At 44.2% G+C, this 286,830-nt stretch overlaps 7 protein-coding genes, 1 long non-coding RNA gene, 3 other non-coding genes and 1 pseudogene across 32 annotated transcripts; 7 read left to right on the top strand and 5 right to left on the bottom strand.

Annotated features, from left to right (window-relative positions):
• Positions 1 to 2,754: 2,754 nt before the first annotated feature.
• On the bottom strand, positions 2,755 to 13,285 carry ZNF891 (zinc finger protein 891). Of its 2 annotated transcripts, none has more exons than XM_043902235.1 (2): positions 13,133 to 13,285; positions 2,755 to 4,641 (listed from the first exon to the last, which is right to left on the bottom strand). In XM_043902235.1, exon 2 carries the CDS (start codon positions 4,518 to 4,520, stop codon positions 2,883 to 2,885), a length of 1,638 nt encoding a protein of 545 aa, XP_043758170.1. In that variant the 5' UTR covers positions 4,521 to 4,641; positions 13,133 to 13,285; the 3' UTR covers positions 2,755 to 2,882. The 2 variants fall into 2 exon arrangements, with proteins under 2 accessions (XP_043758170.1, XP_043758171.1); XM_043902236.1 differs by having other exon boundaries at positions 2,755 to 4,635.
• A 109-nt stretch (positions 13,286 to 13,394) lies between these two features.
• Positions 13,395 to 26,731, top strand: ZNF10 (zinc finger protein 10). Of its 2 annotated transcripts, XM_043902232.1 has the most exons (5): positions 13,395 to 13,563; positions 16,153 to 16,242; positions 17,875 to 18,001; positions 18,269 to 18,364; positions 22,714 to 26,731. In XM_043902232.1, exons 2-5 carry the CDS (start codon positions 16,210 to 16,212, stop codon positions 24,171 to 24,173), a joined length of 1,716 nt encoding a protein of 571 aa, XP_043758167.1. In that variant the 5' UTR covers positions 13,395 to 13,563; positions 16,153 to 16,209; the 3' UTR covers positions 24,174 to 26,731. The 2 variants fall into 2 exon arrangements, with proteins under 2 accessions (XP_043758167.1, XP_043758169.1); XM_043902234.1 differs by lacking the exon at positions 16,153 to 16,242 and having other exon boundaries at positions 22,714 to 26,730.
• Positions 26,732 to 40,313: 13,582 nt separating this feature from the next.
• On the top strand, positions 40,314 to 73,180 carry ZNF268 (zinc finger protein 268). Of its 3 annotated transcripts, none has more exons than XM_043902222.1 (6): positions 40,314 to 40,499; positions 40,840 to 40,895; positions 57,371 to 57,571; positions 65,960 to 66,086; positions 66,368 to 66,454; positions 70,208 to 73,180. In XM_043902222.1, the coding sequence occupies exons 2-6, from the start codon at positions 40,863 to 40,865 to the stop codon at positions 72,682 to 72,684; spliced, it is 2,925 nt and encodes a 974-aa protein (XP_043758157.1). In that variant the 5' UTR covers positions 40,314 to 40,499; positions 40,840 to 40,862; the 3' UTR covers positions 72,685 to 73,180. The 3 variants fall into 3 exon arrangements, with proteins under 3 accessions (XP_043758157.1, XP_043758159.1, XP_043758160.1); XM_043902224.1 differs by having other exon boundaries at positions 40,314 to 40,666; XM_043902225.1 differs by having other exon boundaries at positions 40,316 to 40,446.
• A 12,845-nt stretch (positions 73,181 to 86,025) lies between these two features.
• MBD3L1 (methyl-CpG binding domain protein 3 like 1) lies at positions 86,026 to 95,758 on the top strand. The gene is made up of 2 exons (XM_043902243.1): positions 86,026 to 86,137; positions 94,729 to 95,758. The coding sequence occupies exon 2, from the start codon at positions 94,747 to 94,749 to the stop codon at positions 95,332 to 95,334; it is 588 nt and encodes a 195-aa protein (XP_043758178.1). The 5' UTR covers positions 86,026 to 86,137; positions 94,729 to 94,746; the 3' UTR covers positions 95,335 to 95,758.
• A 4,773-nt stretch (positions 95,759 to 100,531) lies between these two features.
• On the bottom strand, positions 100,532 to 103,166 carry LOC122693140 (annotated as a pseudogene).
• Positions 103,167 to 106,807: 3,641 nt separating this feature from the next.
• LOC122695800 lies at positions 106,808 to 106,914 on the top strand. Its single transcript, XR_006341553.1, has one exon. It is a non-coding gene; the product is annotated as a U6 spliceosomal RNA (small nuclear RNA).
• Positions 106,915 to 111,747: 4,833 nt separating this feature from the next.
• On the bottom strand, positions 111,748 to 150,615 carry ANHX (anomalous homeobox). 11 transcript variants are annotated; one of them, XM_043902211.1, is made up of 12 exons: positions 150,449 to 150,615; positions 146,124 to 146,185; positions 128,128 to 128,893; positions 126,671 to 126,940; positions 124,335 to 124,462; positions 121,491 to 121,614; positions 120,503 to 120,719; positions 119,995 to 120,115; positions 118,561 to 118,853; positions 114,923 to 115,070; positions 112,626 to 112,710; positions 111,748 to 112,355 (listed from the first exon to the last, which is right to left on the bottom strand). In XM_043902211.1, exons 4-12 carry the CDS (start codon positions 126,917 to 126,919, stop codon positions 112,269 to 112,271), a joined length of 1,452 nt encoding a protein of 483 aa, XP_043758146.1. In that variant the 5' UTR covers positions 126,920 to 126,940; positions 128,128 to 128,893; positions 146,124 to 146,185; positions 150,449 to 150,615; the 3' UTR covers positions 111,748 to 112,268. The 11 variants fall into 11 exon arrangements, 10 of the variants coding, with proteins under 10 accessions (XP_043758146.1, XP_043758150.1, XP_043758151.1 ...); XM_043902215.1 differs by lacking the exon at positions 150,449 to 150,615 and having other exon boundaries at positions 128,128 to 128,384; positions 128,660 to 128,893; XM_043902216.1 differs by lacking the exon at positions 150,449 to 150,615 and having other exon boundaries at positions 128,128 to 128,272; positions 128,660 to 128,893.
• Positions 150,616 to 166,166: 15,551 nt separating this feature from the next.
• LOC122694032 lies at positions 166,167 to 195,574 on the bottom strand. Its single transcript, XR_006341082.1, has 3 exons — positions 195,438 to 195,574; positions 184,869 to 184,949; positions 166,167 to 167,996 (listed from the first exon to the last, which is right to left on the bottom strand). It is a non-coding gene; the product is annotated as an uncharacterized LOC122694032 (long non-coding RNA).
• Positions 195,575 to 195,699: 125 nt separating this feature from the next.
• CHFR (checkpoint with forkhead and ring finger domains) lies at positions 195,700 to 221,854 on the top strand. Of its 3 annotated transcripts, XM_043902210.1 has the most exons (17): positions 195,859 to 195,995; positions 196,150 to 196,293; positions 200,453 to 200,552; positions 203,201 to 203,310; positions 204,209 to 204,268; positions 204,415 to 204,633; positions 205,021 to 205,188; positions 209,945 to 210,101; positions 210,985 to 211,302; positions 213,098 to 213,240; positions 214,257 to 214,373; positions 214,892 to 214,975; positions 215,749 to 215,819; positions 217,139 to 217,226; positions 219,012 to 219,119; positions 219,552 to 219,624; positions 220,793 to 221,854. In XM_043902210.1, exons 2-17 carry the CDS (start codon positions 196,161 to 196,163, stop codon positions 220,833 to 220,835), a joined length of 1,992 nt encoding a protein of 663 aa, XP_043758145.1. In that variant the 5' UTR covers positions 195,859 to 195,995; positions 196,150 to 196,160; the 3' UTR covers positions 220,836 to 221,854. The 3 variants fall into 3 exon arrangements, with proteins under 3 accessions (XP_043758143.1, XP_043758145.1, XP_043758144.1); XM_043902208.1 differs by lacking the exon at positions 200,453 to 200,552 and having other exon boundaries at positions 195,700 to 195,995; XM_043902209.1 differs by lacking the exon at positions 195,859 to 195,995 and having other exon boundaries at positions 196,024 to 196,293.
• An 11,967-nt stretch (positions 221,855 to 233,821) lies between these two features.
• Positions 233,822 to 280,320, top strand: GOLGA3 (golgin A3). Of its 6 annotated transcripts, none has more exons than XM_043902201.1 (24): positions 233,822 to 234,044; positions 240,205 to 240,524; positions 242,753 to 242,992; positions 245,167 to 245,279; positions 250,079 to 250,737; positions 251,347 to 251,458; positions 256,372 to 256,678; positions 259,031 to 259,233; positions 261,288 to 261,425; positions 263,027 to 263,188; positions 263,428 to 263,796; positions 264,556 to 264,633; positions 265,433 to 265,696; positions 266,840 to 266,934; positions 267,644 to 267,860; positions 269,467 to 269,610; positions 270,235 to 270,432; positions 271,231 to 271,347; positions 273,385 to 273,524; positions 274,115 to 274,247; positions 274,462 to 274,584; positions 275,328 to 275,492; positions 276,282 to 276,445; positions 276,991 to 280,320. In XM_043902201.1, exons 2-24 carry the CDS (start codon positions 240,392 to 240,394, stop codon positions 277,205 to 277,207), a joined length of 4,491 nt encoding a protein of 1,496 aa, XP_043758136.1. In that variant the 5' UTR covers positions 233,822 to 234,044; positions 240,205 to 240,391; the 3' UTR covers positions 277,208 to 280,320. The 6 variants fall into 6 exon arrangements, with proteins under 6 accessions (XP_043758136.1, XP_043758142.1, XP_043758137.1 ...); XM_043902207.1 differs by having other exon boundaries at positions 233,823 to 234,044; positions 242,753 to 242,872; XM_043902202.1 differs by having other exon boundaries at positions 233,867 to 234,125.
• LOC122695966 lies at positions 235,711 to 235,901 on the bottom strand. The gene has a single exon (XR_006341689.1). It is a non-coding gene; the product is annotated as a U2 spliceosomal RNA (small nuclear RNA).
• LOC122695788 lies at positions 254,051 to 254,157 on the top strand. Its single transcript, XR_006341541.1, has one exon. It is a non-coding gene; the product is annotated as a U6 spliceosomal RNA (small nuclear RNA).
• Positions 280,321 to 286,830: the final 6,510 nt, after the last annotated feature.

The following is a 286,830-nucleotide window of genomic DNA, read 5'->3' as shown; positions in this document are numbered from 1 at the left end:
AGGCTCATACCAGCTAGTTACAACTTTCTCTCTTCTTTGTTGTTATCTTCTATTCAACAGGACTCTCATCATTCACTTAGACTTTCCTGTTTGTTTTACTGTCTTCTCCAGGAGAGGCCTACTGGTTACTGGAGCAGGAGCAGGGGGTGGATCGCTTTCACATACATAGTCTTCTTCTCTAAAGCCTCTGACCAGTCTTCCATTCATTTTACTCTTAGCAGATTATCTTGGCATGAAATCTATAGTCTCATTTCTATATTCTTTCTGTTGGCCAAGAACAGGGGGAATGACTCATCTTGGCCATGGAGCCTGCCTGGGATAAGGAGTTTTGTAACTGGACACATGTTCTATAAGCAAAACTGGGCTACTGTTAGTAAAGGAGAAGGAGGAAACATAGCAATTAGCAGTCATCTGACACACTGGGCCAGAAAGTAGTTCTTAAGAAACCAAACAAGCTGTATTGTACAGCTCAGATACTCTTAAGACAGCTCTTAGATATAAGTAAATCAAGAGGTAATTAAAATCTTTCCTTTTGAGAGAATGGTAGAAGTATCCCTTCTGGTAGAAAACATCAATCCTTCTATCTGTGCTCACAGATTCCTCTTTCCGCTTCTCAGAACTTAATGGTACTGACAGTCCCTCATCTTATGCTGGCACATTTAATCCCTCCATACTGGATACATGACATTAAGAATTAAACATGTCCTAGTTTTTCATTATTTAAAAAATATTTTCCATTTGAAGAAGGAAAGGAGCTGGTTGCCCTGACTGGACTGACTCCATTTTTAAAAGAAAAGGAACTCCATCTTACACTCTCAGTGAACTTTGGAATGCATACCTGGGAAGCCATAGAGATAAAATGCCAACAGCCGAGCAGGCCTCCTGGGTGGATAAAAACCAGGCCAGCCTGACCCCATACCTAGACTTTCCAGAGCCAGAAGGAATGGTCCAGGCTAAGCCCCCATGCTCCCAATGCAGAGGGCCTGGGTTCAATCCCTGGTGAGGGAACTAGATCCCACATTCCACAACTAAGAGTTTGCATGCTGATCCCACATGCCACAATTAAAAGATCCTGAGTGCTGCAACTAAGAGCCAGCACAGCCAAAATTAATAAAGTTTTAAAAAAATAAATAAACTGCACTCCACTATCCACGCTGTCCTTCTGATTGAGTTTGCTTCCTGGAACGTTTGGCTATAACACCTTGACCAAATCTCTTTTCAGCAACTTCCATATCTTTCTCACTATCCAAATTTGTCCATGTTTATTCTTTACTTCCTTGTCCTTTATCATTAAACTCATCCCAATCTACCACCCATCCTCAACATACCATTCAGTTACACCTAAGATCAACAATAATCTTCATGTTGCTATGTTGTTGTTGTTGTTTAAGAATTCATCTATTTAACCTCATAGTAGCATTTAAACAACCGATTTTACCTTCCTTCTTCAAACACTAATTTGTCCTGGTTTAGTAAAACTCTAGTTTTACTTACTTTAGATATAGGTCTCCATGGTTAGTGGTAGACATTCTCTTTTCACACCATCTATTTTCCCTGTGCAATTTTAGTCACCTCCACAAAACCCATTACCCAGTCTATCTCCTGATGTTGCTAAAATTATATCTCCATCCTAGACATCTCCTCAGGTCCAGAACAACATATAAGCCTGCTAATCTAATGTCTCATATAATGTGAGCAAGGCTAAAATTGTGACTACTGCTTTTTTTCTTCCATCATAAGTTCCTCTTTCTGTATTTTCTTAATAAATTGGAGCTACTCTGGTCAGTATCTGTAAGACCAAGTAGCAAATCTTGAGGGTTCATTCAGCATTTAAAATTGGTAACATCCCCTTTACTTGAAGACTCACTGGTTTTCTCATGCTGAAATGTTGGGATTTCCTTCCTGCCTCTCTGACACCTGCTTTCAATGACCTCAGCTCCATCCACTCTACACTAAGCCCAAAAGTTCTATCAACATATCACTTCCATTCCTCCCTTTTCTATGTTCTTATCCAAATTTGTACAGTCAGCATAAAATATTTAACTCTACAAACCTTGTGACCTTTGCCTTTTTTAAAAACAAGGTTACTGTATTGACTCTATTCCAATAAGCTTATTTTTCTCATAAAAATATGCCCAAATATAAGCAGTGTAGTGCTGGCACAACTGTTTGAAGATATCTTTGTGAAACCAGGATCTCTCTGACATCATCCTTATTTATTCCATGCTTGTCATCCTCCGTCACAAGATGGCTCATTCGGCTCTATGAGTGCAAAATCCAAAGGGAGAAGACTAGGGAAGATAGAATGACAAAGTGCAAAAGGCAAAGAGAAAACACTAGATAGATCTGTCCCCAGTAATACTGTCTATATTTGATTCATCAGGAATGAGGGGAATGGATCCACATGGCAGCAAAGCAGCTGAAAAGAGTTCTGTAATTAGACACATTGATATTATAACCTAAAACAGGATTGCCAGTAGGGAGGGATGAACTGAATATTCATTTGGCTACTAGCAATATCTGTCACACCAGACCAGAAAGCAACTCTCAGGAAAATGCTAGTAAAGTAGTATCATATAGTTCAGATACTTTGAACTTAAATACAGTTAACTTAAAAATCAATAAGGTAATTGCAAACATTAAAAATACATAATTTTAAACAGTTATGGATCAAAAAAGATTTAATGTCATAGTAAATATTAGACAACACTTAGATTTAAAACAAAACAAATTATCATAGACCAAAATGTGTTATATAGCTAAAGGTGTGTTTATAGTACTATTGATAGCCTCAAATACTTATTGTAAAGAAAAAACACTGAAACAATGACCTTGAAATCCACCTTAAGACAATGAAAAAGGCAACCTCACATTCTTAACTGTTACAGGGTTTCTCTTCCAGTATGAATTCTCTTATGTATAATAAGTGAAGAACTCTGACTGAAGGTTTTTCCACACTGAATACATTCATAGGGTTTCTCTCCAGTGTGAGTTCTCACATGTCTTCTAAGAGAAGAGGAAACACTGAAGGTTTTCCTGCATTCCTTACATTCGTAGGGTTTCTCCCCTGTATGAGTTCTCACATGCATTCTAAGAGATGAGAGACCACTAAAAACCTTCCCACAGTCAGTGCAATCATAAAGATTCTCTCCAGTGTGTATTTTCTTGTGAACTTTAAGGTGAGAGCTTGTGTTGAAGGCTTTTCCACAGTCATCACATTCATAGCGTTTCTCCCCACTGTGTATTCTCTTGTGCACTATAAGGTAAGAACTTGTACCAAAGGATTTTCCACAATGATTACACTCATAAGGCTTCTCTCCAGTGTGAGTTCTCACATGAACCTTAAGAGATGTTTTTTGACTGAAAGCTTTTCCACACTGATTACATTCATAAGGTTTCTCACCAGTGTGAGTTCTTACATGTCTCCTTAGGGTTGAGGAATCATTGAAGACTTTCCCACATTCTTTACATTCATATTGTTTCTCACTCATGTGACTTCTCTTGTGCAAAATAAGATTAGAAATCCTTTTGAAAGTTTTTCCACACTGATTACATTCATGTTTCTCTTCAGTAGGAGTTTGCTCCTGTTGTTCAAGGAATGAATGATAACAAAAGATATTGTTTTTATTACATTCATAGGAATTCTCCACCATGTGAAAATTGTTGCATATAGGAAGCATATTATTATGTTTGAAGTGTGTATCACATTTGCAATATGTGTACACTTTCTGTGCTATCTGAGTTCTTTCAAGATGCCACCGAGTTCTGTCATATTTGTGACTTTCACAGACTCTCTCACTTACAGAGATATTTTCATAATTGTTTAGGATTGGATTATGCTTCAAACACTCAATATTTAAGTAACATTTATGGCAATGTTTACTGGTGGAAACTCTCTTTGAAAAAACAAGTGTTGATCTAAGTTTAGAGTTTTCCTCTAATTCATGATAGTCAAAGAATCTCTCCTGAGATGCTGTTTTCTTTTGAGTAAATGTCACTTGCCTCAAAATTCCCTCTGGGATCTTGTGCTGTTTTCTGATTCTACTGCATTCCCAGTCTTCTTTTAATGTACAAGACCAATCATCCATTGTGAATCTTATTATTTTCATGCCACCAGATGATTTTTCACCCAAAATATTCTGATTAGAAGTTGACTCTTTGGTTTTCAATTGAATCTCCCAGTCTGGACAGGTGCCTTGGGGAATTCTGCTTTTCATAGTTCTTATGTCTTCTTGACCCAACAGTGAGATCACAGGCTTGCATAATTGATATTCCACTAAGGTGAGATTTATATAGTTTTCCAACATCACATCTCTGTACATACTTCTCTGAGCAGAGTCCAGCATCATCCACTCCTCCTGGGTGAACTCCACAGCCACATCTTTAAAAGACATTGGTCCCTGTAACCAAGTTACTGGGAATCCTGGCGCTATCTTTTCCCCCTTAGTATTTTTCATACAGAAACAGGCAGGGTCCTGTGCAGGCAGAGCCCATATTGAGGACAGGTCAGTGGCTGTCATCTTCAGCGTTTGAATGTGACATCCACCTGCACAACAGGGCTGAGAGATCTGGATACTTCTTTTTTTGTTTCTCTGGTCCAATCAGGTCAGGAATGCATTTCACTGGGTGTCCTCCCTGTAGCTAAAGAGGCAGGTTCAGGTAAAAGAAGAAAGGTAAAAACAGGGTTCCATGGGAGGCAACGTTAAAAAAAAAAAAAGAAATTGTAGACCCTCCCCTGTACCTTCCAGCAAGGTCTCATCAGTTTAAAACATTTATTGGGATTTGTATTGATATGCAATATAGTCATCTTTGGCCCCTTTCCAGAACTGCTGCCTTGGTTATTTATACTGGGTTCTCCTGTAGACTACTACTCAGTTCTGGGTAGAAAAAAAAGCTTTATTTTTAAAAATTGAAGTCAAAGATAATCAGTTTAAAAAGGCACAGTTTCTTGAATGTCATGCATACCTTACTACTTTTTCAGTTCACTTTTTAAAATAAAAAATAATTTTCCTGCTAATCACAACTGTTTTAAGTAAATTTATTTGTTGTATATGTAACTAGGTATTTACCTAAACAACCTCACATATAATTAACAGGACTAATGATTTGGCTGCTACCCTACTTAGGAATTTCACTGGAGCCATTAAAGGTAAATGTGACTTTGAAACAAATGTTCATTTGATTACCTTCAATTTAATCTCTGTCCCCAAAGTCCATATCTCCTTATGATGATTCATTCTATCTAAAACTTGAATGGGATTAACAAAGAGGCATGGGCTATGTGCTAAGCTTTGAGACTGAGGCCTTTAAATTTCAGATGGTATAATACTTCCTGAATAATTTTTATAATATAAATATTGAAACAACTGACACATAGTGTGAATACAAATGAGGAATGCTTGGAGACTTTAAGGATCACAACAAATCATGCAATAATATGTTATGCTAATATTTTTACAAATCTTACTTTTTTAAGGTTAGTTGATAACTTTCAAATATAAGACTTTTATCTCAGTATTATACTCTAATAGAGTTCAGGTTTAATGGACAAAATTAGTGAACTCGCATTTTTATTTAGACAAAGATCTTCAACAGGTAGATTTTATGCACCTAATCCAGAAGTGTACAGAAGACTGTTGTTTTAGTATAAATCATATAGAAATATACATCTGATTTGTTCCTTGCAGGTATCCTGAGTATCCAGAACACTCCCCATCACACATGCCCAGAATTGACTCAATTAAGAACTACAAACTGAAATTAATCACTACCATTTAAAATTGAATCAGAAGTCCAATATCTATCCCAAAAGATTTTGAGCCCAAAACTTTCACGGGAAAAATCATTTTACCAAATAGAAAAAAAAAATCTGTGCTTCTTGAATTACTCATGAGACTAGTAAAATCTTGCAAAGATAGTACAAAAAAAGATTAAAGTGCAATCTTAATTATGAACATTGAAAAAGTTCTAAGTAAAATATTAGTAAATTGAATATGGCAGTGTATTAAAGTAATAATACAATGTCACATTCAAGCAGGGTTTAGCCAGGAATGCAGGAATGGTTGAAAAGCAGAAAAACTATTATTGTTATTATAATGTCAGGGTATAACGAACACTCTTGTATCCATCACTCTTGTTTTGAAGCAAATCTGGGAATGATGTATTACTCATAAATATTTCAGAATTTATCTCTGAAATTAAAAACTCATAACCAAGATATTATTATCACACCTACAAAACTAGCAATAATTCCTTAATGTCAAATACACCAGGCAGTCTTCAAAATTTTCTGTTATCTCATAAATGCTTAACCCCTCTCCCACCTCGTTTCTTTGACTCATGGTTGAAATAACGTTCATATGATCTTAAGTTCTTTAATTTAAAGTTTGCCACAGAGAAACGATATCTCATTACTGTGATACAGCCCAGTAATGGATTAAGGTGTGTGGACAAAGAATGTCACAACAAAGGATATTGTGGCCTTCAAGATATCAGCCACTACAGCCACCCTAGACTATGTATTCAGAGGGGATTCAGCATGGAGAAATGCAGTATATTGACCCTAGATAGATAAGGTGCATAGCAAAGGAATGATTACAATAAACCTGGACTCTTGCATCTTCCCATACACAAAAAGTGTTAAATTCATTAACCTGAGATATCTAGTTTTCTTTAATTAACAGTATTTTTTGATGTTCCAACTACCAGGTCTTTCTTATAAAAACTCCTATGTATCCTGGCTCCTCCCTTCTCTTTGGATCAATCTCTCAAAGCTATTGAGAAAATCCGCAGAATAAAATATAGTTCTCAACTTTCAGGTTGTGTATTTTTTTTTCAGTTAACAGTTCTGGCAACCAATTAAGGGACCCAAAGTTGACTTCTCTCCTTCACATGAACTCTACAATGAGCCAGAGTCTTAGTACAGGCCTCCTGTGCCCATCTGCCTCCTCAAAGAGTTCAAATGAACATGGGTGAATCTCTCCTGGTTCTCCTCGTCCTCCCAACTACTTGTTGATGATCCTGGATTTTATTTGGGGGTGCATAACAGGTACTTGGCTTACCAGGTGAAAGATAGTAGGGGCGCTTGGTTGACAGACACTATGAAAAAGTTACCACTACCACCACCCCACCTGACATCCACAGTTGGAAGATCCCGGGGCATCCAGGATGAAAGACAGTGGGATTTCTTCAATTGAAAGACACTAAAAAAAAACTAAGACACTGAGTAATCTGGGCTGAGTGGTTAGGTAGGAGGTTGACCTGATGTTTTTCCTCAAAAGGCTACCTTAGCAAGAATTTGTCAGAATAAAAGTGAAAACATCACGATAGCTTTCAGCTCTGAAGAAGGGACATCTCATGGTCAGCAATGGCTTTCTCCGGCAACTGAGAAACTTGCAGGAGTGGTAAAGGCAAATCTTCATAGTGTGCAGCTGTCTCTATAGGGAAATCCATTCAATTTAACTTTAAAAACTTGCTCTCCTGGGGACAGAAATAAGAACTAGCCACTCTGTGATCAAAGCACCATGATGGTCTTCTACTACCAGAGGGATAACTGAGACATATTAGAGGAGCAGAGAAGACTCTGGGGTAAAAACCTAGAGGAATTAAGCTCATAAGCAGCACACAGGTCCAACACACAATTTCACTGGTAAATTTTATCCTCAACGAATTCAACTTTAAAATGGAAAATAGATTCTCTCAGATAAGCTGGGGAATCAGAAAGCCAACCTCCAACTAACACCCTAGCCAGATTTATGTATATATAGAGTTCATACTTGCAAGAACCTACTTAATTGGGGATTAAAGGAAATCTCACCCTGAAAATGACTATGATGGGGCCCTTTTACTGCATACACAGTTAAGTTAGAGAAAGTTAGTTTGATAAAACATCTTTTCAGAATTCTGACCTTAAAGATAAAAGCCCTTCTAGGGTGAACCTGCATTTCTCTTTCCTGTGTCTTTGAGACTAAACATTCTACCTGTTCTTCTTGTGTGGTATATGTGTGTGTGACTTGAGAACTTGGTCTCTGCCATCCAAAAGGCACACAAATCATGTTCATTTGGTGATAATCAAATAGACTGGGGTTCTGATCAGTCTTTCGTCTGGCTGTACCAATTGTTAGGGGCTTTTTGCCATCTTAACCTTCATTGTGTCAGTCTGTACAATGAAGACCTTCACTTTCTTAAACTATTTTTGGGAGTAAACCTTCTGGGTCTTGCTTATGTGGCATCCTTTACATCGTCTTGTAGGGAAGCCTCTTGCATCTTATTAGTTTGGGTCACTACTATCATATATTTCATTAATGGCCAGATGATGGAGCCATTAAATGGAAGAAACTTCTAAACTGGTAAATTTTTAGAGAGCTCTCATTATAAACAGTTGTTTTATTGGTACTTATGGGGGGAAATAAAACTACACTAAAAGGAGGAAAAATTATAAACTTGTTTATACACACACACATATACACACACACACACACATATATATAAAATGATTAACCTAAGAACTCCTTTAATTTAAAACAAGCAAAAAACCAGTTTGCAAAGTCTTATTTGTGGCCTCTGCTTCCTCTCAATGGATCTTACAGATGCTAATAAAAACAAATTAATGTTAATTAAGTAAATTAACAGGAAATTTTTAAAAACTGAAGGGAAAGTCTACAAACTTTTTCCTAACAAGGTGGAAATTTTAAAGTGACTCATCCCCCAAAAGATAAATCTCTCGATGGTTATTAAGAAATGGGATAAATAAAACAGACATTAAGAGAATTAAAAAGTTTTGATGCGATACTACCTCAGGTTGGATGGGCCAAAGGGACCCCCATTGGTCCCCAACATTAAAGGGCCCCAAACAAGTCCACCTTATTTACCCTGAAGCAGGAGACAGATGGCCCTCAGGGCAAACAATTCATTCTCTGTGGATCCATACTCCAAGACGAAACCAGCAGGCCAACGGAGGAGGCTGGGCCTTGGCCAGACAAAAGATAAGTGACCATTTATTTTTCATTCTTAGAGTCAGGAGGATTCCCCAACTACACAAACACAGAAAAGTTCCCTAGGCGACATAAACAAGGGGGCACCATCCCATAGCAAATGATGCTAACTACCCATAGGCCTCTGCTGTAAAGCACCTATCTTGGCTAAGAGATGCGTGGGAGGATCCTGAGACATACCAAATATGTACTCCAAATCAGGCAAATCAAAAAGGACTGACCAAAGGAAAACCAGAAGAAATGCCCCATGTAAGTGATTTAAACTGCCCCAAGGGTGCAACTCTCTGAGTCCACCCATGTGTCTATACACAAGTAATGGATTCTTTTTTCCTCCTAATAAACACTTGTTTCACTACTTTCCATCTTTGTGGGATTTATTTTCTGCAAAGCTGAAGCGCCAGGGCCTTGCTACTAACCATTGGTCTAGTCCCCAGGATTCGGTGCTCTCAGTGCCACAACTCAACCTCAATCTCTGTCCAGGAACTGAAGCTGTTGCAGCCCAAAGCCACTGAGACCAAACCAAATACATACACACACACACACACACACACACACACACACAAAGGGCTGGAAAAAATTACACTGAGATAGCTGACCAACAATTACTTGGGGCAACAGGCCAATTAACCAAGTTAAAAGATTGACAAAAAAAGGCCTGAGTCCCTTGGTTCAACCCTTTACTAGGGACCCCAGAGCATTTTATATAAAATAGATAAAAGGTCAGGGGATAAAAGAAGGCAAAGCTTCCATGACTCCTTGTAAGACCAAGACTTGTTGATAGGCTTCCTTTACTGTTGGGGACCAATGGGTACTGTGTCCCCTTCTTGGTATTGTTATTATAAGGCAGCATGTAGATATGCCCCTCAAGAAATATTAATTAACCATACTAAAGGAAACCAATAGAGTCATACAATATAAAGTAAAAACTGGGGCCAATATTCAGGAGCTTATAAAATTAGTAACAGATTTTGTTCTGGGTCTAATCTGTGCACTCAGAGGGCCTTTGTTGAATGCCTTACTCAAGACTTTGAAGACAATGAACCCCAAAGTTCTATGAATAGTACACAGAACTCTTAATTTTCAGTTTATTTGGAAATCACCTCACCCCAAATCTGATTCATAGCCTACTTAAAGGTTTAAGGACAAACAGAAATCTTTAAAACTTTTTCCACAAATAATAAAGCCTAATCATCTAAGCAAGCAAATTTAATTTATTCCCACTGTTAATTATAAACTAAGTTTATATTGTAATATCTGATTCAGAACTAAGTTTTTAAAGTGATGCTATGAGATCTCTAGTTTTGTCTATTTATATGTGTGTGTACACATTATACATATAGATGTCTCTATCTCCAGAAAATATTATCAAAATTAAACTTATAAAGAGTTCTATTTAATTGGCTTATAAGTAAGCACTTACAAATTAAATATTTCAAAATATAAAAGAAACTGGTCAGAATGAATTCCAGGCTCACGTGATCTAGAGGAAATACTCAATATTAATTAACATCTGGTATTAAAGCTAGCTTAAGCTTGCTGGTTTATAAAATAAGACTTGTCTTATTTTTATTACACCTAGGTTTATTGAAGGTCAATATGTTCATGTTATTTCTGTTGTAGATTTGTCAGCAAAAAATTAACTTGGTAGATGGTATTTTCATAACTTATAAAATAAAAGCAAATGAGGTAAGAGTTTTCAAGTGAACTCTTTAGGAATAATTATGTATCTAAAATAGTTTCTCCTGATTTTTAGTAACTTGAGTTTTGCTAAGTTCAGTTAAATGATGGGAATTCATTAAACAGCCAGGTCATTTCAGGTTAAGATAAAACACGTGAACATTAATTGCTAAACAGGTCTATATTTACCTCCTTTTGTCTCCTTATGAGACAGAAACTAAAGATGTTTGGGATTTTTAGACACATGTCTTATAAGACACTGAAGAAAGAAATCAGAAAATACATGTTACTAGGGGTTATGGGAAATTCCAAGTTTGCCAACCAGGAAATGCTGCTATGACAATCAGTTCACAACTACAGGCTGCATGTCCGTTTTCCCTAGAGATGAAGGCTTTAAGGGTTAAAACTGAAATATAGTTAATAAATATTAAGGAAAGCATTTCAGTGTGCAAGGGAATTAGAATGTAAGTTTTCAGTAAAAGAAAGCATGAAGAATAGAAGTGAATTTGTTGGGAAAATAAGGGTGATTTTGTCCTATAGCTGGTTATTTCTTGATTAAAAAAAAAAAAAATAAGGGACAACCTAATATGGAAACAGAAAGTTTTGGAAAGTTTGTAGAAAAGGAGCCCTGAAAAAGTAGTTTTATACATGTCAAATTCTAACTAAAGTTCTTTAGACCTTTAGCCAACTCTGAGATGCTTCAAAGTCCTGGTATAATGTCACCAGTCATAATTCTAGTTATTAAAATGTTTTATGTCACAGAAATATGCAAGTTTCTTGTCAATTGCCTTGTAATCAGACCTTTGACCATGTCATTCTAAGAAGAATACTTTTGTAAACAGAGATAAAACATTTATCTTTTTCTCTCTACCTGATCCTTCCATAATTTGGCTTCTCCAGCTGACTGACTCCAGATGACTTGGCCTATTATGTCAAGATTACAATTAGTTATACTAACCATTGTTTTAATTTGCTCTCTCTCATTTTCATATTATTTATGCCTGTGTCTCTCTCTGCTACACTATTAATGTTACCAGTTGTATTATATTCTGTTTTACAAGACTGTTATCTCTTGCATTACACAATGTGTTACCAGGCCTCCAACAAAATTAATATCTCAAAACAGTTAATCATATGTATAACTCTACACGTAATTAATGTAACAGTACAACTCTAAATACAATTAGAAGCAACAAGGGACAACATCTACTGGATCATAATAAACTAGTAATACAAGCAATCCAGAGAATTTTAGACGATCAACAGGGTCCAATCCAAAAAAACATAAAGTGAAAAAGTGAAAGTGTTAGTCGCTCAGGTCCTGTCCCACTCTTTGCAACCCCATGGACTGTAGCCTGCCAGGTTCCTCTGTCTATGGAATTCTCCAGGCAAGAATTTTGGAGTGTGTTGCCATTCCCTTCTCCAGGGGATCTTCCCAACACAGAGATTGAACCTGGGTCTCCTGCACTGCAGGCATTCTTTACCATCTGAGCCACCAAGGACCAAACAAAAAACCTCAGCTCATCAAATGGCCTATCAACAGAATCTTTCCCTGATTTAGGAATGAGAGCCTTCCCAGCACAGTGGACAAAACTGGTCATGCAGACTCCCCCAATGATCCAGTGATTAAGACTCTGCATTTCCACTGCAGGGGTTCTATCTCTGGTGTAGAAACTAAGGTTACACATGCCACAGCATGGTAAAAAAGAAAAAAAAAAAAAATTGGTCATGAAATGCTATGACCAAGAGGAGCACTGTGTTAAAAGAATGTCATCTGCCATATCAGCAAAGAAAGCTGCAGCCTTCAGGTGATCTGCCCACTGCAGATCACCACCCTTGAAGGGATTCAGGATGGAGAAACATAGGATACTGTCCCTGAAGAGTTAAAATCCTTATCAGAGGAATGCTTTCAATAAGCCCAGACTCTTACATCTTCCCATACATAAAAATGTGCTAAGATCATCAACTTGATGTTTGGTTTTCTTTAATTAACGTAATTTCGTTTTATGTTCTAACTACCTGGCTTTTGTCGCAAATTTGTATACCCTGGCTTCCCCCTTACCTTTTGGGAAGGTTCCTCAGAGCTGAGAGGCTGCTCCCTGGCTTAATTTCTCAACAGTACACCCACTAAAAATATATATATAATTCTCAACTTTTAGGTTATGCTTTTCTTTTTTTTCAACTGACAGGTGTTAAGACTGACTGAAAAAAAGCATCAGAATAAAGTGAAAAGTACAAGCTAGACACCCCTGCTCCTCTCACTCATGGAAGAAAGTCAGACTCCCCCGGCGCCTGGTGCTACTCACCCCCAAACACCGACCCCGAACCTGAGTCTGTCCCAGGAAACCCGGGCCGCAAGAACGCTGCCCGCTACCCACGGCCGACGGCCTGGCGAATCCGGCAGCCCCCTGTCCCCTATCCCTACCGCATCTCCTCCGATGTCCGTGAGCCTACGCGCTCACCTGTCCTCAGGGTTCACGCCTCTCGGGTTGGAACCGCCATGCCGCGGTGGAAAGGGAGCAGCAAGGACGAGGTGCAGGAACCCGGGCCGACGCTCTCAGCCGGGAGCCGCGGGGTAGGGGCGCGCGCTCCCCGGGCCGCGGAGACAGGGCCAGGACTACATTTCCCATGAGCCCCCGCGCCAGCCTGCGGAGCGTCTCTGGGTTTTGCGTTCGAATACGCTTCTCGGCTGGTCGTGAGTGGACGTGGAGCGCGTGCGCGAGGGGCTGGGGCACGGCGTGGGCTGCGGGGGCAGGAGCAGGAGGCCGGGCGGAGCCCGCTCTGCAGCCGCCTGCCCTGTGGACCCGCGAGGCGCGGGAGCCCGGCTGTGGGCTAGCTCGCCGAGCCGCTGCCTTTGTGACGGTTCTTTTGCGCCGGCAGGTGCCGATCGTAGGTATGCACGGGAGGGATGGACATGGTTTGCTTCCTAGCGGACCGGGCACCGCCGTTTGCTCGCCTCTTCTCTGAGGTGGACGGTCGTTTCACCAACAATGCTTCTTCCCTATGGTCTTCCTGGGCTGAGCTATCCCCGGAGCCTCTTGGATTCGCGCGGTCACGATGGTGGGATTGGACCCCGGACGGTTCTGGGGAGTCCGAGCCGCATAGTCTCAGACATGAGAAATAACGATTCTTCTGTTCCTGTTTCCTTTTTCTTCCCAACTGAGGCCAGAGGTTTAAATTTTTGCATCTAGCCTTTCCAGCGTCTGCTAAACGTGATCTGATCATGCTCTTTTTTTGTTAGAGGAGGAAATTTCTTAACTGTGAATGTGTTAACGTTCATAAAAGAAATCCAACGTGGTTATATTGGATTTGAAATATATATATATATTACTGTATTCTAGTCGTGGATACTGTAAAAGTTATATGCTGCAAGGATTGATAAAATAGGTCTACTTTTAATAAGTTTCGTAGCAAAAAGAGCTGGACCGTTTTCTATTTCTTACTCTGAAATATTCATTTAAAAACTTTTTACTTATTGAAATTATTTTATCATTTATCTTTCTCAGAATTGCGTGTCATATTAGTATTTTCAGTGTTTAAAATCGAACAAGTTTGTGTTGGTCTTTTTTAAAAAAAAACTGCATCTCTAGCTCCTTCAGTTGTTTTCTCTTTTTGTTGTTTTAATCAAATAGTTTAACTGGAAGTGTGTATGTGTTTAAACTAGTTTTATTTTTCAGACTCATTATATTTTTTGTTTTCTCTTGACACTAGAGCACTTAAAGCAATCAAATTTGTACATAATCTAACATCTGGTATGAATGTCAAAGAAGAGGTTGACATTTCTCAAGGGGTTGACAAAAAGGTTGACATCAAAATTATATAGATCCCACCCAAAGTATATGGGGAAGGTGACAAATATAAGTTCTATCTATACTTCACATACAGAATATACTGTTAAAGAAAAAAAAGAAATAAAAGGGAAGACAAGTTGTCATCCAGAATGTGTGTGTATGCTCAGTTGTGTTGTACTCTTTGCAACTCCATGGACTGTAGCCTGCCAGGCTCCTCTGCCCATGGAATTTTCCAGGCCAGAATACTGGAGTGGGTTGCTATTTCCTACTCCAGGGGATATTCTGACCCAGGGATCAAACCCATATCTCCTATGTCTCCTGCATTGGCAGGCAAATTCTTCACCCCTTCACCACCTAAGGAAGCCCATCCAGAATGCTAGCTAAAAGAGTGTTAGTCACATTAGGGGTGTCAACTAAAGTTAACTGTCTACTAAGATGGTATATAATTTAAAAGATTGTATAACAAGTGTTGGCAAGCATGTGGGGAAGTTGCCTACCTTGTATGTTGCTTGTATGAAAGTAAAATGATGTAGTCACTATGGAAAACAGTTCAGTGGGTCCTCCAAAAGCTAAACATAAAGTTATCATATGAGCCAGAAATTACACTCTTAGGTATAATCATCAGCAGATGAATGAATAAAATGTGGTGGATCTATACAGAGGAGTATTATTTAGCCATTAAAAAGAGAGAAACGCTGATTCAGGCTACAACTTGCATGAACCAAAATGTCAACTTGAAAAAATGCACAACATGAAAGTTGTGAGTTAAGTTTTATTTGGGACAAAACAAGGACTGGAGCCTGGGAGACAGCATCTGAGCTCGCTCTGAGAAACTGTTCCAAAGAAGCACAGGGGAAAGTCAGTATATTTGTGATTTTGGTGAAGGGGGAATGCATGCAATCAAGTACATATCTTCCCAAAGGTTTCTGCTAGTCCGGTGAAGCTTTTGCTAGTCACAAGGAACAATCATCAACATGAAGGATTTCGGTGCTTTCTAGATATGAAGAGAAACAAGAATTGGGCTCCTTAAATCTGTTCCTGAAAAATAGCTAACTGAAGATGTCTCCTGTCAGTTTTTGCCCCCACCAAGCATAGAGTACCTCATTTCTGCTTTCCACCCTGAACTCCTTTCAGGGAGTGTTGAAGTTTAGCAGCTGCAGCAGCATATGACTTAATCCTTGTAGAGGTAGATGACAAGTGCCAATTTGTAGTTGACAAAAACATTATGCTGAGTGAAATAAACCAGACATAGACGTATGATTTCAATCAACTATGGTGTGATTTCCTTTTAACCTATAAGGGAAAAAAATCTGGAAAAGAATATGTGTGTGTGTGTATAACTAAGTCACTTTGCTGTACATCTGGAGCTCCCACAACATAGAAAATCAGCTATACTTGAATGATAAAAGAGATTTTTTTTTTAAAGAGATTGGATTCAATATAGTATTAGAACCATTCAATTCCAAATAAAATTTAACACAGAAGTCTAGAGATTGTGGAGCGGAGGCAGTCTTTGGAGCTCTTTTCTTCCTACTCTTGGGGGTTTCGGTCACTGTACATGTATTTCTGGAACAGTCTGACGTCCGCTGTGTGGTGTGTAGGTACATGCAGCTAGTCTGAGGGAATCTAGGCTCTTGATTAACAAGCCCCTGATCACAGCACCTCTCCTCAAGTTTCTTCCTTTCCCACAGCTTCACTTGCTCGATATCTCCTGCTTCTCAGGAAGTTCTGTCAGGAACAAGGAGGGCATGGAGGCTGAGTTGCTAACTGCCCGGTCCCACGTAAGTTGGGCTGCCTTCATTCTTTTTTGTTTTCCAACTGGGAATCCATTTTTGGTTAAGGGTTCTTAAGGGATCCATATGTCAGACACTTTCCCCTGCAGACTGGCACTATTTTGTTTGCTTTATTTATAGTTGTTTTATTTCCTTTCATATCAAAGAAACACAGCTTGAACAGAAATGTATGGATTATCAAGGATTCTGATGAGATGCTGTTTGTCCATAGTGAGGAACTGAGCACATAGCAAGCTTTCTCCCTCAAAGATGATGACAGAACTGGGGATACCGGTGCCTTTTTGAGGGATTCTCTGGTCCCTAGTGGTCTTGGGTATGGGGCTGGCTTGTTAGTTTTTGCCTGGGGACTGACTGTTTGGAGGAGCTTGGGGATAAGTTGTGTAATTATCCAGGAGTAACTAAAACAAAGACAGGAAGAGCCCGGGGGAGGGTGGGTCCTCTGGAGACAGAGTGACTGGATGGGGAACCCTCCTTCAGCCTCTCTCAGCTTTTCCCCTAGATGACCCCCTCATGCTTTATGTGTATTGAAAACCCCACGAGAGAACATAGCCTTTGCTTTGGGCTGTCCTACATTTTTGAAGGATTTAAGAAAAGTAGTCTACAGTATTTACCCAGATATTTACTTTTTTTTTCTTTTTAATTTGGCCACGCCACATGGCATGTGGGATCTTAGTTCCCTAACCAGGGATGGAACCCACACCCCATGCATTGTAAGCCCAGGGTCTTAATCACTGGACCGTCAGGGAAGTCCCCAAATATTTGCTCTTTGTCTTATCTGTCATTCCTGAGATGTAAAATTTCTCTCTTGTATTATTTTCCTTGCCTGAAGAATTACCTTTAGCATACCTTTAGAGCTGGTCTGCTGGTAACAAATCCTGTTTGTTTAATTTCATTTGAGAAGGTATTTGTCATCATTCCTGAAAGATATTTTCACCTAGTATTGAAATTCTTGCATGATAGTTCATTTCTTTCAACATTAAAAAAGCCCACTATTCCACTATATTTTTATCTTCACAGATCTTTGATGAAAAACACTCAATCATTCAAATGGGTTTTTTTCCTTCTATGTGTCATCTACAGTTCTTTTTGATGTGGCTAATAAAAACCTTGCTTCTATATCTATTATTTCATCACTATAAAATATAAGCTCTTCTCCATTTTTTAATGCCTACCAATGTTTAAGAAAAATGTTTTAGAAATTATTTGAGGTAATGAAACATGGCTACATTGGTGTCTTAAGCGTTAAGTTGTACTTGAATTCAAGACTGTTTTTCCCTTCTTTTCCTGCCTTGTATTAGGTTCTAATTATTTCACTTAAGTGTAGATTAACTGATTCTCCTTGCTTTAGCTGTTTACAACATACTTGATTTAAATGAGAGTGTTTCTGACAGTTTCTTAACCTAAAGTGTAACATGAAGCTGGTTTCTAGACAGTGCATACTTAATACCATTCCATTTAGGGCTTGACCAGAAGTCAACATAAATAGCACTCACTCCTAGAATAAATTCTGTTCTATACTCCTTCCCTACCCAAGGGCTATCTGCCTAATCTTCCTGTTAATATTTGGGAAAGTGGGGGAGCACAGATATACATCAGGCTCAAATTTGCTTCATGTTGTAGACACTGGTGACCTTCAAGGACATACTTGTGAACTTCACCAGGGAAGAGTGGAAACTGTTGGACACTGCTCAGCAGATCATGTACAAAGATGTGATGCTGGAAAACTACAGAAACCTGGTGTCTTTAGGTGAGACCGACCTCTCTTTGTGCGGTGGGTAGGGAATTGTTTTGATTTGTTGAATTTTAAGAAGTTGTATATTTTGTATATAATTATATGTTGTATATTTTAAGAAGTGTATATTTTGCTGCCTCTGTAGCCCTACCTTGTCTATTCTTCAGAGCCCCCACAGGACTGTTGAAGGGTCAGGAGTTGGGCTTGAACTGGGATGTTTCTTTGTGTCTAGTCCAGAACTCCTAACCCTTGCCCAGTAACTTTATCTTTCACTGTAAACAGGGCATCAGCTTCCCAAACCAGATGTGATCCTGCGGTTGGAGAAGGGGGAGGAGCCATGGCTGGTGGAGAAAGAGATTCACCAAGAGACCCATCCAGGTAAGGACCAGACCCACTGCTCAGAGCAGGAATCACTGGTGACAGTGGTCACTAGTTTTCCACATTTCAAAGACAAGGACTGAGTTTATTTACTTTCTGTTTCCCCATTGCTCAGCTGCCTTCTTCAATCTTGTCACACTTCAATTTGCATTCATGAAAATTTTCTTTCTGTGGATGTACTTGGTTCCAGCCCTGTTCATAGTGCTTTCTTGATTCTTACCACTAGCTCTAGCATCTGCACCCTCTTGTTTATCATAGAATTACTTCTCATCTTTGACTGTCCTTTCCCTGTCCTGTTTCCCTTCCCATAGCCTTCATTCTGCTGCTTTGTGTAAGCTCTGCTCTGGGACCTCATCACCCACTCCTGCGCTGGGTTTGTTTTCTGCCGGGTAAAAAACTGCTACAGACAACTCACCAGTCCTTGTTGACGTAACCCTTCTTCCTTCCCAGAATTGCTGCTCTCAAAACCACCTGTTTTCTCACTGTCGTCTAGCTTTATTTAATGTTCTTTTTCAATTTACTCCTATTCATTTTAATCTTAACATCTCCAATTTGCAGACCGTTATGAGGATTCCTAGCATCATTCCTTTTCCCAACTTCCCTGTGTAGAACAGATCAGCCTGCTGGGCTAAGAAATAGACGGCAGTCCTCCATCTTCCTCCCCCTCTGTTCCCACTGAGTGATCATTTCCCAGACCTCTGTTTCTAAGCTCAGTGCCCTGACATCTTTCTCCTCGGCCCAGCCGTTCTGGTCTGGATCATGCTGCCGATGGCCGACTTCACATGGGGCAGAGCAGCCAGGACACCTGCCTGTGACCCCTGCCTGTGCCTTGTGGGCACCATGGCCCCCCAGGCCCAGTGCAGTCCAGGCACACTGTAACCCTCCACAGCTGTTTCCCTCTGACACATCCACACATACCAGGCATTCCCTGCATTTCAGGCTTCCCGTGTGATGTAACCAGAGTCTCAGTCATCCTAGAAGTTTCACCTCCTGTTCTTTGTGAAACATTTTGACTTGTTAAGTACAGGTTCCTTAAGGTTTTCTGAGCTCTCATTTTGTTTATACTTTTTAAAAAATTATTTATGTATTTTTGGCTCTACTAGGTCTTTGTTGCTGTGTTGGCACTAGTTGCAGCTAGTGGGGGCTATTCTCTAGTTGTGGTTCACAGGCATCTCACCACAGTGACTTCTCTTGTTGTAGAGCATGGTCTCCAGGGCACATAGGCTTCAGTAGTTGTGATGCATGGGCTTAGTTGCCCGTGGCATCTGGGATCCTCCCAGACCAGAATTGGATCCATGTCTCCTGCACTGGCAGGTGGATTCTTATCCACTGTGCCACTAGGGAAATCCTGTTTCTACTCTTAAATGTCATAAATTGTTTCTGACCTTTTTTATACTGGGCCTCGTAGGTGACTATATCAAATACCTGTCTCAGGGAAGGTCTCTTAGACGTTGGAAAGTACTTGATCCCTCAGCTGCTTTGGAGCCACATGGCAGGAAAAACTGTTCTCTGTTTCCTTTGATTTCCCTATTTTTTCCTGTCTGTATTTTTTCCATTCCTGTGTTGAGTTTAGCAAGCTTTCCTGGATGTCTATCTGTTGACAAGTATCCAAAAATAACTATATAACCAACAATTTACATTTTGGTGGAAAATTTATTGTCAAAGAAACACTAAAGTTCCATATATGTGCTTAATCACCTGGAATTTGAGGGAATCTACAAGCCATGGGAACTTCATTATTAAAATGAAAAGTATTATGAGTGATGGCTTTAAAAACTCAGATGAGTTCATTAATGGGTGCTACAGATTTTTAAGATAACTCACCTGGGTTATCTCCCATATTACAGAATACATGGAATATTTTTAGGACTTTAATACATTTGTATTTTCTGTCACTTTACTCAGACTTGTCCTTCCATACCCAGCCCCAACCCTCATCATACGTGTTCATTTTAGAATTTTCCAGCTGGCATTTGTAGTCTGAAAAACTTATCCATGGGATTTTGATGCATGGAGTGGAAGAGAGGAAAAAGATGGCATGTGTCTATCAAAACTCATCAAGGTAGAGGTATTTGTAAGTGTAATGGACTCTATTGCTGTTTGTTGTTTAGTTGCTAGTCATGTCCAACTCTTTGCAACCTAACGGACTGTAGCCTGCCAGACTCCTCTGTCCATGGGATTTTCCAGGCAAGAAGACTGGAGTGAGTTGCCATTTTCTTCTCCAGGTTGATCTTCCTGACCTGGGATCAAACCCAGATTTCCTGCATTGGCAGGCGGATTCTTAACCACTGAGCCACAGGGAAGCCCAATGAACTCTGTTGTTTAGCCTTTAAAAAGAAGTAAATAACTGCAGTTTGCTATAATGTGGATGAACTTTGAGGACAGTCTGCTGGGTGAAATAAATAAGTCACAAAAGGACAAATAGTGTATCATTCCACATATATAAGGTACTTGAAGTAGCCAAAATCATAAAGACACAGAATATACTGGTAATTGCTGAGCACTGGGTTGAGAGGAGATTGGAGCATTATTGTTTAACAGTATAGCATTTCCATGTTACAAGATGAAAATGGCTGGTGGCGATGGCTGCACAATATGAAGATACTTAATACTTGGATCATGCACTTAAAAATGGTTAAGATGGTGCATTTTTTAAAATTTTTAATTGAAGGATAATTGCTTTACAGAGTTTTGTGGTTTTCTGCAATACATCAATAAGAATCAGCCATAGGTACATTTTATGTTATATGTATTTTTTTAATCACAATTTTTAAAAAAAAGAAATCAGGGTGGGGAAGAAACAAATAACTAACAAAGTTGTGATTGAAAATTATGACTGGGAATGGGGACTGGGTTGTACAAAAAAGGCAGTTAGGAGCCTGGCACAGGGATTGTTTACCAGGTGTCTTAGTGTCCTGTGGCAACCAAAACAAAGTTTCACAGACCAGGTGGCTTAAATCAACACATTTATTTTTCTCATCTCTGAAGTCAAGATGTGGACAGGGCTGTGTGCCCTGAGGCTTCAGAGGAGGATTCTTCCTTCCTCTCCTAACTTGGTGCCCCAGGGGCCCTTTGGCTTGTAGACACATCACCTCTGGCTTCACATGGTGACCTCCCCTGTGTGTCTGTCTCTGTGTCTCTTCTCCTCTTCTTTTAAGGACTCCAGTCAGATGGGATTAGGGTCATCCTACTCCAGTAATACTTCATCTTAACTACTTACATTTGCAATGATCCTGTTTCCAAATAAGGTCATAACCTGTAATGTTGGGGGTTAAGACTTCAACAGATCTTCTTTGGGGAACACAGTTCACCCCATATGTCAGGTAAGAATAGGTATTGCCCCACTTATATAGGAAGAGGTGGTGTTGGGTAAGTTGTGGATTTTTCCTAGATTTCAGAAACAAGCATTTTAGCCAAAAGGCATTGAGAAACAAATACAGGCTCTGAACCAGGGAAAGTAGCTTGTAGTAGTATGCATGTGTATAAGCAGAAGGGTGAAAAGTCCAGGAGAATGTGAATTAGGTAGGTTCTGAGTTAATATCCTTTGTTAGTCCTGTCAATTTTAATAAAGTCTTGATGTCTCAGAACAAAGGAATCAAAACAGAAGGTGGGAATGATGACAACAGTGAGCATTACAAACTGTACTGCTTTGGTGATGAACTCCTACCTTATATGATACTCAGAATAATCTTATAGGTCCTTAGATGACAGATAAGCAATATGATTTTTGAAAAGTTTAGTACCTTGTCTAAATTCACCACTAGTAGTGGGAAAACTTAGGTTAGAAGCTGGGTAACTTCTATGCAGTTGCTCTTCCAGCCTATCACACAGCCTTTCTGAGAGGTTCGCCATGTCAGACCTGTAATTATTCTGCACTGCTTTGGTGATATAGATAAGAACCATTTCCTAAAAAAAAAAAAAAAAAAAAAGAACCATTTCCTGACATAGAGCTGCATTCATAGTTTAGGAATGTGAAGAATTCACGTCAGGGGAGGGCTTGGCAGCAAGTAGACACATTAGGTTCCTATATCATTATTAGTTGGATTAGGTAATGACAGTGCAGCCCCTTCTGTGGATTTCCTAAACTGACACTCCAGCACTGAATATCTTGATCCCACATGTCACAGCTAATCCTGTGACTTCTCTTACTCTCTTTGCTCCTTTTATGTGCATATTATAGCCCATCTCATTTCCTGTCAATGAGTCTTCTATCCCTTTTTCTCTATCAAAGTTATAAAACCGTATTTGAAAGCAACACTACAGGACTTAACATACTTTTTTCTACATACATCCTACCATTCTGACCTTAATACTTCTTTTAGTTATATAGGCTTTTCCATTTTTTTCAGATTTGGAAACTCCAGTTGAAATTAAATCAACTTTCAGTAAGAGCATTTCTAAAGATAAATACTCCTGTGATGTTAAAATGGAAAGAATGGCAAAGAGTGATCTCTGGTATTTGTCACTGGAAGAAGTCTGGACATGTGGTGGTCAGTTGGACAGGCCCCAGGACAGCCAGGAGAGACATCTGAGGCAAGTGGCATTCACCCAAAAGAAAGTACTTCCTCAGGAGAGGGTATATGAAAATAGGAAGTACAGGGGAAACTGTCTTCTGCCTGCTCAACTAGTACTGCAAGAGTATTTCTATAAACATGACTCAAATCCTAAAAATTTGAAACACAGTTTGGTTTTCAGTGGTCATCAGGAAAGCTGTGCAAGCAACAGTAATGAATCCAGTCAAACTTTCTGTCAAAACATCCACCTTATTCAATTTGCAAGAACTCAAGCAGGAGATAAATCATACAGATGCCCTGATAACAGTTCTCTTACTCATGGTGCATCCCTTGGTATATCAAAAGGTACTCATAGAGAAAAACCCTACGAATGTAAGGAATGTGGAAAATTCTTCAGTTGGCGTTCTAATCTTACCAGGCACCGACTTATTCATACTGGAGAAAAACCTTATGAATGTAAGGAATGTGGAAAATCTTTCAGCCGAAGTTCTCACCTCATTGGACATCAAAAGACTCATACCGGTGAAGAACCCTATGAGTGTAAAGAATGTGGGAAATCCTTCAGCTGGTTCTCTCACCTTGTTACCCATCAGAGAACTCATACAGGAGACAAACTGTACACGTGTAATCAATGTGGAAAGTCTTTCGTTCACAGCTCTAGGCTTATTAGGCACCAGAGAACTCACACTGGAGAGAAACCTTATGAATGTCCTGAATGTGGGAAATCTTTCAGACAGAGCACACATCTCATTCTGCATCAGAGAACTCATGTTAGAGTGAGGCCCTATGAATGCAGTGAATGTGGGAAGTCTTACAGCCAGAGATCTCACCTTGTTGTCCACCACAGAACTCACACTGGGCTGAAACCGTTTGAGTGTAAAGACTGTGGAAAATGCTTCAGTCGAAGCTCTCACCTTTTCTCACATCAGAGAACCCATACTGGGGAGAAACCATATGAATGCCATGACTGTGGAAAATCCTTTAGCCAGAGTTCTGCCCTCATTGTACACCAAAGAATTCATACTGGAGAGAAACCGTATGAGTGTTGTCAGTGTGGGAAAGCCTTCATTAGAAAGAATGACCTTATTAAGCATCAGAGGGTTCATGTTGGAGATGAGACCTATAAATGTAATCAGTGTGGAATCATCTTCAGCCAGAACTCTCCACTTATAGTATATCAAATAGCTCACACCGGAGAGCAGTTCCTAACATGTAATCAGTGTGGGACAACACTTGTTAATACCCCTAATGTTATTAGATACCAGACAAATCTTATTAGGGAAAATGCATATTAATGTCATAAAGACAGACTACTTCCCAAAGAGCAATAACTTTATTTAGCACTTGAGAGCTTCTTTAGGAGAGAAGTTGCTTTCAGTCTTGTTCCTACACTTTTGTGCACTAGAGAATTGGCCCTGGAGGGGGAAAAACACAAAATTTTCACCTTAGTATGTCAAATTGTCTTCTTTCCCCAAATTCCTACAAAAGTGATTGGTCTGGGAGCATTCATGGACAAGCCTTAAATGCTAAAATCTGAGAAGGAACCATTAGGTAGGTGAGTTGTTGATAAGCAATCCAGCTTTGTTTCCTTCAAAACAAATGAGAGCACTACCTCTAAAAGACAAATGAGAGCTGTTGCTGAGGAGAATAAAAAATGGATATAGTTGTGGTAACAAACAATAGAAAATGATATTCCAGTGAATTAATATCCCATTTTTCACTTGATCATCCCTCTCTCCTGGGACACTTTGTAGTTCATTTAGTTTTATGCATCTGATATAAACCATACTTTGGCTAGCAGCAGGGAAGATCTTATAATGAAAAGTGGTGAAGGAAGAACTCGTTTACTACCAGTAGTACCCAGGTTAGATATATTTGCTTGTGGGCAAGAACTGAAAACGTATATATGGATAAATGAACAAAATTGATAATGGAATTATGAATAAGTTTTACAGTCTAGCTGGTGTCACTGTAACAATTTGAAGACACTTTTAAATATTAAAAAAGTATATTGGTTTCTCTATTCCACTATTAGTGAAGCTTGAGAACCTCCTGCTAGCAAACTTTCCCATCACTTCTAAGTGTGTGTGGAGCCTTAGAATTATGCTTCTTGGGACAAGCTGCCAAAGGCTCCAGGGAGCTTAAACACAATGCTTCTCTGGATGTTGGGACCTAAAAGAGTGGCAAACTTGGGCACACTAGAGAGGGTCTCCATTTGAGCAGGAGTGGGTGCCTGGGCAATACCTAGCACAAGTATGCTCCTAAAGTAAACAGTGTTGCTCAAGGCAACCCTCCTTCCAAAGTAGTCTCATATCTTTGTGAAGAAAACAGTGGTCAAGAGTGTATATTTGAGCTGGACTTCCAAGTTGAAATCCCATCTCTGTCCATCACTTGCTGTGTGACCTTGGGCATGCTGCCTGGCCTCTCTGTGTGTGAATTACAGATGTCCTCCTCTGCAGATTAGAGATGACATCACTTACCTCATGGGATTGTGGTGAGTAGTAAATGAGTAACATACAAACAGTGCAGAATATGCCTGACATGTATGAAGTGTTTCATTACATTAGCTGTGATTATTAATATTACTTTATTGTCCCACTCAAGTGTCTCTCATTTACTTTAAACCGACTCAATTGCTGGCAAGAACTGTCTGAGTTCTCATTTCCCTTCCAGTTACACATGTCTTCCCTTTTACCCACATTAGAACTTATCACCCAAGGAATCACTCACCCACAGTGGGTGTTTGGATATATTTATGAGGATTAGTAAACAACTTTTAATCTTGTGTGCAAAAGCAATCTGTTTTATACAGAGGCTTTCCCTTCAGGGAGAGGATCCTAGTCTTCATATTTTCTGTTTAGTCCATGACCCAAAAAAGATTTAGAAAGAGAACCTGTTTTAATTCTCTGTTTCATTCTGGCTCTTGTGTGTGTGTAGGGGGCAGGGGTGGGAGAAGGGACTGACCATCATTTGCCATTTTCTAGCAAATAATACGTATTGGTATATATGTTAGATGCTCAATGATTGCTGAATGATATACTATTGAGAACAACAGGATGATGTCCTTGCTTTCTCTCCCAGGACAAATCTAGAAATGCTCCTTAGACTTGAGAGACCTGAGACTTGCAGGAGTGAGAGGTCACAGCTCATTCCTCCTGGTGCAGTTGAGGAGAAGCAAGTTGGCCCAGCCCTCACATTTTGAGAACCTCCTGGTGCCTAAGTTATGGCTGAGTAACTCCTCAGTGATTACACACCATTCATGTGTTTAATGTAGTTCTACCAAAAATGGTTTTCATTACAAGCAGTGGTTCTCTGTGGGTGTAAAAGAAGAGCCCCTCAGCTGTGCCTCTTAGAATTTCCAATAACCCATGGCTCAATTTTCCTGAACTGTGTAGTGGAGATACTGCTGGTATCTACCTCTGAAGGTAGTTGTGTGGATTAAGTGAAATAATGTGTAAAGTACTTGAAACAGTGCCTGGCACATAGGAAGTACTGTATGTGTTTAGCTATTAATAATAATAATAATGTTACTGTTATTAACACCCTAAGGAATGTATGTCTGTAGATGATCACTGAAGCATTACTTACAATAGTGTAAAATTTGCAATATTAAAAATGGATAATAGAAAAGTTGTTATTTATAGACATTAAAGTTTCACAAACAGAAAGTTTGATAACATGGAAAATGTTGTGATGTTATGAAAAAAGCATGATAAATAATTGTCAATATATGGAGTAAGCTCAGCTATATAAAATAAATGAATTTCAAACAACTGAAATGAATCTCACTCAAAACTTTAAGGAGATTTATCAAAAGATTAGTAGTAGTTAACCTACATATTGGGAGAATTGGTGTTTGCTTCTCTTTTCTCTTTTTTGGTACTTTTCTTTCCAAAATCTCTTCAAAAGAATATATATTCCTTTTAGGATCAGGAAAACAGTCTCTTCAGTGATGGAATGTTTTTTCTTCAAAAGTTCTTACCTACAAGTAATCAACTGGAACTTTTAAAAGGGAGAATTGGCAAGGTTGCAGGATACTAGATCAATATACAAAAATTGATTTGTACAAGCAGCGAGTGGTTTGTAAATGAAATACCATCCTATTTGCAGTGATACAAAATATGAAATATTTAGGCATATTTAATGAATTGAGTAAGATCTATACAATGAAAGTATAAAACATTGCTGAAAGACATTCAGGAACACAGAAAACACATAATAAACACATTATAAGTGGAGAAATACACCGTGATCAAGGATGGAAAAACTCAATATAGTAGGAGAGTAATTCTCCCCAGGCTAATCTTTAAGTTCAGAGGCATTTCTGTAGAAATTGACAAGTTAATTGAGAATTTATACAGAAATACAAAGGACCTAGAATAACCAAAGAAATTTTTTAAAGAGAATAAAGTTAAACGTCCTACACTACCTAATTTCAAAGTGTACTATAGAAAAATACTAATAAAATGTTGGCATGAGGGTGGATATAAATCAATAAAACAGGATAGACAATTCAGGAATTGACCTACACAAATACTGTTAATTAATTTTTGACATGAGAACCAAAATAAATGTGGGAAAGATATTCCTTTAAATGAAGGGTGGTGTAACAACTCGATATTTGTGTGGAAAAAACCCTTCCCTTACTTCACATCACATCCAGAAATAACTCAAAATGTAACACAAAATTAAAATGCAAAAGCTAGAACTTTTCAATATCTGGAAGAAAACAAAAGCAAATGTTTATGACCTTTGGCTAAACAAAAATAGAACAAAATGCATGAATCATGAAAGAAAAACTAAATTGGACATACTAAAACTTTAAGACTTTCTTGGAAACACCATTAAGAACATAAAAAGGCAAATAGACTAGTGTTAATTACACTAACACTAAATTACAATAACACTAAAACCATAGACTAGTGTTAATTAACAATGTGTGTATCTGACAAAAAACTTGTATCCAGAATACAAAGAACCCTTAAAATTCATAAGTTATATAGTAAGAAGATAAAATATGCAAAATAATTTGCCAGATGCTTCACAAAGGAATACATACAAGTAGCCAGTAAACCCATGCAAGGGCTTCCCTGATGGCTCAGTCAGTAAAGAAAGAAAGTGAAAAGTGTTAGTCACTCAGTCATGTCCGACTCTTTGCAACCCCATGCCAGTCACTTCGTTCATGGACTTCTCCAGGCAACAATACTGGAGTAGGTAGCCATTACCTTCTTCAGGGGATCTTCCCCACCCAGGAGTTGACCTTGGGTCTCTCACATTGTAGGCAGAATCTTTACCTTCTGAGCCACCAGGAAAACCCCAATGCAAGAGACCTGGGTTCTATCTCTGGTTTGGGAAGATCCCCTCGAGAAGGAAATGGCAACCCACACCAGTATTCTTGCTTTGGAAATACCCTGGACAGAGGAGCCTGGCAAGCTACAGTCCATGGGATCACAGTCGGACATGACTTGGCAATTAAACCGAGCCCATGTAAAGATGCTCAACATCATCAGTCATTAGGGAAATGCAAGTCAAAACCAGGAAGTAGAACTTCATTGCTGGTAGCATGGCTAAGATAGAAAAGATAATGCTCGTTTTTGAGAATTGGAGAGACTGGAACATTCATAGGTTGCTGGGGGCATTATAGAATAGTACAGCCACCTTGAAGGAGGTTGCCATTATCTTCATTACCTCCACGTAGTTTGGCCTCAGGTCATACAACAGGGAGGGAATACAGCTCCGCCCATCAACAGAAAAAGATTTACTGAGCATGGCCGCGCCCATCAGAACAAGACCCAGTTTCCCCCTCAGTCAGTGTCTCGCATCAGGAAGCTTCCATAAGCCTCTTATCCTTCTCCATCAGAGGGCAGACAGAATGAAAGCCACAGTCACAGAAAACTAACCAATTGGATCGCATGGACCACAGCCTTGTCTAACTCAAAAAAGCTATGAGCCATGCCATGTAGGGCCACCCAAGACGGATGGGTGATGGTGGAGAGTTCTGACAGAACGTGATTCACTGGAGAAGGAAATGGCAAACCACTTCAGTATTCTTGCCTTGAGGACCCCATGAACGTTATGAAAAGGCAAAAAAATAGGGAGAGGGTGACAGGCAGGAAGGCCAGGAGTCTCCAAATGGAGGAAGTAGGCTGCAAGTGTCAGACATTTTTATCTCTCTTAAGAGGCAGGAGGAAACAAACTAGTGATATTTTTTCCTTCTCTATACAAATTTAAAAGGAGGTTTCTCTTAAAATACTGTGTTGCCATAATGACACCTGGTTTCATCTGAAGCTAACTATTCTCAGACCTTGAGTTAACCAATACATTTTTCTTATGGAAATGTTTGTCTTAAGCTATGTTAATGTGCTGTGCATTTACCCCAGACTCTGTCTTCAAGTCAGTTCTGCCAAATGGCTCAGAACCTACTTGACAAACCTGTATGTTATACTCAGATATTGTTCCCCTAATCCATGTAAATGAAACTATTTGTATGGTAATCTGCCCTTCTACAAGATTCAAGTCAATCGTTTTATGGCCTGGGATGAATCATCTGGTGCCAAGATTATCACAAAATGCAACTTATGGATGAGGGACCTGGTGCCATTTTGAGTTTTAAGACATTCCTTTCTTTTCATTAACAGACTGCTAGTGACTATATACGGAGAAGGCAAGGGCACCCCACTCCAGTACTCTTGCCTGGAAAATCCCATTGTCGGAGGGGCCTGGTGGGCTGCGGTCCATGGGGTCGCTAAGAGTCGAACACAACTGAGTGACTTCACTTTCACTTTACACTTTCATGCCTTGGAGAGGGAAATGGAAACTCACTCCAGTGTTCTTGCCTGGAGAATTCCAGGGACGGGGGAGCCTGGTGGGCTGCTGTCAATGGAGTTGCACAGAGTCGGACACAACTGAAGTGACTTAGCAGCAGCAGTGACTATATAACATCCAGCTGAAGGCTAGCAGGGGGGTACTCTCTCTGCCCCTTCTGATGCCTATGTCAGAAGCTTTCTCTATCTCCTTTAGTCTTTAATAAAACTTTATTAAACAAAAGCTCTGAGCAATCCAGCCTTGTCTGCGGCCCCGGCTTGAATTCTTCTCCTCTGGAGGCCGAGAATCCCGGCATCTTATCATTCAGCAACAACCGTTCAATAGGAAATGGAAAGATGCACTCCCCGGGTTGGTAGGTGCCCAATATGCTACTGGAGATCAGTGGAGAACTAACTCCAGAAAGAATGAAGAGACAGAGCCAAAGCAAAAGCAACATCCAATTGTGGATGTGACTGGTGATGGAGGTAAAGTCTGATGCTGTAAAGAGCAGTGTTGCATAGGAACCTGGAATGTTAGGTCCATGAATCAAGGAAAATTGGAAGTGGTCAAAGAGGAGATGACAATAGTGAACATGGACATTTTAGGAATCAGCAAACTAGACTGGAATGGGTGAATTTTGACCATTTTATCTACTACTGTGGGCAAGAATTCCTTAGAAGAAATGGAGTAGCCATCACAGTCAACAAAAAGAGTCTGAAATGCAGAACTTGGATGCAATCTCAAAAAAATACAGAAATCTGTTTGTTTCCAAGGCAAACCATTCTATATCAGTAATCCAAGTCTATGCCCTGACCAGTAATGCTGAAAAAGCTGAGGTTGAACGGTTCTATGAAGACCTACAAGACCTTCTAGAACTAACACCCAAAAAAGATGTCCTTTTCATTATAGGGGACTGGAATGCAAAAGGAGGAAGTCAAGAGACATCTGGAGTAACAAGCAAATTTGGCCTTGGAGTACAAAACTAAGCAGGTCAAAGGCTAATAGAGTTTTGCCAAGACAACTCACTGGTCATAGCAAGCACCCTCTTCCAACAACACAACAGAAGACTCTACACATGGACATCACCAGATGGTCAATACCAAAAGCAGATTGATTATATTCTTTGCAGCCAAAGATGGAGAAGCTCTATACAGTCAGCACAAACAAGATCGGGGTGAACTCCTTACTGTCAAATTCAGACTTAAATTGAATTAAGTAGGGAAAACCACTAGACCATTCAGGTATGACCTAAGTAAAATCCCTTACTATTATACAGTGGAAGTGACAAATAGATTCAAGGGATTAGACATGATAGAGTACCTGAAGAACTATGGACAGAGGTTCATGACATTGTACAGGAGGCAGTGATCGAGACCATCCCCAAGAAAAAGAAATGCAAAAAGGCAAAATGGTTGTCTGAGGAGGCCTTACAAATAGCTGAGAAGAGACGCAAAAGGCAAAGGAGAAAAGGAAAGATATACCCATTTGAATTCTGAGTTCCAAAGTATAGCAAGGAGAGATAAGAAAGCCTTTCTCAGTGATCAATGCAAAGAAATAGAGGAAAGCAATAGAATGGGAAAGACTAGAGATCTCAAGAAAATTAGAGTTACCAGGGGAACATTTCATGCAAAGATGGGCACAATAAAGGACAGAAATGGTACGGATCTAACAGAAGCAGAAGATATTAAGAAGAGGTGGCAAGAATACACAGTAGAACTATACAAGAAAGATCTTCATAACCCAGATAACCAAGATGATGTGATCACTCGCCTAGAGCCAGACATCCTGGAATGTGAAGTCAAGTGGGCCTTAGGAAGCATCACTACGATCAAAGCTAGTGGAGCTAATGGAATTCCAGTTGAGCTATTTCAAATCCTAAAAAATGATGCTGTTAGAGTGCTGACTCAATATGCCAGCAAATTTGGAAAACTCAGTAGTGACCACAGGACTGGAAAAGGTTAGTTTTCATTCCAATCCCAAAGAAAGGCAATGCCAAAGAATGCTCAAACTATTGCACAATTGCACTCACCTCACACACTAGCAAAGCAATGCTCAAAATTCTCCAAACCAGGCTTCAACAGTACATGAACCATGAACTTCCAGATGTTCTAACTGGATTTAGAAAAGGCAGAGGAATCAGAAATCAAATTGCCCACATCTGTTGGATCATCAAAAAAGCAAGAGAGTTCCAGAAAAACATCTACTTCTGCTTTATTGACTATGCCAAAGCCTTTGGCTGTGTGGATCACAACAAACTGTGGAAAATTCTTAAAGAGATGGGGATACCAGATCACCTGACCTGCCTTCCAAGAAATTTGTATGCAGGTCAAGAAGCAACAGTTAGAACTGGATATGGAACAACAGACTGGCTCCAAATCAGGAAAGGAATATGTCAAAGCTGTATACTGTCACCCTACTTATTTAACTTATATGCAGAGTACATTATGAGAAATGCTGGGCTGGATGAAGCACAAGCTGGAATCAAGATTGTTAGGAGAAATATCAATAACCTCAGATATGCAGATGATATCACCCTTATGGCAGAAAGCAAAGAACTAAAGAACCTCTGATGAAAGTGAAAGAGAAGAGTGAAAAAGTTGACTTAAAACTCACCCTTCAGAAAACTAAGATCATGGCATCTAGTCCCATCACTTCATAGCAAATAGATGGGGAAACAGTGGAACAGTGAGAGACTTTATTTTCTTGGGCTCCAAAATCACTGCAGAGGTGACTGCAGTCATGCAGTTAAAAGATGCTTCCTCCTTGGAAGAAAAGCTATGACCAACCTAGACAGCATATCAAAAAGCAGAGACATTACTTTGCCAACAAAGGTCCACCTAGTCAAAGCTATGGTTTTTCCAGTATTCATGTATGGATGTGAGAGTTGGACTATAAAGAAAGCTGAGCACCAAAGAATTGATGCTTTTGAACTGTGGTGTTGGAGAAGACTTGAGAGGCTGTTGAACTGCAAAGAGATCAAACCAGTCCATCCTAAAGGGAATCAGTCCTGAATATTCATTGGAAGAACTGATGTTGAAGCTGAATCTCCAGTACTTTGGCCACCTAATGTGAAGAACTGACTCAGTGGAAAAGACCCTGATGTTGGGAAGATTGAAGGCGGGAGGAGAAGGGGACAACAGAGGATGAGATGGTTGGATGGCATCACTGAATCTATGGACATGAGTTGAGTAAGCTCTGGGAGTTGGTAATGGACAGAGAAGCCTGGCATGCTGCAGTCCACGGGGTCACAGAGAGTCGGATACGACTGAGTGACTGAACTGAACTGAACAGCCGCTTTGGAGAACAGTTTGACATGTCTTCCATATGCTAAACATACAGTTGCTATGTGACCCATCAGTTCCACTCCTAGGTAACTAACCAGAAGAATTGAAAACCTGTCCATGCAAAAATGTATACCCAAATGCTCAGCATCATAATGGCCTAAAACTGGAAGAAACACAGATACCTAAACACATGTATAATAATTCACAACATGTGGGTAGATAAACACATTGTAGTTTAGCCCTGTAAGTCTAAGTGGTTAAACGAATTCAGACACAAAGGAGTACAATCCATATTATATCACTCCCACCTATAAAATTCTAGAAAGCATAACATATAAAAGAGAGAGTTAGGTGGTCACCTGTGGCCCAGGTGGGACAGCAGCAGGCTGCAGACAGGACCACAAGGGAATCCCTAGGAATGACCCGTGTCTTGGTTTTGATGGTGGCTCCAGGACTGTCTTCATTTGTTAAACTCATTGAACTGGACACTTTAGCTGGATCCAGTTTGTTGTATATAAATTGTATCTCAATAACGTTGTTTTAAGGAATTAGAAGACCAAGGATTTCTGGGAAACTAGAAAATCTGCAGCTCCAAGCAAATGCTAATAACAATAAGGTAGTGGTTCTTTTTTCTTTCTTTCTTTCTTTTTTATTTTTGTAACTCATCTTCATTTATAGGGGCTTCCCTCAATACTCAGTTGGTAAAGAATCCGCCTGCAATGCAGGAGACTCTGGTTTGATTCCTGGGTCGGGAAGATCTGCTGGAGAAGGGATAGGCTACCCACTCCAGTATTCTGGCCTGGAGAATTCCATGGACTGTATAGTCCATGGGGTCACAAAGAGTCGGACACAACTGAGCAACTTTCACGTCACTTCACTTCACTTATAGATAGCTTAATATGAGATAGCCGGTCTGTGAAGTCCTTTAACGCATTAGATTATTTCTATCCATAACCCTATGAAGAGCATAATATCATTCCCCCTACAGTTAAGGGAACTAGAGTTTGGAAATTTTAAGGAATTTGCCCCAAATCACATAGCTAGTAAATGGCAGAGCTTTGTACAACAGCTATCAAGTATGGCAGGCCTCAGATAAGAAAAAGTCTGACAGGGGAGAAGTTTTTATAAAATCTGTTATTCTAACATAAAAAAATAAACACACACTACTGTTGCTATTTGCTCTTGAGACAAGTTCACTCAGACCTCCGTCAACAACATCCTCTACAGGTCTCCATCTTTATACTGTCATTGTGTTGGTAACTTGATACTGTTTTTTGTTTGTTTGTTTGTTTTATAGGCTGGGTTGGGTCTCTGTTGTTGCATACAGGCTTTCTCTAGTTGTGGAAGCGGAGGCTACTCTCTAATTGGGGTGTGTGGGCTTCTCATTGCGGTGGGTTCTTGTTGCAGAGCATGGTCTCTAGGTGCTCAGGCTTCAGTAATTGTGGCACATGGACTTAGTTGTTCTGTGGCATGTGGGATCTTCCCTGACCAGGCATCGAACCCATGTCCCCTGTGTTAGCAGGCAGATTCATAACCACTGGACCACAAGGAAAGCCCTGATTTCTTGGTGTCTTAAAATGACACAGCTACTAAGTGGAAACTAGGTTCTAACAGGAAGAAAGTGAACTAATCATATAAAAGTATCATGGAGCACATGAGTTACAGCACATTTTGTCTTCACAGCAGTTTGTGTGTCCTTCCTTTTATCTCATGAGTTCAGAGTGGCTTGTCCCCATGGCCCAGTAAGAAGTGGAGGCACCCAGATCACTTGGGCTCCAACATGAGCAGATTTTCTGCTGCTCCTTACTGCTTGCCCATCTGGCTGAGGATCCTGGCATGCTCCTCAGTGTAATGGAAAACCAAGTAATCTTAAGAAAGGCCCAGCATCTCAGCCACCAATGCTGTAGGCACATGGGGAATCAGAAAATACTTTCTTTATACTCGTCCATTATGGAAGCACACATTGATTTAATCTGTGGAATGGTTTTCTTGTTACATGGCAAGAAGTGGAAAAAATTGATTTAGTTAACTTTGTCCTTAAACAAGTTGCAAGCTGGCCATGTGTCTAGTGTCTCAGCAGCTCTACTGGACCTGGTTGAAAAGAAAACAATGGTGTATATAAACAGCTAGTAGTTTAGGTCAGCAAGATGCTCCAATAGTGGATAAATTCAGGTGCTAGAAGGGAAAAGGGATTCCACAGATTTGGGGCCTCAGAGGGCTAGAAAAGCCAGCTGCTTTTGGCTCCATATATTAGGAATTAAGTTTTAGATATTTTTAGTGACAAAGCTCCCTTGTCACACAGCCCTGTGGATGGAGACTGGATTGAATTGTGTCCTCCCAAAATTCATGTGTTGAAGTCATAACCCCCAGTAGCAGAATGTGACCTTACTTGAAGGAAGGGTGTTTATAGAGGTATTCAAGTTATAAGGAATTCACCTTAGGGTGACCCCTGAAGTAGTATCACTAGTGTCCTCAGTTTGAAGAAAAAAAAAAAAGGGAGGGAGTGGGATTTGGGCACAAAGATATAGACAGAGGTAAGATGACAAGAGACACAGGTGACAGAGGGTCCACAAGTCCAGGAGGAAGGCTAAGACAGGCCCTTCCCTCATAGCCCTCAGAAGGAACCCCTCCCAGCCACACCTTGGTTTTGGATTTGCACCATCCAGAACTGGGAGACAGTAGGTTTCTGTTGCTTTAGCTCACAATCCATGGGGCTTTGTTACAGCAGGCCTGAGAAACTAAGATGCTGCTTTATTTAAAAGTGCCACCCCACAGGCACTGCTAATCCCCCTTACCTGATTCGTTTTCATTTTTCCACAATGCTTGTTACCTTTTAATCTGTCATTCTATCTGCCTACCTGTCTATTTTCTGTCTTCCCTGCCAGCACGAATGCTTCACTTTAATTACTGATGTGCAGCTCAGAATGGGTGTTCAGCAAATATTCATTCAGTTAATTGAATGAATTGATGAAGAATCCAACATCTGTCCACTGAACCTGGGAAGGGGGCTGCCGCAAATGTATGGCCAGCCTCTACCTGAACGTACACAGTGTTCTTTCAGCTGAGAAGGCAGGAGGAGAGTTGTTGGACAGTGACATTGCTGTGCCTGCCCCATGGAGGTACCTGCTAACAGTTGTCACTATTTATTATGGAGGCTTTACATGGAACTAGGCAAGCAAAGCCTAAAATGTACATGCACGACCAAAGGAGGAAGAAGAACTGAGGCCCTGTTGAAGAACAACAATAAGAAAGGGGTTTGACCTACTGCTTCTTATGGCTTGCTGTAATGACATAATAACAGGACAATGATAAAGCATAGTGTGGACCAAAAGTTGGCAGATAGCGGACCATAGGTCAAATCTGGCTGCTGTCACAGTTTTTCTGGCACACAGCCATATTCATTTTATGTGGTATCTGTAGCTGCTTTTGTGCCTCAGTGGCAGAATTCAGTAGTTATGATAGACGATGGCCCGCAAAGCCTAAAATACTTACTGATTTTTTAAATTATTTATTTATTTATTTTCACTGCACTGGGTCTTCATTGCTGCTTGTGGGCTTTCTCTAGCTGTGGTGAGCGGGGACTACTCTTCATGGTGGTACACTGGCTTCTCTTGTTGGGGAACATGGGCTCTAGGCTCAAAGGCTTCAGTAGTTGCGGCACGTGGGCTCGGTAGTTGTGGCTCAAGGTCTCAATGAATGCAGGTTCAGTAATTGTGGTGCTTGAGCTTAGCTGCTCCACATCATGTGGCATCTTCCTGGCCTAGGAATCATACTCATACCCCCTGCATTGACAGATGGATGCTTATCCACTGTACTACCAGGGAAGTCCCCTAACTGATTGTTATTGGCTGAATTGTGTCCCCCCAAAATTCCTGTGTTGAAGTCCTTATCCTCCATAAGTCAGAATGTCCCTGCTTAGGATCTTTCAAGTTTAAACTTCTTAAGTCATCAGGTGGATATTAGGTTGGGCCCTAATCCAATATGACTGGTGTCCTTACAAGAAGAGGAGATTAAGACCCAGAAATGCATGAGGGGTGGCCTATGAGGACATGGGGAGAAGTTGGCAGCTACAAGCCAAGGAGAGAAACCTCAGTAAAAATAACTCTGTCAATACCTGTACCACAGTCATTCAGCTCCAGAACTGTAAGAAAATTAATTTCTATTGTTTAAGCTACCCTCTGGTATTTTATTATGGCAGCTCTAGAAAACTAATACACTGGCCTTTTACAGAGAAAGTTTGCAGACCCCCATCAGAGGCAAAATTATCAATGGAACAAAATAAAGAGACTAAGAAACAGAACAGCAGAGTAGTGGCCCCTGGAAGAAATCCACATCCTGATCCTGGAGCCTATGAATATATTATCTTGCACAGCAAAGGGGAACTAGCCCAGCTAGTTCCAGAGCCTTTGCTCTCAGCCCAGCTTAAAATAGATTATCCTGGATTGAAAAAAAAAAAAAAAGATTATCCTGTGTTGTTGTGTGTGCCTCATGTAATGAGTCCTTAAAGTGGAAGAGGCAGAAAACGAGCCAGAGTGATGCAGCGTGAGGAGGACTCTGTTGCTGGTTCTGAAGATGGAAGACAGGGGCCCTGAGCCAAGAGATGCTCATGGCCTCTAGAACCTGGAAAAGGTAAGGAAAGGATTTTCCCCAAGAGCCTCCAGAAAGGAACGCAGCCCTGCTCTTACTGTTAGGTGGGAAGTTAGGCATGAGCAACTAGGGGTGGCTAGCCGAAAAGGATGCAAGCTGATCTCTAAACCCCACCCCAGGCACGCCCAGGAGAGCTCACAGATACTACCAAAATAACCACAGCGACTTTTCCAACTCCTGCACCTGTGCCCTAGGCACACAGTGGATAAAACTAACCATAGGGGCTTCTCCAACTCTGGCACATGCACCCTTGATGCACAACTGTGTACTCAAGTAACCTTATGCAGCTAGGAGCCCTAAGCATTCATGAATATTCTATACATATATACATCTGATTATTAACAGACTGAATTATGGGAAAGACAAGCACCATAGAGTCTGTTGTTATGTAACTTGCAACTATCAAAACTTTCAGTCCACCCCCAGCTAGATGAAGATGTAAAAACTCTATTTCACCGTATGCCCAGACATGTCCCCTTTCCTGATTGACTGTACACCCATTTGTGTTTTGCACAGGGCAGAACCAAGAGGAGGAGACAGGGAGTATAAAAAGGGAAGCCAAGAGGGACCGTGGCCACTCTTTCGTTCTGTTCGCTGTTTAATAAAAGATCTATCTGCTTGAACTATAAAGTGAAAGTGAAGTCACTCAGTCATGTCCGACTCTTTGTGACCCCATGGATGATAGCATACCAGGCTCCTCTGTCCATAGGATTTTCCAGGCAAGAGTACTGGAGTGGGTTGCCATTTCCTTCTCCAGGAGATCTTCCCAACCCAGGGATCCAACCCAGGTTTCCTGCTTTGTAGGTAGATGCTTTACCATCTGAGCCACCAGGGAAGAGCCTATAACTGAGCTGTAATCAGTCTGTTGTTTTGAATCCTTGCTACAATGAGACAGGGGTCAAGAAATCCTGCTTGAGCTGTAATTAGTCCATTGTTCCAAATCTTTTTTAGGACAAGACAAGAACCAAGGGAGAAAAATAAACAGACCTGACATCACCAACCAGGGTTTTTCGTCTCCGTAGTCAATAGAAATTGATCAGAGGCCAGACAAGGAATTCAGGGCTTCTACTGCAGCAGGGAGGAGTGAGAACAGGTAATAGGTTCCCTTGCTCACTCCCCGAGGTGGGTATGAGCTGGTTCCTCATAGGGGGTGAGAGTAGGAGTGTGACCAGGAGTCGGGCTGGAGGGCTGGCTTAGGTGTTTTGCCCACCCCTTAGGTGGTGTTGTGAACAAGGGGCCTGACCAGTACCCTGCTTTTGCTCCCAGCTCTTCAAAAGTGGCATTTGGGTTTTTTGGTCTCCTTGTATCATTTGTCCAGAATTTGCCCCAACTTCCCAGAAGTGCAGTTGTTTTTAGTCCCGTAGAGTTTCTTTGTACCTTGTTGCTTGAGGAGAGGTGTGTCCAGGTGCAAGCATTGCAGTAAAGGGTCCCAGGTCCCAGCCTGTCTCACTGCCAACACTTTGATTTAATCCAAAAGATCTCTGTTGAAACTTTGACCTTCAGAAGTGTAAGATAAGAAATGTGTGTAGTTTTAAGGCACCAAGTTTGCGGTGATTTGTTATAGCACCACAGAAAACCAACACAACATGAAATTCCATAGTAGTCTTCAGGAAAATCACCTGTGTGATTATATGAGTTGGGAGCTGAACTTTGAGTGAAAGAAAAACTGAAAGATGAGGCAGACGTGGGGATGTGGCAGACATCTCAACAGTCAACCAAGTAAGCTGTCACTTAAAGGGAAACAAAGACAGGATTTTTTTGCCAACATAAAACTAGAGTTTTCAAGTGAAAATGGAATTTTGGAAATCTTGTTTCTGCCACTGTGAACTTCACAGATTCTCAATACTTTAAGGCCAACGATGATATTGATAAATAGCAGTTTTCATATTGTACAATGAAAGGTGTCAACATCTGGAAGATACGCATTAGTCAATGAACCCATATTTTCCAGATGACCAATGTATGATGTTACAAAATCATGCCTGATAAAACTAGCCATGCAAAGTGCAAGACAGATCAATGAGTTTTAATAAAATAGAGTAGAAAAAGTTTTACCTATTTGGTTTTAGATGGTATACTGCAACTGACCTATGCCTGTTCAGCTTTTACTAAGAGGTAGAATTATCTAAGGATATTAAAATACTCTGTCCTTTTCCAACGACATACTTATGTGAGGCCAGATGTTTTAATATACTTCCACGGACGCAACATAAACAACCAGAGTGAGTGCAGAAGCACATAGGAGAATCCAGCCGTTTTATATTAAGCCGGACAGTTAAAAGATTTTCCCATCCCCATCCCCAAGGGAAAACAATGCCACTCCTAATTTTTCTGCAAAATAAATTTAATTTACATGAAAATGTCCCTTATACAACAGAATGGATTTTTTGTTATTAAACTTTAAATTAGTACTTCTGCCATCGGAAAGCAAGAATCTTAAAATATTTTTAAGTCAACGCACACCCCTCCCCACTTTGCGCTATTGCCATCAATTGTTTTAATCCTCTGTATTATTGAAAGCCCCCAAAACGCCCGCCCAAGGATGGGGCCGGAAACTCCGCTATTAGCGGCTGCAGCGCCCCCTCCCGGCGGCCCTTGGCTGGAGCCACCCCCGGAGGAGGGATGACCGCGGAGGCTTCTGGGAGTTGTAGTTTGTCCTGCCCGTGGGTCTCACTGACGCAATTTCTGTGCGTCCCTAGCAGCCGCCATCCACTCGGCACCGACCGGAGAGAGCACTGTTCGGTGGACCGAGTCTCATGCTGGTCGCGGTGACCTGAGCTGGTGCCGGCCGACCTCGGCTGCCCGAGGGCCGTCGCCGAAGCGCCCAGAGCGGGTGACTCAAAGTCGAGAGGGAGGACGAGCGGATCTGGTTGCAAGATCCAGGAGGTCGGCTGGGAGCGCGTCTCCCCCGCATTCACGCGCTACCAGTTCAGGGCTCGGGGAGCGGTGCGCGCCGATTCCCTCCAAAATCAAAGGGGCGGGACTGTGCAGACTAGTCTGGCCTCCCTTACGCCTGCCCTGGCCCAGTCGCGTGTGTGTAGGTGGGGACGAAGGTGGGGAACGCCTCTGCTGCGTGAGAGGAGGGGGCCCAGCCTTGGGAAGGGAGATGCGCGTCCTCTGGGATCAAGAGGGTCTCGCGTGGGCGCGGGGGCGGGCGCAGCGGCGAGATCTGGTCCCTCACGATTCTCTCCTCCCGCAACCATCGGGTCCTGCCATTCTTTTTCAGGGAACTCAAAACTGGCTGTGGGGATGGCCACCAGGGTCCGGACAGCTGCCATCTGGGTGAGTAGGAATTTTCTTTTGTTTCTGAAAAACTCCGTAAAGACCAACCTGTGCTCATCCGTCTCTTCCAGGGTTGAAGTTTGCATGGAGTTCCCTCTCCCCACCCCGCTACCAAATCACTGGGCCTCCTTTAGGTAACGTTAGGCCGTCCAGAAGCGCTTCTTGTCATCAGACTGTTAATTTACTCACTTAAGTCTCTTTTCTGCCAATTCTATATCTTGAACCTTGAGTTAAACAAGATGTAATCATCCATCTTCCAGTTTCTTCAACACCCATTTTCTTAGTTTTTCCCTTCTGTGTCTAAGATTTTGGGACCTCATTTGGGAAATTACGCATTTGTCTCTAGTTATTCAACAGTTTTATTGTCTTTTGTTTTCTGGATCCTGGGGCAGTTGCTAAGGGTGCAAAGATAAATCGTTCTTGCCTTGGAAGAGTCCTGATCTGGTGGGGATGGTGGGCAAGAAAATGTACAAGCACAGTGACACCTTAGGGGTTCTCTGAAAGCAAGCTGTGAAAATGTGTGGGGACCTACAGCACAGGGTCAGTTTTGGAAATAAGGACACTCCAAGAAGTACCTCAAGGGTTAATAAGGGAGTCTTAAACTGTGATTTGAAAGGTAAGTGAGGTGAACAAGGGACAGCCTAGGAAAAGGAAGGAGCATGCAAATTTTAGAGGCTTCAAGTGATCTAATATGTTGGTGAACTCTGAACACTACAGTTGCTGAAATGTAGAGTTTAGGATTTTGCAGGGGATGGTGGTGATGGAGTATAAGAAATGAGGCCAGAGCCATAGGTAGAGATTGGATCATAGAGGGCTTTGAGGGTCACATTAAAAACTTGAATTTGGGGACTTCCCTGGCAATTTCGTGATTAGGGCTCAGAACTTTCATCACAGTGACCCCAGGTTCAATCCCTGGTTGAGGAACTGAAATCCCACAAGCCACATGGTGCTGCCAAAAAAAAAAAAAAATCTTGGATTTTATCCTCTAGTGGAGAAAGACTCATTGAAGTGTTTTCCAAAGGAATTTTGGATGGAACAGTCAACATCAGGCAAGTGATGACGAGGCTTAAGTACACCAGTGGTTTTGAGAAAAGAGACACAGAGTCCGAAGCAAGTGGACTTGGTAACTAGTTGGATGTTGGTGAGTGAGCAAGAAGAGCCAGGCATCACTGCTGGAGGTCTACTCTGTGGGCCTGGGTTGGGAGGTACCATTTCCTGAGTGAGCGAGGACTATCAGAGTTGTTAAGGAGGGCCGGGTGGACATTTCTGTTGGATATGGTGGTACCGTGCAGGTGCTGGTGGGCAGGTGGGTAGGCGTGTGTCTCAATTCAAAGGTCTGGACAGGTTACACTGGGTAGGTCTAGCCAGGTGAGCTCAAAGAGCAATTGTGCCCTGGGAAGAGGACCAAGGGCAGTGTGCAGGTGATGAACAAGTGAGGGCAATGGAGGAGGGGCTGAAGGTTGAGGAGCCCATCAGAAATGAGAGAAATGGAGAGATTTGTGTTTCAGAGTCAGAAAAAGAAACCTCAAAAATGGTTACCTATGAGATGGCCCAGAGAGGTTAAGTAATGTTACATCAGAGAAGTTCAGGTTGAATCTGGTGGTGATGGTAGTGGTGGGTTTTGCTGGTAATATTTCCAGAGCAGAGTGTGAGTGTAGATATGTGTTGGGCAGAAGTGGATGGAGTGGAGTGGAGGGAACAGGTTGGTTGCCAAAATGGGACTCATCAGTAGACAGCCAGGTAGACTTAATTAGTGTGTCCTGTGTAGTGGGAAAAGAGTGGTGGCTTGAGGAGAATTCAGTGAGGTACCATGGTCCAAAATCAGTCTAAAAATCAGTAGGCTTCCTGTTTATCAGTTAGCTTATTTACAATGGCAGTAAAACAGTTGAATTATTATAAACCTAAGCAATGCAGAGTACTTACACAAAGAAAACTTTACAACTTCAGTAATTCAGTGTCTGCACTTCCCAGCCATGGGTCTCAGCACTTTACAAACTAATCCTCACAGCAACCTCATGAGGAAGACAGATGACACATAAATGATGAAGAAACTACTTAACAGGAAATGTCATTGTTATATTATACATGGAATTAAAATTGATTGATGTGAGATTGGGTGCTTGGGAAAGGCCTCATGGAGGAGGTGACATTTGCCAGGTCTGAGGTACCAGAGCAGGCCAGCCTTGGGAGGAGCAGGTGAATGACCATGCAGGGTGGGAACAGCCATTGCCAAGGCCATGAGGTGGGGGAGGTTTGGTGCCTTTGTAAACAGGAATGAAAGTCCCCTGTGGCTATGGTTGTGGGGGAGGGGAGGAGAGGAGACAGACCTAAGGATGTTAGAGGCCCAGTCAGGTTGGGAAGCTGATGAGTTAAGAAAAGAGCACAACATGACTTAACTTGGGTTTTTCAAAGCCCTTCTGGCTGCTAAGTAAAGTATAGGTGAAGTAGGGCAGAGGTGACTGCAGGGGTCCAAATGAGAGGCGGCGGGTGTGCTATCTAGGGCAATAGAAATGGAGAACCTAGACAAAATTGAGGTGTGTTTGAAAGTCGAATCCTCTTTTCTGAGAATCAGCTTATGCTTGTCAACTAGTCCTTCATCCCCGTTTTTTTTTCTTTTTTTTCCAACTGTGTTGTCTTTGTTGCTGCATGTAGGCTTTCTTGAGTCTTGGTGAACAGGGGCTACTCTCTAGTTGTGTTTGGGCTTCTCATTGCAGCGGCTTCTCTTGTTGTGGAACATGGGCTCTAGGGCATGTAGCACACAGGCTTAGTTGCCCTGTAGCATGTAGAAACTTCCCCGAGCCGTGATCGAACAGATTGGCAGGCAGATTCTTAACCACTAGACTACCAGGGAAGTCCTAGATGTGTCTCTTTTAAATAGCATCATTCTTTTTTTCTTTTTTTTTTTTTTAATAAATCAGTCTGTCAATCCTTGTGCTTAACTGGAACACTTCTTGATCTTGATTATTAATGTAGTTACTGATATGTTTATGTTTAAATCTACTGTCTTACTATATTTTTTCTGTTTGCTATACCTGATCTGTGTTTTTGGTTTTTGTCTGTTGCCTTTTTTATACTGATAATTTTTTATTCTTTTTCTCTCTCTAAGCAGTTTGGAAATCAAACACATTATTTCTTTCTTTTTTAGAAAATTGAATGTATTACTTTGTATTCAAGTATAGCTGATAACAGTGTTGTGATAGTTTCAGGTGGACTGCAAAGGTTCTCAGCCACACACACACACATGTATCCATTCTCCCCTAAACTCCCTGTCCCATCCAGGCTTCCATGTAACATTGAACAGAGTTCCCCGTGCTATAGTAGGTTAAACACGTTATTTCTTACTTTAAAGTTTTTTTTAATTTAAGTTTTTATTTTGACATAGTTTTAGATCTTAGAAATGCTGCCAGAATAATACAAAAGTTGTTTTATACCCTTCATTCAGATTCCTCAATACTAAGATTTTACTGGACCTGCTTTATTTTCTCTCATTCATTCCTGGCTCCTCTCCTCTTTTTCTATCCATGTACATACAGTTTTTTGTTTTTTTTAACTGAAAGTAATTTGCAGGCATGATTTTCCTTTATCTCTAAATACTGCAGTTCTTACCAATGAGAGTAATATTTTACATAACCACTGATTCAGGATATTGACATTAATACCATGTTATTATTTCATTTACAGGTCTTATTTCGATTTTGCCAATTGTTTATAGAAACTTTGGGAATACTGTCCTTGATAGGTAAAGAATAACTTAAAGTGTGCATTGCAGTGGGTTGTCCTGAATATTTCGTCTAACCTGGAAATGATATTTTTCAGTGAATGGTGTCGGGTTCATGAACTCTGAAGGAGAAGAAGATTTAGCTTTGGGATCAGGGACCAGGTTTGATTACTCAGAGCTTTTGTGTGGCAGTTTTATTACAGTGAAAGGAACAGAGAAAGCTTCTGACATAGACATCAGGACGGGGACAGAGAGTGCCCCCCTCACTAATCTTAGCAAGGAGCTATATACTTTTTCAATTGGTTATTACAGTAAATGCAAAGAATGTCTCAAAAGTTTGTAAAGGTCTTACCAGACCCACTCCCATAATTTACATTTTAAGATTATGGGATTAGAACTAACAATAGAAAGATCTTACCAGACCCACTCCCACAATTGACATTTTAAGATAATGGGATTAGAACTAACAATAGAAAGATCTTACCAGACCCACTCCCACAACATACAGTTTTATGTGACTAAGATGAAGGAATGTAGAAAAAAATGTTTGTCCTTTTCTTCTTGAGAGCCCCAGACCCCTTTCTCCTCCCAAAGGACCCCAGACTTCTTCTCAACCTACCTAAGAATTAACTCAGAAAGTTCCTCAGTCTTTCTTGTCAAGACATAATGGTTATGGAGTCCAGGGCATTTTGTGGATTATCCCTCAGTTTGGGGTTGCCTGCTGCTGCTTCTGAAGTGATGTATTCTACACTCTGTCGCATCAGGGGCACTGGTGACTGCTGGTGTGAACTTGACTCACTTGGGGAAGGTGGCGTCTGTGCTTTCTCCCCTGCAAAGTTACTCTCTCTTCCACTTGTAATTAAGTATCAGTTGGGAGATAATGAGACTAAATAAGTATCTTCTTACTCCTCAAACTTTTACCCACTCATTTAGCCCCCATGCGTGATTCTTGTATGAGGTTTTTATTTATTTTTTTTTTAAGAAGAAAAAATAAAACTGTCTTTATTTGCTGATAGTTTGTTGTTATATATAGAAAATCCTAAAGACTCCAGCAAAAGTGCTAGAGCTAATAAAAAAAATTTAGTAAATTCACAGGATACAAAATTAGTATACAAAAATCAGTTGGAGGTTTATACACTGACAATAAAATATCAGAAAAAGAATAAAGTAGGAATAAATTTAACCAGAAATTGAAAGATTTATACACTGAAAATTCTAAGACATTAATAAAAAAGAGAAGGCACAAATAATGGAAATAAATTTACCTTTGAACAACGTGAGTCTGAATTGCAGGGAACACTTATATGTGGATTCTTTTTCAATAAGTACATATGCCAGTCCTACACAATCTTCGGTTGGTTGAATTTGTGGATGTAGAACTGTAGATACTCTGGGCCAACTGCAATGTTATATGTGTGAATCTTCATCTGCACAGGAGTTGATGCCTCTAACCCCCATGTTAGTCAAGAGTCAACTACATATTCCATGCTCATTAATTGGAAGAATTAATACTATTAAAATGTCCATACTCCCCAAACAACCTACAGATGCAATGCAATCCTTATCAAAAATTGTCAAAATAATGACATTTTCACAGCGATATAAAAAATTCCTAAAATCTATTTGGAACCACAAAAGACTACAAATAGCCAAAGCAATCTTGAGATAGAGTAACAAAGCTGAAAGTATCATACTTCCTGATTTTAAACTATATTACAGTGCTATAGTAATCAAAACAGTGTAGTATTGGCATAAAAACACACATGGATCAGTATAACAGAGTGTGTATGTGTGCTCAGTTGCTCAGTCATGTCTGACTCTTTGCAGCCCCATGGACTGTAGCTTGCCAGGCTCCTTCTGTCCATGGGATTATCCCAAGAATACTGGAGTGGGTTGCCATTTCCTTCTTCAATATAACAGGATAGTCCAGAAATAAATCTATGCATATATGGTCAGTTTCCTACAGTGGAGCCAAGAATATATAATGAGAAAATAGGTTCTTCAATAAATGGAGTTGGAAAAACTGGACAGCCGCATAACATAAATAATGAAACTGGACTCCTATTTTATACCACAGACAAAAATCAACTCAAAATGCATTGAAGTCTTCAGTATAAGACCTGAAACTGTAAAACTAGAAGAAAAATAGGGATAAGCACCTTGACATTGGTCTTGACAGTATTTTGGATTTGAAACCAAAAGCAAAGTCAGCAAAAGCAAACTTAACTAAGTGAATCAATTCAGTCACTCAGTTGTGTCTGACTCTTTGTGACCCCATGGCTTGCAACACGCCAGGCTTCCCTGTCCATCACCAGCTCCTGGAGTTTACCCAAACTCATGTCAATTGAGTCGGTGATGCCATCCAACCATCTCATCCTCTGTCATCCCCTTCTCCCACCCTCAATCTTTCCAAGCATCAGGGTCTTTTCCAATGAGTCAGTTCTTTGTATCAGGTGGCCAAAGTATTGGAATTTCAGCTTCAACATCAGTCCTTCCAATGAACACTCAGCACTGATCTCCTTCACGATGAACTGGTTGAATCTCCTTGCAGTCCAAGGGACTCTCAAAAGTCTTCTCCAACACCACAGTTAATACATCAAACTAAAAAGCTTCTGCGTAGCACAGGAAACCATCATGAAAAGGCAATCAGTGGTGTGCATATATAGAGAGAAGGCCACATGAGGACACGGTGAGGAGATAATGACTTTAACAAGCCAAGGAGAGGGGCCTCAGGAGAAACCAAATCTTCTGTCACCTTGAACTTGGACTTCCAGCATCCAGAATATGATATCTGAATTAAGATAAGCTCTTAGAGACTTGGCACTTCTTCAGAAGGCACAGTTTCCGTCCCTTGTTGGGGAACTAAGGTCCTGGCAGAAGCACCTCTGCGCTGCTATCTCCAAGGGCTGTGTCCCACTATGGGGCTTCCAGCAGCCCCATAGTGCCCAGGAAGCCTCAGCAGCGGCCCGTCTCCTCCTGTGTGAGTTTTTTTGTACTAGTTGACAAATGAACTTAATTTCATTATTCTTTTACACTCATTAGCTACCTACCTACAGTTGGAAAGCTGTGCCTCCCCTTCCTCTCGTTTTTTTAATCTGCTCTGCTGTTTCCTTTTAGACTCTAGTGCAGCTTCTGATAGACTTTCTTGGTCTGTGTGTCACCTACTTCTCATTTGCCCACCTGTCTCTCCACACTACTTGTAGAGAATTTCTTCCAGTTTGTCTTTTCGTTTACTAACTCATCCTAGTGTTAGTTGCTCAGTTGTGTCCAAGTCTTTGCAACCCCAATGAACCATAGCACACCAGGCTCCTCTGTCCATGGAATTCTCCATAGTGGGTAGCCATTCCCTTCTCTAGGGGATCTTCCCAACCCAGGGATTGAATCCAGGCCTCCTGCATTGCAGGCAGATTCATTACTGGCTGAGCCCCCAGGGAACCCCAGTTTATCCTAACTTGCTATTAAACAGATTCTGGTTAATGTGCTTTTTTCATTCCTGTAGGTTCTTTTTAGTTCTTTTTCAGATGTGCTTGCTAAGTCATTTGTCCAAACCCTTGCCATGTCATGAAGCTTGGCTTTATGTCTTCAAATATAATATTTGATTTATAACCAGTGTCCATCAGTTGCACTGTCTGTTGGCCTCGAGGTTTTCTGTTGTTTGTCGGTTCTTGTTCTTGTCATTGTGTTTTCTGAAAACTTTTCTTGTGGGCTGGTCATTTGTTCTTAAAAATATCTTCAAAGGAAAAATTTTAAATGTGGGATGAGGTTACCTTACTCCAAAATACTCTGAAATATTTTGAAGCAGATTCAGTTATTTTATCTGTTATGTACTTCACTAGGCATTAAAAAACCTCTGTTTTCTTAAGTAATTATAATACTACTATTTCACCTAACAAAGTAATTCCCTGGTGTCATGTAATACCTGCTCTTTGTTCAGATTCCCATTTCCCTTTTTAATGTTGGCAGTTTTTCAAATCAAAATCCAAACAAGGTACACACTTCTTACTATTACCCACTTTAAGTCTCTTTTAATCCAGAGTAACCCATCATTCATTCTTTTCTCCCCCCATTGACGTTTTAAAGATGCTAAGCCATTTGTCCCATAGAATGTCCTTCATTTTAGGTTTATCTCTGTTTTCTTGTCGTCACTTTAACATATTTTCTGTCACCAACATTTCTGGTAAACTGAAATTTAGCTTTAAAGACTTTAGATTCATTTATTAATGTTTTGGGGCAAGGATTCTTGTTGACGCCTTGTTTTGTCACCTCAGGAAGCACATTGTCTGGTTGACTTGCACTTGACGATGCAAAGATTGATTGGTGGGGTCAGGGGGTGATGGTGTGGTGGTAGTGTTGGAAAATGTCCCATCTATCTTTTTTCATAGTTTTCCTCCTTTAATAATGACCTTCCCTTCAGCCAGTTGTTTCACAGTATTTACAAAGTAGTGACTTGCTAACTATCATTCTTTCCATATTAGTAGCAGGAGTTTTCTGAATTTACAGTCCTTCTCTAAAAAAGAACATTCCTTCATTAATAGAACTGTTCAGTAATCCAGAGACACAGTTTGGATAGGCTTGGCAGATACATGCTTAATTTTTTTCCTTCAATTGCCAGTTTTCACTAAGGGGATGGTGCCCTAGTTACCTCCGTTGGTGACAACAGTGAGTTGTTTATTTATTTGCTTATTTTTGGCTCCACTGGGTCTTTGTTGCTGCACGTAGGCTTTCTCTAGTTGCAGGAAGTGTGGACTACTCCATTTGTGGTGCATGGGCTTCTCACTGTGGAGCATGGGCTCAGTTGTGGCGCATGAGCTTAGCTGTCCCGCACCATGTGGAATCTTCCTGAACTAGGGATGAAACCTTTGTCCTCTGCATTGACAGGAAGATTCTTAACCACTGAACCACCTGGGAAGCCCACTGATTTTTTTTTTTTTTTAATTTGAATATGATTAAGAAACTCATACATCTTAATACATCCCTTTTGTCTCAGTCAGTTGCAGTCAGTATTTTAGAGGGTTATGTTGTCCCAGCCTTAGCCAAAGGGAACCTTTTCAGCTTGACTCTGAGCCTTTTTTGTTAAACTTTGTTAGTTTTGAAAGACTGTTAGTCTTAGCTGGCTTTCTGGCTTGCTTGATTTTGGGCCCAAGAAGATGCTCAGTGCTCCTTTAAGTATTTCCTGTCCCGGATGTGGAATTAAGCTTTTCTCCAAGACCCTATACCTTTTAGTAGGGAATGTGCTTGGGGACGCCAGTTGATACTGGAGTTTCATTACCTCTAGGCTGTTTCAGTAAAGAGACCTAGGGATCTTTGGAAGGCAAAAAAATTACAGTTCATATTGATGTTTCCAATTCAAATTATAGAGTTTTCAATTTTTTTTTTAAATTACTCTTTTTGGGGTGGAAGTAACCCAGTTGTTCACTGTGAGATGAATGGATAAACAATGGGGTGTGTATGTGTATATTCAGCCTTAAAAAGAAATGAATTCTGACACATGGTACAATATGGATGAACACTGAGGACATCATTTTCAGTGAAATAAACCAGTCACAAAAGGACAGATACTACAAGATTCTACTTACATGAGGTTCTGTTACTGAAGGTTTGTTCACGTAACATTCAGTTGGCCAAATGCTGGGATGCTGAAGTTTGTAGCAGAGAGAGTTTATTCATGAGCCAGCCAAGTGAGGAGATGGAGAACAGATCTCAGATCTCCCTCCTTGAAGGCAAGGGACTTGAGATATTTATGGGATAAAGAACTGTGGTGGTGGTTTAATTGTTAAGTCGTGTCCAACTCTGCAACCGCATGGACTGTAGCCTGCCAGGCTCCTCTGTTCGTGGGATTTTCCAGGCAAAAATACTGGAGTGGGTTGCCATTTCCTTCTTCAAGGGATCATCTGGAAGATATAGGGAAAGATGATATTGGAGGTAGGGAGAAGATAGGCAGGCCCATCTCAGTTACATGCTTCTTGATGGAATACATGCTCAAAAATAGAAGCACTTAGCATGATCTGAGGTGGAATTTTTGGCCCTCTGACGTCAGGAGGTCATTCATGGGACATGTGTGCAGGCTCAGATTTTAGAGCCAGTCTTGGCTGCCTTGAACTGGACGAGAGCTGACTCCAGGTTTCTGAAAAACATCTCAAGAGCTCATTACTGTGAGCCATACATCAGAGGTGTTACCTAGGGGGCGGTTAGGGAATCAAAAGATACTTAAGGCAAGCTTGGTCAGTGGGGGTGGCTTATAAGTAGAGGGGTTTTTAACAAGCTGTTCCTGTAAGACAAGCTCAAGAATTTCTGTTAGTCATTTAATCCTTTCTGTTAATCCTCTGGGACATGGTTTCAGTTCCTAGAGGAGTCAGAATCATAGAATGTATGATCCATATTGGTTGTCAGGGAGCCATGGTAGGAGGAGAATGGGAAGTTGTTCAGAGGATGTAGTTTTGCAGGGTGAAGAGTTCTGAAGGTGAATGTGAATGCTGGTAATGGTTACACAGCACCATGAGTGTACTTCATTTCACTTAACTGTTCACTTAAAAGTGGTTAGGATCATAAGTTTTATATTATGTATTTTATGTTATCACAAGATGAGCTGTGACTCTTACCTCACCCAATACCAAAAAATTTACTCAAAATAGAACATAGGTTTAAATGTAAGAGCAAAAGCTATAACATTTCTAGAAGAAATCACAGGGGAAAATATTCATGCCCTTCTCTGAGGCTAAAGTTCTTAGAAAGCTCTTTTATAGACTGTGCTTTTGGAGTTACAAATGGACAACACCAGGATAAAAACTTTAGAACTTCAAAGTCACTATTTAGAAAATGAAAAGATAAGTCACAGACTGGGAGATAGTATTATATTTGCAAATCATGTTCCTAATTACAGATATATCTGGAGTTTATGAAGAACACTTATAGTTCAATAAGAAGACGGACAATCTAGTTTAAAAAATGGGCAAAGGATTTGAAGCAGACACATCACCAGAGAAGATGAATAGATGGGAAGCAGCTGGAAAGATGTTTAACATCATGAGTCATTAGGGAAATACAAACTATTATCATAATGAAGCTCCACTTTATACCCTTGAGAATGGCTGTAACCAAAAAGACAGAAAGTGTTGACAATGATGCAGAGAAATTGGAACCACTATAGACTGCTGGTGGGAATATAAAATGGTGCAGTTACTTTGTAAAGGTTAAATATAAAGTTAAATATAAACTTACTATACAATGCAACAATTTTACTTCTAGGAATTTACCCATGGTAAAGGAAAACATGTTCACACAAAGATTTGTATAATAACTCAGAACTATAATCTAAATGTGGATTAAGTTGTGAATGTACAGACAGAATAGAACACTATTCAGCAATAAAGGAGCAAACCGCTGGTGTGTCTGTAACATGAATAAACCTCCAGAGCATTGTGCTGAGTGAAAGAAGCCAGGCACAGTATCTAGTGTGGCCCCTGTCGTATGAAATGTCCAGAAAATGCAGATCTGTGGACAGAAGCAAGGCAGTGGTTGCCTGGGGATCAGAGGTGAGAATGACCTTGGTTTCAGAGGAATCTTTGGGACAGTAGGAATGCTGCAAACCTGAATTAAAACTTCGATTTATTAAAAATCATTGAACTAAAAAAAATTTTATAGAAGCTTTATTGGGGTATGATTTATATACCATAAAACTCACCCTTTTTTAAAAAAATTTATTTTTTATTGGAGGATAATTGCTTTACAGAATTTTGCTATTTTCTGTCAAACCTCAACATGAATCAGTCATAGGTATACATGTATCCCCTCCCTTTTGAGCCTCCCTCCCATCTCCCTCCCCATCCCACCCCTCTAGGTTGATACAGAGCCCCTGTTTGAGTTTCCTGAGCCACACAGCAAATTCCCGTTGGCTATCTATTTTACATAAGGTAATGTAAGTTTCCATATTACTCTTTCCATACATCTCACCCTCCCCTCCCCTCTCCCCATGTCCATAAATCTATTCTCTATGTCTGTTTCTCCATTGTTGCCCTGTAAATAAATTCTTCAGTACCATTTTTCTAGATTCCATATATATGTGTTAGAATACAGTATTTATCTTTCTCCTTCTGACTCATTTCACTCTATGATAGGTTCTAGGTTCATCCACCTCATTAGAACTAACACAAATGCATTCATTTTTATGGCTGAAAACTCACCCTTTTAAAGTGTACCTTCATTTTTAGTTTTCACAGTTGTTTAAATATTACCATGTCCAATTCCAGAACATTATCATTACTTCCAAAAGAAACCCTGTCCCCATTCAAAACCCACTGTCCATCCCCTCCTTCCCTTGTCCCCTTGTCAGCCATTTAGTCTACTTTGTGTTTTCATGAATTTCCCTTTTCTAGACATTGATATAAATAGAATCATATCACGTGTGTGGCCTTGTGTATCTGGCTTCTTTCATTTAACACTGTGTTTTCAAGGTGGCTTTGTGTTGGTCTCAGCCTGTCAATAATGATGCTGTGACTAGGAATGCCTGGGGCAGGGGCTCGCCTGTGCCCCACTAGTCACAGCCCCCGCAGACATTTCCCTGATGGGCCAGTGCCATGGTTGGACCTGCCCTTGCCCTACTTACTGTGATTACAAGATGCATCTCAGCGACAACCATCAGGAATCTTTAAAGACATAAGGTTTATTACTGAGCACCCTGGGAGTAGGTGGTACACCAGGGCCACACAGCAGAGAAAGAGGGAGAATGTGGACCTGGAGTTCTGCCGATATTTGGGTCACTGGGGCTTGCTGGTTCATTATTTATTGGTGAATTTAAAATATAATTAAGAATTATAGGCACAGGAAGGGAAGAGCGGGGTCACTCAAATGAGCAGTCATCCAGGTCACCCAGGGCTTTCTATCTGTCAAGGCCGGCAGCCTGGCTCTTTATCTAGTTGTGTGACTGGAAATGAACTTACCCAAGATTGATGTCTCTGAAGTGGTACCTCAGAAATCAGAAGCTTTTGGTACAATCAGGCATTTGTATTATGGTCAAAAAAAGCTAATTGTCAGGTACCTATACAGTGTAGTACAGAAGTTCATCATATAGTAGCATTCTTCAGTGCTTCATTCCTTTTTATGGCTAAATAATGTGTAGATCACGTTTGGTTTATCCATTCATCCACTGATAGGTATTTGACTGTTAGAGTCATGCCGTTAAAAACACTTGTGTGCAAGTATTTCTGTGGACATAGGCATTTAATTCTCTTGAGTGGATACTTAGGAATGGGATTTCCAGGTAATACCGTGATTCTGGGTTTAACACCTTGAAAAACTTCCAAGCTGGGTCCAAAGTGGTTGCTCCATTTTACATCCCCACCAGCTGTGCAGGAAGGTTAGAAACTTTACTCTTGTATCTTTTTGTCATGTGCTAGATATCTTGGGTCATAATAACAGTGATATAACTGTCATGTCCTATAGCAAACATAAGATGGTTTTAAAATAATAACAATTTGTTACTACTGACAAGGATACTAAATGAAGTTTAGTAAGTCTTTATACCTCATTTTATCCAAGGAATACATAGTTAAATACCACATGTTAAGGTCAGGAAGAAATATGATTGAATCTTATAGTTTTGTTTCCAGTTGTATAAACAAATGTATTTGTTGACATTTATTTTCCACTTTAGTGATTGCCTTCCCTCCTCCTTTTGATCATGTAAAATATTTACATGATTCAAAACTAGTAATGGAAATAAAAACAAAGGTAAACAAATGGGACTTAATTAAACTTAAAAGCTTTTGCACAGCAAAGGAAAAAATAAACAGATTAAAAGATAAACCTCAGAATGGGAGAAAATAACTGCAAATGAAACAACTGACAAAGGATTAATTTCCAAAATAAACAAGCAGTTTATGCAGCTCAATACCAGAAAAACAAACAACCCAATCAAAAAAATGGATGAAAGACATAAACAAACATTCCTCCAAAGAAGACATACAGATGGCCAACAAACACATGAAAAGATGCTCACATCACTCTAATGAGAAATGCAAATCAAAACTACGATTAAGTATCACCTCACACTGGTCAGAATGACCATCAATAAGATATCTACAAACAATAAATGCTGGAGAGGATGTAGAGAAAAAGGAACCCTCTTGCACTGTTGGTGGAATGTAAGTTGATACACTATGGAGATTCCTTGATAAACTAGGAAGAGAACTACCATATGACCCAGCAGTCCCACCACTGGGCATATACCCTGAGGAAACCAAGAGACACATGCACCCTGGTGTTAATTGCAGCACTTTTTACAATAGCTAGGATATGGAAGCAGTCTAGACGTCCATTTACAGGTGGATGGATACAGAAGTTACTGTACATGCATACAATGGAATATTACTCAGCTATAAAAAGAATGCATTCGAGTCAGTCCTAATGAGGTAGATGAACTTAGAGACTGTTTACAGAGTGAAGTAAGTCAGAAAGAGAAAGACAGAAATTGTATATTAATGTATGTGTATGGAATTCCTCTTCTTTGGAGGAATGTTTATGTCTTTCGTCCATTGTTTTCGTTTTTTTTTCCATTTATTTTTATTAGTTGGAGGCTAATTACTTTACAATATTGTAGTGGTTTTTGTCATACATTGACATGAATCAGCCATGGATTTACATGTATTCCCCATCCCGATCCCCCCTCCCACCTCCCTCTCCTCCCGATTCCTCTGGGTCTTCCCAGTGCACCAGGCCCGAGCACTTCGTCCATTGTTTTGATTGGGTTGTTTGTTTTTCTGGTATTGAGCTGCATAAGCTGCTTGTTTATTTTGTATATTAATGTATGTGTATGGAATCTAGATAGTACTGATGAAACTGTTATTTGCAGGGCAGCAATGGAGATGCAGACATAGAGAACAGACTTGTGGACACAGTGGGGAAAGGAGAGGGTAGGACGAATTGAGAGAATAACATGGGAACATATACATTGCCATATGTAATATAGAAAGGAAGTGGAAATTTGCTTTGTAGACACAGAGAGCTCAATTTAGTGCTCTGTGACAACCTAGAGGGGTGGGATGGGGTGTGAGATGGGAAAGGGGTTCAGGAGGAAAGGGACATATGTATACCTGTGGCTGATTCATGTTGATGTATGGCAGAGGTCAACACAGTATTATAAAGCAATTATCCTACAATTTAAAAAAAAAAGTATAAAGTAAAAAGATGGACGCATGCCTGCATCCAGACAAGCTTCCATCTCTCCTGCTCTATCCCTTCCCTCCCCCAAAGGTAACCCAAGTTTCTAGTTCATCTTAGTGATTCTTTTGGAAGTAAACACATACACACCTGACCTGACTCAACACTTAGCCTTGTCAGGAAGTCTTTTTTCTGCCTCTTGCCCTGGATTTCCTAGAGCTCAACATGCCCTGTATTCTAACATGTTTCACCCATTTTTACACCTTGTATTTTCTTCTGGAATTCAGCATCTGGAATGAGCATCCTCTGGGCCTTTCCCTCTGACTACTTAATGCCTTTCTGCCTTCCCTTTTCTCCCCTTTTCCTCTCATCCTCTGAATCTCTTTTCTCTTCATCCCTCTCTTTGCCTGAATGTTTTTTTCTTACTTCTGCTGATTAATTTGGTCTCCATTTCTCAGTGAAGACCCAACCTCCTAGGAGGGACTGTTTGCCCATCATTTCTCAGTGACCCCAGCACTGTTAGGTCACTTAGTGACTTTGGGAGCATCTTTTTTAGTCACCTGCAGCCCTGTGCCTCAGGGGTTCAGATTCCATTCGGGAGGTGCTCTCTCTTTGGGGGTGCTCATTTACTGGTGACTTTGGAGATTGGCGCCTGTGGCCCCTGCTCCCCCTAGCAATGCAGTTAGGTTTCATGTACTAGATTCTGAGGTATGTGAGGAGCCCTGACACCTGGGTCCATTTGTCTGTGGATGTCTCTGGCTTCTTTTACTATTCTGATAGGCCTCTTGTTTCTATTGGGAGATTAAAAGACTACACTGCCACCTTGATCTCACCCTACTCTCCATGTTTCACAAAAAGTAAGACTCAGTGAGAGAGATTAATTGAGTTGTTCATGGACATCCAGATATTGAGAAGAAACTCTACTGAAACACAGACTGTTTCATCCAAGATGTATTTCCAGTGTCCACCCACCTAAAGTGAGTGAAAGTGAAAGTCGCCGAGTCGTGTCTGACTGTTTGTGACACCATGGACTGTACGTACCGTCCATGGAATTCTCCAAGCCAGAATACTGGAGTGGGTAGCCTTTCCCCTTCTCCAGGGGATCTTCCCAACCCAGGGATCGAACCCAGGTCTCCCGCATTGCAGGTGGCTTCTTTACCAGCTGAGCCACAAGGGAAGCCCAGGAATACTGCAGTGGGTAGCCTATCCCTTCTCCAGTGTATCTTCCCGATCCAGGAATCGAACCGGGATCTCCTGCATTGCAGGTGGATTCTTTACCAGCTGAGCTATGAGGGAAGCCCAGAAAGCAGGGTCATTTACTCCTTAGCACCTGGCATCACATTCTTTTTAAGTGTCTGCCCGAAGTTGTTTAAATCTCAGGGTGGTTGCTGCTCTTTTGGGGTTCCTGGGGGCCTGTGCAGAGTCTGGGTGGGAGGCTGTAGTCAGTGTGCTGGGTTCCCTAGTTCCATTTCCTCTCACTTCTGTCCTCTCAGCAGCACTGGCCACAGTCTGCAGAACCCCAGACACAGCTGGGGTGAGTGCAGTCACCAGCAAAAGAAACCAAGGTTAGAAATGTGCTCTCAAATGTGTGCTTGCTCTACAGGTGCCACCTCTCCAGGAGCGAGACAGTTCATGCAATGTGAGCAGAAAGCTCCAAAGTGAGAAATCCATCCTGGGTCAAGGGACCCCTGACCAGAGGCCTCTCCCTGGAGGACCCCGGCAGAGGCCCAGGAGACCTGGGACAGCGCAGGTCCTGGAGTGGCTGCTTATTTCCCAGGAGCAGCCGAAAGCCAAGAAATCCTGGGTGAGTCCTTGTTTATTTCCACTTCTTTTCAATTTTTTTTGGTAGGGAGAGGGATGGAGGTCCTTAGGTGGGAGGGTTAAATTAACTTTCTCCTTAGGTCGTGGAAGATCCCTGAAGTCTCTGTTTCCTGGTTTCCACAGACTCAATTTTCAGCTCCTCCACCCCACAATTTTTTAAAATGCATATTGTTCTTTTTATGTGTTTACAAAATGTGTATCATTATTGATGTGAATGCATTTTTAATATATGTTCATGGCATGTACATGTGTATCTCCTGCTCTATCGCTTATATTTTTCATTAAGCACTTTGTTTCATTAAGCGCCATCCTGTTAGATGACCAGCAGCAGTGTCTGGGTCTTCCCTTGCCTCACATTCTCTGTCAACTTTTAAGTGCTGTTAATCTTTTTAATTTGAGCCATTCTGGTATGGTGGTATCTCTGTATGGGTTTGCTTTGCATTTCCTGCTAGCATGTTTTTTGGATATTTTGTTACCTTATGTGGATGTTTTATGCCTTTTCTTATCCACTAAAAGGCATTCTTTATATTCTGTAAGTTTCTTAGAAATGCTGAGTTTCAGGCACCACCTCAGTCCTGTTACATCGCATTTTTGTTTTAACAAGATTCAGTGATTCATGCACATTGACGTTTAAAGCAAACTTGATACCAAATCCATATTCATGTTTTACCTGCAGGGCTTCTTTCACCTCCAGTATTTTGTTATGACAGTTTTCAAACACAGGGCAAAATTGAAAGCATTTTACAGTGAACATTTGTATGCTCATCACCTTGAATTTACCTTTAACATTTTTATTGTATTTGTGGTATCACATTGTCCATCTTTCCATCCCTCTGCATCTCTTATCCCGTCTTATTTTTGATGTATTTCTTAATATATTTCAGGCATCAGCATGCCTCCAAGTACTTCAGTTTGCATAGCATTAACTGTTGTTCAGTATTTGTTTACAAGCCGGGTTGTTTGTTTTCTTTTATTGTTTTGCCTTTTCATTCTGTTAATGCTGTCTTTTGATGAACAGCTGTTCTAATTTTAACTTAATTTAATTTATATATATTTTTTATTACTAGTGTTTTTTGTGTCCAACCTAAAAACTTTTTTCTTATCCAGAGCTCATGAAGACATCATTCTTTGTTCACATTTATCTTTTCACAGGTAGACTCATAATACATGTAGAATTATTTATGTTTGGTGTGAGTAGGAGTCAAGATGTGTTTTTTCCATCATATTGTCTAATTGCCCCAGTCTCACTGAAGTGATTGACCCTGCCTATGTTTCTGCAGTGCCTCCTTGTTGTATATCAGGAGTCCATGAAAATGGTTTGGTTTCACAACTCATTATTCTGTTCCATTGGCCTACTTTTCTATCCTTAAGCCAGTTTCACACTATATTTATAATGCCTTGCTATCCAGATGCTTCCGGTTTTAGGTGGTTATGAATGCTGTCAACATGCATGTGTGGGTTTTTGTGTGAACATGAGTTTTCAGATCAGTTGGGTAAATCTCTAGGAGCTTGATTGCTGGATTGTATGGCTATTCTGTTTAGCTTTATAAGAGACTGTCCTCAGAGTGGCTTGCAGTTTTGCATTCCCACCTGCAGTGACTGAGAGTCCTTGTTCCTCATCCTGACCAGTACTTGGTATTGTCAAGTTGTTAAACATTTTGCCATTCTAATAGAAGTAAGGTGGTATTTCATTGTGGTTTTAAGTTGCATTTTCCTAATGGCTAGCTAGTATTATTATCTTTTATATGTGTTTTATTCTTTTTATATCTTTGGTAAAATATCTGTTCAGAGCTTTCCCTCATTTTAATAAAAATGGGTTGTTTTCTTGTCATTGGTTCTTTTAAATTTAATTCTTTTTTTTTTTCTGAGATATAGTTGATTTACAATATTTCTGTTTTGTAAATAAGCTCATTTGTACCCTTTTTTTAAGATTCCATATATAATTGATATATATCTCTCCTTCTCTGACTTACTTCACTCAGCATGTCAATCTCTAGGTCCATCCATGTGGCTGTAAATAGCATTATTTTGTTCTTTTTTATGGCTGAGTAATAATTGTGTGTGTGTGTTCAGTGACTCAGTCGTGTCTGACTCCTTGCTACCCCATGGACTGCAGCACACCAGGCTTCCCTGTCCTTCACTATCTCCTGGAGTTTGCTCAAACTCATGTGCATCGAGTCCATGATGCCATCTAACCATCTCTTCCTCTGTCGCCCTCTTCTCCTGCACTCAGTCTTTCTCAGCATCAGGATCTTTTCCAGTGAGTCAGCTCTTCATACCAGGTGGCCAAAGTATTGGAGCTTCAGCTTTAACATCAATCCTTCCAATTAAATATTTGGGGTAGATTTCTTTTAGGATTGACTGGTTTGATCTCCTTGTTGTCCAAGGAACTCTCAAGATTCTTCTCAAGCACCACAGTTTGAAAGCATTAATTCTCTGCCACTCTGCCTTCTTTATGATACAACTCTCACATCTGTACATGACTCCTGGAAAAACCATAGCTTCGATTATATGGACCTTTGTCAGCAAAGTGATGTCTCTGCTTTTTAATACCCTGTCTAAGTTTGTCATAGCTTTTCTTCCAAGGAGCAAGTGTCCTTTAATTTCATGGTTGCAGTTACCCTCTCTAAATATGTACATACCACATCTTCTTATCCATTCCTCTGTAGATGGACATTTAGATTGCTTCCATGTCCTGGCTACTGTAAATAATGCTGCAGTGAATATTGGGCTACATGTATCTTTTCAATTTGCAGTTTTCTCCAGATATATGCCCAGGAGTTGGATATCTGTGTCATATGGTAATTCTCTTTAGTTTTTTAAGGAACCTCCATACTTCTTCATAGTGGCTGTACCAATGTACATTCCCAATAACAACACAGAGTTCCCTTTTCCCCATATCCTCTCCAGAATCTAGTGTTTGTGGATTTTTTGATGTTGACCATTCTGACTGGTGTGAGATGATACCTCATTGTGGCATTGATTTGCATTTCTCTAACAATTAGTAATGTTGAGCATCTTTTCATGTGCTTTTTGACTATCTCTTGTCATTGATTTTTTAAGAGTTCTTTCTTATTCTAGATTTAAATCCTTCATAAGAAAAGTGACTTCCAAATATTTTCTCCCTGTCTCTGGTTTGTCTTTTCATTTCCATGACAACAACTTTCACAGCAAAATATTTTAATTTTGATAGTCTGTTTTCTAAATTTTAATTTTTTTAAATGGGTTTTGCTTTTGGTATCATATCTAAAATTTCATTGCCCAAAGTGCACAAAGTGAAATTTTTTTCTCTGAAATTTGTATGGTTTTAGTTTTCACATTAAGTCTATGATCCATTAGTTAATGTTCATATGGGGTATGTTTTGAGGTTCATTTCTTATGTCTGTGGATGTACAATGGTCCAGCACCGTTTGTTGTAAAGATGATCCTTTGTTGAAATGCTTTTGTGTCATGTTAAACAACAACAACAAAATCTTCAAGAGACAGTGTTTATGTGGGTCTATTTCTAGGCTTTCATTTCTGTTCATTGATTTTTTTTTTCATTTATTTTTATTAGTTGGAGGCTAATTACTTTACAATGTTCGTTGATTTTTGTGTCTAATTTTTCACTAATATCATGCTATCTAGATTTTATAGGAAGTCTTAAATCAGGCTGGTGACAAATGCTTAACCTTTGTTCCCTCAGAATCATTCTGGCTGTTCTAGTTTTTTGTCTTTTCATATTATGGAAGAGCTTGTGGATAGCTACAGTAAACTTGTTAGTAAATCTATGAATCAATTTAGGGAGAATTTACATCTTAACAATACCGAGTTTTCCAAGCTATGAACACCCTGCATCTTTTCATTTTTTTAGATCTTTGATTTCTTAAAGCACTGTTTGTATTTTAGAGCATACATATTTCTACATACATATTTTATCATCTTAACCATTTTAAGTGACAGTTCAGTGGTATTAAATTTATTTTTTTTATTTATTTTTGGCTGCACTTGGTCTTCGTTGCTTTTGCGAGGGCTTTCTCTAGTTGGGGGCCACTCTTTGTTGTGATGATCAGGCCTCTCAATGTGGTGGCCTCCTCTGTTGTGGAGCACTGGCTCTAGGCATGGGCTTCAGTAGTTGCAGCACACTAACTCAATAGTTGCAGCTCTCAGGTTCTAGAGTGTGGTGGTCTCAGTAGTTGTGCATGGGCTTAGTTGCTCTGCAACGTAGGGAATCTTCCTGGACCAGGGATCGAACCCATGTCTTCTGCATTGGCAGGCATGCTCCTGTCCACTGCCCTACTAGGGAAATCCTTAAATACCTTCATAAAATAGGCAATCATAACTATTATCTGTCTCCACAACTCTTCCTCTTGAAAAACTGCAGGTCTATACCATCAAAACCATAACTCCCAACTCCCCCCTCTCCATAAGCCCTGGCAAGCACCATTCTACTTTCTGTTTCTATGATTTTGACTACTCTAGTAGTACATACAGTACTTGTAGGTATACAGACATACAGTAATTGTCTTTTTGTGACTGACTTATCTCACTTGACATAATGTTCTCAAGGTTCTCCCTGGTTATGTTGCAGAACTTTCTTCCTTTTTAAGACAGAATAACAATTTGTTGTATGTATATATCACATTTTGTTTATCCATTCATCCATCAATGGACACTTGTATTACTTTCACGTTTGAGCCTCTGTGAATGAAAATGCTGGTATAAGCATGGATATACAGATATCTCCTTAAGACTCTGCTTTCACTTCCTTTGGAGATATACCCAGAATTGGAGTTCCAGGACCATATGGTAATTCTAATGTTTAATTTTTTGAGGAGCCATCAAACTGTTTTCCACAGCAATTACACCACTTTACATCCCTACCAGCCATGTGCAAGTGTTCCAGTTAATCCGTATCCTTGCCAGCCCTTGTTTTTTCATGGTATTTGAGAGCCATCCTAATGGGTGTAAGACGAATCTTATTATAATTTTGATTTGCATTTTCCTTATGATTAGTGATGTTCACCGTCTTCATGTGTTTATTGGCCATTTGTATCTTCCTTGGGAAAATGTCTATTTATATCCTTTGATCACTTTTGAAGAATTTTTTGTTGTTGTTGAGTTTTAGTTCTTTATGTATTCTGGATATTAACCCCTTATAAAATACATGACTTGCAGATACTTTCTCCCATTTTGGGAGTTGCCTTTTTACAACGTTGATATTGTGTTTTGATGCAAAAAATTTTAAAATTTTCATGAAGTCCAGTTGATTGGTGTTTTCTTTTGTTGCTTGTGCCTTTTGTCATATTCAAGAAAGCATTGTCAAATCTAACATCAGGAAGCTTTTATTGCTGTGTTTTCCTCTGAAGAGTTTTACATAGTTTTAGGTTTTACATTTAGGTCTTTGATCTATTTTGAGTTTGTTTTTATATATGGTATTAGATAAGGGTCCAACTTCATTTTTTTCATGTGGATATCCAGTTTTCCCAGCATCATTTAGTGGCATTTAGTGGAAAGACTTTTCTTTCCCCATAAATGGTCTTGGAACCATTGTCAACAATCATTTAACCATATATGCAAGAGTTTGTTTCTGGACTCTCTTCTATTCCATTGTTACCATGTTGTATGTCAGTCTTTCAGTCTTTATGCCAGTATCACATTATTTTGGTTACTCGTTTTCTACTAAGTTTTGAAATTATGAAGTGTGAGTCCTCCAGTTTTGTTCTTTTTCAAGATTGTTTTGGCTATTCAAGGTCCTTTGAGCGTTTTTATACATTTTAGGATGGGGTTTTCTATTTCTTAGAAAAATAGCATTGAAATTTTATTAGGGATTGCATTGAATATGTAGATCACTTTGGATACTACTAACATATTATTAAGGAACATAAAGTATGTTTCTGTTTATTTATGTCTTGTTTCTTTTAACAAGGTTTTTAGTTTTCATTTTACAAGTCATTTACTTCCTAGGTTAAGTTATTTCTTCCTTTTTAAAATGTATTTATTTATTTATGTTTGGTTGCACTGGGTCTTTGTCTCTGCGCATGGGCTTTCTCTAGTTGCGGAGAGTGCACAGGCTGCACCTGGTTGCACTGCACGGGCTTCTCTTTGCTGTGGCTTCTCTTGTTACAGAGCACAGGCTCTAGGTGCATGGCTTCAGTAGTTGCAGTGTGTGGGCTCTAGGTTGCCCTGGCTTCAGTAGCTGTGGCACAGGAGCTCATTAGTTATGTCTTGGGCCCTAGAGCACAGACTCATTAGTTGTAGCACGTGGGCTTTAGTTGCCCACAGCATGTGGAATCTTTTCAGACCAGAAACTGAACCAGTGTCCCCTGCATTGAAAGGCAGATTCCTATCCACTGTAACACCAGGGAAGTCCAAGTTATTACTTCTTTATGATGCTGTTATAAATGGAATCATTTTTATAATTTGCTCTTCTGATTGATCATTGTTAGTGCATACAAACACAGCTCATTTTGGTAGGTGACTTTGTGTCCTGTTATTTGCTGAATTCATTTATTCTAATGAGGTTTTTATGTGTGTGTGTGTATATGCGTGGAACCTTTAAGGTTTTCTACGTACAGGATGATATTGTCCATGAATAGAGAAATAATTTTACTCCGTTTCTAATTTGGATCCCTGTTATTTCTTTTTCTTGCCCAGTGGCTCTGACTATAACCTCCAGTGCTCTGTTGAATAGAAGTGGTGAAAGCAGGCATTGGTTCCTCATTCCTGACCTTAGAGGAAAAGCTTTTTCTTTCACCATTGGGTATGATGTTCACTGTGGGATTTTAAGATATGACTTTTATTTTGTTGAAATACTTTCCTTCTGTTCCTACTTCATTGAGTGTTTTTATCATGAAAGAGTGTGGAATTTTGTCAGTGCTTCAATTGAGATAATCTTCTTTGAGATAATCATTTTTTCAACTTCATTCTGTTAATGTGATGTATTACACTGAGCAGTTTTCCAATGTTGAACCATTCTTGCATTCCAAAAATAAATCCCATTTGTCATGGTGTATAATCTTTTTAATAAGCTTCCTAAAGTTATAGCATTCTGATTTGAATTTATGCCAGCTTAACTTCAGTGACATACAAACACTGCTCCTTTACCGCTCTGTCCCAACTCCTTTTGGTTGTTGATGTCACATGTTTATACACTGTGTGCCCCAAACCATAAACTAATAAGTATTTCAAATGCATTAGTCTCTTATAAGTATATAGAGGACGAAATGTAGAGTTACAAATTAAAGTTAAAATAATACTACCATTAATGATTACATAGGTATTTACCTTTGTTCAGATCTTTATTTCTTCAAAACAGCTTCAAGTTATTGTGTAGTGTGGTTTCATTTCACCTGCAGGACTCCTTTGAACATTTCTTTCCAAATAGGTCTAGTGGTAGCAAACTACCTTTTGTTTTTCTGGGGATGTATTCATTTCTACCTCACTGTAAAGCACAATTTTGTCATGTACAGAATTCTTGACTGATAGTTTTTTGGTTTTTCTTTTCCTTTTAGCTCTTTGAATATATGGGTTCATAGTCTTTTGGTCTCCAAAGGTTCTGATGAGAAATCTGCTTATAATGTTACTGAGGAGCTCTTGTATGAAACAAATTATTTCTTTTTTGATACTTTCAGGGTTCTTTCTGTCTTTGTGTTTATCTATTGAAAATTTGAGTGTATATGTTTCTTTAAGGTTTCATCATTTTTGGAGTTTGTTGAACTTCTTGGATGTTTATGTCCATATCTTTCATCAAATTTAAAATTTCATTTTCAAATTCGTTGTTGCCCATTTTTGAAAATTTTAGCCATTCTAGGTATGTAATGGTCTCTCACTGTTTTAATTTGTAGTTCCCTAATGATATATAATGTTGAGCACCTTTTCATGTGCTGCTTTGCCATCTGTGTATCATCATGCTCAGATCTGTTGCCTGACAAAGTAGCTGCTACTTATAGCTCTTGCCTTTATTCCACCAAATTTTGACATCTCTTTCTTCAGTGGTGGCTCCTTTAGTCCCCTTTCATGGACTCAGCCTAATGTATCCTCCCTTATGCCTGTGTTCTCCACGTGTTCTTTTGTCTTAGCATCTTTGACTGCCTATTACGTTTTTACATATTTAACCTTTGTTTTTCTCTACAATGCTGAACACTTCTTGCAGGCAGGACTGCCTTTCCTCCATTTTATATTACCTGCACTAGGTTGAATACCTGACACATGGTGTTCTCTTGTGTTGAATGAAAGGTTAACTGATTTAATGCATATTGATGGGATATTTTCAATAAATTTTGCTTTTCTCCCAAAATATTAAAGAATATAAATAATGGACAGCCTTGGCTGGCTTTTATGACAAACTCAGTAAAATGATTTGAGATTGAATAGGGATCTGCTATTTCAGGGACATTTGTCATTCATGGATGTGTTTGTGGACTTTACCTGGGAAGAGTGGCAGCTACTGGACTCAGCTCAGAAGCACCTGTACAGGAGTGTGATGTTGGAGAACTATAGAAACTTTGTGTCCCTGGGTACGTACTTCCCCCTTGAAAGGAGTAAATCTCCAGGCTTCCTCTTCTTGGTGGCTGAAAACTGGAGCACTTTTGTAAAATACTGGGTGATTTGGGGCTTATACTTAGAGGCCAGGTTTTCTTATTCTTCCTTTGGCATCAGAATATGCTGGTTGAATGGTGTTTACTTTGCTGAGTGCAAAAGGGCAGCTTCATCATGTCACATCTAAACTAAATTTTCTCAGTTTTTCTGAATCCCTAGGCAGTCTTGATCCAGATTGTCTATAATTTTCCATTCATAGGATATCAATACACCAAACCCAGTATCATTTTCCAGTTGGAACAAGAAGAGCTGTGGATGATGCACAGCCCAAGTCAGGACCATTCAGGTGAGTGACCAGAACATTTACATCTTTTCCTCCTTACTCAGAATCAGTGTGAGGTCTGACATTATGTTCTTTTGTGTTTGTACTTTTATGTTATTTGTAACCATCTTTTGCTCATTATCTCTTCCTTGGTATTCTCAGCTTCCTTCTTACTTTTCTGAGGTAGTAGACTCATCTCATTATTTATTTAAGCACCTTTATCTGTTTATCTCATTTCATGTGACTTTCACACCCTTTCTAAATAAAGTTAGTCTTCCTAATATTAGAATTGTTTCAGCTGCAATTTTTAATTAACCTTAAATCAACCTATAAGATGAAGTGATTCATTATCACACATTACAAAATGTCCGAAGGTGGGTCAGCTCTAGGATAACTAAGTGATTGACTCACTAAACTGCCATAGGCCTACCCCTTCCTTGCCATTCTAACTATGTATTTTCCTCAAATTTCCTCCCTCATAGTCATCAGATGGCTATGACAGTTCCAGGCAATACCTGCAAATGTACCAGTGACCAGTGTAATAAATAAAGACTGTTCCTTCCCATGTGGCCCTTTTTATCAGACATAAAAATCTATTTCAGGAAGCCCCAGCAGACTTAACCTTGTTCAGTAGGCTAGATTTTTATCATATAGCCTGTGTAAAAAAGATTGGCAAGGGAAATGGCAAGCCATCACTGTTGGCTCAGATAAATCATGCTTCCCCTTCAGCAGGGGGTATGGAGATGGGTCTCCAGTTTCCTACCTGAAGTACATGGCCTTATGGATGGAGGTAGAACATAAAATCAGGTTTCTTCCAGCCAAGAGAAGGGCAGCAGAACTGTCAGTTAGGCAGCAGTGTCCACCTTCATCTTCCTTTTTGGTGAGGAAGCATCCAGTCACACCCTTCTTTCCACCCATCCATCTTCAAAAATACTCTATCCACCCCTTTTCATTCTTACACTATATTAGTGCAAGTCTAGATCCTTGTTTCTAATCAGAGCTGGTAGTGGTTCTTCATGGTCTGGTGATCTCTAATTAAAATTATCCAAAAAAAAAAATAAAATTATCCACACTCATCTCAAACGCTAGCAAAGTAATGCTCCAAATTCTCCAAGCCAGGCTTCAACAGTACATAAACTGTGAACTTCCAGATGTTCAAGCTGGATTTAGAAAAGGCAAAGGAGCCAGAGATCAAATTGCCAACATCCGTTGGATCATTGAAAAAGCAAGAGAGTTCCAGAAAAACATCTACTTCTGCCTTATTGACTATGCCAAATCCTTGGACTGTGTGGATCACAACAAACTATGGAAAATTCTTAAAGAGATGGGAATACCAGACCACCTGACTTACCTCCTGAGAAATCTGTATGCAAGTCAAGAAGCAATAGTTAGAACTGGACATGGAACAACAGACTGGTTCCAAATTGGGAAAGGAGAGCATCAAGGCTATATATTTTCATGCTGCTTATTTAACTTATATGCAGAGTACATCATGCCAAATGTCAGGCTGGATGAAGCACAAGCTGGAATCAAGATTGCTGGGAGAAATATCAATAACCTCAGATTCACAGATGATACCACCCTTATGGCATAAAGTGAAGAACTAAAGAGCCTCTTGATGAAAGTGAAAGAGGAGAGTGAAAAAGTTGGCTTAAAGCTCAACATTCAAAAAACTAAGATCATGACATCCAGTCCCATCACTTCATGGCAAATAGATGGGGAAACAGTGGAAACAGTGACAGACTTTATATTTTTGGGCTTCAAAATCACTGCAGATGGTGAGTGCAGCCATAAAATTAAAAGATGGTTGCTTCTTTGGAGAAAAGCTGTGACAAACTTAGATAGCACATTAAAAACCAGAGATACTTACTTTGCCCACAAAGGTCCATTTAGTTAAAGCTATGATTTTTCCAGTAGTCATGTATGGATGTGAGAGTTGGACTATAATAAGTGTAAATCTATGGCTGATTCATATCAATGTATGACAAAACCCACTGAAATGTTGTGAAGTAATTAGCCTCCAACTAATAAAAAAATTAAAAAAAAAAAAAAAAGAAAGCTGAATGCAGAAGAATTGATGCTTTTGGACCGTGTTGTTGGAGAAGACTCTTGAAAGTCCCTTGGACTGCAAGGAGATCCAACCAGTCAATCCTAAAGGAAATCAGTCATGAATATTCATTGGAAGGACTGATGCTGAAGCTGAAACCCCCAATATTTTGGCCACCTAATGCAAAGAACTGACTTATTGGAAGAGACCCTGATGCTGGGAAAGATTGAAGGCAGGAGGAGAAGGGGATGACAGGATGAGATGGTTGGTTGGCATCACCGACTTGATAGACATGAGTTTGAGCAAGCTCTGGGAGTTGGTGAAGGACAGGGAAGCCTGCAGTGCTACAGTTCATGGAGTCGCAAAGAGTCGGACATGACTGAACTGAACTGCACCAAAAGAATATTTACTTAGGCATGTGAAGAAGAGTCTGGGGGGGGTAAATTCTAAATTCATGAATGATGACAGAGAAAACTTGGCAACTAAGTAAAACGACTCAAGAAAAAAAATGATTTATGAACAAAAACTAACCATGGTACGCTTGCATGATTTACCTGTGAATAGAAATTGCATGGTTGTAAAGATGTAAAACCTGAAAACTGATTTAAGCAAAAATATGAAATAGCTTGATTAGGATGGTGCAGGTATGGGAAGAGAGTGTGTACATCATGGGTAATATTAAGGGAGGAGGATGAAAGGAATTAAATCTCTACCCTACACACTGAGAAATTAGGAGAAAACCAAGTACAATAGAATAGGCTGTTATTTAGAAAATATGGAGGAAAATACCATAAGAAAGAGCTAAGAGACAAAACTTTTTTCCTCTGAAGAGAATGAAAAACAGAAAGGCAAGGTGAACAGATGCTGTTTAAACATTAACTACCCCCTCCCCCCACCAAATTCCAAAACTACAAAATAGATAAAGATCAAGACACAGGTCTGAGTTCTTATGCACAGTGAGAAATATTTGGAGGTTGAATAGAAGAGAGAATGGGTAGAGTTGACCTGTTAATAGATATACCAGAGTAACATGCTGACCAAGGTGAAGGACAGAGCAGGGCATTGAGAGAACACAACAGAAGGGCAGCTTTGAAGAAGCAACATCACAGGGTCTTAATCCCTCATACCAGGTTTCTCTACATCCTAAATCTGAGCCCTTATTCATTTGTACACAAACCTCCAAATTATAAATGTTCCCAAACATCAATTCCCATTTAGGGCAGTATCTACCCCCATGAGAAATGAAAATTTTAATTTTGCTCATTTTTTTCCTTGTACTTTCTTTTTTTTTAAATTTTGGCTGCACTGCATAAAGAATCTTCATTGTGGCATTCAGTTGGATCACACAGTCTTAGTTGCCCTGCAGTATGTGGGTTCTTAGTTCCGCAACCAGGAATCAAATCAGCATCCCCTGCATTGGAAGATTGATTCTTAACCACTGGGCCACCAGGGAAGTCCCTCCATGTGCTTTCCAAAGAAGCTATTATACAAAATTTTGAAACTCAAAGCTATATTTATCGTCAGATCTCTATGCCTGTTTTCATGTTTTGATTTGTTTTGTTTCTGCAGGTGCCCAGGAGTTTGTGTACATTTACATTTGAGATTTTATTTATATTCAGAACTGATATCGGAAACTAAGAAAAACCTCATGACATGGAATTTTTAAGGCAATTTTATGCTATACTATGATCATGTCACTATTTATAACATATGAGTATTTTCATTTCTAGACGAAGTCTGGGAAATTGATGGTTGTGTGGAATGGCATCAGGAAAATCAAGGCAAGCTGGGAAGTATGGCAGAAGGCTATCCCTGTACTGCATTTGGAAAACTGTGTCTTATTACTGCAAGTAATGCTTCTTCAAGACAAAGATTTCATAAATGTGTCACAAATGGAAAGAGTTTGAAATGTAATATAGGTTTCAGTAATAATTACGCTAGAAAGAATCCTAGGGACTTACAGGCATTGAGGGAATCATCCTTCCTTTCTAAACATGAACAAGCTGTTATTGGCATAAAATACCGTGAAAGTGATGAATCTGGAAAAACTGCCAACAGAAAGCCACAGCTTATTTGCCAACAAATGCATATGGGAGGAAAATCATTTGAATGCAGTTCCTGTGGGAAGGCCTTCAGCAGCCAGTCGAACCTTGTGGTGCATCAGGAAACTCATGAAGAAGCAAAACCCTACAAGTGTGATGGATGTGGGAAAGACTTCAGCAGCAAGTCCTACCTCATTGCACACCAGAGAATTCACACAGGAGAGAAACTTCATGAATGCAGTGATTGTCAGAAAACTTTTAGTTTCAATTCACAACTTGTTATACATCAGAGAATTCATACACAGGAGAATCCTTATGAATGCTGTGAATGCGGGAAAGTCTTCACTAGGAGAGACCAGCTTGTTTCCCACCAGAGAACTCATTCAGGACTGAAACCCTATGGATGTCATGAATGTGGGAAAGCTTTTGGTTTGAAATCACAGCTCATTATACATCAAAGAATTCATACTGGAGAGAAACCCTATGAATGCAGTGATTGTCGGAAAGCCTTTAATACAAAGTCTAACCTCATGGTACATCAGAGAACTCACACAGGAGAGAAACCTTATAGTTGTAGTGAATGTGGGAAAGCTTTTACTTTCAAGTCACAGCTCATTGTACATCAGGGAGCACACAGTGGCGTCAAACCCTATGGATGTAATCAATGTGGAAAAGCTTTCAGTTTGAAGTCACAACTCATTGTACATCAGAGAAGTCACACAGAAGTGAAACCCTATGGATGCAATGAATGTGGGAAAGCTTTTAGGAGCAAGTCGTACCTCATTATACATCAGAGAACTCACACAGGAGAGAAACTCCATGAATGCTGTGAATGTGGGAGAGCCTTCAGTTTTAATTCACAACTTGTTATACATCAGAGAATTCACACAGGGGAGAATCCCTATGGATGCAGTGAGTGTGGGAAAGCCTTCAGTCGGAAATACCAGCTCATTTCACACCAGAGAACTCATGCAGGGGAGAAGCCCTATGAATGCAGTGATTGTGGGAAAACTTTCGGTTTGAAATCACAGCTCGTGATACATCAACGAACTCATACAGGAGAGAAGCCCTATGAATGTAGTGAATGTCAGAAAGCCTTTAATACAAAGTCAAACCTTATTGTACATCAGAGAACCCACACAGGAGAAAAACCATATGGTTGTAGTGAATGTGGGAAATCCTTTACTTTTAAATCACAGCTCATTGTACATCAGGGAGCACACACTGGGGTAAAACCCTATGGATGTAATCAGTGTGGAAAAGCCTTCAGTTTGAAGTCACAGCTCATTGTACATCAGAGAAGTCACACAGGATTGAAACCCTATGGGTGCATTGAATGTGGGAAAGCTTTTAGGAGCAAGTCCTACCTCATCATACATACAAGGACTCACACAGGGGAGAAGCCACATGAATGCAGTGAATGTGGTAAATCCTTCAGTTTTAACTCACAACTTATTGTACATCAGAGAATTCATACAGGAGAGAGTCCCTATGAATGCAGTGATTGTGGGAAAGCCTTTAATAGGAAAGACCAGCTCATCTCACATCAGCGAACTCATGCAGGGGAAAAACCTTACGGGTGCAGTGAGTGTGGGAAAGCCTTTAGTAGCAAGTCATATCTCATTATACACATGAGAACTCATTCAGGAGAGAAACCATATGAATGTCACAAATGTAGGAAAGCCTTCATTTGGAAGTCACTACTCATTGTACATGAGCGAACTCATGCAGGGGAAAACCCTTATAAATGCAGTCAGTGTGAGAAATCCTTCAGTGGGAAATTACGGCTCCTTGTACATCAGAGAATGCACATGAGAGAGAAGCCCTATGAATGCAATGAGTGTGAAAAAGCCTTCATTAGGAAGTCTCAGCTCATTGTACATCAGAGGACTCATTCAGGGGAGAAACCCTATGAATGCAGTGAGTGCAGAAAAACTTTCTCTCAGAAATCAATTCTCAGTGCACATCAGAGGACTCATACTGGAGAGAAACCATGTAAATGCACTGAATGTGGGAAAGCCTTTTGTTGGAAGTCACAACTCATTATGCATCAGAGAACTCATGCAGATGAGAAACATACTGGTGAGTTAAATATAAGAAACTTTCTCTCAAAAGTGAATTCAAAGGAATTCCTAGAAAATTCATACAGGAGAGAAACTTTATAAATGGAATCATCTCATTGTACACCATGTATATATGGCATGTGGAAAGGAATCCACAGAAAGCTGTTTTTTATACACACACACACACAAAAAAATCAGTAAATGTACACAGGAACTGTATGAATTCAGTGAACCCTCTGAAAGTTCTTAGCAGGAAATCGTACCATGTCTTTAAGTTTGTGCAGTTGAGGAACAATATGAATTAAGTGAATATCAGAAACTCATTTCTTTTTCGGGGGGGGGGGTGTAAGAAAGATCCTTTTATTCCTTAACATGCTAACATCTGCAAAGAGTTAATTCCATAATGCAAATGAGTATAGAATACAGTCCTTTGAAATTCATAATTTATTGGAATTAGGATTTTAACGAGAAAACATGTAAATTGAATGTATTGCAGGCATCAGAAGCTTATATGTTGGAGACACCACGGTATAAAGTTAGGGAAATTCTTCATCTAGAAGTGACAGGCTTCTAATAAAAAAGTAAAAATTTGAATGAATGAAGATCTATGAGTATTTTTTTTTTCTATGAGTATTTTTTAAGCCTCTACAGGAAGGTTTATTATTTTGACTCATCTGGAAAAAAAATTTCCTTTATAAATTTAGGGGAAATTATGCTCCAAATTATGCTTCTAAACTCTTAGGAAAAGCCTCTAAAAAACTATCCAACTATCAATGATCAATATTTTATAGAATATAAAGATTTTCTAACCTGAGTAAATGTAATAATCATGATAACAATAAGGATTACATCAGAAGACCTGCAGTGATGTTTAGGTGTTTTCTTCCTTTCTATACTATAAAATATGTTTTGTGGACTTTGGCACATTCTTATGGATGCCACATTTGATAAATAACTAGATAACAATACTGTTTCCCAGGGATTTATACTCTGCATGGCAACATCTTTAAAATACAACTTGTTACTAGAATAATATGGCATATAAATGCATTTCAGTACTTTTAAACCTTTACTATTGTTTTGTACCCTCTGTAAATGGACCTGAAAGCTCTCTCTTTAGTTATATAATCAGTATAGCTCACGTTTCATGTGGTTGCATATCTGGAATCTGTCCTGCCCTCTTTGATTAGAATACCTAGATTTCCTTTAGAGAATTGACAATGTATGCAATGTATGCATGATCAGATCATCATTCAAGGTACCCTGCCAGGAGTTGGCTGAGATAGTCTAGAATTTAAATTTTTAATGGACTCCTTAGTACAGAAAATCAAACTTAGCTTTTGTTCTCGGGTAACATCTTGCTGCAAATATTAATTAGTTCCTTCTATATAGATTACCCAGAATAGCTTTAGTTGTTGTCACTTCTTAATCCTAGTTCACTTCTCTCTTAATTTGAGCTATCTGGTATTCTTCTCAGTACATTTAAATGATACCTTTAAGTGATGCTGCTGAAGTGTGCATGTATAGCTGTAGATTCAGGGCATGAAAAGTCATTCTACCAGTGGCTTACTTACAAAATCAGTTTTTTTCATAACCTCACCAATTACCTTTTATGTATTAGCATTAATCTGGAAAGAGCTAGAACCCTGAAAATAAGTTTAGGGCTATCTTGGAGGAATATGAGGATTTAAAACTGCGGATACTTCTGAAACAACCACTACTTTGTGCCCTTCAGTGGGGAATCCCATTGCTTACCCAAAGAAACTGTTTCTTCCTTGAAGGATATAGTTACTTGATTTCTGAATGCCTAATCCTTATGTAGGATACAAAGTTAAGAAATTTGGAGTGATGTTGTGAAGTAATTAGCCTCCAACTAATAAAAAAATTTAAAAAAATAAAAAAATAAAAAAAAAAAAAAAAAAAGAAATTTGGAGTGAAGAGTGATGACTCACAGAAGGGAAGAGAAGGCTTGCATAAGGAAAGAATTTCAGATATTTGCTATCGTCTATCCCCTAAACTTGGAAAATGTCATGAATATGTATTTTGTCATTGATGTTCCAAGGAAGATACATACACATAATAAAGAATAAACATATTCTGTGTCCCACTCTCCAAGATCTATTAGATTTTAAAGGCCCTGCGTTTTGTGATTCACATTCACATGCAGCCTCCTCCAGTAGAAGCCAGAGATGTCCATGTAATGTTGGAGATGTAAATCAAGTACTGTGTGAAAGGATATTGGTGGATTGGGTTTGGTCTTAAATGGAAAGTTTTCCAAGTGAATAAAACTAAGCAAAAATGAACAGATTTTTTGTAAGCAAAAAAGAAGAGTTAAAAATTGAATCTCTGGCTTGAAAATCTACCTAGTTCCTCTAACTCTACCCTAGCCCCAGAAAAGAAAGACGTTCCTGAGACTTTCAGTAATAGTTGATATTTTTCAGGAACATTAAGGGAACGATAATTCTGATGTTTTACAGTGTTCACAGGAATTAGACATTTTGGGGGGAAATGACAAAGTCATTTGTGAACATGTAGTAGATTTTAAAATCCTAAATGGAATTATAGCAAAAATGGATCCAATAATATATAATGTTTTTATTTCATTAAGTCATGACATTATTTAGTGTAGCAGACTGTTAGTAGTGAACCCAATATTTTATTACAACAGTTTCACTGTATTTTTCATAATGTTAATGTGCCTGGCTACATTTTTCCATTCTCTTTGTAGTTAAGTGTAATCATGCTGCTAATTCTGAATAATGAAATGGAAATAGGAGTTACTGAGGAATAAAGTGAAGGTTTTTCTGAAGAAAAACATGTGAGAGAAGCCCCCTAGTGTCCTTTAATCTTTTCTTTTTAATATGCAGTATGCCAGGTTGTTGGGAGACTCAGCAGCCATCCTAGAACCTGAATTCCTCTTGAGGATGGAAGCCATCTGCTTGAGTATAGTAGAGAGAGAAGAGTGATGTGGCTCTCTGGTTATGATGGAGCTGCTATACCAACCCTAGACTACCAAATCTGGGCATGTTTTTACACAAAAGAAAGGTGAACTGCCTTGTCCAAGTCTTTTTTGTTGTTGGGAGGAGACTTGGTTCTGTTATGTGCACTTGAATCTGATCCTAATTAAAACATATTAGGATGCTTGGAACATTTAATATTAAAAAATCTTTTTGTAAAATTAATCACTACTTGGGGGGAGGGGGAAGCCATGAGTAGTATCTCAGTATGTATAGATAAATCTGTTGATGGGCTAGAATGCCTATAGATGATTTTAAATTGTTATTAAATTAGAGATAGAAGTTAAATCCTTTGCAAGCAGTACGTTCCAAAAACTGACAACTGTCATACTTTATAATAAAACAGTAATTTAAACAGTATAGCTTTAAATTAAATGTTTTATATTAAGAACACTTAAAGCATGCTCATCAATTTTATTCAGCAATCTAATGGCAGTTCTAGTCAATATGTGACAACAAAAAGTTGTAAGGAATTGGGGTTTGGGGCAGAAACAAAAATCCAATTGTGTGCAGATGTGATTGACTTATTTAGAAAATAAACTATAGGTAAATACTTAAACTACAGGCTTTAAGGCAAGTTGTACAGTTGTGAAAGCTGGCAGCTTGACTGTGAGCACAAGCAGACCTCTACATCTCTGTGCTCAGATTGATCTGCCCTCAAAATATCTGAAGGCAGTTTTGCAGTAAATCAACCAAAAGCTTCAACAACCTTAGTTGAAATACAGATCAGATTGAGTCATCCTTACCCTATTTCCCAGTCTAAAAGCTGACACCCTTTTCTGGAAGTAAATATATATTCAGAGCAGAGTAAATATATATTCAGAGCAAAGGAAATTATCAGGAATATATAGACACCTTATATAATGAAAAGTATTATTTTACCAAAAAGATGATTCTACATGTGCAGGCACTTAAAGCATCAAAATCATGCAAAAACAAAGCTTTATATACTCTTACCAGTTTAGTTGGACACTTCAACATTTCTCAGTAGCATAACTTGGAGACCAAAAGTAAACAAGACTGTGGAAGCACTGGGTAATGCCATCAACAAACTAGACTTGGTAACACATCTAAAACATCTGACAGCAGAACACACATTCTTTCCAATTGCATATGAAGCATTCATCAATACAGACTGTATCCTGGGACATTAATTACAAAATTTTTTCAAATAATTGAAATCATACAAAATGTCTTCAGACTGTAATGCAACTTTACAAGAAACCAATTGCAAAAAGAACAGGAAAATCCCCAAACACTTAGAAATGAACACAATTAGAGTCCTAGATATTTCAAGAAAAATACGGAAAATAAACATATACAAGTTAAAATACAACGTTGATTTTTTTTTTTTTTTTTTTGAGATGCAGATAAAGCAGTGCCTAGAGAGAATGACAGAATGTGGTCCACTGGAGAAGGGAATGGCAAACCACTTCAGTACTCTTGCCTTGAGAACCCCATGAACAGTATGAAAAGGCAAAATAATAGGATACTGAAAGAGGAACTCCCCAGGTTGGTAGGTGCCCAATATGCTACTGGAGATCAGTGGAGAAATAACTCCAGAAAGAATGAAGGGATGGAGCCAAATCAAAAACAATACCCAGTTGTGGATGGGACTGGTGATAGAAGCATGGTCCGATGCTGTAAAAAGCAATATTGCATAGGAACCTGTAATGTTAGGTCCATGAATCAAGGCAAATTGGAAGTGGTCGAACAGGAGATGGCAAGAGTGAATGTGAACATTCTAGGAATCAGCGAACTAAAATGGACTGGAATGGGTGAATTTAACTCAGATGACCATTATATCTACTACTGTGGGCAGGAATCCCTTAGAAGAAATGGAGTAGCCATCATGGTCAACGAAAGAGTCCAAAATGCAGTACTTGAATGCAATCTCAAAAACAACAGAATGATCTCTGTTCATTTCCAAGGCAAACCATTCAATATCATGGTAATCCAAGCCTATGCCTCAACCAGTAATGCTGAAGAAGCTGAAGTTGAACAGTTCTATGAAGACCTGCAAGACCTTTTAGAACTAACACGCAAAAAAGATGTCCTTTTTATTATAGGGGACTGGAATGCAAAAGCAGGAAGTGAAGAAACACCTGGAGTAACAGGCAAATTTGGCCTTGGAGTATGAAAGGAAGCAGGGCAAAGGTTAATAGAGTTTTGCCAAGAGAACGCACTGGTCATAGCAAACACCCTCTTCCAACAACACAAGAGAAGACTCTACACATGGACATCACCAGATGGTCAACACCAAAATCAGATTGATTATATTCTTTGCAGCCAAAGATGGAGAAGCTCTATACAGTCAGCAAAAACAAGACCGGGAGCTGACTGTGGCTCAGATCATGAACTCCTTATTGCCAAATTCAGACTTAAATTGAAGAAAGTAGGGAAAACCACTATACCATTCAGGTATGACCTAAATCAAATCCCTTATGACTATACAGTGGAAATGAGAAATAGACTTAAGGGACTAGATCTGATAGACAGAGTGCCTGATGAACTATGGATGGAGGTTAGTGACACTGTACAGGAGACAGGGATCAAGACCATCTCCATGGAAAAGAAATGCAAAAAGGCAAAATGGTTGTCTGAGGAGGCTTTACAAATAGCTGTGAAAAGAAGAGAAGCCAAAAGCAAAGGAGAAAAGGAAAGATATTCCGATTTGAATGCAGAGTTCCAAAGAATAGCCAGGAGAGATAAGAAAGCCTTCCTCAGCGATCAGTGCAAAGAAATAGAGGAAAACAACAGAATGGGAAAGACTAGAGATCTCTTCAAGAAAATTAGAGATACCAAGGGAACATTTCATGCAAAGATGGGTTTGATAAAGGACAGAAGTGGTATGGACCTAACAGAAGCAGAAGATATTAAGAAGAGGTGGCAAGAATACACAGAAGAACTGTACAAAAAAGATCTTCACAACCCAGATAATCACAATGGTGTGGTCACTCACCTAGAGCCAGACATCCTGGAATGTGAAGTCAAGTGGGCCTTAGAAAGCATCACTAAGAACAAAGCTAGTGGAGGTGATGGAATTCCAGTGGAGCTATTTCAAATCCTGAAAGATGATGCTGTGAAAGTGCTGCACTCTATATGCCAGCAAATTTGGAAAACTCAGAAGTGGCCACAGGACTGGAAAAGGTCCATTTTCATTCCAATCCCTAAGAAAGGCAATCCCAAAGAATGCTCAGACTACCACACAATTGCACTCATTTCACACGCTAGTAAAGCAATGCTCAAAATTCTCCAAGCCAGGCTTCAGCAATATGTGAACCGTGAACTTCCAGATGTTCAAGCTGGTTTTAGAAAAGGCAGAAGAACCAGAGATCAAATTGCCAACATCCGCTGGATCATCAGAAAAGCAAGAGAGTTCCAGAAAAACATCTATTTCTGCTTTATTGACTATGCCAAAGCCTTCAACTGTGTGGGTCACAATAAACTGTGGAAAATTCTGAAAGAGATGGGAATACCAGACCACCTGACCTGCCTCGAGAAACCTGTATGCAGGTCAGGAAGCAACAGTTAGATCTGGACATGGAACAACAGACTGGTTCCAAATAGGAAAACGAGTATGTCAAGGCTGTATATTGTCACCCTGCTTATTTAACTTCTATGCAGAGTACATCATGAGAAACGCTGGACTGGAAGAAGCACAAACTGGAATCAAGATTGCCGGGAGAAATATCAGTAACCTCAGATATGCAGATGACACCACCCTTATGGCAGAAAGTGAAGAGGAACTAAAAAGCCTCTTGATGAAAGTGAAAGAGGAGAGTGAAAAAGTTGGCTTAAAGCTCAACATTCAGAAAATTAATATCATGGCATCTGGTTCCATCACTTCATGGGAAATAGACGGGTAGACAGTGGAAACAGTGTCAGACTTTATTTTGTGGGCTCCAAAATCACTGCAGATGGTGACTGCAGCCATGAAATTAAAAGATGCTTACTCCTTGGAAGGAAAGTTACAACCAACCTAGACAGCATATTAAAAAGCAGAGACATTACTTTGCCAACAAAGGTCCATCTAGTCAAGGCTATGGTTTTTCCAGTGGTCATGTATGGATGTGAGAGTTGGACTGTGAAGAAAGTTGAGCGTCAAAGAATTGATGCTTTTGAACTGTGGTGTTGGAGAAGACTCTTGAGAGTCCCTTGGACTGCAAGGAGATCCAACCAGTCCATCCTAAAGGAGATAAGTCCTGGGTTTCCATTGGAAGGACTGACGCTGAAGCTGAAACTCCAATATTTTGGCCACCCCATGCGAAGAGTTGACTCATTGGAAAAGACCCTGATACTGGGAGGGATTGGGGGCAGGAGGAGAAGGGGACGACAGAGGGTGAGATGGCTGGATGGCATCACTGACTCGATGGACATGGGTTTGAGTAAACTCCGGGAGCTGTTGATGGACAGGGAGGCCTGGTGTGCTGCAATTCATGGGGTTGCAAAGAGTCTGACTTGACTGAGTGACTGAACCGAGCTGAACTGAACTGAGAGAGAATATCACTAAATGCTTGCATTAAAAAAGAATAAGGGTCTCACATCAATAAAGTCTCTGCATAATAAACAAGAAAAAAACAAGTAGATCCCATTGTAAATAGGAATGAAATAGTAAGGATAAGACCAGAGACCAATAGAACAAACAAACAAAAAGGGAATAAACAACACAAAACACAAATTTGACAACTTTGATGAAATGGACTAAATTCTTGAAAGATAGAAACTACCAATAAAGCTAATCCAAATAGTGCTACATTAATTAAAGAAATTAAATTCAGTCTAAAAATCTCCCAACAAAGAAAAATCCAGGCTTAGATCATTTCAGTGGTCATTCCTATCAAACATTTAAGAAAGAAGTAATACCAATACTATACAAACTCTTCCAGAAAATAGATGACAAGTACATCTTAACTCATTTTATGAAGTTAGTATTACTCTGATATTTTTAATAAAAGATACTATAAATGTTCTTTATGAACACAGATGTAAAAATCTTCAATTTAGTTAATTTACTCCTGAAATATGTAAACGGTAATACATGATGATAAATTGGAGTTTATCTTGGGAGTAGAAAGCTGATTCAATTTCAGAATTCAATCACTAATTCATACCTGAATAACAAAAAATCGTATGATCACATCAATAGGCGTAGTAGAAGCATATGTTCAAGTTCCACAGCACCCATTAAAAAAACAAAAGGAAAAAAAACACCTCAGCAGGACCTCCCTGGTGCAGCGGATGAGAATCTGCCTGTTAGTGCAGGAGACACGGGTTTGATCCCTGGTCCAGGAAGATTCCACATGCTGCAGAGCAACTGAGCCTATGCAGCACAACTATTGAGCCCATGCTCTAGAGCCTGTGAGCTGCAACTACTGAGCCCCCATGCTGCAACTACTGAAGCCCATGTGCCTAGAGCTTGTGCTCCACAACAAGAGAAATCACTGCAATGAGAAGCCCTCATACCACAGTGAAGAGTACCCCCGCTCACTCCCAACTAGAGAGAGGCTGCACAAAGCAACAAAGACTCAATGCAGCAAAAAAAATCAAAAGTCATTTGGAAATGAGGGCAAAATACCCACCTCACAGAGTCACATATGCTCAGTAAACAGTCCCTGGGCTCCAAGGCCCTGTCCCCACCTCATACCTGACTGACCACCAGTGGGAGAGAAGGGTTGCAGCAGGTGAAGTGGGTCTTATTTGGGCACAGCACCACTGCCCAGCCACCTCTGACCCTGAAGCAAAAGCAAAAATCAGTAGTAGTCATCTCATCTTTAAATTTTTTGTGTGTGTTCATTGTGAATTCTCTAGCCAAAAAAAAAGTGTTTTTTAAAAATACTGTGTTAAAATACTATTTATCTTGATGACTAAGTTGTTTGGTTCCTCACTTGCCTCCCCTGGTGCAGGCCTTATTTGGACAGTAAAGTTCTCCAGCCTGGGCCTTACAGATCCAGACTCCAGGGAGTGTCGGGCACCCACATGCTGGTCCTGGCCCTGAGTGGTGATGCTGGCACCCAGGGTGATGAAGGAGGTGTGCCACAGAGGCCCTGCACAGGACCCAGAGGAGGGGGCTATACACCTTTGTTCCCTTGAAAGACCTGTAGCTGGAGTGCAACTCATCCAAGCTTGAAGGAGAACAGGGTCTAATCCTCTAGCAGGGCTGGCAGCCTCAACTGCCTCTGGGTCAGGGTGTGGGGAGGGTCTTCCTGTTCCCTGCCCCCATGTGCCACTTGCCGTCTTCCAAGAAAGGAGGGACAACTGAGTCACTCTTTGAAGTTCTTGCTTACACTTCCTCTGTCCTTCACAGCATTCTACCCGGGATGCCTGTCTTTCTGTCCAGCATTGCTTTCCCAGGTTGTTCCCCAGACGGCCTGCTCCCTGGAATTCTGTGAACCCAAGGAAGGGCCAAAGAACTGGTCTCCAACAGCCACAAGTACCCAATATGCAGACAGACATTCAACAAATCTGATACCTCCACCCCACCCCCCGGAGGTACTTACCCTAGGACCTTCGAGAAGGCATCCTGGGGCAGTGAACTCCCTCAGGGGGACCCTGGGGATGAAGGTAATTCCCTGGATGGAAGAGAGGGGTTTAGGGTCAAAAGGGGGTTCTTAGGAGGTTGTATCCAGATGGGCTTAAAGTCTTGTGGATCAGGGATTTTTTTTAATGTGTTCAGTTAATCATTATGGGGGAAAGTACGTGAATGGCCAGAAAATTTCTGAACAAAAGTCATAAAGGAGACGTTACCTTACCAAATATTGAATGTGTTAAAAATGAAGAGCATAGGTAGGAAAATGATAAAAAAGAAGATAGCACGTGAAGAGTTATTGACTCATTTAATGATCTCAATCCAGTTGAGGTAGGAGATAGACAGGCTCCAGGTTAGACATTTACAACCGGCCTCCTGTTTGCCTTTCATGGGGCAGGAAGAAGTGGGCTTCAGGTTGGATACTTATAACTGTTAGCATTTTCTGAGACAAGAGATGGGTGGGCTCCAGTTGAGGAATTTACAATCAGCCTCCTGCTTGCCCTCCAAAATGGAAGTAACAAGAGAAACAGGGCAGATAGCCAGTCTTTGTCTCTTGTAAACACCTTAAGGTAATAGCAACAGTCAAGGTAATAACCATGGCAAGGACAAATAGATGCAAAACCCTGTTTGAATAAAGGATTAAGGGATCTGCACCTGCCCCTCCCCCACTCTTTTTTGGGACAAGGGAGATACTACACATAGCAGAAAAGCTCCTTGGGGTCAAAAGTCAGGTGATATCTCCAGGCCATATTGAGTCTTGCTCCTCCCAGAAAACTTCACTTTGAGATCCATCTTGGCTCACAGGTGTATGTGCAACCGGAGGGGAGGGTCCTGAGACAAATTAACTGGAGTGAGGGGGGACAAAGCAAGATGATTGGCCTGAAGGAAGACAAAAACCTGGAAAACTGCCCCGTTATCAGGGATTTAAACTTCCTAAAGTCAAGATTCTCTCTCTGAGCTCACCCATGTACCTTTCCACATGTATTTTTCTTTTCAGTAAACTTTTTACTTTGCGATTTAACTTCTGCCTCCTTGCCTGAATTCATTCTTGACTAAGTCAGGCAAGCACTAGGGGCTCTGGCCCTAACTGCTATGGCCCAGTGGTTAGGACTCCTGGTTCAGAAAACTAAGATCTTGCTTCCAGCCACTGCTTGCTGCTCGCAGCTGCTTACTGCTGGACGCATCTGAAATCACAATGAGGAAAGGCCTGTTTTTACAAATAATAAACTTCACCAAAGAGAAGAGAAGGTACAGAGAGGGTCAAAGTAACGGAGCTATTAAATAATTGAACTGGGAGTCCACACCAGGTAGCCTGGGTCCAGAAGAGAACAGAAAATCTGGAAACAGCAGGTCAGTATGCTTTAGAATGCATTATGTGGTGATGACTGCCTTTCAGACTAGAGAGCATAGAAGAAGGAAGGCAGCATCTATTTACAGTGGGTGTTGGATAACTAAATTTTGGCCTACCTTTTGTTGGAAGGTTAAACCTCTATCAAAAATGAAGTTTATGAAGAGTTTGCCCTGATTTAGAATACTTAAAATTATTATGTGCTTAAGTTAAGAGTGTAAGCTTTTGAATCTGACAGTTAAATAAGGCACTTACTAGTAGAAAGTGTTTTAAAATCCACTAGATCTATTCCTTTATTAGTAACAAGGGAACGTAACACTCGCTCAGAGGAGGCTTGGGAGGCTCACATAAGACATTTGTAAACAGTAAATCTTTACCTGGCAGCCAAAAAGAGTCATTGATTTTATAGCAACAAATTAGAATCATAGCATTTGTTAAATTACATTTAATTTTATAACATGGGTACTTGGACATTTGGGGTTCCATTGAGGTTTTAACTTCACTGGTGCTTAATGGGTGGAGAGCAATCAGAAAAGTTGTTACTGAGCTCCCAGTGGGCCCTGGAGAAAGGGCCGCATTCTGAGAGCAGCGGGGTTTCCCCGCAGCAAGCCTCTCATTTCCTCTGTTCACCCACATCCCCTGGGGGGGGGGGGGGCGGGGGGGGCGGTGCTTCCTCCAACCCCGTGGTCTATGGTTTGTTTTTTTCTCTTCTTGAACCTTAAAACAAGAAAAGCCAATTATCTTTTTATAAAAATTAGGAAAGGTGGATAAGCAAAAAAAAGAAAGAAAGAAAATTTAAAAGGTAAATAAAAATAATAAATAAAAACAAAATAACAATGTGGTATATATCATTTTATGTCTATCTTTTCAAGTTGGCTCTGTACCACTCACCCTGTTTTTGTAACAGGCTGTTTTCTGGGTACAATGTGTTACAAGTTGGGTCAGGAAGCATCTTTCTGGGCACAACTACTAATTATCCTCCAGGAGCTCATCCTCTTCCTGCAGTGTGATCTATTTAGCAAATCTCCCACCAAATCTTTGGATTGTTTTCAGATTGTCCTGTAAACAGATGCTGAAATGTTTCTCTTTCACCCAAAGTCTTGCATAAGCTTAGGCATGAGCTTTGACCTCAGAGAATTTTTACCTAGACGATCATTTAAAAACCAATTTGAAGGGGCTTCCCTGGTGGCTCAATGGTTAAGAATCCTCCTACCAATGCAGGAAAGGTGGGTTCAATCCCTGATCAGGGAAGATCCCACATGCCATGAAGCAGCTAAGCCCTCGTGCCTCAGCTGAGCACTGAACCCACGCTCTGGAGTTAGCCCAGAGCGCTACTGAAGCCCCTGCACCTAGAGCCTGTGCTCTGAAGCAAGAGAAATCACTGGAATGAGAAGCCAGGGAACTGCAACTAGAGAGTAGCACAACACACACATCCCTCTCCCCGCCCTGTCCCCGCCTTCCCCTCCTCTCCCACTAAAGAAAAGTCCCAGCATCAAGAAAGACCCACACACACACTCACACAGAGCCAAAAATGAATTTATGTATAGGGCTTTCCCTAATGGCTCAGACGGTAAATAATCCGCCTGCAATGCAGAAGACCTGGGTTTGATTGGGGAAGATCCCCTGCAGAAGGGAATGGTGACCCACTCCAGTATTCTTGCCTGGAGAATTCCACGGACAGAAAGCCTGGCAGGCTACAGTCCATGGGATCACAAAAAGTCCCTGAGCGACTAACACCCCTTCTGGTCTCATCTCTAGGGCGCCTTCCACTTGCTATGCAAAACTCACAGGACTGTAACCTGCACAGGGGAGAGCCCAGAATTGTCCGAGTGGAGGAGGGCAGTTCAGCGGTTTCCCCTGCATGTGAACTAGGGGCTTGGAGAACTCAGGTCCCCAGGCCCCCACCATCACAAAGGCCTCTCCACCCGGCGGAGCTGAGCACCCAGGATCCCGCGGGCGTGAGATTCACGGGGGCCTCTGCTGCAGCCTGGGCTCCTTGAAGGCGCTCCCTCCCGCACAGTCCAGGGGGTGCACATCTACCCAGGCACAAGGGAGGTCAGAGTGTCTGCCCCACGGGCTGTGACCCCAACAGGGCTTTGTCTCTGCAGAGCTCCAGGGCAGTTTCGTGGGGTCAGTCCAGGATTACAGCCTCCTCCTGCTGCAGCGGTGGGGATCATGGGACCCTCTCCTCCACCCCAGCCCATGACTCTCAGGCTCCCTTGCTTCTGAGGCCCAAGGATACGCAGATCCAGGCTGGATGGCGCCGCCGCCTCACCACCAACCTCTCAGTTCTCAGGCAACCCTCCTGAATTCCACGCACGTTCCCTGGAGAACCTCTCGGCTCACCAAGAACCACCAGAACCCCCTGAACCCAAGCAGGCCCCCAAAGCCCCCGGATTTAGGGGGCACAGGCCAGCGCTGTCCGGCCGAGCTGACACAGGGATTGACTGAGGCCTCGATACTTTGTAGTGACGGCGCCTGCCCAACTCCTCTCCGGAGGTGCCGCGGGAGCGCGCGCAGAGCATGGCGGGGTGCCGGGAGCATAGCAAGTTCCGGGACAGGTTCCTGACGGTGAAGGCCTTCCTCAGGGAAGAGGGTATTGCGCTGCCCCACCCTCCGACCCTGTCCTGTGACAAGGCCAGGCTTCTCCCAATAGCTGTGGTGAGTGAGGTGTGGGCGCCTCTGGCCTTTCTGAGTCTGGGGTTTGCAGAGAGGCACGTGAGCTGCAGAAGAGCCTCCTGGCTGCGGAGTGCCTTCCCCTGGGTTGCAATTGATTGCGCTTGCCCAGCAAATGTTCTGTTAAAGTTTAATGTTCTGAGCCACGCCGCCCCTCCGTTTACTTAACTATCCTGGACACCTGCCCTTCTCAAACCGGGCCCACATTTCGCTGCCCGAGGGTACTTATCCACACAACAGGGCCCTGGTGATCGGCACTCAAATCCTTTCCAATGGCTCTGTTTTATCAGCAGCGTCCTGTGGGCATCTCTGCCCTCTGCCCCCTCACCTGGTCGTTTTGCCCCAGAATCGAGGAATTTCCCTGGAGATGGAAGCAGTGGTGTCAAGCACACAGGCCCTGGGGCTGAGTGGGCTGCAGCTCCCAGCACCTCTAACCCCCTTTGGTGAGGACTTTGACACCCAGGACTGTCACCTCCGGGAATGGGCCCTTGGCCCTAGCCTCCCGATCGTGTTGGTCGACAGAGGTCATACAGCGGGAAACTAAGCCAGGTGTGTGCCCTCTGGGCTCACAGGATAGTGGGAGAGGCAGAGGAATAACGGGGCACTTCCACGTAACTGCTGGAAGGTACGGTGAAGTGGGGAGCCGCTGAGAACCTAAGACACCTGAAGAGACCCTGGCAACTTTCCCCAGAGGGGGCATCTCAGCTGAGAGCATCTTACTCTACCCCCACAGCCCAAGGGTCCCCGGGCTCACTGGTTCCGCCCTCCCCCCCCCACCCTACCTCCCGGCAGCCCCATCCCATCCCATCTTCATCCCCAGAACCGCAGGGCCGAGTGTCAGGAGCGACAGACGTGCCACTCATGTGGCCACTCACCTTCTAGGGTCCCTAAAACTCAGACCTTTCAGTTTTAAAGCATTTCTTTGTTTTGAAACGATAGAAAATTTACACAAAGTTGAAAATGGTAAACAAAGATCTTTTTGTCCTTGAAAATTTTGAGAACAAGTTAATGACCAGATACCACATCCTCCCTTCACTCTGGGTGGAGACCTGGAGCTCAGCCAGGAGGCCCCGGCCCTCGGGGGCGTGGCCAAGAGGAGTGACAGGCACACACGCATTGGAGAAGGTTGCGGCCTTTAGGAGGACCATTTGGGTTTGGTGGGGACAGAGAAGGGTGATACAATGGCTGCAGTCTAGGCACCTTGTTATCTGAGTAGCAACAGGCCTCCCTGCGTTAATAGCACTAAGACCGTCATCCCAGTGAATTCTCAACAAACAGTCCCGCTGAGCTGAGAAAACAGAGGCTTGGGGATGTCAGCTGGCTGCTCACGGCCATGAGGTCAGAGCTGAGGACCCTCCGGAGTGTGGACTGCTCACCTTTCCCTCTGAGTTTCCTGAGGCTTGATCTGCCCCTGACATGGAGGGAGAGGGCTGGGTGAAACTCATCCCTTCCCAGTTAGGAGACAGTGAACAGGGCAGATGTGCTCAATGGGGATCCTGCTGATTTCAAATAAAGACTTGGGTTTTCCTTCATATTGTAGGGAATTTTGAGACTTCCCTTATATAGATCCCAGGTTCAGCAAAAGGACAAAAAAGCAAAGATACATATGGCCCAGTGCTAAGTGAAAACAATTTTTTTTTCTCTACTATCCAACAAATTTGTGAAGAGTGGCTTTCTACCCTCTGACATTGCTAGTGAGGGAGGAGTGGACGTCGATTCCCTTGGGAGTGGGACTGAGGGGCACTCTAGTTGGAAAACCCTGGCAGGGCCCTGGGGGGCTTCAGATTCAAGATGGGATCCCAGGCCTGCCCTGGTCATCTCAGGCCCTCCACAACCATTCTCAGATCAGACTGACCCCAGCGGTTGGTGGCCTGGGACATCTGCCCCATAGCCAGGGCAATGGGGTAGCTGAAGTATCTACCGGCTCCTCCAGGATCTCCTGGGCTAGGTAGTCAGGCCGGGAGGCATCAGGAGTAAGCCTGGCTATCACTACAGGGCGCCTCCACCATAGTTTTGCTCCCCAGGTCAGGCAGAGGACCATCTGCACAGAATCGAGCCAGAGAGGGAACAAGATGACTCCTAAAGGGTGTGTGGATAACACCAGGGGCAAGGAACTTGGTTCCCAGCGCTGACCTTCCCAGCCTGCCAGCCTTGGCCAGGGATGCTAATGATGGATGAACAGACTTCCAACACCTAACAACCTCCTCCTGCCCCCTCATCTCCTACCTTCCCCCACCTCTCTCTCTCAAACATGCAGAGGAACTGACCAGATATGTTGGGCTGCCCATGTGGAGTTACAGCTGTGGCCTGGTAGGCCTGGCCAGGGCTGCCCTGTGTTACCTTCGGGGGCCTCTTGTCAAATGGCCAGAGGCGTTGGAGGTGAGGGCTGACCCCATGTCTGAAAAGGCCCCCACTCTCAGCTTTCCAGAAGCTGGGGCCTCAGAATGTCAGGCCACAACTTGAGAACAGGTCACTGCGTTGAGCACCTCTGGTCATGTGAGTAGGGATAGCTAGCTGGCTCTAGAACGTGGCTGCTGGGTTACCACATTTCAAATTCTGTTTTGCTGTGTCACCGAGGAAGTGAGGTCACTTCTTCCTTCATGCAAACCCACTCAAAGCCCCATCTTGACTGCACAGCCCTCCCCACTGCTTCTTGGTAATGGAACCAGGATCCTGCTTTGAGAAGGCAGTTTTCTATCCTGGAAAAGCCTCCTGGGTCCTCCCGAGTCTCCAGACCTGCACAGTGGGGACCAGGACAGAGTCTACTTCCTGGGGAAACTGTTGGTGGGTGTGAAAAAATGCCTTCAGCATCTGTGTGCTGGTGTCACGTGTATCTGAGGCACAGATCATTATTACAAGAAGGGTTGGACACCGCAGGGAATACCTCTCGAAGCAGGTCTGGGTTCCAGCCAAGTGATCTTGGAAAAGTCATTGCCCACTGGTCTCATTTTCAGGTCTGCACCTTTAAAGGGTAGAAATCAGAGGAGATTCAGATGTTGTCATCCACTGGCATAAACTTTCCAACCCTCCCTGCTTAGATTCAGGTCCTGTGCCTCTTGGTCTGTGTGCTGGGCAGGCTCCACAAGGACTCTCAGTGACAGCTGCCTCCAGGTGTGTACATCCCTATGTGACACTGACATCCTCGTGTGAGCAAAAGAATGCAGCCCAGGTGATGGGATGTCACACCTATGACAATAAAAACTCTGCCACTCCCCTCTTACTTGCTCTCGAGTTCTCCCTTTCTCCCTCTGTTCCTCTGTTCCTCTCTCCTTCTCTGTCTCTCTCTGTCTCTCTCTCTCACTCGGTCTTTTTCTGGAAATGGGAGAGCAACCACAGATGTTTTGAGCTGCCCTGTATATGTATGTATGGAGGCCCCATCGGGGAAAGTCGAGGGAGAGTTGCGTCCAACAGACAGATAGGAGCTAGGCTCTCAGTTCAAACAGAATCCTGACAACACCCATGTGAGTGAACTGGGGAGCAAATCCCCCCAGAAGAGCCTCAGATGACATGGCTGTCCCAGCCTGAGAGGCACTGCAGGTCAGTCAGAAGCACCCAGCTAAGCTACATCCTGATTCCTGAGTCACAGAAACAATGAGGTGTTGAGCATTTGTTGTCTGAAGATACAAGGTTTGGGAGCAATATTGTTTATGCCTCAGTTTTTGTCTCTGATACTTGGCAATGCTAACTCTACCTCCTGCAATGTTAGGGAGAGTATTAAAGAGTGAATGTCTAAAAAATGCTTGGAACACCTGGTACATCTCAAACTCTGTATCTATATGTTACAAATATGTGTTTACTATTATCTAACACCGTCTGCATGCTCTGGAGGGTGGAGACTAGTGCCTGGCTGAATGTAGAAGGCACCATGTAACACGATGGGTACTTGAATGACTGATACGGTGAAGGCATGAAGTATCTTATGTCTCACTGGCCTGTCAACACACATGTGATAAGCCAAGTCAGACCCCAGATCTGGGGGGGAGAAGGGGCTTTTCATGGTTTGTAGCCATAAGTCAGTCTTCCTGGGATCTTCTTGGGTAGGGAGGGGACTCCCTGGGTGGGACTGGAGGTGGTTTTCTGGGTCATCTGAGCCTCTTCTAGGGGATGGACAGAATCAATGAGCCAAGGACAGACCCTTGCCACAGCCCAAGGCCTGGAAGACAAAAGGAGGAAGGAGACACCACCTACTCGGACAGAACAGCAGGGTCTAGGAGGAGAACCTTAGGGCCTGTTCATGTCTATGTATGGATTGGAAAAGAATTTCCAGACATGGTGTATTTCAGAAGGGAGTGAGTTTATTAAGAACAAAGGGCAGAGATAATGAGAGGCACAGCATATATGAGGAAGAATGAGAGGAAGATAGAATTTGTTAGAGTAGAAAATGCTGTTAGAACAACAGGCCGGCTCAAGGAGAGCCAAACCCTCTTGTGGGCTACTAGCCAATTTTTATAGCTTCAAGACAAAGAAAATTCCTGCTAGAGGTGGAGCATTAGGTGATTGGTCAGGATGCTATAGGGTGTATATTTCACCTAATATGGAGTCGAAGAAGGTCAGTTTAGGTTAGGGGAGCTCATGGCAACAGTGGCTATGGGACTTGGTCAGTTCTGGATAATTTTGTCCCGTGAGCTTGGTACAGGGCTCCATGCCTGTGACCTTGGTATAGGAGTCCAGAGGGTTCATTTTGCCAACTGCTTGGAAGGCTATAGACTCAGAACTTTGAATGATTCCTTTTGACTTTGAAAATTCAACTTTCATCTTTTTCTGAATGATCTGTGTACATATGTCTTAAAAGAGTTTCTTAAAAGAAACTTTCTTAAAAGTTGTCTTAAAAGAAGGTTTCTTCTTGTAGAGTGTGAGCTGTAGGCCTCAACAGGACCATGAGAAGGACCTCATCTCCCGGGTGCAGCTGGAGGGGCTGTTCCTGGTTCCAAGACCACCATGGTCCTTGAATGCTGGGAATCAGCCGCCCCTAGGGGAGAGAGGCTCAGACTGGGGGAGGTGAAGAGAGGGAGGGAGGGAGCTGTCAGCCACTTTCCTCTCCCCTACACCAACTACCTGCTGCCAGAATATTTTTCAGCCTTAAAGAGGAAGGAATTTTTGACATACATTAAAATATGGATGAACTTGAAGACATTATGCTCAGTGAAATAAGTCAGACGTGAAAGGATAAATACTGTATGATTCCATTTATATGAGGTTCCCTAGAGGAGTGAAACTCCTAGAGAAATGGTAGAATGGTGGGTGCCAGGGGCTGGGTGAGGGGGAATCGAGATTGAGTGTTTAATGAGGACAACATTTCAGTTCTGCAAGATGGAAAGAGTTCTGGAGACGGTGGTCGTCAAGGTTGTGAAACAATATGAGTATGCCGAATACCACTGAACAGTACACTTAAAAATGATTAAAGCAGGACTTTCCTGGTGGTGCAGTGGATAAGAATCCACCTGCCAATGCAGGGTTTGATCCCCGATGCAGGAAGATTCCGCAGGCCTCGGGGCAACTAAGCCTGTGTACTGCAACTTCTGAGCTCATACTCTAGGGCCACATGCTGCAACTACTGAAGCCCTGGTGTCTAGGGACTATGCTCCTCAACAAGAGAAGCCACATAATAAGAAGCCTGCACACTGCAACTAGAGAGTGGCCTCTGCTTCCCACAACTAGAGAAAACCTTCACAGCAATGAAATCTAGCACAACCTAAACAAATAAATAAATAAATTTTTTAAATATTAAAAAAAAAAAAAAGAATCCCTCCCACCCAAACATTTCTGCTCTGTCCTGCACCATCTTCTTCAATTCTGTTCAGAACTCACTGGGGCTTCTTGGACCCTGTTACCCAGCGCACTAAAGATTTTCTCCTCTTCTGTGAGCATACCCCAGTCCTTGTCCTATTTCCTGCAGCTCACAGAGTCTGCACCCTGGTCCTCTCTTTTACCTGAGGGACAACTGGGCAGACACGGAAGATGAGCCATGGAGAAAATGTTTCCCTGGCCCGTGGCAGGAAGGAGAGAGAAGTGACAGTGTGATGTTGGGAAAATTCTCCAGGTGCTATCACAGGGGTGGAGCCAGGGGATTTGTCAGCAAGGACTAGTCTGGTTGGTGGGCTTGGTGGTTAACTAAGAGGAGGGCCAGCATAATACAGTTGATGTGCTGGTCATCCAATCAGAATCAACCTAATGAAGCCCAAATTAACACCATCTGTCCTCTGACTGATTCACTAATAATGATGTTTGTATCCTATCATCCCGATTTCATTTATTGGCTACAGTTATTATTCTTTACATATCTTGTATGTTTTACATAGTAAAGATGAAGTGATTTTTTAAAATGACCCTGCTTCAAAAGTTTCTCAAGTGTATTGAATTAATAGCAGAAGTCAATGAGCAGGAAATTCTCCCTGAAATTATCCTTAGTCTCTGGTTTTGACTCATCATAATTGGTAAACTATCTTGACTTCTGACTTCTTTCTTGAGATTATTCTGGTAGGAATGCAGCCTCAAGGCATTTGAGACATAGTGGTGGGAATAATGTTTGGTTTAGAAAGTGTGTGTGTGTGTGTGTGTGTGTGTGTGTGTGTGTGTGTGTGTGTGTGTGTATGAGAGAGTCTGCTACATCTTGGGGTGAGGTTGAGGTAGATAGACTCTTTCCCATGGGAAGAGCTTTGCTGAGCTCTTTCTGTGGACTTTATTTTCTCTCATGGCTTGAACCAGCACGGTCCAACAATAACTTTAAGCACTTTATATTTTTCGTAGCCACATCTTAACAAGTAAAAACAAACAAGTGAAATTATTTCAAATGTATATTTTAACTCATTACAGCTAAAGATATTTTCATTTGTGAATGCAATCAATGTAAAAATTAATAATGACGTATTTTACTTTTTCAGTATTGAGTTCCTGAAATTTATTTTGTGCTTTTCACTTGCAGCACAATTCCAATTTTTGAGACTTCATTTATCCAACATACCTATTCCATATTTAGCTATTGTAAGGTTCACAGCTATAAAATGAGATTCATGTGTTTAAATTGTTCCAAAGATACTTAAACATTTTGCACTTAAGGACCATGTTGGATGAACAATGAAAAGCTCCATGCTTGTCCTAGTAACAAAGTGGTCATTGTGACCTGACCAAGGGAAGCCCCCATAGAATGGTGAAGTCAGACAGTAGTGTGAGGAGGTCTGAGGAGTTGGTTGGAGGTGAGAGACACGTGATGTAGATCACCCTTCTCAATGGTTCATGACTAAGGGGCAGTAGTAGAAAGACTGTGGTTCAGGAAGTTCCTGGGAAGACTAGGTGAAGGCTTTCTGTGTAGTTTAGAGAGATTTGTAGGTACTTAAATGCTGAAGGAAGGATTCAGTGGAAAAGGAGAGGCTGAAAGTAAAGAGGGATATATTGGGATCATGAACTTACTAAGAAGGAAGAAGAAATGAGGATCAGCATTGGAAGACAAAAGATGCTTCTTTAAATATAATTAAAGAAACTTTGAAAACAATGGAATCTTAGAGATATTTGCAGATTTGGGAACTACCGTGGTAAAATTTCATTGTAGTAGTTAACAGCTTCTTTGTGAAATATCAGGCAAGTAAAGGGACATGGGATGTGTGTGAAGGAGAAAGGAAAGTGGAGAAAACCTGAAACAGACTTTGGGGAAAATTCAAAAGTAAATATGCCAACACATAAAAAGAAAATGAAATTTCCAGGCATTATGAATGCTTTCCAGAGTATGCAGATGATTTTGGACTTGCAGTGGTAGTAAAATATCATGTTGTGTGCTTTTCTTAGCAGTTACCATAAGACCAGCAGTAGCAATGGTGTGTAAGGCAGTCAAGTGCCAGGTTTGAAGTTTGTTTTTTTTTTTTTTTTTTTTTTGTAAGACAGATGTGATGAGCAGTAAGGAATTTTGGATTATTCCAAGAGAATTACTGAGATCATAGTCCATAGAACCCAGGATTGATATGACTAGAAGGCAAGAAATTAAGATGAAGATATGGTGATCTGGTATAACATGATCTTGAGGAGCAGGTATCTGTTGTAGGAGTCTTGGAAAAAATCACAGACCAGAAATTAGTAGTGAGTTAGTAAGTTTTCTGATGTATTTATTTAGAACATGACCAATTTGTTGGATGTAAACATCAGGGATATGGGTGAGTTGCTAAGGGTGGGACAGTTGTTAATGTCACTATATTCTTAAGCTCTAAAGCAGCTATGAGCAAGCGTCAGTGGGTTAACCAAATGAAATCACATGACACTGAAGCATTTGGGATTTAGAAAAAGACTGAAGACCATGTGACATAAGCTACCCAAACTTGTGCTGAGAGTTGAGAGTGATGAGGACAAAAAAGAATATAGTCATACTCGTTAAAGAAGGGATGTTACAAACTGGTGAAGGAAGAATGAGCTGGGGTAACCCTGAGTTTTGACCTTGAGCTTTCTGTTCTTGACTCAGATCTGCTTGATGATGTTCAATCTAACCCTGGAGGGACAAAGAGAGGCTGAGAGTACAAAAGAGCCAAAATAATGGTCCAAGAAGGCAGATTTCATTTATCATTTGGATCCAATTTCATGGTTTATTTTCATAGGGTACAAGGACAAGAAGTATGATGGTGAAGACTTCACAGAGGAAGCATTGTGACTGTGGAAAACTATCCAAACCAAAGCCTGGTTTAAACATCTCAATCCCTCTGAGGATGTCCAGTTACATATTTAAGAGACCAGTGACTAAAATCACATCCCATCCCAGCAATGAGGTCAGATGTTATCCCTGGGAGGAAACATTGGACAACCCCCAACAGCTCTACTGGCAGAAGAGACTGCAAGGACTCCAGGCCTGCAGCAGTGCAGGAGAACTGTTAAGTCCTCTGGATCTAGCCAAAGTCTTGCGAAAAATTGCACCAAGTTGCCCAGGTGAGTCCCTTCCACGGGTACGTGCAGGTGGTCCAAACTCCAACCCCATGGCCACCTCTGCCTGGTCTTCAGATTTGTCGCAGACCATTCCAGGAGCTGATTCCAGCACCCCACAGCTCCTCTGCAAACAGTGTCTGGTAACCGAGGAGGATATCAGGAATCAGGAAAGAAAAGTGAAGACAGCAAGAGAGAGACTGGCAATAGCACTGGTTGCCGATAGACTGGCTGGTGAGGCAGAGAAAGTGTGGGACCAAGAAGGATGCCCTGGGCCAATGCTGTGAAGAAGAGAAGATGATGCACATGAAATTTCACACAACACTTTATTAACATCTCTTTGCAGTGTTCTTGCTTTGAGTTCTTGAAACTTAAGATATACTAATACTTTCCTTCATTGTAAATTCTGTGTGACAGAAAATATAGACAGGGATTTCCTTTTGAGGTGGGAAATTGAGTTCTCTCATTTTTAATTACTATGTATGTTATTTGTATTTTAAAGTTAACAGCGTTATCAAAGTCATGAGATTACTCAAGGTTTTGCTCTCACAGTTACAAACTCCCTAGCCTGAATTACATTTTTTGTGTGTGTTTGTAATATTTCCCAATAGATTCCCAAACAACATTTCATTAAAAGAATTTTACATCTATATTCTCAAATAAGATATCTTTCTATTTTTCTGAGTTTTGTTGCATATGAATTCAGAAGTGCACGTAATGAAATACCAGACTTTCCCTTGTTTTCTAGACCTACTTGTGTTTGAAATTTTATTTGTGAAAATTGACATGTCATTTGGGAGAATGATGCTATCAAGAGAGACTGTTTTCAGCATCATTAATCTAATAAGCCTGGACTTGTTTATATACATATATATATATGTCTATTTGCCTGACCACATGTGCTGTACTATTCAAATTCTTTTCATCATTACTTACTTTTTCCTGGTGGATTTATCAATTTCTGAGAGAGATTTTTTAAAAAATAGAGTATCTGTATTTATGCCTTCCCTAAAAATTAGACGTTTTTAAATTGAATCTTCTCTGTCATGTGGCAATCATCTGGAACTTTAGTTAGAATGCCCTATTTTAAAACCAGTAATGATTTAGATACACTAATTTTTTTCTCTTCCTCATGACTCCTTTTACGTTTTGGGGGGTTCACATTTCATCATCATGATGTACACTCTTTACTGGTTCTTTCACAGGTGGCCCTAGGGAGATCAACTTTGGGTCTGCCAGTATGTTGGAAAATGCCTTATTTCTTTCTCTGACCGTTTGGCTGAGTGTTTAATTCATGTTCTAAGTAATTTTTTTCCTTCCTCATCAAATTAATATCTCCTTCCATATCTCTAGCTATAAAATGGAAATAAAACCTCATGGGGTGATGAGCATAACTGAAATGATGCAGGCAGAGTTTGCCCATCATGCTACTTAGCAGGTACCAAGCGTCAGCAATGATAGCTGTTATCATCATTGGTTGTCTGCACAAGGTGTAGAGATAATGCCGACTCTTCCAGTAAACTCAAGGCAAAACAGTACAGCTTGCCTTATGTCTGGCATGCTTGTACTACTTGTAGAGGAGCCTCTGCTTTAACTGTCTAAATGGATTCTGTGTGGAAGAAATGAAGAAATACTGCTTTGTTTTTCCCTCAGATTTTCCTCCCTGAGTTTATTCATCTTTACATCCAAAACAGACACTGTTTTTATAGCCTTGGTGTTACCCCGGGACTCATGCTTCCCAGAGACCTAGTCATTCCAGTTTCAAGTCCCAATAAGTAGGGTGACTGCCTCCATATTCATGACTCACTCCTCCTTGGCCTGTTTCCCATCTTGAAGGACTCAGGAGGGGAGAGGAGGCATCAAGGCAGATGAATATGGAATCTCTCTTAGGCAGCTTGAGACTGTTGGGGCTTTGGGGTGGAAGTGTGGAGGAACAGTGATGTGGGTCACGGCTGGCATAGCGTCCAGGGGCACATATGCTCCAAGGATCCCTGGGAGGGGAGATGATCCTGCCTTGAGGTCACATTTTAATTTCATTTGAGGCCGTGTCTGTGCCTGTTTCACCAATCCTGATATCCCTGAGGGATGACATGGCATGAATTGACAAGACCCAGGTCACAGTTTCCTTGAGGATTTAATGGAGGGTATAATGTTTATATGGATCCCTGTGAACTAGACAGGAGCCAGGTCAAGAAGGACCGAGAAACGGTGTCCAACTCCTCTGCTTTATTCTGTTCCAGCCAAGCCCTTTGAACCCTGGATGGGAGTAAAGGGGCCTCGGGAGATCTCTTCTAGGTAACAGACCCAGGCGTTGTGGCTGAGCCTCCTACACCTGGCCCTTGCTCGTACAAGGTGTTTCCAGGAAGTGATGTTCAAAATGCTAGATGGGGTGGGTATCAGCTCATGGGGTGGGTATTCAGGTAAGCTTGGAGCAGTGTTGTTTACCAGCCATATTGGAAGCATTCTGTATTTTTAATCATCAGTGCTGTGTCTATGCATATCTTCAGTTTGGTGGCGTTTCCCCTGTTGGACCTTCACATGCTTCCCTCTCATGCCTCCTCTTTCAAAGGTCCAGTAAGAAAGGTCCACACCACCCTGATAACCACAGCACAAGACTGTGGAAAAGCACACAGTCATCCCAGGGATGGGGGTGCAGGGGGGTGCTATAAGCTCATGGGCTTGGGCCCAGCTTCCCCATTAGGACCAGTTAGCAACAACATAACTAAGTATGTAAAGTAGCGATCGTCCCAAATCATAGGCCTCAGAACCACAGGGTCTCAGAAGACCCACTGGACAGCAAGGAAAGTATGGGATCGTACACTGGCCAGGATTTCAGTCAGTTATCCGTATGAAGCAGAGCTCAACAGGAGCCACCAAGACCAGCCAGGGAAAAGTGACCACGACATAGCTGATTGGCTGGCAAACCTTCAGGGAACTTCTGCCCTAAAGGGGATTGTAGAACAGGAGTGTGAGGATGCTGGAAATCCTAGGTCACCGGGAACTGTGATGTTTATGTAACGAGGTCCAGCTGTAGCCTCAAAAGCTGCATCACAAATCTTTACCCCCGAAGAGAAAATCATTGGGAAAAGGAATTCTGAGGTCATGGACAGGATCTCAGGAGGACTCAAATCTAGGCCTAGAAGGGCCAGAGGATGGAGAGTTCTACTGCCTTTAGTTTTTCTACAAATGACCTTCCTCTGGCCTCATCCTATCTACTTGCATATGTTGATTTCTTTGCATGTTTACCTCACTTAGAGCTAATGCAATTCAAGATATTAAACCAGAAAACTATAAATTCCTCATATTTGATCAAAAGAAACCTCCACAAAAGAAGCAGGAAGTGTCTCTTCTTCCCACAGAGCTGTCAGATGATGGCCACTGTCCAGGTGCAGGACCCAGACCCAGGAGGTGTTATTTAAACACACAAACATTTCAGGGGTTCTTGTGCGATCTGTGAAAGTTTGAGGGGCAGCCTCTGCTCTTGACCCAGCTGAATAACATGAAATGAACCCGCCCTCTGAGGAGGGAGACTTGGGGCTTCCTTCATCAGCCAGAGAGCTGGCCCTTCTCCCTTCACCCACAACAAGCTGATGAACCTGCAAGAGTTCTTAATTAAAAGAAGAATGTCAAAGTCTGCACATCATTTCAATGGGCGCAGAATGGTGAAAGAACCAAATCACAACTCCAGGCTGTGAAAGAAACAGGATGTTAATATAATATTCAAACCTAGTACATACTATTTACAACAAATAATATTACCCTTCCCCAATCAGTAAGTAGGTGCACGGGTAGAAATGTCAGGAAGGTGGGGTGGGAAGATGTCCTCCCTCTTGGTCTTCAAGGAGCCTCATCCGTGCGAGAGGTCTGGCCTGGTGCACCCCGAGTAACCAGCTCTGTCACCACCACTGACAATGCTGCTCCACTTGAACCGGTTTTGGGAGTGTGATTTGCCAGTGGAACTGGGCTATGTGCTGGGGACTATTGCTGAGTAGAGGAGACATATAACTTGTGGGGGCCTCCCCAGAACCACAGCTTCCTTGCCCGCCCTGCACTCTGTGCTCCAAGCCCTTGCTGAATGCTCGGCCAGCCCCACCCCAGTTGCTCCTGCCATCCAGCATCCAGCCACCATCACTTGTTTCAAAGGAGAAAACCAAGTCCCAGAGAGCTGAGCAAGTCTCCCCATGGCAGGACTGATCAGCAGTGGAGTTGGGACCACAGTGCTGGCTGTTAACTCCCAAGGCTGACACTCAGCCTGAAGCGTTACCGAGGCCCTGGGTGCAGCTGCTGCCAGCCCAGATGCTCACTCCCCACTGAGATGTTCAGCTCAGTTCAGTTGCTTAGTCATGTCCTACTCTTTGCAACCCCATGGACTACAGCACGCCAGGCTTCCCTGTCCATCACCAACTCTCAGAGCTTACTCAAACTCATGTCCATCAAGTCAGTGATGCCATCCAACCATCTCATCTGTCGTCCCCTTCTCTTCCCACCTTCAGTTTTTCCCAGCATCAGGGTCTTTTCAAGTGAGTCAGTTCTTCGCATCAGGTGGCCAAAGTATTGGCATTTTTAGCTTCAGCATCAGTCCTTCCAATGAATATTCACGACTGATTTCCTTTAGGATGTACTGGTTGGATCTCCTTGCTGTCCAGGGGACTCTCAAAAGTCTTCTGCAACACCACAGTTCAAAAGCATCAATTCTTTGGCACTCAACTTTCTTTATAGTCCAACTCTCACACCCATATATGACTACTGGGAAAACCATAGCTTTGACTAAATGGACCTTTTTGGGCAAAGTAATGTCTCTGCTTTTTAATATGCTGTCTAGGTTGGTCATAACTTTTCTTCCAAGGAGCAAGCGTCCTTTAATTTCATGGCTGCACTGATTTTGGAGCCCCAAAAAATAAAGTCTGTCACTGTTTCCATTGTTTTCCCATCTATTTCCCATGAAGTGATGGGACCAGATGCCATGATCTTAGTTTTTTGAAAGCTGAGTTTTTAAGTCAACTTTTTCACTCTCCTCTTTCACTTTTATCAAGAGGCTCCTTAGTTCTTCTCACTTTCTGCCATAAGTGTGGTGTCATCTGCATATCTGAGGTTATTGATATTTCTCCTGGAAATCTTGATTCCAGCTTGTGCTTCATCCAGCCCAGCATTTCTACATATAAGTTAAATAAAGCATATAAGTTAAGTAAGCAGGGTGACAATATACAGCCTTGACGTACTCCTTCTCCTATTTGAAACCAGTCTGTTGCTCCATATCCAGTTCTAACTGTTGCTTCTTGACCTGAATACAAGGAGGGGTGGGGTGGGGGGATGGGGAAATATATATATATATATTAAATTGACTATAATTTCTTGGTATGTTAAATTGCACAGAAAGCATTGTCAAATGAATGATAAGCCTCCTCAAATTATACAATATGAATAAATGTTATTAATATATACACTAGAAATTGTTTAAAGTTCCTGAAATTTGTATAGTCCTGGTATAATGTTATAATTTTAGTTGTTATCTTAAAATGTCACATGTCACAACTTGGATAAGCTTCTTTGCCAAAAAGAATTGTAATCAGATCTTAACCTTTGCCTTTTTAAGACTTTTATCATCCATAAGCAGCTAAGCTGATGCTTTGCAAAACTGCCATATCTTCCAAAAGAGTCACAGAGGACCTCACTCCCTGTCCAGTAAATAAGAATCCGCTTACTAATGCAGGGTCATAGGTTTGATTCCTGGTTCAAGAAGATTCCACATGAGGTAGACCAACTAAGCCCATGTGCCCCAACTACTCAGCCCACACACCTAGAACCTGTGCTCTGCAACAAGAGAAGCCACCAGAACCAGAGAAAGCATAGCAATTAAAACCCTGTGCAGCCAAAAATAAATAAATAAGCAAATAAATTTTTTAAAAAGAAGAGTCATTGAAAGGATGTTTCTGATAAGTTTTAAATCATACTACTAAACTAGGTAAGATATTTTAAAAGTCTAATGGAAACTGATTTCATAAAACTGTCCAAAAAAAAAAAATACTAATTATATAGGACTAAGTAAGCTGATAAATTTAGTTGATTTTTTTTAATTTTGCCTAAAATATTACTGGTTTTTAATCTGTGCTTATGAAGACTTGTTGACAAAACTCAGCCTCTGTTCACTGGAGCCGAATAGAAACAAGAGAGAGTTTTGGGTGAAGTCGAAAAAAGTAGCTTCTATTGCTTTGAGGCAAAGGAGGCCACAGCAGGCTAATGACCTCAAGACTGTGTGATCGACCGGGAGGGGCTAGTGAGGAGTTTCATAGTGTTCACAGAGCAGGGCATAAGCAGCCCATGTTCAATTCTCGGATTGGTTGGCATCAAGGTAAAGTTTGAAGCATCATCAACCTTCCGGTTTCAACCTGTCTAGGTTTACAGTGTTGCGGTCAGGAGAGTCTGCTTCCTGTAAAAACAACCTGGGCATGTCTGTCAGGCCTTTATCTGTATCTTTTAGGGAACTTGGAGTTGGGTAATTCTGTGTGGTGGAATTATAGTCCAAATTGTTACCAGTTCCACAGCTCAACAGCTATTCTTTGTTTCCACATCTTCACATTTCCCACTTGTTAACTCTTGAATCAGCCTTTTACTTCAAAAAACAAGAGAATGGGACTTGTACACGGTTTCACTCCTCCCTGATAGGGAAGACTGCTGCCCTGTCTGCCTGCCTTCTACCAAACATTGTGGGGTGTTGCTCCAGGGCTTCACTTCACACGTGTAAGATCTTCCATCCATTAAACCAATGATGTCTCTGTGGCCATCTCTGACTCCAGGCTTTTTCTCTTGTCTTGAGGCTGGGCAAGCACAGGGCATGCAGACCTGCAGGTGCAGCCCCGACAATTTGTTTACCAAACATTTGCTTTTCCATCTGCGTGTGAATTGCCTTCCTCCCCTTTGAGGTCCCAAACCACCATCCCCCACACCTCCTCTTTTGTCTTTAGCTGAAGGTGATGTTTAACAGGAAGGTCTGAGCCACCAATGTCTCTGCCACTGCTGCACCTGCTGCTGGAGATCAGGAGAGTTGTGTTTGTGCATGTGTTTCATCAGGTACCTTTCCAACACAGAGGGTGCAGATAGTAAACCTTGGCCTACTTCACTGCGTGTGTGGACAGGTGCCCCTCAAGTGAGGTTGCGACTGTGTACACCTGGTGACTATTGTGGCACCTGAGGGGTTTATCTTTGTTGTGCTCCAGCCTGCGGGCCTGCAGGTTGGAGTTGTGTGAGGCTTTCTCACAGCCTGGGTGTGCACATTGGTACGGCTTGTCCCTGGTGTGGATTTGGGTGTGCTGCTGGAGGTGAGAGAGCTGGCAGGAGGATTTCCCACAGAAATTACAACCGTAGGGCTTGGCCCCTGAGTGGATACAGATGTGCTGGGCTGGCTGGGAGCTATTGGCAAAGGTCTTGGAACAGGGTGGGCACTTGTGGGGCTTGGCCCCAGTGTGTGACTTGGAGTGGATCTGCATCTCTGACCTGAGTAGAAAGTCAGGGAGTGCATCCAGCACCTGGAGGTCTTGCTGTCTTTCTAATGACCATCCTCATCCTTAGGGGAAAGGACATACGGGTCATTCATTTTAGCAGCCCTGATTCCAGCACCTGATTCTTCTTTCAGCCCTAGAGGCAGCCACGGTGCCAGCTCCACCACCACCTCCTTCCTCTGCTGGGGTCAACGCTACCTTCTTAAAGAGGTCAGGGACTACCTGCAGGGCTTGTGAGCTGGGGGAAGAGTTAAGACCATCATGAGAGCCAAAATGGGGAAGGTCTGAGCTGATGAGGCTGTGGTCACAAGGGCGCCTGAGAGGGACGTGATAACCAAACCAGGATGCTTGACTGACTCACTTCTCTTCTCCACCTCTGAGAACAGAAGACTCCAGCGATCATCAGATCTGTTGATGGCACAGGGACCACTGTAATGTTCTATGTAATGGACACTTGGCTGGTCTGTCTTCAATTCTGTGGCATCAGCTGCTCTGACTTGGATTCTGTATCCATGCTGATGCCCAAGAGCAGGGACACCAAGGCAGGCACTGTCAGCAAGGTGGGGTGAGGGTGTAGAGACAGCCCACGAGCCTTCTCTGGCAACAGCTGATCCTTCATCTTGTTAATGAAGAGCATGTTCTCAGTCTGTCCTGAGGCCCATGCCAGGCCCCCCAAGCTTCACAGCTGCCTCAGCAGCAGTAGCCATAATCACCAAACTAACAGTCCCCTGGGGCAGTCTTGCAAGGTGGGGATGTGGGGACAGCAACCCCAACCGTCCATCCCAGTGTTCCTTTGACCTAAACCCGTATAAGACGGTGGAGCATCATAAGGACGTCTGCCTCACTGTCACCTGCAGCCCCACCCAGGTGGTGTACCTGGCGAGCTTATAGAGACCTGTGTGCTGGAAAGAAGGGGAGGGTGTCCTGGTCCCTTCTTTCCCCAGCTCCTCTTGGTGGGAAAAGTCCTCTTCTTCTTGACAGACCACGGCTCCATCTCCCTGGGCCGCAGGCACAGCCTTGGTTCCCAGGATACCATCCTTCTTCCCAACTCCTCTTTGGAAGGAACGTCAGCCCTCCTGATGGGCAGTGTTCTGAGCTGGTGGTGTAATCCAGGAGCCTCCCCATCTAAACAAAGGTTTTAAAATTGGGGGCTGGTGCTCAGGGAAGAGGTTTGCTAATGACCTCACAGAGACATTTCCAGCATGGGCACTAACTCTCTCCTTACCCTCATAAAGCTCCAAACTCGGGCTGAGAAAGGACTAGAGGCTGGTCCTCCCAGATGTCAGAGAAAAGGCAGCCCTAAATGCAAGCAGCCTCGTGTTCTATTCTTGCTGGCAAAAGAATAGAGGTTCCTCCTATACCCCCATCCTTGGGGGCCATTGTCCTCCCTTCATGATCTCACTTCACTTCCTACCTAATGCTGGAAGGAGATGGGGAGTCAGATGCCCTTTATCTGTAAAGGGGCAAGGGCTTAGACGTGATTGCCAAGGGGCATGAGATCCCCAAAGTGGTCAAGTGGGCTTAGAAGTGTGGGTTATGGTTTTCCTTGGAGCCTCTCCCCTTCTCTGCCAGCTGAGGCCCTGTACTCTATCTCCCCATTCCCAATCCAAGGAGCTGTGGGTGTTTTGTGAAACCACACAACAGGGTGGCTGAAGAAAAGGGGGAGTTTAGGGCAAATGTGATGACTGGACTTACCTTCCTAAGCCCCACAGTCAGTTGCCAGCCACAGATTTATATATAAAAATTCATATATGTATATATACCCACTCATCTGTAACCATTTCTGTGTTTACAAATGCATTATCTCTGAAAAAAAAAGAAAAGGTGAGGTTTTAGAGCATTTTGGAGAGTTACATAGTTTTCTTGGGTCTCTCCCAAGTATATCTGTTATTAAACCTTTGTGTGACCATCTCCTGTTAATCTGTTTTCATATCAACTTAAATCTAGGACCAGCCAGAAGAACTTAGAAGGGCAGAGGGAAATTCCTTCCTCCACATCAGCCAAACTTCCAAACTCTTCCTTAGCTCTCTGATCTACAAGTTCTTCTCCCACCACCAGAATCCCTGTGTCTCCCTTGCCTCTCCTGCAGTCCCCTTTAATCTTGTTCTCAGAAGCAACCCTCCACGAAACCATGTCCCCTAAAACTGAGCTTCCTTGCCAAGTTCATGACTAATCTCTCTCTCTAAAACTTCACTCCCTTTCTTGTCCCCTCTGACCTCAACCCTGTGCCCACTGAATACTCACCCCAGGGTCGGATGACTAGCATTGTTGTAGGTTTCATCATTAGAATACAAAGTCAGGTTGTTTCTCCAGAGCAGGGTGAGCTCACCTACGCCCGAGCATGGGCCACTTGGCCAGAGGATTGCAAACCCAGAGACGTTCTGACCTTCAAAACTATGATTAAGAAATATCACAAGATAACAATTAACTCCAACCTCTCCATCTCCTGTCTCCTAGCTGTTTTGCCTCAGATGACATGGAAATCGGTGAAACACACAAAGATTAAAAATCAACTATGAGGGCTGTTTCCTCTAAGACCATCTGGGTCTGCTTTTCCTTTCTGTCTGCATTCTCTCTCTTTCCTAACTGGAAACTACATGTGTCTGCTCTTTGGAACTCAGGAAAGGCCAAAGAGAATAAACCTTTCTCTACAAACAAGAAATGGGGGACATGGAGGGTCTTTTGTACCTGGGAGGGCCCTGCAGAGTCCTGTTTGGTTTCAACCTCCCCTCCCCTTTTCTTTGATCCTTCTCAGTCCTGAGGGAAGCACAGAGGGGACAAGAAAAGGAAAAAGAAAGGATAGAAAGGGGGGTCATAAACTCAGCAGGGGAACTCAGTTGGGATGCCCGGTTTCAGAAGCTTGATTTAATCACATTGCCTTCGTACCACGAGTGCAGGGCTGAACCAGGGACAGGAGGGGACAGCACAATATTGCCTCCTCCCCAAAACTATCAACTTTCTGGAGACTCTCAGACATGTGATTCCCAGAGAACAAATACTACAGAAAGGAGGCAGATGACTACATTGTGATTTGAATATTAGAACTACAGAAACTCAGAAAAGGGAGTGGTCAGGATTGACAGAAGCAGTCAGGAAAGGCTTCAACACACAGCAGGAAACCTGACAAACGACCTCACCCCGGTGCCCGAAGTTAACATCGGCAGTGATGAGAGTCTTGAGAGCCTGCTCCCTTGACATAAAGTGGTGAGGAAGCCCTTGACCTCTGTGATCTGTTTCCACAAAACCCATGACCCGTCATGAGAGAAACTCCAAGTAAATCCCAGTATGGGACAGCCTCAAAGGACCTGCCCAGTCCTCCTCCACAGGGTGAAGGCCATCGAAACAAAGGGAGTCTCGAAAACTGTACAAGCCCAGAAAAGCCTGAACAGACATGATGACCACATGTCATATGGTGCCCTGGATGGGATCCTGGAACACAAAAAGGTAGAAGGAAAGGAATTCGAATAAAATATGGATTGCAGTTCAAAATAATGTATCAGTATGTGCTCATCAATTGTGACAATTCTGTAGAAAACCAGAAAGAGAAGAAAAATTAAAGTCAAATAAGAGAAATCCACTGCTTCAAATTGGAAACCTAGACGATAATGATGATTTACTCATAAAAACAATGGTTTTCTGGTAAAAACACACATTAACAAAGTAGACCTAAAAATAAGGACAGTGTAAGCAGACCACATGAGTGAAGCGATGGAGCACACATGCACAAACAGATCAATTAGTACAGAAAAGCTTGGAATGGTGCTTAGAAACCTTCCACTGGAAAAGACCCCAGACCACTTGGGTTCACAGATAATAGCTGAGTGTTAAGTGACCTTTAACAAATTCTGAGTGTAATAGCAAAGCTTGATAAGCTTATATATTTCATTTAGAGTAGGATGTCCATGTTTACAAAACAGACTCACTTTATGTAGTATTATAAGTATACTGCCTATTAAACTGTAACTTTCACAACAAAAAGGAAAAGTTGTTAATGAGTTTACTTCCATTAAAACCAGAAAAAAAATTTAATATAGTCTCACTTTGGTGTAAAACCTGCATTTAAACTTAAATAATATTGTGAGTGTTAACACACACTTTTCAATGTGTCAACTTTTCTTTCAGCAGCATCAACACGAGAATACTCTCTCGAGCAAGAACACAGGGGCACTGGCCCTCAGGTGCTGTGGGACTGGCCTGTCCCCGTGTGCATGCACAGTTCTGTAGGAGGACGGCTGTGATGGCTTCTGTAAGAAGCACCACTCTGGTGCTCGCTTCGGCAGCACATATACTAAAATTGGAACGATACAGAGAAGATTAGCATGGCCCCTGCGCAAGGATGACACGCAAATTCGTGAAGCGTTAAGGAAAAAAAAAAAAAAAAAAGAAGCACCACTCTGCGCCCTGAGGAAGAACACCTTAACCAGGGATGCTTTTGTAAAATACTGTTGACCCTTGAAAACATAGGTTTGAACTGCTCGGATCTACTCACATGCAGATTTTTTCCAATAGGAAATAGTGCAGAACTACATAATGCTTGGAAAGGTTGAGGCAGGAGGAGAAGGGGATGACAGAGGATGAGATGGTTGGATGACATCACTGACTCAGTGGACACAGATTTGGGTGGACTCCGGGAGTTGGTGATGGACAGGGAGGCCTGGTGTGCTGTGGTTCATGGGGTCGCAAAGAGTCAGACACGACTGAGCGACTGAACTGATACTGATACACAGTGCAAGTTGGTTGGATACGCCAAGGCAAAACCAGGAGCAGAAGGGCGACCATAAATCATCACTCCCTTACAACCACAGAGGGTGGTTGCCCAATCCCCTGACTCAAGGGTCGCCTGTTGTCCTTCTGAAATTCTAGTGAGAAAGTAAAGAGAAGCCTGGGGCAAAACCCAAGGATGAAGGTCCCATGCCCGCGTCTGATACCACGTGTCCCACAGGAGCCGCACCTGCAGTCTGCCCTCCCGCCTGTGTCCCTGAGCTTGGGTTGGGACAGCACGGCTGTCGGAGGGTAGCATCCTGCTCAGGTGATGACACGGAGGTGCCTTAGGGCCCACGTGTCGGGGGCATGGCTCACCACAACCACAACCACAAAGCTTTGGGTGGCTTCTCACTTGGGCACCACCAAGGTCCAAGCACGCTTCCCTCGTAGCTCAGATGGTAAAAGCATCTGCTTGCAATGCAGGAGACCCAGGTTTGATCCCTGGGTGGGGAAGATCCTCTGGGGAAGGAAATGGCAACCCACTCCAGTACTCATGCCTGGAAAATTCCATGGATAGAGGAGCCTCCTAGGCTACAGTCCATGGAGTCGCAGAGTTGGACGTGACTGAGAGACTTCACTTTCACTTTTCAAGAGAGACTTCACTTTCACTTTTCAAGGTCCAAGCATGTGAGTCCAATGAACACCATTGCTGGCCACACAGAAGAGGCTTCCCAGTGGTCTAACTCTGCGGGGGTCCAGACTCACTTGAAGCCCCGCATATAGACACACTGACCTGGGACTCCCCAGGGGTGGCTCCAATAGGTGGCTCCATGCTAGTGTTTTTATACTGGGTTAGAGCTGAGGGTGTCTGCACCTCACTTCCGGCCATACCCTCCACTCTCTATAGGTACAAAGGACGTGGTCTGAGCCCTCTGGCCGCACCAACGTGGATGCAGCTCTGCTGATGCTCCCACTGTGCCCCAGGGCCTGTACGTGGGAGGGGCCGCCTGTCTGAGACAGAAGGAGGAGCTTTCCCCTCCTTTCCCCTTGGGGGCTAGAGCTGCAAGTGCTTTCTGTCCAGGTCACAGGGGACCCTGAAGCCCCCGGGGAGGTGCCCTCTGGCTCAGCACCTTCAATACTTCAGCACCTCCAACTCCAGAACAGTCTCCTTCCAGCCCTCACTGGGCAGAGGATCCCAGCCCCAGACCCAAGTCCTGCAGCCAGGAGGGGTGGGGTCTTCTGCTTGGAGCCCCCAGTAAGCCTGATGGGGTTGCTCCAGGAAGGGGCTCTCAGGCCAGCAGGGAGAGAGAGGTTGCTGGCAGAGACAGAAACACTGTTACAGGTTGAATGATGAACCCCAGAAATGCATGTGTTGAAGTCCTAACCCCAGTACCTATGACTGACATTATATGGAAATGAGTCAAGATGAAGTCATTCAAGTTGGCCCTAACCCTAGGGGTATTGGTATAAAAAGGGGGAATTTGGACACACATACACACATGGAAAATGTCTTGTGAGGACTGGAGTCATGCTGTCCTATGACAAGAACTCTAAGAAGCTGAGAGCCCTGAATCAGATCCTCCCTTGGTGCCCTCAGGCCTTGCCAACACCTAGATTGACATCCAGCCTCCAGGACCATAAGACCAAAAATTCCTGTTGTTCTAAGTCACCAAAATTGTGGAACCTTGGGAGTTTTTTGTTTGTTTTGGCTGCATCACATGGCTTGTGGGATCTTAGTTCCCCACCCAGGGACTGAACTTGCATCCTAGCCAGTGAGAGCTCAGAGTCCTACCCACTGCACCACCAGCGAATGAATTCCTTGCAGTACTTTGTTTCAGCAGCCCTAAGGGATGGACACCAGCACTGCTCTGTTCCTTTCTCTCCAGACCAGGGTGGGTGGTGGGAGAGGCAGGCCCACTGCTGAGTGGGCCCTCTGGCCCTGACTCACTGGGAGCTCTGGACACAGCTCTTTGCCTCCGGGGGCCATGGGAGGATGAGGATAAGAAGGTGGCACCCTGGAGCTTGGCACTGCACCCTGCACCCCATCCCCACACTCCTGGAGCTCTGAATGTCCAGGAGTAGCCAACTCCACTCTTCACCTCCCTCCAATCCCCTCCCGCTGCCATCAGCAGTTTGGAACGGCCGCTGTGTCTTGATATCAGTAGGGGAGATGCAGACAGAGGATACTCCGCCTGGTCATGGCATCTCACTGGTGTCCATGGCCTTTTATAGACAGGCTGGCAGGACTGACTGTGGGGCCAACACTCCTCTTCTTAGAGGGGCCTGTGGTCAAGCCAGAAAGCAGGGAGGGAAGTGGTGGGCAGGCAGCCTGATTGGCAGGACCCTAAGGGCAGAGCCCCGTCCCCCCAGATGCTGAGTGGAGGAGGGTAGAGGGAGAAGCCTCCTGCCTCCACCCACAGACCTGACCCCACATAGGTGGCCCTCTTCAGGACGTCCAGTCTGTCAAGAGTCAGCTCTAGACACTTTGGTCCATTTTCTCCAAAACAGACGTGATGCAGCTGCCGAGTCAGGGCTCTAGGACTTTCAGGATAGAGCCCACTGTCTGCAAAGGTGGGAAGGAGAAAAATGCCATGGAGGTCCTCATGCAACCTGTTCACCACGGTCCTGCCTCTAATCTGACCAGCTGCCACACAGGTACCTCCTCCCGGGCATCCAGGCTCTGCTGGCGACAGGAGAGACCTGGACGGGCCCAGAGCTCTGCGTGTTTCCTGGGAAGGTTGAGGGGTGGCACATCCCTTAGCAGCCCAGGGTACCTGAACCCTAACCCTAACTGTGCTGCCCTTTTGTGCAGAATTTGGATGAATGAGGGTGAGTGAGTCTAAAGAGTGTGCTTCATGTGGGAACAGCCTGTGTGGATAAGGGCAGGTTAATGATGCGCGTGGAACTCAGTTATTGACACCAACCACCATGGGGTGAAGGGTAAACCATAAAGTTGAAGAGTGACTCTTAGTGATGGGGTGAACACTGTATGGGCATGTGGGGACAAGTTGGTGATGTTTGAGATCCTAGAACTGGGAAATGAGAGGAAAGTGCTCATGAATTCTGAGAATTAGGGAAGCAGATTAGGGAGACTTGTGAATTAGTTAATGCAAACTTTGATGAGAAACAGGATATTTGCATGGCTTCAAAGCACCACCCCCTAAAATACTTACACAAAGAGAAAAGGAGTGACTTTATAGTGGAGAAGCTTGGCTGGGAACACCCTAACCAAGTGATGGAGATGAACACCAGCAGAGACAGGGTGAGCGAGATTCACGTGAGGCCCAGAGGATGCAGTAAGGACCAAGCATCACTTCTAGGACATCCCTTCCAAATGCATACCCCAAATTCCATGGCCCCTTTGGGGGACATTCTGCACAGAAACTGGTCTGTAATCCCCAAGTCAAGGTCCCAGAAGTCCAGGAGAAACCAGGGACTGTTCCAGGAGGGAGGGCGTTGAGAAACTTGCTGAGTAAATGCAGCACGTGTTGTGGAGTGGATGCGCATTCTTTCATTCAGGGCAATATTGGGACAACTAACGACTTACTCCGGGTCTAGCAATTAGGACTGACTTCCAGATTTCGATGGAGGAGCTGTGGACATGCAGAATGCCTTATCTGAAGGGAACACACAGAAGCACTAGGGGGATGATGGGCATCTGGCCGTCATCTGGCCACTTATTCTCAAATGGTTCAAAGAAAACAAGATACCTGTTTTCCATTTTCAAGTTTTTGACTGTTTCCAAAGAAATGCTTTAAAACTGAAAGGCCCTAGTTTTAGGGACCTAGAAGGTGAGTGGCTGGCTGAGCTGCACATCTGTCACTCCTGACACTCGGCCCTGTGGTTCTGGGGATGAAGATGGGATGGGATGGGGCTACGGGGGGAGCAGTAAGCGTGGGGGCCCTTGGGCTGTGGGGGCTGAGCACAGGCAGTCTCAGCTGAGACGTCCCCTCCAGGGAAGCTCACAGGGTCTCTTCAAGTGTCCTGGGTTCTCAGCTGTTCCCCACTTCACCCCACCTTCCAGCAACTACCTAGAAGTGCCCCTTTATTCCTCTGCCTCCCCCACTATCCTGTGAGCCCCAAGGGCACAAACCTGACTCTATTACCCACTATATTACCTCTGTCAACCAACACGATGGGAAGGCAAGGGTGGGTCAAGGGCCCGTTCCTGGAGGTGACAGTCCTAGGTGTCAAAGTTCCCAAACGTGTCACGGGAGGACAGGAGCTGCAGCCAGCTCTGCCCTGGGGCCTGGGCTTCCCTGCCCACTGCTTCCATCTCTGGGGCAATTTCTCATTCCCGGGGCACAACACCAGGTGAGGGGCAGAGGCCAGAGATGCCCATGTGACACTGCTGATAAAACAGAGCCACTGGAAAGGATCTGAATGTCCATCACCAGCGTCCTGATGCATGGATTAGAGCCCTCACACTGTGAAATGTGGGCCCGGCCTGAGAGGGGCAGGTGTCCAGGACAGTTAAGTGAATGAAGGGCAGAGAGTCAGAACAGTAAACTTTAATTGAACAGAACATTTGCTGGGCAAACACAGTGAATCACAACCCTGGGCAAGGCACCCCCCCCAGCCTGGCAGGCTCTCCCCCAGTGACTCTGTGCAAACCCCAGACTCAGAGATGCCAGAGGTTGCCCACACCTCTCTCACCACATCTACTGGGAGGAGAAGTCTGGCCTTGTCACAGGACAGGTGGGAGGCCCAAAGGGCAACATCCCCGCTCTGAGAAAGGCCTTCACTGCCCGGAACCCACCCTGGAACCTGACTGCAATCTGCTGCTGCCTGCATAGAACAGACCCATCTTTGACTTCTGACTTCAAGAATATTTCTCAGACGCTTCTTCCAATACAGGAAATTGACAACCAAACTATTCAAACAGGGCATGGGGGGCTCAGCAGAACCCCCAGGGAACTCTGGGGACCTCCTTCTTCAGTAGGGATAACGCTCTGTTACTCGAGTTGCTGGATGTCCACAGCTGCTCCCCTGGAGCACTGGCCAGGCTCCCAAGGGGCAGCTCAGTCCAGGCTACCCCCTGAAAGCTCCAGGAGCATCCTGGCTCCCCAGAAGGCGTCGCTGGAGGTCTGCCCATCAGACCACTGCACCTGGGAAGCCAACACAGTGTCACACACGGAGACGCCCTCTGCCGGCTCTGCCCTCCCACTTGGCACTCCCAACCCTGGGACTCACCCCTCTGGACTCAGTAGGAAACCCTGCCCCAAGACACTTGCTTCCCAGCTCCCCTTCCATTGAAGTCCGGCCTCCAGACGTCCCTGGCTCATGTTCAGCTCTGCCCACTTTAGTCACTCTGAAGTCCCAAGCTTGGGACCCAGGAGTCAGGAAGGAAGCCCACAGTGCTTGTAGGAGGGTCTCACCTGGCTGGAGGGAGGGGGCTGGCTCAGCTCCACGGCAGACATGGGGCCAGGGAAGCCTGATGGGGCCGGAGTCAGGTCTGAGGGGCTGGAAAAGGGACGGTGTCAGGACAGGCCCTCTGCCAGGCCCTATTTGCGGGTCACGCTGTCCCCCAGGAGCCCCATACTCGGAGAGCTTTCTACCTGTCTGAAGCCCTTCCAGGTGACAAGCTCTCCGGGAACAGCCTCCTCCTGCAAGGCACTCAGGTGGGCAGGATGCTGGAGGGGCCTCAGGACCCTCAAGCAGGGGGCTCAGGTAGTCAGGGGCCAAGCACACCAGGGCAGGCTCATAGAAGATGGGGCGGTGAGCAGAGACGGTCACAAAGGGACAGGCCTGAGGCACGCAGAGGTCAGAAGGCCCTTAGAACCAAATCAAGGAGAGCAGCAGGGGGAGCAGGGCGTGGACATGTGCAGCCACTCAAGACAACAGTCATGCAGGCCCTTGAAGTCAAACCACATCCACCCTGTGACCTAGTCACCCCACTGCTGGGTGAATACACCCCAGAGACACGAAGGCAAATGTGCAGGCCACTGTGTGTGCAGCAAGGCTGACAGCAGCCCCAAACCAGCAGCTCCCAAATGCCTCTAGCAGGTGATGTCAATCCATACCAAGACTAGGACTCAGCAAGAAAGAGGAAGGGGTACTGATACACACAGGAGGAGGGGTGTTGATACACACAGGAGGGGTGTTGATACACACAGGAGGAGGGATGCTGATACACACAGGAGGAGGGGTGTTGATACACACAGGAGGAGGGATGCTGATACACACAGGAGGAGGGGTGTTGATACACACAGGAGGAGGGATGCTGATACACACAGGAGGAGGGGTGTTGATATACACAGGAGGAGGGGTGTTGATACACACAGGAGGGGTGTTGATACACACAAGAGGAGGGGTGTTGATACACACAGGAGGAAGGGTGTTGATACACACAAGAGGAAGGGTGTTGATACACACAAGAGGAGGGGTGTTGATACACACAGGAGGAAGGGTGTTGATACACACAAGAGGAAGGGTGTTGATACACACAAGAGGAAGGGTGTTGATACACACAGGGGGGTGTTAACACACACAAGAGAAAGGGTACTGATACACACAGGAGGAAGGGTGTTGATACACACAGGAGAAAGGGTGTTGATACACACAGGAGGAAGGGGGTGCTGATACACACAAGAGGAGGGGTATTGATATACACAGCAGTAGGGACAGGTCTCAAGCAGTCAGGCTGAGTGAAGGAAGCCATATAATAAAAAAAGGGCAGATGCTGTATGATTTCACTCATATGAAATTCTTAGAAAATGCAGCTAAAGAAAGCAGATCCTTGGTCCTGGGAAGGTGGGGGTGAGGGGTGGAGGCAGATGGAAACAGCTCTGTGGCCCATGACCTAAAGCATAGTTATGGTTTGTGATGAATACATGTCACACTCAGAAAACTTTCATTTGTACCATCTAAACATGTTCGTACTTTACGCCCCAGCGAAGCTGCTTTTAAACAAGGAATCAAGGTTATCAGATCAGATCAAGGATGAGCTGGAGCACCGGAGTCCAAAGGTGAGAAAACCAATGGAGAGGCGGCCAAGCAGGCCCAAGGTGGCCCTGTGGCTGCTCCACTCCATCCGTCTTCTGCCATAAACCCACATGGTCTGGCTGTTTCCACAAGCAAAGCCTGTTTCTTCAGGAGGCTGCCCCCCTCTTCTCGCATGTCCCCCAGTAATTCTGCCCTCACTGGGCACCTGATCTTCAGCTCCTAGATTTGGGAGACCCCAAACCCTGGGGACCCTGTCCTGTGACCCTCTATCATAGGCTCCCCCTCCACCAGAGGCCCAACACTCTCCTCCTGTGAAATCTGAACCACTGTCACGCCCCCATGCCACAGTCTGCAGCACATCCCCTATTCACAGCCCTCCCAAGCGCCTTTAAAATTATAATCTGGAGTATAAAAGCAGGCTCTTGATGCTGTCCAGAAACTGAAACAATCTTTGGGGAAAAGAGAATGCCTGAAAGAGGCTGCTGGAGCCCAGGGAGACCTCTGGGGAAGCACCATCCACATGTCTGTATCTGCTCCTGTGCTTCCAGGTGTTCTTTTGTCCGAGGGAAAAACTATGATCATGTAGGATGGGGGAACTGTTGAGGTTTCCAGAAATCCATAAGGAAAGGACCTCATCTGCCCCGTGGGAGATGGTGAGTCTCCCGACCAGGCACCACCCCATGCGTGGCCTGTAGGAAGTGTCACCTGAGCCCCGTGGCTCTGCACTTACTTCTGGGTGAGGATGAAGCTGGGAGCCTGTGGTGGGGGCTGGGTCACCAGGAGGTTGCCCGCCTGTCGTTCTGCTTGGCTACCGCGGGAACCCGGATCCTCCTCCAGGTATGTGCCCTGGGGGTTGATGCTGGGAGGGTCAGCGAATCCTACAGGGGAGGAAACCCCATAACCCAGAGCTGGGAGACGGGAGCACAGTCCGCGTGCAGCCCAACACAGACGTCCGCAAAAAGGCAGCGTCCAGTCTGCCAGCCCCCCCGCCTCAGCTCCGCGTTGAGGAAAGAGAAGACACTTCTGTCCATCTCAGTGGCTTTTTCAGGCTTCCAGAGACCAAAACAATGTCAAATTTCACTGGCTTCAAGTTTTTGTCATTCTAGACCTCAAACCAGCCCAACAAAGACTCAGCATCCCAATCTGCCCACACTCACTGCTGCCGTATGAGGACAGACTCCTCGGTGCCTCCCTGCTTCACCACAGGCTGAGCCCAGCCACCCGCCACTTCCCTCCCCTTTTTCCTTGGGTTCCACCTTGACTTCATGGCAGTGCAAGGTGTTACTCCCTTGCCCCACCCTTTCTCTTTACTTAAAATGTTGTAGCAAATCTCTCAGGGTGCCTTTCACTCTAAAAAGGAAAGCCACATGGACTCAATCAGTTCCGGGCTGACATTTAGGAGCAAAGTAAGCTAAGAAGGGAGGTCCATTTGTGCCCTAAGTCCATCCAGGCAATAAAACTAGCAAGTGTCCTGATCTCAGACCCCAAACAACAGTCCTTCCTCCTGTCTGCCAGAGCAACCATCTAAACTGTCAGCTGCTCAGACCTGCTGAACCGTTTGGTGTATGAATACCTCCACCTCTGTTTTGTCTGCTTCCCACAGAACTTCAAAGATACTCTGAGGTCCACGAAATATGGTTAAGTGCAAATTTGAACATTTCAATTCACACAGAATAGATCAATGGGTTATAGCTTCTTCCTCTAAGAGTAAGGGAAATAAAAAGCCCCAAGCCTAGGACAAAGGGAGTGTCATGGGAAAGGCAATTAGCAGGTGGGGGGTGTCCGTGTTCGGCAGATGCAGGGCACACGTCCAAGGCCATGGTGGTGGGTGGGGTGTCTGAAGGGAAGCCAGGGCGTAAGCAGCAGTCAAGGACCCTGAGGAGTTTGCAGAAGGGGAAGGAAAGTGAGGTGTTCAGGTGGTCAGCAGGGAGCTCACCAATTCCCAGAGAACATCACCCTCACATATGCTCGACATGGTGTGAAGACCAGCTCCCCTCTTCCCAGTACGAGGCTGGCCATTGCCTGTCCTGACTCCAGCCTTGTTAGTACACATGGACAGGAAAAGGTCTCTGAAATGAAAGACCAATCCGTTCAGATGGAAAAACTGCCTCAGAGAAATAAGTCTCCAGGCTCTTCCACTTTCAGGCCCCACTTCTTCCTATTTCCAAGGAAGGACCTCAATCCACCATCTTCACATTTCCTCCTTCAGGCAACAAAACATATTTACTGGAGCTTGTAAGCAGGATACTCAGAGAGGTATAGATATTGCATCTACAAAAAGTAACACAATCTATGAAGAAAGGAAAATCAGAATTAAGAAAAGAGAGCTTAGAGTTCTCTTAAAATACATAACTGTCATAATATCAGAAGATAGGATTTCCCTGGTGGTCTGGTGGTTAAGAATTCACCTGCCAGTGCAGGAGACATGGGTTTGATTTCTGGTCTGGGAATTTTCCACATGCCAACTAAACCCATGAGTCACAACTACTGAATCCCACGTGCGCCTATGGCCCGTGCTCTGCAACAAGAGAAGCCACCACAATGAGAAGCCTTTGCACTGCAACTAGAGAGTAGCCCCTGCTCACTGCAACAAGAGAAAGCCTGCACACAGCAACCAAGACCCAGTGCAGCAAAAATAAGTAAATAAATGTTTTTTTTAAGAAACTCAGAAGATAGAGTTTAAGACAAAAGCACATACAATAAAAAGCAACTTTTTTAAAGGTAAGCATTTTGGGAGATTGGCCCAGGATTTCCAACATCCAAATAACATTTGTGCTGTAAAGAGAGAACTAGAAGGAGGAAATCATCAGGAAACTATCAAAGAAAGTTACAGAAAATGCCTGGAGCTTAAAGAAGACCTTGCTCTCTCTTTAAATTGAAAGGCTTAACAACAAAGTGATTTTAAAAAACTCACACCTAGGACCATCACTGTGAAATTTCAGAACACCAAGACTTAAAAAATAAAAAGCTTCAAGAAAGGAAAAATATGTAAAACATGTACAGATCAGAATGACATCTGACTTAAAATGACAACACTGGATGCTGTAATATGTTGCTTTCTAATTTCTAAGGGAAAAAAGTGTTTTGACCTCAGAATTCTGTCCCTGACAAATCATAAATCAAGCAAGAGGGAAGATTAAAGACAATTTCAGAAGATGCAAGGAATCAGAAAATTTACCTTACAGTCACCCTTTCTTGTAAAGTTAAAGACACTCTCTAACAACAAGAGTCAAGAAAGAAAGAACAAGACTTGCAATTAAGGAAACACTGAAGTGTAATTTCCCTGGTGGTCCAATGGTTAAGATTTCACCTTCCAACGCAGGGAACGTGGGTTTGATCCCTGGTCGGAGAACTAAGATTCAACAATGAAGCAAACCCAGGTGTTCTCAGGATGACGGCTCCATCCCAGGCCTAGGGAGACTGCACTTGGATGGGGACAGGGAGAAGGAGGCTCCCAGCAACAAGTCTTCAGAGGTGATGCTTGAAACACTGGGAGAAGCTAAGGACGTGATAAAAGCAGACAATGTAAGAAAAAAGAAAGGCCACGAGAAACTGTATTAAGACATATATACATATATGTTTTATATATATATATATATATATATATAAAACACCACAGAAGAGGGCTTCCCGAGTGGTGCTAGTGGTAAAGACTGCTGATGCAGGTAGACATAAGAGATGTGGGTTTGATCCCTGGGTCAGGAAGATCCCCTGGAGGAGGGCTCGGCAACCCACTCCAGTATTGCCTGGGAAATTGCAAGGACGGGGGAGCCTGGCGGGCTATAGTCCATAGGGTCACAAAGAGTCAGACATGACTGAAGTGACTTAGCACGCATGCATAACCACAGAAGACTAAGAAATTTAGGTGACAGGCTGAATTCAGTGCCAATATCCTCCTTATATGCTTGGATGTCACAAGATGCTATCATGTTTGGTGCACAAAATATATACCTGACTACATTTTCGTTAAGGGTATGTATAGCTACAATTACAACTAAGAAAGAAACCCGGACAAGAGGGTAGAAGTCCGAGCAGCTCAGCCCTCCTCTGTGCTAGCAGACATGGACAAGCTAGTCACGGGGACTGGATGCAGGGTTGGCAGCCATTCCATTTCATTTCAACTCTTTCCGCACTATCCTATTTTTTTAGTCACATGCACATTTTACTTTGAAAACAAAAATAAATGAAACAAACATCCAGCTGTTCGTGGGAAGAGCCTGTTCCAACTGCACTGATTTGTGGGTCTAATAAAATACATGGGATTCAAGCAGAAAGTCCTCGCCCCTCAAAATCCTGCTCCTTCAAATGAGACACAAGCCATCAAAGCATCTGATGTAGAAACATGTGGTCTGTCTAGAGTGGACCCACCTGAGGGGCTGGGCTCCCTGAGGGTGGCGAGGGACACAGCCAGAGAAGCATCTGTAGGGTGCATGGTGAGGTTCAGCCCATGACTGTGGATCAGCTGCCCAGTCTGGAAGGAAGCTTCCTTGGAGGATGCCAGTGCGAGAGACATCAGCCACGACTCAGGGGCAGCCAGAGAGGGGTCCAGCATATCGTTGGCAGCAGCCAGAGGACAGAGACCAGGGCCAGAGCAGACAGGGGGCAGAATGTCTGGGTCACGGTTAGGCCCCTCCTGGTACATCTCACCACCCTGCAGAGACCTGGGGGGACACAGGGAACACCACCCCTTGGTGGGCAGAGGGTCCCCCAGGCTGGGGTAGGGGGGCCTGGGAGGACATTCCAACTCAGTCTGGGAATCTGGGCTTGGATGGCTATGGGGCCCACCACATTCCCAGTCATGCTGCCTTCACCATCCTCCCTAGGGCTGCAAGAGTAAAAAATATTACTGCTAGAAACCTAAGATACATTAGCAGTTTATTTACAAGTGCTTTCAATGAAGCAAGGTTCCGCAATACTGAAAGCTGAAAATGATTAGGAACAACCTAACATTTGAGTGACTATGTAAAGGTGAATCTTAAAGGACTATTAGGCAGAAATTAATAATTCAAAGAATTAATGTTCCACCAATGCTCACTGTGTCTCAGATGGTGCTTCTGGGCTTTTGTTAACAACCCCCCTCCTCTGTCATCTGTGTGACGACCTGCATGGCAGGGCTTATCACTGTCCCCATTTCACAGATGAGAAAAGTGAGACACCAAGAGGTCATGGGAACTTGCCTAAGGCCACATGGGCAGTGCTGGCCTGAATGTGAGGTGCCAACCCAGGTAATGTCATGCGAGATGCTAATAACACAAGGGTAACAGGGAAAAGTGGGCACAGCTTGATGGTTTACACAGCATGGACATGACCCCTCACTTAGACTCAGCCCCTCTGCTGGCCAGCACTCCTGCTGACTCACAGCAGTCAGAGCAGCGTCACAGGAGTGGCAAGGTAAAGTGAGACGCTGCCTGGGCTGTGGGAGGAACTTACTAACTTAGGGGTTACGGACTTAGAGATACACCAACCACACCAAATGTTAGAGAGAAACAAACCAAGAGGACGGCCATTTGCCTTTAGGAGATAGGTCTGCATGTTCTTCTAAGTCTGTTTCCCCATTCTCCAAAATCTACATGAAGTCAGGCTGTGAGTCAGGCTCCAGGAAGCAAATGTGCTGCACATGACGTGGGATCCTTGCCCGTGGCTCCCCCTCCTACCTAGGGTCACAGCCGTCTGCCCTCAGCCATCACAGACCTGGTCCCAGGGTCTGGCTGGCGTTCCTACGCCCACCCCAGTCCTGGTCTCCCACTGAGGGTGGGGAACTGAACAGGGAGACAGTCTCCTGGCCTATGTGCGTGGCAGTACCTGGGAGCCAGTGACTTGGGCACAGTCTCGCCTCCAGAGAAGTCTGGGGTCAGAGCCAGTGGCTCCCACGGCCCTTGGGTGGTCTCCAGGGTCTGTAGAGGCCCACTTTCCTCAGGTCCTGCTAAAAGCCAATCAAAAGGGAGGGGAGGCTGGGTGATGCTTGGAGTCCCAGCCTCCTTCCCAGCAGATTGAGAGCAGTCACGCTGGTTGCCTGGTGCTCTGTTTGACCCTTGATCTGTCTTTGTTCTGAACTGAAACCCATGATTATGAACCCAGGCCACCCCAATTCTGGTGCTTGGCTCACCTCCCCAACTCCTGGGCCTGACCTCACAGTAATCTCTCAACGCAAAATGCTGCTGCAGCCCACCCAGGCCACCCTGAGCCCAATCTGACCCTTAGCGTCAGTGATCTCACTTCCCACAGGGTGAGGTGCTGAACGTGCAGACTGGAGCTGGAGGAGGGGGCCTGGCTGGTCCTGGATACCAGTTTTGTCAGAGGGGCCACTCACTCGACCACTGAGGCCTGTCCACAAGCCCAGAGCCAAGGTGGGGGTGGCCTGTCGGCTGCGGGGGGCGGTGCCGACTCGCCTCCCCTGACGTGAGGTCTTCTCCTGAGTCTGGGGCTGGCGCCGCACGCTGCATCAGGGCCCTCTGGCGCCGCCGGTAATTGGCAAACCAGTTGTAGACTTGCTCCGTGGTCAGGCGCATCTGAGAGGCCAGGTCCTCCTGCCCCAAAACAACCCGCCACTAGCCCAGCCCACTCCCAAGCCGAGAGGCTGGGGCACCAAGGGCGCAAGCCACCACCCAGCCAACGGCCACTCACAGCCAGGGGGGCTCCGAGCAGCTGGCACACCAGATCCTCCCGGGGTGCCACCCAACCACTCACCCTCCGCCCGCCGGTGCCAGAGTGTATTGGCCACGACCAACCCTGCGACCAGGCACCTCTCAGATGTGAACTGGAACCACTGGCCACAGTGCCCTGCTCTGGGGGAGCCCAGCTGACTGGACGCGGGGAGGAGGGAGCAAGCCAGCTTTCTGAGCAGCAGGATCTGAGGGGGCAGACTCTTGCCCCCTCCACCCGCTCCTGGAGGGCGCCCCCCTCCACCCCTCCTGCTGGAGCCCCGGCCTCAGCGAGCGCTCAGTGAGTGTCTCCTGAAGTCACACCGGCTGACTGGGTATTAAGATGCCTGTGATGAAATTCACTCCCCAGCCTGTGCAGGGTGGACATGCAAGGGCTGCCGGCCAAAGGGCACCATCCCCAAGGGAGCTCAGGGTGGTCAGAGCCCACCACCGCCCTGGCAGATAGGCCACTAGGGAGGGTGTGGATCTACCCCCTAAGGTGGTGATGTGGCTCTCCCCACTAAGGGTGGCAGGCCCCCAAGGGTGTTAGTCCCCCACCTAACAGTGGGGGTGAACCACCCAAGGGTGGGCGTCCCCTAAGGATAGGGAGTGCTGACGAAGGGGAGGGTGCCTGGCCACGCTCGTATCTGCTCTTACCCGCTCAGCCTTGCTGGGGTTGGTGCTCACGCCCGAGGCAAAGTCCTGCAGCTTCTGGCGAACTTCTCTGGGGAAGTTCCGGCTCTTGAGGCCGTCGGGGCAGAGGGAGGCGGGTGGTGGGTTCCTAGAGGAGGACACTGAGGAGGTGGTAACAGACCCCTGCTCCTCTGGATGCACCTGTTGTATTCCCCTGGACTCTGCTCCTTTCACCAGCCACCCTCCTCCCCAGCGTGTGCTGCAGGCCCTGGATCCAAGCCCTGAGCAGGGAGGGGCCTGGTGGTGCCTGGGCCCACACTCCACACTCTCATCAGGGTTCCCAGCACCCCTCACTGACCAGTGGCCCTGACTGCTGAAGCTGGATGATGAAGATATTGAGGTGGGTTATGCTATCTGCTTTACTGACTGTACAATGGAAATTTTTTGCAAAAGAAAAAGTGACAGGGGGCTTCCCTGGTGGCTCAGTGGTAAAGAATCTGCCTGCCAATTCAGGAGAAGGATTTGATCCCTGGTCTGGGAAGAACACACATGCCATGGAGCAACCTAGCTCATGTACCACAACTACTGAGCCTGTGCTCTAGAGCCTGGGAGCCACAACTACTGAGGCCCAAGTACCCTAAAGTCTGTGCTCTGCAACAAGAAGCCACAATGAGGAGCCTGCAGAACACAACCAGAGAGTAGCCCCCACTCACTGCAATTAAGGCTTCCCTGATAGTTCAGTTGGTAAGGAATCTGCCTGCAATGTAGGAGACCCTGGTTTGATTCCTAGGTCGGGAAGTTCCCCTGGAGGAGGGCTAGACTACCCACTCCAGTATTCCTGGGCTTCCCTCATGGTTCAGCCGGTAAAGAATCTGCCTGCAATGCGGGAGACCTGGGTGAGATCCCTGGGTTGCGAAGATCCCCCCGGAGAAGGGAATGGCTGGCTATCCACTGCAGTATTCTAGCCTGAAGAACTCCATGGACTGCATGGGGTCACAAAGAGTTGGGCACGACTGAGTGACTTTCACTTTCACTGCAACTAAAGAAAAGCCAAAACAGGAACAAAGACCCAGCAGAGCCAAAAATAATTTTTTAAAAAAAATTTCATATAAGTAAACAACACCAGTTTTCTACAAGATTTGATATCCAAATACCAATTGAAAAATCCCCATGAATCACCCCATACATCCCAGGGAAGCTCAGCTTCCCACTTCTCACATATACCCTCAGCCTGTCTTGCTCATCCCAGTGAGAGACCACCATGTCCCTGCCAATCAGGCCAAGAGCCTGGGTTTATTATCTTACCTTCTACAATACGTCCAACCTATCAGCAAATCCTCCTGAGTCCATCCTGACACAACCCATTCCCCAGCCACGCCCCTCTCAGAACCTCCAAGCACCTCCTGTCTCTGCCCCCGCACTGACCACCAGCTGTAATGTGTAACCCCCCTCATGCCCAGGGAGCACCGTCCCTGTGCTCAGGCCTCACTCGGGTTCTGCGGCCCTGTGCTGCAGCCCCCACAACAAAGGACCACCGACCCACAGCCCTCTGCTGAGCTTGTCCTGTCTGGCATTCCTTGCTCTGAATTAGGCATCTGCTTTGTTTCACAGTCTCCTGTCCGTCATCCACATCCAAGCGCAGCTCCAGGAGAGCCCCAGGGGCCTCTTCACAAACATGGCAAGCTGCTCCCCAGGTCCCTTTGCTGAACCACCCTCAGGCAGGCCCTAAAAACCTATAGGGAGGGGACGGACGGCAACCCTTGACAACCTCCAGGCTGATTAACTTCTGGGTTTTGAGGATGCATCTGGTGGGCACTGTGAGAAAAATTCTGTCTGATCCAAAAGGAATCCATCCATCTCTTCCTCCATCAACCAGGCTCTTGGCTCAGCAATTCCTGTCACTTGGGCCTTCAGGAGCTCAGAGAGAGACCGGCAGCCTCTTCTGGCCGGTGGAGAACACCCAAATAAGGAACAAAGGCTCTGCAGCCTCAGCGTCCAAGCTGGAATCCTGCCTTTGCGTCTCTCCAGCGTGTGACCAGGTGAGTCACTAATTTGTCTGTGCCTCGGTGTCCTCACCCACGAATGGTGATGCTGGTGATGGTTATAACTGGTAGTCATAACGTTTACTTAGTGCTGACTATGGTCATGGTGGTGATTGTTATTAACATCTGTTCAGCACCTATCATGTGGCAGACTGTCTTCTAACCAGGGGTCCCCATGTCTGATGATCTGGGATTTAATGTCTGATGATCTGAGGTAAAGCTGATGTAATAATAATAGACGTAAAGTGCACAATAACTGTAATATACTTGAATCATCCCGAAACCATCCCCCTTACCCCTGCACATGCACTGGTCCCCGGAAGAATTGTCTTCCACAAAACCCGCAGCTGGTGCCAAAAAGATTGGGGACCACTGTTCTAAGCACTACATGCATCTCATATGGTGCTTACAGCACCCGCATCTCCATCTGTCTTTAAAAGGTCCTGCGGCCCTGAGGAGCTGCGCGGAAATCCCAGCCAGGCGACTGGCAAAGCCTGACCGTGGGGACTAGCTGACATGAGGGGCATCCCTCCCACAGGAGAAAGTGAGGTCGGGGTGCCCACCTACTGACTCCCTCCCTGCAAGGTCCTCACTGACGGCAGCAGCTCCTGGCCTGGGTCCTGGGAACGGCTGTCCATCCTGCCCTATGGGCAGAGGTGGGACAGAGTTCCCACAGCCGAGCAGGTGGCGAGGAGGCTCAGTGTCGGGCACTGACATCACTGTTTCATCTTGCCTCCCTCCTTCTACTTCGCCTCAGCCCTTCTGTGGTTCTGGAAGGCAAATCCCTCAGGAGCCCTCGGGAATAAGCGCCAAGACCAGCACATACCTCTTCCTGCACCGGAACTTTTGCACCGGCGTCAGTGTGGACACGCCGAGCCTCTTCATGGCCAGACGGTAGTGGATGTCATTCCAGAGCTGCACCAGCTTGGGGCTGCCGCCCGGCACCTGACACCCCTGTGGACAAGAGCCTCCTGAGACCCACACCCTCCCCTGCCCTGGAGCCCCATCATCCAGTTGCCTGAGCCTAAGACCAGCCTCCCACTGGCGCCCAATAGTGAGGGCATGAGCTCCATGGCTGGGCTCCAGTCCCCACCAGGATTTTGGGGAGCCCCCGGGGGGCACAGTTCTCCTCCACCCCCACAGATGAGGAGCAGGCAAGGGGAAGGCCACCTCTGGGCTGTGGCCACAGCATATAGGAGGCAGAGCTGCGCTAAGGACCATATATGAAAGATCAGATTTGAGAGGCCTGAGGCATGACCCCCGTCTTGTATGAGAGGTCTTTCCCACCAGCTGGGTGGGTCCTTGGGTCTCAGAGAGCACATTCTAAGCTGAAGGGGATCAAGAGGTCATGGTCATGCCACTGATGGCATCCCCAGTGTGACATGGTCATGTGACCAGACTTTTGAGATGGCCAAGGATGCTGAGGACAGGCCTCCCCTAGACACAGCCCCTGTGCTTTAACCCGTGTTCTCAGGACCATTTTGGTGAGGGAGGTGCTGAGAATCATCTGGCTTTCTCTCCACAGCAACAGAAAAAACCCATTTTGCTGGGTCGAAGCCTGCAGTCTCCTGCCAGGATAAAGCAGCGGACCCAGGGCACAACGTATGGGCAGGGAAACTACCTGGGGCCTCCCCACCTGCAGGAGTGGCCCTTGGCAGGAAATGCCCTTTTCTGAGGTGGTGGCCCCATGGCTTCTCTCAGGTCTCGGAACACGTTATTTCTAGACAATCCCGAGTGAGTTATGGTCCCTCTCCTGGGAGTTTTTCATCACATTTCATCCTTGACTGCCGACACAGCAGCTATGACAACTCTATGTGTTCATTCATTTTGTCTGACATCACTGGAAATCTGAGTTCTCTTATGTTTCAGGTGTTGGGGATCCTTTAAGGAGCAGAACTGATGCACCCCCTGCTCCTGAGGCCTGCAGTGCAGGAGGGGAGGCAGACAAAACACAGGTTGAAAAATAAACAGGTTTCTACTTATGAGCTGAGGAAGGAGCCATAGAGGGGGATGAGGGCTCCTTTATATCCTTGACAATAAAGGAGGCACTAGCTATACAGGGTGACATTTAAAGCAGAAACCAGACACGTAGGAAAGCTCCAGCCACACAAATGGGGCTCCATTTCCTCTGGCAGAGGAAATGACACCTGCAAAATTCAAAAGAAGAGGATCTCAGGAGTTCCAAAAACATCAAGAAAGCCAGCATGACAAAAGGGGGGCAGGAAGGGTCCAAAGACTGGAAAGCAAGCCAGCACTGACGGCTGGCTCTGGGGCCACCGCCTCAGCACACACCATGGTCCCATCTGCAGTTTTAAAACTCCCTCTAGCTGCTAGGTGAGGAACAGATGGAGGGGGCAGGAGAGCACATGGTTGGGGGCAGGGGGGTGCGGGGGCTGGCGGGAGAGGGAGCCAGGTGGATGCCGCAGGGCTTGGGGGAGAGGGAGCAGAAACAGAAAGAACTGGAAAGAACTGAGTATCTTGAAAGTAAACACAGCATGAATTATGCATAGATGTACATGCATACATGTATATGGAGTGAAAAAGAGAAACACTGGCCCCCAAATCTCTTATTAAAACCTTTTGAGCCACACATAGTTTGGAATTCAAAACTTCACACATTTTAGGAAGTAACACAGGTATACACTACAGAATTTGCACCACTCCAGTATGATTTGGGGCAGGCAGCATCGTACAACCAAACATACCAACATTTGGATAGTAAAACATACCGCAGTAACATAAAGTGGATAAAGACATCAAGAGCTTCATGTGGACATAGCTCAGGTTTTCATGTCAAAAGACTTGAGATTCAAAGTGCCACCAGAGGACTAACAAACATACTTGTGATTTCAGAGTTCCTGAATGCAGTCCCACAGCCAGGGGGCTGAGAGACTGGGTCTGTTTGCTTGTCTCACTAACTGGGATGCCAGCTTTTCAAGCCAGGACCACGAAGATTCCAAAACTGGACAGTCTCATCTTCAGTTACTAGGCAAGTTAAAACTTAGTAGAGAGAGAGTGGGCCATCCCAGCTTGGTTTATGGCACCTCTCCACAAGCTCCTGCTGACTCTGGGCATTTCTGCGGTGTTTAGGATGGTGGTGGCTGCTTCCCCTCTCTTCAACCCCCACATCCCCCCAACCCCCATCTCACAGACCAGTTCTACCTCCAGCAGCCGACAGGCGGCCTGGTGTTGCTCCTGCTGGGCCAGCACGCTGGCGCACACCAGGGCCACATCCGCATTGTCCAAGAGGTACAGGCGGAGTTGGCTGTCCAGCACAGCCGTGACCAAGGGCTGCACCTGGATGGGGTCATCCTGGAGGTCCCGGCACAGCCTGCCTGCGAGGGTCACCAGCTCCGGCAAGGGCAGGCTGGGGCCCCCATTTCCCCTCAGCAGTTGCAGGAAGCTCTGCATCGCCAGGCGGGTTGGGCCCCTCTGTAAACAAGATGACAAGTCAGGACCATGGCCTGCCCATGCTGATCAGCTGGCCGCACATCTGTATTCAGCCAAGTCTGCCAGACCTCTCCTGCCATAGGTACTTGTGGCGACAGCAAGAGAAGGCAGGGGCAGCAGGGACTGGCAGAGTTTCCCATGAGTCTCCACAACAGTCCAGATCCTGGACTGCGTGTTGTGGCTGCAAGACTCCTCCTCACTCCTGGAACCTCTGTTCCCTTCGTGCCCCTTGCCCACATTACCACCTCTCTGTTTCTCATATTTTAAAACTACAATCTGACTATGTATATACTACACCAAATGGAGAGAGCCTCCTTATGCCTTATGGCAATACTTAAGTCTGGCAGCACTGCAGGAAGGACCCCTAGTCTCCACTGGGTTCTGAAAACGACCGGTGGAAGGAGGAGCTGTAATCACCTCCCCAGCCCCACACTAGTGAGCACTGTCTCAAACATAAGGTCGAGACCTGTGTTCCAACTACCTGAGGGCTATGGAACAGGCTGCTGGCGGCCAAATTAAAGGTGTACTTAGCAGATGCTACCAAAACACTTTCCACACACGATGTGAGAATCTGAACAGACTTGCCAGGCTCCCTGGCAAAGGGTCTGGCCTGTTTCCACCTCTTGCCGCCCTGTACCACCTACAGGAACGCGCGCGCGAAAGGGACGCAGGACGCGCCCTCGTCGCCGCTCCCGGACCTCAGCGCCTTGAGACGGGCTCCTGTCTCAGGACCCAACCTTTCTTCCCAGCACGACGGGCAGGGGGTCCGAGACCTCGCATCCTTCGAGAGACCCAGGTTTCCTCTCGGGCCGACTGCCCCATCCCACCCCCCACCGGGCTGCAGGAAGGGCAGGGAGGAGGCTAAGGGCCAAACTCACACGTAGAGAATCCTGGAGTTGGGGAAAGAAATGGGTTGGGGAGGGGCACCCGGAACACTGAGGGGACCCGGCTCCGCGGGGATAGACGGCTCTACCGCGCCGGCCTGCCTGAATACTCTCTGCCTGGCTGTGGCCCTGCGCCGCCCCACCTCTCCGGGTGCCCTGCTCCCCGTGGGGGCCAAGAGGCCTCCCTGGCCCGCCACCAGGACTTGAACTCAGTCACAGTATCCCATAAACTCCCTCCCGGACGGCCCCCGTTCACCCACCTTCATCCAGACGCCCCCAACTCACCCCTTAGCCAGGCACCGGCTCCCAGCGTTCAGGCTCAGCACGCAAATCCCCGGAGGCGGTTCGGAGGTGCGGTAGCTACAAAGTATCGAGGACTTGGCCAATCCCTGAGTACCTGGCCCGGCGTCCCTGGCCTCGCCCTCTCCTCCTAAATCCAGGGGGCCTGGGGATCAGCCTTGGTGCGGGGGGTTCTAGTGGTTCTGGCAGTTGTTATTGAGTCGAGAGGTTCTTGAGGGTCCGTGGGATTGGGGGGCGGGGGGCTGCACGGAAGCCAAGACTTTGGGGGGCTGGCGTCAGAGGCTCCAACTAGCCTGGCCCTTAGGCCCTTAGGCCCTTAGGCTGGAGGAGAGGGTGTCGCGACCCCCAACCCCTGCAGCAGGAGGAAGCTGTGACCCTGGGCTGACCCCAAGCAACCCGTGAAGCTCTGCGGAGCCAAAGCCCCGCTGAGCTCGCAGCCCGTGGGGCAGACACTCCCCACCTGCCCCTCGTGCTGGAGGGATCCGCACCCCAGCCTGGGCTTCGCGGGAGGGGGTACCTTCAAGGAGCCGGGATCGTAGGGGAGGCCCCTGTAGATCCCACCTCCTGTGATCCTGGGGGTGCATCTCTGCGCCGTGAAGAGGCCTTCACACGGTGGTGGCCTCAGGACCCGAGTTCTCCACTCCCCTGGTCCACACGCAGGGGAAATCACTGAACTGCCGCCGTCCTTGCGGAGACACATCTGGTACAGGTTACAGTCTCGTGAATTTTGCACAGCAAGCTGGAAGGCGCCCTAGAGATGAGGCCAGGAAGACTTCAAGTTGATTTTTCTTTCTTTTTCCAGTTTTAAAGTCTTCAGTGCATTTGTTATAATATTGCTTCTGTTTTAAGTTTTGGTTTTTTCGCCTTCCAAGGCAGGTGAGATCTTAGCTCCCCCACCAGGGAGTGGCTGCACCCCCTGCATTAGAAGGCAAAGTCTTAACCACTGGACTGACTGACAGGGAAGTCCCGCGAGTTGTTTTTTGGTGTTTTTTTTTTTTTAATATTAATTTTTATTTATTGGCACACAAATTCTCTCGTGATGCCAGTGCTTCAGAGTGTGTTGCAGGCTCCAGAGCAGGTGGGCTGAGTAGTTGCTGAGGGCAGGCTTAGTTGCTTTGTGACATGTGGGATCTAAGTTCTCCAACCAGGAATAGAACCCGTGTCCCCTGCGTTGCAAAGTGGATTCTTAACCACTGGACCAATAGATAAGTCCTGTAAGTTGGTTTTTAAATGGAGGTGGAGGCAAAAATTCTCTGTCGCCAGAGCTTCCGCCTAAGCTTATGGGCAAGACTTTGGCAGAAAGAGAAACATTTCAGTGTTGGTTCACAATCTAGAAACAATCCAAGATCTGGTGGAAATTTCTGGTAAATACATCAAACTTCAGAAAGAAGGTGGGCTCAGGAAGGTTAATTAGTAGTCGTGCAGAGAAAGAGTGCCTCCTGACCCCTACTAGTGATACATTGTTTCTCAAAAACTACCTGTTACAAAACAAGGTGAGTGCTATGAGCAGTCTGAAAAGTACAGACATGAAATGATACATGCTACATTGGTAAACACTGTTGCCACTGGGTGACAAATTATTTATCATTTTTATTTGGCTTTTAAATTTTCTTCTTTTTGCTTATTCATGTTTTCTACTTTTTATAAAAAGATAACTGGTTTTTCTCCTTTTAAGGTTCTTTGCAAGAAGTGAAAGAAAAACACAGACAACAGGGTTGGAGGAAGCAATCCCCACCCCCACCTCCCAGTATACTAGAGCAGACATGGGTGATCAGAGGCAATGAGAGGTTCGCTGCAGGAAACCCTGTGGCTGTTGGAATGTGTTCCCAGGTCCTTTCTCCAGGGCCAGCTGGGAGCTCAGTGACAACATTCCTGGTTGCCGTCCACCCATTAAGCAGCAGTGAAGTTAAAATGTCAGTGGAACCCAAAATGTCCACGTACCTACATCATAAAATTAAATTTAAATGTAATTCAACAGATGTTATGATTCTAATTCGTTTCTATAAAGTCAGTTGTTTTTGTTGTTGTTTGCTGCCTGATAAGAAGTTACTATTTATAAACATTCTCTTATTTGAGCCTCCCAACCCCCCTCTGGGTGAGAGTTATGTCCTCTTATTATGTTCTCTTAGTATGGGTCCAGTGAATTTTAAAATCGTTTCCACCTATAAGTAACCTCCTTTAAATGTAAGACTCAAAAGCTTACATTCTTAACTTAAGCACATACTCTTTCTTGCTGCTTCTTGACCAGAAGTGAGTTTTGCTAATCAAAGGATCAACTTTCAGTACTATTTTTCTCTTCTACATTGGTTTTTTATTGGAATAAAATTGCTTTACAATGTTGGGTTAATGTCTGCCGTACAGTGAAGTGGTCAGCCATATGCATACATCTATCTCCTCTCTCTCTGGACCTCTTTTCCACACCCCACCCGTCTAGGTCATCACAGAGCACTGAGCTGAGCTTCCTGTGCTTTGTAGCAGGTTCCCACTAGCTATCTACTTTACACACGCTAGTGTATAATATCATGCTTCCCAGGTAGCTCAGCTGGTAAAGAACCTGCCTTCAATGCAGGAGACGTTGGTTCGGTTCCTGGGTCAGGAAGTTCCCCTGGAGAAGGGATAGGTAACCCAGTTCAGTGTTCTTGGGCTTCCCTAGTGGCTCAGATGGTAAAGAACCCACCTGCAATGTGGGAGACCTGGGTTCGATCCCTGGGTTGGGAAGATCCCCTGGAGAAGGGCATGGCAACCCACTCCAGTATTCTTGCCTGGAGAATCCCCATGGACAGAGGAGCCTGGAGGGCTACAGTCCATAGGGTCGCAAAGAGTCAGACACGACTGAGCAACTAAGCACCGCATAGCACAGTGCTATCACACATATCAACCCTAATCTCCCCATTATTCCCATGCTCCCCTAACCCCCTGGGTCCACATGTCCATTCTCTACATCTGTCTCTATTCCTGACTTGGAAATAGGTTCATCTGTACCATTTTTCTAGATTTCACATATATGCATTGTTACATGATATCTATTTTTCTCTTTCTGGCTTACTTCACTCTGTATGACAGACTCTAGGTCCATCCACAGCTCTACAAATGACCTTGTTTCATTCCATTTAGTGGCTAAGTAACATTCCATTGTATATATGTACCACATCTTCTTTGTCCATTCATCTACCATTGGACATTTAGATTGTTTCTGTGTCCTGGTTACTGTAAATAGTGCTGCAGTGAACATTGGGATACATGTGTCCCTTTGAATTATGGTTTTCTCAGGGTATATGCCCAGTAATGAGATTACTGGATCATATGGTAGTTCTATTAGCTTCCTCAGGAACCTCCATACTGTTCTCCACAGTAGCTGTATCAATTTATAATCTCACCAACAATGCAAAAAGTTTCCCTTTTCTCCACACGCTCTCCAGCATTTATTATTTGTAGATTTTTTGATGATGGCCATTCTGACCTGTGTGAGGTGATACCTCATTACAGTTTTGATTTGCATTTCTCTAATAATTATAATTAGTATAATACTAATTACAGTAAAATAATAGAAATATAAGATAGAAATATAATGATCATAATTAGTGATGTTCAGTATCTTTTCATGTGTCCTTTGGCTATTTGTATGTCTTTTGGGGGGAGATGCTTATTTAGGTCTTCCATCTATTTTTTGATTGGATTGTTTGTTTTTTTGATATTGAGCTCCATGAGCTCTTTGTATATTTTAGAGATTAATCCTTTCTCCATTGCTTCATTTGCAAATATTTTCTCCCAGTCTGAGGGTGGTCTTTTAGTCTTCTTTATGGTTTCCTTTGCTGTGCAAAAGCTTTTAAGCTTAATTAGGTCCCATTTGTTTAGACTTTATTTCATCACTCTGGGAAGTGGGTCATAAAAGATCTTACTGTGGTTTATGTCAGAGTGTTTTTCCTATGTTTTCCTCTAAGAGTTTTTATAGTGACCAGTCTTATTACATTTAGATCTTTAATCCATTTTGAGTTTACTTTTGTATATGATGTTAGTGTTCTAAATTCATTCTTTTAGATGTAGCTGTCCAGCTTTCCCAGAACCATTTATTGAAGAGGCTGTCTTTTTTCCATTGTATATTCTTGCCTCCTTTGTCATATATTAGGTGACCATAGGCATGTAGGCTTATCTCTGGGCTTTCTATCCCATACCATTGGTGTATGTTTCTGTTTTTGTACCAGTAGCATACTGTCATTACTGTAGCTTTGTAGTATAAAGTTAGGAAGCCTGGTTCCTCCAACTTTGGTTTTTCTTTCTCAAAATTACTCTGGGTATTCAGAGTCTTTTGTGTTTCCATACAAATTGTAAGATTTTTTGTTCCAATTCTGTGAAGAATACCACTGGTATTTTGATAGGAATTGCATTGAATATTTGGGCAGTATATTCATTTTCACAACATTGATTCTTCCAATCTAAGAACATGGTATATTTCTCCATCTGTTTGTGTCATCTTTGATTTATTTCATCAGTGTTTTATAGTTTTCTAGTGCATGTCTTTTGCCTCCTTATGTAAGTTTATTCCCAGGAGTTTTCTTCTTTTTGTTGCAATAGTAAATGGGATTGTTTCAACTCCTGTTCTTTGTTGTTGGTATATAGGCATGCAAGAGATTTCTCTGCATTAATTTTGTATCCTGCAACGTTACCAAATTCATTGATTAGCTCTAGTAGTATTCTGGTGGCATCTTTAGGATCTCTATGTATAGTATCATATCATCTGCAGTGACCGTTTTACTTCTTCTTTTGCAATTTGTATTCCTTTTCTTTTTTCTCTCTGATTGCTGTGGCTACAACTTCCAAAACTATATTAAATAAGAGTGGCAAGAATGGACATCCTTGTCTTTGTTCTGATGTTAGAGGAAATGCTTTCAGCTTTGAGAATGATGTTTGCTAGAGAATGATGTTTGCTGTGGGTTTGTCATATATGGTCTTTATTATGTTAAGGTAGGTTCCCTCTGTACACACTTTTTCATAAATAGGTGTTGAATTTTGTCAAAAGATTTTTCTGCATCTATTGAGATGAACATATTGGTTTTATTTTTTGTTACTATGGTGTATCACATTGATTGATTTGCATATATTGAAGAACCTTTGCATTCCTGGTATAAAACCCACTTGATCATGGTGTAGGATGCTTTTAATGTGTTTTCTTTGCTAATTTAATGGATTCTCTTTGCTAATACTTTGTCGAGAATTTCTGATTGTGTTCATCAGTGATATTGATCTATAATTTTCTTTTTTTGTTTTATCTTTGTGTGGTTTTGTTATCAGGATGATGGTGGCCTCAGAGAACAAATTTGGGAGTGCTCCTCCCTCCACAATTTTTTGGAAAGTTTGTGGAGGATCAGTGTTAGCTCTCCTCTAAATGTTTAATAGAATTCACATGTGAAGTCATTTGGTTCTGGACTGTTGTTTGTTGGAGAACTTTCAGTTACAGTTTCAATTTCATTACTTAGGATTGGTCTATTTATATTTCCTACTTTTTCCTGGTTCAGTCTTGGAAAGTTGTACCTTTCCAAGAATTTGTCAATTTCTTCCAGGTGGTCCATTTTATTGGCTACAGTTGCTTATAGTAGTCTCTTAAGATCCTTCATATTTCTGTAGTGTCAGTTGTAATTTCTCCTTTTAGGAATTTTCCCTTTATTAGAAAATTTTCCATTCCTAATTTTATCAATTTGAGTCCTCTCCCTCTTTCTTGATAGCCTGGCTAAATAAAGATTCATCAATTTTGTTTATCTTCTCAAAGAAGCAACTTTTACTTTTGTTGATCTTTGTTATTGTTTTCTTCATTTCTGTTTCATTTATTTCTGCTCTGATCTTTATGATTTATTTCATTCTACTAACTTTGGGTTTTCTTCATGCTTCTTTCTTTAGTTGAATTAGGTGAAGATTACATTGTTTGAAATATTTTTTGTTTCTTGAGATTAGATTGAATTACTATAAACTTCTTAGAACTGCTTTTGCTATGGTCCATTGGTTTTGGGTTGTTATGTTTTTGTTGTCATCTGTTTCTATGTATTTTTTATTTCCTGTTTAATTTCTTCAGTGATTATTTAGTAGCACACTGTTTAGTCTCCATGTGTTTGCATTTTTACAGTTCTTTTTCCCCCTGTAATTGATTTCTAATTTCATAGTGTTGTATTGTGGTCAGGAAAGATGCTTGACATAAATTCAGTTTTCTTAAATTTTACAAGGCATGTTTTGTGACCCAAAATGTGGTCTATCCTAGAGGATGTTCCATGTGCAATTGAGGAAAAAGTGTATTATGCCATTTTGGGGTATAAATATCAGCTAAGTGTATCTGATCTATTTTGTCATTTAAAGCTGGTGTTTTCTTATTTATTTGATAATCTGTCCAACTGATGAGAATGGGGTGTTAAGGTCCCCCACTATTATTGTATTACTGTCCATTTCCCCTTTTATGGTTGTTAGCATTTGCCTTATGTATTGAGGTTCTACTATGTTGGCTGTGCTCAGTTGCATCTGACTCTTAGCATTCCAATGGACTGTAGCCTGCCAGGCTCCTCTGTCCTTGGAATTTTCCAGGCAAGAATACTGGAGTGGGTTGCTATTTCCTTCTCCAGAGGATCTTCCTGATCTGCATCTCTTGCATCTTCTGCACTGGCAGGCGGATTCTTTACCACTAGTGCCACCTTGGGTGCATAAATGTTTATATCAATAATTGTTATATCTTCTTTCTGGAGTAATCCCTTGATCATTATGTAGTCCTTACTTATCTCTTGTAACAGTATTTCTTTTCAAATCAATTTTATCTGATACAAGTATTGCTACTGCAGCTTTTTTAAAATTTCCATTTACAAGGAATATCTGTACATCCCCTCATTTTGAGTCTGTTTGTATCCCTAGGTCTAAAGTCTCTTGTAGACAATATACATACAGATCTTGTTTTTGTATCCATTCAACCAGTCTGTCTGTTGGGGCATTTCATCTATTTACATTTAAGGTAGTTATTGATATGAATGTTCTTATCACCATTTTCTTAATTGTTTTGGGTTTGTTTTTGTGTATCTCTTTCTTGTTTTCTGCCTAGAGAATTTCCTTTAGCTTTTGTTGTAAAGCTGGCTTGGTAGTGCTGAATTCTCTTTTTTGCTTGTCTGTAAAGCTTTGGTTTTTTGGTCAAGTCTGAATGAGATCCTTGCTGAATAGAGTAATATCTGTTGTAGGTTTTTCCCATTCATCACTTTAAACATATCCTGCCACCCCGTTATGACCTACAGAGTTTCTGCTGGAAAATCAGCTTGTAGCCTTATGGGGATTCCCTTCTATGTTGTTTTTTATTTTATCCTTGCTGCTTTTAACACTTTTTTGTGCTTAACTTTTGTTAGTTTGATTAATATGTGTGTTGGTGTGTGTTGGTGTGTTTGTCTTAGGGTTTATCATGTGTGGGACCCTGCACTTCCTGAACTGGGGCGGCTATTTCTTTCCCATGTTTGGGAAGCTTTCAACTATAATCTCTTCAAATATTTTCTCAGACTCCTTCTTTTTCTCTTCTTCTTCTGGGACCTCTATAATTTGAATGTTAGTGAGCTTAGTGAGGTCTCTGAGACTGTCTTCAATTCTTTTTATTCTTTTTTCCTTATTCTGCTCCTCAGCAATTATTCCCACCATTTTATCTTCCAGTTCACTTATTTGTTCTTCTGCCTCAATTATTCTGCTATTGATTCATTCTAGTGTATTTTTATTTCAGTTATTGTGTTGTTCATCTCTGTTTGTTTGTCCTTTAGTTCCTCTAGGTCTTTGTTAAACATTTCTTGTATTTTCTCTATCTGTGCCTCTATTTTATTTCCAAGATTTTGGATCATTATTACTATAAATTCTTTTTCAGGTATGTTGCCTATTTCCTCTTCATTTATTTGGTCTTATAGGTTTTTACCTTGCTCCTTCATCTGTAATATACTTTTTTGTTCTCTCTCTCTTTTTTTTTTTTTTTTGATGGGTGAGTCTATGTTCCTGTCTTACTGTTGTTTGGCCTGAAGTTTCAAGAACTAGAGTTTGTAGGCAGTTGGGCAGAAACAGGTCTGGGGGTTGAGATGCAGACTTCTGGAAGACCTCACTTCAGTTAACAGTCCCTGTGGTCTAAGGTTCTGTTAGTTTAGCGGTTCAGACTCAGTGCTCCAATCATAGGAGTTCAGGCCCGACCTCTGGCCCATGAACCAAGCATGGCAAAATGAAACAGAAACAAAAACAGACAAAACAAAAAAGGGGGGAGCGGACAACAACAAAGCATAAAAAATAAAATAAATTTAGGAAATTAACTGACATATTGGAAAAATAAAAACATAAATGAAACAACCAGCAGAAATTTTAACAGAACCACAAAAGAAAAAAAGATTACTGGAAAAAAACCTTGGCTGTGGGGAGCAGGGCTTAGGGGCAGGGTGTAGGCTCATGATCTGTACAGCCAGAAAAGGCCCTGGGAATGGTGGGGGCAGGGCCGAGGCCCAGCACAGCCCAGAGGGGACCCCAGGGTGCCTGCTGCTTCAAAGTGTGGAGGCTCCCGGGGCAGAGTGGATGGGGGAAACGGTAGATGCATTCCCCTTGATCCTCCAATCCCTGAGGATCCCTCCCTGTCTAGCTCCACTGTTCCTTCCCAACCCCCTCTCACACCCCCAGGATTCACATGGCACCTGTCATATTTCCACTTCTCCCACCCTTTCCTACCTACCCATGTCTGACCCCCATCACTTGGGGGTTGCTCCCATCCACCTGGGTATCAAGGTCCCCCAACAATGTCTGGTTGGTACCCTAGTGGTGAGGAGATGCAGATTCTATGTCTTCCCACTCCATCAGCTTCTGTACTTTGGTGGTGGCTTAGTCGCTAAGTCATGTCCAACTCTTGTGACCCCATGAACTATAGCCTGCCAGGCACCTCTGTCCATGGGATTTTCCAGGCAAGAATACTGGATTGGGTTGCTGTTTCCTTCTCCAGGGGATCTTCCTGACCCAGGAATTGAACCCGGGTCTCCTGCATTGCAGGCAGATTCTTTACCAACTGAGCTATAAGGGCCTGTACATTGGCTTCTATATAATTGATTTCTGCTGTTCATTATTTCCTTCCTCCTACTTTCTTTGTGTTTAATTTCCTTTTTCTGGCTTCCTGAAATAAAAGGCTAGATAATAGGTTTTCAACCTTTTTCTTAACATATTTACATTTACCATGCATTTTCCTTCAAACAACTTTTAAAATTGTATTTTATAATCATATATGTAAAAATACTTAATGTCTAAAATTTATCACTCTGAAATTACTTTTTATAATTAAGAAGCACCAAGGAGGAAAATACTTTGAGTCTATTTGTTCCTTATAATATTTCTTACATACAAGGTTTGGCATGAATTAATTCCTGCCTGAAACAATCCATTAGAGGCAGCCAAAATTTTTTTTTGTAATTTCATCATTTCTTCTACATTTATCAGTTGGAATTCTATAAAGAGTTTTTCTCTTTCTCCTCTGTTATTTCAGTGTTCCATGTCATATTTCCTGTTTCAAATAATTTATTTTTTTTAATTTAGGAAGCTTCATAGTTTTGTTGCAGTTGCTACTTTTATATTTTCTCATAGTGCCTTGAATCCCCCTTCTCTCCATCTTTTATTATCAGCTTAACTGTTAAACAGAAGAGTGAAAAAGCTGGCTTAAAAGTCAAGATTCAAAAAGCTAAGATCATGGCATCCAGTCCCATCACTTCATGGCAAATAGATGGGGAAACAATGGAAACAGTGACAGACTCTATTTTCTTCAGCTCCAAAATCACTGCAGATGGTGACTGCAGTCAAGAAATTAAAAGAGACTTGCTCCTTGGAAGAAAAGCTATGACAAACTTAGACAGCATATTAAAAAGCAGAGACATTACTTGACCAACAAAGATCCATACAGTCAAAGCTATGGTTTTTCCATATGTATGGATGTGAGAACTGGACCATAAAGAAGGCTGAGTACTGAAGAATTGATGTGTTTGAACTCTGGTGTTGGAGACGACTCTTGAGAGTCCCTTGGACAGCAACAAGGTCAAATTAGTCAATCCTAAAGGAAATCAGTCCTGAATATTCATTGGAAGGACTGATGCTGAAACTGAAGCTCCAATACTTTGTCCACCTGATGTGAAGAGTCAACTCATTAGAAAAGACTCTGATGCTAGGAAAGACTGAAGGAGGGAGAAGGGGATGGCGGAGGATGAGATGGTTGGATGGCATCACCAACTCAATGGACATGAGTTTTAACAAGCTCCAGGACATGGTGAAGGACAAGGAAGCCTGGCGTGCTGCAGGTCATGGAGTCACAAAGAGTTGGACACGACTGACTGATGGAACAACAACAGTTAAAGTAGTATCCTTTGGTTTCCTCCTAATAATCAATGGCAATCTATTACTTCCCCCAACCCTTCTCTCTTCTCTTCCTATGCTTAACTCATGTTCTTGCTTTATCAGAAAATATCTTTATATAGTATTTTTCCATCTTTGCTGGATGAGGTGGTTGGATCACATCACCAACTCAATGGACATGAGTTTGAGCAAATTCTAGGGGATAGTGAAGGATAGGGAAGCCTGGCATGCTGCAGTCCATGGAGTTGCAAATATTCACACATGACTTAGTGACTGAACAACAACAATCTTTATTCAACCCTCATTTTAGTCCTAATCAGCCCTTTAGCTGGATGCTCAACCTCTACATTTTTGTATACAGTGTAAGTATGCACCAAGACACATATTTTTCTCAAACAGATGTGAAAGTGTTTCTGCACCAATTTTTGAAAGAAAAAAAAAAACTATCCACTTTCCAAAGAACTGATTTTATAATAATGACAAAAATCAATTCACTATGTAGTGTGTAATTTTATTCAGGACTCTCTTCTGTTTCACTAATCTTCTGTCCTTTCAGAAGACCACACTGTCTTAGCTACCGCAGCTTAATGATAGGCCTAGAAATCAAATAGTACAAGTCTTGCAAATATTCTTCCTGTTCAAAATTATGAGTATTCTAGTTCCTTTGCTATTCCACATAAACTTCAAGATCAGTTTGTCTATTTTTACAGAAAATCTTCCTGGGAATTTGATTGGAAAGAGATTCAATCTAAAATTCAGTGTGGAGAACACGGAACCTTTAACAACATTGAATCTTCCAATTCTTTTTTTTTTTTTTTTTAAATCTTCCAATTCTTTAACAGGGCATATCCTCCCAATATCTAGGTCATCATTATTCCCCTCTTCATTGTTGTTCCTAGCATACATTTCATTTGACTTACATTTAATGATTCCATGGTAGTTTGCTGGTTTGTTTTTTGGTGTTATCATAAATAACGGTGCATTTTAAGCCAGATTTCCCATCGAATGCTGAAAGTGTGAAAGTGTTAGTTGCTCAGTTGTGTCCAACTCTTTGTGACCCCATGGACTGTGGCCTGCCAGGCTCCCATGTCCATGGAATTTTCCAGGCAAGAATACTGGAGCAGGTAGCCATTTCCTTCTCTAGGAGACCTTCCCAACCCAGAAATCAAATCTGGGTCTCCCGCATGGCAGGCAGATTCTTTACCATCTGAGCCACCAAGGAAGCTGTTGAGTATGTAAAAAAGAACTGATTTGTTAGTATTGATTTTATATTTTGCTATCTTGTTGAATTGACTTGTGACTTAAAAAAATTTTTTTTTCTATTGGAGCATACTTGACTTACAATGTTGTGTTAGTTTCTGCTATTGTACAGCAAAGTGAGTTACTTATAAATACACATATATCCACTCTCAGATTCAGTCCCCATATAGATCATTGCAGAGTACAGTTTCCTCAGCTATATAGTAGATCCTTATTAGCTACCTATTTTATATATAGCACCGTATATATGTCAAGCCCAATTTCCCAATTTATTCCCTCTCCACATTGGTGCCCCTTTTTTGGGGGGGGGGGTAGTTTTAAGAGGAGTTTCAGTGAAAGCAATCATGCTGTCTCTGAACACAGTTGTCATCTTCCTTTCCAATCTGTATCTTGTTTTATTCTTCCTCTTCTTTTTTTTAAATTTTGGCCATGCCACGTGAATTGTAGGATCTTAATTCCCCAACAAGGGAAACTATAGATGGAAGAAATTTCGTATGCTTTTAATTATTTATAAAATTTTAAGATTAGTGATCTGGGACATGACCTGTATTGGTGAATGTTTCATATGTAATTGAAAAGAACATGTATTCTGCTGTTGGATGTTCTAGATATGTCTACCAGGTCTAGTTTGGTGATGTCATTATTAAGCCCTTCTATAGCCTTCCTGATATTTGATCTTCAAGTTATGTTACTGAGAAATAAATGCTGAAGTAAAATGGTAGAGTGTATTTCTTCTTTCAGCTCTTTTTTGCATGATTTGAAGTTTTCTTGTTAAGCACACACATTTAGTTTTGTTTTTTTTTTTTTTTTTGTAAAATGATGCTTTTCCTTATATAATGTTCCTATATATTCCTGATAATTTTCTTTGTGCTTAATATATATTTACTTTCATAAAAGGGCACATATTTTCCAATGTGAGCTCTTAGGCTGGGAGATAAGGTACAGATAAATCAATCTGATCTGTATTTCAGTTGTCTGAGGTTTGCTGAAGCTTTTGGCTGATTAGTACAAAACTGTCTACAGATATTTCAAGGGCAGTCCAGGATGTTTCCCTCAGCAGGGCCTGGAATCTGAGTGTGGAAACGTTGAAGAGATCTGATTGTGTTCACAGCCAAGCTGCCTGGTTTCAGAGTTTTGCAAAACATCACCCTGCCTTACAGCCTGTAGTTTATTTTGGTTTTCCTAAATAGACAATCACATCCACAAACAACAGGATTTTTGCCTCAGCCCTAAACCCCAATTCCTTACAACTTTTTGTTCTCATATATTGGCTAGAATTGCCATTGTTGTTATTGTTGTTTAGCCACACAGTTGTGTCCAACTCTTTGCAACCCCATAGACCGTAGTCCACCAGGCTCCTCTGTCTATGGGAAATCCCAGGCAAGAATACTGGAGAGGGTTTGCCATTTCCTTCTCTAAGGGATCTTCAAACCCAAGTCTCCTGCTTGGCAGTTGGGTTCTTTACCACTGAGCTAGCTGGAGCCCTTAGAACTGCCATTACCTTGCTATAATTAAAGGGGTGTAACATTCTTTAACTTGATAATTTGATTAAAAAGTGATAATAATTTAAGCTATTCTGGGTAACCCAGTAGAAGGAACTAATTAATAATTGCAGCAAACTACACAAAGCATATTTTAGAGTACAGAGAGAAAGATCCTAAACATCCAAGGGTTTATGATGCAATCCTTACTGTTATATTGGTTATTACATTCAATCATACACTTTAAAAAGTCTTTATGTTGTATTATGAACATGTATATCACTGATAGTTGTATACTTTCTCCAATCTTTTCCTAAAATTTTGGGACATCTTTATAACCTTAAAGTCCTTTCTAAAGGAAATTATTTTGTCCAAGTGAACCAAAATAATAGTGAAGTAGGGACTTCCCTGTTGGTCCACTGGTTAAGAATTTGCCTTGCAATACAGGGGATGCAGGTTTGATCCTTGGTTGGGGAAGTAATATCCCACACGCTGTGGAGCAACTAAGCCTGTAAGCCACAGCTACTGAACCCACACACTCGGGAGCCTATTAAGCACAACTAGAGAGCCTGCCTGCTACAACTACTGAAGTCTGGGTACTCTGGAGCCCTCACACCACAACTACTAAACTTTATGTCACAACTAGCAAGTCCTGGCACCACAATGAAAGATCCTGCATGATGCAAAAAAGATCCTACATGCTGCAACTAAGTCCCGATGCAGCCAAATGAATAAATGAATAAACACATTTTTAATTTATTTTTAAATAAATATATATTTATTTTATATGATATAAATAATAAATTTTATAATAAAAATAATATATATTTATTAAAATATAAATTTATTTTTATTTATTTATTTTTAAAAATAGTGAAGCAAACATTTCTACTGAGGCTTTACCTCATCCGAACAAAAACAATCATAAATCATCTTTTCTTTTCTTTTTTTTTTTGGCTTGGTTTCTCCCAAGTGTAAGTTTCTGATATCTACAATTCATTCATTTTATATTTTCTCTCACTAAAATCCTAATTATTAATAAATTATGAATTTTAAAGGATTTTATTCTACATTCATTTGCATTATGGAATTTCCTTTCCATGAATGCTACCATATTAAAAATTATTTTCTGACATTCATTTCATTCATATTGTTCCTCACCTGAACAAACTTAAAGAAATGGTACAATTTCCTGCTGAGAACTTTTATAGGGTTCACTGAATTCATAGGGGTCCTACGTTTACTTATTTTTAGTGTGTGTATAAAAAACAGCTTTCTGTGGATATCCTTCAACATGCCATACATACATGGTGTACAATGAAATGATTTACAGAGTTCCTCTCCTGCATGAATTTTCTGGGAATTCCTGGAAATTCACTTTACAGAGAAAGCTTCTTACATATAATTCATTGGTAAATTTCTCATCTGCATGAGTTCTCTGATGTACAATGAACTGCATTTATAGGGTTTCTCTCTTGTATGAGTCCTCTGATGTGCACTGAGAATTGATTTCTGAGAGGTTTTTCCACACTCACTGCATCAATAGGGTTTCTCCCCTGAATGAGTCCTCTGATGTACAATGAGCTTAGATTTTCTAATGAAGGCTTTTTCACATCATTGCAGTCATAGGGCTTCTCTCTTGTTTCCATCTTCTGATATACAAGGAGCCAGAATTTTCCACTGAAAGATTTTTTCACATTGACTATATTCATAAGGGTTTTCCCCCGCATGGGTTCACTCACGTACAATGAGTAGTGATTTCCAAATAAAGGCTTTCTCACATTTGTGACACTCATATGGTTTCTTTCCTGAATGAGTTCTCATGTATATAATGAGGTATGACTTGCTACTAAATGTCTTCACACACTCATTGCACCCATAAGATTTTTCCCCAGTGTGAGTTCACTGATGTGAGATGAGCTGATCTTCTCTATTAAAGGCCATTTCACATTCATTCCATACATAGAGCTTTTCTCCTGTCTGAATTCTCTGACATACAACAAGTTGTGAATTAAAACTGAAAGATTTCCTTCATTCTCTGCACTCATGTGGTTTCTCTCCTGTGAGTCCTCGTATGTATAATGAGGTAGGGCTTCCTCCTAAAAGCTTTCCCATATTCATTGCATCCATAGAGTTTCAATCCTGTCTGACTTCTTTCATGTACAATGAGGTATGAATTCAAACTGAAAGCCTTTCCACATTGATTACATTGATAGGTTTTACCCCAGTGTGTGCTCCCTGATGTACAATGAGCCATAACTTGAAAGTAAAAGATTTCCCACATACAGTACAACCATAAGATTTCTCTCCTGTGTGAGTTTTGTGATGTACAATGAGGTTTGACTTTGTATTGAAGGCTTTTCAACTGTCACTGTATGCATAGGGTTTCTCTCCTATATGAGTTCTCTGATGTGAAATGAGATGGCATTTCTAACTGAAGGCTTTCTCACAGTGACTACAACCATAGGGTTTCTCTCCTGTGTGGGTTTTATGATGTGAAATGAGATGGTAGTTCCAACTGAAGGCTTTCCCACGTTTATTACAACTATAGGGTTTCTCTCCTGTGTGGGTTTTCCAATGTATAATAAGGTTAGACTTTGTTTTAAAGGCTTTCCAACATTCACTACATTCATAGGTTTTCTCTCCTGTATGAGTTATCTGATATATCACGAGTTGTGAGTTCAAACAAAAGTTTTCCCACAGTCACTGCATTCATAGGGCTTCTCCCCTGTGTGAATTCTCTGATGTATAACGAGTTGTCAGTTCAAACTGAAGGCTCTCCCACATTCACACCATTCATGGTGTTTCTCTCCTGTGTGAGTCCTCTGATGTAAAACGAGGTAGGACTTCATTCTAAAAGCTTTCCCACACTCACTGCATCCATAGGGTTTCACTCCTGTGTGACTGAAAGGTTGTTGCTGAACCACAAAAAGACACCAGGATTCTTGGCCTCCAGAGGAGAAGAATTCAATCTGGGGCCAGAGACGAGTCTTGATTGCTCAGAGCTTTTGTGTAATAAAGTTTTACTAAAGTATAAAGGAGATAGAGAAAGCTTCTGACATTGGCATCAGAAAGGAGCAGAAAGAGTACCCCCCTGCTAGTCTTATATAGTTGGACGTTATACAGTCACTAGCAGTTGTTAATGAAAGAAAGGAATGTCTTAAAACTCAGAATGACACCAGGCCCCTCATCCATAAGATGTATTTTGGGATAATCTTGGCAACAAATGAATCATCCCGGGCCATAAAAAAATTGACTTGAATCTTGTAGAAGGGCGGGGTACCATACAAATAGTTTTGTTTACATAGATTAGAGGAACAATGTCTGAGTATAACATAATGGTTGTCAAGTAAGTTCTGAGCCATTAGGCAGAACCGACTTGAAGACAGAGTCTGGGGTAAATGCATAGTACATTAACATAGCTTAAGACAAACATTTCCATAAGAAAAATGCATTGGTTAACTCAAGGTTTGAGAATAGTTAACTTCAGGTGGAACCAGGTGTCATTACAGCATTTTAAGAGAAACCTTTTTAAATTTGTATAGAGAAGGGGAAAAGTAAATATATATATATATATATATATATATATATATATATATATATATATATATCTCACTAGTTTGTTTCCTCCTGCTGCTTAAGAGAGAGATAAAAATGTCTGACACTTGCAGCCTATTTCCTCTGTTTGGAGACCCCTGGCCTTCCTGCCTGTTACCCTCTCATGACTTATGAGTTGTGACTTCAAACTGAAGGTTTTTCCACACTGATTACATCCATTGGGTTTAACCCCACTGTGTGCTCTCTGACGTACAATGAGCTATGACTCACTGGAGAATCTCCCACATTCACAACAACCATAGGTTTCTCCCCCATGTGGGTTCTCTGATGTACCATGAATTAAGACTGTATTAAAGGCTTTCTGGCAATCAATGCGTTCATAGGGTTTCTCTCCTGTATGAATGCTTTGGTGTAGAATGAGTTGTGATTTCAAATCAAAAGTTTTTTCAAATGCACAACACTTGCAGGGTTTCTGTCCTGAATGAGTTTTCTGGTGGGAAACAAGCTGGTCTATTCTACTGAAAACTTTTCTACATTCACAACATGCGGGATTCTCCCGTGTGTGAATTCTCTGATGTATAACAAGTTGTGAATTGAAACTAAAAGTTTTCTGACAGTCACTGTATTCATGTAGCTTCTCTACTGTGTGAGTTCTCTGATGTGCAATGAGGTAGGACTTGCTGCTGAGGTCTTTCCCACGTCCATCACCTTTGTAAGGCTTTTCTTCTGCATGAGTTTCCTAATGCACCCCAAGGTATGACTTGCTGCTGAAGGCCTTCCCACGGGAACTGTAGTCAAAGGGCTCTCCTCCTATATGCATTTGTTGGCAAATAAGCTGTGACTTTCTGTTGGCAGTTTTCCCAGATTCAATACTTCCACAGTGTTTTATGCCAATAATAGCTTGCTCATGTTTAGAATGGAAGGGTGATTCTCTCTGTATACAAAATCCATTAGGATTCTTTCCAGCATAATTGCTACTAAAATCTATATTATATTTCAAATTCTTTCCATTTGTGACACATTTATGAAGTCTTTGTCTTTTTTTTTTTTTTGAAGTCTTTGTCTTGAAGAAATATAATCTTCACTAAGAAAATAGTTTTCCAAATGCAGTACAGGGATAGTCTTCTGCCTTAATTTTCCTGATGCCATTCCATACAATCATTAATTTCCCAGACTTTATCTAGAAATGAAAATACTCATGTTGTGAATAGTAACATGATCTTGGTATAGCATAAAATTACCTTAAAAATGCCATGTCATGAGGTTTTTCTTAGTTTCTGATATCAGTTCTGAACATAAATAAAATCTCAAGAGTTAAGGTACCTGGACACTGGACTCCAGTGTCTGGATTCCTGGACAACTGGTACCTGGACAACTCCTGGACACTGAGGAAAACAAAGCAATTCAAAACATGAACATAGGCATAGGGAACTGCCAATAAAAAGAGTCCTGAGTTTCAAATTTTTGTACTATACCTTCTTTAGAAAACACAAGGTAAAATGAGGAAAACATAAAGTGGGAAAGATCTCTAAGCACTAGCATTATTTAACAAATAATTATTAAATACCTATTATATGCCAAACATTGTTAAGCTCAGGAGAAAGAGCAGAACCATTGCAGATTGGTTTACACTCCTCTTGGGAATAAAGGTCCACTGAATACCCAAATAGGTGAAAATAAACTCACAAGAAACATCATCATGATGTTTCAGAACACTGTCAAGCAGCAGCCAGTAAAACTTCCAGAGAATCCAAAAACGTTTCATATAATAAATCAAAATTTACAATGGATCTAACTTCTCACTAGCATCAGTAGAATAAAGAAAACAGAGCATTCAGGAGTAAAGTATAAACATTTTCAGAGGTGCAGGTCCAACATTTATATCAAATGCACCCTTTCACAGGAAGCTACTGTGAGAGGTGTTCCAGCAAAACAAATCTAGAAAAGAGAGGACACACACCATAAAAAAAAAAAAAACAAAACCCAGAAAATTTGAAAGGAGATTCCAGGATAAAAACTGTACAACCAGGTGATGAGAAAAGTTAGGTTACACCAGAGGAAGCCACAAGACCTGAGAGTGATGTCACCAGGAAGATGAAATTGACAGAATCCCTAATATAGCTGAATGTACCAAAAGAATATTTAGACACGTGAAGAAGAGTCTTGGGCTAAATTAATTAAAAATATGAGCAATAACAGAGAAAACTGGAAAGGCAAGTAAAACAACCCAACAGAAAAAGTGATTTATGAATGAAAACTAACAACTGTACACTTGTATGATTTGCCTGTGAATGGAAATTACATAGTCATGAAGATGCAAAAACTGAAGACTGTTCTAAGCCAAAGCATGAAGTAGCTTTATTAGGATCATGTGGGTATGAGAAGACAGTGTGTATATCACAGGGAATATGAGGGGAGGAGGAGGAAAGAGAATTAAATCTATCCTTCACACTGAGTAATTAGGAGAAAATCTAGGTACAGTAGAATAAGCACTGGTTATTCAGAAATCATGGAGGAAACTTCACTAAGAAAGGGCTAAGAGGTGAAATTGTTTTTCTCCAAGAGGAATGAAAAACAGAAGGGCAAGGTGAACAGACACTGGTTAAACATTAACCACCCTGCACTGCTGCCAAATTCCAAATATACAAAATAAATAAAGAGCAAAACACAAGACTAAGTCCTCAGGCACAATGACAAATATATGGAGGCTGAAGAGAAGAGAGAATGGGTAGAGTGGACCTAGGTATCTCAAAGTAACATGCTGACCAAAGTGATGGACAGAACAGGGTATTGAGAGAAGACAGAAGCAGGTCAGGTTTGAAAACTGCAATATCACAGAATCTTAATACCTTATTCCAAGTTCCTCTAAAGCCTAAACTTGAACTCTCTTACTCATTTTGTATACAACGTCCAAGTTATGTTCCTAAACACCGATTGCCAGCTGGGACAATATCCATTCCCATGTACCGAGAAATGAATATGAGCATGTTTGACTATTACAATAGCTTTGAAGGGAGTATTACTGTCAATTAAATGGTCTTAAAGTCATAAATGTTTCCATCAGGAAAAACCAGGCCAGTGAGTAAGTAATCTTTGCCTTTGAATCAGATTTGCTCACGTTTGGCTGTCAGTGATGTTACTATAGACTTCAAAGTTCATGGATACTGAATCTGTCAATTTCTATACTTTACCCTTCCAATCTTTCTGTTGCTAGCACCACACTCCTTGTTTTTCCTTGGTTCTCACATCTCTGGTTTCCTTCATTTTATTTCCCAGGAAATCTAATGAATTTTTTACTGAGCATTTTTTTTTTTTTGCAACAGTAATTTCAGAAAATCAGATCATTGCTGGTATCTCAAGGGATAGCACAAAGAATTCAAGAAATAAACACAGAATACCAGAGTCAGTGAGTAGAAGACAGGAATTCACAAGACTGAAAACTGTTTAAACATGATTCAAGACTATATTAAACATGATTACTGGCTGTGGCTCATCTTGAGTTTAGCTACAGAAGACAAAGGAAGGGGAACTCAGGCTAAGAGAGAAGAACCCGGGGCTCACCAGGCCACAGCCGTGGCAGATGCCCTGGAACAGCCTGTGCAGCCCAGTTCCAACGCATGCAACCAGTGGCTTCCCTGTGGTGCCGCTGCTGCTCTCCCAGAACAAGGTTCCTGTTGTAACCATTCTGTACGTCTCTCTACCACTCAGCCTGTCTGGCTAGCTGTATGTGGATAACTTATCTTTAATTATAGATCACCAGACCATGAAGACACACCACCAGGTCTAATTAGAAACAATAATCCTAGACTTGTACTAATATGGTTAGGAATGGATAGAGGTGTGATAGAATATTTTTGGAGGTGGATGGATGGAAAGAAGGATGGGACTGGATGCTCCCTCACCAAAGAGGAAGATGAAGGTGTATACAGTGCTGCCTACCTGACAGTTCTGCTGTCCTTTTCCTGGCTGGCAGAGATCTGATTTTACATCCTACCTCCATCCGTAAGGCCATGTGCTTCAGTTAGGAAACTGGAGACCCATCTCCATACCCCCTGCCAAAGGGGAAGCATGATTTATCTGAGCCAACAGTGATGGTTTCATTTCCCTTGCCTGAGTCTTCTTTAGACAGGGTAGGTGATAAAAATCTAGCCTATTAAACATGGTAAGTCGGCTAGGGTTTCCTGAAATAGATTTTAATGCCTGATAAAAAAGGGCCACATGAGAAGAAACAGTCTTTCTTGCCCCACTGGCCACTGGTATATCTGCAGGTGTCAGGTGGAACTGTAATGATCTGATGACCATGAGGGAGTTAATCTGAGGAAAATACTGACATAGTTATAATGGCAAGGAAGACACAGACCTTCGGGGATTTAGTGAGGCAATGACTAAGGATTTAGTCATCCTTAGAGCTGCTCCACATGAGGACATTTTGTGATGTGTAGTAATAAATCACTTCTGCTTAAACAGGTTCATTCAGGATTAATAAAAAATTGCAGGTGAAACAATCCTAATAATACAAAGACTTACTGTTGATTTACCCGGCCACGTTTATTAAAAAATACATAGGTGCTTAGGGAAACATATCTGACAGTCACATCAGGACAAACTAATAGTATAAAAAGAGTATAAGCCATAAATTTGGCTGGTAAGTAGAACAAGTGAGAAATGAAATAATACTAGCCTTGTTGGGGGTAAGAATTGAAAAGATGGTGCTTTAAAAGACTTATTTTTAAAGGAGTAAAATACAGCAGATTATAACAAGACTAGTGAAGACAACTGCACACAAAGGAGTTTTAAGCTCACTCCCCAGCGTCAGGAAAAAGAATTCAAAGCACAGCAGAACTAACAATGAGGAAGGAAAGAAGACATTATCATACAGCTATGGGGCAGGGAAGAGACATTTCAATTCCAGTTTCTGAAAACTTAGACAATGGAGCGGCCCATGTAGGGAAGACACCCTGTGAACCAGTTAAACCCGGTACCAAAGGGCAGATGAGAGGTAGACAGGACTGTCAGTCACAAACAGAGGAAGGAAGAGCTCAAACCTTCAGGGTGGGAGTCTGCTAAAACTTAAAACATATGACGAAAGTAGGGAATATAGAAAAGACCCCTCTGAACTCAGAGAGAAGAGCACGTGGGTCAGTAAAGCACAAGGAGAGAAGCACTCTGTCATGCAGTGTGAGAGGGTGTTCAGTGGGGTGTCACCTGAGTATGGAGAGAGGGAAAGGCTTCAGGCAAGATAACGAGTGTCATCAAATGAGGCAGGGATAACCTCAGAAAGAACAGTGGTGACAGAGTGACAAGCAAGGAGAAACAGAGGGGTAGAATCTCCTAACAGGTTTCAAGGAGAAGGAAACTGGACCTGTGGTTGTTAAATATGAATGTGAGTAATTTTAAAAAAGAGAAAGAAAGTAGAAGAGGTGTGAAAGTCACATCCACTGAAGTAAAGAGGAAAAGCTGCTTAAATGCAGGATGAAATGAGTATCACCACGGGAAAGTAAGACGGAAGCTGAGAATGCCAGAAAAGACAGCATGAAGAGAAAATGGTCACAAGTAACACAAAAACACAAACACAAAGGAAACATCACATAAGAACTCACAGCAATTCTGAGGAAGGAGGAAAAGATCTAAATGTCCTGGTCACTCACCTGGATGGCCCCGACTCAGGATTTGCATCATCCATAGCTCTTCTTGTTCCAACTGGAAAATGATACTGGGTTTGGTGTGTTGATACCCTGTGAATGGAAAATCACAGACAACCTGGACCAAGGCTGCCTGGGACTCAGGGATTCAGAAGAACAGGGAAGACTCAGTTTAGAGGCAAAGGGAGGTGGGAGGGAGGTTTAAGAGGAAGGGGACATATGTATACCTATAGCAGATTCATGTTGATGTATGGCAGAAGCCATCACAATATTATAAAGTAATTACCTTCCAATTAAAAAAAAAAAAAGAATAGCAGTAGTTGGTAGAGAATGTGAGGCAAGTGGACACCCAGACATTGCTTATGGCCATATAAGAGGATGGTGCTTAGTGAAACAAAGTTCTTAACAAAAAATATAAGCAATAGAGCAGGAGACACATGTGTACATGCCATGAACATAAATTAAAAATGCATTCACACCAACAACAATACACATTTTGTAAACACATAAAAAGAACAATATGCATTTTAAAATTGTGGGGGTGGAGAAGGAGCTAAAAATCAAGTCTGGGGAAACCAGGAAACAGGGACCTCAGGGACCTTCCACGACCTAAGGAGAAGTTAACTAAATGCTCCCATCTAAGCATCTCTCCCCACCAAAAAAATTAAAAAGGAATAAAGAAAAGAAGTGGAAATAAACACTTGTCTGAATGCACCATTATACACTTTCTACTTTTGAATCATGTAAATGCGCTACATGATCAAAAGGAGGAGGGAGGGCAATCCCTAAAGTTGAAAATAAATGTCAACAAATACTTTTTGTTTATGCAATTGGAAACAAAACTACAAGAGACAATCAGTTTTCTACCTGACCTTAACATGTGGTATTTAACTATGTATTCTTTGGATAAAATGAGGTATAAAGACTAACTGAACTTCATTTAGTATCCTAGTTAATAGTAACAAATTGTTATTATTTTAAAACCATCTTGTGTTTGCTATAGGACATGACAGTTATATCACTGTTATTAAGAACCAAGATATCTAGCACATGACAAAAAGATGCAAGAGTAGAGTTTTTCACCTTCCTGCACAGCTGGTGGGGATGTAAAATGGAGTAACCTTTTTGGACCTAGCTTGGCAGTTCCTCAAGGTGTTAAACCCAGAATCACTGTATTACCTGGCAATCCCATTCCAAGGTATACACTCAAGAGAATTAAAAGCCTGTGTCCATAGAAATGATTGCACACAAATGTTTTTAATGGCTTGACTGCTAACAGCCAAATAAACATCAATGGATGAATGGATAAACCAAAAGTGATCTATACATGCAAAGGCACATTGTTTAGTCATAAAAAGGAAGGAAGCACTGAAGAATGGTACTACATGATGAACTTCTGTACTACATTATATGGGTATCTGACAATTACCTTTTTTTGACCATAATGCAAATACCTGATTGTACTGAAAGCTTCCGATTTCTGAGGCACGACTAAACATCAATCTTGGGTAAGTTCATTTCTAGCCACACAACTAGATAAAGAGCCAGGATGGGATCCCCCCCACCGCCGCCGCCCAATGGTCTCCTCATAGAAAGCCCTGTGTGACTTGAATGACTGCTCCCTGAAGTGAACCCTGCTCTTCCCTTCCTGTGCCTTAATCCTCAGCTTTATATCTTAAATTCATCAATAAATAATGAACCTGTAAGCCCCCGTGATCCAAATATGGGCAGAATTCCCAGTCCACATTCTCATTTTCTCTCTGCTGTGTGGCCCTGGTGTGGCCCTACTCCCCAGGATCCTCAGTAATAAACCTTATGTTTTCAAAGATCCCTGATGGTTGTTGCTGAGATGCATCTTGCAATCACAGTAAGAACAATAAAGATGGGTCCAGCCATGGCAATGGCTCATTGGTGAAATGTCTGTGGGGGCTGTGACTAGTAGGGGCCCAGGTAAGCCCCCGTCTCAGATATTCCTAGTCACAGCATCATTACTGACAGGCTGAGACCAACACAAAGCCACTATGAAAACACTGTGCTAAATGAAAGAAGCCAGATATACATGTCCATAGGTGATATGATTCTATTTGTATAAATGTCTTCCCAGGTGGTGCTAGTGGTAAAGAGCCATCTACCAATGCAAGAGATGCCAGAGACACAGTTTCAATCCCTGGGTAAGGAAGATTTCCTAGAGTAGGAAATGGCAACCCACTCCAGTATACTTGTCGGGAAAACTCTAAGGACAGAGGAGCCTTTCTTGATTGGAAAATTCCACAGACAGAGGAGCCTGGTGGGGTACAGTCCTTAGGGCGGCAAAGACTCGGACATGGCTGAGTAAAGCACATATAAATATCTAGAATGGGGAAATTCATGAAAACACAGTAGATTAAATGGCAGTCAAGGGGGCGGGGAAGGAGGGGATGGAGAGTGGCTTGTGAATGGGGAAAGGGTTTCTTTTGGAAGGAATGATAATGTTCTGGAACTGGACATGGTAATATGTAGACAAGTCTGAGAATACTAAAAATGACTGAAGTTACACTTTAAAAGGGTGAGTTTTATGGTATATAAATCATACCTCAATAAAGCTTCTATTAAAAGTAATTTTTAAATCGGGTGGAGAGGGAGGTGGGAGGGGGGATCGGGATGGGGAATACGTGTAACTCTATGGCTGATTCATGTCAATGTATGACAAAACCCACTGAAATGCTGTGAAGTAATTAGCCTCCAACTAATAAAAATAAAATAAAATAAAATTTTTAAAAAATGTAAAAAAAAAAAGTAATTTTTAAATTCAATTATTTTTCATAAAGGAAGTTTTGCAACAGTTGTCTCATCCATGTTTGCAGCATGCCTACTGTCTCAGAGATCCTCTGAAGCCAAGATCCATTCTCATCTCTGACCCCCAGACAATCTTTACTCTGATTCTCTCCATAGACCTGCCTTTTCTGGACATTTTATATGATGGGGACCATACTAGATACTGTGCCTGGCTTCTTTTGCTCAGCACAATGCTCTGAAGATTCATTCATGTTACAGACACACCACTGGTTTGCTCCTTTATTGCTGAATACTGTTCCATTTTGTCTAAACATTCACCACTAAGCCCACATTTATTATATATTTTTTAACTTTTTATTTTATATTGGAGTATAGCCAGTTAACAATATTGTGACAGTTTCAGATGCACAGTTGAGTGTCTCAGCGATATATATACATGCATCCATTCTCCTCCAAACTCCCCTCCCAGGCAGGCTGCCACAAAACATTGAGTAGTGTTCCTTGTGCTATACAGTAGACACTTCTAGTTATCCAATTTGAACACAGCAGTGTGTACATGTTGATCTCAGACTCCCTAACCATCCCTTCCCCTCATCCTTCCCTGCAACCATAAGTTTGTTCTCCAAGTCTGTGAGTCTGATTCTCTTGTGTAAATAAGCTCTTTTGGGGACTTCATGCTGGTCCAGTGGTTGACAGTCTGCATGCCCGTGCAGCAAACATGAATTTGATCCCTGGTCCAGTAGGTCCCACATGCCTTGGGGCACCACAACTAGTAAGCCCATGTTCTAGAGCCCAGGAGGTGCAAATACTGAAGCCCAAGCACTCCAGAGCCTGTGCTCTGCAACAAGAGATGCCACCTCAAAGAGAAACTCATGCACCACAACTAGAGAGTAGCCCCTCATTGCACAACTAGAAAAAGCCTGAGAGCAGCAACAAAGACCCAGTGCAACCAAAAATAAATACATTTTTAAAAGTTCATTTATATCATTTCTTTTTAGATTCCACATATAAGGGATGTCATATGATATTTCTTTTTCTCTGTATGACTTCACTCAATATGACAGTCTCTAGGTCCATCCGTGTTACTGCAAATGGCATTGTTTTATTCTTTTTTAATAGCTGGGTAACATTCCACTATATGTATGTGCCACATCTTCCTTATTCATTCCTCTGTTGATGGGTATTTGGTTGCTTCCATGCCTTGGCTACTGTAAATAGTGCTGCAATGAACACTGGGGCTCATGTATCACTTCAGATCACGTTTTTCTCCACATATATGCCCAGAAGTGGGATTGTAGAGTCATATGGTAGCTCTAATTTTAGTTTTTTAAGGAACCTCCATACTCTTCTCCATAGTGGCTGCACCAGTTTATACTCTCACCAACAATGCAGGAGGGTTCCCTTCTCTCCATACCCTCTCCATTATTGTTTGTGAATTTTTTGATGTAGCCATTTTGACTAGTGTGAAGTGATACCTCATTGTCATTTTGATTTGCATTTCTCTAAAAAATAGCATTTTTGAACATCTTTTCAGGTGCCTCTTGGCAATCTGTATGTCTCCTTTGGAGAAATGTCTTTTTAGATCTCCCACCATTTTTTTGATTGGATTCTTTTGATGATATTAAGTCTCATAAGCTGTTTATAGATTTTCAAGATTAATCCCTTGTTGGTTATATCATTTGAAAATATTTTCTCCAATCTGTGAGCTGTCTTTTCATTTTGTTTATTTTTTCCTTTACTGTGCAAAAGCTTTTGAGTTTAATTAGGTCCCGTCTATTTAATTTTGGTTTTATTTCCATTATTCTGGGAGATAAATCAGAAAAGATATTGCTGCAATTTATGTCAACAGTGTTCTGCCTAAGTTTTCTGTAGGGATTTTTCAGTGTTCAGTCTCACATTTAGGTCTTTAATTCATTTTGAGCTTATTTTTGTATATGCTGTTACAGGACGATCATCATCTTGTTTTTTACATGTTTTCCAGTTTTCTCAGGACCATTTGTTGAAGAGACTGTCTTTCTACCACTGTGTAGTCATGCCTCACTTGTCACAGATTAATTGATCACAGGTGCATGAGTTTATTTTATCCTGTTCCATTGATACATGCCCTTATTTTTTGTGCCCGTACCATCCTGTTTTGGTGACTGTAGCTTTGTACTATAGTCTGAAGTCATGAATATTCTTCCAGCTCTGCTTTTCTTCCTCATGACTGCTTTGTCTATTCAGGGTGCTTTGTGTCTCCATACAGATTTTAAGATTTTTGTTTCATTTCTGTGAAAAATGCCTTTAGTAATTTGATAGGGATTGCATTGAGTTTGCAGATTGCCTTGAGTAATATACTCATTCTCAAGGCACTCATTGGTGCCCAGAGTAATATAGTCATTCCAACATGGTATATCTTTCCATCTGTTTGTCTTCTTCAAGTTCATCAGCATCTGTCCTTTTTGTAACACAGGTCTTTTGTCTCCTTGGGTAGGTTTATTCCTAGTTATTTTATTCTTATATGATGGTAGGTGGGATTGTTTCTTGAATACCTATTTTTGATCTTTCATTGTTAGTGTATAGAAACAGAACAGATTTCTAAGGATTAATTTTGTAACCTATAATTTTCCAAATTCATTGATGAGTTCTAGTAGTTTTCTGGTAGCATCTTTAGTACCTTCTCTGTATAGTATCATGTCAACTGCAAATAGTGACTGTTTAACATCTTTTGCATTTTGGGTTTCCTTTACTTCTTTTCTTCTCTCATTTCTATTGGTAGGACTTCCCATAGAACATTCAAAACTATGTTGAATAAGAGTGGATATTCTTGTCTTGGTCCTGAAATCAGAAGGAATGTTTTCAGCTTTTCACAATTGAGTATGTTAGCTATATCTTTGTCATATATGGCTTTAACTATGTTGAGGTATGTTCCCTCTACCTCCCTTTTCTGGAGAGGTTTTTTTTTTTATCATAAATGGGTGAATTTTATCAGAAGTTTTTTCTGTATCTATTGAAATGTTGTTCAGTCACTCAGCCATGTCTGACTCTTTGCAACCCCATGGACTGCAGCATGCCAGTCCATTGAGATGCTCATGTGTCTTTTATTCTTCAATTTGTATGTGATATAACTCAGTGATTGGTTTGCCTTGAGATAAATCCAACCTGATCAGAGTGTATGACCTTTTTAATATATTGTTGGATTCAGATTGCTAGTATTTTGATAAGGAATTTTGGGTCTATGCTCATCAATGATCGCTGTTCAGTCACTCAGTCGTGTCCAACTTTTTGTGACCCCATGGACTGAAGCACACCAGGCTATCCTGTCCTTCACTATCTCCTGGAGTGTGCTCCAACTCATGTCCATCGAATCAGTGATGCCATCCAACCATCTAATCCTCTGTGTCCCTTCTCCTCTTGCTTTCAATCTTTCCCAGCATCAGGGTCTTTTCCACTGAGTCAACTTTTTGCATCAGGTAGCCAAAGTATTGCAGATTCAGCTTCAGTAACAATCCTTCCAATGAATGTTCAGAGTTGATTTCCTTTAGGATTGACTAGCTTGATCTCCTTGCTGTCCAAAGGACTCTCAAGACTCTTCTCCAGCACTACAGTTTAAAAGCATCAATTCTTCGGCACTCAGCCTTCTTCATGGTCCAACTCTCATATCCATACACGACTAGTGGAAAAACCATAGCTTTGACTATATGGACCTTTGTCAGCAAAGTAAAGTCTCTGCTTTTTAATATACTGTCTAGGTTTGTCACAGCTTTTCTTCCAAGGAGCAAACATCTTTTAATTTCATGACTGTAGTTACTGTCTGCAGTGATTTTGGAACCCAAGAAAATAAAGTCTGTCACTATATCAATTGTTTCCCCATATATTTGCCATGAAGTGATGGAACCAGATGCCATGATCATAGTTTTTTTAATGTTGAGTTTTAAACCTGCTTTTTCACTCTTTAACTTTTTCATTAAAAGACTCTTTAGTTCATTTTTGTTCTCTGCCATAAGGGAGGTATCATCTGCATATCAGAGGTTATTGATATTTCTCCTGGACACCTCAATTCCAACTACAGCTTCACCCAGCCAGGCATTTCACATGATGTACTCCGCATATAAGTTAAATAAGCAGTGTGACAATATACAGCCTTGATGTACTCCTTTTCCCTATTTGGAACCAGTCCATTGTTCCATGGAGAAGGAAACGGCAACCCACTCCAATATGCTTGCCTGGAGAATGCCATGGACAGATGACCATGGGGTCATAAGAGTCAGAAACAACTTAGCGACTAAACCACCACCACCATTGTTCCATGTCCAGTTCTAACTGTTGCTTCTTGACCTGCATACAGATTTCTCAGGAGGCAAGTAAGATGGTCTGGTTTTCCTATCTCTTTAAGAATTTTCCATAGTTTGTTGTGATCCACACAGAGAAAGGCTTTGGCGTAGTCTATGAAGTAGAAGTAGATGTTTCTCTGGAATTCCCTTGTGTTTTCTATGATCCAGTGGATGTTGGCAATTTATTTCTGGCTTGTCTGCCTTTTCTAAATCCAGCTTGAACATCTGGAAGTTCTTGGTTCACGTACTGCTGAAGCCTAGCTTGAAGGATTTTGAGCATTACCTTGCTAGCATGTGAAATGAGTGCAATTGTGTGGTAGTTTGAACATTCTCTGGCATTGTCCTTCTTTGGGATTGGAATGAAAACTGACCTTTTCCAGGCCTGTGGCCACTGCTGAGTTTTCCAAATTTGCTGGCATATTGAGTGCAGCACTCTCACAGCATCATCTTATAGGATTTGAAATAGCTCAGCTGGAATTCCATCACCTCCACTAGCTTTGTTCGTAGTGAAGGCCCACTTGACTTCGCATTCCAGGATGTCTGGCTCTAGGTGAGTGATCACACCATCGTGGTTATCTGAGTCATGAAGATCTTTTTTGTATAGTTCTTCTGTGTATTCTTGCCACCGCTTCTTAATATCTTCTGCTTCTGTTAGGTCCATAACATTTCTGTCCTTTACCGGGCCTATCTTTGCATGAAATATTCCCTTAACAGCTCTTATTTTCTTGAAGAGATCTCTAGTCTTTCCCATTCTGTTGTTTTCCTTTATTTCTTTGCATTGATCACTTAGGAAAGCTTTCTTATCTCTCTTTGCTATTCTTTGGAACTATGCATTCAGATGGGTATATCTTTCCTTATCTCCTTTGCCTTTTACTTCTCTTCTCAGCTATTTGTAAGGACTCCTCAGACAACCTTTTTTGCATTTCTTTTTCTCATGGATGGTTTTGATCACCACCTCCTATACAATGTTATGAACCTCTGTCCATAGTCTTTCTGACACTACATCAGATCTATCCCTTGAATTTGATTGTCACTTCCACTGTAAATCATAAGGGATTTGATTTAGGTCATATCTGAATGGCCTAGTGGTCTTCTCTATTTTCTTCAATTTAAGTCTGAATTTTGCTATAAGGAGTTCATGAACTGAGCTACAGTCAGCTCCCAGTCTTGTTTTTGCTGACTATATACAGCTTCCCCATCTTTTGGCCGATAATTTTCTTTTTTTTCTTCAATATCTTTGTCTGGTTTTGGTATCAGTATGATGGTGGCCTCATAGAATGAGTTTGGGAGTTTTCCTTCCTCTGCAGTTTTTTGGAACAGTTTCAGGATACTTGCTAGCTCTTCTCTAAATGTTTAATAGAATTTGCCTGTGAAGTCATCAGGTCCTGGACTTTTGTTTGTTGGGAGTTTGTTTTTTTAACTTTTTATTTTGTATTTCTGTATAGTCGATTAACAATATTGTGAGAATTTCAGGTGAACAGTGAAGGGACTCAGTCATACATACATATGCACACACACACACACACACACACACACACACACACGCTCCCTTGGTGACTTAGTGGTACAAAACCTGCCTACAATGCAGGAGATGCATGAGACACTGGTTTGATCCCTGGGTTGGGAAGATCCCCTGGAGGAGGGCATGGCAGCCCACTCCAGTATTCTTGCCTGGAGAATCCCATGGACAGAGAAGCCTGGCAGGCTACAGTCCACAGGGTCACAAAGAGTTGAACACAACTGAAGCAACTGGGCATGCATGCACACACACATACATTCTCTCCCAAACTCCACTCCCATCCAGGCTGCCACATAACACTGAGCAGAGTTCCATGTGCTATACAGTAGGTCCTTGTTGGTTATCCATTTTACATAAAGCAGTGTGTACATGTCCATTCCAAACTCCCTAACTACCCCTTTCTCCCAGCAACCATAAGTTTGTTTTCTAAGCCTGTGAGTCTATTTCTGTTTTGTAAGTAAGTTCATTTATATCATTTCTTTTTAGGTTCCACATGTAAGGGATTTCATGCAATATTTCTCCTTCTCTGTCTGACTTACTTCACTGAATATGACAATCTCTAGGTCCATCCACGTCACTGCAAATGGCATTATTTAATGTTTTTAATGGCTGAGAAATATTACACTGTGTATGTTTACCACAGCTTCTTTATCCATTCCTCTGTCAATGAACATTTAGGTTGCTTCCATGTCTGGGCTATTGTAAACAGTGCTGCAATGAACATTGGGATGCATGTATCATTTGAGGTCATGTTTATGCCCAGGTCATATATATGCCCAGGATTAGAATTTCAGGATCATATGGTAGCTCTACATTTAACTTTTTAAGGAACCTCCATACTGCTCTCCTGCGCTTCCCTGGCAGCTCAGTTGTAAAGAATCTGCCTGCAATGCAGAAGACCCGGGTTCAACCCCTGAGTCAGGAAGATCCCATGGAGCAGGGCATGGCAACACACTCCAGTACCCTTGCCTGGAGAATTCCATGGACAGAGGAGGCTGGCGGGCTATAGTCCACAGCGTCGCACAGAGTCAGACACGACTGAAGTGACTAAGCAGTAATACTATTCTCCATAGTGATTGCACCAGTTTACATTCCACCAACAGTGTAGGAGGGTTCCCTTCTCTCCACACCCTCTCCAGCATTTATGTTTGTGGGTTTTTTGATGATAGCTATTTTGACTGATGTGAGGTGATGTCTCATTGTAGTTTGAGAAGGATAGGAGTTAGTTCTTCTCTAAATGTTTGATAGAATTTGCCTGTGAAGTCCCCAGGTCCTGAACTTTTGTTTGGAATTTTTTCATCACAGTTTCAATTTCAGTGTTTGACTGGCCTATTCATATTTTCTACTTCTTCCTGGTTCAGTCTTGGCAATCTGTACCTTTCTAAGAATTTGTCCATTTCCTCCAGGTTGTCCATTTTATTGGCATACATTTGCTCATAGTAGTCTCTTATGATCTTTTGAATTTCTGTGGTGTCAATTGTAACTTCTTTTTTCTTTCTAATTTTATGCATTTGGGTTCTCTCCTTTTTATTTTTGATGAGTCTGGCTAAAGCTTTATCAATTTTGTTTATCTTTTCAAAGAACCAGATTTTAGTTTTGCTATTTTTGCTACTGCTTTCTTTGTCTCTATTTCATTGATTTCTGCTCTTATCCCTATGATCTCTCTCCTAACTTCAGGCTTTGTTTGTTCTTCTTTCTCTGGTTGCTTTATGTGTAAGGCTAGTTGTTTATTTGAGATTTTTATTGTTTCCTGAGGTAAGAACATATTGCTAATCTTCCCTATTAGAACTGCTTTTGCTGCATCCTATAGGTTTTGGATTGTTTCATTTTCATTTGTCTCTAGGTATTTTTATTTCATCTTTGATTTCTTCGGTGATCCATTGGCTGTTTAGTAGCATGTTTTTTAGCCTCTGTGTGTTTGTGTTTTATAGTTGTTTTCTTGTAGTTTATTCCTTATCTCATAATGTTATGGTCAGAAAAATGCTTGATATGTTCTCAATTTTCTAAAATTTACCAAGAATCACATTATGGCCCAGCATGAGATCAATCCTGGAGAATGTTCTGTGTGCACTTGAGAATGTGTATTCTGCTGCCTTTGGATGGAATGTCTTATAAAGATCAATTAAGTCCATCTGGTCCACCATCTTGTCCAATGTGTCATTGGAAGCCTGTGTTTCCTTACTGTTTTGTCTGGAGGATCTGTCCATTGAAAGGCGGGTGTTAAAATCTGCCACTATTATTGTGTTACTGTCAATTTCTCCTTTTATGGCTGTTAGTATCTGCCTTATATATTGACATGCTCCTATGCTCTGTGCATATATATTTACAATTGTTATATCTTCTCCTTGGATTGATCCCTTGATCATTATATAGTGTTCTTTTTTGGCTCTTATAACAGTCTGTCTTTTAAAGTCTATTTTGTCTGATATAAGTATTGCTATTCCAGCTTTCTTTTGATTTCCATTTGGGTTGAATACCTTCTTCCATGCCCTCACTTTCAGTCTGTATGTGTACCTTGGTCTTTGGTGGGTCTCTTGTAGACAGGAAGTGTGTGTGTGTGTGTGTGTTTGTGTGTGTGTGTGTGTGTGTGTGTGAGAGAGAGAGAGAGAGAGAGAGAGAGAGAGGGCGCACGTGCGTATGTGCATGCACTCAGTTGCTCAGTCACATTTGACTCTTTGCAATCCCATGGATTCTAGTTTACCAGGCTCCTTTGTCCATAGGATTATTCCAGCAAGAATACTGGAGCAGGTTGCCATTTCCTCCTCCAAGGAATCTTCCCAACCCAGGGATAAAATCCACATCTCCTGAACCTCCTGCATTGGCAGGATTCTTAACCACTGAGCTACCTGGCAAACCCAGGATATATATAGGTCTTGTTTTCGCATACACTCAGTTAGTCTATGTCTTTTGGTAGGCCTATTTAATCTATTTACATTTAAGGTAATTATCAATACATGCATTCCTACTACCATTTTCTTAAATGTTTTCCGTTTGTTTTTGTAGGTCTGTTTTCCTCCCTTCCTCTCTTATTCTCTCCTCTTGCAGTTAAATGACCCTCTTTAGTATTCTTGCCTGGAGAGTCCCAAGGACAGGGGAGGCTGGTGGGCTACCGTCTATGGGGTCGCACAGAGTTGGACATGACTGAAGAGACTTAGCGGCAGCAGCAGTGTTGTGTTTGGGTTGCCTTTTCTCTTTTGTGTATGTATCTATTGTAGTTTGGGGGCTTGCTTTTCCCATGAGGTTTTCATACAGCCGTCTATATATGCGCAATGTTTTCTTTTGTTGCAGTTGCTAGTCTCTCTCCCACCTAGAGGACTTCCTTTAGCATTTGTTGCAAAGTTGGTCTGGTGTTGCTGAATTCTCTCAGCTTTCACTTGTCTGTTAAGCTTGTCACTTTTTTTCTATCAAATCTGAATGCGAGTCTTGCTGAGTAGAGTACTCTTGGTGATAGGTTCTTCCTGTTTATCAATTTAAATATATTCTGTCACTCCTTTCTGGCTTGCAGAGTTTCTGTTGAGAAATCAGCTGATATCTTTTTTTTTTTTTCCTTTATGGCAGTTCCCTTGTATATTATTTGTCATTTTTCCCTTGTTACTTTTGGTTTTTTTTCTTTAAGTTTTGTCAATTTGATTACTATGTGTCTCAGAGCATTCCTCCTTGTTTGTCCTGCCTGGTATCCTGTACACTTCCTGGACTTAACTGTTTCCTTTCCGGTGTTACAGAACTTTTTAGTTATTATGTTAATATTTAGTTATTCATTAATATTAGCTAATATTTTCTCAGGTCCTTTCTTTCTCTGGCCTCCTCCTGGAACTCCTATAATGTGAATGTTGGCGTATTTAACATTGTCTCAGAGGTTTCCTAGGCTGTCTTCATTTCTTTTCATTCTTTTCTCTCTATTCTGTTCCATGGTAGTGATTTCCATTCTGCTTCCAGGTCACTTATCCATTCTTTTGCCTCAGTTATTCTGCTACAGATTCCTTCTGTTTTCATTTCATTTCTTACATTGTTCATCTTTGTTTGGTTGTTCTTTAGTTCTGTCTTTGTTAAGCATTTCTTGCTGCGTCTCAATCTTGGCCTCCTCTATCTTTCTGAGATCCTGAATTATCTTCAGTATCATTATTCTGATTTCTTTTTCAGAAGGTTGCCTTCATTTAGTAGTTTTTCTGGGGTTTTATCTTATTTATTCAGCTGGGATATAAGCCTCTGCCTTTGGAACATTTTGTCTAACTTTCTGTGATTGTGGTTTTCATTCTTCAGGTTGCAGGGTTGTTGTTCTTCTTGCTTTTAATCCACATTTAGATTACTTATATTTTTGAGTTATTATACAAATCTTTGTGTGAACATGTTTTGCTTTATCATGGGTAAATTCCTAGAAGTAAAATTGCTGCACTACACAGTAAGTTTGTATTTAACTTTATATTTAACCTTCAAAGAAACTGCCAAAATCTTTACAAAACGACTACACCATTTTATATTCCCACCAGCAGTCTATAGTGGTTCCAATTTCTCTACACCCTTGTCAACACTTTCTTTTTGGTTATAGCTATTCTACTGGGTATAAAGTAGGACTTCGTTATGACATTAATTTGTATTTCCCTAATGACTCATAATATTAATCATCTTTTTAAGGTGCTTACTTGCCATCTATCCGTCTTCTTTTATGAACTGTCTGTTCAAATCCTTTTCCCATTTTTAAAATTGGGTTGTCTTTTTACTGAGTTGTAAGCTTTCTTCATAAGCTCTGGATATATCCATTATTAGGTACATGATTTGTGAATACTGTCTCCCAGTCTGTGACTTCTCTCTTCATTCTCTGAATGGTGATTTTGAAGTTCAAAAGATTTTATCTTAATGCAGTCCAATTTCTAACTCTAAAAGCAAATCTATAAAAGAGCTTTCTAAGAACTTTAGACTCAGAGAAGGTCATGAATATTTTCTTCTGTGATTTCTTCTAGAAATTTTATAGCTTTTCCTCTTTAAGTCTATGTTCTATTTTGAGTAAATTTTTCGTTATGGGTGACCTAAGAGTCACAGATCATCTTGTGATAACACAAAATACATAATGTAAACCTTATGATCTTAACCATTTTTAAGTGGACAATTAACTGCAATTAAGTACATTCAGTGTTGTGTAACCATTACCCGCATTCATATTTCTGTCCAGTGCGGGGAGCGGCCTGAACCAAAAGGCTGGCTCTGGGAGCTGCCTTGATCCTCAAGGGTCTGTTCGCAGACATAGCTCTCTGTCCCGCCACCCCTCTCTGGAATTTATTATCCAAGTTAAATCTTAACAGAACATTAGCAAGCCTTGAATGCACACATGACGCAGATGGATAAGCCTTTCACGACCACCCTTAAGATAAACGGGATGACCTTCTTATCCCTTGACGTTATCAGAGAGTTCTGGTGATTGTTATCTCAAAGTGATGTTTATGGAAAAATATTTTCTCAAGATTCTCTTCTTGGTTTAGTATAAATGTAACCCTGAGAAATAAAGAATCATCGCTGACTGCAGCGATCCTCTCGACCCCATCTGTTCTGTGTCTTTATTTCTTAACCTAAAGGAACACGTCGTGTTGCTCACTGAAATCTTCCGGCTGGCCCGGCAGTCCAGAATTCTTCATCTTGCAAAACTGAAACTCTACATCCTCTGACAAAACTGAAACTCTACACCCAGACAGCTGTTGTCCAGACCCTGATGGCCATCCCCACGGCCAGTTTGGAGCTTCCTGCGAAGGGGTTACAGGACCAGATGGCTGCGTTGAGAGAACCTTGAGGACACCAGACTCCGTGAAGCGTCCATGCCCACGCGGGACCCCTCTACCACCCAGAGAACCCGCACCTCCCTTCCTATGGCTGGGCCCCCTTCTCTCAGGCAGCCGCGGGGTTCCCCACCTCTACCCGCCCCCACCTACACAAACGCGACCAGGTCAGAGCAGACGCGAAGGAGGCCAGACTGGTCTGCACTGTCCCGCCGCCTGGACGCGGGAGGGAATTGGCGCATGGGGCTCCTCTGAGGGATTTTGAGGGAGCGCGGGAATTTGGAGGGAGGCCGGCTGGGAGCAGACCTCCCGGATCTGCACGCAGATCCGGTCGGTACTCGCTCTCGACTTTGCGTCTCCCCCTCCGGGGTGCTTCAGGGACGGCCTTCTGGCAGACGAGGTGGGCCTGCTCAAGCTCAGGTCATCGCCCCGGATCAGGGACGCTGCAGGCCGACAGAGCTCTCCCAGCAGGTGCCGAGTAGACGGCTGCCGCTAGGGATGTACATGAAATGCGTCAGTGCAACCAGGGGCAGGACAAACCACAACTCTTAGAAGCCTCCGCGGTGGTTCCTCCTGCGCCTGCGTTTCTGACAGACGACCACCCGAACTGCGCGCCGCAGCCTAGAGGCACAGACCAGTGAAGCAGCGACCTTGGGCGGGGGGTACTCGGGCTTTCAAGAATAAGGAGTATTAAAACAGTTGACATCAGTAGCACAAAGGCGGGAGGGGTCTAAGTTGAGTTTAAAGTGTTCTAAGGTTCCTGCTTTTCTGAATGGTAATGAAAGGTTGTTGCTGAACGATAAGACGCCGGGATTCTTGGCCTCCGGAGGAGATGAATTCAATCCGGGGCCAGAGACGAGGCTGGATCGCTCAGAGCTTTTGTGTAATAAAGTTTTATTAAGTATAAAGGAGATAGAGAAAGCTTCTGACATAGGCATCAGAAGGGGGCAAAAGAGTACCCCCTCCTAGTCTTTAGCTGTAAGTTATATAGTCACTCACAGTCTGTTAATGAAAAGAAAGGAATGTCTTAGAATTTAGAAAGGCACCAGATAATTCATCCCTGGCCATAAAACGATTGACTCGAATCTTGTAGAAGGGCAGATTACCAACAAATAGTTTCATTTACATAGATTAGGGGAACAATAGCTGAGTAAGTAGGTTAGGACATTTGGCAGAACTTACAGAGTCTGGGGTAACTTAACATATCTTAAGACAAATATTTCCATTAAAAAAATGTATTGGTTAACTCAAGGTTTGAGAGTAGTTAGCTTCAGATGAAACCAAGTGTCATGGCAACACAGCATTTTAAGAGAAACTTTCTTTTAAATTTGTACAGAGAAGAAAAAATATCGCTGGTTTGTTTCCTCCTGCCTCTTAAGAGAGATAAAAATGTCTGGCACTTGCAGCCTATTTCCTCCGTTTGGAGACCCCTGGCCTTCCTGCCTGTTACCCTCTCAGTAAGAGCCTAATATATACTTTAATAATGAAAAGATTCCTTCTGTTGTATAAGTGAATTTTTTAAATTAATCTTTAATTGAAAGATAATTGCTTTACAGTATTGTGTTGGTTTCTACCAAACATCAACATGTGTCAGCCATAAGTTAACCCATGTTCCCTCCCTGAGTGAAATTTTTATGAAAATTAATTTTCCAGAAACTTGGGAGTGGCAGTTTTTCCTTTGGGGATGGGGATGGGAGAATCTTTTAAATGTCTAGCTTAACGTAAAACAGCTGGATTCTTATATGTGCTTCTGGAAGTATATAAACAAATCTGGCTTCACATAGGTATGTCCTTGGAAAAGGACAGAATATTTTAATATACTTAAATGATTGTGCATATTCTTCTCAGAAAAAGGTAGACAAGGAATAGGTCAGTTGCAGTGTACCATTTGTAACCAGTTAAGTGAACTTTTTCTACTCTATTATATTAAAACTCATTGGTCTGGTTTGCTCTTTGAATGGATAATTTTATTAAGCATGACTTTGTAATATCATGCATTGGTCATTTGGAAAATATCCTTTCACTTTCTAATGCAGATCTTCCAAATGTTGACACTTGCATTCTACAGTATGAAAGCTGGTGGATACTGGTGAAAGCTGGTAAATATCATCATTGACTTTAAGTGTTGGGAATCTGTGAAGTTCACAGTAACAGATACAAGATTTCCAAAATTCTGTTTTCATTTGAACACTCTAGTTTTATGTTGGCAAAAAATGTTGTTCCTTGTTTCTTTTGAATGACAACTCACTTGGTTGATTGTTGAGATGTCTTCCACATCCCCACATCTTATCTTTCAGTTCTTTTTTCATGCAGAGTTCAGCTCCCAACTCAAATAATCACACCAGTGCTTTTTGGGGAGACAACTATGGAACTTCAGGATGCAGCACAGGATATTTGTTTAAAAGATACTAAAAAGATATGGACTCAAGATTTGAGATTTTTATAATAAAAAAGTATTTTTCACTGCTCCGTCAAGGACATCCAGAAGTGAAATTTGTCCTTTTCCTTTTTTTGACTGGGAGTGTAGTGATGAAGAATACGATGGCAACTAATAAACAGACTTTGGTGCCACATCCTTGATGTGCGCTGAGTGCCCACAATTGTATTCCTATTTCTTTAGCACCATCGGCACAAGTTCAACACACTGGGTAAAATCTTAAGTTTGGAATGTCAGTGCTCACTATAAAATTCTCTCAACTTTTCTGTATGCTTGAAAATTTTCATAATAAAATATTGGAGGAAAATACTGTGGAAGAGAAACTTCTCAATAAATTGTGTAGTAACAGTCAGATAGCTATACAAGAATAGAAAAAAAGATTGCTGTCACACAGTATATTTAAAATAAATTCTAAATTGATTATTAAACATAGAAAGGAAGACTCTAGAAGTTTTACACTGAAGTGTAGAGTTAGCATCCTTTGCCCACTGGTTTGTTAACCGATCTGTTACCTGCTAAGTTCTCATGTTGTGTTAGTTTTCTGTGCTGCTGTAACAAATTACTACAAACTTGGTGGCTTAAAACCACACACATTTATTATCTTACACTTCTGAAGGTCAGAGGTCTGACAGAGGTCTTCCTGGGCTAAATCAAGGTGTTGGCAGTAAGATAGGCTGGGACCTGAGACTCTTCACTACAATGCTGCAATGCTTGCACTTGGACACACCTCTGCTCCAGCAACAAGCTACAAAGAAAGTATATAAGATTAAAAATAACTACATGCATGTGCAGTTGTAGCAAATTCTGGACAAAAGATACAGAGAGAGACCAATGCCACTTTTAAAGAGCCAAGAGCAAAAGCAGGGTGCTACACATGTCCCCTGTACACACCACCACCTAAGCAAAACACCTAAGCTGCTCCTGGAGCTAGCTATTTCTGAATGTAAAGAATAAAGGACATAATATGGCTACAGAAAGTTGCAGGTTTGTGAAAAAGGAACATTGAGAAAAGAATTTTGTATGTGGTTAGAGGTTTCTAAAGTTGGGTTAACTTTAATTAGGTAAATGAATTTTATTAAGCATAGGTTTATTCAAGACTGTAATTGGTTTCTCTCTCTCATAAAAGAACAAGTTTTCCTGGAATGCTGCTCTAGATAACAGGTCATGAGTTCTTGTACATTTAAGTGATCTACATCTACTTTTTTTTTTACATTTACTTTTGATTTATCAGAAGGAAAGGCTGTATGGTGAAGCCTGTAAATTATGATAAGGTCTGAAAAGTTATATAGGAAAAGATGAAAATCTGGCAGTTTTTCAAGTGGGGTGACAGAGGCATTCAGGAAGGGCACCAATACAGCCCTGGAGCCTGCAGAAAGGAGGACACTATTGGCCATGAATTTTACCACCAAGGCAACTCCTGCTACCTGGAGAAAATTACAAAAGCTTGAGGCTGGATCACAAACCCAGTTGTCAACCTTGGTAGAGGAAGCTTTCAAGGTCTGTAACAACCAAGACTTAGTGGAGAAGGCCAATAAGGATAAGAGGCTAATAAATAAAACCCAGCTTTCTGGCTGCTGATCCACCCACCACCTCAGGGGTAACCTGGAGGGCCAAGAAGGCTGTACAGACCACCAAGAAGTTACCTGGGCATGAACCAGTATGTCTTCGTTGGAAAGTAGGTTGCTGGCAGGGGGATATCCTGAGCACTATCTTGCGGGACACCTGAGGGGCAACCCCCAACCAGCCCCAGTTCCTTGCAAATCACTTTGCAAATGAGAGATTATTGCACACCAGCTGACGGGACCCAACCACCTGCCTGGCTTCAGATCCCATTCACTCCATCCTTATCACCCCAGCAGAACTTCAGGTCACCCTTGATGTGGCAGGCAGGGAACTAAATTTCCTATAGACACTGGAGCCATCTGCCCTGTTCTGTCTTGGCCAGCTGGCCCCCTCTCCACCCATGACTGTACTGTGATGGGAGTTGATGGAAAGTCAAAGGTATGGCGATTTATGTCTCCCCTTGCCTGTGGAATTTGCTCCATTATTACTATTCATTCGTTTTTGTATATGCCACAATGCTCTGTCCCCCTTCTCAGGAGAGATTAGCATAATAACTTCAGATATGCAGATGACACCACTCTAATGGCAGAAAGTAAAGAGGAACTAAAGAACTTCTTGATGAGGGTGAAAGAGGAGAGTGAAAAAAACTGGCTTGAAACTCAACATTCAAAGAACTAAGACCATGGCAACCAGTCCCATCACTTCATGGCAAATACAAGGGGAAAAAGTGGAAGCAGTGACAGATTTTCTTTCCTTGGACTCCAAAATCACTGTGGATGGTAACTGCAGCCATGAAATTAAAAGACACGTGCTCTTTGGAAGGAAAACTATGACAAACCTAGACAGCCAATTAAAAAGCAGAGACATCACTTTGCTGACAAAGGTCTGTATAGTCAAAGCTATGGTTTTTCTAGTAGTCATGTACCAGATGTGATAGTTGGACCATAAAGAAGGATGAGCACTGAAGAATTGATGCTTTCAACTTGTGGTGTTGGAGAAGACTCTTGAGAGGCTGCTGGACTGCAAGGAGATCAAACCAATCAATCCTAAAGGAAATCCATCCTGAATATTCATTGGAAGGACTGTTACCGAAGCTGAAGCTCCAATACTTTGGCTACCTGATGCAAAGAGCCAACTCAGTGGAAAAGACCCTGATGCTGGCAAAGATTGAGCACAGGCAGAGAAGGGGGCAACAGAGGATGAGATGGTTGGATGGCATCACAGACTCAATGGACAAGAATTTGAACAAACTCCAGAAGATAGTAGAGGACAGGGGAGTCTGGCATGCTGCAGTCCATGGGTTGGGCATGCAGTCCTAAGTTGGGCATGACTTAGCAACTGAACAACAATGACAAAAAGCATATTCTTAGGACAGGGTCAAGTCCAAGGAAGTAAAAAAATCTAAACAGAGAGTACATCTGTTAGTAGCCCCAGATCACCCACCTGCAGATCATCAAAATATTCCCCAAGACATCCCCTAAGAAATTAGAGAACAAATAAATCGTGCAGTTTGGGATACCTCAGTGCCAGGAAGGGAAAATGTGTTCCCCAAATAAAAATAAGATTAAGGCCTGGGGGAAAATACCCCTGGAAGAGACAGTATCCTTTGAAGCCTGAGGCCCTGAAGGGAACCCAACCACTGCTCAGCAAATTTCTAAAACACGGACCCATTAGGCCTTGCCAATCCCCTTGAAGCATCCCAATCCTCCCTGTTCAGAATCCTAACAGGGAGTATCAGTTGGTGTAAGACTTATGAGCAATGAATGGGGCAGTCATCCCTATTCACCCACTGGTATCAAACCCAGACACCCTCCTCACACAAGTGCCAGGGAGCACTATTTGTTTTGAACCTCAAAGATGCATTTTTCTGTATTCCCCTGCATCCAGACTCTCAATAGCTTTTGCCTTTGAATGGAGGGACCTTGACACCTGCAACTCCAATACTTCGGCTGCCTGATGCAAAGAACTGACGCATTTGAAAAGACCCTGATGCTAGGAAAGATTGAAGGCAGGAGGAGAAGAGGATGACAGAGGATGAGATGGTTGGATGGCATCACCAACTTGATGGACTGAGTAAGCTCCAGGAGTTGGTGATGGACAGGGAAGCCTGGAGTGCTGCAGTCCATCGGGTTGCAAAGAGTCGGACATGACTGAGTGACTGAACTGATACCCTGTAGATTACCCAATACACATGGACAGTCTTGTAGGGTATTCAGGTCAGCCCCCATTGTTATGGAAACGTGTTAACAAGGGAGCCGAAGGAACTGAGCCTGGAGAAGGGAACTCTGCTACAACATGTTGATGATTTATTGATAAGTCTCTCAAACCAAGGCTCAGATCTCACAGCAATGGGTTGAATATTTAGGAATTTTCCCCCAGGGGCACAAGCCCTGGCCCTTGATTGAAAAGCAGCAATTGGCACATTACCATCTCCAGCCACGAAGAGGCAACTCTGAGGCTTTCTTGGGATGGCTGGGTTCTATTGTATCTGGATTCCAAATTATGGCCTTATAGCAAAACCCCTATGTGAGGCTCTAAGGGGAGAAGAAAGGGAGCCCTTTCATTGGAATAGGGACCACCTACAGGCCTCTGAAATTCCTGAGACTGAGTTGAGTAGAACACCAGCACTGGGGCTTCCAAATTTGGCCAAGTTCTTCACCCTATACGTTCACCAGAGATCAGAGGTAGCACTAGGAGTCTTGATCCAAAAGCTGGGACTGAGTTAGAGACCAGTGGCTTACTTTTCAAAATAATTGGATCCAGTGGCCCTGGGATGGCCAAGCAGCCTGCAGGCAGTAGCAACCAGAGCCCTGTTGGTCATGATGCGACCAAGCTCATCCTGGGACAACACTTGGATCTGTTAACCTTTCAAGGACAGCTTATGGTGAACAATGTCGAATTTGTGATCTCCAAAGATGATTTAGCTTCAGGATCAAGGGTCAGGCTGATCACTCAGAGTTTTTGTGTGGCAGAAGTTTTATTACAGTGGAAAAGGACAGAGAAAGTTTTGGACATAGACAAAAAAGGGGGGATGGAGAGAGCCCCACTTGGTAGTCTTAGCAAGGACTTATATACTTTTACCAGACCCATTCCCACAACATACATCTTAAATTAACAAGATTAGAACTAACAATAGAAAGGTCTTACCAGACCCCCTCCCACAACATACATTTTAAGATAACAAGATTAAGCAGAAGGTTCTTGTTAAGAAGGAGAAACATGTCCTTGAGCAAGATACATTGTTGTTATATAATCATTAGTACAGAGCTTAAGGAAAAACATACCCTTGAGCAAGATGAGTTGTTTTGTTGTGTAATCATTACTGGGCTTAAAGAAATTTAGTGTTAAAGACTGTTGTCATAAAAACCCAGTTTAAGAAAAAACATCTTACATGACTAAGACAAAGCAATGCAGAAAGAAAACTGTTCCTTTCTCCTCGAGAGCCCCAGACCCCTTTCTCCACCTCAAGGGCCCTGGACTTCTTCCTCCTTGAGGGTCCTGGACACCTTATCAACCTACCTAAGAATCAGCTCTCTCATCATCTGGTACAATCTGTGCTGGAGATCAAAGGACATCACTAGTTAACTGGAGGAAGGTTAACAAAATATTATCTTACAGGTGTGCTGAACCCTGAACCCAGCAACTCTGCCCAGTGGTTGAGAGTGGAGGCTTAGTGTATCAACATATAGAGACCATAGAACAAACTAACTTCAGCAGCTCTGATCTTCTAGATGAGCTTCTTGACAGCCCTGAGGTCAAATGGTTTACTGATGAGAGCAGTAAAACTAGATATGGGAACCCAAAAGGCAAGGTATTCCATAGTTAGTCCAGATGAATTCATAGAAGCCAAGGTCCTGCCAGCCCAGAAGGCTGAACAAACTGTATTAATGACAGTTTTGCAATTAGGGAAGAATAAGAAATTAAATATTTTTGCTGACTCTAAACATGGATTCCATGTGCTATATGCTCATGCTGCCATTTGGAAGAAAGAGGAATGTTAACCACTAGAAATTCTGCCATAAAACATAGAAGTTAGATTCTGGTTCTTCTAGAAGCAGTGCAGCTTCCGACCCAGGTAGCATGCACTGTAGGGGCCATCAGAGGGATGGATCTGTTGTGAGCCAAGGGAACAGCAAAGCTGATCAAATCATAAAACAGGCAGCTGAACAAGGTATGGCTCTAGTGACTGGTCCCCCTGAACTTTCTATTCTAGCCTTCTCAGTGTTCCCCATCAGTCAGTTCAGTTGCTCAGTCATGTCCAACTCTTTGTCACCCCACAGACTGCAGCAAACCAGGCTTCCCTATCCATCACCAACTCCCAGAGCTCGCTCATGTCCATTGAGTTGGCGATGCCAGCCATCTCATCCTCTGTCATCCCCTTCTCCTCCTGCCTTCAACCTTTTCCAATGAGTCAGTTCTTCACATCAGGCGGCCAAAGTATTGGAGCTTCAGCTTCAGCATCAGTCCTTCCAATGAATATTCAGGACTGATCTCCTTTAGGATGGACTGGTTGGATCTCCTTGCAGACCAAGGGACTCTCAAGGGTCTTCTCCAACACCACAGTTCAAAAGTATCAATTCTTTGGCCCTCAGCTTTGTTCAGTGTTCCCCATTAGTTCAGTTCAGTGGCTCAGTCATGTCCAACTCTTTGTGACCCCATGGACTGCAGCACACCAGGCTTCCCTGTCCATCACCAACTCCCAGACTTTACCCAGACTCATGTCTATTGAGTTGATGAGGCCATCCAACCATCTCATCCTCTGTCATCCCCTTCTCCTCCTGCCCTCAATCTTTCCCAGCATCAGGGTCTTTTCCAATGAGTCAGCTCTCCGCATCAGGTGGCCAAAGTATTGGAGTTTCAGCTTCAACATCAGTCCTTCCAATGAACACCCAGGACTGATCTCCTTTAGGATGGACTGGTTGGATCTTCTTGCAGTCCAAGGGACTCTCAAGAGTCTTCTCCAACACCACAGTTCAAAAGCATCAATTCTTCGGCACTCAGCTTTCTTTATAGTCCAACTCTCATATCCATAGATGACTACTGGAGAAACAATAGCCTTGACTAGATGGACCTTTGTTGACAAAGTAACGTCTCTGCTTTTTAATATGCTGTCTAGGTTGGTCATAACTTTTCTTCCAAGGAGTAAACATCTTCTAATTAAATGGCTGCAGTCCCCATCTGCAGTGTTTTTGGAGACCCTAAAAATAAAGTTTCTCACTGTTTCCACTGTTTCCCCATCTATTTGCCATGAAGTGATGGGATCAGATGCCATGATCTTAGTTTTCTGATTGTTGATTTCATTGTTGATTGTTTTTTTCACTCTTCTCTTTTCACTTTCATCAAGGGGCTCTTTAGCTCTTCTTTGCTTTCTGCCATAAGGGTGGTGTCATCTGCATCTGAGGTTATTGGTATTTCTCCTGGCAATCTTGATTCCAGCTTATGCTTCATCCAGCCCAGCATTTCTCATGATGTACTCTGCATATAAGTTAAATAAGCAAGTTGACAATGTACAGCCTTGACATACTCCTTTCCCGATTTGGAACCAGTCTGTTGTTCCATGTCCAGATCTAACTGTTGCTTCTTGACCTGCGTACAGGTTTCTCAGGAGTCAGTGTTCCCCATAGGAATAAGAAAATGCTGAGAAATGGGGCTATGCAAAAGGAAACACAGGCTGGTATAAAAAGGGGGATAAGCTTCTAATCCCTGAGGCCCAACAATGGAAACTCACTAAGAGCTACATGATGCCACCCACTATGGGAGGGATGCACTATGAGACTTGATGCAAAAGGCTCTTTCAGGGAAGGGACTTAAAATAACAGCAAAAGAAGTAACACCTGCCTATGATTTATGTGCCCATAATAACCCACATGCTAAGTCATTTCAGTCATGTCTTCGCCCCCTTAGTTACTCAGGTCAATCCAATGCTGAGGGACATATCCAGGGGGAGACTGGCAATTAGATTTCACCTGAATGCCCTGATGATCAGTTATCTTCTGGTGTTTGTTGATACTTTTACAGGATGGGTTGCAGCCACCCTCACCCAATCTGAAAAGGCTATGGACATCTGTATGCCACCCCCCCGCGACTTTTTTCTCTTTTTTAAAAAAGTATTGTTATTTTTAATTGATGATTGGTTTACAATATCAGTTTGATTTCTGTCATACACCAACATGAATTAACCACAGGTATTCCTTGGTTTGGACTTCCAAAATTCCTCCAGAGCAACCAAGGACCCTTTTTTTAGCCAGAATCACACAAGGGCTCACAATGGCCCTAGACTACAAGCAACACACCTCGAGGCACCTCCAGTCTTCAGGAAAGGCAGAGAAAATGAACCATACTTTAAAAGAAAACTTTAGCAAAGCTGTGAAGAAACTCATGAACCCTGAACCAACTTGCTTCCTATTGCACTACTCGGGATCTGTGTAGCCCTCAAAGAGTGGTCTGAGGCTTAGCCCATTTGAAATGACCTATGGGAGGCCTTTTCTGACTACTGACACTCTACTGGATGAGGACCTGAGCCAGACCCTGAGGTACAGTATTAATCTAGGACGAGTTCAGAAGGCAATCCAGGGCTATAACCACAAGACACTGCCAACTCCCACTAAAACTGCAGAGGAAGGAGCAATTCCTTCACAAATAAACCCTGGGACCAAGTTCTTCTCAAAACCTGGAAAGAGGGGTGCCCCAGAGACCAAGTATTGCCAAAATGAAAGGGCCTCTATAAAATAGTTTTAACCACTCCCAGTGCTGTCAAACTGCAAGGGATATCCAGTTCCCTTTCTCCAGACTAAAGTTTTTACCTCCAGAAATTCCACAGGTCACAACAGAAGAATACATCTGTGAGTCGGTGGAAGATCTGAGATACTTTCTCATAAAACAGGCATCATCAACAGTTAAGTAAAATGATGTAGTGGACTGGCCCCTATTTGAAGCCTTAACGGGACTTGGGACCTCTCGTTTCCTTGGCTAATGTGGTTCTTAGCGACTGTCTGGCCCTTGATTGCCTTCTGGCAGAACAAAGCAGAGTGGCTTCATAATTTTGGCAGGAGCAATATCACTTCCCTTGTCTGGTTAACAGTTAAGGAAGCCCGAATTAACCCTGGTTCCTTCCCTTTCTAGGCCCTTTAATGGCTATTGCTCTTATTCTCCTTTTTAGCCTTTGTGTGTCTAACCTTTTGATTAAGTCTGTGTCTTTTAGGCTCCAACAGTTTGAAGTAAGGCACACGATGGCTCAAGGAATGCAGCTCATTCCAGTGCAAAGTGGGCCAGGTGCCTACAGTCCTTGGAACAGTCAGCGAGGGACTGACTACATCTCTAGGATAGGCTAGGGTCTGTAGCTCCTGCCCAGCAGGAAGAAGTTTCAACAGAAGAGACCTTCAGTTCCTTATCCCTTAAGAATAAGGGTGTGGAGTCACTCAGTGGGGAATGAGACAGGTTGGGACCTGGGGAACCTTTAGTGCAATGCTTGCACATGGACACACCTCTCCTCAAGCAACAGAATAAAGAAACTGTATGGGGCTAAAAATAATTGCATGCATGAACAGCTGGGGCAAATTCTGGACAAAAACATACAAATAGACCAAAAACACCAAACTGCCACTTTTGAAGATCCTGGACCCAAAACAGGGTACTGTGCAGGCCTCCTGCACACACCACCACCTCGGGGGAGACAAAACACCTGAGCCACTCCTCTGGCTCCAGCCCTGGGCACACCCCTACCCTCACCTTATGTAACAGGGATCCCCAACCCTGGGGCCACAGATCACTCCGTGGCCTGTTAGGAAACTGAGCCACACAGCAGGTGAGCAGCAAGGGAGCCAGCAAAGCTTCATCTGTATTTCAAGCTGTTTCCCATCACTCCCATTACCACCTGACCTCCACCTCCTATCAGATCAGCAAGGGCATTAGATTCTCATAGGAATGCAAATGCCGCTGTGAACTGGGGCTGTGAGAGATCTAGGTTGCGGGCTTCTTATGAGAATCAGCCCAAAACCATTCCCCAGCCCCATCCTGTCCTTGTCCGTGGAAAAACTGTCCTCCACAAAATCAGTCCCCTGCTGCCAAAAAAGCTGCGGACTACCGCCATAAAAGGAACAAACTCACCCTGGAACCTTGCTCAAGGAACAAGCAAGGGAAACTGTTGTTTGTTTTTGCTCCATCCTGCTACAGCAGGAGTCCCAATAAAGCCTTGCCTCAATTTCCTATCTGGCTGCTAGTCAATTTCTATTGATTGGGGAAGGCCACAAACCTTGGTCAGTGACAAGATGAGTTACTTTTTCTCTTACCTTCCTACTATTTGCAAATGAGACCCATAACTGGCCAATAGAGCTCACCTCTCTGACACCCCAGTCCCCATCCTGCAAGCCTAAGGCATCTCATCACAGGAAGCCAGGTTTCTATTACTGAGCATAGGCCCATTTAAATTATAACCTATAGGAATGCACTTCCTTCCCAAGAACATCAGTTCAGTTCAGTCACTCAGTCATGTCCAACTCTTTGCAACCCCATGGACTGTAGCACACCAGGCTTCCCTGTCCATCACCAACTCCTGGAGCTTACTCAAATTCATGTCCATAGAGTCGGTGATGCCATCCAACCATCTCATCCTCTGCCATCCCCTTCTCCTCCCTCCTTCAATCTTTCCCAGCATCGGGGTCTTTTCAGACGAGTCAGTTCTTTGCATCAGGTGGCCAAAGTATTGGAGTTTCCACTTCAGCATCAGTCCTTCCAATGAATATTCAGGACTGATTTCCTTTAGGATTGCCTGGTTTGATATCCTTGCAGTCCAACAGCCTCTCAAGAGTCTTCTCCAACACAATTCAAAAGCATCAATTCTTCAGCACTCAGCTTTCTTTATGGTCCAACTCTCATATCCATGCATGACTACTGGAAAAACCATAGCCTTGACTAGATGGACCTTTGTTGGCAAAGGGTCATAGCTCTTTCAAGGAGCAAGCATCTTTTAATTTCATGGCTGCAGTCCCCATCTGCAGTGACTTTGCAACCCAAGAAAATAAAGTCTGTCACTGTTTCCATTGTTTCCCCAACTCTTTGCCATGAAGTGATGGGACCAGATGCCATGATCTTAGTTTCCTGAATGTTGGGTTTTAAGCCAGATTTTTCATTACCCTCTTTCACTTTCATCAAGAGGCTCTTTAGTTCCTCTTCACTTTCTGCCATAAGGGTGGTGTCATCTGTATATCAGAGGTTTTTGATATTTCTCTCGGCAATCTTGATTCCAGCTTGTGCTTCATCCAGCCCAGCATTTCACATGATGTACTCTGCATATAAGTTAAATAAACAGGGTGACAATATAAAGCCTTGACATACTCCTTTCCCGATTTGGAACCAGTCCATTGTTCCATGTCCGGTTCTAACTGTTGCTTCTTGACCTGCATACAGATTTCTCACGAGGCAGGTCAGGTGGTCTGGTACTCCCATCTGTTGAAGAATTTTCCACAGTTTGTTGTGATGCACACAGTCAAAGGCTTTGGCACAGTCAATAAAGTAGATGTTTTTCTGGAACTCTTACTTTTTCTATGAATCAACAGATGTTGGCGATTTGATCTCTGGTTCCTCCAGCTTTTCTAAATCCAGGTTGAACATCTGAAAGTTCATGGTTCACATACTGTTGAAGCCTTGCTTGGAGAATTTTGAGCACCACTTTGCTAGTGTGTGAGACGAGTGCAATTGTGCAGTAGTTTGAACATTCTTTGACATTGCCTTTCTTTGGGATTGGAATGAAAACTGACCTTTTCCAGTCCTGTGGCCACTGCTGAGTTTTCCATATTTGCTGGCATATTGAGTGCAGCACTTTCACAGCATCATCTTTTAGATTTGAAATAGCTCAACTGGAATTCCATCACCTCCACTAGCTTTGTTCATAGTGATGCTTCCTAAGGCCCACTTGACTTTGCATTCCAGGATGCCTGGCTCTGGGTGAGTGATCACACCATCGTGGCTATCTGGTAAATTAAGATCTCTTTTTTATAGTTCTTCTGTGTATTCTTGCCACCTCTTCTTTATCTCTTCTGCTCCTGTTAGGTTCATACTGTTTCTGTCCTTTATTGTACCAAGAACGTAGAAGTCAAATTAAAGCATAAATAAGAGCACTGATTTCAGTGTTCCTCTGAAGTCACTGCTGCTGCCTTCTCAGTGCAGGGATCCTTTGGCATCCCAGCCCTGCTGGCTCTTCCTGTATAAGCTCAGGTCAGGATGAGGGTGGTCTGGGGCACAAAGGCCACCGAACTGACAGCAGTACATGAGCGTGGCTGAACAACACTGCAAGCCTAGAAGGCTTAGGAAGGCAAGCAAAACTTAAATCTGGCTCACAGAGTATTTTCTTCCCCTTTATAAATGTTCAGCTAGTGCCTTCTGGGATCCATCTTTCACAAGTGCGTTATACAGAGATCATTTTCGGCTTAGTTACTTATCGCTCACGTTTTCCATTGACCAGGGCGCCCATGCCCCACTGCCGCAAGACTCCATTGGCTAAAATCGTTGCAAGTCCGTTGGCCAATTCCCGGCCAGCTGCGTTGCCCGGAGACAGCATCCTGCCTAGCAACGGGAGGTTCACGGTCGCCATGGGCAGTGATTCTCATTAAATTTTTCCTTAGAAGAAAAAGTATTTTCCCTCAGTCACCTCTCTCACGTTGCAAGCCTTATACTTGAGCGAATTTTTTTTTTTTTTTTTTTTTTTTTTTCTTTTTTTTTTTTTTTCTTTGGCTGCACCTGGTCTTAGTCGAGACACGTAGGGTCTTGGGTCTTCATTGTGGCATGAGGGATCTTTTTAGTTGTGGCATGCAGGATCTTTAGTTGCAGCATGTGAACTCTTAGTTGTGGCATGCAGGATTTAGTTCCCCGACCAGGGATTGAACCCTGGCCCCCTGCATTGGGAGTGCAGAGTCTTAGCCGCTGGACCAGCAGGGAAGCCCCACTTGAGCGAATTTTAATGTCTCCCTTTTTTACCTTTAAAATAATTCTTGTTTCTGTGTCTTAGTTTTCATCCTGCCGCATTTTTTAAGTTTCTTAGACTGTCAGATATTAGTCACCAGAAGCATGGTTTCATAGGCCCAGTCTAACCTAATGTAGAGATTGGCATCTGGACGGCTGCCAGATATTCTAGACATGACCAGTCAGTGACAGAACGTGTGTTTGGCCCACACCTCCAAGAGCCACTGTTTCCTTTCAGACAGTGTGTGCTTCCCATCCATGCTGAATGCATTCAGATATTTTCCAATGGTCTTCAGTGGCCTGAGACTTTACTAATGAAACACCAGATTCATTAGTATGTAAATTATGTGTTCATCTGTATGCCCTATTATAAACTGGTTTATAAATTCATAAGCTTAATTCTATTTTTGAAAGCTATTATTTTTGTCAAGAAAGTTAAAAGCTCTTACAGCTTTTTTCAGATTTTTTTCAACTGCATTTTTTAAAAATTTTATTTTTGGCTGCTCTGGGTCTTCATCACTGTGCACAAGCTTTCTCTAGTTGCACTAATGGTGGCTACTCTCTAGTTACAGTGGGCCAGCTTCTACTTGCAGTGGCTTCTCTTGTTGCGAAGCATGGGCTTTAGGCATGTAGGCTCAGTAGCTGTGGGGCAAGGGCTTAGTTGCCCTGCAGCATGTGGAATCTTCCTGGACCAGGGGTTAAACCCCTGTCCCCTGTATTAGCAGGTGGATTCTTAACCATAGGACCACCAGGGAAGTCCTCTACTGCTTTGTGATCTATAAGTGATACACAACTATTGAATTTATGTTAAACCTACAATTTGTTAAATTTTACACATGTATATTCCCATTAAAATATTTTTGACTCAAGACAGTAAACATCAAGCACCTCTGTAATATATTCTGCTCGTTTTCCTTGCCCCGCCCCACACACTCCCACCACATCCCTAGGCAACTGGCGATCTGCTTTCTACCAATAACATTTAATATTTATCATACAGATTTTTAATACATGGAATCATACACTAGATAACTTCTCTTTTCCTTTTCTGGACTCTCACTCAAAATAATCATTTTGGGATTCATCCATGGTGGTGTATTAATTTGTTCCTTTTTATTGCTGGGTTGTATTCTGTTTGTTAATCTATTACCTGGACATGCGCCACTTGTTAATTCATTATCTTGGAAAACAGACATGGAAAATGAGTGTTCTAATTAGAGGTGCCCAAATCCACAATTTCTAACACTGCCCAACAACTACAAAACACAAAGTTGCCAACTTTTTTTTTTTTTTGCTGTTCCAAGTTGCTTGTGGGATCTTAGTTCCCCAACCAGGAATTGAACCCAGGCCTTCAGCAGTGAAAGAGCAAAGTCCTAATCACTGGACTGCCAGGGAATTCCCCAGATCTTTCTAGAAGCAGTAAAATCCACTGGAGATTTTTCAAGGGCATGGTGGCTAATTTAAGATTTCTATAGATGATATTTTGTGTCTGCTGTACTGAACATCTCCAGACCTCCTGTTATTTCACACATGGCTATTTCAGCTAGTTAGTATTCTTCCTGTCAATTTTCAACCTGGACCTGACTTTTAAGAACAGTCAAGGAACATATCCATATGGCAGCCTCCCTGGGGTTTATTTCTGTTGCCATTTTTTCTCATAGTTATTCCAGATGTGAGTGTATTAAATTAGTGTGCACGGACTGAGTCACAGAGAAGCAAGAAGTTTTACAGTCATGACCTTTTACTTTATTACTAACATGACTATGAATTAATCCTTGAAAATGAAGTTAACCATATAAAATAATCTAGTTTAATCTTTTTAAGCAGACAACTCAGTGCACAAGACAATGTCAATTGATGTAATCTCAAAGAGAAAACATCAATTTAAAAATATTTTCTAACAAAAATGAACTATTTTGTTAGGCAGGTACTTTTCTAAACTGTTAGTGGAATTGTGAATTCTTAACAACCATCCTGAAAGGCAGTTTCATAACATGTATCTAGGGCCTTAACAATATTTATATTATTTTACTATGTAAAATTCCACTTCCAGAAATCTATCCTAAAGATTTAAGCAGGGGTGCATTCAGAGACTTGATATAAGAATTGTAATGGAACAGTATTTATGAGACTGGAAATGTGGCGTTTGATCTATAGTAAGGAAACTATTCAATCATTATATATCTTTACAGTGGAATATTGGACTGCTCCTAAATTGTATGCTTCAAAGACATTTAAGGATATGGAAAAGGCTCATGAACTAATGTTAAGTAGAAAAAGAGTGAAAACCAGGAGTTTCTCTGCAGGATCCTTGAAACTACAGAGAAAGAAAAATTGCTGCAGGAAAATTTTTATCCACAGAAGGTGGAAAATAGATAGGGAAACAATACAAACAGTGAGAGACTTTATTTTTGGGGGCTCCAAAATCACTGCAGATGGTGACCGCAGTCGTGAAATTAAAAGACGCTTGCTCCTTGGAAGAAAAGCTATGACCAACCTAGATAGCATATTAAAACGCAGAGACATTACTTTGCCAACAAAGGTCCGTCTAGTCAAAGGTAAGGTTTTTCCAGTGGTCATGTATGGATGTGAGAGTTGGACTGTGAAGAAAGCTGAGCGCCGAAGAATTGATGCTTTTGAACTGTGGTGTTGGAGAAGACTCTTGAGAGATTATTGGACTGCAAAGAGATCCAACCAGTCCATCCTAAAGGAAATCAGTCCTGAATATTCATTGGAAGGACTGATGCTGAAGTGGAAACTCCAATACTTTGGCCACCTGATGCAAAGAACTGACTCATTTGAAAAGACCCTGATGCTGGGAGAGATTGAAGGAGGGAGGAGAAGGGGATGGCAGAGGATGAGATGGTTGAATGGCATCACCAACTCTATGGACATGAATTTGAGTAAGCTCCAGGAGTTGGTGATGGACAGGGAAGCCTGGCGTGCTGCAGTCCATGGGGTCTCAGAGTCGAACAAAACTGAGCGACTGAACTGAACTGAACTCACTCTTAGACAGTGAAATGATTTCTGACTCCAGGCAAAAGTAGCGTCTTTTGTTCATGAGCTCTGCATACACCCACATTTCCCCCTCCCCGCCAGGTGCTCCTTCTGGAGCCGGGTCAACACAGAACACCAAGGCAAACAGAGCAGCTGGGAAAGAGCAAGCACTGCCGATTTTCCATCTCATTTCTCCTGCTGGAACATCCAACCCCAGCTCTGACTTTCATGGGGCCAGTGGCTGTGTGTTCTGAGCATGCCCTCAGCTGTGGTGCACTGCTCTTGGGAGCCATGTTCACTTTCAGTTCCCTGCTGGTCACTCCACCCCAATGGCCCCTGCTTTGGGGGTTAGATGCAGTGGAATAGAGGAAGCCAGCTGTCTCAAGAGCAAGAATGGAAGGTTTGAGGAACAGCCATGATTTTCCAGGTTGGACCTTCCTGTATGCACTTTCCTACAACATTAAAAGACATGTTCCCCCAGATCTGAAAGAGACACGTGTACCCCAATGTTCATCACAGCACTGTTTATAATAGCCAGGACATGGAAGCAACCAAGATGCCCATCAGCAGACGAATGGATAAGGAAGCTATGGTACATATACACTATGGAATATTACTCAGCCATTAAAAAGAATTCATTTGAATCAGTTCTAATGAGATGGATGAAACTGGAGCCCATTATACAGAGTGAAGTAAGCCAGAAAGATAAAGACCAATACAGTATACTAACACATATATATGGAATTTAAAAAGATGGTAATGATAACCCTATATGCAAAACAGAAAAAGAGACACAGATGTACAGAACAGACTTTTGGACTCTGTAGGAGAAGGCGAGGATGGGATGTTCTGAGAGAATAGCATTGAAACAAGTATACTATCAAGGGTGAAACAGATCACCAGCCCACGCTGGATGCATGAGACAAGTGCTCAGGGCTGGTGCACTGGGAAGACCCAGAGGGAAGGGATGGAGAGGGAGGCGGGAGGGGGAATCAGGATGGGGAACACATGTAAATCCATGGCTGATTCATGTCAATGTATGGCAAAAACCACTACAATATTGTAAAGTAATTAGCCTCTAACTAATAAAAATAAACGGAAAAAATAAATAAAAGACATGTTTCCTTACTGCAATTATATTCCTTTATTATGTTTTTATAATACATAAAATATATAAATATATATATATAATATGTAAAAAACTTTTATACAAGCTTTTGGGTTGGCCTCAACATTACTTATGGCATCACTTATAACATTTGAAAAAAGAAATATGTTCCAGATAATGAGAAACTTTTATTTTATGTGGCGTTTAAAGATGGTCCTTACTGGATGACACTATGATATAATTAGAGATCTTTCCTAGGAACGATAGGGGTTCAGGAAGCATATTTTGCCCTCTCCAGAAGATATTAGCTGACTCTTCTGTTGCTGCTTCTATTCTGAGTAGCAATACCACACTTTTCAGTTTGGAAAGGGCCCATCCACTTGTGGGGAGGTTTTGATACCACTGTAATTTTTATCTTTGAGCTCTAAATCCTTCTTTTAACATATTTGTATTGTTAAAGAAAGAAAGAACAAGCCTGAAATGGAGTCAGTTGTGCTAAGCCCCAAGTCAGCAAAGCAAGACTTAATACCTAGCCCAATTGCAGTTCAGCTACTCCCAGGAATGTGGCCTTTAACCAGTCAATATGAAATTTCTTGGCAAGCACCAGGGAGGTAATCTGCCTCCCTGCCTTCCCTCAAAGGAAGGTGATGTTGCCTGAAATAACCCTTCCTTTTGTTTATGACTTTCTTGTCCCACTCCCTTTCTGCCTTTTAAAACTTTCCATTTGTACAGTACCTTGGAGCTCCATCCTAGTTGCTAGATGGGATGCTGTCCCATTTGCGAATTGTTGAATAAAGCCAACTAGATCTTCAAATTTACTCAGTTGAATTTTTTTTAACGATATATATACTAATGAAGCAAAGAAACATGTTAAATAAATCAATACAATTTTCTCTGGTAAAGCAAATGAATTAAAGATAAAAAAAAATCCTTCATTTTCCTGGGTTATATTCTCAAAAACAGAAGTAAATTCAATGAGTAATCATTACTGACCTCAGTATGCTTTGTGTAAGATAACATCAAAACAGCTGAAGAAATTAAAGTCCTGGTGTCAGAACTCGAAGTATGTGTACTCTGTTGGAATCAGAAAGAAATCAGAGGGTCAAGAATCAAGATGGACATCTCATCACTTAAGGCATACATACATCCAGACATTGATCTCATGCCTGCATTTTATCTTTTTGGTTGTTTGTTTATTCATTTATTTTTTTTGGCTGTACTGCTTCTTTGTTGCCACGTGGGTTTTTCTCTAGTTGTAGAGAGCAGGGGCTACTCTGTAGTTGCAGGGCGTGGGCTTCTCATTGCGGTGACTTATGTTGCAGAGCACAGGCTCTAGGGCACATGAGCCTCAGTACTTGAGGTGTGAGGACTCAGTAGTTGCAATTCCCAGGGTCGAGAGCACAGGCTCAGTAGTTGTGGTGCACAGGTCTAGTTGCTCCACGGTATGTAGGATCTTCCCAGACCAGGGATGCAAGTCGTGTCTCCTGCATTGGCAGGCAGATTCTTTACCACTGAGCCACCAGGGAAGCCCTCATAGCTGTATTTTAAAACTTAGTCATGAATAAGATATTATAATCTAAAACTCACTAGTTTATAACTAACAGCTGAAATAAGTTTAAAAAGACCTCTTCCCCCATTTTTTCCTCTAAGTCCTACTGCTGCTGCCAAGTTGCTTCAGTCGTGTCCGACTCTGTGTGACCCCATAGACGGCAGCCCACCAGGCTCCCCTGTCCCTGGGATTCTCCAGGCAAGAACACTGGAGTGGGTTGCCGTCTCCTTCTCCAATGCAGGAAAGTGAAAAGTGAAAGTGAAGTTGCTCAGTCGTGTCTGACTCTTCGCGACCACATGGACTGCAGCCTACCAGGCTCCTCCGTCCATGGGATTTGCCGGCAAGAGGACTGGAGTGGGTTGCCATTGCCTCCTCCGAGTACAGTGTTGTTAGTGAAATCCTAAAACATGTATTGTTTCCATCCTACATGCAGATCTTGGAAAAGGAAAAATCTACAGAATGTGTGATGACACACACTCAAGATTATACAAGTTTGGCTGCAAAAACCCTCACAAAATGTAGTTTATATGCACTAAGTATATCGTTGGTATATGCATTACATATGAGACTGTGTTAGATTATATGACTCAGTTAAAGATGGGCTGCTGTAGTGAAAGCATATAGTGTGGATGTGTCATGGCATATGATGGCCAAATTTCATTGTTTGTGTAGTAGACACTGGAACTGAATCAAAACACCATTTAAAAGGACTCAGTTGGTGACTAATATTATTGGTTATAATGATTTATCAAGGTAATTCTTCCCATGGCCCACAGACACCTGTCTCGGCACCTTTATATCCCACTGGGTTGATAGGAGGAAGGATATTTGAAGGAGTATTCTCTGCTTGTGATCACCTGTGTGATTGGAAATCTTTCCTGTACAACAGAACAAACACCACAGCAGCAGAGAGCCTTTCCCTCCCAGGGGGCTCTCCTGATTCAGTCTTTCATAGAACTATTTCTCCTTCTGGTGAGTTCTGGCATTCTTTCTTTCAGGGAACTGGTCTCCTTCATCTAGGTCTTCATTCTGTAGGCATAGGGTTGTTCATACTATTCCTAATTTTTTTACTGTCTGTAAGATGAGTAGTGATGGCTCTTCTTTCCTGATTGTTAGTAATTTCTAGCCTTTTTTTTCTTCCTTACACAGCTTGTTTAGACATTTTATCTTTCCAAAGAACAACTGTTGGTTTCATTGATTTTGTCTATTGTTTTCCTGTTCTCAATTTCATTCACTTCAAATCTAATTTTAATTCTTTATTTCCTTCATCTTACTCTGTGTTTGTTTTTGTGTTTAGTTTTCTAGTTACCTATATTAGGGATTCCCTGGTAGCTCAGACGGTAAAGAATCTGCCTGCAATAATGGAGACCCGAGACCCAGGTTCAATCCCTGGGTTGAGAAGATTCCCTGGAGAAGGGAATGGCAACCCATTCCAATATTCTTGCCTATAGAATCCTATGGACAGAGGAGCCTGGTAGGCTACAGTCCCTGGGTTCCCAAAGAGTTGGACACAACTGATGATAACACTTTCACACTTTTACTTTCAAGGTGGTATATTAATGATTTTAGTTCTTTTTTCTTTTCTAGTATATTCATTCAATATTATAAATTTCTTTCTAAACACTGCTTTCACTGCATCTCATGAATTTTGATAAGCTGTATTTTCACTTTCAGTTTGAAATATTTAAAAAATATTTCTGGAGAGAGTTCTTCTTTAACCCATTTGTTATTTAGAAGTGTGTTCATATTTCCAAGTATTTGGGGATTTTCCAACTATCTACTGATTTCTAGCTCAATTCCATTGTAGTCTGAGAACATATTTTGCATGATTTACTTTCATTTAAATATGTTCAAGTGTGTTTTATTGCCCAGAATGTGGTGAATCTTGGTGAATGTTCCCTACAAACTTGAGAAGAATGTGATTTCTGCCCTTATTGGATGATGTAGTCTGTAAACGTCTATTAAGTCCAGCTGATTGACGGTGCTGTTCAGTTCAACTATGCCTTTCCTGGATTTGCCCATTACTGGTAGTCATTGGAAAAGACCCTGATGCTGGGAGGGATTGGGGGCAGGAGAAGGGGACGACAGAGGATGAGATGGCTGGATGGCATCACCGACTCGATGGGCATGAGTTTGAGTAAACTCCGGGAGTTTGTGATGGACAGGGAGGCCTGGCGTGCTGCGATTCATGGGGTCGAAAAGTCGGACACGACTGAGCGACTGAACTGAACTGAACTGATAGTGTTGAAATCTCCAAATATAATAGTGGATTAATCTACTTCTCCCTGCAACTCTATCAGTTGTTCCCTCACATATTTTGATGTTGTTGTTAGTATACATACCTTAATACCTCTGATAATTTACTTTGCTCTGAAGTCTTTGTATGAAATTAATATAACTACTCATTTCTTTTTGATTAGTGTTAATGTAGTATATCTTTCTCCATTCATTTACCATTAATGTATCTGTGTCTTAATAATAAAAGGTTTCTTGTAGTCGTCAGTTAGGTCTTGATTTAACTCACAAGGATAGTCTCTTTTAATTGATGACAAGTTAGACAATAGATTATTGATATAGCTGGGCTAATATATACCATTTGTTTTCTATGCACTATTCTGTTTTTTCCTTTTTTATCATATTCTTTTTCTACCATATTTAATAGAGGATTCTACAAGATTATTCTCCTCTCAGCATATTATACTTAAATCTTTTTATACTGATTGCCCTAGAGTTTGCTACAAGTACTTATAACTAATCAAGTTCATTTTCAAATAACACTGTACTGCCTTATGGTAACACAAGAATCTTAAAATACTCCCAATTCCTTCTTCCTAGCTTCTATTACAGCTATGTTACTAACTACATTGTTGCTATTATTTTAAACAAACTGTTATCTCTTTGAAGAATAGGAAAAAAAAATGGTTTTCATTTTACCTTCACTTATTTCTTCTCTAATAATCTTCATTTAGATCTGAGTTTCTAACCTTTATCATTTTCTTTCTCTCTAAAAAACTTTTGATATTTCTCACAAGGCAGGATGATTGGCAACAAATCCTCTCAATTTTTTCCTGAAAAAGTATTTACTTCTTCTTCACTTTGTTTTGGCTGCACTGGGTCTTAGTCATCGCATATAGGATCTAGTTCCCTGACCAGGGATTGAACCCTAGTCCTCTGCATTGGGAGCATGGTCTTAGCCACTGGACCATCAGGGAAGTCCCTCTCCTTCACTTTTTTTTTTTTTTTAACAGTTTAGTGTAATTTATTTTATTTAACAATTTAGGAAGTTCACAGCCATCAGCAGTTACAGTGCAATTTCAGGTGCAATTGGGAATTCAGGAATCTCCCTGGAGCTGTTAGTGTAGTGAACCTTGTATCTCCTTCACTTTTGAGGGATAACTTTTCAGGGTACAGGATTCTAATTTGGTGGGGCTTTTTTTTTTTTTTTTTTCTTTCAACGCTTTAGATATTTCACTCCATTCTCTTCTTCCTTCTGTGGTTTTTGAAGAGAAATCTGAAGCAATTCTTGTGCTGATTCTCAATAGGTAAGATTTTTTTTTTTCTTACTTGCCTCAGGGTTTTCTCTCATTTTTGTTTTCTTTATATATGTCTCGTGATTTGGGGGGGTATTTATTCTGCTTGGTGTTTTTTGAGATTCCTGTGGTTTGGTGTCATTATTTTGGAAAGTCTCAGCCATCATTATTTCAAATATTTTTTGTTCTTTTCTCTTTCCCCTCCTGTTGGTGTTTCCTTTACATGTATGCTACACCTGTTATTTCACCAAGGTTCTTTGATAGTCTCTTTCATTTAAAACATTTTTCTCTTTTCATTTCTGCTTTGGAAATTCCTTTTGGCATATCTTTACAAGTGCATTGATTCTCTCCTTTGATGTATACAGTCTGTTGATGAGCCCATCAAAGGCATCCTTGATCTCTGGTTTTTGTTTTGTTTTTACATTTAGCACTTCATTTTGATTCTTTCTTAGAACTTCCACTTCTGTTTATATTACCCATTTAAGAACTAGCCTGCCACTGCAGGAGATGTAAGAGAAGGAAGATCAATCCCTGGGTCAGTAAGATCCCCTGGAGGAGGGCATGACAACCCACTCCAGTATTCTTACCTGGAGAATCCCATGGACAGAGGAGCCTGATGGACTACAGTCCATAGGGTCGCAAAAAATCAGATACAACTGAAGCAATTTAGCATGTATGTTATCCACTTTTTCCATTAGAGCCCTTGTACTTCCAAAATCTATGCCATGTCCAAGTATGAACCTGATGCTTACCCTGTCTCTTCAACCCGTTTTTGTCTTTTAGTCTTCCTTGTAGATTTTTGGTTGAAAGTGGAACATGACATATTGGGTAAAAGAAATTGAGGTAAATAGGCTTTTAGTGTGAGGTTTTATGTTTATCTGGTTAGAAGGTACTTACTTACTGTTTGCTATAGGTGTAGGTAATAGAGGCTAAAATTTTCTCTCTGGTGTATTCCTTACTGTTTCCCCTTTCGTCCTTGGGTTTCCCTAGAGACTACTTCTTAAGGTCTGAGCTCTGCAGTTCTTGCAACTATAATCCCCTCTTATGATACAGGGTCCCTAATGGAGTGTAGTTAATGTGTGGGGCTGGGGAGGCACTCTATATAACTTATGACTAAGTCTCAGTATTTAACTGAGTCTGTATTCCTGGGCTTTGATCTTACAAGTATTTCTCAGGTTTTGTTCTATTCCTTGCTCCCCTACCTCAGGTGAGATAGGCAGGCTAGAGAAGACTAGAATTGGGTGTTTCCCTTCCCACGTGTGCCAGGCAGGCTGGAGGAGGTTGAAATTGGGGTTTTTTCCTTCCCCTATGTCATGTAGGTACCAGTAAACCGCAGTAGGTTAAATTCTAGTAGAACAGTTCCCCTTGGAGGGCAGACTTTTGTTAAGGAGAACAGAATACTCAGGGTGTATTCAAAATGGTTACTTTTCTCCTACCCCTACAAGGAGCACATGGAGCGCTTTGGTTGCTGGGGGTAAAATTCATGAGTGTAAAGGCACCTCTAAACCTGGCACTCTCTGGAGTTGTTAACTTTCAAGCTTGTCTACACTAAGCCTCCAGAAATTTTCCAATTAAATTGTAGTTTTAATATCCTGGTACTGCCTCCAGTTCCTTGGTCAGGGAGATCCCCTGGAGGAGGGCACAGCAACCCATTTCAGTATTCTTGCCTGGAGAACCCCCTGGACAGAGGAGCCTGGCAGGCTACAGTCCAGAGGGTCGCAAAGAATAGGACACATCTGAAGCAACCTAGCAGGCACACAGGCACTGCCTCCAGTAGTGGCTTCTGCACAAGTAAGTTTTGATCCCCTTTATTTGCCTGTCTCTACAATTTTAGGATCGATTATCTATTAGATCTGAGAAGAACGGTTGATTCCCAGCTTCTTCAGCTTTTTTCTTGTTTGTGAGGCTGGGAGAGACAACTTGAAACTCATTACACACTGCCTGGAATCTAGAAATCAGTTTTTCTGTTTTTAAAGGATACGGGTGAACATGACAAATTTGCCTGCAGGTCAGGTTGCCAGCTACAGCTGTTGAATCAGTGCTGAATGAGGGGGGCAAAGAGAACACTGGCTACCTCCATTAACTCCCTGGACCTCCCAGGACATAAGGGTCACCCTGCTCCAAATTACCAATACTGCTGCTCTCTCTTCAGTGTATTCCAGTTCAGAAGTTATATCTTTATCTTTCCAACAATTAATTCAATTTCACACCCAGGCTTTTCATATGAAGTCACAGACTGAGACAAAAGCATTTTTACAAAAATTTCAGAGACTCACCGTATCTCCTACTTTCACCTATGTGGGCCACTGAAGGGGGAGTGAGAAAGCAGTGCACTTAATCAAGTGATAATTATTCTCATGATTCAAGACTGTCTTACTCCAACAAGAAAATTCAGCTGAACAAAGCAGAATTAAACTTTGTTTTCATCCCTTAGGATTCTTTCTGGATAGCCACCTGGAAGGGATAACACTCAGGCCTGCTTATTGTTGCTCATCAGTGAAACAAGGAAGCACCATTCCAGGGAACGGTTAGGGTGGAAACCTAAAAAATAGTCTGTATAATCTCACATATTTCCCTACCACTTTTTTCTCTTTTTTTTAACTTTATTTACTTATTTTTGTCCGTGCTGGGTCTTCGCAGCTGTACTCAGGTTTTCTCTAGTTGCAGCAAGCAAGGGATATTCTTTGTTGTGGTGTGAGGGCTTCTCATTGTGGTGGCCTCTCTTATTGCAGAGCACAGGCTCTAGCGCACGAAGGCTTCAGTAGTCGTGGCTTATAAACTCTAGAGCATGGGCTCAGTTGCCCCCACAGCACGTGGAATCTTCCCAGACCAGGGACTGAACCCATGTCCCCTGCACTAGCAGGCAGATTCTTAACCACTGGTCCACAAGGGAAGTTCCCTACCGTTTTTTCTTAAGTATTATTCAGGAGTCAGGCAAGTAGAGATTTAAAAACAGCAGAGTTTGGAAACTGGGGTAGGCAGAATAGTGACCTCCAACTATGTCCACTTCCTATTCTCTGTGAATATGTTCCCTTACACAGCAAAAGTAACTCTTTATGTGATGAAATTATGAACCTTTAGATAGGGAGAGTACTCTGGATTATCCAGGTGGGTACAATTTAATCACAAGTGTCCTTATAGGTGAAAGATAGAGGTACTTGTCAGAAACAGAGACATAGCATGTTGAAAAACACTTAGCTGGGCAATGCTGGCTTTGAAGATGGAGGAAGAAGCCATGGGCCAAGGAATGCTGGAAAAGACAAGGAAACATATTTTCCCCTAGAAACTCCAGAAGGAACACATTCTGCCAATACCTTGATTTTAGCCCAACGAGACCCATTTTGGACTTCTAACCTCAAAAACTGTTAAATTTGTACTATTCTAAGCCACGAATTTGCAATAATTAGTTACAGCAGTAATGGGAAATTAATACAGTAACCAAACAATCCAATTTAGGTGAGTAGAAGAGGAAATGATGAAGGAGTTTGGTAGGTCCCTTAAATACCTTGACTATCAGTCATCGTTGTATAAACTTTGTTACAAAAAATGGATCATTGTTAGATGGCAAATGGGCCAATCAAAAACACGTGTTCATGTGCACCCCAATGTTCATCGCAGCACTGTTTATAATAGCCAGGACATGGAAGCAACCTAGATGCCCATCGGCAGATGAATGGATAAGGAAGCTGTGGTACATATACACCATGGAATATTACTCAGCCATTAAAAAGAATTCATTTGAATCAGTTCTAATGAGATGGATGAAACTGGAGCCCATTATACAGAGTGAAGTAAGCCAGAAAGATAAAGACCAATACAGTATACTAACACATATATATGGAATTTAGAAAGATGGTAATGATAACCCTATATGCAAAACAGAAAAAGAGACACAGATGTACAGAACAGACTTTCGGACTATGTGGGAGAAGGCGAGGGTGGGATGTTTCGAGAGAACAGCATCGAAACATGTATATTAACTATGGTGAAACAGATCACCAGCCCAGGTTGGATGCATGAGACAAGTGCTCAGGCCTGGTGCAATGGGAAGACCCAGAGGGATCGGGTAAAGAGGGAGGTGGGAGGGCGGATCGGGATGGGGAATACGTGTAAATGCATGGCTGATTCATGTCAATGTATGACAAAAACCACTACAATATTGTAAAGTAATTAGCCTCCAACTAATAAAAATAAATGAAAAAAAAACAACAAAAAAAACCATGTGTTCAGTTTCATTTCATTTCAAAGGCCAAGTCAATGTGTCCAGAATTGGCTGATCAGATGAAAAACCACCTTCTTCTGAAAAAATGTCAACAGTGGTGAGACATCACTGGCAGCCCTGAGAAGGGGTCAAAGGACAGATTGTTTCCCAGGAATAGGGAGGTCAGCACCCCAAGTTATGTGTCCTCTTTTAACACAAAATCAGTGGGGCAACTTTTGCCAGGAGATACAAGTCCCCCTCAACAGAACAAAGCATAAGCTTTGCCACCTCCCAAGTTACCTGCTGGCTTCTACATCAGGAACATAAAATCCTTTATGTCTGCCAGCCTATGATGGGGGGTACCCTGGAATTTCGAGGGTGATTTCTATTGCAGGTGGTAGTCAGTGATCAGGAATGGGCAGGCTTGAGAGCTTAATTCTGTTTGTTGTCATAAAAAATGGTGGTTTAGCCGCTAAGTCGTGTCCGACTCTTGCGACCCCATGGACTGCGCCCTGCCAGGTTCCTCTGTCCCTAGGATTTTCCAGGCAAGAATACTGGAGTGTGTTGCCATGCCCTCCTCCAGAGGATTTTCCCAGCACAGGGATTGAGCCCGGGTCTCCTGCGCTGCAAGCAGATTCTTTACCAATTGGGCTACCAGGGAAGCCCCAATACATCTATAACTGATCTAGACAGTCTGAAGCAGTGCTGTGCTTAGTCGCTCAGTTGTCTCTGATTCTTTGCAACCCCATGGACTGTAGCCCACCAGGCTCCTCTGTCCATGGGGATTCTCCAGGCAAGAATACTGGAGTGGGTTGCCATGCCCTTTGCCAGGGAATCTTCCCAACACAGGGATCGAGCCCAGGTCTCCTGCATTGCAGGTAGATTCTATACCATCTGAGCCACCAGGAAAGCCCAAGAACACTGAAGTGGGTAGCCTATCCCTTCTCCAGGGTATCTTCCCAATCCAAGAATTGAAACTGGGTCTCCTGCATTGCAGGCAGATTCTTCACCAGCTGAGCTATCAGGGAAGCCCCAGACAGTATGATAAGCTGCCACCATTTGTAATAGACTGCAGCCCCAAAAACTAATGTCCTTAATCTGTCGGTCTACTCTTCAAAGTGACAGATCAGACAACTACACCACTGGCAACAATTTGAGGATCAAAAAAATAAAGGTGAAAAAAAAAAAAATCAAAGTGAGTATTGGCCAGAGCTCTGAGAACAGTCTTCAGTTCTGGCCATTAAGTAGAGTATGACTGCTTTCATATCTACATAGCTGGTGAGCCACTGGGACCTGCTCGACACCAAAACCAAACCATGAGTGAATTAAGTCCAGACTTTAAGAGAATGTCTGTGCATCAAGGACCCTATTGACCCAGTGAATTTGCTTGAGATGAAAGGGGTTGGGGGTGGGGGTGGGGGGTGGAAGGGCAGAGAGGATAAGGTTTCAACCTGACAGTAGCTGCCAGTTCTTGTAAAGCCAAGTTGCTGCTGGAGCTAGACCAGCCATGTTATGGAGTATGGTATTTTCACTTGAACAAAAAGGCCTGATTAGCCTCTCAATAGTGTCTCCAATACCCAAAACGTCCAATAGGGTGCTGTGATCTGATTCTCTTCCATCTAAAAGAGGAATTTTCAATTCTGGCCTTTCCTATGTACTGAATCTGAGACTAACAAGAGAGATGCACTTTTTTTTTACCACTAGCTGACACGGGACTTTAGCCTGAGTTGGCTCACTGTCCCCGAGGTTCAGAAAACTGTCACCCATGAACAGTGGGTTGTTCCTTCGGCTCAGCTTCATCCTGGTTCTATGAAAGGTCTGCCTTGTGTAGACTGAAAAAAGCCCTCAAAGAACTCACGATGCCAGGCTAAGCCCTGGTTCAGAGAACGAGTGCAGTAGCCTAAGTCCCCCACAAAATAATACTGAGAAACAGTCTCAGAGAAAAAATATTTACATTTTCTTATTTGAAGGGGAAAATGTAATGAAAGAAAACGGTAAAAACTACAAATGATGTAAGATGGCTCCCTCACTCCCGTGACTGCTACTCTTTCTTCACAAGGCATTTCCTGTCCTTTCACATTGTTTTTGTGAGCCTATGGACCCATTTATTCTTACACAAACGGGTGGCTACTTCCCTGTCGACGTCCTGGTCGGTCAGACGTGGCCTCGCTGCTCTGAACCACACGGCCCGAGGCCGCACGGTTGGCTCCCAGGACTCGGCACCTTCACTTTCACGCGCCCAGCACGGACGATCGCAGATCATTCTCCTTTGGAACACTCACCGCAGCGCCACCAGATCCCAAAACGCGGAATCGCCTGAGTCCAGGAAACGTGCGTTTAAAACGGAAAGACAGCATCACCGCCTCCAAGAGGTGCCGACCAATGCGGAGATGCTCGCGCTTCCCAGAGCTCTCCCAGGGAAAACTGGCTTTGGAAAATTTCAACTTGCATGTACCTCGTCAGATGTAAGGCAGACCGTCGCTTCGCACTTCTAAACGCCATCTATACTTCCAACGCAGCTTTGGGAATTTGCTTCGGTGCCCAATGCTCGTTACTCTGTCCTCTTTGCGCCGACTTAGTCGTCCCGGCCAGCATCAAAGATGGCATCCAAGCCCACAGCCTATCCTCTGCGCACGCTCTGCTAGCCTCCACGTGTCCACTCTCGATGCCCGTCCCCCAGGTTCCACTCTAGCCGCCGCGTTCAGTGGTGGCCACCGCCCGCCAATCGCAGGGCAAGGACGCCGCCGGCCCCGCCCAGTGGATCAGCTGAGGGATCTGCGATGTCTGTTGACAGCAGCGGTGGCTGCGCGGCCGGTTCCGGGTTCGGCGCGGGGCGGGGGGTAAGCTGGCGACGGGCGCGGGCGTCCGGCGGGACGCTGGGGAGGCTCGCGGCGCGGGCCGCAGCGGCGGGGCGCGGGCGCCGAGGAGGAGCGGCAGGCCGCAGCCTCTGCCCTTGCGGTCCGGGTCTCACCCGACGTTTCCCGGTCTCGTCAGATGTGAATCCGATGGAGCGACCGGGGGAAGGCGAGCAGCCGCCCCAGCAGCAGCCTTGGGGGAGGCTTCTTCGCCTGGGCGCCGAGGAGGGCGAGCCGCACGTCCTCCTGAGGAAACGGGAGTGGACCATCGGGCGAAGAAGAGGTGCGCGGCGGCGAGCGGGCATGGGAATCGTGGGACGGGCGGGGGACAAGCCTGGGGATGGGTCAGGGCACGGGGGCGGGGACCAGGGACCCGGGATGGGGGTGGGGGACGGGGACCGAAGGACAGAAGCCGGGGGCTGAGAGCGGAATCCTGGTGATAGGAGCAGGGCGAGACCGGGCCCACCAGGCTATGGGAGGCCCCTGGGCGGGGCGCATTCTGCCGTCCAGTTTTTCCAGTGGAATGGGCTTTCGTGTAACAGCTGCCGTGTATTCACTTAATGGTCTGCCCAGTCACTTCTGAGTGCTTCATTCAGGTTATTTAATCCTCCCTACAAATTTATGAAGTAGATATAATAATTTATCCACGGGAATGCAGTCTTCCCAAGTTTATTACTACCCAAAGCATCTTCTCTAACCTTAATAGAAGCGAAATTAGAAAGCAAAGCAGAAGGAACACTGGAAAATCCACAGATAGGTGGAAATTAAATAACATTGTTAAAGAAGCAGTGGGTCTAAGAAGAAATCAAAAGGGAAATTAGAAAATATCTTGACATAAGTAAAAATATCATATGTGAAAATCGCTCAGTCGTGTCCAACTCTTTGCGACCCCATGGACTATATGCATGCATGCTAAGTCGCCTCAGTCGTGTCCGACTCTGTGCGACCCTATGGACAGCAGCCCACCAGGCTCCTCCATCCACAGGATTCTCCAGGCAAGAATACTGGAGTGGGTAGCCTTTCCCTTCTCCAAGGGATCTTCCCAACCCAGGGATCAAACCCAGATCTCCCGCATTGCAGGAGGATTCTTTACCAGCTGAGCTATCAGGGAAGCCCCAAACTATAATGTACCAAAACTTAGGGGATGCAGATAAGCAGTGCTTATCTGTAAACCACTGTGCATAGCTGTAAACCACTACATTAAAAAAAGATCTCAAGTCCCAGCTCTTAGAATAGAGTTGCTCAATTATTTGTTGACTTAATGAAAGGGGAAGCTAAGGACTTGAAGAAAGTCACACAAGTAGTGAGAGGAAGAGTCCTCACCCTCGATGCTTACTGCCTCTAGACCTCTGATAATTTAACCTCCCTTGTAGCTTTCATACTAAGAGTGCAGTGCACTGAGGCCAACAAAAATATTTTGGTTTTATGCAAATGAATAAATTGTGACTCTGGGACTTCCCTGGTGGTGCAGCGTCTGAGACTCCGCACTCCCAATGCAGGGAAACTGGAGTTCCATCCCTTGTCAGGGAACTAGATCCCACATGCCGCAACTAAGAGTTCACATGATGCAACTCAGACCTGATGCAGCCAAATAAATAAATAAATATTTTTAAAAATGAAAATAATACATTGTTATTCTGACTTTATACTTTAAATGAGAGAGAATGAGAAAGATTACTACTTAAAAGCAAGTATTTTTTGGCCTCATTTTACCCAGTACGATGTACCTGTACCTGTTTTTCTGTTGGGGTCTTTTGGGAAACAGTCTTAAACCCCAGCATCAAGTTATTTTTTTTTACAACTTTAAAAATATTTATGCATTATTAGAAACTTTTCAAGATGCATTAATTGGTGTAAATGGATGTTTGATGAAGAGCAGAAGCCCTGGAGACCGCCACCTCCAGGCTCACCATGACACCAGCAGAAGCAGCAGCACCACCAGCACAGGACAACTTATTCTGGGTTAAAAATTTACGTTTCAGTGCCTTTGTACCTACTTCATAGGGTCACTGTGAAGATTAAAGAAGCCTGGCTAAGAGTTAGCACTTAATGTTAGCCATTGTTATTATAACACAACACTATAGTATCACTTTACATGTTAATACAAGGAAGCTCCAATACTTTGGCCACCTGATGCGACCAATCATCTACTCACTGGAAAAGACCCTGATGATGGGAAAGATTGAAGGCAAAAGGGAAAGAGGGCAATAGAGGGTGAGATGGTTGGATAGCATCACTGATTCAATGGACGTGAACTTGGGCAAACTCCGGGAGATCGTGAGGGACAAGGAGGCCTGGTGTGCTGCAGTCCATGGGGTTGCGAAGAGTAGGACATGACTTAGTGACTGAACAACAACAGCAAGGAACATAAATATGTAGTTGAGCTGATTCTATCGAAAGTCCTTTCCTTAAATGTATTAACCTTTCCAGCAAAATATAGAGTTTAAAAGTCTGCCCAGGCCTCCATAACAAAATACCACAGATCAGGAAGCTTAAACAACAGAAATTTATTTCTTACACTTCTAGAGTCTAGGAAGTCCAAGATCAAGGTGCCAGTCAATTTGTTTCCTGATGAGAACTCTTCTTCCTGGATCCCAGAGAGCTGCCTTCTCTTTCTGTCCGCTCCTACTGGACCACGAGACCTGTGGTGTCTCCCTCTTATAAGTACCTCAACCCTCTGAGATTAAGGCCCCACCCTAATGATCTTATTTATCCTCCACAGTCACTCTCTCTAGATACACTCACTTTAGGGGATAGGGTTTCAGTGTATAATTTTGGGGGGCACACAGGTTATAGAACTTGATTATTTTAAAACTGTTACACACCTGCTATGTACAAGGCATTATTTTGAGAAAAAGGGAGAGCTGAGTTGATGTGTAAGGGGGAGTGGGAGTCCTCGCCTTCCCAAAGAGCTCCCCATTCTTGGGGAGTGACAGAAATGCATACCAGCCATGGAGAGATTAACCAACTGAAAGACAAGCGCACAATATTCCAGTTCTCAATTGGAATGCTGATGTTCTGGCACGGAGAAGCCTATTAAAACCCCACTCCAGTGCCACAGTGACCAGCCAGCTCTGGGGCTGTGAGACCATCCTGCTGGTTTTGCCCAGTGTAATAGGACAGTCTTGAGCACAGGTGAAATTCACCTCAGATAAATGTAACAAAATACTTCCCATAATGTGGAGTGTTTGGGCAAATAAGATTTAAGGTTTATGGAACCTTAAACACTTAGTCAAATTTGCCCCTTTTAGGTGGTCAGTGAGTTTTGAGAAATGGAGGCACCACTACCATCAAGATACAGAACATTTCTATCACCTCAAAAGTTCCTGTTGGTCTTTTGGAGTCTGTCCCTGCCCCTTCAACCTCAAATCCTGACACCCACCTATCTGATTTCTCTCCCTGTAGTTTGGCCTTTTCCAGAAGACCATCTAAAGCCATCTAAGGGGAATCACACATTATCGCAACACTGTCTTTGGGTCCAGCTTCTTTCTCTTGGCTGGTGCTTTTGAGGTTCATCCTTGGCAGTTATGTGTATCAAGTGTGTTCCTTTTTGTTGCTGGGTGGTGTTCTGCAGTGTGTGTATTAATTCATCACCAGTTGATGGATACTTGTACTGTACTGCTTCCCATGTTTGGTTATTAAAAATAAAGCTACTGTAGGGAATTCCCTAGCTGTCCAGTGGTTAGGACTGTGTGCTTTTCCTACTGAAGGTGCAGATTCAATCCCAGGTTGAGGAATTAAGATCCTACCAATTGCAGGGCATGGCCCCAAAAACAATAAAATAAAGCTACTATAAACCTTAGTAGCTATGGTGCAAACCTATCATAGGCAGATTAGTGACTTGGTATTAAAACACTCCTGAAAGCATTTATTCTTTTGATTTTAGGAGAGAACAAAGTATTTGAGGGTTTCCCCCTTGGATTTAATGAGAATACAGTGATTGTATTCAGCTATAGATACATCCCCGTTTTGTTTTAAATTTTCTTAAACATGTACGTGTGCCTGTGATAACTCACTCAGTCATATTTTTTGTTACTCCGTCACTGCTTCAATTTTGTGACCATTTATGAAACCTTAGATTACACAGAAGAAATTCAGGACTACGATACTGAAGATATTTAATAAGCCCCTTAGGTTTTTCTTAAAGTTCTATAATACTTATCAGGTTGTCTGCATACATGTGCATATTGTAAAAACATCACCATGAAGCAGTTGATGTGTAGCTAGAGGTGTTGATGGGGTATATCCTCTGGGTAATGAGGAAGCAGAAAGGTTCAAGACATAGGCCCTTTTCCCTTTGGATTAACACTTAAATGTTTTGTGGGTCTTGACTTAGTGGGTCTTGACTTCTGGTCGTATGATATCACTAAACCAAGTGTAGTGTTTTGCCCAGTACCCACAATTGTATTCCCCTTCTCTGCACACCTCCCTCTCTGTTTTAGGTTGTGACCTTTCATTCCCTGGCAATAAATTGGTCTCTGGAGATCACTGTAAAATTACAGTGGATGAAAAATCTGGTCAGGTATCACTGGAAGATACCAGGTAAGCTCTTTCTGAACTTCTTTCCTATTTCCTCTTGTAGCTTCAGGAAGGCAACTTTAGCCAGTGACTGCAGAGAAGAGACATAGGCCCACTTTCTATAGCTCAGAAGACTGCTCGGGTCTCTGGGTATTGGGAGATATATTTTCTGGTTTCTAGGATGGGCTACTTAGTGACACTGGTACCTGTGACAGTTCTTGAATATTTTCAGATTAAAGCAAAAATGTCTCAGAACTAAGACTTAAAAGGGAGTGATACATTTTGGGTGTTTACAAACATATGCAAGTTAGACTTCCCCAAATCAAGAAGTTTTTGAATCAGTTCTAATGAGATGGATGAAACTGGAGCCCATTATACAGAGTGAAGTATCCCTTTCTTTTTTACTATTACACCACATAAGTAGTGTGTAAAAGTGAAAAGCTTTCCAAATTGCACTCACCCACTGAAAATGTATACACATTTATTTTGTATTAATGGGATTATGCTATTATACTGTTGTAATAACCAAAAGCTCAGTAGCTGAAAACAACAGAAATCTGGGATCTTATAGGCCTGGGGGCCCAAAGTCCACCTCAGGTCTCATTGGTGTCAGCTCTTTCTGGAGGCTCTAGAGGGAAGCTGTCTTCTGTCCCCGCTTCCAGAAGCCACTGCCTCCCTTGGCCGAGGTGGCTGGAGGGTCAGGGGTGTTCCATGCAGAAGGAACAGCAGCTGCAGAGGCCCAGAAGCACCAGCAGGAAGACCCCGATGTCCATGCTGGAGAGACCAGACGTTAGCCTGAGAACAGTAAGGAGTCACTAAGGGGATTAAGCACCCCTTGGAGAAGGAAATGGCAACCCACTCCAGTATTCTTGCCTGGAAAATCCCACGGACAGAGGAGCCTGTAGGCTACAGTCCATGGGGTCGCTGAGTCGGACACGACTGAGTGACTTACCTTTCACTTTTTAAGCAGAAAAGTGAAATCAGGCTTTTGGGTTAAAAGGAGCTTGAGGGTGGATCTTGAGAAGAGCCTGGCAGCAGAGCCGTGGCCGTGCTGAGAAAGCTTTGCGGGTCTCTGTAAGTGGGCTTTTACTGGGAAGGCAGCCCAGCCTTCCGGGGACCCTGCTAGCTGCTGAGGACTCGGAAGAGAGACGGTGTGACAGCACCGCCCGCACTATTTACTGTCTGGCCCTAAACAGAAATCTAGGGTAGTGGAAGCCTGCTCGGAGGCCAGGCTAGAGCCTCTTCCTCCCTGGGGGCCTTAAGAGTGCAGCCAGGGAGTGAGTGCCCACAGTTGGCTAAGGGGGAGGAGGCTGCTCAGGGGTGCTCTTCCCCTCAGTGGCAGTCTAGCCTCTGTCCACTCAGGAGGCCCTCCTCAGGGAGGCCCCGCCTGTCCCGTCTGACTCAGGCTTCTGTCTCTCCCAGTAGTACCCGCTGCCCTCCCACCCAGCAGGGTGGTCCCTGATTTTTTTTTTTTAAATATTTATTCACTTATTTTAGACTCTGCTGGGTCTTTGTTGCTGTACCAGGCTTCCTCTAGTTGTGGCAAGTGGGGGCTACTCTTCCTTACTGTGTGTGGGCTTCTCATTGCAGTGGCTTCTTTTGTTGTGGAGCATGGGGCTCCTCCGCTTCTATCGTTGTGGCACACAGACTGTAGAGACCGGGCTCAGTAGTTGTGGTACACAGGCTTAGTTGCCCCGTGGCACGCGGAATCTTCCTGGACCAGGGATACAACCTGTGTCCCCTGCATTCACAGCGGACTCTCAACCACTAGACCACCAGGGAAGGCCCATGGTCCCCGATGAACTGGAGTGGCCTCCCGAGTGCAGGAAGCACGCTGTTGTCCTGTCGTCGGTAGTTGTGTGTTGATTTGCTTCTGCCCAGAGCCTGTCTCAGGGCTTCCCAGGTGGCACTAGTGGTAAAGAACCTGCCTGCCAGTGCAGGAGACATAAGAGATATGAGTTTGATCCCTGGGTCATGAAGATCCCCTGGAGGAAGGCATGGCAACCCACTCCAGTATTCTTGCCTGGGAAATCCCATGGACAGAGGAGCCTGGCAGGCTGCAGTCTACAAGGTTGTACAGAGTCGGACACAATTGAAACGACTTAGCACGCAGAGCTTGTCTCATGGTGGGCATCGGTGCTCATGTGAGGAATGAACTGAGGGGCTGAGGCTGCTGGAGCGAGGGGTAGGTCTGTGGACGGAGTCTGGTGCGGAAGCAGAAGAGAAGCTGGAAGTCAAAGCACCTGCTGCTGGTGGATTCTAGGGCTTCACCAGGAGGAGAACATGAGTTTGGAACAGTAGAGACGTTCAAACACTTGACGACGACATTTGGCTGTGAGTGACAGAGCAACAGGCAAGGTTTTTCTTGAGAGAACTGTAAGGTGGCACAAATGTTTATATTATTCCTATGGGTATTTATCATTTTCAAAGTGGTAGGGACTTCCCTGGTGGCCCAGTGATTAAGTCTCCACACTTCCGGTGCCAGGGGTGTCAGTTCAGTCCCTGGTTGGGGAATGAGATCCCGTGTGCTGTGCACCACCGCCAAAAAACTTACTGAAATTAAAAAAAAAAAAAAGGTAATATTGAACTGCTTTCCTACTGGTTGTAGAAAAGGAAACTTTTAACTCCAAGTTATTTTAAGTAAGATAAATTCCATCTTGTTGCCCTTACAGTGCCAATGGAACTGTCATTAACAAGCTGAAGGTTGTTAAGAAGCAAACTTGCCCTTTACAGACTGGGGATGTCATCTACTTGGTGTACAGGAAGAATGAGCCAGAACACAGTAAGAGGGGGGCTTCCTGGGCTGGACCCACAGGTGAGGTGTGGCCGGGGCCCTGCGACAGCTGGAAAGCACTGTGGGAAGAGGCTTATTGAAGCCAGTATTTCCTGAAGGAATGTTAGCTTCCCTGCATCCCTTTTGTGTTTATGTGGATTCTTGGTATGGGTAGTGTCTGTTGAAGAATGGGAGTGTTGGCCTTGCAGTTTCTGAGCCCCAGCCATTCTTCACAAATGCCACCGTGGTCATGAGCCACGGGTCTCAAAATGGTAGCCAAGGAGAAGTGAGTGAATGGGGAGAGGTGAGCTGGCAGAAAAAGACGCCTAAATTGAGAACAAGACCTAGAATGGGGACTGGAGGCCACAGATGGCTCTGCTTTGGGACACTTGATAGTAGACAGCAGAGGTCAGACAGCATTCTACTGGAGCTTGTCCTGATCTGAGCACCCACGTTTGTGTTTGTGGAAGAAGAATGATGCAGGACAGAATTAGGGAAGTCCTTCACATGGTGCCCCCAAAATAGGAAGAAGGGGGCGGGTGTTCCCCAGGTTGTCCTCAGCATAGTCAAACCCACCTGTGGCCACACAGAAGGATATCGTGTCTGCTTCTGGTGGTTTGACATAAGCGAGGCATAGACTCATCCCTCCTTGCTGCTCTGCTTCCCTTAGTCAGCCTCTTCATGCCAGATGAGTTTCTTGAGGCTTGTTTATTTTGGCTTTGGTTCAGATGTTTGGGATCACTTGCTTTAAATTCCCTTAAACTGGCAGCTGTGGTTACTAGCTGAGAAGTCAAAATAGTCGACAAGGACAAAGTGACTGTGAGGTAATGGGAGGGAACAGAAGAGAAATGTGAGTTCTCACCTGGCATATGACTGACAGTGCTCTGATTTGGTTAATTTCTTTTAGACGTGGCATACCTCTACGAATCTCTAAGTGAAAAGCAAGGTGTAACACAAGACTCCTTTGGTAAGTGGGATTTTCCAAGAGGAGTGGGTGTGTGTAAAGTTGGTCCGTGTGTTGACTGTCTCCGTCAACAGGAATAGCTTGCCTGAGGCGGTGGTGCCCATCTGTGCCCTGACTGTATTTTCCTCCTGCTCCTTCTGTGCTCACAGAAGCTAATAAAGAAAATGTGTTCCACGTGACCAAAGATACCTCAGGTGCAGCGCGAGGTGACGATCCTCAGGATCCCCAGGTCCTGCTGTCGTCTCCCGCCACTCAGGTGTGCTTTGAGGAACCACAGCCATCAACGTCCACGTCGGACCTCTTCCCCACGGCCTCTACCTCTTCCATGGAGCCCACCTCTGCAGGCCGAGGGCCTCCCTCCAGCTCCAGTGAGAATGGGGGTCTCGGGGCGGTAGCTACAGTGCTTTCTATTCACTAGTCCTGCCCTGTGTTGTTACAGAGACAGACAAGCCTCTGAGGAGTTCAGAGGTGGCGTCAGGCATCAGACTGTCAGTAGTAAGGTTTCTGCAGCAGTTACCGTCTTGCTCCATCCTCAAGAGAAAGCCTGGGGATAGGGGACTATAGCAGTGTGGTACTTTTTACAGGTTATGTAATTCATATACTGTAAAAATCTCATAGAATGAACCCTTCCAGTTTTCTGGTTTTTTAACAGCATCTTGTGTCACCTGCGCCTCGTTCGAATCAGTGACACTTCGATCTGCTGTCTCTTCTTCTGAGGCAGGTGAATCAGACTTTCTTGTTTGTCCCTCTCACAGGCTCCAGAGGTGCAGACGTCTCTCCAAAGGGGTGTGGTCCATCTGTGACAAGTGATGAAATCTCCAGCTTCCCTTCGACTCTCCCAGACAGAGAGGGGGCTTCCTTTTCTCTTTCGGAACCCCAGGATCAGGACGATTTGGAGCCTGTTAAGAAGAGAGTAAAAGCAGGTCAGAATCTTGAGGTTTCATGTAACCTCAGGGCCCCAGCAGGACCATCTGATCTGCACCTGTTGAGGCCCCACTGTCTGCCAAAGCCTGAGGATGCTGTCTTAGGCTGACAGCAGATGGCAGCCTGGGCCCTTTGTTTCCTGTTTGTACCATTGGGATTGAATTGTGTTTACTGTCAGGGTATGCTATCAGTCTGCAAACAGCATACTTTTCTTTTCTGGCTTTGCTGGGTCTTCGTTGCTGCACAGGCTTTTCTCTAGTTACAGCAAGCAGGGCTACTCTCTAGTGACATGTGTGGGCTTCTCACTGTGGTGGCTTCTCATTGCCGAGCTCAGCCTCTGGGGCTTGCGGGCTTCAGTCACTGTGGCTCTGAGGCTCCAGAGCACAGGCTCGGTAGTTGTGTTGCACGGGCTTAGCTGTTATGTGGTATGAGGGGTCTTCCCAGATCAGCAACTGAACCCATGTCTCCTGCATTAGCAGGCGGATTTTTTACCACTGAGTTACCAGGGAAGCCCCTGGAAACTGTATTCTTGAGTTGCGACTCTGTCCTGATACAACAGCCAATTTTTAAGAGTATGTTATCTTTAAGTGATAGTTTGAAACTTCACATTAAAGACAGTTTAGAGAAAAATCTATGCTTTAAAAGCCAAAGTTAAAAAGATTGTAAAAAATGTTTGGGAATGTAGTTGGTAAGACAGTAGTTGTAAGGCAGACCTGAGGGCCGCCCGTGAATTGGAGCAGTGTGATGGGAAGGAGGATGGGCCTTAGAAAGAAACTGTATTGTCTAGTGTATTGAGTGGAAAATGAGTTGATTGGCCTGGGAAGCTGTGGAATGAATTGGCAACAGATACATTCAATTCAGTTCAGTTCAGTCACTCAGTCATGTCTGACTCTTTGCAACCCCATGGATTGCAGCATACCAGGCTTCCCTGTCCATCACCAACTCCCAGAGTTTACTCAAATTCATGTCCATTGAGTCAGTGATGCCATCCAACCATCTTATCCTCTGTCGTCCTCTCCTCCTCCCACCTTCGATCTTTCCCAGCATCACAGTCTTTTCAGATGAGTCAGTTCTTCACATCAGCTGGCCAAAGAATTGAAGTTTCAGCTTCAGTATCAGTCCTTCCAATGAATATTCAGGACTGATTTCCTTTAGGATGGACTGGATGGATCTCCTTGTAGTCCAAGCGACTCTCAAGTCTTCTCCAACACCACAGTTCAAAACAATCAATTCTTCGGTGCTCAGCTTTCTTTTTAGTCCAACTGTCACATCCATACATGACTACTGGAAAATCCATAGCTTTGACTAGATGGACCTTTGCTGGCAAAGTAATGTCTCTGCTTTTTAATATGCTGTCTAGGTTGGTCATAACTTTCCTTCCAAAGAGTAAGCATCTTTTAATTTCATGGCTGCAGTCACAATCTGCCGTGATTTTGGAGCCCCCCCAAAGATGTCTCTCACTGTTTCCCCATCTATTTGCCATGAAGTGATGGGACCAGATGCCATGATCTCAGTTTTCTGAATGTTGACTTTTAAGCCAACTTGTTCAGTCTCCTCTTTCACTTTCATCAAGAGGCTTAGTTCTTCATTACTTTCTGCCATAAGAGTGGTGTCATCTGCATATCTGAGATTATTGATATTTCTCCCGGCAATCTTGATTCCAGCTTGTGCTTCATCCAGCCCAGCAATTCTCACAATGTATTCTGCATATAAGTTAAATAAGCAGCATGACAATGTACAGCCTTGATGTACTCCTTTCCTGATTTGGAACCAATCTGTTGTTCCATGTCCAGTTCTAACTGCTGCTTCCTAACCTACATATAGATTTCTCAAGAGGAAGGTCAGGTGGTCTGGTACTCCCATCTCTTTAAGAATTTTCCACAGTTTGTTGTCATCCACACAGTCAAAGGCTTTGGCATAGTCAATAAAGCAGAAATAGATGTTTTTCTAGAACTCCCTTGCTTTTTCGATGATCCAATGGATGTTGGCAATTTGATTTCTGGTTCCTTTGCCTTTTCTAAATCAAGCTTGAACATCTGGAAGTTCACGGTTCACGTACTGTTGAAACCTGGCTTGGAGAATTTTGAGCGTTACTTTGCTAGCATGTGCGATGAGTGCAATTGTGCGGTAGTTTGAACATTCTTTGGCATTGCCTTTCTTTGGGATTGGAATGAAAACTGACCTTTTCCAGGCCTGTGGCCACTGCTGAGTTTTCCAAATTTGCTGACATATTGAGTGCAGCACTTTCACAGCATCATCTTTCAGGATTTGAAATAGCTCAACTGGAATTCCATCACCTCCACTAGCTTTGTTCGTAGTGATGCTTTCTAAGGCCCACTTGATTTCGCATTCCAGGATATCTGGTTCTAGGTGAGTGATCATATCATCATGGTTATCTGAGTCATTAAGATCTTTTTTATATAGTTCTTCTGTGTATTCTTGCCACCTCTTCTTAATATCTTCTGCTTCTGTTAGGTCCAAACCATTTCTGTCCTTTATTATGCCCATCTTTGCATGAAATGTTCCCTTGGTATCTCTAATTTTCTTGAAGAAATCTCTGGTCTTTCCCATTCTGTTGTTTTCCTCTATTTCTTTGCACTGATCACTGAGGAAAGCTTTCTCATCTCTCCTTGCTCTTCTCTGGAACTCTGCATTCAGATGGACATATCTTTCCTTTTCTCCTTTGCTTTTGGCTTCTCTTCTTTTCACAGCTATTTGTAAGGCCTCCTCAGACAAACATTTTGCTTTTGTGCATTTCTTTTTTTGGGGGATGATCTTGATTCCTGCCTCCTGTACAGTGTCACTAACCTCCATCCATAGTTCTTCAGGCACCCTGTCTATCAGATCTAATCCCTTGAATCTATTTGTCACTTCCACTGTATAATCCTAAGGGATTTGATTTAGGTCATACCTACCTGAATAGTCTGGTGGTTTTCCCTGCTTTCTTCAATATAAGTCTGAATTTGGCAATAAGGAGATCATGATCTGAGCCACAGTCAGCTCCCGGTCTTGTTTTTGCTGACACTATAGAGCTTCTCCATCTTTGGCTGCAAAGCATATAATCAGTCTGATTTCGGTGTTGACCATCTGGTGATGTCCATGTGTAGAGTCTTCTCTTGTGGTATTGGAAGAGGGTGTTTGCTATGACCAGTGCGTTCTCTTGGCAAAACTCTTATTAGTCTTTGCCCTGCTTCCTTCTGTACTCCAAGGCCAAATTTGCCTGTTACTCCAGGTTGCCTGTTTCCTGTTTCCTGACTTCCTACTTTTGCATTCCAGTTCCCTATCATGAAAAGGACATCTTTTTTGGGTGTTAGTTCTAAACAATCTTGTAGGTCTTCATAGAACCGTTCAATTTCAGCTTCTTCAGCATTACTGGTCAAGGCATAGACTTGGATTACTGTGATATCAATGGTTTGCCTTGGAAACGAACAGAGATCCTTCTGTCGTTTTTGAGATTGCATCCACGTACTGCATTTTGGACTCTCTTGTTGACTATGATGGCTACTCCATTTCTTCTAAGGGATTCTTGCCCACAGAATCCAGTCCAACAGTTGGCAACAGATACGTAAACAAGTATGTAAAAATGAAGCCATTTTTAATTATCAGAAATGAAAAATTATATAAGAAAATTCTAATATGCTGTTTGACTGAACAGACTATTTAAGCATAATAATATACATACAATATACTGAGCCAATAATTGTGTTAGAATAATATTGGGAAGGCTACTCAGAGGGCAAAATCCTTCTCTGTTTTAATGGATATCAGGAGATGATACCTAAAATCTTCAGCCTAAATGTAGCGTGACAGTCCAGAAACACAGAGGCTGGGAACAAAAGAAACAGCTAAAAGACACTATTAGGAAGAAAGAAAGCCCTTTCCTCAGAGGAGGTGGGGATGGTGAAGGTGAGCAGAGGCTGGGGCAGAGGGCTGCTGCTTTTGTTTTCTTTTAAATATTTGACTTTTTAAATCATGTTTCTCTAATAAATTAAAAATTATTCTGTGATATAGAAAAATTAACACACACCAGCAAAAAAAAAGATTTTAAGCTCCTGGTAACATTTTTAAAATTTAATTATTTTTTAATTGGAGTATGGTTGCTTTACATTATGTTGGTATCAGCTATGCAGCAATGTGCATCGGCTATTTATGTACATACATCCCATCCCTCTTGAGCCTCCTTCTTACTCACCCCCCACCCCGTCCCACCCATCTGGGTCACCACTGAAGCACCCAGCTGAGCTCCCCATGCTACATAGCAGCTTCCCATTAGCTATTTATTTTATATATGGTAACATGTAAAATACATCAAAGCTACTCTCCCAGTTCGCCCTACCTCTCCTTCCCCAACTGTGTCCACAAGTCTCTCTAGGCCTCTGTCTCTATTCCTGCCCTGCAAATAGGTTTATCAGTGCTCCTGGTAACGTCTGATGGTCTGTATTCTCCAGCACTTTGCTGTATGCATATATGCATATGTTTTTTTATTGAAGCAAAAATGACTTCATACACAAATGCTATTTGACAACTGGCCTTTTCTCTTACCTATGTATCCTGAGTGTCTTCTTATGCTATTAACTGTTGTAAAACAAAACTTAAATATACCAAATTATGAGACTTATTTTGAACCTTCTTAAAAATGCCCTTTGAAATACACGGAGGACGGGGTCTTCTGTCCACAGTTTAAGACATCTATAAATCCAAGAGACGTGTTGCCTCCATGGTCATGACGGTCAGAATGTATCCCTTCCCTTGCAGATGGGGAGCCAGACCTTAACCTGCCCATACTGGTCACAGACCCTGGCAGAGACCCTCCCTCTGCCCTCGACGTCAGAGCTGAGGCCATGAAGCCAGACAAGATGGAGGAGACACTCACGTGCATTATCTGCCAGGACCTGCTGCATGACTGTGTGAGGTGCGCCCAAGTGGGGTCCTGTGGGAAGCCAAGGGTGGGGCGGACCTTAGGGTCAGGTCAGGGGCTGCACCCCCTGAGGGTGCCATAGACATTTTCCTTGTATGGCCGACAAGCCAGAAACCGGGCCATTGACTGAAGCTACAGAGGAGCCTGAGAGACTGAGGTGTGGTGGCTCTGACCTCGGGTTGGCCTCAGGAGGAGCAGGAGAGCTGCACCGAGGGCTCGGTATCTCCTGGCAAAGGAAGCTTGGTGGTTAGCATGGAGCAAGCCTCCCAGAATGGAGATCACTCCTTGCTTCCCTGTGGGAACTTGGAATTAATCTGTCTGAAGTTCAGCTGAAATGCGTGTCCTTTCCACCCACACCCTGTGTCTCCACTCTTCCTCCCTGGTCCTCCCTAGGGTGCCATGTGACCTCTAGTTTCTTTTTTTTTTCTCTAGCTTCTTGTAGTTGACAGGCTCAGAGTTAGAGCAGTTGAGGTGGGTGCCATGTTTTTGCGCAGGGACTATTTCTCCGGCGGGTTTTGGAAGGCAGGTGACTTCCCCCAGCATCAGCTGAGGATGCAGGCCCCCCAGCAGCAGACCTCACACATGGTGTGGATGGAATGCCCAGGAAGCACAGCCTCGAGGCCCTGCTGAGGCAAAAGAGCATGAGGGCTGGGGATGGGCAGTTGGCTCATTTTTCTGTTTTGCACCCGAACCTCAGTCTGAGCAGGGCCATTTCCTCCTCCGAGGAAAGATGCAGCATGACCCTGGGTCCTTGCTCCTCACGCCCCAGGCCAGCCGTGCCCCTGGGGCCTTGGCATCCGAGGGGCTGCTGTACTTGCTGGGGAGACCTTCGCCCACGAGTGCCCCCAGGCCTCTGAAACCCGTCGTGTGCCCTTAGCCTGCAGCCCTGCATGCACACCTTCTGCGCTGCCTGCTACTCGGGCTGGATGGAGCGCTCTGCCCTGTGCCCCACCTGCCGCTGTCCGGTCGAGCGCATCTGTAAAAACCACATCCTCAACAACCTGGTGGAGGCGTACCTGCTGCAGCACCCAGACAAGAGGCGCAGCGAGGAGGACCTGCGCAGCATGGCCGCCAGGAACAAGATTACGCAGGACATGCTGCAGCCCAAGGTCAGGAGGGCCTTCTCTGACGAGGAGGGCAGCTCCGAGGACCTGCTGGAGCTGTCGGACGTGGACAGCGAGTCCTCGGACGTTAGGTGAGCCCTTTGGGCCTGGAGTGGGGTGGGCGGCCCCAGTCTGACCGCCCCCCAGGACCTGCTGGTCCAGGCCACTGCCGAGGCGCAACCCGGCAGTCGTGTTGCCTGCCTTCTGCCAAGCATGACACTCATTCAGGTGACCGTGGTGAGGCTTGCTCACTGCCCTGCCTCCTGTGATAGCCTCTTTTTTCTCTTTTGTTATGCAGTGGAACATTTATTCTATTTTTTTGTTGTTTATCTGTATTGTTTTCCAGTTTTTTAAGATGTAACTGACATACAGCCTTATAGAAGTTCAGGGTGTGTAGCATAATGCTTGGGCTTAATTATTGTGAGAGACTGACCACAGGAAATGATACTCTTTGATTTGCTGAGTCCTCAAGTGCCTTGATTCACCAGCTAATATAAATACCACATAAGCACACTCACTCTCCACAGCTTACCTAGTGAACACACGTCCTAGAGTTTCACTTGCGTTACTTATCATCTGTCAGGGTATTATTGCAGAAAAGCCACAGCCACCTGGTAGACAGGATGCAGCCCTAGGAGACCTGATTTTATCTGCTGATGTCTCCTGACTTAGAAGTCCAGGGTGTGAATTTTTGTGTCGAGGCCATAATATTTAAAAAGACAACCCCCCACCCCCAGTTCGTCTCTTTTCACAAAATTTAGCACATAATGTTCAAGCAAAAAGAAAACCAAAAATCACTTTAGTGTGAAGTTTTTCTTATATATTCATCCAGTCATACACACGTGTAGTCATACATAATCTTTTTCTTTTTTTTTTTTACCATTTAAGGCATTTTTTGGTAATATTTTTTTGAATCCTGGGACAAAGCCTCAATGCACATTCTGTGTTTACAGTTTAGTGCACATGTCAAGTTATTTCTTGGAGACAAGCATGCAGAAGTAGGATATTCGTGTCAGGAGTCTCAGTGAGAGGATACCTTGCTGTACTTCTGACGTCTGTGATCAAATGCCTGCTGTTGAGTGCGGGTGGCGGCACTCCCCGGGGTGTGCGGAGGGACAGCAATGATCCCCGAGACACTCGGGGTATTGGGACAGGCAGGTAACTTATTCCCATTTACATGTTTTTCTTACAAACATGGCTGAGCATCTTTTCAGCATTTCTGCCTTTTCTAGTCGTGTCTTGCCTGTCCTTCCCATGGGTGGCAGACTTGGGCAGGTATCCTCTGACTGAGACCAGAGGGGAGTCCACATGTGCCTTTCCTGAGGATTGTGTTTTACCGTCTGCAGGTTTGAAGGCTCAGCTGAAGAGCAAACAGCTGAAAGCCCCTGTGGACAGCGGCCTCCAGCCCTGGCGCATTCTCAGATTTTAATGAGGGGAATGGTGTGCACTGGGTGGCGTCAGGCCTACAAGAGGGCATCCTGCCCAGTGTGGGGACAGGACGGCTCCACCCCAGGGGATGGCTCAGGGGGGCGAGGGGCAGGCAGGAGATGTCTCCAGACCCCAGGAGTGTCTGAGGGAGAGAGCGCTGGAGAAGTACGGGAAGAGAGGGGCTGGGAAGTGGCAGGGAGCAGAGCCTTCGACTGCTGCTCTGCAGGGTGAGTGTAGGGGGTGCCAGTGCCAGACGAGGGCAGCTGTCCTTGCCCTTTGCACACACCAGGCCCAGCAGCTGATGCAGAGCTGAGACATGGAGGGGGGACAAGGCCCGTGAGCTGGGGTCTGGGTCTTGGCTTGTCATTCAGGCTGGGGCTGTTGTCGCTGCCCTCAGCCTCACACACCAACCAGAGTGGCTGTCCTCTCAACCCCCCGAGCTCTGTGCTTTTCTTGCAGCCAGCCGTCCATCGTGTGCAGACAGTGCCCTGAGTACCGCAGGCAGGCGGGGCAGCCCCTTCCCTACCCAGGGCCCGGCAGCGAGCCAGGGGCACCGCAGGCCCCTGGGGATGCACCATCCACATCCGCCAACGTCACGGCAGGTGAGACGGCCACTCCCTCCTTGCTGTCCTGACCGTTCCGGGTGTAGGTGGTGCTTCTGCTGGCTCTTCTCTGCTCAGATAACTCATTGCTTTTCATGAGCTAAGAACCAGATAATCAGCTCTAATTGTGGATCTCTGCTCTTGCAGTCCTAATTCTGACACTTACCCTAGCCCACCCCTCCCCGCTACTACCTTGGGGCAGTCAGCATGCCCTGGGATGCTTGCCAAAGCCGAAGTGACCATCACACATGGGCCCCTCCAGTGAGGGACTGGGCTCTTTCCAGCAACAGGACATGATGTTACCAGAGCTGCCCTGAGTTGCCTGTTCACTGTCCATTTCAGTGGGTGAGTTCTAGGTGCCATTAAGAAAGGGAAAGTGAACATGTGGACTGTGGTTTGTGGCCCTACATTGAAGGGCCTGGCCTCCTTGCCACTGTCAGCTTGAGCCTGTCTAGAGGCCACTGACCTCAGGATTGTGACCCAGAGCCACATTCTTAACTATCTGCCATGTGTGCTGTGCTGTGGCTCTCGGGGGTGTCCTTGTAGGCCCCTACAGGTGGGGATGGCCAGGGCGATGCGTGGAAGGCCCCATTGTGACCATGGCAAGTGCATAGACAGAGCCTCACGTGGTGCGTGAGTGACCAGGGGCCAGGCCACATTGACACAGCTCCTGGTGCAGAGTTAGCCAGCAGAGACTAGAGAAATCACTTTACTGTTTTATGATCTGTCCTTCCTTTACAGGAAATACTAGAAAACCTTCAAGTGGCCTTTGAAATCTTGCTCCAACTACTGAACCAAAAGATAGCTTCGGTCACTTCTCCATCGTTAAACCTTTTAGTTGGAGTGGTAGACCGTTACTTGGCTGTTAGGAAAATTGGCCTGAGAGCTGTCCAGGCTTTCTTGTAGGTCTGTGTCCTCTTGTGCATCCTGTAGCTGCCCCTCCAGGTGTGGCTGAACCCTCGTGCTGCTGCTACGGCGCTGGCAGCACCAGCCTGAGCGGCCTGTCTGTCCCACAGCCCAGGACTACGTGTGCGCCCTGCAAGGAAGCCACGCCATATGCACCTGCTGCTTCCAGCCCATGCCCGACCGGAGGGCGGAGCGCGAGCGGGACCCCCGCATCGCCCCCCAGCAGTGTGAGTGAGGGTGTGGGTGTGTGTGTACACCGTCTGCCTGGGGCCCCTCCCCACCTCAGGGCCACTCCTATGTGTTCTTCCAGCCTGGTTTTCAAAGTGTCATGGCCTTTTGTGTGTGATTTGAGCTAAAGATACAGTTCTGTGTTTCCACCTGTGTCACCACGTATCCCTGCAGGACTGTGTTGATAATCTTATCTTTGGTCACCAGTTGATACCCGCCCCTGTCATACACACAGGGGACTCTCTTTCTAGATCCTGTATCTGACACGTCACCCCAGTAGTTCTCTAGTGTCTCATTTTATTCTATTCTGTTGGCTGCCCAGTTTGTTGGATCTCAGTTCCCCGAGCAAGGTTTGAACCTGGTCCAAGGTGTCATTTTAAAATCTAACAGCTGAACTACACGGCACATTAACAGTTTCCAGATGATGGTGAAAGTCGAGCGTGTCATTTATTTAATGGTTACATGAGCTTCCTCCTCGCCATGTGGCGTGACTGGTGCATGTGCTGTGTGTCCACAGGTGCCATCTGCCTGCAGCCCTTCTGCCACCTATACTGGGGCTGCGCCCGGACTGGCTGCCTCGGCTGCCTGGCCCCGTTCTGCGGTAATGCCGGCCCCACCACCCATCACCACCACCTTTCCTTGTTCGCTTGGTGCACTTGAGGCCAGTGGTGGGCTGGCCGTGTGCCTGAGCAGGCAAAGGCCACGCTGGTCGCCATGAGTTAGCTACTTTTTCCTGGAGGTCTGCATAGGTTTGCAAGTGTCAGTGAGTGTTGGCTCCAAGCTAGCAGTAACAACAACAGGGGAACTCTGAGCCGTGCACAAGGACCACCCCCACTAAAAACACACGTCTGGACTTCACAACTCCAGACCAGGGACTGTGCAGACTGGACCATTTCTGGGGGGAGTGGAATAGAATGCCTTTTACTTTTTCTCTGTTTGAAATTATACTTCATCACAGAACTTTTTTTTAAATTAAACTTTCTATTTCATTATGGGATATAGCTGATTAACAAACAATGTGATAGTTTCAGGTGAATAGCAAAGGAACTCAGCCATACATATACATGTATCCTTTCTCCCCCAAATTCCTCTCTCATCCAGGCTGCCATATAACATTGAGCAGAGTTCCCTGTGCTATACTATAGGTCCTTGTTGGTTATCCATTTTAAATACAGCAGTGTGTACGTGTCCATCCCAAACTCCTTACTATCACCTCCCCCATCCTCCCCCCCCACGCCATGACCATAATGTCACATAACTTTTCATTCTTCATAGAATCCATAATGAATGAAATTTGGTTATCCTGTCAGGTGAACAAGTGCTTTCATAAAGTGTATATGAAATGGGTAATGCTGCTTCCCTCCATCCCAACAGAACTCAACCTGGGTGACCGGTGTCTGGATGGGGTGCTGAGCAACAACAACTACGAGTCAGACGTCCTGAAGGTACAGGCCAGGTGGAGGCCAGTGGGAGGCCTCCCAGGACTGTCCAGTGTTGTGACTCTGCATGTCTGTTGTGACTCTGCATGTCTGTTTACCCTGTATCCCCTCAGATAGGTATTCCTCCCTGCCTTTCACACTGAGAAGCCACAGGAATTGTGTTACACAGTTCCAGCTCCTGCTCAGCCTGCCCGTGGCAGGCCCGGGGGAGTGGCTGGGCTTTGGGTGGAACCAGGACTGCCCTCTGGCCCTCTTCATACATTTCAGGAGGCAGCTGGCTCTTCGAACTTCAGGGTTTAACATGCACATGCATCGCTTGCCAGGGGTCTTCCCTTCACCCCAATTATGTGCGGTATGACACCCCCAGGGCAAGGCCCTTCTCATCTGAACAGCACCTCCTCCACCCCACTGCTCTCTGGCTAGGTGTTCACAGGCACGCTCTTGTAGGTTTACACAGGCAGAACCAACCAGCTCCATGTGTCTTGAGGGCAGAGCCCACCCAGGTGTAGACCCTGGCTTCCTTGTCACATGGTCATGGGCCTGTCACCACACTGTGGCCGCTCTGGCTAAGATTAGGTCTCACTGCTCCTATGCTATAGGAATGTCTTTGCAGAATTTCAGAAAGAGAGTGCCAACTCTTACACTCGAGGTTCTAAAGCTAGCCTGCCCTTTGAGACTGAGAAGAAGCTCCTTGGTCGAAAAGTTTGTGCCTCTGTGTGTGGGTGTGATACCATGTCTGTCCCAGGCCTCCTGTTCCAACAGGCCATCCAGGCTGCCCAGCTGAGCTCCTGGAAGCAGGTCCCCTAACTTCATGCAACACTCACCCTCTGCAAGTGCCTGCCACACTTAGGTGTTTTGGCTCTACCCACCTTCCAGGGCCTTTTATGACATGTCAATCCTTTTTGCCGTTTGTTTTTGTTCTTGATTTTTTGTGGGGTTTTTTTGGGTTTTTTTAATATTTATTTATTGACCATGCTGGGCCTTCATTGCTACTCAGGCTTTTCTCTGGTTGCGGAGACTAAGGGTTACTCTCTAGTTGCACTACATGGGCTTCCTGTTGCCATGGCTTCTTTCATTGCAGAGCACAGGCTGTAGAGCATGGGGGCTTCGGTAGTTGTAGCACATGGGCTCCGTAGTTGTGGCCCTATGGGCTCAGCTGCCACGCAGCATGTGGGACCTTCCCAGACCAGGGATCAAACCAGTGTCCCCCAACAATGCAAGGCGAACTCTCAATCACTGGACCATCAGAGAAGCTCCCTCTTTGCCATTTTAATGTTTCCTTCTCCAAGCTCATGTTTCTTCTTTTGCCCATTTGCCTGTTACAGAATTACCTGGCCACCAGAGGTTTGACATGGAAAAACATGTTGATTGAGAGCCTTGGGGCTCTGCAGAGGGGAGTATTCCTGCTGTCTGGTAAGCCTTGTTGTGCCTGCCTGCCCCCCACTGATAGTGGTGTTTTCCAGGGGCACCTCTGCCTCTGGCCAAGCGGTCCCTCCTGCCTGTCCACACACTGGCAGCACTGCTTGTTGGCTTTCCCGCGTTCACTCCTGCAACCTCTGCCCACCCTGGCAGAGACAGACAGAAAGGTCCTCTGGACATGACATGTTCCAGAGTCTTTTCTTGCACAGGAGAGGGAAGGGGCACAGCTGGTGAGGTGCTGGCCCCACCACTGGTCAGCATTGACATTCTAGGGCTGGTTGTCAGGGTCTTTGCTGGCCTCTCCCTCAGTGCATCAAGTGACTCAGTGAAGGCTTGCCCCCTCTCCGAGGGACACCTAGTGCTTTGTGAAATGTGAACTTTTGTCACTAATGGAGGGTGCAGAAAAATCAGTGAGTGATTTTTTTTTTCCCTAACACATAAATTATTATCAAAGACTTGAAAGGTACTAAGTTATTTTATCTCACAGACACATTATAGTGTCTTGAGTTTTCTCTGTTGGGACAGCTCTATGTGGTTGGGTCTTAACTTCTTTTGCTTTTTAACGGCTATTTTTATAAGAATGATGTGGTTCACAAAGAAAACGTAAGTGGTATAAGAAAGTCTGAAGGATAAAGTGAAAATCATTGGAAATCCCACCACCTAAAATATACCCAGTCATAATACTTTGACAGCCACCCTTCTAAGTGCATGTACCCATGTTTGTGCATCATTTTCATAAATGAGATCTTGCCAGATATATTTTTTTTTTTTTCAGATATACTTTTAATAACCTATTCACTCAACAGTATACCTCAGACTCTTCCTACGTCAACAAAGATCTAGGCCTTGATTTTTTTTTGTTATTACTTAGCATTCTGATACCGTCGTTCATTTAGCCAATTTGTTACTAAAGGGTATTTAAGTTCTTTCCAGCTTTTCACTGTTTGAACCACCACTGAAGCTGTCAAGCGTGCAGTCCTGTAGGTTTCACAATCAGTCCCCGTCCCCACCCCCACCCCTAAAAAAAACACAGTTGTCCCCTTAGAATAATAAACAGGACTACTGTCACTGGCTTGCATGGTTGAGACATGCCCTGGGGCCTGAGTGCCAGCATCCCCTAAGCCCATCAGCTGAATGTTTGCTCTCTAGGTCTTGTAAATATGAAAGAGGCAAACGGTGGGATATTTTATCTGCCCATGTTTGATGATTAATGAAATTGAAAATCTTTTTCTTATATGGGACATATATATGCGTGTCTGTGTCCTTGGTTCATTTTTGGACTTGGGAGGTTATTTGTGTGATATCTTTGTTAATTAAGGGTACAACACATTGTCATTTGTGTTAAAAGTGATGTTAGTCGTTTCTACTATTTCATTACTGTTTCATTAGTATTTCTCTTTTGTTATATGTGTTTCCATTGTGATGTATAAACTGGAGGCAGTCACATTTACAAATCCCTTCCTTTGTGCCATTTTGTTTTCATGTCATAGTTAGAAATAGCTCAAGAGAAGAATATTCATTCCTCTTAGTACTTTTTTAGATTGTTCTAAATATTTAAATTTTTTATCTAGATGGAATGATTTTGCTATAAGGAAATAAGTTGGCGTCTAGGTTGGTTTTGCTCTTGTTTTCCAAATGCCCAGCCCTCTGTCTCCACCCTGTCTATGGATCGGTGCATTAGTTCCCCAGCAGCGTGCAAGCCACGTCTGTTCTGCTGTGCTGCCCACATGATGCTACCCACTGGCGGGCTGCGCCTGTAAGAGGCTGTGTTCCTTCCAGATTACAGAATCACCGGGAACACCGTGCTGTGCTACTGCTGCGGCCTGCGGAGCTTCCGCGAGCTCACCTACCAGTACCGGCAGAACATTCCTGCCTCTGAGCTACCAGGTGAGGAGCCACCTGGCCCCTTCCAGGCCCACAGTTCAGTTCTGCTTGCGTGGGCTCCCACACTCTTTTCCAGTAGCTCAATACCCTGTGTGGGCCTTTGCTCTGAGTTCACAGCAGGGCCAGGGACACAGCCTGGTGGGTGGGGGCACGAAGGCCACGCTTTACTCAAGCGCCCCTGCCTGGTGCCTGCACAGGCTCTGGATTGGTGAGGCGGGTTCCTGAAACATGATGGCAACTGGCGTCATCTCATTTCTAAACTGGATTTTCAATTAAGGATTCTTTTCCTTTCCTGGAGAACAAGGAAGCAGACTATGAAGTGGGACAAAGCGTTGTGTGTCTCAGCTGCAGTGTCTCTTTGTTTCTCAGCTTAAATTCACTAGGCCAAGTCTGTAGACATGTGCATGACGTGTGTTCGTTTTTTTCTCTTCCCAGTGGCTGTCACATCCCGTCCTGATTGCTATTGGGGCCGCAACTGCCGCACTCAGGTGAAGGCCCACCACGCAATGTGAGTGTGCATGCAGGGTGGGGGCTGGGCCAGGCTGGAGGAGTGAGTGCAGAAAGGCAGACAAACCCGCGGTTTCCTAACAGGAACTGCTTTTCTTTAAATCTTTTGGCCATGTTGATTTTGAGCTTTTAGGGATGTTCATGAAGTAGTCAGTTCTCTACTTAAAAATATACTATTTCATTAATAGTCGTCATGCTTTTATAAAGTCATGTAGTATATAAAAAAGTCATCATCACTTAGAAATTCTGCTCTTCCGTTATGTCATTTCATGAAATGTTGGCCCACACACGTTCATCTCCTTCTCCACCTCCATGTCCCCAGCCCACATGTTCAGGGCTGAGGGCTTTCCGAATCCGTGGCTGTGGTCACTGAGAACCATTTCCCAAGATCCAGGTGCGACGTCGCCCTGCACCTGGATCTACCTGTGGTGATGCGATGGCTAGAGCTCTCCCTGGGAGTTTCCCACAGGGTCTTTAGAGGCTGTTCATGTTGACATTCACGTCACCACGTGCGGTCGCCCATAGGAGTAGATCGGCCTCTGCTTTGAAACCATGAGGAAAGTGATCACATAAGTCAGTTTCATGGATTGATGCTGTTTGCGGTGACTGTGATCCCAAACAGTCATTAGAGATTCAAATTTAAGGAATTGGTTCAGGAGTCATCATGAGGACTCAGGTAAAGGCAGCCGCCCCTGAGAGAGTGATTCTGTAGAATAAAAATCTTGGTTTGTATTTGAGCATAAACTGTGTGGAAGAGCTCATTTTATTCTAAGAAAGAGATTTCACTGTAACAGGCTAACCTGGCTCTATTAAAGCATGGGGAAGGGGGGCAGCAAAGGCACCCTCGTATTCTCAGGAGGTCACCCATGGTACCTTGGGGATGCTCACAAGGCACAGGTCTGAGTTTCTGGAAATTACCCAAATGTTCCACTTATATTTTGCATTTAGAAAGGAGGGGTCACAAAGGAGTCAGACATGACTTAGACTAAACAACAACAAAGAAGGTTGCATGTGGGGTTAATGTCTTTGACTATGAGAAACATGCCCTTGCAAACCCCCAAGCACAGGGTCAGTGTCTCCTGTAGTGCCTTTGGGTGCAAGTACAGAATTCCTTTACTGAATGCATCTGTGATGCCCTCTCGTATGATTTGACTGTTTTTTCCCCACAGGAAATTCAATCACATCTGTGAACAGACGAGGTTCAAGAACTGAGCGTCCAAGGAGGCACCACGATGGCTCAGGAGTGTTGGCAGTCAGTGACACGTGTCTCAGAAAATACTGAAACAGACATTTTAAGGGCATTTCACAGTCCCCCCCTCAGGGGACACTGGGGTCTTGGCATAGGGCACTCTGGTGTGACCTTTCTTTTGTAGAGTGAGACCCTCTCAGTGAGAAGCCCCCCACCTGTGGCACCCAGAGCCCTGGGGCCGGAACAAGAGCCATCAGCCGCCCCCTGTGTATCTGTCCCACAACCACAGTCAAAGCAGAAATCTCTCTTCAAGAAGAGTGTCCTGGGAGAGGAAGGGGAGTTTGTCGGAAACACTGTGCTGTGAGGAAAGGGAGCACAATTTTCCAGCCACAGGACGCACAGCAGCTCACGTGTGTGTTTTCATAGCTTCGGTGCTCATCTCCTAATGAGACTTAAATATCACGAACTGTAGCACAAATGATATAATTTATATTTACAAATTGACTAAAATTGGAGACACTGATATTTGAAAGAATAAGCATATGTTTCTGTTTATGAAAAAAAATCATCAGACCTCCAGGACTCCCCAGCGCCAAGGGGGTGTTTGGGTCACTAACACACAGGACTCCTCCTTGGCACAACTGCAGTCCACCGAGCTGTCCGCCTTCACTTCTCCCAGCCTCGGGGCTGGGGTGGCCTGGGGCCAGGCTGCAGGTTGTCCCTGGTGACACCCCAGCCCGCCCGGAGCAGCCCCTTCCTGCCAATAGCTTCTGCGAGTCCTTAGCCTTTCCTCCTGCGTTGGGTTTGCCGTGTCATCTGGAATAATACTTGAAATTTTGTTGTTTAAAAAAAAATTTTTTTTTTATCATTTGTTAAAGCCACCCGTTTGTTTGCAAAATTGTACCTTTTTTGCTTCTTCTCAGGAATACGATTTTCAACTTTGTCTTGCTCTTGATACAGACTCTGAGAAGCAGTGCTCTGGGGAAGAAGGCCTCCTTCCCGCATTCTAATAAACACGCTGTGTCTGTTTCTCTCCCTGGCACCTTCATCTGTGTTGATTGTGATATGTTCCTTTGGTAGGACCACCTGTGGAGGTCACTGGTAACCTGCTTAACTAACAGAGTGTACCCCCGGTGGGGGGGCGGGGGGGGCCGCTGCACTTATTAGCCTCGCCTCCTGCCTCCCGGAGTGGGTGACCTGGGGGTGGGGCCAGGTCTGAACAATTGGGAAAAGGCATGTCTTCCCTGGGATCCACCAGCCCAAGCCTTAGCCTATTGGTCCCTGGTTAAAGCCACAGCTTTGTGTCTAAGCTCTGGCTCAGTTCATGCAGGCACGAGGCTGCCTTCCAAGCTTAGGACCTTGGCACATCACCCCCTTCACTTCGGACCCGGACCTCTCCTCCGGAAGTAAGAACAGAGATGCAGGACCCTTAGCAGATGTAGCCGCTTTTTTGGCTGAGGCCTAAACGTGCAACCTTCTCTGGACTACACTGGATCTGTAGGTGAAGGGAAGGGCCCACACCACCTCAGACAGCTGGTCCATGGTGCGTGCCAACTCCAGTGGAACTCAGATTCCCTGTTTCTGATGAGCCACACGGGGTCAGAACAGAGCTTGTCAGCCCTAACCTGAAGAGGAGCCGCCGGACCCAGGCTTGCTGACCAGCTCATTTATAGGCTGGGCACCATGCGGTGTTTTTTATCACTTTGTGTACTTCCTGTTCCTTGACACCCTCCCCGACCACCACCACCACCCCTCCAGCATCCAGCCTACAGTGACTTGGAGCCTGCTGTGTGCTCCTATCCTGGTGGTTTGGCTGGCACTGGGCGACTCCTGTGTCCTTGGACCCAGCTCGTGTCCTCTCACAGCCTCGCTACCCAAGACCCAAGTCCCTCTTGGGCTCCTGGTGTCTATGTCAAGAGAGGCTGGCCCTGCCCACACCGCCCATCTGCTGGGCCTCCTAGGGCTGCACACCAGCCCTTTCTGGCCGGGGTCCTGGCTCCCAGATGACCAAATGGATTCCTCTTTGGGCCAGCGACCAGGAACCCAGTAGGTCATCCTAATACCACATAGCTAACAGGATTGGGGGCTTCCCTGGTGGCTCAGTGGTGAAGAATTCACCTGCCAATGCATGAGACATGGGTTCAATGTCTGGCTTAGGAAGATCCCCTGGAGAAGGAACTAGCAACTGACTCTAGTATTCTTGACTGGATAATCCTATGTACAGAAGAGCCTGATGGGCTACAGTCCATGGGGTCACAAAGAGTTGGACATGATTTTTCAGCTAAACAACAATAGGATTGGGATCATGGGCCCAGGTCTAAGAGTCCCAGCATGACATTGGTGGATCTTGCCCCAGGGGAAGTACCCCACGGAGAGAGCAGAGTAGCCAGGCCTCTACCAGTGGCGGCCCTGCAGCCAGACCAGCTCTCACACAGCAGACAGAGAAGAAACCCAACGAAGCTCAGGTTCTGAATCAGGATTGCTGCTGTGGAGCGCACCAGACAACTGACCTGTGCTCTGGAGAAAGGAAGAGAACGGGGTGGATTGGGTTTAGAAAGCCCAGGGTGGCTGGATGCAGGATCCTTCTCTTCCTGTGTATGGTGGCAGCTTCCCAGACCTCAGGTTCCCTCCTAGCAGATACAGGTGAACTGGTGGTTTCTCCACCAGTTCAATTAGAAGGCTATCCCTGACCCCAAAGCTGACGACCTGGCAGACCGAGCTTTCACCACCTTCTGGCTACTAGCACCCAGGAAGCAGGTGGGGCTGGAGAAGGCAGGCTCCAGTGTCACCATGAAGAAAGCGGACTGGCTGCTGTGGGCCAGACAGCCCACCAGAGCTCAGCCCATCCTCATTTCAGGCCTGCTCTCCCAGGCCTGACCCTAACGGGAATGTGCCACTGGGTCTCAGCTACTCTCCCTGAAAGTGCCAGCCTGGGATGGCGTTTGTAGTTCCAGCAGAAGTAAGTCGAAGGTCCTTGGGTCACAGGGGTGCCACCCAGTCTGGCCTCCGTGGCTCTGTCTCCTCATTCCCACCCCTTCCCGGCCCCTCTGTGAGATGAAGTCATGCAGAACTCACTGTGAGAGGTATTGAGGAGCGAGGCCAAGGCCGAGCTGGCGGTTGCCCAGCCTCCCAGCCAAGCCGCCCAGCACTTGCTCGGCTGTGCCACCTGCTGGCTCATTTCTCTGTCTCAAGTGGACACCCTTTCCATCCTGTCCCTTGGGAGGTGAGCAAATAGAATGCAACAGAGACGAGCTGTGTGCGTTCCCTCCCACTCTCAGCTGCCACCCCAGGCCCCGGAGAACCTGGAAGGAGGCCCAGGCCCACGGATCCACCGGCTGAAAGTCCTGACCTGCAGATGAGCCACCCAGCCAGCAACCAGGAAACAAATGTCACCATCCCAGGAATGACTCCAACCAGTAACTTAAATACAACTGTCGTAAAAGCTGTATAAACTTGGAACTCCCAAATTATAATTAAAGGTAATGAGCACTCAGGACTCAGCCCTTCTTGATGAAGCTTGCATCTGACTGCTCCTCTGCTCCCACAGGCGTCTACCTGTCTGGACTTACAGGTTCTCTGCAGTGCTGCCTTTGGTTTGGTCTGTGGACCTCACCTTTGGCAGCTTGACACCCACCACACTATGAATATTCACAACATGGAAACTGATAAATGCTGAAAATAGGGTCATTTTTTTTTTTTCTTTTTCTGGAGAGGAGGTTGTTAAACACTGTTTCAATGACATTGAAACAAAGAAGGTTGCATTTGGGGTTAGTGTCTTTGACTATGAGAAACATGCCCTTGCAAAGCCCCCACCCCTCCTTGAGCAACCCGCCCTTCCCACCCAGCCCACCCCAGGACCTTCCGAAGCTCCACTCAAAGCTGGGCCCTCGCCCGCTTCTGCAGTGGTGGCCTGGCCTCTGCCCCACTCTGGGCTCACCTCAGACCTGCTCATGGAGGGAGCCTCCCAACCAGCGTTCTAGCACCAGACTGTTTGGCTTTCTTCCTGGTGCTGACCAATCATTTGAAAGCAAGCATATCCTGACTGTTTTTCTCCCCTTCAGAATTCCAGGACAGGGCCCCTCCCGGCTTGCTCACTAGCAGAAATGTCTGATAATCACTGGCTGACTGGTCCTCGCAAAGACCCTGCTGAGACATCCCTCGGCTGGGTCTCTTCCCCGAGGCACAGGCGATGGCTCTTTCCCCTGTCTCTGTGGAGTGAATGCATCCTCTTCTTTTGTTTTCTGTGTGTTTCCTTCTGAAGACCGTGAGCCTGGAACACACCCTTATCTTTGGTGCTCCCGTGCCCACATGGAGCAGCCTGGCATGACGAGTGTGGGAAGCCGGTTTTGTGCTGATGGGACCAGGGGTTACATGGCCGTATGCTGTGCTGTGAGGGGGGTTGCTCTCAGTAGCCTTTCTGTGTGCCGGTCCTGGGGCCTGCGTAACACTCAGGTGAGGAGGTTGAAGCAACAGACATTTACAGTCCCGCAGTTCTGGAGGCAAGGTATCACAGGGCTGGTTCCCACTGAGGCCTCTCTCCTTGGCATGCAGAGAGCTGTCTCCTCCCCATGCCCTCACATGGTCGTCCCTGTGTGCCTGGGTCCTCATCTCCTCCTCTTATAAGGACACCAGTCCACTGGGTTGGGGTCCACGTATACAGCCTCCTTTTACCTTAATCACCACTTAAAGGCCCTGTTTCCACACACAGTCACATTCTGAGGTCCCCTGGGTCAGGGCTTCAACATGTGAATTTGGGAAGGGACACAGTTCAGGTCACAACACTTTGTCTTCAGACATCAAGCACCACAGGGTTTTATAAAATCAGATGGTTTTTTTTTTTTTTTTTTTGGCAAACCCCACATCCTATAAAGAATCTGCATACAATGCGGGAGACCCGGGTTCAGTCCTTGAGTCTGGAAGATCCCCTGGAGAAGGAACTGGCAACCCACTCCAGTATTCTTTCCTGGCTGGAGAATTCCAGAGACAGAGAAGACTCACAGACTACTGTCAGTGGGGTGGCAAAGAGTTGGACATGACTGAGCAATTAACTCTTATATGAGGCTTCCTTAGTGGCTCACTGGTAAAAAGACAAACAAACAAACAACAACAAAAAAAAACCCCACCTGCCAATGCAGGAGATGTGGGTTCTATCCCTGGGTCTGGAAGATCCCCTGGAGAAGGAAATGGCAACCCACTCCAGTATTCTTGCCTAGGAAAGCCCATGGACAGAGAAGACTGGCAGGCTATATATATAGTCTATGAGGTCGCAAAAGTGTCACATAAATTAGCAACTAAACAACAACATTTTATATACTATTAACAGCTTGTGGCAGGCTGAATAATGCTTTCTGCCCTTGTCCCCAAAGAAGTCCATATCCTGACCCCTGGAACCTGTGAATGTCACCTTATCTAGCAAAAGGGATTTGCAGGAGGTAAAACCATCCTGGACTGTTCAGTGAGTCCTCAGTGAATTTGCAAGGGTCCTAATAAATGGGGGACAAGAAGGTCAGGCAGAAAAAGATGTGAGAGTACTACAGGCTGAAGTGATGCCTTAGAAGTTGGAGGAAGGAACCACGAGCCAAGAGATGCACTAGAGACTGGAAAAGGCAAAGGAAACAGCTCCTTCGAGAGCCTGGAGAAGAAACATGGCCCGGTGACACCTGGATTTTGGACATCTGACCTCCAGAAACATGAGAGAACAAATCCCTGTTGTTTTCAGCTACTAAATTTGTGCAACTTGTTACAGTGGCCACAAGAAGCTAAGACACACCCCCACCCTCTTCTCCTTTGGTTTTTAGTCTTTAGGAAGGGGCCAATGTTTTCTGAAGCACTGTAGGAAGAGGTGAAGAATTCTCTCTCCCTTGAGCCCCAATGGACGCCTTAGCTAGCTGATCCATTGGCAGGGTGTGGCTGAGCCTGTGCTCTGGTCATGAGGGCTGCCAGTCTCAAGCTGCCCACAACCCAAGTCCACATGGCACCTGAGCCATCTCTTCCAACACCAGGCAGATGATGTCACCCCTCGCTTGAAACCTGCCAGTGGTCCCACCACACCAACAGACCCTGTGTGGTGTGCCCTCTCTGCATCATCTCAGACCTCTCCCACTCCTTTCCTTGTAAAACTCTTCCATAGACCTGCGCACGCCTGCTTCCTTATCACGCAAGGTCAACTCTAGTGTGACTTCCTCAAGGAAACTTTTGAAGTTTGGGATCAACATATACACACCAGGGACTTCCCTGGTGGCCCAGTGGCTAAGACCACATGCTCCCAACGCAAGGGGCTGGGTTCAATCCCTGGTCAAGGCACTCCATTCCGCAAGCCTCATGAAAGATCAAAGATTCCGCATGTCGTAACTAAGATCTGGCGCAACCAAGTAAATCCATAACACAAAAAAACACGCACACTAGAGAAGGAAATGGCAACCCACTCTAATATTCTTGCCTGGAAAATTCCCTGGTCCACGGAGTTGCAAAGAGTCGGACACAACTGAGCACCAAAGGAAAAGAAAAACATATACAAACCAGTGATATATATAAAACAGATAAACAACAAGGACCTATGTATAGCAAAGGGAACTATACTGAATATCTTGCAATAAGCTATAATGGAAAAGAATCTGAAAAGAATATATTAATATATATATGTATAACTGAATCACTTTGGTGTATACCTAAAACTAACACATTGTAAATTAGGTACATTTCGATTTTTTTAATTAAAAATAAAGTTAAAAAACAAAAATCCCAAGCACATGGTTCTCTTTGCTGTCCCACAATTACCCTCATGAACTTTTTTCTTACTTTCTTCATGTTTTTGAGCAACTCAGCTTAGGGGGCCTCCCTAAACTGCTATCTAAAATAGCAGCATGCAGCTCCACCCTTCTCTTCACCCTGCCCTTTTCTCTTCTCAACTCAGTTCTTCCTGTCCTATATTTCTGTGCTCATTGTCTGTTCCTGCGATGGAATGTAAGCCCCATGACAGCAAGGATTGTGTATGGCATCTAGCACGGTATACTTGGTATATAGTAGACCACAATGAAAGAAGGAAGGAAGGATGACGCAGTGGAAGCGGCAGTCTGTCCCATCCTAACACACTACCAGTTTTGTGAGTTATCACTCTAAAGGTCTGCTCTTCTCCACACAAAGGAAACTGGATCAGAGCAGGGATCTTGTGTCTCCTGTACCCCTCATGTAAACCCCCACCTGAGAACACTGACCAGCACATTTGAGGCACTTGAATGGGTCCATCCATGGATTAATGCATCATAAAATGGTGTATATCCAGACAGTGGAATTACATAGCCATAAAAGGAGCAAAGTTCTGATACACATCAAGCATGGATGTATCTAAAAACATTATGCTAATTAAAAGAGAAGGCAGTCACAAAAGACTGCATAGTGTGTGAAACTTTTTATATGAAATATCCAGAATAGGCCAACCCGTAGAGAAAGATAATAGGTTAGTGGGTCTCAGGGGCTGGGAGAAGGAGGAATGGGCAGTGACTGCATGTAAATGGATTAGAGGGATCCTTTGGGGTTTATCAGAATGTCCTGAAACAATTTGTAGTAAATCTCGTGTACTTACTAAATGTGATGCACCCAGTTTATCTACTAAAATTTAGTGAGTATAACTGAATTCATCAATACTTAGAAATCACTGAAGTGCACACAGAGTATAAATAATGTATATGGTATGTAAATAATACTTTAGTAAAACTTTTATAATGTATTAGATTAGTTTTTTCTTGTGTGTGGATATTCTATCAATTTAATATATAATTAGGCTCATTTGTTTCCGTTTGTTTTTAAATTCAGTGTTTGTCGTACCCTAATTGCTAATTTAATTATTTCCTCAGTTTCCCCCACTGGTTGTGTCATACGTGGCTGTGGTACTACATACATCAAAACCAGGAAACTGGGACTTCCCTGGTGTCTCAGTGGTAAACAATCCACCTGCCAGTGGGTTCCATCCCTGATCTGGGAGGACCCCATGTGCCACAGGGCAGCTAAGACCACGTGCTACAACTATTGAAGCCTGCGTGCCCTAGAACCCATGCTCTGCAACAGGAAAAGTCACCACAATGAGAAGCCCAAGAATCACAACTAGAGAGTGGCCTCCACTCGCCACATCCAGAGAAAAGCCCATAGAGCAACGAAGATCCAGCACAGCCAAAAATAAAAACTAAATTAAAAAAAAAAAAAATAGGAAACTGACACTGGTCCAGAGTGCAGGCACAGCCCTCTGTCCTTTTATCCCATGTGCAGTTTCGTGAACCCACTGCTACAGTTCAGGTGCTGAACTGCTTCATCACCATGAGGACCTCCTTCACCCTACCCCTCTAGTCACACTCACCCCCACCATTCCTTGGCAACCACTAATCTCTTTTCCATCTCTGTACTTTTGTCACTTCAAGAATGTTTTATGTGTGAGATCCTATCATACAATATAATTCCTTTGGATATTTGTTTCCTTTCTCAGCTTAATGTTGATGAGATGCCTATGAGATTCATCCAAGTTGTTGCGTGTATCAAAAAAGTAAGTCTCTAACATATGAATCTTCAAGTTGCAAAGTTCCAAATATGCAAACGTGTGTTCACATATCCAACCATAGAAGTTAACCCCATGTCTGGCATGTATTGTCACGTGTGTGCATCGTCTACAAGTGTTGTGCTCATGTGTACTTCACCAGACAGCACTGTACAGAGTACAGTAGTGCATTATCTTTATTTTAAGCCCAGGATGTCCAGAAGCAAGCATAAAAGCTGTGGCAATGCAGTCGGTACTGGTAAGAAGCACCAAGCAACAACGATGGAAACAAGAGGTGAAAACAACTGGGAGAGTGGAGCTAGGCGAAATGATGGTAGACTTCACTCATTCTTATAACATTAATCATTTAACCACTGGCACGATTCTAAAGAACAAGGACAAGATCACAGAACAGGTGAAGTCTGCTGTGTCAACGACATCGAAAATAATATCAAAGAAGCATGGAAAAATAATGGAGGAGATGGAGAAACTTCTCGGTGTGCGGAAATGGCAAGAGGCTTTTCTTTATTTGAGGAGGCACCGTTAGTTGTTGAGACACTGGACTCAAACATAGAACAGTGCATGAAGGTTGCAGCCACCGTTCAGAATGCAATCTAGTGCTACTGTGCCATCTATGACAAGAAAAAAAGGACTACTACCCAGACATCACTGGCATCATTTTTTTTTTTTCAGGAGGGTAGATAGAATTGAATGAATCCTGCAAAGAACCAGAACCTGTGCTTCAGCATCAGGTGTCACTGAAATTGCAGCTTGCCCTTCAACTCCACCTCCTCTTCCTCCTCCAGTCAGTAGCTCTTCTTGTCTGTTCACTTGATCCCAACCCCTGTCTGTCAGCCATTGTACTGTACTACTGTACTTTTAAAGGTACTTCATTGTAAAATTTTAAATATTTTCTTATTTTTTTGTGTTTGCTTTTTTATGTATTATTTATGTAAAGAAATGAAAGTGAAAGAAAGTGAAGTTGCTCAGTCATGTCTGACTCTTTGCAACCCCATGGACTGTAGCCTGCCAGGCTCCTCCACCCAGCGGATTTTCCAGGCAAGAGTACTGGAGCGGGTTGCCATTTCCTTCTCTAGGGGATCTTCCTGACCCAGGGATTGAACCTGGGTCTCCTGAATTGCAGGCAGACTCTACCATCTGAGCCACAGGGAAAGATTACTATTTGTGTAATCAATATTATAAACCAATTACAGGACAGTACTATATGGCTGATTGTGTTAATTAGGTACCTAGCCTAACTTTGTCAAACTCACAAATAAATTGAACTTACAAACAAAACTTGTTGTATATAGGGGACTTACACTATACTGACAATGAACATGTGGAAAGCAAAATTTAAAACAAAATATCATTTATAACCACTCCAAAGAAAATGAAATACTTAAGTACAAACTTTGGGCTTCCCTGGTGGCTCAGATAGTAAAGAATCTGCCTGTAATTTGGGAGACCTGGGTTCGATCCCTGGATTGGGAAGATCCCCTGGAGGAGGGCATGGCTACCCACTCCAGTATTCTTGCCTGGAGAATCCCCATGGACAGAGGAGCCTGTTGGGCTACAGTCCACGGGGTTGAAAAGAGTTGGACATGACTGAGCGACTAAGCACAACAAGGTATAAACTTTAACAAAACATGTTTAGGACATGTATGCTGAAAAGTATAAAATACTGATGGAAGAAATCAAAGATCTAAATAAAAGAAGAGACATACCACGTCCATGGGTTGAAAGACTCAACATAGTAAAGATGCCAATTCTCCACAAATTGATTTATTATAGTTTAAATGCAATTCCTATCAAAATCCCAGGAAGGATTTTTGTAGAGACAATTTTTGTAGAGATAGAGTTTCTTCTAAAATTTATATGAAAGGACATGGGTCCTAGAATAGCTAGAACAGTCACAAAAAAGTAAAGTGTGAGGAATCATCTCCCCCATGTTATGGCCTGTTGTAAAGCTACCATGGTGGAGACTGTGGTATTGGTGGAGAGAGAGGCATGTCAACCAATGGAACAGGGCAGAGAACCCTGATAGAGCCAACAAGAATCCAAATGACTTTTGACAATGTGCTAAAGCAAGTTAACGGGGGAAGGGTAGACTTCTCAATGAACAGTCTGAAACAATTTGATTGTTGTTGTTGTTTGTTGTTCAATCACTAAGTCATGTCTGACTCTTTGCAACACCATGGACTGCAGCACATCAGACTTTCTTGTTCTTCACTATCTCCTGGAGTTTGCTCAAATTCATGTCCACTGAGCCAGTGATACTATCTAACCGTCTCATCCTCTGTTGCCCTCTTCTCCTTTTGTCTTCAATCTTTCCCAGAATTAGGGTCTTTTCCAATAGGTTGGCTCTTTATAGCAGGTGGCCAAAGCATTGGAGCTTTAGCAACAGCATCAGCCCTTCTAATGAATATTCAGGGTTGATCTCCTTTAGGATTTACTGATTTGCTCTCCTTGCAATCCAAGGGACTCTCAAGAGTCTTCCGTAGCAATACAATTTGAAAGCATCAATTCTTTGGTGCTGAGCCTTCTTTATGGTCCAACTCTCACATCCATACATAACTAGTGGAAAAGCCATAGCTTTGACTATGCGGACCTTTGTCAGCAAACTGATGGTTCTGCTTTTTAATACACTGTCTAGGTTTGTCATAGCTTTCCTTCCAAGGAACAGGGGTCTTTTAATTTCATGATTATAGTCACCATCCCCAGTGATTTCGGAGCCCAAAAAAATAAAATCTGTCACTGTTTCCACTTTTCCCCCTTCTTTTTGCCATGAAGTGATGTGAGTAGATGCTATGATCTTTGTTTTTTGAATGTTGAGTTTTAAACCAACTTTTTTTACTCTCCTCTTTCATTCTCATCAAAAGGCTCTTTATTTCCTCTTCCCTTTCTGCCATTAGAGTTGTATCATCTGCGTATCTGAGGTTGTTGATATTTCTGTCATCAATCTTGATTCCAGTTTGTAATTCATCCTGCCTGGCATTTCATATGATGTACTCTGCGTGTAAGTTAAGTAAACAAGGTGGCAGTATGCGGCCTTGTCATATTCCTTCCCTGGTTTTGAACGGTTCATTGTTCCATGTCCTGTTCTAACTGCTGCTTCTTGACATGCATACAGGCTTCCTAGGAGACAGGTAAGGTTGTCTGGTATTCCCATCTCTTTAAGAATTTTCCACATTTTCTATGATCCACATAGTCAAAGGTTTTCATGCAGTCATTGAAGCAGAAATAGATGTTTTACTAGAATTCCCTTGTTTTCTCTATGATTCAACAAACATTGACAATCTGATCTCTGGTTCTTCTGCCTTTCCTAACCCAGCTTGTACATCTAGAAGCTCTCAGTTCACACACTGCCGAAGCCTAACTTGAAAGACTTTGTTGTTGTTTTAACTTGAAAGATTTTGAGCATACCCTTACCAGCATGAGAAATGAGTGTCATTGTACAATAGTTTGAACATTCTTTGGGATTGGAATGAAAACTGACCTTTTGCAGTCCTGTGCCCACTGCTGAATTTTCCATATTTGCTGACATATTGAGTGCAGCTATTTTATATCCATGGACAAAAAAAGAAAGGAAAGGACCTTTACCTCATGCCCTATGCCAACAATTCTTTCTTTCTTTCTTCCTTTTTATTTTGACTGCTTTGGGTCCTTGTTAGGCTTCCCTGGTGGCTCAGACAGTTAAGAATCTGTCTGCCATGCAGGAGACTCAGGTTCAATCCCCGGGTCAGGAAGATCCCCTGGCAAACAGAATGGTTACCTACTCGAGTATTCTTGCCTGGAGAATTCCATGGACAGAGGAACTTAGCAGGCTACAGTCCATAGGGTAGCAAAGAGTTGGACAGAACTGAGCGAATGTTTCAGTCATTGAGTCTTCGTTGCAGCAGATGGCCTCTTCTTTGCGGTGCACAGGCTTTCTCTAGCTGCGGCAAGCAGAGCCACTCTCTAGATGTGGCTTTCAGACTTCTCTTGTTGCTGAGGGAGGGCTCAGCAGTTGTTGGGGGCGGGGAGGGAGTTGTTTCACTGCACACGTGAGATCTTAGTCCCTCAACCAGGGATGGGATCTGCTGCCCCCTACACTGGAAGGGAAGAGTCTTAACCACCGGAATTCTGGGAAAGTCCACGAGTCTCTTGCATTTGTACCTGAAAGAGAAGGACTAGCGTTGTGGAGGGTTTAGAAGAGGGACAGCGGCCAGCACCACCACCTCCACCCACATTGACCCAAGCCCACCAGAGTGCTTACAAGCAATGCCGCCAATAAGGTAGAGGCGGGGCCAGAACGACCATGCCCATACACTGATAGCTGGGGCGGGGCGGGGCGGGGGCGGGACCGGAGCTTGGCCACGCCACTTCCGCCGGAAGCTTAGCTGCCCGGATTCCTGTTGGAGTTGGTCCGGCAAGTCTGGGAGCTGCGTTTCTGAAAAGGAAAGGCGCCCCAGATTTACTTTCTGAAATCATTTTTGGACCAGTTTTGAGTGGGCTCTATCCAGACCTTGAGGTTGAAGCAGTCCCCACCCGTGGGCGGCTGCGGGCTAGCAGAAAGTCACCTCTGTCTTGCGGAACGGAGGCACTGCGTACAAGCTGTTTCCGGGGGGGCAGATTACGTCGTTGCACCGCGCTCCGCCCCTCGAGGGGCCACGTCTCCACCAGAGCTGCCGGGCCGGGCGTTCGCCGCGGCTTACGCACCACCGGGGTGAGGGTCGCGGGGTGGTGCCTGGGTAGGAGCGCTGGTCGCGAAGGGCGCGAGAATCCAGGGAACCGCAGCACAGTCGGGGTATGGGCTGGGAGAAGGGCGGCGGGGCCCGAGCGGACGGGGAGGCCGACCGCAACTCTGTGTCGAGCGGCAACGCCCCGCGCTAGTCTGGCTCCTCACCGTTGGTAGCCTCCGGGCCTGGAAGCTGGCTTGTGCAGCTGTTAGGGAACTGGGTTCATAAATAAACATACATTCGAGCCCTTCCGGAGCTCTGTCCACCCGTGCCAGGGAGAGGTATGTTCAGGGGTACCCGCAGCTGCTGTTGGAGCTGCTGAGAAACAGCTCTTGTCCTTTTGCAGAAGTTATGTCAAGATGACATGCGTGATATCCTGTCGGGTGGTTAGTGTGAAGCCTGGTTTAAAGAACGCGTGTGATCTCAGCGTCTCAGTCCACCTCGATTCCATCTCGATCCTGGGTGCTTAGAGGCGTTTCACCGGTGCAGTAATACTTTTCCAGAGGTAGTGAGGCCAGGCGTTGTCACTAGTGTGCAGGTGTTGCGTGAACAGCTCCGCCTTCATTCAACAACTGTTGGTCGTGTGATGGGCAACATTCATTGTAGGTCCTGGAATCCAGAGCTGAAATCGTGTCAGCATCCCTGCTGTCACTGAGCTTACGTCGTAGTGGAGGATAAATGAGACATTGTTTAGAGAGTATTAGGCGGTGCTTGGGGTGGGTCTGTAGGAAAGCCTGTCCACGAAGGTGACTTTTGAGCTAAGGCTTCTATGACAAGAAATTAGTCATGAAAAACGGTGGGATAAGAGTGTTTCAAGCAGAATGAACAACAAGTGTGAAGACCCCGAGGGAGGAGTAAGTCTGATGTTCTTCGAGAAGTATGGCAAATGTTTAATGAAAAAGGAAGAAAGTGATAAGGGACAAGGATGCAGTGTGGGGAGGGGCCAGATGATATGCAGTTTCCTAGTTCAGGGTAAGAGGCTTAGATTTTATTGTCAGTGTGATTGGAAACCACTGGGACATTGTAAGCTATTTACAAGTGACTCATGGGTTTGTTTTTTTTACTTTTTAAATTGTCCCTTAAATATTGCAAACATAACTTTTTATTGGAGTGATGGCCTTCAGTTACAATGGACCTTGAATGGCAAGAAAAGGAAATAAAAATCATCTAACATTACTCAGATTCTAAAGTAGCCTTTTTTTTTTAAGCCCATTGCCTTAAGCAGCAGTATAGTTTAACTTTTAAGTATAGTTAACTTACAATCTTATGGTAGTTTCAGGTGTATAACATAGTAATTTGATGGGTGTTTTTTTTTTTAAATTTTCTTGTTTTTTTGGGTCACACCCTGAGGCGTGCGTGTGAGATCCCCAACCAGGGATCGAGTCCGTGCCTCCTGCAGTGGAAGCATGAGTCATAACCGCTGGATGACCAGGGTCCTGATGTTTTTGTAGATTACACTCTACATTCCATACAAGGTTATTATAAAATACTGGCTGTATTCTCTGTGCTGTACATTGCATCCTTGTAACTTATTTATACCTAGTCTCTCTCAATCCCCTTTATCTACTTTGCCCATCCCCCTTCCCTTCTCCTCTCTGGTGACCAGTAGTTTGTATCTCCGAGTCTGTTTCGTTTTTTTTTTTTTTTTTTTTCTTTTGGTGCACCGTTCCTGGAAGTACTGCAATACCAGGTCGATGCGTGGAGTGGACGGAGCAAGCTCCTATTCCAACTCCCAGCTCCAAAAATCCATTTAATATATTGTCCTCGGACAGAGGACGTATCAGATATTAAACTGATAAGAACAGATACTACACTTGATCTTAGCCAAAAGGCCGAGAAGCGATCTGTTTCGTTTTTATTTGTTCTGTTTTTTAGATTCCACAAGTGATAACATACAATGTTTGACTTTTTCTGTCCGACTTCTTTCACTGAGCATAGTGCTCTTCACGTTTATCTATGTTGTCACAAGTGGCAAAATTTTGTTCTTTTTTTATGGCTGAGTAATATTACAGAGTGTGTGTGTGTGTACACCGTATCTTCTTTATCCAAGCAGTATACTTTCTTGAATGAGAATATCTTCAGTTGGCTTTTACCTGTTGATTTTGATAAGCAACAATTGAAGGAAAAAGTAACGCTAATAATAACAGCTGTCATTTATTGAAGTCATGGGGCGTGTGCCTTGTTGCACTTAATCCTGGCACAGGTGTTTTGGTCTTTTTCTCCTCATCTTACTGATGGGATCAGCATCTAAGAGTGGTTAAGAAATCTGCCCAGGATCTCACAGCTGAGTGTGGAGGACTCAGGACCTGTAGCCAAGATGTCTGATGCCTGAGTCTGTTCTTTACATTACACGGCTCTGCAGTGACATGAGACTTTCTGGGTTTTCACTTTGGCCATGCTCTGTTGGTTTTTTGTTTGTTTGTTTGGGACGTGCTGCATGGCTTGCGGGATCTTAGTTCCCCAGCCAGGGATCAAACCTATGACCTCGGCAATGAAAGAGCAAAGTCCTAACCACTGGACCGCCATGGAATTCCCATGCTCTGATGTTTCTAAATTGCCAGTAGGAACATCTTAAGATGGAGTAGATGGACCTGCTGATGTGCTTATACCAGATCTAAGTAATCTGCTGTCTGGGGGAAGTTGGAGATCACATAGTTTCCTGAGATAGTAGTTTCTCAATCTGAAGTCTCTTAATGTCAGACAGCAGTGAACCTAGAGTTACATACTTTTTGAAGTTCTAAGTGATACCTTTGCTTATCTCTTCCCTCCGGGAAACACAGAATGCAGGTGGTCAGAAATGGTACTGTGATTAGACTGATCTGTGTTTTTTTAAATCCCAAAATGGAGTGCATGTTACTAATAACAGCTTCCTTGTGATGTACTCCCAGCTGTCTAACCCTCCTTGTCCTGTTTTTGTCAGCAGTCTGAAATAATGAAGCCTGGATGACTGAGTCATGCTAAGTAAAATTCACATGAGGCTGAGGATACTTGGAGAATGCCAGTGTATTATGGATAGGGAGACATGTCCCTTCCCCAGAGACTGCTTCTGGTGTTCTGTGAATCCCCTCTCTTGTCTGGCTTCTGGCAGAGCTGCGTGTGAACAGGAGCCACCTTCATAAGTTACCAGAACAAGTCACAGTCACAGGGTCTCCAGGGCTGCACCATTCATCTCAAGGGGTGGGGCTGGGGGGGGTCAGTTAGGGCTCCTTGGGAATTAGAAGACTTCTTGTTTAGCAAGAAATCCAAATAAAGGCAAGCAAATGCACGGACTATGCATTGGTATTAGGCTTAAACAGCCTGACACATTTCTCTCTGTCTTTGGTGTACCTTCCTCAGTGGACACAAACATCTCGGCCAGTGTTCTCTTTCCTGCATAGTGTCAGGGTCAGGTGTTGTCACTGCTTGCCTCAGTAACACATTCCCTGTGGCTCCTTAGATGCTTCTCTGACCTGTGGCCATTTACATGCTGCTCTCCCAGTTTGTAGCTCCCAGGTGTTCTTTGCCCTCCCAGAACTGTGACTCCCAACTGCATTGAGTAGTAGAGTTATTCTATATTTGACAAAGCATTGTGGATATTCAAGGATGCAAATACTGTATCATTTTGTTTTTGAACCACTAGCTTGGTTGCTAAGGGCTAGGACTTGGTGGAGGCAAGTGACTTATTGGTGGTGGAGGCAGAGACTTATTTGTCAGTAGCCTACATTGATCACCACTCTGTGTAGGGGATGTTCGAGGGGGTAGGGGCAGACCTGGAATGGTGATTTCTGTGTCTAGGATCTTACAGGGTGATGGAAGAGATAGGCACACACGCAATTGCGGAGTGATATTCACCGACTCAATGGGCATGAGTTTGGGTAAACTCCGGGAGTTGGTGATGGACAGGGAGGCCTGCCGTGCTGCGGTTCATGGGGTCGCAAAGAGTTGGACACGACTGAGCAACTGAACTGAACTGATGCGTGCAGGGGTATCATGATGGCAGGGAGGAGTGCTTTACCTGAGACCCAGGAGACTTGAGAGCAGTGCCTAATGGCAGACATGGAAGGATCCAGGGGGATTTGCCTGCTGGTCAAAGGGAAAAGGACATTGGCAACAAAGGGACCAACTCTGAAAAGCACTTATCTGTTGTTGTTACCCTCTCAGGCAGGCATCTTAGGGAGCATGTGATGATGTAGGCAGCTTCACCCCACCCCCACAAGACAGAAACAAAGACATTTCAAAGCAAAATGCAGATGCCTTCCTTTGTTAAGGAGCATCTTAGGATGGCCAGCACATACCGTACACCATAGGCAGGGACAGTTGATTCCACAGCCCACTGTGTGTGTCCCAGCCTGACCATCTGTAGTCACCTGTCTGTGAAGTGAAGCCTGCAGTAAGGGGACAGCCTGGGTGTGCCCTTGCCTGGCCTTGCGGGCATCACCTCCTCTGTGGTGTCACGCTGGCCAGCTTACCACCAGCTGTGCCCATGGAGTGAGGGCAGGCTCAGCAGGTGTCACAGTGGTGTCATGTGCAGCTAAGTCCCTGTGAGATGGTGATTTTCAGAGGGACCTGTGGACTGGCCTGTTTGTCTTCCCACCCTGCAACCTGGAAAGTGTCTCTGTGGATGAAAGAGGTTACCGAATATTGTACAGACAGAAACTAAGTTGAGACCTCATTGCACATAGGATCATATTTGGTTGACCTTGGTACCTCCCTTCAGACATCATTTCAGTCCTCAAATATTTCCTCACACCAGGCACCATGAGCCAGCAGCACCCGGTACTTATTGATTAACTACATTGGATTGTAGCTATTCATGTTTTCACGCAATTCTATCTCTGGTCCTTTCAAGTACAGTCTTAGTACTAGCTCTGCACTTAATAGTAGACATAGGACATCCCCCAGCAGTCCACTGGTTAGGCCTGCATACTTTCAGTGCTGAGGGCCTGGGTTCAATCCCTGGTTGGGGAACTAAGATCCTGCAAGCCATGATGCCACCAAAAAGTCGGCATAGCCTTTTTATATTCATAACAACACTTATTAATCCATGATGTTGCTGGCCTGTCAGGTGCTAGACAGCAGAGGAAAATGTGTGGATGATTGAAGCTGCAGGCCAAACACTGCTGGGTTCCCATCACTAGGTGTTCACATGTTGTGCCAGCCACTAAGGGCTGCCTGTTCATGGGTGACAGGGAGACAGAGAACTGTGGAGAAACAGTATCGTCCAGTGAGAGTCCAGCTGTTGCTTAGGCTCTTTTCAAAAACATCTATGTGACATTTGGAAGCCGTGGAGAAAAGTCCTGTAAATTTTTGTCCCGGAACCTGTGAAACACCAAACAGTACATAGGATAATATGAAGTCTTATCTTCAAGGAAGTAAATGCTACCATTTCTGCAGAATAACAGCAGCACCATATCTGTTGAGGAGGAAACGAGGTGATAATATCCTCATTACACTTCAAAAGCAGTAACCAGTTGCCAGGCTTTGGGCTCCCTTCAATTCAGCTTGGCAGAACAAGCTGAAAGATAGCAGATCTTGTGAGAAATGAAGAATGTGTCTGGTCACCTGCGTGAGGTCCTTTCTCTGCCCCCCATACCCCAGTGGCTGTTTTCCCTGTGTCCTTGTCCCCCCATGCTTCCTCCGTTAGTGTCCAGTTTACCATGCTCCATGCTGTTACATCTTCCTTGTTGACCTCTGGTTCTGAGGCATGGCCTGGGCTGTGACATGCCGGGTCTCCTGGGAGAGGAGCTCACCCTTTGACCCCTGTGAGCATGTGGGCCTCTGTGTCCAATACTAAAGCCACTGGCCACATGCGCTGTTTACATACAAGTCAGTTAAGTTTAAATAAATAAAGACTCGGCTCCTCAGTCATCCAAGCCCCACTCCCAGCTCTGCGGATTACATTGTTGATGGAGGAGCTTCTCACCCTGGTGGGGGATAGTTTTCAGCAGTCATCAGTGCAGATGGCCTTCAGGGATGGGCCAGATGGGTTTGGGTCAGTTTTTTATCCTCAAAAAATAGGATGCTGTAGGTGCTCAAAGATTATTTGTTGTATGAATACATTTATTATACAGATGCATGTTGGGAACCAAATGTTAGTCTTGGACTTGTTATTTCAAATCTGACAAATGAAGATTCATAATACCTTCTTTCTCTTTTTATTCCTGTCAGGTATCATGCATGATATCACCCGGTTTGATTTCAGGCCATCTGTGAGACTGTAAATCTCTTCCCCAAAATGGCAAACCTAGTGTGGTCCGTCCCAGGAGCTTTTGGCCGTTGCTGATGGCAGAAACTGAACTCGCTCCCAGTTCACTTGTAGCCTCTGAGTGTCAGCCCAGCCCGTGTCACCCTGACCATGGACGGTGCGGCGGCTGTGCGGGAGGGCCTGGTGGAGGACAGATCCGGCAGTGGCACCTCGGGTCAACCTGAGGGCCCCCCAAGGCCCCCTGGCTCACTGGCGCCGCTGGATCAGTGGGACGAAGCCCAGTGTAAGTTGCCAGTTACTCTGTGTTCTGCTCACACCTTACCTTTAAACAGGAGAACAGGTTGTCTTGCCTTTGGAAGAAGACAGTGGCGTCTAAGAGCTTAATGAACTTTATAATTCATTCAGAGTGTGTTCTTATGTATTTTTTTTTAGTTGAGGCCAACCTTTATTCAAACACCATGCGTGTTAAATGAAATGGGAACTTTCTGGGGCTTTCTGCTCCAGAGGGACCGAGCAGCATGGTTTACCCATAAAGCTCATGCAGATCTTCACTGACACATCACTGTCCCGTGCCTAACATTCTACCTTTTTGGTTGGTTGGTTGTCAGATTTCTACGAACTGGAAAGTGTGCCACTAGTGATCTGAGGATTACGGGATCACATTTCCATGTTAGCTAGTGGGTTATTCGTGTGTTGGAAGCACAGAATAAATGACTGCTTCCTCATGCCCCTTCCTGGGCAGTGTGTGCTTTAACATTGTAACATGTGTATGCACTGATTTACTAGCAGAAACTGCGTTTCCCTTCTGGGAAAACAGTGCTCAGGCACCTGAAATGGCTTTGCTGCTTCCTGTTCCTTAAGTGCCAGGTGAGGCCGATGCGGCTTGGCCCAGGATCAAGGGTTCTGCAATTGGAACAACTCCTAGGTCTGCCGCTAACAGGAATGAGCCCTTAACCATGATCCTTAATTTATTTCCGCCTTGCTCTCTTACTGGGAAAATGGAAAGATGAATGGTCCCTGCATCTTGTGTGTGTCACTCACTCAGTCATGTCCGACTCTGTGACCCCATAGACTGTAGCGCTCCAGGCTCCTCTGTCCAAGGGATTCTCCAGGCAAGAGTATTGGAGTAGGTTACCGTTTTCTTCTCCACCCTGCATCTTAGGGTGGTGGTGAAGGCCCATGTGAAATGTGAGCACTTGGGAAGCACCCAGGAGGTGGAGCTGGCCAATTTTTATGTCATCATTATTTGTTTATTCATAATGAGACTTGTGTTTGGAAACAATCAAGTCTTATTATTTATTAGGCCTTCTTTTAGATTTTTTTTAAAGTGCAGTGTGACACTCAAATAATTACTTTCGTATGTAAGCAGGATGCTTTAGAGACTCTCCCAGATTTGATAAGCCCATCAGGAAATGATATTGACCTGATTAACTTGCATCTGAAATGCACGATTTCCTCCCCACTCCCACCCCACCCCTCACCTCAGCTGTTTGTGTAAGAGAACAGATGGTTGTGTCACAGCTGTGGTGGGGTCCTCCCACTCTGTTTTATGTCTGCCCCCTTCCCCCTACTTTGTATTCTAGTTTTCCTTTCAGGGAGGCCTGACAGTAAGTGGCTACGTTAGTTGGGACTCACATTTCAAGTGACAGAAACCCATTTTCAGTTTGCTTGGGTACAGAGGGAATTTCCTAGTTGCATACTGGGTACATCATGAGATCCAAGTGGTGCTAATCTTATGGAGACCTGGGGCACTGCAGTGCTTGGGAGCCCCCGGAATGTGCCTGGGAGCCCCTCCAGGTATCTCCTCGACTCGTTGGCTGCCAACTGGCTGCCCATCGGGGGAGAGCACTTTCCTTTTGATACAAAAGTAGGTTTCAGTTAGTGTGTAAGTAACTTGCAATAATGTTAGTAGAGGAGACTGAGCTTGATACGCAGGTGAATAGTCATCACTGGTTAACTTGGGTTTTTACCTGTTAGGTGTTTGTCAGTCAGAAGCATAGACTCTGGGTCTCTCCTCAGCTTTGGGGTAATCGTTCTCATCAGCTGTTCTAACTCTTCACCTTTGATATCTCATTTTGGATGATAAACTTATGCCTTGAAATAACTTTGGAATCAGCCCTTTGTAAATGTGAGGCTGTGACACTGGTTAGTACTGCTGTTAACAATGCTCATTAGAAACATTGTTGGCCACGTTTTAAGGATTTGTGGAAGTTTTTTTTGCTATTTTTTTAAAAACAGAGTTTCATAAGATTTCTTACTGGTCTTGTTTAAATGAAAAGAAAACATGACTACTGAAAGTCTACAGCTGTAGTGCGGAAAGTGAGGAGGGCGTCCTGCAGGTGAGGGTATTACTCTGCGAGGTTGAGTCACTTGTCCCACATCACCTGCCCTTCAGAAGGACAGGCTTGCTGTCCTCGAAGAGTGAGCAGGTTCCTGGGATGTGGAGAGTGCTCCCATGTCTAGATTCCCTCTTGTCCTATTTTAGTTGTTAAAACACACCCTCTTTTCCAGGTGCCAGTGCCAAGGTAAACAGAACTTCAGATGAAGGACACCAGGGGGACACCTGTCTGAATGGGCCGACACCTCAGTTCCCAGAGCCTCCCTCGCCAGCGAGTCCTGATGCGTCTCCAGGTGTGGCTGGTTTCCATGACAACCTAAGGAAGTCTCAGGGGACTAGTGCTGAGGGCATTGTTAGAAAAGAAGCTTTGCAGTCCCTCAGACTCAGTCTTCCTATGCAAGAAACGCAACTGTGTAAGCATCTTCCTGCCGGGCTCTCCCCCACCCCCTCATCCCGCATCCCACCCCCCGGGCCCCTGTCACTCACTGTCCTTGATAGGTACAGGTCCTGAAGGGCTTGCCTCTCCGCCGTTGCTGTTTTATCACCGTGGTGGGTTGTGCGTTTAACAAATAGCTCCATTTCAGAGGGAAGATACGCTTTGTCACAGCCTGATGGTGACAGCGGCGCTTGAGGCCCAAGTTTGAAGGGCCTGTGTGTGCATGTCTTCCGTCACCAGGGCTGGTGAGCAAGCAGCAGTGGGGATTTGATCTTAATAGTTACAGCTTGAAGGCTTTCTTTTATGAGTTACTTTAATCAGCCTTTATTTTGTGCTAATCCCTGGGGATTCAGGGGCGACCAAGTTGTGAACTGTCAGCCTGAGAGCCCTGAAGCCTCCAGGCTTTTCTAACACGCAAGTTTTCACACACAGACTTGTGTAATCTTACCTAATGGGGTCAGTTCACAGCTGCTGTTGTTACACCTCGTCCCCGCTTGGATACTTCCTCCCCTCCCCTCTGGGTCAGCCACCTTCTCACATGGTCCCTTACAGGCCTCTGAAAACAGCCAGGTTTGGACGATCATTGTTCTTAAAGTGGGCCCGTGTCCTTCACATCGCTGCGTGCTCTTCTCACCCCGCGCTGTCGCCTGGCGATTGCCCCGCGTCAGCTGGTGCAGCTCCATGTCCATTCTTTAAAGGCTGGAGGAGCCCCGAGTGTGGCCGGGTCAGGGCCAGGGGACCAGTGCTGCAGTGAGCATCTCTCCATGCATGTTGCAGCACTGGTGTTTTCATTTCTATGCCCTCCATCCCAGGGGCAGAACTCTTGGTCAGAAGCAGTGGGTGTGTCTATCTCCATCATGGGTGGTCACATTGCAAGGGTGCTGATGCCCTGTGAGAGGACAAAGATGCTTTTCCTTTTGGTCTTCACCAGTCTGCTGGGTGTGCAGCAATGCCGCCTTGATGCTTTCATTTGCAACTTGTACTCTCATGCTCACTAGAGGGTGTTCACAGGAATAATTTCATTATGCTGTTAGGGTCATAGTATACTTTAAACATTTCTGTAAACAAACTGTTAGCATGTCAGCGGATGCTGTGTGAAATCCTGGGTCCTGACCTGAGGGATTTGTGAGCTCTGGCACCAGGTTCTCCTGCTTTTCCCCTGCCTGCCCCTCCCAGGAATGTGCCCAGCCCTGAGGCCATGCCTCTGGTGGTCTCTGCCATCTGGACCACTTAGTGATGTGAAAAGTATGTAAGCTCTTTCATATGAAACTTGCATGAAGAGTATGAGTGCACAGTCAGTAACAATGCTGGTGAATTCCTAGTGAAATTCTTGGCGACTGCTCAGGTTTTAGGGATTATTTAAAACAACAGCAGCTTACCTCCCAGAATTCATAATTGAGGATGGTGCTGCCCAGGAGGGGGCTCAGTTACGGCATTTCTCTGCTCTCAGCAGCCCCTTGGCCCTGAGCTGGGAGACCTGGGTCTTGCCTACTTTTCACTCACTGTTCAGCTTTTTTTATACCCAAAGTGAAAGTTTGGGTTTTAGATATTTTAAATTTTGTTAATTGCCCGAAAGTTGTCAGAGTAGTCCCCCTCTTGTCCTTGAGCATGGCCTCTGGACTGGAGTCGCCTCGGGTAGAAAACTGAGGTAATCTGCTGGGATGTTACTGAGTAAAGAAGGCAAGTTTGGTAGCATGTTCCTGTTCACCGCTGCTGCCTGTCATTCCATCAGGATTGCTGTTCATGTTCCTCTGTAATGTAAGGAAGCAGAGTTAGAGCTTGGTGGGAGCCTCAGAACACTCACACTGGCACCAACTTCAAGTTCAGTTCTTTAATTACTAAAAGGAGCATGTTGCGTGTGTCCTGTTTTACTGGCGGGATGCCCATAGGTGGCAGTGCGCTGCTGGCGGAGGCACCACCCCTGTGCTGGGCCATTGTGTCTCCCCCCAGGTGGGTCCTGTCTGTGGTCACTGTCCAAGGCTTACAGTTCTCTCTCCATCTGCAAACAGTTCTTTCAAACTAGACAGCCATGTGTTATTTAAAGCTAAATCATATCGGTAATAAAACCCAAGACAGCCAAGCTGCTGTTCTGATTTGTCTTCTGTCCGCTGTTGTGTTGTGAGTTTCTAAATGGCCGTTTCCCCACCTCAGGCTCAACAGAGGCTTCGCTGCCCCTGGAGAAGGAGGAGCAGGTCCGACTGCAGGCTCGGAAGCGGCTGGAAGAACAGCTCAAACAGTACAGGGTGAAACGCCAGCAGGAAAGAGTGAGTCTCCCTCTTTCGAACCAGCTAATGGAAAAAACAGCAGACAGTCAGACATAATTCTAGGATCTGCTGTTTATTTCTCTTTGCTGGGATGGGCTTGTGTGTGTCTCTACAAAGGTCATCTTTCTCATGTAGTTCCCACCCTTTGAGGAGATTCCACGGGCTCTGGTTCCCACCCTTCTGGTCCTTCTTCCCTCCAGACAGGCATGTTTTATGTCTAAATCTGCCATTAGAAAAGCAGATGCAGCGAACATGTGGGTGTAACTGCTCTCTGTACTTGAGCAGCCGGTCCTGGGTTTGACTTGTTTATTGTGTAAGTGATAGAGTTTCTGCTGAGCTTTGCTGTACGGTATTAGACTGTGTGGCATGTCACACACATGATAAGTATGTGCATGTGTGTTAGTCACTCAGTCATGTCCAACTCTTTGTGACCGCATGGACTCCTCTATCCATAGGATTCTCAAAACAAAAATACTGGAGTGGATTGCCATTTCCTTTTCCAAAGTATGTGCATGCTGCTGCTGCTGCTAAGTCGCTTCAGTTGTGTCTGACTCTGTGCGACCCCATAGACGGCAGCCCACCAGGCTCCTCTGTCCATGGGATTTTCCAGGCAAGAGTACTGGAGTGGGTTGCCATTGCCTTCTCCGAAGTATGTACATAAGCTTTGCTAAAATCGGTTTTATTCAGTTATGAAATCCTCACTAGGATACTAATGAAAACAGTATTTTTAATCAGTCAAGTGAATCTAGGAAAGGCATGTGTGAAGGTTCACTTCAGTCTTAATCCAAGTTTATCGTGAACTTGAGAAATTTCAAATTAAAGGAATTTGAAACTAAATGAACTAACAAAATACACATTTTAAAAAAACACTTTCAGTGAATGATTTAGTTGTGACAAGTCCTCATCAGGGTTGACCATTTGTTTTCCCAAGAGAGGACCTTGGCTCTTCAAGTGTCACTGCTCTGAAGCCAATGTAAACAGACTGGAAGAGCCAGCACCAGGCTCTGAACTGACTGAGGCTCCCACCCAGTCAGGGGCATTCAGGCATCTGTCCAGATGGCCTGTCAGAAAACCTTACAGTGACAGTCAGTAGTCAGGAGTTATGTGCACCAGGCAATGTTAATTTCCCCACAGATTTTTAGTGAGACTCGGGCAGGTAAGGAACTTGCCAGAGGTTACTTAGCAGTAAAGTAGCAGAACCAAGATACAGACCAGCCAATGTACATATGCCCCGTCCTGTCCACAACCTGCTTCTCAGGTTTGCATCGCAAGTCCAAGCTCTGCCTGGGTCATCCAACATTAGGCATTTAATGTGTCAGGAGTTCAGGGTGAAATTTAACATCATTTCCCATCTTTAAAAATTATATGTACATGGGATTTCCCTGGCGGTCTGGTGGTTTAGAATCCACCTTGCAGTGCGGAGGACGTAGGTTTGATCCCTGTTCAGGCAAATAAGATCCCATGTGCTTTCAGGCAACTAAGCCCCTGAGCTGCAACTATAGAGCCCACGTACCACAACTAGAGAGTCTGTGCACTGCAACAAAAGTCCTGCAGGATGCGACCAAAGATCTCATGTGCCACTAAGACCCAATGCAGCAAATTAAAAAACAAAACAAAACAAGCAAGCAAAAACAGTTACACTAAAAATGTGCTTAGTCGATCAGTCATGTCTGACTCTTTACACACCCATGGACTGTAGCCCACCAAGCGTCTCTGTTCATGGGGATTCCCCAGGCAAGAATACTGGTGTGGGTTGCCATGTCCTCCTCCAGGGGATCTTCCCAACCCAGGGATCAAACCCAGGTCTCCCGCATTGCAGGAGGATTCTTTACCGTCTGAGCCACCAGGGAAGCCCAAACTAAGAAGAGTAGGAGTATAGCTCATACTTCATGTTTAAAGGGTAGAGAGGATGAGTGAAAGTCCCCCTGTTTTGTAGTGTGGTAGATACTTTGAGAGCATCACTACAAGGGTCCTTCATGTAGAGGCGAAGATTGTATGCAGGGGGAGCACCTTTTCTGTGCTGTTCTTCACGGGACCTTTCTCACGTATCTGTCCTGCCTCAGCATGGTAGAGACCCTCCTCATCCTTTGTAACCATGCGTACATACCAGCATTGCATTAACCAGCCCGAATTAATCAACATGTTAGGTTGTTTCTAATTTTTTGAAATTGCAAACAATGCTGCAGTGAATGTTTTGTGTCTTGGTATATTTTTGTGGGTAAATCCTTAACTGTTGAATTATTGGGTAAAAGGTTTTATGTATTTGTTAGTTGATAATGACTGGTTTACATTCCATTTAGCAATCTATAAGACTGCTAGACTTCTCATCTTTGGGAGCATTAGAAATAATAAAAATTGATTCTTTGTTCTCTGATAGCTGAGAAAAAAGTGCTTCCTAACCATAAGCACCTTTTTACACATTGACTGAGTGTCTTTGTCAGCCTTCGTCTGTTTTTCAGTTTGTCTTTTTGCTATGTTGGTACTATATGTGAGGAAATTATTCCATTTTAGTATTTTTGCAAATAATTTTTTCTTAATTTTCCATGACTTCTTTTCTGGTATATTTTTTGCTGCACATCAGCTTTTTGTTTTTGTTCATTTTGGCTTGGCTGCTTGGCTGGCAGAATCTTAAGGGATTGAACCTGAGCCCCCTGCAGTGGAAGCTCAGAGTCCTAACCTCTGGACCACCAGGGAAGACCCTGCACATCGGATTTGAATGTTTACAGTCAGAACTTTCAGTCTTTGCTGTTAACTTCTTTTAGGGTTTATGTCATATTTAAGATCTCCCCATTTGAAGGACATAAATTCACCTCTTTTTTTTTTTTTTTTTTTAGTTAGAAACTAAAGGTTTATTTTTTTATCTTGAAAAAGACATGAAAGACAAAAAAAGGCAAAAAAGATACTTAAAACAACCACATATATCAATAACTGTGACATTAAAAAATATATATACTCATATATACATATGTGAAACTACACGAAGAAAATGCTTAGTAAGATGTTTGAAACAAAGAATGGGCTTGAACAGATTTCTAATGAAATACAACTTTAAGATCTCCCCATTTGAAGGACATAAATTCACCTCTTTTTTTATACTAAAAGTAAGAGATAATCTAAAAAGTTTCTATAAGTTACATTTTTTATTTTATTATGTAGATCTAATCCACTTGCTTGGATGGAGGCGAGAGGTAGGAATGAGCCTCTTTGTGGACTGCTGGTCAGTTATCTCAGATTGCTTATTTTGTAGTCTGTCTTTTCCCTCTTTGGCGTTCTCTCTTAATATCTATAGATGCCACCAATACTTGGGCCAGTTCTTGGGCTGTGTTCTGTGTCATCAGTCCGTCTGCTGCTTTTCATGGTCTCTGTGGCTCTAATTATGGCAGCTTTATAGTGCGTGTAACTGTCTGGGAGGCCTGGACAGTCTGTCGCCCCACATCCCTTACTCTTCCTCGCTGCTCTGACCCACTTATCCTTGCTGCTGTGTCCTAGCATCGTTCCAAGATGATCCTCACCCACCTTGTCCCTCATCACTTTGGGACTGCACTGACTTTATAGAATAACATGAGCTGAACGTTAATTTGTAGAAGAAAGTCATGTTGATTCAGCATCAAGGAATGTTATCTTCCCACATCCTCAGCTTCATTCAAGGCCAGTTGGGAAGTTCTAGCTAACACAATGATATAAGAAAAAGAAATGAAAAAAAAAAAAAGAAAAAGAAATGAGAGCTATAAGTATTACAAAATAGGAGAGGGCTTCCCTGGTGCTCAGTGGTGAAGAATTCTGCCTGCCAGTGTGGGAGACATGGGTCCGATCCCTGGTCTCGGAAGATGCCACGTGCTGTGGAGCACAGACGCCCATGTGCCACAACTGTTGAGCTCATGCTGTAGAGCCCAAGAGCTGCAACTCCTGAGCCCACATGCTGCACCTGCTGAAGCCCACGTGCCCCAGAGCCTGTGTTCAGCAACAAGAGAAGCCATCACAGTGAGAAGCCCCTACTTGCCTCAACTAGAGAAAAGCCTGTGCAGCAACAAAGACCTAGTGCAGCAAAAAATATAAACAAAATTATTTTTTAGAAAAAGGAAAAAATAGAGAAATGACATTGTTTTTTGCAGGTGCTGGTAACACCTTAGCAAAATGCTGGCGAATCAACTGAAAATTGTTATTATAAATTCATAAAAATACTATAAAATAATTGGGGTTCAGAAATTGTCAGTTTAAAATACAGATATGAAAAGTAGGTATCCTAGTATGACCAGTTATAAAATTAGAGCGAAAAAATAATATTTACAGTATCAACAAAATGATTTCTAAGTATCAAAATGGCAACAAAAGTGGTTTAGAATCTAGATAAAACACTGCATAAGTTTCTCTGTTGACGATCATGCAAATAGACATGAATAAATGAAGAAAAACTGCTCATTATCCCGTAAGTAATTATAAATTTATGGTAATTCTAATTCAACAGAACTAATATTTTAACTTGAAGAAAAATTTCAAAGTTTACCTAAAAGAATAAATGAGAGAATAGGCAGGGAAATTCTGTGAAGGAAGTGTAATGAGGAAGGACTTGCTCTAATAGGTGTTCTAAGATGTCATCAGGTCACAGTCATGACAGGCCTGTGCTTGGACCTTCCCTGGGATGGACATGGAGGAGTGAAGTTAAGAATGAAAGGCCCGTGACATGGGAGCATGGCGGGAGGGAGCTCTGTTTATGTAAGGTATGGCCTTTCTGGGTGGCGATTTTTGAATGCTGCTTGTCAATTTTAAACATAATTTTTGTACTTTTTTTTCCTCCTCAGTCCAGTCAACCTGTAACTAAAACGAGACTTTTTAGCACACTTGATCCTGAACTCATGTTGAACCCAGAAACCTTACCGCGGGCCAGTGCCGTGGCTATGACAAAAGAATATTCCTTCCTGCGCACCAGTGTCCCTCGGGGGCCGAAGGTGGGCAGCTTAGGGCTCCTGGCACATCCTAAGGAGAAAAAAAGTTCCAAATCAAGCAAAATTCGGTCTCTGGCTGATTACAGAACTGAAGATTCAGACGTTCGGAATTCTGGTGGAAATGTTCCAGTTCCGGACTCTACCAGGGGCTCCCTGAAGCAGAACCGAGGCAGCGGGACATCAGTGGTGTCTGAGGTTAGCCTGAGCCCCGAGGCCGACGACCGCCTGGAGAATGCATCCCTGACTGGAGACAACGTGTCCGAGGCTGACGGAACTGAGAGCGATAGCTCCTCCTACAGCAGCATCTCCACCCGAGGGACACCAGGCATCCCAGCGAACATGGGGGGTGCGCGTGAGGCCCCCTATGTGGTCAGCGGCAGGGAGATCGCTGTTGGAGCCCTGGGCCAGTTCCCCTCCATCTCAGATGTCCTGCAGGCTGCAGCAGCCGAGCACCAAGAGCAGAGGCAGGAGGTCAACGGGGAGACGCGGAGCCGGACCAATAGCATTTGCAGCAGGTGGGTGACGCTGGAGCCCACGAGACACCAGCTTCCCCTCAGAGTTCCACACTCAGTACTTAACATTTCATTTGTACACTCTCTGTTGCTTTGTTAGAAAAGGAACTGGGTCTGATGAGTGCTCACTTGCAATGTTAAGGTATCTGCTTTCCAGGATATGTTGCATTGATGTGACATGGACTCAACATCTCCATAAAGGTGTTCTGGCCCTGTGCTGGCTGTAAAGGCCCTACTGTGGGCAAGAGTTGGAGCTTTAACTGTCTACCAAAATCTTTTTACTTAGCTGTTTTTAAAAAAAATTAGGGAAAGGGCTTAAACCTAAGGACTTGACCTAGTTTTAAAGATTAGAAAAGATGGTTAAGAATTCATGTTCCAAAGCAGGGGATACAGGTTTGATCCCTGGCAGGGAACTAAGGTCACATATGCCTCGGACCAACTAAGCCCAAGTGCTGCAACTAGAGAGAAGCCTGTACCACAAGGAAAAAAAAATTTTTTTAGTTAGGGGAGAGTAGCCAGAGGGGTGTGAAATCTGGAGTGTATGGACAGCATAAAGGAAGATAATGATCAATTATATTCCCAACACCTGATCCTTTTGTCTTTATCCTCTAGTGTGTCCATGGAAAGTTCTGTTGCTGAAACTCATGATGAAATGTTGCAGGTTCTTAAAGAAAAAATGAGACTCGAAGGACAGCTGGAAGCTTTATCATTAGAAGCTAGTCAGGTAATTGAAATTTGATGGATGTATTAATGTGTCATGTCTTTGGAAAGAATGTGCAATTTCCTATTCACTACACACCAAGTTTTACACATGTCTTTAAGAAGAAGCTTTATCATCATTAGCAGCCTTGTCCTCTGTAGCCATTTATTTTTCTGTGTTCTATTTGTCAGCCTTGGAAAGAGGTATGCTAGTTTCCCACTCTGACTGTGGGATTTCTCCCTGTATCTGTCAGGATCTGCCTTGGACACCTCCTAGCTCTGCTATTAGAGACCCAACAGTCCATAACAGTTCAATCTTTGGAGTGGATTTCACCTTTTTCTGGCCCAGTGAAATTGTCATCTTTGTCCCTTTAGTAGTTTTTGCTTTTTCTGATATGAATTTTGCTTTATCTGGTTAGCATATGCCTGAAAAATCATTTTCCATCCCTTAATTTTCAGCATTCCTATCAACAATCAGAGTAAATCAGTTCAGCTGCCTTTGACCCTCTGCACTTGGCAGGGAGATGGCAAGGGCCTGGGAGGTATCCGGTCAAGGCAGTGGGGTAGGGGGTGGGGGCTGTCTCCTGAGTAACCTGTGCTGTGGGGATGTGGGGAGGGCACCCACACTAGAATGCTTGCTCTGCTGCATAAACTCCAGACTGAAGAGGTGATTACCAAGGTTTCAAGGTTCCTTTTGGTTGTACATGGTTTTCACTTTGTCCTCCTGTGGAACATAAGTGATACCTGGAGTTATAGGCAAGTTTGGCCTTGGAGTACAAAATTAAGCAGGGCAAAGGCTAACAGAGTTTTGCCAAGAGAACACACTTGTCATAGCAAACACCCTCTTTCAACAACACAAGAGAAGACTACACATGGACATCACCAGATGGTCAATACCAAAATCAGATTGATTATGTTCTTTGCAGCCAAGGATGGAGAAACTCTATATAGTCAGCAAAAACAAGACTAGGAGCTGACTGTGGCTCAGATCATGAACTCCTTATTGCAAAATTTAGTCTTAAATTGAAGAAAGTAGGGAAAACCACTAGACCATTCAGGTATGACCTAAATCAAATCCCTCATGATTGTACAGTGGAAGTGACAAATAGATTCAAGTGACAAGTAGACAGAGTGCCTGAAGAACTATGGATGGAGATTTGAGACATTGTACAGGAAGCAGTGATGAAGGCCATCCCCAAGAAAAAGAAATGCAAAAAGGCAAAATGGCTGTCTGAGGAGGCCTTACACATAGCTGAGAAAAGAGAAGCTAAAGGCAAAGGAGAAAAGGAAAGATATACCCATTTGAATGCAGACTTCCAAAGAATAGCAAGGAGAGATAAGAAAGCCTTCCTAAGTGATCAATGCAAAGAAATAGAGGAAAACAATAGAATGGGAAAGACTGGAGATCTCTTCAAGAAAATTAGAAAGATCTTTATGACCCAGATAACCATGATGGGGTGACACTCACCTAGAGTCAGACATCCTGGAAAGTGATGTCAAGTGGGCCTTAGTAAGCTTCACTATGAACAAAGCTAGTGGAGGTGATGGAATTCCAGCTGAGCTATTTCAAATCCTAAAAGATGATGGTGTGAAAGTGCTGCACTCAATATGCCAGCAAATATGGAAAACTCAGCGGTGGCCACAGGACTGGAAAAGGTCAGTTTTCATTCCAATCCCAAAGAAAAGCAATGCAAAAGAATGTTCAAACGACCACACAATTGTACTCATCTCACATGCTAGCAAAGTAATGCTCAAAATTCTCCAAGTAAGTCTTCACCACTACATGAATTGAGAACTTCCATATGTTCAAGCTGGATTTAGAAAAGGCAGAGGAGCCAGAGATCAAATTGTCAACATCTGTTGGATCATCGAAAAAGCAAGAGAGTTCCAGAAAAACATCTACTTCTGCTTTATTGACTATGCCAAAGCCTTTGACTGTAGATCACAACAAACTGTGGAAAATTCTTCAACAGATGGGAATGAATACCAGACCACCTTACCTGCCTCCTGAGAAATCTGTACGCAGGTTAAGAAGCAGCAGTTAGAACCAGACATGGAACAATTGACTGGTTCCAAATTGGGAAAGGAGTACTTGAAGGCTGTATATTGTCACCCTCTTTATTTGACTTATATGCAGAGTACATCATGCAAAATGCTGGGCTGGATGAAGCACAAGCTGGAATCAAGATTGCCAGGAGAAATATCAGTAACCTCAAATATGCAGATGACACCACCCTTATGGCAGAAAGTGAAGAGGAACTAAAGAGCCTCTTGATAAAAGTGAAAGAAGAGAGTGTAAAAGCTGCCTTAAACCTCAACATTCAAAAAATGAAGATCATGGCATCTGGTCCCATCCCGTCATGTCAAATAGATGGGAAAACAATGGTAACAGTGATAGACTTTATTTTCTTGGACTCCCAAATCACTGCAGATGGTGACTGCAGCCTTGAAATTAAAAGACACTTACTCCTTGGAAGAAAAGCTATGACCAACCTAGACAGTATATTAAAAAGCAGAGGTGTTAATTTACCAACAAAGGTCCATCTAGTCAAAGCTGTGGTTTTTCCAGTAGTCATGTATGGATGTGAGAGTTGGACTATAAAGAAAGCTGAGTGCTGTGCTCGCTTCAGCAGCACATATACTAAAATTGGAACGATACAGAGTAGATTAGCGTGGCCCCTGCGCAAGGATGACATGCAAATTCGTGAAGCGTTCCATATTTTTAATAGAACTGCCATATGACCCAGCAATCCCACTTCTGGGCATACACACTGAGGAAACCAGATCTGAAAGAGACACGTGCACCCCAATGTTCATGGCAGCACTGTTTATAATAGCCAGGACATGGAAGCAACCTAGATGCCCAGCAGCAGATGAATGGATAAGGAAGCTGTGGTACATATACACCATGGAATATTACTCAGCCATTAAAAAGAATTCATTTGAACCAGTCCTAATGAGATGGATGAAGCTGGAGCCCATTATACAGAGTGAAGTAAGCCAGAAAGATAAAGAACATTACAGCATACTAACACATATATATGGAATTTAGAAAGGTGATAACGATAACCCTATATGCAAAACAGAAAAAGAGACACAGAAGTACAGAACAGACTTTTGAACTTTGTGGGAGAATGTGAGGGTGGGATATTTCAAAAGAACAGCATGTATACTATCTATGGTGAAACAGATCACCAGCCCAGGTGGGATGCATGAGACAAGTGCTCCGGCCTGGTGCACTGGGAAGACCCAGAGGAATCGGGTGGAGAGGGAGGTGGGAGGGGGGATCGAGATTGGGAATACATGTAAATCCATGGCTGATTCATATCAATGTATGACAAAACCCACTGGAAAAAAATAATAATAATAATAAAAAAAAAAAAAAGAAGAAGAAACTATGAGAAAAAAAAAAAAAGAAAAAGAAAGCTGAGTGCTGAAGAATTGATGCTTTTGAACTGTTGTGTTGAAGACTCTTGAGAGGCCTTTGGACTACAAGGAGATCAAACCAACCCATCCTAAAGGAAATCAGTCCTGAATATTCATTGGAAGGACTGATGCAGAAGCTGAAGCTCCAGTATTTTGGCCACCTGATGTGAATAACTGACTCACTGGATAAGACCCTTACGCTAGGAAAGATTGAAGGCAGGAGGAGAAGGGGATGGCAGAGGATGGATGAGGTGGTTGGATGGCATCACCGACTCAATGGACATGAGTTTGAGCAATCTCCGGAAGTTGGTGATGGACAGGGAAGCCTCATGTGCCATAGTCCATGGGTCACAAAGAGTTGGACACAACTGAACGACTGAACTGAACTGATCCTCCTGGAATTTGGTTTGCTGTTCGGCTGTGTCCAAGCCAAGATCTTTGTGGATTGTTAGGGGTGCAAAACTTGCTGGCATTTCTGTGAAGACACTAATTATACTTTTACTACAAAATCTTACTGCATCTGCTCAGTTAGCTTTTCTTTGGGTATTTGTTCTTCTGTTTGTTGTATCTGTTGTTTGTCTTGGCAAAGTTGTTTTTCTCCTATTGTATGTTGAGGTACAGCTGTCTGCTCCTTTTTGCATTTTGAAATTGCTGTACACGCACGTCCTGATAGGCTGACTTTAGGGTGGGTGAGAGATGCTGATGGGCAGGGACTGTGCCCTTTGCTCCCTGTCTCTTCTCTGGTGCTCCAGGCGCCTGGACCTTCTGCTGGCCCCACCTTTCCTGTCACTTCCTGCCGTGTCCATCAGACAGGGGTCCCTGTGGTCCTGCCACCTAGCACAGATGGTGCCTCAGGCTGCTGTATGCCCCTGGCTGCAGCCCTCAAGGCCTCATGTAATGGTGCCCTTTCCCGGCTGATATGTTCTGTGGGTTTGGTTTTCCCCAAACTTGGATCTGGCTGCTCTTCATCTATTAGAGATCCCTCAGCTCTCAGGTAGTGTGTGTGTGTGTGTGTACATGCTTGTGCGCTTTTTTCTTTTTTGAACAAACATGTTTATTGTGTGTGTGTGTGTGTGTGTGTGTGTACATGCTTGTGCGCTTTTTTCTTTTTTGAACAAACATGTTTATTGTGTGTGTGTGTGTGTGTGTGTGTACATGCTTGTGCGCTTTTTTCTTTTTTGAACAAACATGTTTTCCAACATCCTTGTGGATGAGAAGGTGATCGCAGAGCCTTTCCCCCCATGCTGGCCTGCTCAGGTGCAGAAAACGAGCACATTCTGTCTTCATCCCACCTACCTGCCTGCTGGGCCTGGTTGGAGAAACCCCTTCTTTGGGGATAGCTGTAATGCTGGAGTTCCTGAATATTTTGTACAGTGTGGTGCTTTCCTGTAAAGGCCACCTGTTGGACACCTCTCTTTGTCTCACTGGCTGAGTTTTGGCAGCTCTTATTAGGCAGGGCGGAAGTGACTTATTTTTCCAAGAGTCAGTGTGGCTGTTTGTGGGTCTCTCCAGGCACTTAAAGAAAAGGCCGAGCTGCAGGCGCAGCTGGCCGCTCTGCACACGAGGCTGCAGGCGCAGCTGGAGCACAGCCACAGCAGCCAGCAGAGGCAAGACTCGCTCAGCTCAGAGGTGGACACCTTGAAGCAGTCCTGCTGGGACCTCGAGCAAGCAATGACTGACCTGCAGAACATGCTGGAAGCCAAAAATGCCAGCCTGGCATCCTCTAACAGTGACCTGCGGGTGGCAGAGGAGCAATATCAGAGACTAATGGCCAAAGTGGAGGAGATGCAGAGAAGCATCCTCAGTAAGGACAACACAGGTGAGTGGTCCCGCGTTTGCCCCTTAGTTGTATGCAGGTGCCCAGGGGCTATGCCACTGGAGGTTTCGTCTCATCTGCTCTGGTTGTTGTTCAGTTGCTCAGTCATGTCTGACTCTTTGCGACCCCATGGACTGCAGCACGCCAGGCTTCCCTGTCCTTCACCATCTCCCAGAGCTTGCTCACACTCACGTCCATTGAGTTGGTGATGCCATCCAACTATCTCATCCTCTGTCATCCCCTTCTCCCTGTCTGCTCTAGGAACTGACCTACTGTCAATTCAATGTGCTGAGGGGTTATTGTCCCTTCTAATTTGTACATGAAGTGTCCACTTGCCTAATGGAGTGTTATCTTTGGTTGAACTTGTGGACTTCTGCATGTTTTTGCATGTGCATCAAGGCGTGGCTTAGGTCTTAGAAATGGACTTTGGACCCTTGATGGTTAGATGTAATTGTTTCCACTCTTTCTGCCTCCACGGTTGTTTGTTGCTTGGAGGGCTAGATCTGCCTGCTTATTCCAGCATTGCAGATGCTGTTTGGAATATTTAAAAGCAACACTGAGACCAGTGACTAGTAAATACTTCTTTTTCCTCCATAAGTTCAGATTTTGGGTCTAGCTGGGTCCATAAGGGAGCCCCCTTTGGAATGATAGACAAATGAAACAGTGGAGTCGGGGAGCCTTAGTGGTAAGTGAAGGACTTGTGGAATCCTTCCCTCGTGCTCTCTGCTCATCCTGGGGATGCACACTCCATTCCCAGAGTCCATGAGCCACACATGTCCAGGCACCAAGAACCTGGTCTGTGGGCTCAACATCTCCCTGTGCACTGCGGGCAGGAGAAGGGTGAGGGGTTGGGGATGCAGAGAAGGGCACTCAGAGCCCAGGGGCGTGTCAGCCCAGATCCTGGTCCTCCAGAAGCCTGGATAGATGACACCCTCATCCTTGAGCTCTGGGAGCCTGAGGATGGGGAGTGGTGCAGCGGGGTGGCTGTGAGGGACCAGGTCTGCCCACGTGGAGTCTTGGTTGTAAGACTTGTGAGACTAGGTTTCGGATCTAATAACATAAAAGAAAGAGTGACAAACTGCTGTCCCAAGAGCTTTATCCTGATACTGGGGGAGCAGGGGAGAGGCGGGGAGCACCAGCTGAGAAATATAACAGCCGACTGTTTCTGGTTTCTGGACATCTTATGATACCCAGTCCCTTAAGAAAATTATTAATATAATGTTCAAAAAGTTGTGTGTTGCTCGGGTTGCAAGGTCTGGCCTGACTGGAGCAGGTCAACAGTGGCCTGCACCCAGTGCAGCACCAGCTGGGTGGGGGATTTGGGGTGCAGGGGGAATGCTCCAGTTGCCTTCCTAAAGCCCTGCCATGCTGAACTTTGAGGCACATCCGTTCCCAAGGATTTCAAGAGCAGAGGTTGGATTTCCCAAGGTTAGGGGTCATGAATCCTGTCATTTTTTTTGTTTCATCTTAAATTTTTAGAATTTAAAATTTAAGTTTTTTCTTAAGTGTTTGGTGAAATTTATTTTTTAAATATTTGACTGGTTTTGTTTGGACTATGATTTGGGTTTGTGCTGTGATTTCCTGTCTGCTCCCCCTGCCGTCATCCGTGTTAAGAGTTGACCATATCAGCAAACCAGTGGAGTTTCTTGTGGATACCGTTCCTGAGTTTGCTGAATGACTCACAGACTTCATCAGGCCAAAGTCTCAAGCCAGAAAGCTCCCAGACACACAGTCGCTCTCCCTGTTTGCAGATTCCCTAGTTGTGAATTCACTGACTCACTGAATTTAATCTACTCAGAGCTCTTTCCGGTTGTTTACAGACAGGTGCAGAGCAGACAACTGTGGGGGTTGCCTGATGTATGAGGCTCAGTTTGCCCAGGTCACTTCTTGTTCCCCAAGTGCCCTTTTGTGGTCGATTTAGTGCCATTTTTTGTTTGTTTTTGCATTTTTGTGCTTTTGGGGGTGGTTTTGCTATTTACAATAAACCCCAACACTGTGTGGTGTTCCTAAGTGCAGGATGGTTTTGGTGCGCTTTTCAGAGAAAATCCTTATGTTAGACAAGCTTCATCCAGGCAGAGGTTGGGTGCTGTCGGCTGTCAGTTCAGTGTTAATGAATCCACAGAAAGTGAAGTCAGGTGTCTTTCAACAGAAGCCCATGTAAAACAAGGTTTTGTGTTACTAGTTGATGAGAACTGACCAGACCCCAACCTGGATGGCCCTGCTCCAGGGTTAAGTGCCCTCGCTTGCACTTAAGACGTCGCTGCTGAAGAGGAGAACCAGCGGGTCCCCGCTCTCTGCGAAGGCCGGGCTTCCCAGGCCATGCGGCGGCCTGAGTGCTGTGCTTGCCTGTTTCAGTGCACAACCTGCGGCAGCAGATGACAGCCTTGCAGAGCCAGCTACAGCAGGTGCAGCTGGAGCGTGCCACACTCACCAGCAAGCTGAAGGCGTCCCAGGCCGAGATTGCATCCCTGCAGAGTGTCCGGCAGTGGTACCAGCAGCAGCTCGCCCTGGCCCAGGAGGCCCGGGTCAGGCTGCAGGGCGAGATGGCCCACATCCAGGTACGGCCCCCACCATGGTCAGAGGGCCACACTGCATGCTCACGTGGAACACTTGCTTTTCCTCCATATTGAAAAGACTTCTGAGTTTATATTTCACAGAGAGGTTTTGTTAAAATCTGCTGACCACCCATCTAGCTCACACCCCATGACGTGTAGTCACTGCCTTCTGTGATCTTCTGACACAGCTTCTGCTAGAGCATTTTAAATTGTAAAGTCCCCCTCTTCTGGGATGTCTTGTGTTCCTGGCTCTGACTAGTCCATCCCATCCCCTCTCTGGGGGGGCGCCTGGTGTCTGAACCCAGCTGTCAGATCCATGCCTGCTGGGGTCCTGGACCTCTTATACCCTGGCTCTCTCACCTATCACTACCTCCTGTCTCGTGTTTCTCATGTGCAGAGAGCACGGTACATGCTGCTTCCCAGCAGAGCTGCTCCTCCCTCCAGCTGCGTGATCACCAGATCCTTCCAGAAAGCATTCATTTCCCAGACCCCAGAGGAAACACTTCCCACTCTGTCTTTCCGTGTTGTTAGGGTGCAAGTGTGTTGGCCCCTGATTCTGCGTCAGTGGGAGCAGTTGTGGGTCGAGGTCTGCCAGGTGCTCTGGACGCACTCGGGAGTAGTAGCAAATTGCTATAATACACTTTGCCCCAAATCTCAGGGTTTGGACCAATTGTGAAGGTGCTGATGGTGCCCTGGTCAGCCTGTCTTCTCTTTGAATTTTGCTGTGGGTTTTATAGCCTCCCTTTTTTTGGGGGGGTCCAGATTAAATATTGTAATTTAACTTTTTAAAACATTGAAACTTTATTTCTTATGTGGAGGATATGAAGTACTTACTCCTCCAAAAACTCCTTTTTAAAAAAATCTGTAATCTACAAATATAAAATCTGTTTTTTAAAATTAATGTTTTTTTGGCAGTACCCTTTTGGGTCATTTTTATTTTCATAAGTTTTCTAACACAAAAATTAATTTTCAATCAGAAAAAGTTATCAAAATATATTGCTAAATGAGAACAATTATAAAACAGTAGCACAGAATGTGATTCAACATGCGCTGTTTAAAAGAGGACCATATAGATAAGCATTTGTTTGCGTACAGTGTAGGTGAAAATAAATCATTGCAAATCAATGCAATTTTGAAGCTATTGTGGATTTTTTGATGCATAAAAAAATTTAAAGAAGCCAGATTTATGTGTCCTGACATAAGTCAGAAATGGCATTTGGAAGACAAAAAAGGAAGATTCCAAGGGAATGGCAGTTTGAGAACCATAGCTGCTTTATTCAAATACCTTTGGCACCCAAGTTCAGTATTCCTTAATTAGGGTGTGTAATAAGTTTTTGCCCTCTTTTCCCAGTAGCATAGATGTGTCCCAGGAATGCTCAGGGGAGAGGAGAATGCAGGGTGGTCTTTATTCTTTTGTTACATTGAAATAAAATCCCAGCGAATGATGCTTTCCCTTGCTCTGGGCACCTTCCATTTTAGACCCTGAAGCTCACAATGTCTGGCCGCACCTGGCACCTTACAAGTCTTGTAGTGTTCACGTTGGCTCTGGAAGGGTTGTGCTTGAAGGTCTGGGTCAGACACAGCGGATGGCCGGTGCCTCTTCCTGGGAATGGCCAGGGTCAGCCTGATATGTCCAGGATAGTCAGACATTGAGAGGGCAGGGCCCAAGATGTGTCTCCCCATAGGTCAGTTCATTTGATGAGTAGATTCCTGGCTGTCCCTGCTGCCCCGATGAGGCCCCTCACCTGAGGGGCTCAGGGATGCACCTTCAGTGGAAACAGTTGTGCAGGTCTTGCAACAGACTGCACCGTCGTGGGGTGATGAGCACTGAGTCTGGGCTGCCGGCTAGCCCCTCTTAGGCACACAGAAGCCGGATGGCCCAAGGGTCACAGTGGCTGCCAGCAGCGAGGCCCTGCATGGAGGGGTCCTGGGGAACGGCCCTCCTGGGTGCCAGCACTGTGCAGAGACCCTGAGGCCACCAGAGTGAGGGGCTGGACTGGGCTGGGCTTGTGTTTGGAGTCTAGCAACCTGAAACTTTGTGTTGTTTTTCTTTGAAGGTTGGACAGATGAGCCAAGCAGGCCTTCTGGAGCACCTGAAGCTTGAGAACGTGTCCCTGTCCCACCAGCTGACTGAAACCCAGCAGAGGTCCATCAAGGAGAAGGAGCGCATTGCTGCCCAGCTCCAGGGCATTGAGGTGGGCCAAGCTGCTTCTGGGTCAATGTTGTCTTGGGGTTTGGGTATTTTTCCTTTACGTTGATCAAGAAAATAAAACAATACACACACATATATGTAAACATTAGTACTATATATGTATGTATGTCCGTATATCTTTTAAAATGTCCTTTTTGAACCATCTGCAGTGATCTAAGGTTTCGGGATTCTGTCCCTCATGTTCACTCTATGCCCATCCCGTCTCTTGTCTCTTGAGTTGTTAGTGGTAACCTGTGGCCCTTCTCTGAGCCGCCATCCAGGCCAGCCTAGTTCAGCCCTCAGCCTGCATTAACATTTCACCCTCCAGCAGCCACGAGGAGTAGTTAGGACCATGTTCAGACATCTCCATGGATTACTCCCAGGGAAGGAGATGCAGAGGCTTTGAACTGTGCTCTTTGTCAGCTCTGAGGCCCTGGACTTAATATCTTAACCTCTCTGGGTTTTGTTCTCTTTATATTAAATATGGATAATAATACCTGCTTAATAGGCTTGTTGGAAAAGTAAAGAAGAGCAAGGGTCTACGGCATCTCGGCAGTGTATTCAGGGCAGTTTTATGCCGAGAACATCAGTGGTCTTTTAGGAGCATGTGGAAGGTTGGCATCCTGTGACAAGGGTGGTCCCTGTCTCCCCACGTGCTCCTTTGTCCTCACAGATGATGTGGATATTAAAAGACAGTCATGTATTGTCAAACATATGTTTCAAAGGCTCAATGTCAAAGAACTGAGAAGATTTTAAGTTATAAGCTCATGTTTTTTTCCCTAAGAAAACACCCAGGTGTGCAGTCTTACCTACATAGTCGTGATGACTGCCGTATTTGCCCCATTGGCCCTGATCTCTAGTTTTACGAAGTGGCATCAGGAAATAATCTTGTGGAAGAAAGTGTGCCATGTATCACACCCCAAAGTGGGGACGCGCTGTACAGCCTGTCTTCACACAAGTGGTCGTCATGACGGTTTTATTCATCACTTTATCCTAGTTCTTAAAACCGGGTGGACTGCTTGCTTCTCTCTTCAGCCGGGTCAGGGCAAGTGTCAGCAGGGGAATTGTAGGTAGAGGAGTAAACAGCTAGCCTGTCTCATGGGCAGCAGGAGGGCACCAGCTTTCTGCCCTCTTGTCATCTTTGGGCTCTCTGTCTGTGGGTCATGGACAGGTTGGTGATGGAGACCAGGGCTTCTCTCCAGGATGATTGGTTTGTCTGCTGAATCTGTAGCCATCAGGTTATCTCACTTTTTAAAAAACACCTCTTTATTTTGACTATGCTGGGTTTTCCTTGGTACACGTAGGCTTTCTCTAACTGTGGGAAGTGGGGGCTGCTCTTTGTTGCAGTGCACTAGCTTCTCATTGCCGTGGCTTCTCTTGTGAGGCATGGGCCCTGGGGTGCACTGGCTTCAGTAGTTGCAGTTCCTGGGCTTCAGAGCACAGTAGTTGTGGCACACGGGCTCAGCTGCTCTGAGGCATATGGAATCTTCCAGGCCCCAAAATCAAACCTATGTCCCCTACATTCGCAGGCGGATTCTTTACCTCTGGACCACCAGGGAAGTCCAAGTCCTTCTTTTTAAGAAATGCTCTTTCTTCCGGGCCCAGGCTGACATGTTGGACCAGGAAGCTGCCTTTGTGCAGATTCAAGAGGCGAAGACGATGGTGGAGGAGGACCTGCAGAGGAGGCTGGAGGAGTTTGAAGATGAGAAGGAGCGGCTGCAAAAGATGGTGGCCTCGGCGGCGGTGCTGGAGCAGCAACTGGAGCAGGCAAGCACCCGCTGGGGCTCTCGTCACTGCCCCGGTGCCACGGCAGTCCTCACGGTGCTCATTTGTGCTGGTCTGTCCATCTTCTACTCATGTTCTGTGCCACAGCTTTACACAGAAGGCTGTCTCCAGAGCATCCATCCAGATTGTTTAAAACCTGAGCACAGAAAAAGTAAACTCTTGGAGCACACAGTGTTTTTGTGTGCTCAAGAGCAGTCACATTGACTTTGGTTCCTTTTCAGGTGAAGTTGACTTTGCATCAACGAGACCAGCAGCTGGAGGCTTTGCAGCAGGAGCACCTGGACCTGTTGAAGCAGTTCACCTCAACGCAGGAGACTCTGCAGACCAGGGAGCAGTCCCTCGGGGACCTGCAGGTGCGCTACGATGAGCTGCAGGCCAGGCTGGACGAGCTGCAGGGGGAGGCTGCCTCCAGAGAAGACGCCATCCAGGCCCTGCAGAACGAGAAGATCGTCTTGGAGGTGGCTCTGCAGGCAGCCCAGAGCAGCAGGGAGGAATTCGATAGAGGGGCGAAGCGCCTGGAAGAGGGAGCCCAGGACACCTCGGACACTTTAGAGCAGTTGAGACAAGAATTAGCCATCAAGTCCAGCCAGGTAATGCAGTTTGTTGTCAGTTTGTTATGAATGGAAATCATGCATACGAGAAGTAATGCTCATTGTCTGGCCATTCGTTTTATTTCTTTGGTCCTGTTTTGGAACACCTTGCTTTGTAAACATGGAGGAACACTTGCAGGGCAGGGCCCAGGGCTCAGTGGGGAAAGGGTCCATAGCCTCTAGTGTGGTGCTTCCAGTCCTGGGTCAGCGGCTGGGTATGGAGATGGCTGAGAACTAGAAAACTGAGTTGTTTGAGGCTTTGAAAGTAATCTGCCAAGAAATGCTGGTTTCAGTCTACGTACAATGAGGAGCTCAGACTTGGGAAAAGCCACATAGAACTTCGATTTTTTTTCCTTCCTGGCTGCTTGACTTTAGTGTGACCTCCCGGACACATCGACAGAGTGGGTGAGGGTGGGGAGATGGCCTGATGGTCCCACACCTGGGAGCTGCCGTGCTGTGATGCAAGCAACCAGTAAACGAATGCCAAACAAGAAAGCTGTAGGGTGTGGAGGAAGCAGAATTAGTGTCGGGAACAATGTTGTCTTCAAATCCTGTTTCATGAGCATCAAAAGGAAGTCAGTGACATGTTTTCTCTCCAGGGAGTAGGTGCACTTTTTCTGAAGACACTGATTGACTGTTACCTTCTAGGACAGGATGCTTGGAGGCAAGTTGTTGATGCCTCTGTGCACATGTGTCCCCCTGAGACACAGGGCCCTCCTGGAGCCATCAGTGTAACATCTGCACTCATGTCCCTCATAGGTGGAGCACCTGCAGCAGGAAGCTGGCGCTCTGAAAAAGCAGACACAGAAAATAAAGGAACAGTTTCTTCAACAAAAGGTAAGAACGCGTGGTTAGTTTTCTTGCCATGAAACAAGTGCGTGAAGAAAATCCTATATATTTAATCTTTTCACTGGAAAGAAATCACTCAAGAGGAATGTAACATCTTGGCTCCAGGTTTTTTAAGGCACTTCACTGATTCTAAAACATGCATCTCACCCCTCCCATTTTTATATCTCTGAAGTCAGGTGCATTTTCACTGTGGGCTTGGCATCTGTATCTCACGGATCGTGTTCAGGGTGGGCTTGGCATCTGTATCTCACGGATCGTGTACCCTACCATCACGTAGCATGAGCACATGTTGCTTCCAAAGAGCCCCAAGCGTCCTGTTCAACGTGTCTTTGATAACAGTCACACCACAGTCTAGCATTGAAATAAGGTGTTACACGTTAGTGAAGCCAGTTCTGCTCTGGAGGAGTGAACACAGAGTGTCACCAAGGGTCTGAGGAAGGGCGACTGAGAATGTTATAAGTGGTGGGGGATTTTATCACTGAGATGCAAGCGGGGTGCCTTAAGTCAGGCAGGGCAAGTAGAGGGAGAAGGAATGGCCATATTCCCCCAAGAAGGTGATATGGTCAGGACCCCCAGCGGCTGGCGTAGTTGCTATGTTACTCACCCAGACCTGTTGAGGAGTGTAAAATTGTGACGTCTCAGTGGGTGGTATCTTGCACTTGGTGAAATACATTATCTTTAGCTCCCCAAAAGTGTTGTAGATGTAAGCGGTGAGTGTTTTTGTTTACGCCATTCCACCCCTTGGAAGTGCCACCCCCCTGGCTGCAGCTTCTGTCTCGTTGGGCAGGTGATGGTGGAGGCCTACCGCCGCGATGCCACCTCCAAAGACCAGCTCATCAGTGAGCTGAAGGCCACGAAGAAGAGGCTTGACTCGGAGGTGAAGGAGTTGCGGCAGGAGCTGGTGAAACTTCAAGGGGAGAAGAAGTCCGTGGAGGTGGAGCACTCACGCCTGCAGAAGGAGATGTCGCAGGTCCGGCAGCAGGTGGTGGATCTCGAAGGGCATCTGCAGTCCGCACAGAGGGAGCGTGATGAGATGGAGACGCAGTTACAGGTTTGGGGCGTCTTTGATGTGTGAGGGTTCAGCCGAACGTGCCTGGGGCTGTATGGTGGGTGGGCAGGGACACATGAACAGATTTTTAGAAAAGTAGCCTGGAAAAGGTTCTCCTGGAGCTCAGATGGTGGGGGGTTGGGAGGGGTGGTCCAGGCAGAGATACAGCTGTGAGGGAGCTACTGAGACAGGCCTGGAACCAGCGTCTGAGAGCTGGAGAGTCAGCAGAAAGCCAGGGAGCTGCTGGGTGTGGGATGGCAGAGAGTTCTGTGCGGGTGGCAGGGTGCGTGAGGAATACGCTGGTTTGTGCTCTGGGTTTTAAGTGTGGTGCAGCCGGATTTGCTGTGCGTGCCCGAAGGCCCCTGTGGTCGAGGGGAGGCAAGCGTGGAGGCGGGAGCCCGTGAGAGATGGTGGTGGCAGTGTCAGAGAGGGTCTCTGGAACGGGACAGGGAGAGGGCGACTTCAGGCCAGATTCCTGCAGCTGAGGAGCATGTCAAGTGTGAGAAACTGAGGCAGACAGTAGACCTGGGGAGAGCAGTGGGGAGTCAGACCAAGGGCTTGGTCTTACATGTGATGTGTCAGAAATCCCACAAGCAGGCCAGGCAGGGTCTAGGGGGGCAGGTGGGCCGGAGGCCACAGCTGAGAGCTGTGAGGGTGCTGGCAGGACAAGAGAGCTGGGAACTATGGGAGCGCGGGGCTCACTGAGGGGCTCGGTCTGTGAGGGACGAGCTGGGCCTGGGGGCTGGTGCTCACTGCACAGGAGGAGACAGGGCAGTGGGTGAGGCCAGGAGTGGGCACAAGTCCACGAGAGTGCTGGGAGAAACCAGGGAGGGGCCTGGGGGCTCTGTCAGGGAGTCCAGTGCGGCCCCCAGGTGGGATCTGGAGGCCAGAGGTTTTCCCCCTGGCCAGTTCTTCTTACTTGTTTCCACCGCAGTCCTTGGCACAGGCAACTCAGGGTGCTCCTAACCTTTGTTAAAGTGGTCACTTACTTCAGGACCCTCTGTCCAAATCTTCCTTAAAACCCATGTCCTGTAAGGCAGCCCTGAGAGGGCGCCGTTTACCCTCGAGGAAGCCGGTCCCAACACTGGGGCTTCGGGTCGAGGGCCTAACGCTCCTCATTTTGTCTTTTCCTGTCTTTATTTGAAGTCTTTGCAGTTTGATAAAGAGCAGATGGTTGCTCTGACGGAGGCCAACGAGGTACTTAAGAAACAGATAGAAGAGCTGCAGCAAGAAGCCACGAAGTATGCGGGTGGGGTGTGTGCTGGGGGAGGCCGGGCGGGGTTATGAGCCATGCAGGGTACCCCAGCATTCTGTGTCCAGCCCTCACTGGTCTTCCCCGGGAGGCCTAGATGTCAGAGTCCAGATTTAAAGCTGCAAAAGTGATTCCGTCCAGACTTGACAGTTATACATGGATGTGCTAACATATCCTTTCACAAATACTCCTGTCTGTTTTTGTTTTTGTTACTTTTCTGTGTCAAGAATTGTTGCAGTGCCCTTCCTGCCCCAGCTCCCTGCCCAGGGTGGACGCTTGTGTTGGTCCCCCTCAGCCCACTCCAGGCCCTTCCACTCCCAAGGCGTGTCCCACAGCGCTCTGCTCTGGTCAGCCGCTGCTTTACTGTGAGCCTGAATGTTGAGTTTCTTGCTGCTGATCAGGAGGATCGCTGGAAGCCTTTCTTTTTGGTAGGAGAGGACTCTTTCTGCCTCCACCAAATCATTTAAACAGCTCCAAAAGGGGAGCAGGGCAGTTGAAATGTAGTGCTGGGCTCCTCAGGGGCACCCACCAGCCACGTCCTAGGGAGGCAGATCTGGACAGGGTGGAGCCGAGACAGTCTCCCTGCAGAGCCCTGGAGGAGGAGGAATGGGGCTTGGATGCACATGTGCTCGCGCTTGCTTGGTGTGGCATGTGAGTTCAGAGGTGAGCTGAGACCTCCTTCCATCTGCCCGCCCCAGGGCCATCACCGAGCAGAAGCAGAGGATGAAGCGCCTGGGTTCGGACCTGACCAGCGCACAGAAGGAGATGAAGACCAAGCATAAGGCCTACGAGAGCGCAGTGGGCATCCTCAGCCGCCGCCTGCAGGAGGCGCTCACAGCCAAGGAGGCGGCCGAGGCCGAGCTCAGCCAGCTGAGAGCCCAGGCGGCCGCCGGCGGCAGCGACCTCGCCTTGCATGTGAGTAACTCGTTTGCTTCGCCCACTTGCAGAGACTTGGTGTAGGGGCATGACGTTTATAGGCAACTCCCCTCCGAAACCCTCTTAAGAGGGTCTAGAAAAGCAGTGTGGGGCAAGCATGTGGGCAGTGTTTTTCTAAAATAGCTTGTGGTCGTGATATGACCAGGGACCCTGATGAAGCGAGTGGAGTGCCCCCTGCTCACTCCAGTCCTCCTCTGCCTCATTGTGGGGAAGAGGCTCTGTAAGTAGGTAAAGTTCTGTGAGCACACGAGTGTGGCATGCAAGGGTTCAGGGTGAGGGTTGGGGAGTCCAGAAAAGCTTTTGGGAAAGGTGACATCTGAACTCGTCTTCAGTGAAAGGGGGCATCTCAGCAGAGGGGTGCTCCTGTGCCAGCTGTGCTGTGCGCTGGGTCTGGGGGGCTGGGTGGGTGTCTGGCTCTAGGGGTAGTTTGGACTGGCTCTTACATGAGACAGAGCAGGCTGAGACCTGACCACTGCCCTGTCGGAAAGCCCCAGGTGGGGGCGGGGGCGGGCAGGGGTAGTAATGGTACCTGAGGTGCTGCGAGCTGAGTGGAGGTGGCAGGATGGTAACAGCAGGAGCTGATGGGGAGGCCTCGCGGAAGCCAGCCCCAGGGGGATGGGGGTGGGGGTGGTGCTGGAGACAAGCCCATGGGACAGATAGCATGTGCAGCATAGTGGATGGAAGTGGCTATGAAACGCTTGGGGTCAGAAGGAGCAGGGAATGTGCACATGGCAAGGGTCGAGGGCTGAGTCCTCTGGAACCTCTCTTCCTACTCCAGCATCCTGAGGGAGAGCCTTTAGGGTGGAGGACAGGGCAGCAGGGCAGGCGTGCCTGTTGTGTGTGTGTGTGTAGGACAGGGCAGCAGGACAGGCGTGCTTGTCGTGTGTGTGTGTGTGTGTGTGTCTTGTGTGTGGTGTGTTCACATGTGAAGGCTCTCGGGTTTCCCTTGGGTGCTGCACTGTCAGTCTGTCAGTCACAAGTGCCCTGGTTCCCCAGATCCCGGCAATGTGAGCCTACCACCTCCCTTCACACCCGCTCGTAGGTATGAAACTCTGCCTCAGCTAATTTGCATTTCATTTATTACCCACAGATTTGAGTCATTTCACTTAAGCTTAGTAATTGTATTTTTTTTTCTCATATTTTGTTTTTCTCGTCTCTCAATTTGAGAAATCCTGAGTTGGAGGACACTGTAGCATAGTGTGTTATTCTCTTGCCAAAATACATAAATTCAGTATTCCCTCTCACATGCTTACTTTATACAGTATCAGGAGGAGAACTTACTTGCAGTTTCTTTTTTGTTTTAAAGTATCTGTCTGTTTAATCTACTCACTTATTTGCCAAAGACAATAATTTATAGCTGTTACTTTTCTGTATTTTCAAAGCATTAACTGAAAAAGTTAGTTTATGAGTGATTACTCTGTGACACCTGGTACTTGATTGCGTCTCTTGAAGGAGAGGGAAGGCTATAGAGAGCCTGTTGCCTGTCTCATGTGGTTGGCAGGCTCACGCCGTTGGTGGGAAGCTGGGCTACATGGGGGGCTTTGGTGAAACCCTGACCAAACGCACCTTCCGTCCCGGCTATCAGGAGCGGGTCCAGGCGCTGGAGGCGGAGCTGCAGGCTGTCGGCCACAGCAAGATGATGCTGGAGAGGGAGCTGCAGGAGGTCATCTCGCTGACCGGCCAGGAGCTGGAGGAGCAGCGGGAGAAGGTGCTGGAGCTGGAGGATGAGGTAGGCCAAGCCCTGCTGTTGCACTGCCCAGGGACGAGCGCCGCCCCATGTGCAGGGTCGGGGCGCAGCCCAGCCTGAGTGCTTGGCCTCCACTCTGTGCTTCTGGGGGCTGTCCAACCGCTCCCCTGGGTCTGACCACCTGCACTGCTGGACACCCTGCATGCAGTTCAGTGAGGCCTGCTGTGCCTGCTCTCGCTGCAGTGTGGCAAATAAGAAACCCAGCCCGGAAGATCTCCATATAACCCTCAGACTCAGAGACGTTGTGGCTTCAGGTGATACCACACGCTGCAGCATGGTAATGTCCCCTGGGTTCTGCACAGAGTCCCAAGGTGACTGTCGGGAGCTGCAGGCTGCATGCACAGTTCATGGTCATCTCTGCCACACTCAGCTCCGGGCCCGCCTGGGCTCCAACCTAGATGTGCTTATCCAGAAGTCCACAGGAGAGGACTGGCTGTCGGCTGTGGGTCTAGGAGAGAAGCAGGCATGGCCATGGCAGCCTTGCCAGCTGTGGAGCGAGGGTCCGCTGCATCTGGTGCTCAGCTGTGTGTTGTTGCATTGTGGTATTAATCATTCTGTGCCTGGAGTGCAGTGGCTCCACAAACTGGCAACTTTGATTTGTTTCAGCTTCAAGAGTCCAGAGGCTTCAGGAGGAAGATAAAGCGCCTTGAGGAGTCAAATAAGAAGCTAGCTTTGGAACTGGAGCACGAGAGAGGGAAGCTCACAGGCCTTGGGCAGTCCAATGCGGCCTTGAGGGAGCACAACAGCATCTTAGAGACAGCATTAGCCAAGAGGGAAGCAGACCTAGTTCAGCTGAACCTTCAGGTATTGGAACTCATTTGCCAGAAGCAGGAGGAGACCTGCTGCAGGCCAGGCAGACTCTCAGGGCCTTGGCTGCATCGTCTGTGCTTCATCACAGACACCTGCAGAGTAGAGGCGTGGAGACGGAGGCCCAGAGGATCTGCTGGAGCCTCAGCCCCTCTGCCTGTCCTGAGGTAGGGGTGGAGCAGGGGAGCTGAGCTGTAAAGGAACTAGACTCAGTCCCTAAGGTTCCCTGGGGGTGGGCGACTCTGGGGGTGCAGAGGAGACCCTTTCCTAGCTCCAACCTGAGGGCCTCCTGTGATTCAGCACTGGGGTTCGAACTGTGGTGGATGTCACCCTACAGAGCCCACTGTCAGTTCCTCAGCTCTGCAGCCCCTCTGGGTTTTTTACCAGCCCAGCCCAGCCCCGCCCCTGCCTTGAATAATCCAGACTTTAAAGAGCTTCCAGTTTTTCCTGTGTGCTAGTACCCACCATCTGAGTTACCTGCCTCGCCATGAAGACAACTGCATTGATTTATATGCATCTTTTGGGCTCCTAACCCTATGTTTGAATATGATCGTATGATTGTGCTCATGTGATCTGAGATTTCAGTTTTGAGAACAGTGTTCTCCAGAAGTAGAAATCTCACTCCTTTCCTGGCTTGTACCTTTGTTGATAACATGTCATGATGTCTTGTTCCCATGTGATGCTTGATTCCCTCACGTGACCCTGATCAGAGTGGCCTGTGCTTTCTCCCAGGGCTCTTCAGGCTTTGGAAATTTGATGTCCTTCCTTCCTTAACCCTCTTGGAATGTGCTGTAGGTGCAGGCAGTTTTGCAGCGCAAGGAAGAAGAGGACCGCCAGATGAAGCAGCTTGTCCAGGCCTTGCAGGCCGCACTACAGAAGGAAAAGGTGATGGTGCACAGCCTCGAGGAGCAGGTGTGTGGCTTCCAGCTGGTATCAGACTGCAGCCTCCCAGCGCCTTTTGGAATGTAACTTGTAAATGTCTAAAAACTCAGCATTAGTACCCTTGACCCATCAGTTCCATTCCAGGAGCTTCTCTGTGAATACCTTGGCTAGTGGGTCCAAGGACTGGGTGTCGTCATAGGGTTGGTGACAGAGCCTGAAGGGAGTCTCCGTACTCATCAGTGGAAGAAAGGGCTTAGATCAAGGAGCAGTCGTGCGGGTCTAAGATGTGTGCACAGAGCTCCACAGCTGTGTCTTTGCTGGGAAAAATGCCCTGCATGTGGTGTGGAGCTGAAAAGCAAACTGAAGAACAGTATATGATGACCCCATTTGTGTTGAAGAAGCATCCAAGAACAGTGGTTCTGGAGATGTGTGCCATTCTCGACATCTCGAGCAGTTTTCCTGGCTGCCGCCTTCCACGCTCAGATGTTCACCACTGCATCAGTTGGCTCAACCCACAGATAGGCCTGCCTCAGCCACCCGACAAGCAGAGTGGACCTCAGGCTGTAGACTTAAAGCTTTACCATCATGATGTGTCATCTGTGGTTTCTGTGTAGCTCTTTCCTCATGAGAACATCAGCATCCTGGGACAGGGTCTGTGGCTTGTTGGCCGTCGTGTCCCCAGCGCCTTCTCAGAACAGATGGCAGAACACGTTTGTCGTGGGCACACTCCTGCGTGTGTAGGTGCATGTCACCTGGGCTTTGCCACTTTTACATTTCTCCATGATAATGTACTGGAGATAGAAGGAAATAGCTTTTTTTATTTCATGAGTGAGACAGTAAGACATTCTTTTATTTATTTTTTTATTATTTTATAAAATATTTTTTGGCTGCACTGCACAGCATGTGGGATCTAGTTCCCCAAGTAGGGATCTGAACCCATGCCGCCTGCATTGGAAGTACAGGGTCTTAACCACTGGATTGCCAAGGAAGTCCCCAGACATCCTTTTCAAGTAGTACTAGTTTTAAGATACGTTAAGAATATTGTAATGTGATCAATTATGAGCTGCTTCTTCACCCACATGTGCCTCGTTTGCCATATTTAATCCTTGCTTGCAGTTGCTGCACATCTGGTGGTTCTAAACTGAATCAGCAACACTCCCTGCTTTTCTGTCCCTCACCTTCCTGTCTTTTGATCTGTACTCAGGTATCACTTGATAGTTTTATTCTCACCTTAAAGAAGTTGTAACTAGGCAATTTTTAACTGGAAGTGCTGGGGGGATGATGTATATTTGACTTTGATTTCTTTTTTTAAGGGCAGTAGTTGTACATGATGCCTATTTATTTTTCCAAGTACATTTGGTCTGATAGTCCTCATTGTAAAAATAGTACATACTAGCAAAAATTTTTAGTGTGTGTGGAGATTAAAGTATCTTGAATCTCTACCTAGTGACAACCACTGCTAATACCCTCTATTGGAGTTTTTTCCAGGTATATATGAGTTCTTTCTATATTCATTTGTCATATACTATAAATATTTTTATTAAACTTCTTTTACATGAAGTACTTGCTAGTGTAGTTAGACAAGAAAACTAAAATATTGGAAAGGCAAATGAAAAATGTTGTTATATTCTGAGAATTTGCTTATCTTCTCAGAAACCTTGAGATAAAATGTTGGTAACCATGAAAAAGCTAGTTACATCCTAAAAGGAAAATGAGCAGTAGCATTATTACACTTAGACGGTCTGATGGAAAGGTAGATTCTTCCTCAGTACATGAATTATGAACAAAAGTAACAAGAAATAAGCAGATACACTTGAGAAAGACTATAAGAACCACTGAGGCCAAGAAAGTTGAACTTAACTGTTTGCTCAGCAGGTGCTGCTGCCATGTTGCATGCTTTCAGGCCAAGTGTGTGTTCAGTACTTTCATCCTTGACAGGCACCTTGAAAAGCTGTGGAAAGAAGGCCTGCAAGAGCGGCTAGGAGGTGGGCGGTTGGGGCAGCTGCCTCCAAACGTGCTGCGAGGTTCTGCCTCTGTCCTTGACAGTGCTAATGTTTTTTGTTTTAGGTTGCTGCAGCCAAGGCAGAAGCGGGCCACAACCGCCGCCACTTTAAGGCTGCCACCCTAGAGCTGAGCGAGGTGAAGAAGGAGCTGCAGGCCAAGGAGCAGGAGGTGCAGAGGCTACAGGCAGAGGCCGACGGGCTCCAGTAAGTGGGAGTGGGTGCCGCCACCATCTCATCTCCAGTTAGCACCTTCAGTACACCAGGGTCCCCTACGTTTGAGCAAATTGCTGGGCAGATCTCTGGAGGTAGATCTAAGGAGGAGAAACACATCCAATTGCTATCTCAGAATGCCTGCAGCTTAACACTGAGACTTTAGCCCTGATGCTGTGTGCTCCCACTCTGTGCCTTGCTGGTCCTTCTGTGAGGACAGACAGCCCTGGGGGCTGTGCCCACCAGCGATGCTCACTGTGGGCTCCCACTGGGGGGCCTCGGCTCGAACATGTGTAAGCGCACATGTGTTGGGCAGTGCACATGCATTGAACTCTGCGACACTTTCCCTCCCGTTGTAATCTATGATTGGGCGCTCATGGAGAAGCCCTCCCAGGGGTTGTGAGCGTTAGTTGAGTGAGTTCATTCACAACTCCTTAAACAGTCCCCATCCAGGGGGTGCGACATGCGAGTTTTGTCCTTATGAATGTCACCTGGGACATCTAACAGTCAACTGAAAGCGTTTTTGAGTGGGAAGGTCGTTGGAAGAACTGTGTAATTTTATTCCTTCTTGTTTTTTGTGCTAGAATACAGGAGGGGAAGCACTCGCAGGAAATAGCAGAATTTCAGGCGGAGCTGGCAGAGGCCCGGACCCAGCTCCAGCTGCTGCAGAAACAGCTGGATGAGCAGCTGAGCAAAGAGCCCGTAGGAAACCAAGAGGTGACTCACTGGGCAGCTTTCCCTCCCCAGTTAACAGGGCTTACAGAGCAAGACTCTGCTTGACACATTCATTTCATTCCCTGTCTTCTTGGAAAGGGAATTTTTTTTTTCTAAGTGTATTAAATGATACGAAGAGATAGAGTTACAGCAATTTTATAATGCAAGAAAGCCATTTTAAAATTCTTTGGGTCATGTGATGATTTTCTGTCTCTAGATGGAAAATCTCAAATGGGAGGTGGATCAGAAAGAGAGAGAAATCCAGTCCTTGAAGCAGCAGCTGGACTTGACCGAACACCAGAGTAAACAGGAGTTGGATGGAATACAGCAGTCGTTGCAGGTACAGGTCGTGTCAGGGCCCCAGCAGCACTCCCCCAGCTCTTCCCAGTACCGTGCCAAGCACCCTGCTACATGCACAGCAAGAGTTTTTGATGGATTGAGTCCTCTCACCAGATCGTTCATGTTTCAGAAAGCAGCCCAGATCAGGCAGCTGAGGGACACCGAGCAGAGACCAGAGCCCCTGGGCTGAGCTGTGCAATTGTCCCAGGAACGAGATCTCATTGAGTCCAGTATATGAGAGTGCCATTCAGCAGTGTGTGATGAGCTTCTCTGAGAAGAAGCCTATGTACATATACTCTTGACTGCTCGAGGATGGGATCGGGGTAGTGGGGTGGGGGGTGACTCTGACTGAGATTCCTACATGTGGATGGACAGCTTGAGTAATCATCAGAACTGCCTTGTCTTCTGTCCCGGGAACAGTTAAGCTTATTCTAGTAGCTGACCTTGGAATTTAAACAAGGATTGGGTTCATTGTCAAATGTGGTTGTGGGAATGTTACTGGTTCCTTGACAGAAGCTCCAAAGTTTGCATGGGAAGGTTGAGGACAGAATTGTAACTGGATTCTCTTCAGTGTAGACTCCTAGAGAGGTGTGTTGGTGGGAGGGGAGTGTCACATGAAAGCTTAGGTGTACAAAGCCAGGCTAGTAGCCCCAGCCCCTTAGAATTGTGACATACAAACTAAGATTTGTGCAGGGTGCTTAAGATCTTTCAGTTTTTGAAAATCTATGACTCCACTTTCTTTAGAATATTAAATCTGAGCTGGAGATGGTGCGGGAAGACCTGTCCATGACCCAGAAAGATAAATTTATGCTTCAAGCTAAAGTGTCAGAACTGAAGAACAACATGAAGACACTGCTCCAGCAAAACCAGCAGCTCAAGCTGGACCTGCGGCGAGGAGCAGCTAAGACGGTATGAGGCCGCCCAGGCCATCAGCAGGCCGTTGTAGATGTGTTGGCTGATGGTCGGCAGGCATCCAGTCATAAAGTTACATTTAACCAGCGTTGGGCTGCTACCATGTGAGGTGATGATGGCATATTCTTTCTGGATCACCGGCCAAATCTTTTTAATTTAGTGCTTTTTCTAACAGAACGTTGGCCTCTTTCTATGAATTCAGATGCCATTTTATTGTAATATGCTTTACAAACCAAATGAGGGCATGGTTTGCTTGTGTTAACAAGAGTCCCGGGCCTTCTAGGTGAGCCCAGCTGGGACACACAGCTGCCAGAACAGGCTCGGGGGCCCAGGAACCCCTGAAACTGCTGTCATGAGCTCTTTCAAATTATCTGTTTACTCACAATTTATTTTTCTCCTCAACCTATGTAAATACTTAGCTGGTACAAAGAACTCACTCAGATTCAGAGGTTTATTTAGCATGGTTTGGTTATCTGTGGAAAAAGTTGGGAGTCCAAGGAAGGAGAGTCTTACAAGTTGGAAAATTGACTTAATTTCTCAGGGAAACTCAGAGTCAAGGCCTTGGTCTCTCTGGAAAGCCCCACCTGTGAGCTGTCATTAGGGGGCTTCCGGTCAGGTCCATGCCCCTGAAGAGGCAGGACTGTAGTATTTGTTACATGGTTAGGAAGAAGATTTTCTATTCAGCAGACATTTCCTGAACCCCCCGTGTGATGGCAGGGACCCTTGGGGAAGGGGTTGGGGGGTAAGCCTCCAAGTGGGAAACTAGCCATGTGCTTTGAAAAACAGAGAAAGGAGCCAAAAGGAGAAGCCAGCTCTTCCAGCCCTGTGACACCGGTGAAGATCCCTGACTGCCCTGTCCCGGCCTCGCTGCTGGAGGAGCTGCTGCGGCCCCCACCTGCCGTGAGCAAGGAACCCCTGAAGAACCTCAACAGCTGCCTCCAGCAGCTCAAGTACGACCCACACTGGGCTCCGCGGCTTACTCTTTACAGATAAACTGCTTAACTTGGAAGAATCTTTCCTGTTACAGCACCCCTTGTCCAGCAGAGGCTGAGCAGCTCTGGGGGTGGGGGGTGGGAGGGGAACATGGGGTCTCTAAGGTGGGAGCTGTCCTGAGCTAAATGACCCTCAGTGGCCAGGCAGCAGGAAGCCCGTGTCTGGAGAGTGTGGGCAGGTATTGTTTTTGACCCCGAAGAAGCCAGGAAGGACAGACTCAGCTCTCTCTTGCCCACATTCTCCCCGAGCAGCGGCCGGTGTGTGCAGAGCTGCCTGGCCTGTGGGCGGAGGAAAATGCCCAGAGTCCTTTTTGTTCTGTGACCCAATCAGTTTGCTGGTCCCAGTAGAGAGGTTCAATGAGTCCTGAGTGTGAGCACCTGCCGTCCAGTTGAGGCTCGTTAGGGCTGAGTCCCAGGTGATGGGCTGTCTCTAGGGGAGTAGCAGCGCCCTCCCTGGCTCTCCTTTGACCGCGTCCCTTCCTTTCCCTCCCCTGTCTCCCCAGGCAGGAGATGGACAGCCTGCAGCGCCAGATGGAGGCACACGCAGTCACTGTGCATGAGTCGCTGTCCTCATGGACTCAGGGGGACCCTGCCAGCCCCTCACTGCCGGGAGATCACGCCAACCCTAGAGGAGACACACAGCAGCATGGTCAGGGCAGGGCCCCGCGAGAAGGGCTTGGAACAGTGACCGCCGAGCATCCCCACCCCCAGTGTTTGTAACTACCCCGAGGAGTGTTCTCTCATCAATGTTATTTATTTGACTGTGTGCTCTATGTTTTTCTAAGAGGTGAAATTTAAGTTTTGCGTTTGCCTTTTCAAGGAGTAAAATAACAAAACAGGAGCCAAGGATTGAGAAATAATCATTTGCAGATCACAACCAGCTTTTCCCATGAAGTGACCAAATCTTAAAAACCTAATTTAGGTCTCAGTGAGACATTTTTGGATGTGTCTGAAGCGTATGTGTAGAAGGAGGTATCTAGGCACGGCCATAGACGCTGCTCTCGGACGGTCGCTGGTAGAGACGTCGCACAGCTGAGTCCGATTTCTCACTTTCCTGCCTGATTCAGTAAGTTTTACTACCCTGCAGGAGTGAGGCTTCATTTGCACCTTTGGTTTTTATTTTATTTTATTTTGATTTCAAAAGCCATCTCTCCATAGGATATGTATATAAATACTGAAAATCATAATCTAAACTTTAAAAAGTATATCCTTATATTATTTAAGAATGATCCGAATTGTCTTTTTATTGATTGCCTTTTGAAAATCTGCTGTTAGGAAATAATGTACATGTAGGATTTAGGAATGTCAGAAAATTATATTTTAAGAAATGTATTTACCTCCCAAAGCCAAATATTCTTAGACAGAAGTTCTTTGTTATTTTAGTTTCACTTTATTTTGAGGGTCTTTCCTTGTCATGAGTGCACAACGCTCACCTGTTCGAGCCCTGGTCCTGCATGGCCTCGCTCACCCCAGCCAACCCCTGGGCAGGCCTGATGACCACCAGGATGCCACACAGACACCACGGTCAGCAGGTGCTGACCTGACGCGTGAGGTGTGGGGAGGGGCTTCAGGAGAAGAGAGGAGGGGAGGTGAGGAGAAGAAGGTAGGGCTGCCTGCAGGCTCCCAAAATGGAAGCAAGGCTTCCCCAGGCCTCCCACTTTGCCTTTGCGTGGAAGTGTCCATCAGTACCTGTGTGGTCATCAAGAGATTTGCCAGCCTCTGTGTGTGACAGCCTTCAGAAGGGCCTTCCCCTCTCATCTACAGAGCAGCAAGGTTTCTGAAAGGGGCAGGTCAGCAGAAGAGGGTCTCTGGAGCCTCCCATGTGGGACGTCTTATTGGAAACCAGACACCCCAAGTGTGTGAGGTCCCACCTAGAATGACTGAGACTCGAGGTTTGAAAATCTGTCACTAGTTTGCTAAGATGATGTCAAATAATGTTATTGTTCCAAGTTAAGAGAGAGAGAGTGGGTCTGTGTGCCCCCCATGCAGGGCGACTGGTCTGAAGATGAAGCCTGCGGTGTTACTGATCAGGCCAGACACGCTCGTGTGACCTCATCACCTGGGTCTCTTGTGGAGAAAACAGCGTGGTGTTTTTAAGCTGCTTGCATTCTCTCACAATATGCTGTTAGAAGGTTAACCAGTAAGGTTAAAATAGCACTAACCAGAAAGATGTTTAGCATTTTAAAAAGTTCTCCAGCAAGTATTGGAACTTCTAAAATACGTATATCATTTGTACAGGGTTATTCTTGGAAAGTATACTTGAAACTTCATTATAAATATATTCTACTTTTCCTTCTAAGTTGGAAATCATTTTTGAAAAAACTGATTTTGTACCATTGGAAAAGAAAAATGGTAATTTACGTTCTTATTTATTTTGGCTGCGTTATCCTTTAATTTTAGAGCCAAGAAGTCACTTAGCCTCACTTTGTAGCTGCTTTCTCACTCCTTGCTAAGGTTTTCTAGAATATCGTGCATCTTCTTCCTTAGGAAACGATGAGCGAATCTTGAGTGTGTCTGTCAAGAGAAAGCCAGTGTCTGTCTTTCACCCCTTTTCCTTTGTGGAATCACCCTGTTTCAGCAGCAGCACCCCCTTGGGGCTCCTGCCAACCTCCTGCACCAGCCCCATCTGTAGTTCTGTGCCAGCCTGGCCTGCCTCTGGCCCCAGCGCTCTGGATGCCCCCGCCCCCTGCCCTGTCCTGTGTGCCCCTTGTGCCGTCGTGTCTGGCCTGCAGTTCCCGAGCTGGGGCCCTTGTGTCCAGGCTTCCTTAACAGATCATCCTGAAGGAGGCAGTTGGACTGAAGTCACCTGCTCTTGGTTTGTTAAGGCTTTTTTTTCCTCTGAGGGACTTTACTGGCACTCCTGCCTCCCAGCATTTGAAGTATTCTTCTTCCGTGGGCAGAAGTGGGAATTAGGAATTTCCTCATGGAAAGCAACAGTCAACTCTGGAGTACTTGTAGAAACACATTCGTCGTCACGTTGCATTTGTGTATGTTGTTAATCTTGTACCTCGTGTCCTCACTAGAGGGCGTGTCAGCTTGGACACTTCATGATGTTATGACTTGATTTTCTTATGTTCCAAAAATAACTCATCGCAAGGCGGTTATCATTGATTTTTCCACGGTACCCATCACATAGATGCCACGGATTTACATGCCTTTGTTCTACTATTCGTGAGGTGTAACAGGCATTGTTTTTGGTAGGATGTGAAACTGGCTCATTCTCTGGCCTGGGGTCCAGGTACCAAGATGGGCCTTGAAGAAGACAGCCCGTGGAAGGCTGTGTTAGGAAGATTCTCATTAAATTCTTCCTCAGTTTAAAGACTTTTCTTGGTCTTAAGGATACTGCTAAAGCCATGGGCCTGCAGAGTCATCAGGACATATAATCCTATGAGTATTTTTTTAACAAAAATTAAATGTCATGTAAAGACTGCTAGTAGTGAAAGGGACCAGCGGATCTGAAAGAGAAACGTCCCGGAGCCTCCCCAAGGGCCCATGACGTGCATAGTGCGGGGACGTGTGAGACACTCTGAGCCTTACTCAAACAAGTCACTCACTCCCATGCCAGGCGATTCTCAGCATATGGTGGTCTCAGGTTATGATCAGATCCTTGAGGGTCATGGTTTAGAGGATCTAGAAAACTCGGTGGTGTTAAGTTATTCGTGTCTATTAAAAATTTCCTCATTAAAAGGGAGTCCTCAAGTTGGGGCTGTTCAGGGGAAAGGTGTCACCATGCACAACAAATTGTAACTTTAAAAAGCATGTTGATTTTTTTATAAATTTAAGTGTGCTTGGGAATTCCTTGAATTTTGTGCAATAAACTATTTTTTGTTAAAGATTTTTATATTTCATTGGGGGTGGCTTCATTTTCAGCTATACATTTTGTCATATCTGGGAGTAACTTTTACCTCATTTTATTAACCAGCTCTGTTCAAACACTTAAAAAAATTTTATTCTGCCAAAGCTTCAGATGGCTGTGAAATCTAGCTTCTTGTGACTGCTTTTGACCAAGCAGAAGAGCAGCACCTGGCCCATATCTCTTCCTTCTTTTTGTAGCTTCACTCATCTCCATGTGCTGTGATCATAGAGGTGGGAAGCGTTCACAGAGTAACACTCCTTCACAGGGGAGACACTTCTGAATAAACCACTCAAGGCTGCGGACGCGCCGCACACGTGCTTCCTGGCCTGGAGTGTTGTCCAGCCCCGGCCTCTGCTGACCATCCCTTGCCCACCGCAGTCTCAGCCTTGTGGGTCCCCAGTCTCACCCGTCTTTTTCATTCACACTTTGTTTTCAATCAATGAGAGTAAACCGGATGTAGATTCTTCACTTAAATGTTATCATTCTTCAGTTAAATGTTATCATATCAGCATGGTAAAAAAATGTACAGAAAATGAGAAGTTAATCAGTGATCACAGAATTTGATTTTGTGATGGGACAGATCAATGTTTTCTTGTGCCTCTGCCTCATTAGTGTCTATGAGCAATTCAGGGTCAGGCATTCTGTGTACCACCCAGACCTAAATGAAACTGCTCTGACTGCCTCCTTTTGTGACCTTAACTTCCTGAAACATTGCGATGCAAATTCTCATCTCTACAATAGTCATGAAGGGGGTGATCATAGGTATTAACTTTTTCCTTTTCCTGTAAAGCTGCTACACATTTGCAGGCCCTGAACAAATGAGTTGATGGATGTATTTTTAAGCTGTATCTCCTTCATCACATAGAGGTTCTCTGCTGTACCCTCCTAACAGTCGTACAGTGGGTGTTACAGGAGTGGTCCAAGTGAAGATTTATGGGCATCTGCTTCCTGTCTCCAGGGGGGCCTGAGTACCAGCAGAAACACGTGCTGAGTGCGGGATCGAGGATGTGGCGCTGAGTCCTCCAGGCTCCTCTGTCGTCATGCAGACTAGGTTGGGAGTAGAGAGAGGATTACTGGCCATGGTGCCCAGTGTCGTGGATAAGCATGGTAGCTGTTGGAAGAGTCTCCAAGCCTTCCCCTTAGATGAGGCAGAATTCTTAGTTATCAGCAGCGGCCCAAACCAGAAGCAACATTTATTGGAATTCTGCTTGCTTAATGCCTGTTTCACTTAAGGAAGAATGTTGCAGCTTCTGGTAAAAAAAAAAAAAAGTTATCTTTGGCAGTGCCTTTTTCCTGGAAACAAAGGAGGTGTTAAACTGTATTGCTGATCCTTTTGTCTGCCTGTTGTGGGGGGGCGGCGGCTGCACGCCTATGCCAGGCCTCTTCTCCCATCCCAGCCCGTCCGTGTGCTGAGTGGGCGCCTCCAGGAGCTCAGAGCAGCCTCTGCCCCAAGCAGCATGCTTCTGGGCCGGGTTGGAATTGGAAACGTGTGGATCACTGTGGCATCTGGAGGTGGAAGCACCTAGAAGTTCTCATCAAGTCAGCCTTCCTTCACCTGGTCTGGGAGTTGCTGGAGGAAGTGACCCACGGGGTTTTTACACATAATCTGCAGGTCAGAACATGATACAGGAACATTTCTGGGCTCGTGAGTTCTCACAGGACCTTCATTTTGTTTGTGAGCTTTCAGTGTGCATTTCTAAATACCTGATGGACATTTCAAAGTGATTTTCCTATACTTCAGCCTTGGTGTGTTGAAAGCCAAAGGGCTCGCCTTCATCCAGAAAATGGCCCCTTCCCTTGACTGACTGACTTACAGTGATAGTCCCCCTGACCTCCTAACCCTCAGGGTCTCATTGCTGGTCTGGCCCAGCCCACAGCTCCTTCACAGCCCAGGTCTCTGCTTCATGCCCCCTTCCTTCTCCGCATCAGCTTGGAACCTGGCTTAGCTATAGACCCAGCCCTGTGACGGTGTCCAGGCCTTCAGAGGCATCCTCCTCGCTCTGCTGCCCGGAACACATGCTTGCTGGTCCTGCAGGTGGCCTGCTACCCTGCAGGACTAAGTTCTATACACATGACCCTGATTGGCCTCTCTCACTTCTCGGTGGAGCTTTGTTTGACTGAACTCCATCCAGAGCCCTCACCAGTGCTGTTCTCTGCCTCCCTAGACACGCACACGGCAAGTTGGCAGGCTTAGCTCCCTGAGCCGGAGAGAGGGTGCACAGCATCGGCCGCCTGCTGCAAATCTTTCCCCAAGGTGACAGCCTCATCCTTGGGTGGTACTCCCAGTCGGCGTGAACACCTGAGTGACGGTGCCAGCAGCTGACCCACAATGGGTGGCAGGTGGCAGCAACAGTGAACCTGTTCTCTCAAGCCCCTGGAGACTGGGGTGACATGACCTAGCCTGTCCTGGCCAGTCCAAGTGCCCACAACAGGCCAGAGTGCCCTGGGCCTTGCTTGGACAACTCGCCCTCTCCCTTTGTAGCCAACTGCCGCCGCCTTGCCTTTTGATCAGTAACCACAGGTCAGGCTGGGCAGTCACCCACTTCCCAGAGCTATTCAAAACCAGCTCTGGGGACGTCCCTGGTAGTCAGGTGGTTAGAACTCAGTGCTCCCAACGCCGAGGGCACAGGTTCAATCCCTGGTCAGGGAACTAAGATCCCACATGCCAAAAAAATAAAAAAATTAAAAAAAAAAAAACAAAAAACCAGCTCTGCAGGAGGAAGAAGCCTGATGCCTAGCATCTGATGAGGTCTAAGAACCCCACTGGGGCAGATGGGACACGACCACTGGGAAGTCACTGGAGCTGGGGAGGGTTGTGGGCGGTCACGGGAGACTGGCACACCAGGCTGTCCCCTCGTGATGGGACAGGTAAGCAGAAAATAGACCCGGGTCAGCTTTTGTAAAACCTTCCCTGGCTGGGGGCGGGGGGCGGGGGGCGGGGGCGGTCAGTGGTAAAGAGTCCACTTGCCAATGCAGGAGGCACAGGTTTGATCTCTGGTCCAGGTCCTACGTGCTATGAAACAACTAAGCCCTTGCACCACAACTTTTGAGCCTGTGCTCTTAGAGCCCAGGAACTGCAACCGCTGAGGCCATGCACTGCAACTCCTAAAGCCCAAGTGCCTAGAGCCCATGCTCACAAAAGTCACTGCAATGAGAAGTCCGAGCACCGCAACTAGAGGAAAGTCCATGCAGCAATGAACACCCAGCACAGCCAAAAACAAAAGAAATAAATCTTTTTTAAAAAAAGAAAAATGGAGGTAGGGATCAGGGTGGGAGACAAACTGCAATCATGAATTAGATTAAACCAGCTTCTCTCCCAAAAGACCGTCAAGTCTCTTAAACTTAATTTTCTCTTCATTTGTAGAAATCCACTTCTACCTACAGGGATTTACATCTCAAATTCATTTCTACCTCAAAGGTGAATAGTGGCCAATACAGTGTTGGCTTCTTTTAACAGTGGAATTGTGCATCACCACCACCACCCCCACACCATCCCAGTGTTGTTTAATGGACCGTAGACTGCATTAGATGGCAGTTAGGAGGATCCAGCCATAATAGGGTTCCTATTGTTAGTTGGATTCCACAGAAAATCCTGGTATTAAGATACTTGTTAGGCTGGTAAAGCTGCTATGAGACCCTGAAATTTAGTGGCTTAAATGGGAGAAGTTTCTCTTTCATGAAACAGCCCGAGCAGTAAAACAGAACTGATAAGGGCAGCTTCTAGTGCCTTCTAACCTCCAGCCCCACCTGTGGTCTAGGATAGCTGCTCCAGGTCCCACTTCCTGTCTGCATTTCTCAAAAGGAAGACATGTTGCATACCCTCATCCAAGGGTACCGCTCCCTAGCAGTGTACACTGTCTGTTGCCTCCACTTAGTCACTGGGCCATAGGATGTGTGTTTAGCTGGACAACAGTGTGTCCAGCTCCAGCTGGGACTTCTGTTATTAAAAGAATGGATGCTACTGGCAACAGCCTCTATCACCATATACAATCTCTCAGATCAGTCCTCTCCGCTCTGAATCACTGGGACTTATGATTACTATAACAAAATCCCTCACAAAGGAGGCTGATGCTGCTACTGCTTGTGTGCATGCTCAATTGCTCAGTCATGTCCAACTCTTTTTGACTCCATGGACTGGCTCTTCTGTCCATGGGATTTTTCAGGCAAGAATACTGGAGTGGGTTGCCAATTCCTTCTCCAGGGGATCATCCCTACCCAGGGTTCAAACCCTTGGTCTCATGCCTCCTGCGTTGCAAGTAGATTCTTTACCACTTAGTCATTGGGGAAGCCCTTAAAGTCATATATATAACTTTCATAATTTTTAAAAAGTATAGACGTGGTAGTAACAGCTAATGTTTATAAAGTCTTGCACTGTAGCAAGAGCCTGGCACATATTAATCCTCATCTCTGAGACAGTGCAATTATCATTCTATTTTATCCCTGAAAAAAAACCACAACACAGGGAAATTAAAGAATTCACCTAAAGTTACCTGGCAGGCAGGGGCGGTCTGACCCAGTGCTTGGAGCTCTCATCACTGAACAATGGCACAGACTCAGAAATGTCAAGTCTGAGGAGAGGCTGGGGATAGAGATCCATCCTCAAGTACTTAGAAATTAAAGAGAATATAAGGTAAGATCTCACCTAACAGAGTGCTCTTTATCCCTTTTCAAATGTGGTTATTTTATTGTCTGCACCCTGTGGCATGTGGAATCCTAGTTCCCTTCAGTTCAGTTCAGTTCAGTTGCTCAGTCGTGTCCGACTCTTTGCTACCCCATGAATCGCAGCACGCCAGGCCTCCCTGTCCATCACCAACTCCCGGAGTTTACTCAAACTCATGCCCATTTAGTCGGTGATGCCATCCAGCCATCTCATCCTCTGTTGTCCCTTTCTCCTCCTGCCCCCAATCCCTCCCAGCATCAGGGTCTTTTCCAATGAGTCAACTCTTCGCATGAGGTGGCCAAAGTACTGGATGGAGTTTCAGCTTCAGCATCAGACCTTCCAATGAACACCCAGGACTGATCTCCTTTAGGATGGACTGGCTGGATCTCCTTGCAGTCCAAGGGACTCTCAAGAGTCTTCTCCAACACCATAGTTCAAAAGCATCAATTTTTCGGCGCTCAGCTTTCTTCACAGACCAACTCTCACATCCATACATGACCACTGGAAAAACCATAGCCTTGACCAGACGGACCTTTGTTGGCAAAGTAATGTCTCTGCTTTTTAATATGCTATCTAGGTTAGTCATCACTTTCCTTCCTAGTTCCCTTACTAGGGATCAAACCAGCACTCTGCAGTAGAAGCACAGTCTTAACTACTGAACCACCAGGGAAGTCCCTATTCCTTTTTAAATGTAGACAAAACTTATGCTAAAATAGGCACAGATTTTAAGTGTATATTTTGGTGAGTTTTGACAAATGTTAATCGAATGTGTACTGGTATTCCTATCAATGCAAGTAAGATGCAGAGCGCTTCACTCAGTGGAAGTCCCTCATGTCCCTCCCAGTTCACCACCCCACTCAGAGGCAACCCCTGGTCCGACTTCTATCACCAGAAGCTTTGCCTTGAGCTTGAGCCTCTTATAAATGAAAGTATGCAGTATTGTTTTTGTGTGGCGTTCTCAGCAAGGTTTTGATTCAGCCACCTTGTAGCTAATAATAAACCTCTGTGCAGGATTATCATATGACGATTCTAAATTTGTTTATCCGTTCTTCTGGGGTTTACCCAAACAACCTGGGTGTTTCTTGCCTGGCTATTCTGAATAAAGCTGCTGTGAACATTCTGAGAACTTTCATTTTTAATACCTGGGCCCGCACTGCTGAACCACAGGGAGGCATACATTTAACTTCACTAGAAACTGCTTCGTGGTTTTCAAAGTGGTTGATTCATTTTACACTCCTACCAGCAGTGTATGAGAATTCTAACACAGCCCCACATCCTCACAAATATTTGATACTGTCAGTCTTCTAATTTTAACCATTCCTGGTGGGTAGAAAGCAATATCACTGTGGGTTTGATTTGGACTTCACGCATTCTCAAATTCACTGACTCTTCAATTGTTGTGCTCAATTGACTGTTCAGTTCAGTTCAGTTCAGTCCAGTTCAGTCCAGTCGCTCAGTCATGTCCGACTTTTTGTGACCCCATGAATCGCAGCACGCCAGGCCTCCCTGTCCATCACCAACTCCCAGAGTTTATTCAAACTCATGTTCATTGAGTCGGTGATGCCATCCAGCCATCTCATCCTCTGTTGTCCCCTTCCCCTCCTGCCCCCAATCCCTCCCAGCATCAGGGTCTTTTCCAATGAGTCAACTCTTTACATGAGGTGGCCAAAGTACCGGAATTTCAGCTTCAGCATCAGACCTTCCAATGAACACCCAGGACTGATCTCCTTTAGGATGGACTGGCTGGATCTCCTTGCAGTCCAAGGGACTCTCAAGAGTCTTCTCCAACACCACAGTTCAAAAGCATCAATTTTTCGGCGCTTAGCT

The sequence above is a fragment of the Cervus elaphus genome, chromosome 5, assembly GCF_910594005.1.
Source record: "Cervus elaphus chromosome 5, mCerEla1.1, whole genome shotgun sequence".
Lineage (NCBI taxonomy): Eukaryota > Metazoa > Chordata > Mammalia > Artiodactyla > Cervidae > Cervus > Cervus elaphus.
This window is presented reverse-complemented; position numbering and strand designations above follow the sequence as displayed.

Bases quoted from the DNA above. Each gene is read 5' to 3' on its own strand.
- CHFR (XM_043902208.1), top strand. From the start codon at position 195,700: ATGCTCGTTACTCTGTCCTCTTTGCGCCGACTTAGTCGTCCCGGCCAG. The intron at 217,227-219,011 runs GTAAGCCTTGTT...TGTTCCTTCCAG, and splicing joins GGGAGTATTCCTGCTGTCTG to ATTACAGAATCACCGGGAAC. The intron at 219,120-219,551 runs GTGAGGAGCCAC...TTCTCTTCCCAG, and splicing joins TCCTGCCTCTGAGCTACCAG to TGGCTGTCACATCCCGTCCT.
- ZNF10 (XM_043902232.1), top strand. From the start codon at position 16,210: ATGGAGGCTGAGTTGCTAACTGCCCGGTCCCAC. The intron at 16,243-17,874 runs GTAAGTTGGGCT...TTCATGTTGTAG, and splicing joins TGCTAACTGCCCGGTCCCAC to ACACTGGTGACCTTCAAGGA. The intron at 18,002-18,268 runs GTGAGACCGACC...CACTGTAAACAG, and splicing joins CAGAAACCTGGTGTCTTTAG to GGCATCAGCTTCCCAAACCA.
- MBD3L1 (XM_043902243.1), top strand. From the start codon at position 94,747: ATGATGGTGAAGACTTCACAGAGGAAGCATTGTGACTGTGGAAAACTA.
- ZNF268 (XM_043902222.1), top strand. From the start codon at position 40,863: ATGGCCACCAGGGTCCGGACAGCTGCCATCTGG. The intron at 40,896-57,370 runs GTGAGTAGGAAT...CTTGCTCTACAG, and splicing joins TCCGGACAGCTGCCATCTGG to GTGCCACCTCTCCAGGAGCG. The intron at 57,572-65,959 runs GTGAGTCCTTGT...CTGCTATTTCAG, and splicing joins CGAAAGCCAAGAAATCCTGG to GGACATTTGTCATTCATGGA.
- GOLGA3 (XM_043902201.1), top strand. From the start codon at position 240,392: ATGGACGGTGCGGCGGCTGTGCGGGAGGGCCTGGTGGAGGACAGATCC. The intron at 273,525-274,114 runs GTAAGTGGGAGT...TTTTTGTGCTAG, and splicing joins GCAGAGGCCGACGGGCTCCA to AATACAGGAGGGGAAGCACT. The intron at 274,248-274,461 runs GTGACTCACTGG...TTCTGTCTCTAG, and splicing joins AGCCCGTAGGAAACCAAGAG to ATGGAAAATCTCAAATGGGA.
- ANHX (XM_043902212.1), bottom strand. From the start codon at position 126,919: ATGCAGAGCTTCCTGCAACTGCTGAGGGGAAATGGGGGCCCCAGCCTG. The intron at 120,116-120,502 runs GTGAGTGGCCCC...ATTGGCTTTTAG, and splicing joins GGACAGGCCTCAGTGGTCGA to CAGGACCTGAGGAAAGTGGG. The intron at 115,071-118,560 runs GTGGGTCCACTC...CCTCCCCTGTAG, and splicing joins CAGGGAGCCCAGCCCCTCAG to GATTCGCTGACCCTCCCAGC.
- ZNF891 (XM_043902235.1), bottom strand. From the start codon at position 4,520: ATGACAGCCACTGACCTGTCCTCAATATGGGCTCTGCCTGCACAGGAC.